The sequence below is a fragment of the Scyliorhinus canicula genome, chromosome 12, assembly GCF_902713615.1.
Source record: "Scyliorhinus canicula chromosome 12, sScyCan1.1, whole genome shotgun sequence".
Classification (NCBI taxonomy): Eukaryota; Metazoa; Chordata; class Chondrichthyes; order Carcharhiniformes; family Scyliorhinidae; genus Scyliorhinus; species Scyliorhinus canicula.
In genome coordinates this window covers 157060758-157274276 of record NC_052157.1, presented here as the reverse complement: position 1 = coordinate 157274276, position 213519 = coordinate 157060758, and the positions used below count along the sequence as shown (strand labels likewise).

Here is a 213519-nt window from a genome sequence, read left to right as displayed (position 1 = left end):
AAGACAAAGCAGCATATTTTACTGGCACTCAACCCATGCTTACTCTCTACCACTGGCAGAATGGCATCTTCAAGATACACACTGCAGCAACGCTTCTTCAATTTTGCAAATCTGTAGAACTACAGAAGAGGCAGCGGACACATGGGAACACCGTCACCTACAAGTTCCCCACCAAGCCATAGATGAAATTATATTCCTTCACTGTCATTAAGTCAGAAATCCCAGAACATGCTCCCTAACAGCACTGTGGGTGTACCTACACCAAATAGTCTGCAGCAGTTCAAGAAAACAACTCACCACCACCTTCACAAAAAATAAATGTTCACAACTCATGAACAATGTTTTGAAAAGCTTGTCAAATCTATTGTAGCTAATGATTTTACTGAGATACTGCTGGATACTAAATGGTATTAAATTTTGAGCCAAGACAGACTTCAAAAATGGTAACTGCAATTTTATTAAAATTAGAATGTCTGGGCTGCACAGTGGCTAGCACTGCTGCCTCGCAGCACCGAGGACCCGGGTTGAATCCTGGTGCCTGCCCGTATTGAGTTTGCACATTCGTCCAGTGTCTGCGTGGGTCTCATTCCCACAACCCAAAGATGTGCAAGGTAGGTGGATTGGCCATGCTAAATTGTCCCTTAATTGGAACAAAAAAATTGGGTTCTCTATAAAATTAAAAAATTAGAATTTATAACATATAAAATAGGCCATTTGCATGCGAGTCTCTTCACACCCTCTTCATCTAACCCTGTCAGCATAGCCTATACAGCCTTGGGTATCCATTTCAACACATTGATATTTGCCTCCACTACTGGAATTGTTAGTGTCCACCTTATATTTATTTTATTTTTAAAAAATAAATTTAGAGTACCCAATTGAGTTTTTCCAATTAAGGGGAAATTTAGCACACCCAATCCACCTACCCTGCACATCTTTGGGTTGTGGGGGCGAAACCCAAGCAAACACAGGGAGAATGTGCAAACGCCACGCGTGACCCAGAGCCGCGATCGAACCTGGGGACTTGGTGCCTTGAGGCAGCAATGCTAACCAGTGTCACCGTGCTGCCCCTCCATCTTATATTCATGACCCCTTATTTTGGTATCCACCCATACATGGAAACATTTTCAGATGTAAAGAACCCCAACCCGTTCAGCCTTTCCTGATGATTATAATCTCAGTTCTGAAATCATCCTCCTCAATATCTGCTTCCTCTTCAGTGCTTTTACATATATTTTGTAGGTCGGTGCATTGAACTAAGTTCAGTCTAACCTCGGCTCTGTACAAGTTTTACAAAATGTCTTAGCTTTTCAAGTATTTTTAAAAATAAATTTAGAGTACCCAATTATTTTTTCCAATTAAGGGGCAATTTAGCGTGGCCAATCCACCTACCCTGCGCATCTTTTGGGTTGTGGGGGCGAAACCCGCACAAACACGGGGAGAATGTGCAAACTCCACACGGACAGTGACCCAGGGCCGGGATTCGAACCCGGGTCCTCAGCGCCGTAGGCAGCAATGCTAACCACTGTGCTACCGTGCTGCCCCGGCTTTTCAATTATAATCTCCTAGAAATTAACCGCAGCAATTTGTTCGCTTTCTGTGGCTTTAGTTAATGCAATAATTAAACCTGAAAATTCTGTAAATCATAGAATTTACAGTGCAGAAGGAGGCCATTCAGCCCATCGAGTCTGCACCGGCCCTTGGAAAGAGCACCCCACCCAAGGTCAACAACTCCACCCTATCCCCATAACCCAGTAACCCCACCCAACACTCAGGGCAATTTTGGACACCAAGGGCAATTTATCACGGCCAATCCACCTAACCTGCACATCTTTGGACTGTGGGAGGAAACCGGAGCACCCGGAGGAAACCCACGCACACACTGGGAGGATGTGCAGACTCTGCACAGACAGTGACCCAAGCCGGAATCGAACCTGGGACCCTGGAGCTGTGAAGCGATTGTGCTATCCACAATGCTACCGTGCTGCCCTAATGCTTATAACAAAATCTAGATTCATCCTGAACAAAAAATATTTATCATAAATCAACAAATAGGCAATTTTATCAGTTGCAAGCCTTAAAACAGTAGCTGTACCTGATCGACTGAAAACAAACCTAGCAATGCATACCCACCTGATCACGAGGAAATGCAAATAGGGTGTAGGATTGGATTCCAGCTGAGAACTCAATAGTTAGGCAATGATAAACCATATTATTCAATCAGGACTGGGGGAGGACGCCAGCTAAGGCGACGCATGCTGCAGTTACTGGCAATGAAGATAACACAACACATCTGTCAGATATTAAACTGCTGAACCCCGTGTGGTTTGAGTCACGTTGTTCGAAGTTGAATAGTCGTCGGCTGACAAGTAAACTTCAGCCCCCTTGTTTATAGAATTACAGAACTAATAGTTTTGTGGCTTTATCAAAATGGCAACAGCTGCCATTAGCCTGATTACAGCCCTCACTAACAAGTTTCATTCGCAACATGACCTTGAAATGAACTTCATTAACACAAAGGCAAAGGGGAAAAAGAATACAAGCTATCTGTACCTGCCCACAAAGTTTTTAAAAAAATTACCCGTTTCCTTTGGTCACTGTTGCTTGAGATATGGATAATTTTATGCGATTGATGCATTGTCTCAATTTAGACCAATAAGTAAACAGTTTTATCCAGTTAATTTTCTGTTTAAATTCATTGTGCCACGGTAGCACAGTGGTTAGCACAGTTTCTCCACAGCGCCAGGGTCCCAGGTTCGATTCCCGGCTTGGGTCACTGTCTGTGCTGAGTCTGCACGTTCCCACCCTGCCTGCGTGGGTTTCCTCACACCAGTCCCAAAAGATGTGCTTGTTAGGTGAATTGGACATTCTGAAAACTAACTATTCTTACAAAGCAACTCGTCCGCTGTGGATCTGGGATTGTCTGGAAGGGTTGTGGAAGAATTCATTGTCTGAAAGGGTAATGGAGGCAGATTCAAAAGTACTTTCAAAATGGTATTAGAGATATCAATACGCTTGGAAAATGAACAAATTGCAGTTGTGGGAAAAGGAGAGAAATTGACTAATTTTCTAGCATTTCAAAGGACCTCAATGGCCTCAAGTTCTATGACTGGGTCTAAACCACTGTAGTAACATCTTGCCTCCTCTGCCCCTTAATTCTTTGTGGGCAGAAGCCAATTAGAAGTTATTAACAAGTCCTCTATTTCATTCCCAACAACTGAGAGGGATTAGATTTTGAAAGATTTCTTTTGTTTACATAATTAATCACTGAAGTCTCTGGCCCCACTGATTTGGAGTAATAACAAAAGAATATTTCATTTTTTATTAAAAAAGTGAAAGTAACTTAATGCAAAAAAAAAAGGGGGGGGGGGATTACAGGGGGAGCAAAATCAAAATAGTGGGAAAAAATTTTTTTAAAGGAGAGAAAAATCGAGAACGCTAACATTCAAATCAAGAGGCAGCCTTCAGCTTGAGCTTGCTTTACCACCAAGGTCATGGATGATCTGGATGTGGTCTCAACTTTCCTTCCTACCCCTTATGAACTTGGGTCTCCTTGTCAATAAAGAATCCATCTATTGCAACCTATTCAATAACCCTCCCTCCACCGCTCTCCAGGTAAGAGCGAGTTCACAGACTCACAACCCTATTCTCATTCCCATCGCAAATAACCAACCCCTTACTTCCAAGAAGTAGCAGTGCATTGTGGGTCCCCCCATCATTGCACCAACAGCACAATATGGCAAGGGTTTAAATCTTGTACATAAATGAAAATCACGGAATGGAAACTATTGCAGCAAGGAAAAATGTTGGAAGAGAATGGGTGGCTGTTGAGTTGCATCTGTGTTTCCAACCCAGTCAGGGAGGTGCCAGGTTGGGGGTGGTCAGAATGGGGCAAATATCCAAATTAGGAGGGCACACATCACCAGGGATATTGATTATAAGACCATAAAACATAGGAGTGGAAGTAAGGCCATTCGGCCTATCGAGTCCACTCCGCCATTCAATCATGGCTGATGGGCATTTCAACTCCACCTACCAGCATTCTCCCTGTAGCCCTTAATTCCTCGCGACATCAAGAATTTATCTATCTCTGCCTTGAAGCCATTTAGCATCCCGGCCTCCACGGCAATGAATTCCACAGGCCCACCACTCTCTGGCTGAAGAAATGTCTCCGCATTTCTGTTCTGAATTTACCCCCTCTAATTCTAAGGCTGTGCCCACGGGTCCTCGTCTCCTCGCCTAACGGAAACAGTTTCTTTGCGTCCACCCTTTCTAAGTCATGTATTATCTTGTAAGTTTCTATTAGATCTCCCCTTAACCTTCTAAACTCCAATGAATACAATCCCAGGATCCTCAGCCGTTCATCATATGTTAGACCCGCCATTCCAGGGATCATCCGTGTGAATCTCCGCTGGACACGCTCCAGTGCCAGTATGTCCTTCCTGAGATGTGGGGCCCAAAACTGGACACAGTACTCCAAATGGGGCCTAACCAGAGCCTTATAAAGGCTCAGTAGCACATCGCTGCTTTTATATTCCAACCCTCTTGAGATAAATGACAACATTGCATTCGCTTTCTTAATCACAGATTCAACCTGCATGTTTACCTTTAGGGAATCCTCGACTAGCACTCCCAGATCCCTTTGTACTTTGGCATTATGAATTTAAGACCATAAGACATAGGAGTGGAAGTAAGGCCATTCGGCCCATCGAGTCCACTCCGCCATTCAATCATGGCAGGTTGTTGGCTGAACCTGGGCCTGAACGAGCCAACCTCAGGCCACAAACTAATTTATGATATTACAATGACTGCTCTCCACATATGAACTCAGGGCAGGGGCAAGGTCTTGCCAAAATATATCACCAAGCTTTAGGGAACCTTGCAGAAAACAGAATCTGGTGTACGGGCTTCAGACACCAGAAGCAATTCTGCTCAAATTGGGACTCGGAACAAAACAGAGAGCATGGCAGCGTTAATGGTTCAGAAAACAATCGTCCAAGCTTCAGGGTAACAAAGACTGTCGAGTGCATCTGTCGAGAGGATAACAGAAGCCCAGAAGGTGGTCAATTATCAAACCCCCCGAGCCACACAATGGTGAGATTAGAAAAAAATTAATACAAAAGACAGTTTTTACCTCTCATTTGCCAAGATCCACAAAATTGGATCCTACAGATCATGGAACGCAGACAGGCAAAGGACAATAAATCTGCAGCAATTTTAGTTTAATTATCACTGTAGTATACTATAAACATTATTGGAAAAATAAATGATTTAACTCTTCCCATTTTCTCCCCCACCCCCTCTCAAACCAACCCCAGTTTTGTTTTTGTTGCTCTCTCTCTCTCTCTCTAAAGATGAGCATAAGAACGCAGATGGTTAAACAGATAAATATATAATCTGGTGAGAACTCTTGTTTTAAGAAGGTATTTAAAACTACCAGTGCCAACAAGTATTTACTGACAATGCCATTGAAAGAAAATTGACAAGTTGCCATCTTGGCACCCAAGCAAAAGAATATAATCTCCCAAGTTCTTTGACCATAGTATTTTCTAATTGCACTTACATTTATTTAGAATGGTTGAAAGCACTCTAAACTGCAGAATTAATTCTCCACACCCCAAATACAATCAGACCTTTATTGAAAAAAAACCTAACCACAGACTTCCGGCATTTGTGTCCTTTTAAGATTGCGCACTTCATTAAAATCAAAAGCAAAACACATCAAGAACAGTGAAAAAACAAACAATGAATTACAATATTCAGCTAAATGTGGTGAAAACCAGCATAACCCCCATGTAACCCCTAGAGCCATTCAAACTGTTCTGATAGTGTTCAGACACCAATTTGGCACTGCCCATTTAACATTTAAAAAAGAAACACAGCTCTGCTTCACAAACACCTCGTTGTCCCATTTAATTTTGCATTCACACTTGCGTTGGGTCACGTTCACTTTCCTTTTATCCAGTTAAAGAAACCCGCTTGTTAACAGAGGAATTCACACAAATAGTAAAAATAGGTGGGGAAGAGACACAACCTACAACCACCTGTTGAACTCAAGGGATTAAGGCCCCTACAACATATTTTAATTCAATACAGAATCTCTGTCCATCATTTACCCACATGCTCCAATAAATTAATGAATTCTTGCATAACCTTCTTGCTATTGACCCCAATTACTGGCTGTATACTTGGTTAGTAAAAAATACAACACATTTCTCTTCCAATTATAGACACCCCACCCATACACTTTCACAAACATTCAAACCATAACTTATTTAGAAAGTCTTAATTCTGCTTGTAAATCTCCATTGGCTTCTCACCCTGTAACAAACAGGCCTCAAGATTTGTCCTCTCTTTCAAATCCCTTTATTTCCTGCCTTAGCAACCTCCCATACTCATACAGCTCTGTACACACCCTGCACCACAGTACCCCACATGTACTGTTCTAGTTAGGGATTTTTCAGTCATTATGTAACCACAGCACCCTTTGCCTAACTAGCTTGCTCCCTGCTTTCTAAAATTTCTCCCAACACTTGTATCACATGCTCAGTACCTAGTCCAGAATAGGCAGTTCAGCAATCCTATACATGTTTATCATTAAGTTCACAAAGACAAGAACACAAAAAAAACCACACATATCACAAAGCTCAATCACCCCTCTCTAAAGGTTCTACCCATGATCTAACAGATTGGGTCCTTAGCTAGTAAATTTAAATCAGAGACACCTGTGGGAGCCCTTTTGGCTTATCCACTCCTCATGGTCCTAGTGCCCCATAGTTTGCAGCTAGGGGGAGGCAGGGATGTCATGGTATTGTCCCTGGGCTAGTAATCCAGGAACCCAGGGTCATGCTCTGGGGACCTGTGTTCAAATCCCACAATTGCAGATGGTGAAATTTAAATTCAACAAAAATGTGGAATTCAAAATGTTGAACATGAAACCATTGTCAATTGTTGTAAAAACCCATCTGGTTCACTAATGTCCTTTAGGGGAGGAAATCTGCCGTCCTTACCTGGTCTGGCCGACATGTGACTCCAGATCCACAGTAATGTGGTTGACTCTATATCCTCGCTCAAGGGCAATTAGGGATGGGCAAGAAATGCTGGACCAGCCAGCAAAGCCCACATCCCATGCAATATTTTTTTTTACAATTTCATAGAATTATAGAATCTACAGTGCAGAAGGAGGCCATTCGGCCCATCGAGTCTGCACCAGCCCTTGGAAACAGCACCCCATTTAAGACCACACCTCCACCCTATCTCCTTAACCCAGTAACCCCACCTAACCTTTTTGGACACTAAGGACAATTTAGCGTGGCCAATCCACCTAACCTGCACATCTTTGGACTGTGGGAGGAAACCGGAGCATCCAGAGGAAACCCATGCAGACATGGGGAGAACGTGCAGACTCCGCACAGACAGTGACACAGCGGGGAATTGAACCTGGACCCTGGAGCTGTGAAGCAACTGTGCTAACCACTGTGCTACCATGCCACTTTAACAGTCGACTCTGCAAAACCTCTTTTCAACTGGCTTTGGGGGTTATAATGGGGAAATTATGAAATTAGGCATTAAGTGGGTACTGTGCTAAAAGGATAAGTTTGTTCAAAATAGGAATAATACGGTAATTCAAAATAGGAGTAAAGCAAGTATTTTTGAAAGGCTGGTTCTGGGCTGCAACTTTGGGGCTTGTGGTAACTCAGAGGAGGCTGGCAGTACAAATGGGCAGCACGGTAGCACAAGTGGATAGCACTGTGGCTTCACAGTGCCAGGGTCCCAGGTTCGATTCCCCGCTGGGTCACTGTCTGTGAGGAGTTTGCACATTCTCCCCATGTCTGCGTGGGTTTCCACCGGGTGCTCCGGTTTCCTCCAAAATAAGTGGATTGGCCATGCTAAATTGCCTTTAGTGACCAAAAAGGTTAAGAGGGGTTATTGGGTTACGGGGATAGGGTGGACGTGAGGGCTTAAGTGGGTTGGTGCAGACTTGATGGGCCAAATGGCCTCCTTCTGCACTGTATGTTCTATGTTCTGCTCTTTGCAGCATGTCGCTCCCAGTACAGTCTTTGCTGGGAGGACTTAACGCCACCAGGCCCTGCTTTGGGCCTGATTTTATCATAGTTCATACGAGCCCCTGATGAATGACCTCTATCCCCTATCTGGGAAGCCTGTACTCCATGACCTCCCATCCACGGGAGATCAATGATGGTTTCCCCATGCTCCTCGTGGGGGTTCTGACACCTCTCACTCCCCCAAAATCAAAAGTCCCCCTTCAGCTGCCAAAGATGGGGGTTTCCTGCGTCGCTTCATCTGCAGTTGTTCTTCTACCTGTGACGGCTCTGGGTTAGGCCGACTGTATCGTTGTGCTGCTCACTGTTTCCTGGCAGACCATCGAAGAGTCACTGCTCGGACCTCGGTTCCAGACACGCCTTCGTCGCATGTAAAGATTCCTCTATGTCTATCTCGGATCCAGAGTCATCCTCCTCCTGTTGGACCGGGCGCTGTGACCCGGATGGCTGGGTCCCCAGGCTACACGGTTATGCCAGGTGTGGCAGAGGCATCATTACTACTGGTCAAGTGTCAGGAGTTACGGGTTCTCGATTTTGCAGGTGGTCCAAGTGCCTCTTGTGGACTTTTCCCAAAATCCGGACCTTATACAAAACTGCACTGTTTGTTCCAGTATTACTCCTGGGAGCCACAACGTTCCATCACCAAAATTCTAAAGGTAGATTTCATCCCCAGTGTGAAACATCCGCCCTGGCATCCTCAGTTCGTGGTGCCTCTTCTGTGTCACCTGCTGCACCACCACTTTCCTGTCGAGACTTGGAATAGTCAGACTCAGTGATTCCCGTTGTCACACGTGGCATCGTGCGAATGCTAAAAAGGAACCGTGCAAGCTGCATGACCATGGACCCAGTGGATTGCTTCTTTAACCCTCCTTTGAAGGTCTGGATTGCCCTTTCTGCGTAACCATTGGAGGAGGGATGATATGGAAACGTCCAAATATATCAAATACCGTTCCTCTTTATGAACACCGCAAATTCTTCCCTAGTAAACGGAGTCCTATTATCCATCACCAGGACTTCAGGGATCCCATGGGCGCTAAAAGAGCCAGAGAGTTTCTCTATTACGGCCCTGGACTCTGGATGTTGTGGAGGTCATCTTGCACATTTATGAGCCATTTCGAGTGGAGAACGTGGGCCCTCTGGAGGGTTCCACAAAATCCCCATGTACACAAACTCATGGGCATCCTACATTCCCATGGGTGGAGGAAGGTTGTCGGGGGGGGGGGGGGGGTTCTGATGTTCCTGGCACACCAGGGAGCTGCACACGACCCTCACGATGTTCCCATCGATGCCGGTGATGTACCATCAATTGGACTCGAGTCGTGAAGAAGTTCCATATATCAGGCTTTAATCAACTAGTTGTGTGCCCGGCAGTCGACTTACAGAGAAAGGCCGACTGCCAGCTCCTACGGGTTCTTATACCCCACCTCGTAGGCGGGACTACTTGCCTCTCGGCCAATGGGTGAGCAGTCACATGACTAGCCTCAACCAATCAGCAGAGAGGCACATGACCGACCTGAGCCAATGGGCAGCGAGTGCTCTGCACCAATTGCAGATAGGTACCGTAAACCTCCCAGTCATACCACCACATTCACCCCTTGTGAAGAAAGAAGCCGGGGGGGGGGCTGTTGGACTGGTGGTATGACTAGAGAGAACGAGGTGTACCGAGGTAAATGGTGGCTGCCCACTGGCTCGCGACGACTGTGCAGATACAATGAATGGCAATGAACAGTACACAAATAGGGAAAAAAAACGGAAAAAATGTGCAACTTGTACATTGGAACTCTGAATGACATGAAGAGTCCGATGAAAGTCCAGTGGAACATCAGATCGACGAGATCAGTCTGTCGGGCGCCCTCGATGTTCTGCTAGACCGTCGCAGCGGTGCCGGTGACGTCGGGCCTGTGGTCGTCCTTGACTCCGGGAGCGGCGGTCGTGATCCTGTGTCCGTACCCCTGGTCGGTGCTAGCGAAGCTCTGGCCGGAGGGGGTTCCTTTGCACTGGGTTGCGGCGGCGCCGGGGAGGGGGGGGGGGGGGGGGGACTGGGCGGAGGGTGTTGATGTGTGGGGTTGGGGCCGCACACCGGCGGGTGCCAGGTCTCGAAGGGAGACCGTGTCCTGCCGACCGTCAGGATACTCCACGTACACGTACTGCGGGTCGGACTTGTGCACCCGCACGTGCTTCCGGAGCAAGATGGGCCTGGGTGTGGCCAGCCAAGTCGGGAATGAAGATCCTGAGGACGACTTCCTAGGGAAAACAAGAAGACGTTCATGAGGCGTTTGGTTTGTAGCAGTGCAGAGGAGAGACCGAATTGAATGGAGGGCATCGGGGATGATCTCTTGCCAGTGGGAGATAGGGAGATCTCTGGACTGTAGCGCCAGTAGGACGGTCTTCCAGACTGTGCCATTCTCCCACTCAACCTGCCCGTTACCCCGAGGGTTATACAGTAACTGGTTATCCTGCTAGAGGCGATGCCCCTGCTGAGCAGGAATTGACGCAGTTCGTCGCTCATAAAGGAGGACCACCGGTCGCTGTGGATGTACGCGGGGTAACCGAACAGGGAGAAAATGGAGAGGAGGGCCTTGATGACGGTTGTCGTGGTCATGTCGGGGCAGGGGATGGCGAAAGGGATGCGGGAGTACTCGTCAATCACACTTAAGAAGTAGGTGTTGCGGTTGTTGGAGGGGAGGGGACCCTTGAAGTCCATACTAAGACGTTCAAAAGGGCGGGACGCCTTTACCAGATGCGCTTGCTCGGGGCGGTAGAAGTGCGGTTTGCACGCTGCGCAAATGTGGCAATCCCTGGTCACGGTCCTGACCTCCTCAATGGAGTAGGGCAGGTTGCGGGTCTTGATAAAGTGATAGAAGCGGGCTACCCCTGGATGGCAGAGGTCCGCGTGGAGGGTGCAGAGGCGGTCAATCTGCGCGCTGGCGCAGGTACCGTGGGACAGGGCATCAGGAGGCTCGTTGAGCTTCCCAGGACGATACAAGATATCGTAGTTGTACGTGGACAACTCGATCCGCCATCGCAAGATCTTGTCGTTCTTGATCTTGCCCCTCTCTGCATTGTCAAACATGAAGGCCACTGACCGCTGGTCTGTGAGGAGGGTGAACCTCCTGCCGGCCAGATAGTGCCTCCAGTATCACACAGCTTCAACTATGGCCTGTGCCTCCTTTTCCACCGAGGAATGGCGGAGTTCGGAAGCGTGGAGGGTCCGGGAGAAGAAGGCCACGGGTCTGCCCGCTTAGTTGAGGGTGGCCGCCAGAGCTACGTCAGACGCGTCGCTCTCGACCTGGAATGGGAGGGACTCGTCGATAGCACGCATCGTGGCCTTTGCGATATCCGCTTTGATGCTGCTAAAGTCCTGGCGGGCCTCCATCGACAGTGGAAAAGTGTTGGATTGGATGAGGGGGCGGGCTTTGCCGGCGTAGTTCGGGACCCACTGGGCGTAATAAGAGAAGAAGCCCAGACAGCGTTTAAGGGATTTGAGGGAGTTGGGAGAGGGAGTTCCATCAGGGGGCATTCGGGATCGGGGTCTATCACTCCGTTACGCACTACGTAGCCGAGGATGGCTAGGCGGTCGGTGCGAAACACGCACTTATCCTTATTATATGTGAGGTTAAGGAGTTTTACGGTACGGAGGAATTTTTGGAGGTTGATGTCATTGTCCTGCTGGTCGTGGCCGCAGATAGTGACATTATCAAGATACGAGAAGGTCGCCCGTAAACCGTATTGGTCAACCATTCGGTCCATCTCCCGTTGGAAGACCGAGACCCCATTTGTGACACCGGATGGAACTCTTAGAAAGTGATAGAGGCGCCCATCTGCCTCGAACGCGGTGTACTTGCGGTCACCCGCGCGGATGGCTAGCTGGTGATAGGCGGACTTAAGGTCCACTGTGGAGAAGACTTTGTACTTTGCGATCCTGTTAACCAGGTCGGAAATACGAGGGAGAGGATACGCGTCCAGCTGCGTAAACCTGTTGATGGTCTGACTGTAGTCAATGACCATTCGGTTTTTCTCCCAAGTCCGAACTACCAGCACTTGGGCTCGCCAGGGACTGTTGCTGGCCTCGATGACTCCTTCCTTTAGTAGCCTCTGGACCTCGGACCTGATGAAGGTCCGGTCCTGGGCACTGTATCATCTGCTCCTAGTGGCGACGAGTTTGCAATCCGGGGTGAGGTTCGCAAACAAGGAAGGGGGATCCACTTTGAGGGACGCGAGGCTGCAGACAGTAAGGGGTGGAATAGGGCTGCCGAATTTAAAGGTCAAGCTCTGCAGGTTGCACTGGAAATCCAGTCCTAAGAGTGCCGGTGCGCAGAGGCGGGGGAGGACGAGGAGTTTATAATTTTAAAAAACCTGGACCGTGAAGTCCGCTATGCAGCACCCGGTGATGTGGATGGAGTGCGAACCTGAGGCTAGAGCTATGTTATGCTTGACCGGGTGAACGGGGAGCGCGCAGTGTCTTACTGTATCGGGGTGGACAAAACTCTCTGTGCTCCCGGAGTCTAGTAGGCAGCTCGTTTCGTGTCCATTGAGAAGAATCTGTGTCGTCGCCGTGGAGAGCGTGCGTGGTCGCAACTGGTCGAGAGTCACTGCAGCGAGTCGTGGCAGGAGGTCTGGGTCATCTTCGCTTGCGGAGTAGTCGCTGGTGGGTCTATATTGGTCCAAAATGGCGGCGCCCGTTGGCCACACGTGGAGTCGGGGCCCCAAGATTGCGGCGCCCAGGACCCACACATGGAGTTGGGCCCCCAAGGTGGCAGCGCCGTGGCCCGCACGTGGGGTCGGGGCCCCAAGATGGCGGCGCCTGGGACCCACATGTGGTGTCCGGGACCCAAAATGGCGGCGCCCGTGGGTCACTCGTGGTGGCTAGAGGCAGGGGCAAAGAGGTCCGTGGGTCACTCGTGGTAGCCGGGAGCAGGGGCAGAGAGGCCTGTGTGCCGCGCGGGGCCCTGGAGGAGCGCGGGGGGGGGCGATCCACGGTCGCTGCGCGGAACAGCAGCGACCGACTTTGATTGGCAGGCCACTGAATAGTGACCTTTCTTACCGCAGCTCTTACATACTGCGGAGCGGGCGGGGGTGCTTGGCCAGGCCACAGAAGTAACAGCGGGGCCCTGTGAGTTATCGGGGCGTCCCGCAGCACAGGCCTGGGGGGGGGGTCAGAGTCGGCGGGGGACAGTGGGGTTGCGTGCCACTTTGCCCAAGGGGCTGCCGCGCGGCCGGGGGCAAATGCGCAGGCGTTTCAGTCGGCAACCTCCAGAGAGGATGCGAGGGTCCATGCGTCAGCAAGGCTTAAAGTGTCTTTTTCCAATAGTCGCTGGCGTATTGCAGAAGGTTGCATGCCTGCAACGAAGGCATCCCGAATTAACAGTTCCGTATGTTCTGCCACAGTAACTTGCAGGCAGGTGCAATTTCTCCCCAAGACAACGAGGGCCCGATAAAATTCATCAAGGGCCTCACCAAGGAACTGCTGCCTTGTAGCCAGGAGATGCTGTGCATAGACTTGGCGAACAGGCCTGAGGAAATGTCCTTTCAGAAGGTCCATGGCCGCGTCATAGTCTTGTTCATCCTCAATCATCGAGTGGACAGCGATGCCCACACACGAGTGGAGGATGTGGAGTTTCTGCTCCTTGGTGGGCTGACTGCCTGTAGTGGAGAGGTAGCTGTTGAAGCACGCCAGCCAATGTTTAAAAGTTGCTGACGCATTTGTAGCATGCGGGCTGATGCGGAGGCAGTCTGGTTTGATCCAAAGCTCCATTTCAAATTTCTAGTTGATTAAATTGATGTACCATCAATTGGACTCGAGTCGTGAAGAAGTTCCATATATCAGGCTTTAATCAACTAGTTGTGTGCCCGGCAGTCGACTTACAGAGAAAGGCCGACTGCCGGGTCCTACGGGTTGTTATACCCCGCCTCGTAGGCGGGACTACTTGCCTCCTGGCCAATGGGTCAGCAGTCACATGACTAGCCTCAACCAATCTGCAGAGAGGCACATGACTGACCTGAGCAATGGGCAGCGAGTGCTCTGCACCAATGGCAGATAGGTACCTAAACCTCCCAGTCATACCACCACAGCCGGGCCACCAGACATAACTGCAGGCCAACATTTTCATCTTAGGTGCCTCCAGATGGCCACTGTGCCGATCCTGTAGCAGGACGTCTTGACCCTGTAGGAAGATGACACGAGCTCCCCATAAGATGACGCCGTCTTCTAAACCGAGTTCAGAAAACCTCTGGGCTCACGGCCGGAGGGTTACCAGATGTGCTTCCTTTTTCCAGCCTCTTAGCAGCACAAGGCAAAGCTTTAAATTCTGGGTCGCACTGGGTCCACATGAGCAGCCATCACCAGTAAGGTGTCCATGAAATTGAGTGTTGCAATCACCTCATCTGCCATTGAAGGGGTGGGGGCGCTCACCTGCAATGGCAGTCAGCTGCGGGGGTCTACATGGGCAATTTGGATACCCAGTCGGTGCCGAAATTGATACACATACTCAGCGAGCCGGAGCGCCCAACACTAAATCCTGGCCGATGCAATAGGTGGGATTCCCTTATCCTCCCGGAAGAGACTGAGCAGTGTCTTGTGGTCCATGACAATGAACAAAATGTCGCCCATGAACGAACTGATGGAACTTCTTTATACCAAAAATCACAGTCAAGCCCTCCTTCTCTATCTGAGAGTAACGATCCTCTGTATCCGCCAGGGTCCTAGAAGCAAACACAATGGGGCGTTCCATGCCATCGCCACATGCATGGGCCAGCACTGCTCTGATGCCACAAGGGGAACCATCCCATGTCAAAATTAGAGGCCTCGCCAGACCAAAATGCATTAAAGCTGCATGGATCGCAGACGCTTCTTAACAGCAACAAACGCTTTGTCCTGTGAAGTGCCCCAGCACCATTCCTGGTCCTTCCTTAATAGCACATGGAGTGGAGCTAACAGAGTGCTGAGGTTGGCAATGAACTTCCCACAGGAGTTGTCCAATCCCCAAAATGACTGGAGTTCAGTGGCATTCTTCGGGGTTGGAGTCACTTTGATAGTGCAAACCTTATCCTCCACCGGATGCAGGCCATCTCTGCCCACCCTGTAACCGAGATAGGTCACTACTCCAGCGCAGAACACACACTTGCTCCTTTTCAGCCGGGCGCCTACACGGGAAAACCACCGGAGCACTTCCTGTGGGTTTGCCGTATGTTCCTACTCTGTGGATCCTGTGATGAGCACGTCGTCCAGATAGATGGCCACCTTTGGAAGTCCCTGCAAGATACTCTCCATCACCCCCTGAAACCCCGAATGGGAGGCGGGTGTACTTCACCAACCCCCAGTGAGTGTTGATGGTTGCAAACTTTCTAGATTCTGGGTGCTCCAGCTGCAAATAAGCATGGCTAATGTACAGTTTTGCGAAGCCTTATTTATGGTACTGAGTGGCTACTGTCACATGATAAAATCCAGCTGGATCCCACAACAGAAAATTAGATGGCTCACCATAAGCAATGTGCACCAAAGCTCCTGTTGCTCGCCCCAGTGCAAAATTTTGGACATCAAAAAGAACAGGCAAATATCATGTCCATCTGCACCTTGCTTAAGTGATACTTCTGGGACACAGACCCGGGACAACAAGCTCTCACTGCAAGGCAACCTGGCACCACATAACATTGCAGCTAAGGTCCCAGAAAACAGTTTGAAATCGCCGTAGAGGCAGACAGTTTTATTGGGCTCGAGCCCTGTAATGAACCAGAGACATAAATGTTCAGGGCGACCATCACCTTGACAGCCTCTGAGAGCGGGTGTCCTCCTCCATGTGTCCACCTGCTGTGCCAGGTGCACCGTTATCTGTCACAGGTGGCGCACAGTCTCCCTGGTGAGCCAGAGTTGGCAGCGGCAGACGCGGTCCAACAGCTCCTTGAAGGTACCAACAGTGTACACGTGGTCTGATGCGATGCTTCCATTGTACCTCCTACTGGAGGTTGGACAGTCGGCACTTGAGCCTCACCAGCTGGCCCCTGTAATGTGGGGAGCTTCTATCCTCACCGCCCATCCCTGCCAACAGGGCTGCCACAATCGGTATTAGCAATAGGCTCTATGGCCCCTATACCCTGTTTCACCCAATGTGAAAACTGTGGGTCTCCTCACTGGGTGGGCCTTGTGCAAGAGGGTGGCAACTGGTTGTGTGGTGGAGACGTTCATACTGTGCAGCCAATCATCTCCAAGCTAAGCTGGTGTGTGGGCAGGTCCTACAGTTGGGGGTGAGTGAGGGATGTGTGTGTTTGCTGGGACCTTAGCTGCAATGTTATGTGGTGCCAGGTTGCCTTGCAGTGAGAGCTTGTTGTCCCGGGTCTGTGTCCCAGAAGTATCACTTAAGCAAGATGCAGATGGACATGATAATTACCTGTTCTTTTTGATGTCCAAAATTTTGCACTGGGACGAGCAACAGGAGCTTTGGTGCACATTGCTTATGGTGAGCCATCTAATTTTCTGTTGTGGGATCCAGCTGGATTTTATCATGTGACAGTAGCCACTCAGTACCAGCAACGAGTTTAACATCAAGTGGAGCAAAAATATTAATTGTATACCAAATTTTTAAACAGAAGTAGTACCGGGAGTATCTGTGGAATATTTATAACACAGAAGAGGATCTCAGAGGCAAAATGATTGGCAACCCTGCTCGAGGGTATATAATCTTGCATTCTATATTGTACATCTGCCTTCCTTGGTATGATACCAAGACAAACTGCCTTCCTTGGTATGATACTTCCCACACTCTTGTCTCAATATAGCCATTAATTATACCTGTAAATATCTATATACCTTACAATTCAATTCCTTTTTATTGCTGCTATTTGACACAGAATAGTTTATTTCACACATTTTAAAAATGAGAAAATAATCCTTCCAATATAAATTTTGTCTTTCAATTTTTAAACATCTGTGGCAATAATGCACAATTTATTATCTGGGTTTGAGTTAGTAGTGATCTCTTTAATTCAGCCACAATGAGAAATGTAAGAAAAAACACCCATCGTCAGTATCATAGTCAGAAGGATAACCTGATATAAATGTTGTGACTGTTTGTTTGGTTATCACTTGATGGATTTGCTTAAAGCCCTGTTTTAAATATAAACACGCTGTGTGACTGGCAGCTCCTTTAGAATTATGCTGAGTTATTTCAACCCAACAAGCCCCAGCAATTGTTTGAGGGGCATTTAAGTAAATTGAGCAGTTCAAATCATTATGTTGGTTTGACATTTTCAAAGGAAAATATTCGGTCAACAGAAAATAAAACAGAATGGCTATGTATAAAAACAGATGATTTTCGAAAAATTTGTTCTAGGGTTGTGGGTGTCACAGGCGAGCCCAACGTTTGTTACCCATATACATTACCCATTCTTGGTTGTTCTTGAGAAGGAAATTATGACTGATTTAGTAGCTATGAAGGAAAGGTAATATATGTCCAAGTGCGGATGGTGTGTGACTCAGAGGGGAACTTGGAAGTGATGGTGTTTCCATGCATCCACTGTTCTTGCACTTCTTGGGTGGAGGTCACATCTTTAGTTGGTGCAATCAAAGGAGACTTGGTGAGTTTCTGTAGTTAATTTTTTGGATAGTGCACACTGCAGCCACAGTGTGCTGATAGCGGAGGCTGTGAATAATTAAGCAGTGCTGATGAAGTGGACTGTTTCCCTCTGATCTTCTTGAGTGCTGTCATTTAGGCAAGTAGAGAGGATTCCATCACACTCCTAACTTGTGTCTTGTAGATGATGGAAAGGCTTTGGGGAGTCAGGTGAGATACTTGCTGGAGAATTCCCCGTTTCTGACGTGCTCCTTTATAATATTATTGATTATCATAAATTGCATTTATCAATTGTTTTCTTGCAGTTAATTTGTGTAATATCTATTGTAAGTGTATATGCACACTACAATGCTATTTATTAACGCACTGTCAAACAAGATTACTTGTTAGTTAGCTGGCTTGGTGTTGTGTATATTTACTTTGCAAGGATGGATGAAGTTCCTGTGGAAGCATAGGCTAGATCAATTGCTAAAGTATTTATAGAAATATTTAGGGTTCAAAAGGTTATCTAGATATAAAAACCAATGAAGATGCTCTTCAGTAGGGAGCTATAAACATGACCTAAAATGTAGGAGCCAAAGTATTGAGTCGGGGGAAGGAAGCCCCAAAAAATGTAATACTTGTACCCATCCGTTTCTCTATTCATAGTTAAGCTAAACAATCTGAAGAAATAAATAAAGCACCTTTCAAAGCCTCAAGCACCGGTAAGGGTCCTTCCTGTTTATTCCCTAATTTCCCCTTGCTTTTATTTTGCCCTTATCATTTTGATCCATGGGTGATGAATGAACATGTGTCTTTAAATCAAGCAGCAGAAGAACGACCGATTCAGAAGTTACAGGAGAGAAAGCTGCTAGTTTGAACAGGAGCTTCAGACTTTTCGGCACCAGAGAGAGATGGGGTGGGACTCGGTCTGATTAATTGGCTGGCTGGTGGCCAATGAAATGGCCAAAAGGCTGTACTCTGCCCGGTAACAGGTGATGATTGGATCCTTTCCCAGTGGGAGGGTTCTCAGAGACCTCAGGGACCAGTTGAGTGTGAGACCCAGAAAGACAAGGACCTGCTTTTCTCTCCCTCTACAGAAAGGCTGTGAATGCTGTCTTCCTGAAGCTGCAGATAACCTGAATGAATTAATCTACAGGGAAACCATTACACACTGCAAACAAAGACCAAAACTCTCTCTCTCTAGAAAGGGCATAAGTGCTCTATTCCTGAAATTACAGAGCCCTGAATGGGTGTACAGAAAAAAACTCAAACTGAAAGCAAAGTCTGAAGAAACACCCATTTGAAACAAAGATTGTCTTTTTCTTTTGCTTATTTTTTTAAACCTCTTTCTTCCCCTCTGTGTCTGTCTGTCTTGTGTGTGTGCCTGTGTAGGGGGTAGAGGCAAGTTAAAGTAGGGAATTAGGAATTAATTATTTGCTGCATATTTCCTCATAGTTCTTGTTATAAATAAACTGTGATTGTGTTTAACCTAACAAACATGGTGACTGTAATTATTGGGCAGACAAGGGCCAAAGATGTTTTCGAAGAATTATTGGTTCATTTGCTTTTGTTGTAACTCCAGGTCAAATGAGGCTGGAATTGACCGAGCACTAACCCAGGGTGTCGTAACATAATTTGGGGGCTTCTCTGGGATCTTTGGAATGGTAGATGGTGAAGTTTGGGTTACAATGTACATTTTTTAAGAAGAGACAGCAGGTTTGTAGTGATATAACATGATGGTTCTGGAAGCTGCAAAGGGGTTTCTTCAGGTGGACTACTTGTCTCTGGTTTATTTAAAAGAGCTTTGAAAAGACAAACTAGTAGAATTAGCAGGTGAATTAGAAATAGAGGTGCCAGCTAGAGCTAGGAAGGTGGAGATAACTGAATTGATGCCTCAACATTTAAATTTGAAAGAGATGTAAGAAACACAGGAGAGCCCAAGAGAAGGTGTAGCATCAAGGACATTTTCACAGAATACTATCGGGCAGAAGAGCCTCTTCAGCCCATCGAGTCTGCCCCGATGCATGAAAGGCCCTGATCTGCCCATCTAATCCCACTTGCCAGCACTTGGCACATAGCCTTGAATGTTATGGTGTGCCAAGTACTTATCGAGGTACTTTATAAAGGAATTGAGGCATCCTGCCTGTACCACCCTCTCAGGTAGTGCATTCCAGACCGTCACCACTCTCTGAATAAAAATGTTTTTCCTCAAATTCCCCCCTAAACCTCCTGCCCCTCATTTTGAACTTGTGTCCCATCGTAACCGACCCTTCAACAAAGGGGAACAGCTGCTCCCTATCCACCCTGACAATGCCCCTCATAATCGTGTACATCTCAAATCAAATCACCCCTCAGTCATCTCTGCTCCAGAGAAAACAACCCAAGCCTATCCAACCTCTCTTTATAACTTCAATGTTCCATCCCAGGCAACATTCTGGTGAATCGTCTCTGCAGCCCCTCCAGTGCAATCATATCCTTTCTATAATGTGGCGACCAGAATTGCACACAGTGTTCCAGCTGTGGCCTCACAGCTCCATCATGACCTCCCTGCTTTTGTAATCTGTGCCCCGATTGATAAAAGCTAGTGTCCCATATACCTTTTTCACCACGCTATTAACCTGCCCATCTGCCTTCAGAGATCTATGGGCAAACACACCAAGGTCCCTTTGTTCTTCGGAACTTCCCAGTGTCAAACCTTTCACAGTATACTTCTTTGTTAAATTACTCCTTCTAAAGTGTATCACCTCACACATTTTAGGGTTAAATTCCATCTGGCACTTATCCGCCCATTTGACCATCCCGTTTATATCTTCCTGTAACCCAAGACACTCAACGTCACTGTTAACTACCCGGCCAATCTTTGCTTCATTTGCAAACTTACTGATCCTACCCACCCCAACATAGTCATCTATGTCTTTTATATAAATGCCAAACAATAGGAGACCCAGCACAGATCCCTGTGGTATGCCACTATCACTGGCTTCCAGACATTAAAGCAGCCGTTTATCATCACCCTCTGTCTCTTACCGGTAAGCCAATTATGAATCCACCTTATCAAATCACCCTGTATCTCATGTGAATTTGCCTTTTCACTAAGTCTCCCATGTGGGATCTTGTCAAAGGCTTTGCTGAAATCCATGTAAACTACATTACCCTCATCTATACTTGGCTACATGCTCAAAAAATTCAATCAAATTTGTTAGGCATGACCTCCCTCTGACTCACTGGTCTGTAGTTCCCTGGCTTGTCTCTCCAACCTTTCATTTAAAATTTTATTTTTTAACAAGACTACCCAATTATTTCTTTTCCAGTCAAGGGGCAATTTAACGTGGCCAATCCACCTAACCTGCACATCTTTGGATTGTGGGGGTGAACCCCATGCAGACGTGGGGAGAACATGCAAACTCCACACTGACAGTAACCCAGGGCCAGGATTCAAACCCGGGCCCTCAGTGCCACAGTCCCAGTGCTAACCACTGCGCCACATGCCACCCCCTCCAACCTTTCATAAATAGTGGGAACATATTAGCTGTTCTCCAGTCCTCTGGCACCTCCCCCATGGCCTGAGAGGAATTAAACTTTCGGGTCAATCATCGCCCTTACCTCATCCGGCTTGCTTTTAATACTCCTGGCATTAAAGCAGATGCCATCCAACCTTGTCTTACTCCCTTGAGACTTACTACCTCCGTATTCCCTCTGACCTGGGGCGAAATTCTCCGACCCCCAGCAGGGTCGGAGAATCGCCTGGGGGCGCCTAAAATCCCGCCCCTGCCATGGCAGAGATTCTCCGCCACCCGGGAAGTGGCGGGGGCAGGAATCTCGCCCCGCCGATCGGAGAGGCCCCTGCGGCGATTCTCCGGCCCGGAGGTGCCGAGGTCCCGCCGCTGGGAGGCCTCTCCCGCCGCCGAGGTTTAAACCACCTCTGGAACGGCGGGCTCAGCGGCGCGAGCAGGCCCCCGGAGTCCTGGGGGGGCGGGGGGCGATTGGACCCCGGGGGGTGCCCCCGCGGTGGCCTGGCCCGCGATCGGGGCCCCCCGATCAGGGGCCGGGCCAGTGCCCTGGGTGCACTATGTTCTTCCGTGCCCGCTGCCGCTGACGTCACTGCCGGCGCATGCGCCGACCGGCAAAAGCCTTTCTGCCAGCCCTGCTACCGACGGCCCCGGGTGTTTGCGCCAGTCTTCTGGTGGCAACGCTCCGGCGCGGGGCTGGCCCCCAAAGGTGGGGAGAATTGCTGACGCTGACGTCACTGCCGGCGCATGCGCCGACCGGCGAAAGCCTTTCTGCCAGCCCTGCTACCGACGGCGCCGGGTGTTTGCGCCAGTCTTCTGGTGGCAACCACTCCGGCACAGGGCTGGCCCCCAAAGGTGGGGAGAATTCCCCACCTTTGGGGAGGCGCGACCCCTGAGTGGTTGGCGCCACTCCCCTACTCCGGCATCCTCCGTCACGCCGGGTAGGGGAGAATGCCGCCCTGATTGCTTTTCTACGTTATATTGTGTCCCTATTCTGCTATCAGTCTGCATCCCCACCCCCTGTCAAACTAGTTTAAACTCTTCCCAACAGCACTAGCAAACCTTCCAGCAAGGATGTTAGTCCTGCTCTGGTTTCAATGTGGACCAACCCGCTTGCACAGGTCCCACCTTCCCCCAAAATGGTCCCAATGTTCCAGTAATCTAAAATCCTCAGTCCTACACCAACTCTTAAGCCACACATTCATCTGCGTTATTCTCCTATTCCTGTACTCACTAGCACATAGAACTGGGAGTAATCCAGAGATTACAACCCGAGAAGTCTTGCTCTTTAGTCTATTGCCGAACTCCCTGAATTCTTGATGCAATACCTCATCCCTCTTTCTACCTATGTCACTGGTACCAACATATACTATGACCTCTGCCTTATCACCCTTCCCTTTCAGGATGCCCTGCAGCCGTTTAGTAACATCCCGGACCCTGGCACCAGGGAGGCAACACACCATCCTGGAGTCTTTTTCATGACCACAGATATCTGAGCCCCTGATTATGGAGTCCCTTATGACTATTGCTCTCTCTGCTGAACAACATAGCCAGCTTTAGTGCAAATCCTCCGGCCACAGGGGGGAAATTGAGCTGGAGAGAATTCAGTTGCAGTTCAAGAATGAAAATTGTCTGGAAAACTTCAGACACTTTGATCAGTTCATTAAACAAACCCAGGTGCCCTTATTTGCAAGATAAATAAAGGACAAATGCAAGTTTACAATTCAACCAAATTTATTATCAAACACAGTAAAACAGTCTCCCTCCCTTAAATTATCCCAACTACAATAATCTCAAGACTCTTAATACTACCAGTGATTAACTCAATCAAGCTGCGGGTCCAATTCTCTGAGTTTCCATTGTCTCAGGGCCTCTGTACGCAAAGGTGGATGTTGATCACCTCTTCTGTCTGTCCTCTGGTCAAAATTTTCTCAGTTGCCTCAGCATCGCATCTTCGCTGGGAAGGATCCTGATAGTCGAGCCTTATTCCCCTCTTTGTGTCTTCACAGAAAATTCTCTGGCTCTCAGCCAATTAAGTCTCAAGGCGGGGGTTGCAACACCCAATGGAGTTGCTGTTTGCAACTCTGCAGGACACCAGGAACCCACCCCCAGGGGTCCAGGCATATTGTCCACATATAACCTTACTCCATATATGGTTTTGGCGGGAAATCTGGGTGCCAGAAAGTCTGGGTTCATCTGTGGAATCCATAACAATCAATCCATTTGAATGGGAGCGAATATCTCCTGTTGTCCTGTTTACAGGGCAGGCCTGGACTTGTCCCAACTGTCTGTCTCTCCTCAGTGTATTCGAACTTGGCTGTTCAAATTCCCATCAGGCCTGCCTGTAGGCTGACTTTGGTTTAATTTAAAATGTCCAATTAAGTGTCCATACATCGGGCCCAAAATTCAGGTCATTGTCCATTTTACCACAAAAGAATTTTTTTTTTAAATAGAAAAGGAAATGGAGATACAGTAAAAATAAATAGAGATGAAGCAAAACGAAAATGAAAAGGAGGTGAAGCAAAAAGGAACAGAAATGGAGAAAGAAATGAGAAGGTTGGAATTAGGGTTAAGGAAAAAGCAAAAGAGAGAGTCTTCCATCTTGAGGCACTGGAAATTAGAGGAGAGCTGCCAGGAATTAGACGGGAGCTTAATCTTAGAAAGGAATCCATTGGTGATATGTTTAAATTTATACAGGCCCTCCCAAAATACGAAGAAGTGGTAGAAACTTCTTTTTAGGGCTTTTGAGAAAATACAACCCAAATGGAGTGGCCAAGAGATAAGTGGAAATTACCCATGCAGAATAAATTGACGGGGCAGGCACAGAAAGGTTCTGCTTCCCTGTCAGAGGGGGTGTCTAAGAATTATTATAAAGTAAAAAGGGCTATTCTTGGTGCATATAACTTGGTTCCCAAAGCATATAGGCATATGTTTCAGAAGTTAAGGAGATAGCCTGGACAGACATATGCTGAATTCCAAAGGGTTAAGCAGAACGATTTTGATAGATAGGTATGAGAATTGGGAGTTGCAACTACCTATGAGGCTCTGAGAGAGATCCTTCTCTTAGAGGAATTTAAGAATTCCCTACCTTCTTCAATAAGAACCCATGTTGAAGACCAGAGGGTGAAGACTGCTACACAGGTTGCCGATTATGGGCTAATCCATACATTTAAACCTTTGTTCCATCACCCCCATAATTTTGAAAAGGATAGGAAGTGGGAGAATAAAAGGAAGGATTGTAGCTAAGGTAGCTGGAAATGCTCGGAGATTTCCTCCTCAGGCCTGTAACTGATTTTGAACAAATGGAAAGTAATTCTTCCAAAGATAGAAAAGAATACAGCAAATCTGAGAAGAAATTGCTTTTTCTAAAAGTGATTTGTTGCTGCCTCTTGCAGTAAACCCGTTGCCATTCACTTCAGGTGCAAATATTTCCCAGAGCATACCGGTTTTGAAGGAAAATATTCTTGATACCATGACATCAGTTGTACAGTACAAGGACAGCAAGGACTGTGAAGTGACACCAAGCAAACAGCCGAGTAACCCACATCCTTTTAAAGGTCCACACTGCCTCTTCAAGGTAAAGGAAGCAAATAGCAAAGGAGATGAAATAGTCAACAATCAATTCCTTTTGAAAATTAGGAGTAAGATGTATGGAGATGCATGTGGTGAGTCACTGTATCTGTTAACGAAAATCAGAACGTTCCTGGAACCAATAATGTGCCATCCTTTGATTCTGAAAGTAAAGAAGGACAGTTGAAATCTGGTTTCACTCTGTATTACTAAACGGCAATAAGGGCTGTGATGAAGACTCCAGTGAGGAGGTAAAAGCTGTAAAACAAAGAATGATGCAAATGCAGCCAACAAACTCTGCAAGGATTGAACCCTCAGCTGTACTTGTCACTGGAAGTAACCATGTGAAGGAAAAGACAGAATGTAAAGCTGGAGGAGTTGAAGAATGTTTATTGATTAAAAATGAACCAAATATTTTCCTCAGCATTTACAATATTGCTTATAGTTTGGGTACAAAAGATCCTCGAAATTTGGATAAACATTCATTGGGCAATCGGAAGAGACTGGCTGCATTACATGAGAGGCAGAAAGTGACAGAAATGCAGAAGAAACTCAATCAGGGGCACTGTTTAAAGATATTAGACAGAGTTCTAAAATCAAAGAAGCAAACCTATCAACAGAAGAACAGAGAGATGATATAATAAAGATACTGAAAGTGTATAGACAATTGTAAGGAAACACCAGGGGCCACTCCATTAACTAATCATGGTATAGAAATAAGAAACTCTGAACCAATAAAACTACATTTGTCTTGATTAAAACCACGGAGACTGGCTCAGTTAGAGACTGAAATACAATGCATGTTGGACATATTGCAGAAACAAGCAAAACTGTTGCGGTCCATAGAATGGCAAGTAGAGTTAGAGAAGTTGAAGGCGGTGTTAGTGAGCGAACCGGTACAAGCCGCCCCGGACCTTTCTGACCATTTAAAGAGGCCACAGATGCCAGTGACCTGGGGCTAGGGGTAGTGCTACTAGTCCTTCAGCATTTTTTGCGCATTAAATCTTGCTCTTAGTCTCCCAAATGGAGAATCTGCCCATCATCAAATGCCCTTAAGCATGTCCTGCTACATGATTAGCCTTATTAAGAGTTTCAAGTTAACTTGGAGCTTTCAGCAAATGTCAAATTCTTCCATGGTCTTGAACTATCATAACTGGAGAAGATTTTCCAGCCCTACAATTCTGCACCTTGTGTTTCTTTTTTAAATATTCATTCATGGGATGTGGGTATAAGTCGCTAGGCTACAATTTATTACCCTTGAGGAGAGATGGTGAGTTGTGCCTTCTTGAACAGCTGCGGTCCATACGTTGTAGGAACACCCACAATGTTATTAGGGAGTTCCAGGACTTTGACCTAGTGACAGAGAAGGAACGGCGAAATAGTTTCAAGTCACTATGGTATGTGACTTAGAAGGAAATCAACAAAGATACATCCCATGTATAAGCATTTGCATTATTTCTTGTGCAAATTGTGGGACATGTAATCTTGCAGTCTTTCCAATCTAACCTTTGTTTTATAGGATTTCGCACTTCCCATCCAGTTGTATCAGTTCAGTTGCATTCACCAGCAGCAGTTTTCCATCCGAAATGCCCGGTTTACCAGCGACCAGGCACATGACTACGAACCCTCTCTCACTTAGGTTATGCCAGTCCTTTAAAAAAAAAATTTAGAGTGCCTAATAATTTTTTTCCAATTAAGGGGCAATTTATCGTGGCCAATCCACCTACCGGCACAACTTTTTGAACTGTGGGGGTGGCACCCACGCAGACACGGGGAGTATATGCAAACTCCACATGGACAGTGACCCAGGGCCGGGGTTGAACCTGGATCCTCGGCGGCATGATGCAGCAGTGCTAACTACTGGGCCACCATGCCACCCTGGGTCATGCCAGTCTGATGGTCCAGAATCCCCAGAGACTCCCTTCTCCGACCCCTTTATCTGGTCTGATGGGCTCTGGCGCAAACCTCTAAAGCAGTAATGAGGATTGTCCAATCCACACTATCTCACTCTTATTGTCTTCATTGTTCTGTTCTTTCCAACTATATAACACAGATTAAAATAGTCACTAATCTATTCTCAGTGACCTGCTTCAACACCAGGATCTGCTTAACATCCGCCCAACAAAAAACTATTCCATTCAGACAGAGCCTTTCTTGTTTTCTCTTTACATGAATTCCTTGTATTCTGAACTACCAAAGAGAAAAAAAAACAGGCTAAAACCTAACAAAACTGCAATTAGCTTTCTGTTTATCCTTTTCATCTCAGCTGTTCATTTCCATTGCAACCCCAGAGCACATGGACATTTCTTGGAACCTAATGCTGTCATAATCAGAAAACAAATTAACCCTCTTTCAAAATACTCCCTTGTACTCCCTGTTCTTAATGGGACATCGTGCAAAACAAGATAGGCTTTTCCCAACACATAAGTCATCACAATTGAGAAAAAGTAATTTACAACCTCTATTCTCAAATTCTTTCTCAAAATCACTTTCCTTTTCTACTTTTCTCTCTGCTTCAAAAGCTCTCCAGCACACCTTTCAGTTTCCCCAACCTCCAAAGGACTTCTCTTACTGATTGTTAACCACGTCTTCTATTGCACAGCTCTTTGAAACATTTGTCTATGTGAGAATCACCATACAGTGCACATTTTTAGTTGTGCAGAGTCATTTTGCAGCTTTTGTTTCAGGGAACAGGTTGATGGGAAGATAATGTCAATAAAACTTAAAAGTCCTTCCAGAAGTGGCCTGAAAAGGGTGGTGTGCCTCATTTTCAGCAATCCAAAAGAAAAAAACAGCAGGGCAAGAAAAATGTAATTATTACTCTCTTGTTCAGACTCCTCAGCAATTGCCTCGAACTCATTTTCTGACATGACTACCGGCAACAGACATTCGGACCCTTCTGAAGATCCGTGCTGTCAGACCTAGCAATACGAAAGTCATTCGGTTCAGAGGATTTTTCTGAGCAGGAATCTATGCCTTTGAAAACAGTCATTTCAGTACACTACAAAGTCAGAGAACAGGCGACATCAGGGCTAGAAATTTAAAGGTCTGATTCCTATCACTTCTGTAGTACTCTAAACGGCAGGAGATCATTGACCCATTTGGAACCTCAGCCTTTTGAATGTTGAAAGGACAAGCTGAAGCTGCAGAGAATAGAAAATCAGTTGGGAAGGTATTGTAAAGTTGCTACCATGCACCTCCTGACAACTGACCAAAGGGGACCCACGGAGAACCTCTGGAAACGGATTACCTACCTGGCCCCCTAAGCAGCAGATTTACAGGACGGCAGGAATTAACTGAAGGTGCATGTTCCTCAGTAAAGAATAAATAGTTAATAAAATAATATTATATAAATAAAAACACTACCATAAAAATCACATCATACAAAACAGGAAGACCAAGGAAATTTTATTCATCAACATAAGCATTTTTTAAATTCACTCTTGTTTAATTGGATTTACAGTAACTATCCTTAGTATGTTTGAAAAGTTACATAGATAGAACAGTACAGCACAGAACAGGCCCTTCAGCCCTCGATGTTGTGCCGAGCAATGATCAGTTGTGAGAAGAATTTGCACAAACCTAATTCAGCAGCAAACCTGTTCTAGGAATGAGTTTTGTGAGGTAATGCTAATTTTGTACAATACATTGGTTAAACCATATGTGGAATACTTTGTACAATTCTGGGCGCAATGCTACAAAAAGGATGTAAGCCGCGGAGAAAGTTTAAAGATGAAGAAAAATTATTTTGAGTACATGGCGGGTGACATGAGGAAAAGTTGAAAAAGCTCAATCTCTACAGCTCAAGATTTAAGGGGGAAGTCCGCTGTGATAAATAAAATACTAAATGGTTTAGATATGATAAATCAGGAATATTACTTTAAGATGAGGCAGGATAGCAACCAGATGCTATAAGTATAAACTGACAAAAAATAAATTTGGCACAGATACCCAAAAGGCCTTCTTGCAAAGGGTGATAAATGTCTTGAATAATCTATCAAGCAGGATATTCAAGACAAGGTAATTTGAAACATGCCTGGATGCCAAGCTGAGATTTAAAATGCTAGAGGTTCCAATGGGTTGGAAGTACTTTTCTCAGTCATTGGGGCCCTTTACCCAGTCTATCTCTTTACATTCTACTACTGTAAAAAACACAAACGTCTGCCTCACACAAACAGCGTTTTGTGAAGTGTAATTGTGTTTCAGGTTTACCACTCTGGGGGAAATAGCAAATAAGGAAACTATAAAAATGTTGAAAATTAGAACCCACTTAGAACTACTTAGAACCCAAGTATGTTGTGTCTTTAAAAGAGGCATTAAGACCAATTTTGCAAGATCTGCCCAGCAGAAAGCCAAGGTTGGGAGATTGTGCAATCATCCAGCCAATCCATCTGCTGCATCCAAACCTCACCCAGTTACCACTATTATGGGGAGATTTTTCTGATGTCTGTGGACAAGTGCACTGAATTACGTGAGTGTTGGAAAAGTGGGTTGATTGGAGGGAAAACCTGTAAAGGAATCTATCTGGTTTTCTTCCAGTTGCTTAAACAGACAAAAATCTGGCCCAAATCATGCCCTGATATTTGAGACATCCAGGCCTACAGATGGAGAGCCAGGAAAATGTTGTCAACTTTGTTTTATCAAGTACAATAAAGACAAAGTCGAAACATTATAAAACCTTCTGGTTACAGTATAAAATTCAATTCTTCAGAAACTCTTTATTATGGATTAATTTTAATCTAACTCTTCACACAAGAATTCCACACCCGGCCATTATTTGCAATAAACAGTAAAAGCAGGTGTCATATAAAAGGTGTGTTACACCTGATCACCTCAGTTCCAAACAAACATATAGAATTACATTGGAAGTACACCCAGAAACAGGCCATTTGACCCTGTCACTCTATGATGGTGTTTATGCTTCACTTACAGGTTAGGATAAAATTTACCCTGTATAAAACACTGGAAGATCATCAATCGAGGCAGCAAGTCTTCTCTCATTCATCTTTTCAGTAAAACATCTGTTTATGGAAAAAAAAATTATCAAAAGAGTTTTAAAATCGGATATAAAGATCATGGCCTGTCAGAAGAAAAATTGTGCATGCAGGATTTTTAAGATGCAGGTTTAAAAAAATGTTTCCAGGGAGATTACAGATGCCTTGCAGTCATGAAATTTACATATGTGAGTGTACTGTCTCTTTCTTCACACTAAACAGCTTACGTCATCCGACTCTCATTCAGAGAGGTCCAAATCCTGCATTCATTACAGCGGATTCCTGTTTCAGAAAAAAAAAACAAAATTATAAATTTTGAGAACTTTTGAATTCTACAAACATTCTAATTCAAAACCCTATCATAGGTTGGAGGTTGCAAGAAGATAGAATAATAATAATCTTCATTAGTGTCACAAGTAGGCTTACATTAACACTGCAATAAAAGGAGCAGCACGGTGGTGCAGTGGTTAGCACTGCTGCCTCACTGCACCGCGGTCCCAGGTTCGATCCCGGCTCTGGGTCACTGTGCGTGTGGACTTTGCACATTCTCCCTGTGTTTGCGTGGGTTTCGTTCCCTCAACCCAAAAATATGCAGGGTAGGTGGATTGGGAAAAAAAAGGAATTGGGTACTCTAAAATTAATTTAAAACAAACACTGCAATGATGTTACTGTGAAAATCCCCTAGTCACCACACTATGGCGCCTTTTCGGGTACACAGAGGGAGAATTCAGAATGTCCAATTCACCTAACAAGCACGTCTTTCGGGACTTGTGGGAGGAAACTGGAGCACCCAGAGGAAACCCACGCAGACACCGGTAGAACGTGCAGACCCCGCGCAGACCGTTGCCCAAGACAGGAATCGATCCCGGTTCCCTGGAGCTGTGAAGCAACAATGCTAACCACTGTGCTATCGTGTCGATTTGTCAGATGGGCAGAATAGTGGCAGATGGTATTTAATCCTGATAAGTGTTGAGGTGATGCACCTTGGAAAAAGAAACAGGACAAGGGAATATGTAATGAACGTCAGGACACGAGGTACCTCAGAGGAACAGATTAAATTTGGGGTACTTGTTCACAGGTTCCTGAAGGCAGCAGAGCAGGTGAAAGGGCAGTTAAGAAGGCATATGGGGGCAGAACGGTGGCACAGTGGTTAGCAGTGCTGCCTACGGCGCTGAGGACCCGGGTTCGAATCCCGACCCTGGATCACTGTCCGTGTGGAGTTTGCACATTCTCCCCGTATCTGCATGGGTTTCACCCCCACAACCCAAAGATGTGCAGTGTAGGTGAATTGGCCACGCTAAAATTGCCCCTTAATTGGAAAAATAATTGGGTACTCTAAATTTTTTTTTAAAAAGGCATATGGGACACTTGCCTTTATCAGTCGTGGCATAGAATACAAGAGCAAGGAGGTATATTGGAGCTGTACAGAACATTGGTTAAGCTAGAGCTGGAGTAATGTGTCCAGTTCTGGTCACCTCACTATAGAAAGGAGGTCATAGCACTGGAGGGGGTATGGAGGAGGTTCACCAGGATATTGCCTGGGATAGAGCATCTGAGTTATAAGGAGAGACTGGATAGGCAGAGGAGAGAAAGCTGAGGGGGGATATGATTGAGGTGTATAAGATTATGAGGGGTTATTGGAAGCAGCTATTCCCTTTGGTTGAGGAGTCAATCACAAGGGAGCATAGTTTTACGGCAAGGGCCAAGAATTCTGAGAGGATTTGAGAAAAAGAAAATTCACTCAGAGGATGATGAGAATCTGGAATGTATGGCCTGGAGGCTGGAACCTCACAACTTTTAAAAAGCACTTGAAACACCATCACATTCAAGGGTCTGGGACAAGTGATAGCAAGTGGGATTAGCACGAGATTGGGGGTAGTTATTGCCGATGCAGACTCAATGACCCTTTTCTGCATTGTATGACTCTATGACACTATTCAAAAGAAAGACGTGCTTTTATTTTATTTTAAAATATTTTTATTTTCCTCCTTTTTCACATTTTCTCCCAAATTTACACCCAACAGTAAACAATAATCAGTAATGAAAGCAATATCAATCCCCATATCAATCCCATCCTCCCACCAAACTCCCAAACATTAGCCCGCATGTTAACATAAACAAATGGCAAAAACGAATCAGGAATCACCTACAGTCACCATTAACACAGACTCCCTCTCCCCTAACCCCCCTCCCTAATGTTCAATAAAATCCAATTCTCGAAAATGAATAATGAATAACGCCCATGAATTGTAGAACCCCTCCATCCTTCCCCTCAGTTCAAATTTGACCTTTTCAAGCGTCAAGAATTCCAGCAGGTCTCCCTTTAGGGATTACCCTAAAAACCTCCTTCCAGTAATCCTCCAGCTTTGGACAGGACTAAAACATATGAATGTGGTTTGCGGGGTTCCCCCCCCCCTGCAACATTCACACACATATTCTACCCCCTCAAAGAGCCGGCTCATCCTCGCCCTTGTGAGATGCGCTCTATACACCAGCTGTATCAACCCCAACCTTGATGGAGGCATTTACTCTCCGGAGAACCTCACACCAGACCCCCTCCTCCATACCCACTCCCAACTCTTCCTCCCATATTGCCTTGATCCCTTCCAGCGGTGCCTTCTCCTCTTCCAAAATAGCCCGTAAACCACCGACACTACCCACTTCTCCAGTCCCCATGTCGTCAGCACCTCCTCCAGCAATGTGGAAGCCGGCTCTACTGGGAAGCTCTGTATCTCCTTTCTGGCAAAGTCTCGAACCTGCATGTATGTAAATATTTTTCCCTGCTCCAGCCCATACTTCGCTCCCAGCTTCTTCAATCCTGCAAACTGACCCCCAAGAAACACGTCTTTTAGTGTCTTAATTCCCTTCTCCTCCCATCTCCAAAAATTTCCAGCCCACTTCCCTGGTTCAAATCTATGGTTCCCCTGAATCGGCATTTCCCTTGACCCTGCCTCCAACCAACGTGCTGGCGAAACTGCCTCTAAATTCTCAACTAAGCTATTACTACCGGACTCCCTGAGTATCTCCCCGTGGCCGTCAGGAGAGGCGCTGTTGCTAGCTCCTTCAATCCCTACACCAACTCTCCTCCATTCTGACCCATTGGGAATCAACATCTCTGACCCAGCTCCGTACCTTCTCCACATTCGCCGCCCAGTAATAATATATCAGGTTCGGAAGACCCAAACCCCCTGCCTGCCTTTCTCTCTGTAGTAGCACCTTTCTAATTCTGGCCACCTTCCCTCCCCATATGAACGAGGTAATCATCCCTTTAATCTCTCTAAAAAATGCCTTTGGCAGGAAAATTGGTAGGCATTGGAAAATAAACAGGAATCACAGCAACATGTTCATTTTAACCGCCTGTACCCGACCCGCCAGGGACGGAGGGAGACCATCTCAACTTACTAAATCAGCTTTCACCCTCCCCACCAAACTAGAAATGTTGTATCTACGGAGCTCCCCCCCAATCCCGAGCAACCTGCACCCCCAGGTATCTAAAGTGAGTCCCCGCCCTACGGAACGGCAGCGCCCCCCCACCCCTGGCCGAGACACCACAAAATATTAATTCTTGTCTAGATTTAATTTGTACCCTTAGAAAGACCCAAACACCCAAGCAGCTCCAGTATAAGACTTGCTTTTATAAGCATATTACAACTAATGAGGTACTTTTGAAGTGCAGTCACTGCTGTGATGAAATAATACAGCATGCAATAATAACTAGATAATCTGTTTTTAGTGTTGATTAAAGGATAACTATTAACCAGAATACTGGGTGAACTCCCTTTTTCTATTTTGAAATATTCTCATGGAATCTTTCACGAGAGCATGTCCAACTGATTGTGCAGATGGGCACTGGTTTAATGTCTCACCTGAAAGATGATACATTTGAAGCGATAGCTTAGAATTTGGTGCTCAAGTCCCTGGAGTGCGACAACTTTCTGACTCAGAGGTGAAGCTTTGACTGACATCTCTTAGATTAGGATAAATGGTCGGCACAACATCGTGGACTGAAGGGCCTGTACTGTGTTGTACCTAGTTCTATGTATCTAGCTCCAAGAGTCTACAAAAAACAAGGGTGTGCCCACTGAAAAGTGAATACATAAGGGCAGCAGAAACAGCCCACATTCTGCACTTAATAGCATGAACAAAGTTCCTATAAGGCTCAGGTGGTAAAAGCAGTATTTAATTAACAGAAGATTCCTGCTTTGGTCCCACTCATGGCGAAAGTCAATAAGGGGGCTAGAATTGCCCATAGTATCTTGGTTTAGAGAGTAGAAAAGCAGCCAGGCCACCTGCCTCATACTGTTACCCAGCAGCCCTGCTAGGAGGTAGACATACAGAATCAGGCACCCTTTTGTATCCCCTGGATTTTCTTGTCTAAAATTGTAACGGGATAAACCGGCAGCGCAGCTGGTGGGCTACCCTCCACTTTTCCTGCCGGAGATGACACTTTGCCTAAAAATGGAAAAACTCTGCATATGGTCCTGACTTTGGACACAGAAATATCTGTGTGTGCTTCATGCTTTGAATTTGAGGTAAAGATTAGGAGGTACGAAGTTTAGATTTAATTTTACTCTCCAGGATAATTTTGGAGGAAGGGGTTTTGGTTATTGAGAAGGAGCAACAGTACAACTTGAGGTGGCACAGGTAGGTCTTGTAGTGAACGGCCAATCTAGTCATTCACCATATGTCCAAGCTCACAGTGTGCAATTTGGAAGTTGCAAACGTGGCTGCTGTGTCAAGGCAAGGGCATTGAAAGTTATAGAACCAAGATGTTTTTATGTTGTTAAGACACAAATCTTTAAAGCTGTGGAGTACATTGACTGCGGCACAGGTATCAATGTAGGTGGCAGGACACAAGAGGAGTTTGGAATTAGTGACCAAAGTTAAGAAAGATTTGAGGGGTAGTTTTATTGTGGAAAATGCCATTACATATTTTCCTTGCTTTCCAGAATTGCCGGTAACTTTAGAATTCCGAATAAATACAGTTCACAGAATACGATTTCCAAATGTTGTCAGAAGCCACAGTGAAAGAGAAGGGGGATCGGACATACACTTTTGGTTCATATCTAGGCTCCAATGAGGCCGAGGTTCTTTTAAGATACTGTATGAAATTCAAACAGGAATAGGTCATGAGGCAGAAAGTTAATTTATGCACATTTCAACAGAATTGTTATGATGTAATTTCCTTAACCAGTGCACCTCCTGGTACCTCAATTCATTGGCCCAAGGTGAACTCAGGTTAAGACTTCTTCAATTGCTTAACTAGTTGTCTGTTGCACTGACGAACTGGCCCTAAACTGCACATTGGAATCACTCTGAAAATAAGTCAAATATTGTTCCATGTAATGGTTTGAACAAGTAACTTCTGAACAAAGAAAATCTTTGTAAAACATGGAATGGATACTTACGGTGGATGTGTATCCAGTTTTAAAGAATTCACTTTACTAATAGCCATTGGATAACTTATGCCACCTCTGGAGACCCATAACAGATTACACATTGATTACAGGAACATAAATTACCCAGCCACATATGGTCAGTGGAGTCGAATATCATTGAGCACAGAGGCTTGACATCTTTTAACTTCAAGCAAATAAAGACACTGTCGCACTTCAACACATTTTCAGGGGTCCAATTAATGTAAAACAAGTCATCTGCTCACAGCTTATCCAAACTTTAAATTTGGAAGATTTGTTTGAGTGAGGCAAGGGCTGGAATGTAATTTGAAGAGCCTTATTCAGCTGCCAATAAAAATATTAGGTGGTGCATAGTGTGTATAAATAGGAGGTAAAAGCTAAGCAGATATCCATTAACATGTCTGGTGGGGATCTTGTTACATTTCTTACTTTGATGCGGAGATCAAATCAGAATATGTACCATTACAGTAAAATATGTTGAATGCTTTCATTCACTTTCAATTGCGAGCTCAAAGGATTTCCATAATAGAAAACAGCTTTGAAAGTTGTCTTGGCAGAACCTTTCTCAGCGTTGAGGGATGCTCCACTGAAGCAGGATGATTGGGGGTGTGGAAGAAATGTACAGGGACAGGTGTTGAAAATGAGTGCCTCATCCTTTGCAGAGGCAGAAACACTTTGACGTCAATATAGTTGCACGTAACAAATTTTGTTTTAAAACCTGAAGTCTGATGGGGACTGTGCTGGAACTGGCACAAAATATATCACAAGTCCACAGGTTCAGTCATGCTGTCATGGGAAATTGACAGGCGTTCCCGCACAGGAAGTAAACATTTTTAAAAACCATCACACAGGGCAGCCAGTGCACCTTCTTAAACCCCTCAATAGGTAAGCACTGGTGGGAGATCCCAGAAGCAGGTTTCTAAGTAGCCCATTTTACAGGGTCATTGTTATATTCCAGGAGGGAAAATGGGGCGTATATATTAAAGTTAGAAGGAAATAAGAATGGGTTTTTTTGCTGCAAACTGTTATTTTAATAATTCGAATGTTTTGATATTTTTTTATGGACATTCAGGAACAAGCTCATTGTACAGCTGTAGTTCTTCACGTATAGCTCTTCAATATGGGTTTAATTATAATTAGGAACTAATTGGGGCACCAGAGGATATTCACAGTAAAGGAGCTTTCCCATTAACCATGCCAAGATTACATTAATTGAAGCAGAGACAGGTCAGTAGCAGAGAACCCCATACTGCTGTAAAACTCAGTGTTGCTCCACATCAGATTTTACACAAAGAAGATGATTATACTAACCACAAGTGTGAAGAATGCCTCTGCCATTGCTTCTTCATAGAACTGTTCCTCGCGTTTGTATTCAGGGTGGTTTCTTCCAGCTTTCTGGATTCTCCGATCCAGACTCTGCAAGACAAGCTGTGTCATGTCTTTGCCCTTCTTGTTAGATTGCACTTTCAGAAATTTGTTCATTTTATCTACTGGGAGAAGGTCATTAATAACCTGAAGTAGATGAAATGAGAAACAGACCAATCAGATAACAGCTAAACCATGACTCGGCATTTTCAGTTTTGAACATTAACATTAATCTTTGATGATTCAAAGATTCATTTTGTCTACACTTCATTTCTTCAACACTGGGTATGCTATGGATCTGCACCTTTCCTAAGCTCTAGCTGGTTCAACCTTCTGCAGTTCACATCCTGGGAACTATGACCAGCGAGCCTAATGTCAGTAGTAGGAAAGTTGCTAGTATCCATTGTCAAGGATTTCATAACACAGCATTTAGAAAATAGTGGTATAATCAGAAAAAGTCAGCATGGATTTACAAAAGGCAAATCATGCTTGACAAATCTACTAGCATTCTTTGAAGTTGTAACTAGTAGAGTTGGCCAAGGAGAACCGGTGGATGCGGTTTATTTATATTTTGTGGTCAATGTATTCACCATAATGCATGCATGATACTGTAACCTGTGACCTATGACCTGGAAGTGGTGATATGAGCTGCTTCCAGGTACTGTACTGTAACCCCGGTATGACTCCGCCTCTGGCTCCGCCCTCACCGGGGCCATATATAGACCCGCCACCTGTGGGCAGCATTCATCTGTACAACTGAATCTGGCTAGGCAAGCTCATGACTAATAAAGCCTACTGTTCACTCGCTCTCTCTGCCTCTCGGTGAATTGAAGGTATATCAGACTTTCAGAAGGCTATTGACAAGCTCTCATAGATTACTATGCAAAGTTAAAGTGCATGGGATTGCGGGTAATGTCTTGAGGTAGATAGAAAGTTGGTTAGCAGACAGGAAGCAAAAAGTCGGAATAAATGGGTCTTTTTCTGATAGGCAAGCAGTGACTATTGGGGTACCACAAGGAACTGTGCTAGGATCTCAAATGTTCACATTATATATTAATGATTTGGATGAGGGAACTAAATATATTATCTCCAAAATTGCAGAGGATAGTTTTAGAAGAGTGAGAGGGTCTGGACTTCCTGGCGGAAAGGTAGGGAAATAGGCCGATAGCAGCAGCAACCGGGGGGGGGGGTAAGGATTGGGGGGAGGGAGAACTGTGCACATGGGTTTGTGGAGGGTGCTATCGCTCTCTTTTTTGTTTTTTTCTTTTTCTTTGTTTTTGTTCTTTCCTTTTGTTTGAAGTTGCTCTTGAAGCTGGGGGGGGGGGGGGGGGGGTGTATTGTTCATGGGGTGTTACCGCAGTTGTATGTTAATAGAGTTAAGATGTTTATATTTTGTATTTTGTAAAAATTTCAATAAAAATTATTTTTTTTTAAAAAGGAGAGTGAGAGGGGATCTTATAAAATGTGTAAAATTCTAACAGGATTAGATGTTACAAAGTTGGGTGGGAGGGTGAGGTGTGAGGAGGATGCAGAAATGCTTTGGTGGGACTGGGACAGGCTGAGTGAGTTAACATATGCATGGCAGTTGCAGTATAATGTAGATAAATGTGAGATTATCCACTTCAGTAGCAAAAATAGGAAGGCAGGTTATTATTTGAATGGGTGTAAATTGAGAGCGGTGGATATTCAGCGAGACCTTGGTATCATAAAATCATAGAATATACAGTGCAGAAGGAGGCCATTTGGCCCATCGAGTCTGCACTGGCCCTTGGAAAGAGCACCCTAACTAAGCCCACACCCCCACTCTATCCCCGTAATGGAGTAACCCCACCCAACCCAACCTTTTGGACACTAAGGGTGATTTAGCATGGCCAATCCACCTAACCTGCACACCTTTGGACTGTGGGAGGAAACCGGAGCACCCGGAGGAAACCCACACACACACGGGGAGAAAGTGCAAACTCTGCACAGACAGTGACACAAGCCGGGAATCGAACCTGGGACCCTGGATCTGTGAAGCAACTGTGCTAATAATCCCTATGCTACCATGCTGCTTCAGTCACTGAAAGTAAGCACGTAGGTTTGGCAGGCGGTAGGCAAATGGTATGTTGGCCTTCATAGTGAGAGGATTTGAGTACAGAAATAGGGATGTTTTACTGAAGTGGTATAGGACATTGGTGAGGCTACACCTGGAGTACTGTATGCAGTTTTGGTGTCCTTATCTCAGGAAGATTTTCTTGCTATGGAGGGAGTGCAGCGAAGATTCACTGGGCTGATTTCTGGGATGGTGGGGCTGTCATATGAGGAGAAACTAAGTCGAAGTTTCCCCTCCAAGCCACTCAGCATCCTAACTTGGAAATAGAGTGTCATTCTTTCATTGTCTCTGGGTCAAAATCCTGGAACTCCCTCCCTAATAGCATTGTGGGTGGACCTACATCACATTGGCTGCAATGGTTCAAGGAAGCAGCTCACCACCACTTTCTCAAGGGCAATTAGGGATGGGAAATAAATGCTGGCCTTGTTAAAAATGCACACCCACGAATAAAAAAAAATCCCATCAATAGTAGAGATTTGAGCAAACATGTCCCTGCAGTTTCGAATTCTATACTGAAGTTATTCCACTTCCTAGTTTTTATAGCACTCCTCAGAATCTATTTCTTTGACTCCACCCATCAAATGTGGCCATGCTTTCAACAGTCTCTACCAATTGCAAATTGCAATAAAAATGCAAATAGTTTAATGGTCACTAAGGACAAATGGGGGAGGGATAACTTTTCCTGGTATTTAATCACAAAAAAGACCAGGAGCATTTGGTGGCATTTCAAAATTAAAAATTCGAAGCCCTGAGCAAAACATAGTCAAATTAACCCCGTTAAATAATCCATCAGGAACAGCCTACAAATGCTTGCCCAGCAACCTATCTGCTCAAAATGCACCTGCAATTCTTGTGATGTGTTGCGATGAAGTAGCATAACACCCAAAAGGGTATAACTGCAACAATTCTTAGAACAACAAAATTAAAATATATAACATTCAATATATTTTGGAAATAAAAAATTGCCATTTAAGTCGCATTTCACATTTCTCAAGATGTCCCTAAAGAGTTCACATTCAATAAATTACTTTTGAAGAACTGTGATTATTGCCATGTAAGCAAAGTGGCAGCATTTACAAAATTCCGCAAACAGCAATGAAGTGAACCTATTTTGGATGGTGTTGTTTGAAGAGAGAATATTGGATAGTGCAATATTTTGGGCATATTTTCAGTCCTTGCCAAGACAAGGAATGTCACTGTTAGAAAATGTAAATGTTTCCATTTTTGGCATAACTATCAACACCAGACATTCCTGGATCAGGTAAAATAAGGTTGAGTAAATAGTGTAAGGTTCCACCTACATCATCCCAACAATGCTTTGCTGAACTTCAGTAAAGTGCGCCTTAATTTATCCAAATTATTTTCTTTCCATTTCCCACAACAGATATTCTAATGTGACCTAACATTAACAAGAAACTGGGTTGAGAATTCTGTACTATATTTCTTATAAGAACCTGTAGCCAACTTGGTAAATAAACTTTCAACCCATTTGTTTGAATCGGATTTAAATTTAGGTCTGAGAGGTGAGAGCACTTTGGAACCTTCTCCTCTGCTGCTGGTATTTTACCAATAGTGGGGGGGTTAAGCATGCCACTTGGTTCCATGAGGACTTGCTTGTCCACCCTCTCTGGCCACCTCGCTGCATCTTCTCCCCCTGCCCGACTAGCCGTGGTGAAGCCACCCCACTTATTCCCATTGCTGTTCCCGATTAGGGTCTGGCTGCAGTTCCTGTGGTGCTGTTTCTGTAATTGGAGCGCTGTTGGCCATCTCATTGGCTAGCAGCTCTTGAAGGAGGACAACTTCCTACATGGGACCAATGCACTACATCAGGCAGTTAATTGCCTGATGACCATAAATTCTGTGTGCGGCCTGCCAGCCTAGCGGAGGGAGGCTTGTGCCCAACTGTTCATCCTCTGGGTGGGGCCACTGTTTCCACATAAAATTCTGGCTAATGTTTCTAAACTCACCGTTAAATCATAGTGTTCATCATCAAAGTAATGTCCATCCCATACTTCTATTGCAATGCTGCTGTATTCTTTTGTAAATCTCAACGCCTTTTTATTCAGACACTTTCCCATTACGTACTTCACAGGATGTGAAAGCGCATCATTCAGAAACTCCTAAGCAGTGAAAAAATATGAATATATACTTGTTTTTTTTGTCACAATTTTAGCCTGGATCTAACTGCTATGATTAGTAGTACCATTTTATTCAAAAGGTATGCTTACAAGAGGTGACATCTTAAGTACTGTGTTTTAGCAAAAGTGATAAAATGGAACTGACAAGGGCTTTAATCTGTTAACCGTATACTACCATATGGCCCAAGGTACCCTCTGTGGTCAGTTGATGGATATAAGTTTTCAAAATGAATGTCAACACCATTGTGCCAGTCAATGCGTTGAAAGCAGGCGGGTCTCAGCAAACAGAGTCTAAAACAGTGGTCTACAACAAATTATCTATAAATTTAGTAAACAAGGGTCTATTACAGCAAACAGAATTCAAGTTCAAAACTATAACAAAGTCTTCTTATAAAAGCTGATTATTTCTCTCGGAAAATGCAGTGAGTGTATTATAATTGCATAATACAGATTGATTATTTCTCCAGCAAAAAGCAGTGAATGGAGGATAGTTACAAATGATATGTATATGATCCCACACATAACTGTAACCCCCCCCCCCCCCACCACGTCCCCGTCCCAAGGGGCTTTGAATAGAGCCCATCCCTGGCAGTGCCAGGGCATGTCCCTTTCCCCTAAGGGGCTACTTACCTCAGCAACCCTGGATAGATCCACTTGCTTGTTTCTTGTTTGGTTAAGCCTGTTGTAAACCTTGCTGACGTGATATCACATCGGCGAGGTATGGATATTTAGTGACGGCGGATCATGTGGCGGGGGCTAGTTAATAATATTTCAATAAATGGAAATCTATTCAAATGAGGTTCATGTTATGTGGGTTGTGTGGGTGAACCTTGTGACGTTGCTGAGGGAAAGGGGGCCGGGGAAAATCAGGCAATGCGATCTCTCCAGAGAAAACTGTATTTCTCGAATCTCGCAGGATTCTCCGCCCGCATCGCCTACCCTGCGCACGGCTTGTATGGGCTCAAAATCGGCCCTTTAATGTGTCACTATATGCAGCCTCGAGTTCTTTCTAGTACACAAGGTGATGGCACAATTGGGGCAGCACTTCAGAAACTCACAGAGAAACTATCAATTCACCCTACAAGCAGGAGCCTGCAATTAAAAGGTTAACCAGTTAACCAAATGGGAAATATTGACATGGAAATTTGCAATATTTGCAAAGAAAAATGTGACCTAATATTGTGACAACAGGAAGCAATGTACAGATATTTATTTATCTGGACAAATGCTTAACTTTTATCCAGTTATTTTATTCAATAATGTAACATTTACATTAATTTCTTGCCATTTCACCACTGAAGTAGGGCCCATGCCACTGACAGCTTGTGGAGAAGCAGGTGTCACTCAAAAGTTATGGCAGCACGGTAGCATTGTGGATAGCACAATGGCTTCACAGCTCCAGGGTCCCAGGTTCGATTCCGGCTTGGATCACTGTCTGTGCGGAATCTGCACATCCTCCCCGTGTGTGCATGGGTTTCCTCCGGGTGGTCCGGTTTCCTCCCACAGTCCAAAGATGTGCAGGTTAGGTGGATTGGCCATGATAAATTGCCCTTAGTGTCCAAAATTGCCCTTAGTGTTGGGTGGGGTTGCTTGGTTATTGGGATAGGGGGAGGTGTTGACCTTGGGTAGGGTGCTCTTTCCAAGAGCCGGCGCAGACTCGATAGGCTAAATGGCCTCCTTCTGCACTGTAAATTCTATGAAAAGTCACCTGAGACGATCATACATTTATTGGACCAAAGGTTTTTCCGATGCTACAAAAAATAAGCTACCGTATATACTCGCGTAACATGCGACTTTTGAGCACCTAATTTGAAGCCTAAATTTCAGGGGTCGCATGATATGAGAGGTACAAAAATCGCGGGTGTGAAATGCTGGCCAAGATAAGTCACATAGCATCCAGCTGGCTTTACTAGCGTCGTTCAGCCACTTGCCGTTTCCATTCATAAAAACATGAATGGAAACGTCAAGTGGCTGAACATCTTCCCATCAGAATGCTGTGGTCAAAATCTGAAGAGTAGTATTCTGATGGGAAGATGGGAAGAGTGGATTCTGCTGTGAAAGCTGTTCGAACAGCTTTCCAGCTGGCTTTACTAGCGTCGTTCAGCCACTTGCCGTTTCCATTCATAAAAACATGAATGGAAACGTCAAGTGGCTGAACATCTTCCCATCAGAATACTACTCTTCAGATTTTGACCACAGCATTCTGATGGGAAGATGTTCAGCCAATTGACGTTTCCATTCATGTTTTTATGAATGGAAACGGCAAGTGGCTGAACGACGCTAGTAAAGCCAGCTGGAAAGCTGTTCGAATCGCGAACAGCTTTCACAGCAGAATCCACTCTGCAGAAACCACACACAATTATACCATTTGGAAGTTTTAGTTTCCAAAATTAATTTCCAAAAAAGTGACTCGCATGATACATGAGGTATACCATAAAATCATGTTTTGCGGACAAAAATTTAGGGGTCGCATGATACGCGAGATCGAAGGATACACGAGTATATACGGTATTTGCAAACCTCCAGTAATTAAATGAAACCTGTTTCATTGGTTTTGAACCAATTAGTAAATACATTACAGGTATAATATAGGTTAAAATGATTTAGGAGTATATGGGTGAAATTTTCACAGTGGGGCTGGCTGTAAAATGTGGCGAGCCATTCAAAGGTCCATTGACCATGGCAGGACTGGAATATCCTGCCAGCAAGGGGGGGCCATACAATTCTGTCCTGGGTTCTGATTGATTTAGGGGTGCAGGTACTGTTCTTTGTAAAAATTCTCCCCTTCTCTGAAGGTGCTTATTCTATAGAAGCTGAGCATTCACCAATGCCTCGCTAAAAGGTCACTATTAATTTGTAATGCTTGACAGTGATTGCTGATCATAATGTAGTCTAATCTTGTTCTCACCTGGTGTCAGCATATGTTTATCTCTAGCAGGAGTCACTGGAAGTTTGATCCATTTTCCCTTTGTAAACTCATCAGTAGAGTCATTGGGCTGGTTTTACCATGCAACGTGATGCATGTTTCGCTGGGGCAGGAAGCAACCTGCCACTGGCTGGTGGCAGAATCTTCTGGTCCCACCAGTAAAAAAGCTCATGAGGCCCGAGAAGGTAAGTGTTATAACCTGACCCAAGGTTATGGGGTCTGCACCCAGTCAGGTGTCACATAGCCTCACCTGAGTATGATCTCCCCAGATGAGGAGACCTTGGGACATAATTACCTCGACCTGAGTGCAGGCGCAGGGGACCCTTCGGGGAGTAGGAGTGTATTCGATTAGGTAAATAAATAGTGCTTTTCTAAACCGTCATCGCATCTGAGGGGTCGCTTGCCTGGGCCTTTACATTAAGTTAAACAAAGTTTAATTAATTAACAAAAAGCAAAGGCCGCAATGCAGCATACTGTCCGAAGGTCCCAACCGGGACCAGTAATCACCACAATCCCAGTCCAGGCCGGCTTTAATAAGGCAAATTTACGAGAACCAGCTGGGTGGCCCTCTGCCCACTCGTGGGAGAGATTGTATTCCACGAATTTCACAGGGAGATAAATTGAGGTGCCCCTGTGGGTCTTGTGAGGGTTATTACACCCCTCTCCAACAAAGTCTGAAGGTTCCCTGTAGCAGGTTGTAGAATGGATCTCCTATGCCATCTTGCCTGTGGCTGTGCTTCTAGCAGCTGTCGCGCCAGTTTGGGGGAGGTCTGTATAATGTCGGGGAGTGCCTTTTTCACATGAAGGTGGGATTAGGCTATTGAGTTGGATGATCAGCCATGATCATAATGAATAGCGGAGCAGGCTCGAAGGGCCGAATGGCCTCCTCCTGCTCCTATTTTCTACGTTTCTATGTTTAAGTGCTTCTTGATTAAAGACGGCAGATGGGGGGGGGGAACTGATTCGGCCGGCGTGGCTTCCACTGGGGCGGGGTCTCTATCCTCAAGGTGATCCAGGTGTTTTCGTATGATCCGCTCTCTAGTCTTGACGGTGTACGGGACAGACCACGTTCTGGCCACTATGGCCCCTGGGAGCCATCCCTGAAATTTCGACCGTAGACAGAGTCCCTGGTTTAAACCCTCTGTCTTGCATTTGGTGATTGTAATGCCTCTTCTGGAGGTCTTGCTTCTTTTCCACCTTCCCGGCAAAGATCGAGAACACTAAACTCAGGCGGGTCTGGAGGCGTCGGCCCATCAGCAATTCTGCTGGTGCATCCCCGATTTTGATATGTGCCATTGTTCAGTAATTAACTAGAAATCGTGCCTGCTTCGTTTCAACGAAACCTGTAGTCTGTTTCTTCATGCCCTGATTAAACATGTGGACTGCCCGTTCAGCCACACCGTTCAAGGATGGGTGATATGGGGCAGTTCAGATATGTTTCACTTCATTGGCACGAGATGATGGAAGACATTCAGTGCACATCCATCCACTTTGAGTGGGCATCTATAAGGAGCTGAAACATTAACTCCATAAAGGCCCGGTGAAGTCGGCATGCAAGCACCCCCAGGGGCATCCTGGCCACTCCCAAGGGTTGAGCGAGGCTGATGTAGGGAGCTTCTGGTGCTCCTGGCAAGCCACACATAGCTTGATCTCGTCATTGAGTGCCGGTCACCACACATAACTCCTTATGTGCATCTTCATCTTGGAAACACCTGGGTGTCCACTATGCGAGTCCTGCAATATTGTTTGCTGACCTGGCCATGAGAAGAGCTTGCAGGCTCCCCACAGGAGAATACTGTCCTCTACATTGAGCTCCTGCTGTTTTGCCAGATTATGGCGTGGTGTAGTTTTGCTAACGTAGGGTCTGTTTGGGTCCATGTGTGGAATTGTGCAGCCATCACGGGTAAGGTGTCCATAAAGCTCAATGTCAATACGACTTTACACCAATACGATATTCAATGGTGTAGTCATACGCCGTCAAGAGCAATGCCCATCGTTGTATTCTGATTGAAGCTATTGTCTCCCTTAAAAAGGCCAAGTAAGGTACATGATCACCGTAAAATCTCACCCATAGGCATACTGATGGAATTTAATTTTGCGGATACCACGGTCAGTCCTTCCTTCTCAATTTGCGTATAACGGTGCACTGTGCCAGCCAGAGTTCTGGATGCATAAGCTATCTGCCGTTCTGTCCCATCATCTCACCTGTGGGACAGCACTGTCCCAATGCCATACAAGGAGGCATCACGTGAGGATCAGTGGCTTCAATGGATCGTAGTGCATCAACAGTTTGGAAGATAACAACTGTAGCTTCACTTTGGCAAATGCTTCCACCTGCGGCGCTTCTTTAATAGCATGTGCAGGGGTGCAACAAGGTAGCCAGGTTCAGGATGAACTTTCCATAATAATTACTGCGCCCCAGGAACAACCTCAGCTCTGTTGTGTTCTCAGGTGTTGGGGTTCCCTTGATAGTCTGGACTTTTTCCTCCATTGGGTGCAACTCGTCCTTATCGACATGGTATCCAAGATTTGTGATCTCTTTTGCCTGGAAGACTGGCTTGCCCTATTTCAGGTAGACACCCACGCCAGAGAACTATTGGAGGACCTCTTCCTTAAGTGATCCTTCTGGGTTACTCCTGTAATAAGTACATCATCCAGGGTGTACTGCCAGCCTGGGAAGCCCTTGGAGGATGCTTTTCATTACCGGCTGGAAAATTGCACACACTGACGACATCCTAAATGGAAGCTGGGTGTACTCTACTTGTACGACCCCCTGTGGATGTTGATGGTGACAGATTTTTGAGATGCAGTGTCTAACTCCAACTGGGGGTAGGTGTGGCGCATGTCCAGTTTCATAAATGAGTGACCCTGGCCAATTTTGCGCAGAATGGGGTACTATTCTAAGCAGGGCGCCCTGTTTACTGTCATATTATAATAGCCACACAGGCAAACGGACTTGTCTGGCTTCAGTACGGGACCACTGGCACTGTCCACTCTGCCAACTGGACCAGGCAAATTATTCCGAAGTTCTCCATCTGGCTCACTTTGTCGTTCACTTTTGTAAGCAGGGTGTATGGGATTGTCCAGACACCGAAAAATTTGGGCTGGGCCTCTGGGTCAACATAGATTTCGGCTTTGTCCCCTTTATTTTCTCTTGGCCCTCCTGGAAAACTTTCAGATTCTTTCTGAGGACTTCGTACAAATCTTAAGTAACTATCCGGAAGATTTGTTGCCAGTCCAGGCGGAGTCTTTGTAACCAATCACTGTGTAGAAGGCTGGCCTCGGGTCCTTGTATCACGACCAGTGGTAGCCGAACCGACTATTGTCTGTGGGTAACTGGGGTCACAGTGATCCCGATGTTGGTCAATGGTTCCTCGGTGTATGTTGTAAGCCGGGCCTTGGTATCCCTCAAGCCCAGGTGCAGGATTCCCAAGCACAACCTACGAAGCGTTTGTTGTCCAATAATAGAGATAGCAGCCCCGTATCAATTTCCATGCGCAAGGGGTGACCGTTGACTTGGAGCTTTAGTCTGATTGAGACTACTTTGGGGATTGTGATACAGTTTAACTGCATTAGGTCTTCTTCCTCGGGGGGTGCAATGTGCAAAGCCCAGACGTGGGACGCCCTGTGTCCTCTGGCCAGGGCAGCGTGTTTACTGTTGATTCTGGTAGCCTCAATCTCCACAGTTCCTGTGACTGCAAGTGCAGCATTATTGTGGGTACTCCTCATCATCCTCTGGGGAGATGTTCCATCGGGATGTGGTGGCCCTTGACAATTGGGCTTGGCCATTGGGTCTGACCACGACATTGTTTTGGTGGTGACTGGCCCAGTGAGCCCTATCCTTGGGGGGGGCATCACTCTTTGGAATGGGGGCTGGCCAAAGCTGTGTACTTCAAAATCTTTGGAACCTTGGAGCACCTGGATCTTCTTTTCCGCATTCTCGTGGAAGAGTGACAGCTCTATGGTCCTTTTCAGGTCGAAGGACGGCACTGCTGTATTGAGTTGCTATATTGTTAGTGCCACACACAAAGTGATCTCTAAACACGTCACGGAGGGATGGGCCGAAGTCACAATGTTCAGCTCACTTGCGAAGGCGGGTCAGAAATTCTGAAACCAATTCCCCAGGCGTTTGTCTGGCAGTATTGAACACCACGGTGCCTCTGCATTATTACCAATGGCATGATCGTAATGGTTTGTGACAAGTTCTACAAGCTCGCTAAAGGTTCTTGTATCTGGGGCCACCAGGTAGGTGAGGCTCTTGATCATGCTGAATGTTGCAGGCAGTCAGGAGTGTTGCCCTCTGTTGGTCGACTCCAACAATATAATTTTCCTGCAAGAAGTATCGCATCTGTTCGGTTTACTGGGCCCAGTCTTCTACGCCTGCATAGAAGACCTCCAGCTTTCGAAAAAGCGGCATTTTCAAAGTCCCGCTGACCTCGCTCTCGTGATGGGGTATTAGTCAGGATGTCCAGAATCGCAGCCGCTGTTTGCCTCGACACCAGTATAAAAACTTAGGAGGCCCAAGAAGGTAAGTTAAATGAAATTTAATTAAATAACAAAATGCAAAGGCCGCTTTGCGGCACATAGTCCAAAGATCCCAACCGGGACTGCCGATCATATTGGCCCCAGTCTGGGCTGGCTTCTATAGGGTGAATTTACAAGTCCCAGCTGGGTGGGCGTCTACTAGCGGGGTAGCTCATATTCCATGAGTCCCACGGGGAGATCAATTGAGGTATCTCCATGGGTCTCATGAGGGTTATTACAGTGGGTGTCAATGGGGTTTCCAGTTGAAATAACCACTTGCTGCCGGGAGACCCATAGCAGGGGTGTATCGTCAGTGGGACCAGAAGATTCTGCCAACATGAATGGCCAGAAAGTTTCGGCTATTATTTGTAATAAAAATAGGTACATCTAGAATTAATAAATCATCAAAATATTCCATAGGAGTGCATGCAGTTTATGGTGGCTGCATGCAACATGAGTGATTTACTCATTTAGGTTACATTTTGTTTTTCAACTTTCTCAGAACATACCGAAAATTGGGAGGAAATTAGCTCAAGCTCTGTGAGGATTGCACAAATGAAATAGTAATCGGGGAAATAATTGATTCATGAAAAATTTAATTCATGTTGCAATTGTTTAAGGGTCACAGCAGTGACAGAAATGTAACTAAAACAACAGAGCGCAAACGGTTTCATGTAACTGTCGATATCCTGCTGTTGGTTAAATGTTAGTTTTCTCAATACTCACAGCATCTGGAGAGCCTTGAAAGAGTGGAGCATTATGGACCCCGGTTTTCACATATGGACTAGAAGTGAAAGAGAGATAAAAGACAGGACAGTTCAGCTGAAGTAACTGAATTAGTCTGGGGCACTCAGCAGCACTGGAGGCAGGGGCTACAGATGCACCACTGCAAACCGCAATCTACTTTCCTGTTTCCTGCAGAACAACGTGTATGCAGTTGGCTGAATGTTATAATGTACGAGGCTTTGCCGCAAAATGAAAACTTGTTTCTCATCTTCCTCAAGCTTGTCATTTTGTTTTCTGTCTTTTGAATGAAAAGTTAAACACATTCAGATGGATGTAAAAGATCCCATGGTGCTATGCTAAAGAACAGCAAACCAGATCTCCTGGTGTCCTTGTCAACATTTATCTCACAACCAATATCACTAGATTATCTGGTCATTGTCTAATTACTGTTTGTAGTACTTTGCTGTGCACAAATTGGCTGCTGCATTTCCTGCAATACAACAATGTTCAAACATATTGAATTGTGAATAAAGCACTCTGGGAGAACCAGTAATCATGAAAGGCACAATATAAATAAAGTGCTTTCTTTATTTTTGATCCATTGTAGAATAAAATTTTATATATTCATAACTGTGGAAGGTGACAGTAAGCCCTGGGAAGCAGAAGTAAAGGCCCCCGTGAAATAAGACAATCTTGCTGTGGCCTCCTGGATCCCTCACCTCAGTCAACCCCCAACACTTTGATCTTTGGGAACTCTGCCCCTTTAAGATTCCACATTTTCCATTGCTGCAGTGGCACTGCCAGCATTTCCCTGCTGTTAATGATGGGCTCCTTCCCTTTTGTAGAAATCACACAGGGATCTTCCCATGCATAAGGAACGGGCCCCAACCCAGAAGAACGGTTGGGCTGGGGCAGTTATAGGTAATGAGCAAAAGCCCACCACCTTAACTCTTCTGCAAAGAGGGAAATTTTCCCCTCAGCCTTTTGCGCCTCTCAAGCTAAGGATATGAGAGTGGCATATTTGTGAAAACATGTCTCTCTCTTTCACATCTGTTTTCTTCTCTCCCCTTCACAGGTTTCAGTCATCCAACGGCTTTGCTTCTCACTTTCTTTATCTCTTTCTCCTTAATCATTTTTGTTCTCTTTTCCTTTTTAGTCCTCACTTTTTAGTTTTCTTTGTTTTACTTATTTTTTTCCTCTTGGCTTTTCAACAAATTTTGGTTTAGTGTATGTCTGAAACATTGGTGCCATTACATGAAAAGCAGCAGAGATTAGGGAAGGTGGGTAAGTGTCTCAATCAGGCAAATGGTTGGCCTTAAGAAGAAACTCTTGGATTGAAAACATTTTTTAAAACCCTGGAAATCAGTACTTAACGCGGTGAATCAGGATGTGACAATTGGAAGATGTTAGGAAAATTGGATTATAAATGCAGTGGGCAATTTAAGGGTTAAAAGCCTGGGGTTAGAATGGGTTTGTTTTAAAAGGAATTCTGTTCTGCAGGGCCCTGGTGGTTTTAACAGCCAGCAGGTTAAATTGACAAAGGAATGTGTTTTTCAGTCCAGCCGAGAAAGTGGTTTTCTGCTCTTTTTGGGTGTGAAGTTAAAAAGGTTAATATTGTGTTATAATCAAGTTTGTCCTAATTACTACTGGCTGGGGACTAATGGCAATCCCACAATCCTTAGTGAGTATGAGCTTCCCCAAAGGCGGGGATGGAGAAATCATTAGCAGTCACCTGCATAAATAGAGCTGGCCGGTGTGGAACCAGATAGAGAGGAGAGAGCAGTGGTGGAGTAATGCTGCTGCTGTTGTATCTATGTAATTGTAAATAAAGTTATTTCTTTCGATTCTACAAACTTGGGCTGGATTCTTTATGGCTGTCACAAACGTTTTTAAAATATGCATGCCTTATTTCTTCATGCAATCACTCATGGAGCAAATTATTCTTTCCACACAGTCTTTCAAATGAACTAAATTATTGGGGTTTCAGCCCAGTATCCTTGTCACTGTTGGGGTCTGGTCTGGGATCATAATAAGGAGCAGAACTTCAAAACAATACTCCAGGGAATGGATCTTCAAAAAGTTCTCAGTTTGTCTTTCTCAAATTAACAAGATAACACCAGAGAACACAATTCTAAAAAAGCTTCAGGGAATGAAACCAGGTGCAGAAATCAACAAGCCAGCTCCTGCTAAGTATTGGTGGAGATTATCCTGACTGTCCTAGAGTGTAGCTATGCCAATAGCAAGTTTGGGTGCCAGCATTGGTATCATTACTGCAAGGGATGTGGTGAAAACATCCGTCAAAGGTCCTGACTGCAGTTCAATCAATCATATTGGGAAATGTATGTGTGTGGACAAGAAAAGAATCATACTGAATTGTGATACCTTCCATTTTCAAACAGCCTCTATTTCTCACTTGTGAACAAAAGCCACTTGAGTATGGCAAAGTTTTGGGGCTCTTGTAGAACTGTACCTCAGCAATATGTAGTATCTTTGAGGAATGATGGAAGAAAACTGGGAAGAAATATTAACAAAGCAAATGCTGGAATAATTTCTAGGATTTCCTGCAATATTTTAAAAGAGTAAACATATACTTGTATTTCCTAGAATGGCTGCTCTGCAATGCTACAGTGTGTGGAAGCAGATGGTCTGTACCTTGAAAGTTGTAAATCACCAAGACCACGGTCTCTTTCAGAGACTGGATAAATTAATTATATATTAATTAACGTGCAGTTACCCACAAAAAAGCGGAATTGCTGACCACCCCAACTGTAACAGTGCATCCAGTGCTGGCTCCTCTCCTGTGTGCGATGTGACTTTGCCTGGTTGCTGACCATTATGATCAGGTGTGTAGATAACATTGATACCGAATATTTGGACCAGTAGAACACTGTGTACATCCCAGTATGGATGCAATACCTGAGGAATAAAAGGTTTAAATCAAACACAATGGATGTTTTGTTGGGTTCTGTTTCTTGGTGGATGGGTGTGTAGATTGGACAGCAGGGCAATTCCAATTTGCAATGCTCCTCTTTTTGAGATTGTTCACTATGTTATGTGCAACATAATTGGACATGCTGATTCCATAACTGTGCTATAATTTCAGCAAAGATGGGAGGACTCTGCACCTTAGCCAAAATGACACTGGAGCACATTTAAAAATGCAGCTGATTTAAATCAGAAATAATTTTCGCCATCAAAAGTTTTTGAAACATGGGTCGTGGAATTTACAAATTTAAGGAATAGGTCTACACCTGCTGGAATTCTTTGGAGACGTCAGGTGCCATTTTTGGGGAGGTTCAGGTATCACTTTGGGACTCTTAAGAGTGGTAATGATGTGTGTAATAAAAGTGACTAAAGACTGTGGAACTTTTAAACTGTTAAGTTATTTAAATCCCCTGCTCTTTAAATTTCAGGAGGCAAAAAACACAACTGGCTTCAGTTGAAAAGAAAACAGTGCTTGCAATTTTGATATATGTTCATTGACAAAAGCCTGAGGGTTATCATAGAGAGTATAGTATTAATGCTGTTTGACTGCTTCACAGCTTGTCATTTTCACAGTTGGGGCCTCTAAATTCACAGTTTAATTGACACCTCAAGTGGTTATAAAGGAATTATCTGTCTTTGATGCTGGGGCTATGAATACAAATGTTTGTATTTATAATGGAATTAAGTACTTGAAGGGATTAAATGTATTGAATGAGCTTATATCAGTTAGAATTATTTTTGGTAATATGATGAATTCTGTAATAGATACTTAAAAATTAATTTTATTTAATCTCAGAATGGTTCCGGAGGTCTGTCGATAGTGGATACTGGGTGAGTTTGCATAGAGGGTGTAAGGACAAAGAGGTATATGGGTGGGAGGGGCATGGATTGGCATTAAATTGGAATGGGGCTGTAAAAGACCATCGGGCTGAGTGGGGGCTTATGGGTTGGCATAGAGGGCATGAGTGACTATGGAGGTTGAGTGGAAGGTCATAGTTGCCATGAATTATGTGAGGGATAATGGTGTAGCTAGAGAGGCATATGGTATCATGGACGGTGTTAGGAATCATGAAGGTGGATAGAGGGACATGGTTGGTATGGAGGATATGATGGGCAATGGGGGGTTGGTGGCATGAATGTGTGGGGAGTGGGAATGGTGAGGGTTAGAGGGCTGCATTTTGTTTCAATGTTTTTATTACATCTGGGGTGAGGAGCATTGAGGCGGAGCTTTTAACCAGGCCATCTTGGCACTCAGCAGTTTCTGTGGCTGTCACCACATTGTTTCCGGGGATGACAGACCAAATCCTCAGAATGAAAATCCGAACAGTCGGGAAAGTTTCTCTCAAGTCAGGAATTTTCCCAACTCTGCACACCCAACTTGAGAGTGAAACTTCGGTCCCTGTACTCTAATCCAGGTTCCTCTTGAGGAAGACTTGGTGACAGAAGTAAATATAGCATTGCAAAATTGAGTTTATTTATTTTTTAAATTTAGAGTACCCAATTCATTTTTTCCAATTAAGGGGCAGTTTAGCTTGGCCAATCCACCTACCCTGCACATCTTTGGGTTGTAGGGGTGAAACCCACACAAACACGGGAAGAATGTGCAAAATTGAGTTTATAATATACTAGTGACAAATCTTTACTGATTAACAACTGTATTAAACATCATAATCAGTACACAGTCTGCATCAGACCTGCATCATTTTCTCTTTTACACGACGAACAAACATTTAATATGGAACTGGAAGTGGCCACAAATTACTTTTGAAGTGTACTTCTGTTGGGAAAAAAAGTCAATTTTGCACAAGGTCTCAGAATCAGCAATGAGGTTAATGAACAGTTAACCTATGCTTTGTCATATTGTTGGCCAGAACACAAGAAAAAGCTCTTACTTTCTTTTGAATGGTGTTATGGGATTTTGTCATATCTCATCTGAAAGATAGTACCTCTGACAACGCAGCAATCCATCAGTACTGCAGCAAAGTCTCAACCAAGATGATGTGCTTAAATCTGCATTGTACTTGAATCTATAGGCTTCCGACTTGAAAATTCTACCACTGAGTTAAGTTGGCACTTACTGGTGAGCTATACAATGTGAGAAAAAAGTCTCAAATTCAGATTTTACTGTGCCTTTGGACAATTTTGAGTCTCATCAACAGACCAGTCACTGCAGTCCAAAAGTAATTTATTGCTTTCAAGCATTTTGAAACATTTTGATTTTCTTTCATTGCAACAGTGACTACATTTCAAAAGTACTTCATTGGCTGCAAAGTGCTTTGTGACAACCTGTGGTCACAAATGCAAGTCTAACTTGCTGACTTAATAAAGCATGATATAAGTGCAAATATATTTTTTTTAAGTATATTATTCTATCTATATTTCCTGCTCCCTACCCAGGTTGGATCTATCCAGCAAGGTGATCTCTGAAGGCTGGCAAAGTCATGAAGACGGGTTAAGAATTTCTCTTCTCTGCCCCTTGTTTCGGACAGTCGCAATGCACTGCCTCCTTTCAGAACTCTGGCAAAAGCATTCACATAAAGGCCATTTTCTGTACAAGAGAAAAATTAAGTTCAAAAAAATGAGTTAACTGAAAAATGTGATTGTCTAACAGTGCAGCTGTAATTCATTAGTTAATGTTAGCATGTAGGAGACCCTTTCATTTCACAAGCTATGACATTATTGTGACAAAGCATCTAAATATATTTTACATATTTGTTCTTGGAATATGGGCAATACTGACAAAGCAGCATTTACTACCCAATTCTAGTTGGCCTGAGGAAACAACTGCAGCGTCTGATGGACACCACAAAGGATATGGGCCCTGACAATATTCCAGCAATAGTACTGAAGACTTGTGCTCCAGAACTGCTGTGCCACTAGCCAAGCTGTTCTAGCACCACTGGCATCTACCCAGCAAAGTGGGAAATATTAACTGTCAAGACTATGATGCAGCTTGTCTTTTACCCTCAAAGTTTATTGTGCACCCAATTCGGCAGACACAAACTCCATAAAAAATCCCCCGCAACTGTTTCACCAGCATCCATCTATACTCTTTTGCAAGTTGAGCCAATAACCATCACCTGTCTCTAACAAGGCAATTAGTCCAACAATACACTGGGCCAAAGCATGCACTTGCTGACACATTGGCAGGTATGTCCTGTACACACAAAAACAGGACAAATCCAACCCGGCCAAATACCGCCCCATCAGTCTACTCTCAATCATCAGTAAAGTGATGGAAGGGGTCATCAACAGTGCTATCAAGTTGCACTTGCTGAGCAATAACCTTCTCACTGGTTACTCAGTTTGTGTTGCGTCAGAGCCACTCAACTCCTGCCCTCATTAAAGCCTTGGTTCAAATATCGGACGAAGAGCTGGACACCAGAGGTGAGGTGACAGTAGCTTGACATCAAGGCAGCATTTGACTGAGCGTAGATCAAGGAGCCCTAACAAAACTGGAGTCAATTGGAATCAGGGGAAAAGCTCTCCGCTAGTTGGAGTCATACACAAAGGAAGATGGTTGTGGTCGATGAGGGTCCATCATTTCAGTTTCATGTCCTCACTGCAGGAGTTTCTCAGGGTAGTATCCCAGGCCCGATCATCTGCTTCTTAAATGACCTTCCTTCCATCATAAAGATGTGCAGGTTAGATGGATTAGCCATGCTAAATGTCCCCTTAGTAGCCAAAGATGTGCAGGTTAGGTGGTGTTATGGAGTTACAGGGATAGGGTAGGGGAGTGGGTCTAGGTAGGGTGCTTTTTCAGAGGATTGGTGCTGGTTGGTTGGACCGAATGGCCTCCTTCTGCATTGGAGGAATTTTATAAGGTTATAATTGGGGATGTTCACTAATGATTGCACATGCACAATGTTCAGCACCATTTGCGACTCCTCAGATACTGAAGTAGACCATGTACAAATGAAGCAAGACCTGGCCAAGTAACATCTGTGCCACACAGAAAACTAGCATGCAGATACAGCAGATAATAAAGAAAACAAATGGAATGTTGCCATTTAAAGCTAAAGGAATAGAGTATAAAGGGAAGGAAGTGTTGTTGCAACTGTACAAGTCATTGATGAGACCACACCTGGAATATTGTGCACAGTTTTGGTCCCCTTATTTTAGGAAAGATGTAGTGGCATTGGAGGCAGAGGCTGTTCAGAGGATGTTCACTAGGTTGATTCCAGAGATGGGCAGCACGGTAGCACAGTGGATAGCACTGTGGCTTCACAGTGCCAGTGTCCCAGGTTTGATTCCACACTGGGTCACTGTCTGTGCGGAGTCTGCACGTTCTCCCCGTGTTTGCGTGAGTTTCCCCCGGGTATGCTGGTTTTCTCCCACAGTCCAAAGACATGCAGGTTAAGTGGATTGGCCATGATAAATTGCCTTGAGTGACCAAAAAGGATAGGAGGGGTTATAGGGTTACGGGGATAGGGTGGAAGTGAGGGCTTAAGTGGGTTGGTGCAGACACGATGGGCCGAATGGCCTCCTTCTGCACTGTACTATGAGGGGTTTGTCGTATGGAGAGAGATTGATCAGTTTAGGCTTATGCTCTCTAGAGTTTAGAAGAATGAGGGGAGATCAAATTGAAGTATACAAGGTGATAAAAGGTATGTTAAAAGTAGACATGGAGCAGATGTTTCTTCTTGTGGGACATTCTATTTAAAAAAAAATTAGAGTACCAAATTCAAATTTTCCAATTGAGGGTCAATTTAGCATAGTCAATCCACCTGTCCTGCACATCTTTTTGGCTTGTGGGGGTGAACAGTGACCCAGAGCCGGGATCGAACCTAGGACCTTGATGCCGTGAGGCAGCAGTGCTAACCACTGCTCACCATGCTGCCCTTGTGGGACATTCTAGAATGAGAGGTCAGTGTTAGGATAAGAGGGAGCAAATTTTAAACAGAGTTGAGGAGAAAGTACTTCTCCCAAAGGTTGTGAATCTGTGGAATTCACTACCTCAGAGTGAGGTGGATGCTGGGACAGTGAGTAAATTTCAGGAGTTAGACAGATTTTTAATTGGTAATGGGTTGAAAGGTCATGGAGAACGGGCAGGATGGTGGAGTTAAGGTCTGAATGAAATCAGCCATGATCGAATGGCAGAGCAGACTCGATGGACCAAATAGCCTAATTCTGCTCCTATATCTTACGAACGTATGAACAAGTGCCAGACAATTACCATTTCCAACAAGAGAAAATCCTACCTGTCTCTTGATTGGCACCCCTTCTACAAACATTAATTCCCTCTGTGACTCCTCAGTGTGCCATCTGCAAGGTGCACTGCAGGAACTCACTCAGCCTCCTCAGAAAGCACCATCCAAACTCATGACCACTACCATCTGGAAGGACAAAGGCATTAGACACATGGGAACATCACCACCTGAAGTTCCCCACCAAGCCCCTCGCCATCATGACTTGAAAATATATTGCCGTTCCTTCACTGTCACTGGGTCAAAATCCAAGAGCTCCCTCCCTAACAATGCTGTGGGTGTACCTCCACCTCCGGAGACTACAGCAGTTAAAGAAGGTCATCACCACTTTCTCAAGGGCAATTACGGATGGACAATAAATGCTGACCTCGCCAGTATTGCACTCAACCCGTGAATTAATTTTTTTAAAGTCACATGGATGTCAGACTGAGGAGACTGGGTATAGGTTTGGTTGGGGTGTAAGGGAGGATGTGGGGAAGGTTTCCTTCCCTGAAAGACATTATTGAACCAGTTGGGGTTTTAGCTTCAATCATCCAAAACTCAATTTGTCCAGGGTATCTGTTCTGTTTGCAGCAGAGCCTTCCAAGTGCAGATCAGCCTTAGCAATCACCACAGTACCTACCGGAACCCGTTCAAACGCTGCAGTTGGGGATAAACATGTTCATTTTCAACTCAAAGGACAAACAAGAAATGAAACAAAAGGCTATATTACACTGAGCAATTATGTGTCTATAGCCAGTCTTTGATAATGTTATTCGATGCTTGCCACATGGTGTGATATTCATCATTTACCCCAATCAGCATCGTACACCTGCGATTGTGAAACCATCCACAATCAGCCTATCTAAATCCTGAGCTCTTGCTTTTCCGTTGAGAAATATGATGAGTAAACTTTTAATTTTAACCCCTCCCATGCTGTTTTCAACGGAACTATGACATAAAAATTCAACTACAGACAAGAATCCATTTTGTTGTCAAATCATATTATATTTGTGATGTGGGAGTGAAGAACAGAATATTGCACAGACCTTTCAACCCATAGACTTGAGAAATTCGAAGACGGATTCCAGTTCGTTGGTGATATCGAACCATACGGACTACACTAAGATGTGTTGGTGGCTGCTGAGGTGAGAGGTGTTTTGTGTCAGCTAGTCTTTCTTTGTACCAGGCCATCCACTCTTCTGGAGGAACTATAAAGGCATGAAAAGTTTTATAGAACAGACACTGAATTCCACACATACTTATATAGATATTCAGGTTAAGTTTCCAAAGGATCTAGGTCACCATGGTAAGGATCCAGCAAAATATTTTGCTATTTTAATATACAACAGGTTGCAAGAACATAGTTAGCCACATGGATGCGAAGGAATCCCGAGTCAGATAGGGTTGGCAGCCGTGGAGGGAATTGCAAGCATACATGAGTAATCACAAGGCACTACAGACTTATTGGTAATAAGAAAGTAACATCTAAATCAGAAGAAGCAGCTAATGTTCGGGTGTGAGCAGATCCCAGAATTAAATTCAAATCCTGGTCATTTCTGATTATTACCTCTATGGACTCACTACACTCAATTTTCCTCCATCCCAGCCATGATCTTTAGTTCCTCTGGCTGGCTGTGAGCTCGTATGTGCCTGCATTCTCTGTCCCTCAATCACTTATCAAGCTCTCAGCCATCTCAGCTGTATACCCTAGAGGAAATTCCTTCATTTTTTTCTACGTCAATCTTGCGCACACACACACACCCCCCCCCCCCCCCCCCCCCCCATCATTCAGAAACTATATTTTACATGCATGCAAGTCCTAAATGTGTGTCTATGTAAAGAAGCACCTTGGAGTATTCATTATATCCAAAGGTATTAAATAAATGCAAGTTGTTATTTAACTGTAACACTAAAACAAAATTTGTGACCAACAAAATCAGTTGAATGATAAGGCTATGGCTACAAAGAACAAAGAACAGTACAGCACAGGAACAGGTCCTTCGGTCCTCCAAGCCTGCGCTGGTCATAATGTCTAAACTAAAATATCTGCACTTCCAAGGTCTGGCTCCCTCTATTCCCATCCTCTCCATGTATTCGTCAAGATCCCTCTAAATCGCCGCTATCATATCTGCTTCCACCATCTCCTGGGGCTACATCTAATACCTTGATACCTTCATCTTTGTAAGAAGTCTTACAACACCAGGTTAAAGTCCAACATATTTGTTTCAAACACTAGCTTTCAGTGCAGTGCATGTTTGAAACAAACCTGTTGGACTTTAACCTGGTGCTGTAAGACTTCTTAATGTGCTCACCCCAGTCCAACGCCGGTGTCTCCACATCATGACCTTCATCTTTGAAATATCTATACTGTTAAATACAAGTAGCTGAAAATCTTTAACATATAGCTCAGTGATTACTCTTTATTTTGCAAGGTTCTTTAAATTCTTTACATCTCTCTGATCAATGGTTGGTACCAGCAAAACTAGAAACACTGCAGCAGTTCAAGTCCCTTATTAAAACTTACCTCCCAGGATTCTGTTCTGTTAAAACTTAAAAGGTATACTTTTGAGGACTGAACTGACACATTATCCTTTCATCTCTGTCCTCCTTGTTCAAAGTAAACCTAAGCTGGGTAAAAGTCTCATCCACCTGCTGGTTATAACATATGAAATGTTTCAACATTCTCAATTCAAGTGTTACACAAGTCTTAGAGGGCATAAGCCCACAACAGAGAAACTGCCCTAACCACAGAGAATAAATTAGCATCCTCAAATAGGTCACAATGTAGGGCAGGGAAGTGGAACCAGATTCAACACAACTAACAAAAACAAATTGGATATATATATATACGTACACATGAAATGGAAACAAGTTGCATGGCTTTGGAGAAAGAGCAGGAGAGTGGAACTAATCAGTTAACTCTTTCAAACAATTAACACAGGAATGGTGGGCTGAATTGCCTCTTTGTGTGTTAATGCTATGAAAATGGCCAGGGTGAAATTATTATTTTAATCTCCAACATTAACAATGTTCACCTCAATTGCCACATAAAGATAAGGGAAGTTATTCAGCCCATCTAACTCATACTTCCAAAGAAACCTACGACCTTCCACCCCAAACAAAGCATTTAACTTCCTATTGGAGTTTTTGCCACTGGTATTATGTTAGATTATTGAAGGCATTGAATGCTTTTTGTGTGACAAAGTATTTCCTGGACTTGTCTCTTCCCAATTTGTATCTGACTAATTCCCCACACCCACCCCTTGCCAAATCCTGCAGAATCATGGGTTAACTGGAAATGTTGCTGAAAACGAGCAAATCTATTATATTGCGCACTTTATGTATGAAATCTTTGAGGTCTCATTTCATTTGATCTGTCAGAGCTGATGAGTCCAACCTCCTCATAGCTTAATCTGCAAAGAAGATTTACATGGACGATACCATGTGTGGCATATATATCTGGAAAGGATGATAAAGCTGGGTTTTTCTTCTCTTTATAACCACATTCTTGTCAATCAGAGATGAGTTAGAGCAGTAGCATAAGGAAAAGACTTGCATTTCTATAGCACCTTCCACGATCTTAAGACATCCAAAACACTTGATAATGAATGAAACATTTTGAAATGCTGTCACTGTTGTAGAGTAGAAAATGCAATGACCTATTTGCAAACAGCAGAATCCCACAAATAGCAATGTGATAACAATCAGATAATCAGTGATGTTGGAAGGATAACTATTGGCCAACACGCCAGTGAGAGCTCCCCTTCAGAAAAGTGCCATTAAATCTTTTACATCCGCCTGGGGAGTCAGATGGGATCTCTGTTTGATGTCATCCAAAAGACAGCTCCCAAGACAATGCAGTGGCTTCATACTGAACTGAAGTATTAGCCTACATTTTAGTGCTCAAGTCTCTGGAATGGGACTTGAGCCCACAACCATCCGACTGAGATGGCCAGTCATATGAAACTCAAGCATAGGTTCGAAGGACGGTATGTCTTTGAAAGCAAAAACTGGCAAGCCACCACGCACGTTTAGCACTGAAGCCTCTATTCACGATAACAAAACAAGACCAACGTTTCGAGCCAGTATTCATATTTACATTGCTTGAAGTTGAGAGATAATCATAGATATATCATAGAATTTACAGTGCAGAAGGAGGCCATTCGGCACATCGAGTCTGAACCGGCTCTTGGAAAGAGCACCCTACCCAAGGTCAACACCTCCACCCTATCCCCATAACCCAGTAACCCCACCCAACACTCAGGGCAATTTTGGACACTAAGGGCAATTTATCATGGCCAATCCACCTAACCTGCATATCTTTGGACTGTGGGAGGAAACCGGAGCACCCGGAGGAAACCCACGCACACACGGGGAGGATGTGCAGACTCCGCACAGACAGTGACCCAAGCCAGAATCGAACCTGGGACCCTGGAGCTGTGAAGCGATTGTGCTATCCACAATGCTACCATGCTGCCCATGATAATGAATATCAAGTGGTCAGGTAAAGATTGAAATTTAGACATTTAAAATTTTTTTTTCAAGAAACCTAAGTGGCAGGTACTTGAGATATTGTACTTGACACCACCAATGTTAAAAGAAGTAGGAGAGATGATAAGAGAGATAGTATTTAGGTGATGCCAACCATGGCCTTTAAAATCTTGTAAATGGCAGAATGGTTTGAATGAATGTCCCTCAAAATAAGAAGTGGTTGATGTGCCGGAGCATAGAATTTCTCCACAATGTTTATCTAACTAAACATCTCTCTCACCCTTTATTTAGACACTCTTCAAAATCTGTCTCTTTTAAGCAAGATTTTGGCCACCTGCCCGAAATCGCTGTGTGGCTTGGTTTCAAATTGTATTTAATAATTTGATAATGCTCCTGTAGAGTGCCTTGGGATGATTTGTTATGTTGAAGACACTACATAAATGGAAGTGGTTTGTCTTATATCATTGCCTATGACCGATCATTTTGTAAAGGTATACAGTCATTCAATTAATTCATCCAAGTGTCTGTAGGAAATAGGTGTGCGTCACCTGTTTTCCCATTCTGATCAATCATGGCAGTTTAAAATACAACAGAAATAATGCATCAGATTAGAGAGGCTCTGAGAAAAATGTGATAGAAGAATTATTTGCCTTGCTGGCTTGCCCTCTTCTAACCTGCTGTCTGCACAGTATGTGGGTTAGGAATAATATAGTACAGTTAATTAAGCCAGTCCCCTAGAGGTCAGTGGACAGCATCGATTGCTCGAATGCAATGAAAGAAGCTCCGATATTCGGACCAATTTTATGCTGCAGCTTCAAAATGGCATTTCTAGTTAAACAAAATGGTTTTATGTAAATGGGGGAAGAGTTATTTAGTGCAGTAGTACATACTTTGTAGTATAAAATCCCACTTCTTAACTCTAGAATTGGATTGAAGTCATGAATTGGCTGATGAAAACTTCCTGCCCTTTTCCAACAAGTAAAGAAAATAGTATATTAATTGAGAAGGTAATTCAATATCATATTGGGAACTGTGTACAATGCTTGGCAAATTACACCTAGTTCAAATCAACCTGAAATTGATCTTAAAAGGGGCTGGTCTATTTGTTCTAATTTTTCTCCTTTTCCTTTCCTGAATAGGTATATTGCAACCCTCTGATAAGCAACCAAAGTAGTTATTCATCATTCGTGAGCCCAGACGTTGAGAGTCAGTCGGCTAATATAGGCCATCACAGATTATCCAAACCTATTCCAAGTGATGTCTGCTTCCAGCAACAGTCAGGTGTACTCTGAGTTACTGAGATCCATTGTAGCATCACAGTTACTAGCCTAATTGAAACCAGCACAGACTTAGCATCGACTGAAACTCAAACCTGAGACCTTCTGACTCCCACTATACACCCACCAATGCATATGACGATGGTCTTATATTCTGGCGATCCACTTGATATAACTCAGTTGGAGAAACTATCTAGAATCTTTCCTCAGGAGATTAGATTGGTAAAATTGGGTCAGGTAGATTCCATTATAGAGTAGATTATTTATGAATTTGTGGCTGGAACAGGATTGGCAGGTGCAAGGGGAATTTTAGTTCACACCTTTGTCGTTATAACATTGATACATAACAGTATTATGTAATTGTAACAATTATACTACACAATTATGCTACACAAGTAATGTACTTGTACAAATTAATTTCTTTGTGCATTTACAAGTAAACAAGATAAAGTTTTCCAAGCATAATTTTCAAGGTGACAATCCTTCAACGCATAATAGGTAGGACAGCCTTACAACGCTAAGGACCCAAGTTCGATCCCGGCACGGGTCACTGCCCGTGTGGAGTTTGCACATTTTCCTCGTGTTTGTGTGTGTCTCACCCCCACAACCCCATAAAATGTGCAGAGTAGGTCAATTAGCCACGCGAAATTGCCCTATAATCGGAATAAAAAAAGAATTGGGTACTCTAAATTTATTTTTAAAAACATATAAGAATAGGTTTCAAAGGAGAGGATAACAAAGGGATATGGAAACAGAGCATACATATGAGATTAGCACAATTGCTTGCCTGGAGGATAAACATCAACAAGTATGGGAAAGATGAAAAATTGAGATGAAACCTTCTGGAATATGTCCAACCATAGTTGACAACATTACTCTGTACTGAATTAGCAAATATCAACTAGTGTGGTTGCCATGTTTGGCCTGTGTTGCTAGGTTAGGTTGAGGAAAATTAGCCAAAGCTACTCCTGATCTAGAAGTGCGTGTATTTAGAAGTCAGGATTTGATACAGCTTTGATGATGCTCGCCATGAGAATGTTGATACTCACCATATAGGTTCACACTTGAACAAGTGTCACTTGATTGAGGCAACAGATAGCAGTGCCTTTGAACTGCGTTCCAGTAAGAAGTAAATGCTTTCAGGAGAAGAGGGAACAAGAACAGGGGAGCGAGAGGCAGTGAAAGAGAAAAAAATGTGTCAATTGAAACTATTATTATGTTGTTGTCTGGAAGGTGTGCATCAATGCAGTGCTTCATTTGAAAATGTATTCCTTTTTTTTGAGCTTTCTCCCTTGTCCCCTGAACACACTGACATGTTGTTTGAGTATGGTTCCATCACAGTTGAGCAGGATCAGCTAATTCAGCATCAAATGGGAATGCATGCAAAGTCCTTACCCTGCGCCTGCTCCTTGGTCATTAACCTTGCTGCTGCATTACCCACAGAATTTGGGAAATCCTTGTCCTGCTGGAAGGATGAAATTATCTCCCGTTCAGATTGATTTGGTTTTGTATCATCAGTGAAATAAAATCCACTCAGACAGTCTGGAGGAGGCACAGGGTCCTAGCCAAAGCAAAACAAAATCGACATTTTGGAGCAGGATTTCATTATATTTATTTTTTATGCTGATTCGGAGGCATTGGGTGAAATGGCTAACTGAGGTATCAATTGCAAAATGAAACTTAACTACACCAAGCAATTGACAGTTTTTATTTTGCCTTCAATATTCTCATCCATGCACAGAAACCTCAGCTGGTAGAATAGAACTGCTATATCCCAAGATCAATTCACAGCAAATTATTTGCATCAAACTCAGGACTTTCTACACGTTTAGTAGCATCACTAGGTCCTGTACTATTAAATCCCCAAACATTTTGAAGAACAAGGATTTGCCAGTTTATGCGAGGTCAGTGCACTCAAACACGATTAGCGATATTTTTAAAAATTCATTGACAGGACATGGGTGTTGCTGGTTAGGCCAGCATTTATTGCCCATCCCTAGTGCCCTTTGGAAGGCGGTGATGAGCTACCTTCTTGTACCGCTGCAGTCCCCGAGATGTAGATATACTCACAGTGCCGCTAGGTGTGGCATTCCAGGATTTTGACCCAAATATATTTAAATATAAGCTATATTTGAATTAGGTGGCATTACCTTTTCCATCATTATCATAATAGCAACACAGGATGGGACACAGCAGGCATCCAGCAATGCTCAGAAAGGCAGAATGCATCTCAAAATTTAAATGTCCATATTGAATCGTGCAGATGCATCAATAAGCACACAGGAGTATTTGAAATTTCAATCTCTCGGCTATAAAGATCACCTTCTTGTTAGCAGCAGCCTTTCACCTTCAATTTGTTTTTAAGCTGGATAGCACAAGGGTCACAGATATATTGGTATTCTTTCTCTTTTCTCAGCTATGTGAATTATTTTTCTTGACTAGTTTGCCTGTTTGCTAGCTTGATGTTCTCTCTGTTTATTAGGGCTCTGAAAATCTGCAAGGAGTGTTTTTCCAGCATAATCAGCCTACCCAGCACCTCTGCCATTAACCTCAGCGGACCTTCTGAGGAAGATACTCTGTTTTCCACAGGTTTGGTAAGTGCCTGTGATACTAAGGGTATATTTAGGGTGTCTGTCATGTTTTGAGGGGCTGACGTAAAGATGCCTCCCACCAATCCCTTGTCAATAATATGCATATGAAATTCATATTTTTCTTCAGGGATCCAGCAATGACCCTGGTTGGAAACTTCTACTTTTGTCCTTTGACCAGTCATTAAACCAGGTCTCACCTCCATAGCGGAAACTCTCTACAAAAGATCATACGAAATAGGAGCCACGGGGGCACAGTGGTTAGCACTGCTGCCTCACAACACCAGGGACCCAGGTTCAATTCCAGTCTTGGGTAACTGCCTGTGTGGAGTTTGTACGTTCTCCCCATGCGTGCGTGGGTTTCCTCTGTTAGGACTGGGTTAATTTGATGTCAATTATCCAATATAAGTAATTGATATATAAAGGTGTTACAGTTATTTGTTGGTGGAAATTTACGTGTGAAGTTGGATCAAAGAAACAAAGGTGTTTTATGGAGAAGCAGAACTCTTGTCTCCTTTACTCTACAGCAACCCAGAAGCTCGAACATCCTCCCATAGTCCAAAGATGTGCAGATTAGGTGGATTCGCCATGATCAATTGTCCCTTAGAGTCCAAAGATTAGGCAGGGTTACAGGGATAGGGCGGAGGAGTGGGCTCAGGTAGGGTGCTCTTTATGAGGGTCAGTGCAGACACAATTAACAGAATGGCCTCCTTCTACACTGTAGGAATTCTATGATTCCAGGAGGAAGTATAGGGCATTCAGTCCATCTAGTCTGCTCTGCCATTCAATAAGATTGTGACTGATCTGATCTGCCTGCCCCACATAACTAAGCCTCCCTTGTAGATCAAAAACATATTCAAGGCTGAGCTAGGTATATTTTTGAAGAAGACCTTGCAGCTCGATACTCCCCCCCCCCCCCCCCCCCCCCAACCCCCACAGACCCCCCAGCTACCACTCCCATTGGTCACCCTGGAACATGTAGTGAAATGCTAAGACCCAGCACATTCTTATCCTGGTATAGAGCTCTGGCCATTTCAGCACATTCTCAATGAAGTTACAGTGGGTATACACTAGAAAAGGCCAAAGACTCTCAGCACTAAAGTTTACTGACTGATATTCTCTCTTTAATTGACACAATCTAACACAGATGAACTTGTTATGCTTTGTTTGCGAGATCTTGTCATATGCAAAAAGGACATTGTGAAACAGTCCACAAAACATCATAGGCGCTCTCCATTAGAAAGAGAGAGATAGACATTGGTTATTTGTGGCTTGAAGGGCACCATGCCACAAGCATTGGGCACGGTTAGGAGACGAGCCTCATGTACTACCACAGCCTATATGGGGATTGAACCATTGGTGTCATTATGCATCACAAATGAGGTATTTAAACTGAGTTAATTAACTCCCACACTGTGAGTCTCATTCAAGCACAGTTGCTGCACTTCAAATTAACTCAATTGTGAAGTCCTTTGTCACATTTCTGATAGATATCATAAGGTAAATTCATGTTGCTTCATACAAAAATGAGCTGTAAATCATCACTACACAAATACAGAATGCACCTCCTAACATAATTGAGCTGGTATACCTGTGTGTGTGGTAAAAGTCGAATTAATAGACTGCAGCAGGGCACTGTAGGTTGGTAATTGAGAGATGATGCAGTAGGAGGACTCTGTTCTTTTGATGGCATTCCTTGTCTCAATTTGAGCTGGAATCCTCCAACATTTAATGCCCCACTTTCATTGAACAAGGAAACCATGGTGCTGCCTGAAAATCAAATCAAACAGTAAACAAGTAAATACACAAATAGGGGGCAGATCAATGTTGGCAATAACTCTTCATTACCCAGTTATCAAAGACTTGCAGGTGGTATATTTTCCTGACAGTTACAACATGGTGCTTGATTTGAATGTTCTAATCTATTGTAAAATAAACTCCCTCTAGTGGCTGTTGTATTCGGAGTGGGGTTACTTTACTCCATGGTGACATTTTATAGTGATTATGGTGTAGCTCCTATAAAGGATACCTGCCATTAAACAAATAGGATACATTACAGGGTTTCCATAAACAGTGAGATACTCAATGTGCTTGATAGAAATTGTATTTATTGTTATGATTTTGCAAGATTGAAATATTCTTGTAATTTCACTTGGAAACAATTCACCCGGTCTCTATTGTAGCGATATAAATGCAGTTATGAAGATTCACACCAGTCAGTAATTATAGCAAAATGCACACGGTTAACAAAATGAACATGTTGCACTAGATTAAAGGGACTCTCCATGAATGCATTTACAATGTGACTAGTATTCCAATCAAAAATAAATTCATCTCTTTATGCATACACATGGGGCTGGATTCTCCGATTTTGAGGCTATGTCCCCGCGCTGGCGTGGGAGCGGTGGCAGTTTACAACAGAAAAAATGGTGTAAAATGGCCACCGATCCTCCGTTTGGCTGGGGGTTAGCAGCAAGGCAGCGTAGAGCACCCAGCTCTAGCTGTCGATATGGCCTGCAGAATTGCCGGGTCCGTGGCCGCACATGCAGACGGCGGCAGCCTGCAGCGGCCGGTGCCGGCCACTCGTGAACTCGGCCTGTGCCCCCTCTTTGGCCAGCTTGCGCACCCCAGACCACGCCCCAACAGTGCCCCCAGCCCCTGACAAAGTCCCCACTGCCCGCGGATCAGCCCACCGCCAACTGTGGCGGCGCTGGACTGAGTCCGCAGCCACGCCGAGTTCCCAACGGATGAGACCACCCGCGATCGACGCCGTCAGGAACGCGGCCGGTTGGGGGCACAGCTTTGGGGGGGTGGGCCTCAGGCAATGTCCTGTGGAGGGGGCTTGGCATCGCAAAAGCGGCGGTGCCCCGATTTGGTTGTAAACAACGATTCTCCGGCTGATTGCCGACCGCAATTTCGGCGTCGGTGACCGGAGAATCCCGCCCATGATTTTATTTAAATGCAATTTTTGTTTAAACCTTGGTTTATTCTTTAGGTTTCTCTGCAACATACACTGCCCTAGTCAGGAGGACAACGAGTGGGCTCTCCCACCCATCATTTCCACTGTTTCCTCTTCTTCTCCTCCTTGATGTTGGTTTATGCAAAGCACTGCCCTCAAAACGTTATAATTCCAGGCTAGCACAATTGAGTTTGGGAACTAGTCATTGGATGAATCCATGACTTGAACCTGAGTTATTCCACTTGTGGTACGGAACTTTGTAGCTGAAACACATTGCCTGTCCATAATGTAATTGAGTTGGATTTTTAGACGTGGGGATTTTGGGGGGTGGGGTTGGGGGCTGTGTGCTGACTCCCAGGCTCCATCCTGTGCCTGGGTCTATTGTCAGAGGCCAATGGGACTTTTCCAAACAGCATTCAAGGGCCCAGAGGCATTGGGAAACAGTGTAGGTAACTGGAGGTGACTCCTGGTAACAGATTGGGCCAGTGCTCCAGGCAGACTTGGAGGTCCCCACTGCTTAACTGGTTTCAGCAGCAGCCGCAGGCCATTCTGTGGAGGGGCTCTCCTGACAATGTTGGTCTAGCTGCTGAGGCAATTTTTAAATTTGAAGTCAAAAAAGTTGCAGAGAGGGTGCTTCCATCTTGAGCGTGCTCTTCATGTCACTTACACGGAAAGGCAGCTGGCTGCTTCTCCATTGCTGGAAGGCGTCCTATTGCCCTCTAGCTTTGACAGCCTGCCTGGTGTTCTTAATTGAACAACAGGGCACTCACTGGCCACTAACTTGCCATTTTGGGGAAATTCACAGCTGATTATTCCACAGTGCTAGCTTCTGACCTACACTGGAGTTTGATGGCGGGGCCCTGAAGCCTGCAGAGGACATAGAAGTGGTCCATTTAAATCAATGTTTGGAAAAGTGAAATAAATTAGGAACTTGCAATCCTTTCCACCCAAATTTGCAATATGCTCGTCCCAAGGTGATTCTTTATATCCCAGCAAAAGAAAAGAAAAACCTATTCTACGGTTGAGGAATGTTTTTAAACTTTGATGACTGTGGTTTGGCATAGGACTGTCTTGGCATTGGATTTTCGAGTTGCATATTAATCAATGGCATGGAAATTGAGTAGAAATTATTGTCGCTGATGCTACAATAAAAACATGTCAAATACTCAGACCAACTTCCAGATGGTAACCTGTTCAAGATAAATGGATTAATGCCTTTTTTAAAATATCTTGGGATCAAGCATAACATGGTAAATAGGAATTTCTAATAGGAATTTGCTCTTCTAACTAAAAAATTGCTCTATTTTGTTTTGATTCTTAACAAAGTAAAAGATTCACCTAATTTACAAATTCTTTATCACTCACCTATAACAACCAGGTCACCTGTATCACAATCGATTGTGTACACTCTAAGCAAAACCAATACATTGTGATCCAGAGTTTCTTTGCCTTTCACATTTACAGCCATGCGATAATGGAACTCTGGGGACCTTGCTGGGCTGTTGAGTGCTGGGAAAGCCAAGATATCAGGGAGGTCATCCCGGCCCGAGCGCAGTATTCGTCCAGTCACCTTAAGAGTGTCAGGAAAAAGTAGAACATTTTAAAACTCTATAGGATCACGCCAACTGAGACAAACTTCTTTCCAATGGTCGCCTCTTTCATCTCTCCTAAAGGCACAAACTCCTTCCTGTGCTAAGGTTCTGGAGGGACTGTTTTCTCTCCAGTTACTCAGCTCCACGTCAAACTTCATATTATGGTCAAAGGTGGGAGTATATTACAGCTGAGTCCATCTTGTTTTCACCAAATATCTTCACACTTGCATTTCCAGCATTGGACACATTTGTCCTCATGAAAAATTTCTGGTAGATACACTGTTCCTTAATTCAGAGATATGGAGGTCAACTGTAGAATCTCAGCTGGGATAAGCTAAATCACCACAGACTGAGGAGCAAGCTTCTCTAAATACAGGATCATTACTCAATGCAAATCTGAGTTCTACGACATCGATAGGATATCAGTCATTTTTGTGCAGGTGAATTGAGTGCTTGTTTCAAGCCTGTAACTGTGGATGTTACTCCACATTTCCTGTTCCCCTCCCAAAACAGCAAGATGCTCATCAGCAAAACAAACATGCTGGCACATCACTGCTTGAATGAAAACAAGGGTCAACCATCAGAATGGATTGGGCCTTTCATGATGATATTGCTGCAATCTCTCCCCCCAGCTGCTCACCAATGGTGAAAATCAACCCTGAACTTTTGAAAGTATATCCCTTCCTTCATTACATCAAAACTCAATGTGTTTTCTCCATGTCTTACCTTTGTGATGGTTGCGTTATCTGGGATATAACGTATCGCATCAATGTACAGATCAAAAGGTTCATTTAACATTGTCGGATGGGGTAATGCAACAGCTGGATTATGAGCAACCCATGACGCAGTACGAAAGTGTCCATCAGATGATCGATGTCTGGAAAAACAAACAGGATCAGAAAAAAAATGTATAAGAAAATAGTGTTTAAATTGTTTTTTTTCAAAGATTTTGCAACAAGGAAAGAGCAAGACCCTGCATACTGAATTTCCTACCTTGATGGGCAGTAAAGGATGCCCTGAGGTCATGAGAGATGCCACATAAATGCAAATTCTTTCTTTCCATAATTTAGGCATGTTTTAGTGTCGTGGTCAGGGTGATATAGATTGCAGATATCCTTATACCAGTTATTTCACGATCAGGCACCGACATGTGCAATTAAGCTAATATGATGCAGATGATTTGTCATTCGTCCTCCTCTCCCTCTGCCCCTTAGGACAGCATGACTTCCTTCCACGACCCAGACTCAGGTTCTCACCTGGATTTCGTACAGCACAGGTACTGCTGAATGTTAACAAGACTGGGAAGGCTGAATCAGTTTTTACTACCTAATTCAGGGGCAGCAAGTCCCTGTAGTACCTCCATCATTGATATTAGATAACTCAACACAGACTGGGGATCAAACTTGATGCCTTTGCAGCCTGTACGGTGTAACTACTCACAGCCAGCCGAGGTGAGTCATAGAGGCAGACATGAATAAAGAAAGATCAGTCTCTCTCCAGCTTCCGTATTCTGGTAAGAAGCCCAGGCTTTTTTATTTCTAGTGGTGGTGATTAAGCTATGTTGTTTAATCTAAAGGCCACATGTTACAATCTCTTCCTAGCAGAGCACACAGCACTTAGCCAAGGGGCGGGGCTTGAGTGAGACCATGAAAGGGGGGGGTGAAGGGAGTATGAAGGGTGAGATTTGAAGGGTGGGCCTAAAGGGGGGTCCTCAACGGCCCATAGTGAGGCCTGTTCACTGGGGGATGGGAGCCAAGCCCCAATGATGGGGGGGCCAAGCACCAATGCCGGCGAGGATGGATGGGTGTGTGGCTGGGTTGCCCTCATGCCTGGGTACCATTGGGGCTGGGTGGGTAGGGGGGCAGGAGGAGCAGAGACAAAGGGACCTTTAGTGATAGGAGAAGGTTGCCCTTCCAGGGTCAAAGTTTGGGGTGTTGCCCATGTCTACTGGGGGTTATGATGTCTGTGGGTGGGGTGGTGTGGGGGACCTTCAATCTAACTTTGAGATCTGGGACCCTTCAAAAATGGCGCCCCGATCTCAGAGGAGCTGGTCTTGCTGGAATCCCCTGCAGAAAAAATTTAAGGGCACGAGTGTCTTGCCGCATTGCGCTCAAGCGAGAGCACAATACGGCCGGTGAATGCTGAGAGAGCCCTCCAGCAGGCCTCCCGGCAGCCTCCACGCCTCACGGGATCAATCAAGTCCTGTGAGATGTCGGAGTAGAACTGCGCCCAAAAGCCAAGCTGGCTGGAGCACTAAATAGGTGCCAGTGCAAAGGTGCGACTGCCAAGGGTCTGGGCCTGAGGGGAGCCATGCCCATGAAAGGAGGGTGGGGGCGGGTTTGGGGTGGGGGTGTGCAGGGCTGCTAAGTAGGGGTCTCCGGGAGGTTGGGGTGTGCGGGTGGGGGTGCTGTAAGGTGGCTTGGGGGGGCCTGAAGAGCGGGGCCCTCATGGACCCCGTAGCGGGGTGTCCTCACTTGTGGGGTGTAGGATAGTGTTCATGTTTGTGGTTGGCCTTCTCCCCATAACTTAGAAAATGTTTGGGAGAATCGCACCCTAAGGGATTTTTCAGAGAGAATCTCCCCAAACTCAAAAAAATGACTGAGTGTGGATGAATATAGATCTGGATCGTGCCCAAACACCTGGCAGGAATCACCCTGCGAAACCTACCCTAAATGATAAATAATGTTTTGGGTGAATCATGCCCAAGGAGACCAAAACTGCACACAATATTCCAGGTGTGGTCTCACCAAGGCGCTGGATAATTGTAGCAAGACATCCCTGCGCCTGTATTCAAATCCTCTCACTTTGAAGGCCAACATACCATTTGCCTTCTTTACCGCCTGCTGCACGCTTACCTTCAGCAACTGGTGTACAAGCATACCCAGGATTCGTTGCACATTCGCCTCTCAATCTATAGCTTTTCAGATAGTAATCTGCCTTCCTGTTTTTGCTACCAAAGTGGATAACCGCACATTTATCCACATTATACTGCCATGCATTTGTCCATCACTCAACTTGTCCAAATCACACTGAAGTATCTCAGCATCCTCCTCACAGCTCACCCTCCCACCCAGCTTTCTGGCATCTGCAAATTTGGAGATATTAGATTTAGTTCTCTCTATAAATCATTAATATATATTGTGAACAACTGGGGTCCTAATACTGATCTCTATGGTACCCCACATGTCACCGCATGCCATTTGCAAAAAGAACTTTCGTAAATCCATGTCAACTCTGTAGAATCCTGCCACTGTTTTCCAAGTGCTCTGCTATTAAATTTTTATAATAAATTGTAGCATTTTCCCACTACCAGTTTTCTGGCTACCTCCCTTTTTAAATAGTGGGCTACAATAATGATGGCCTAGCAAGCCACTCAGTTGTATCAAACTGCTGGGAAGTCTATAAGGAATGCAACCGGGTGGACTGCCCAGCATTGACTTCGGCACTGACAACTCAGTTGTGTCAACCCTGCACAAATTCTTCTTATTAACATCTGGGTGCTTGTACCAAAATTGGGAGAGCTGTCTCACAGACTAGTCAAGCAACAGTCTGACGTAGACATACTCACGGAATCATAAGTTACAAATAATGTACCAGACATCAACATGACCATCTCTGGGTTTGTCCTGTCCTACCATCAGGACGGACCCAGCAACAGTGGCAGCACAGTTGTACACACTGGGGAGGGAGTTGCCCTGGGAATCCTCAACATTGACTCTGGACAACATGATGTCTTCCAGCTTCAAGTCAAACATGGGCAAGGAAAACTTCTGCTGATTACCACATTTCGACCCTCCTTAGCTGATGAATCAATACTCCTCTATTCTTGTGAGCACAGCACAGATTGGAGAACAGACTGCCACTGAGCCCCACACTGATGACGGGCTTCTAGTCACAGCCAAAACCAGTCTTCTGGAAATACAGCAGAATTTAGCGAAACATGTGGCAGAGATCTCAGGGATTGTGCGCGACTTTGCGCAGACTATGGGGAGTCCATGCATGCCTTGAGTTTTGCCATGTTTTAGGCATTAGTCAGGGCCTGAGATAGTGGGGTGCACATGCTGCTAATCACTTTGTTCAGCCCAAGCTCAGGCAGCATTCCCCCTCTCTCAAGTGGTCGGCTCACAACCTAATTTTCTCACAAATAACTGTGCAGTGGATGCTACAATCTGAGGCAAGGTTCCAGCGCTCAAGTTCTGAATGTCCTGGAGTGAGAGTGATGGAACCATCAATTTACCAGACACGTGTTTCCGATGTGAATCTAGGCTTTAATCGACTTACTTCAGAGCCAGCCTGTTACCTGTCGATGAACTCGTAGTGACCCAGGCTGACTCTGGACACGGATACTTATACAGCTGTACTAGGGGGAGGAGTCGTGGGTGGAACCAAGGGTGGAGCCCAGTACAAGTTCCTAAGTGCTCCCAGCGCTACTCCTCCTAGTGGTAGGATGGCGCTACTGCGCTTACAATAACAGTGTGAATTAGTATATATACATTCATATATTACATTCACCACATTCACCCCTGCAAAAAAAATCAAGTCCGGCGGGGGTGGTGGTCTAGTCTATAATGTCAGTCTGTCCGGCGGTTGGATTGTCCACTGAGATCTGCGGAGCACCGGGGTTGCAGCCTCTTGCAGTGGCTGGACGGGTGTAGTGTGTTGGGGTACAATGGTGGACTCCAGGGAGGGTTGTATTCGAGCTTCATACTCTCCTGGTTCGACCGGGGACTGGGGGCGCTGGGGGCTGGCCGGTGCGGGTGCGCGGGACTGGTGGAGCGAGCTCGTGGGCTCGGGAGCGCAAGGGGGCGGCAGCATGGGGTGTATGGTGAGAGATCCTTCTGTGGGGGCAGAGGGGGTGATGGATCCGGCGGGTGCCAGATCCCGGAGGGATACAGTGTCCTGACGGCTGTCAGGGAACTCGACGAATGCGTACTGGTTTTTGCAGTGGAGCAGGCGCACCTTCTCAACAAGGGGGTCGGTTTTGTGCCCCCTGACATGTTTCCTCAGGAGTACAGGGCCCGGGCCCCCTGACATGTTTCCTCAGGAGTACGGGGCCCGGCGTCCTCAGCCATGCCGGAAGTGAGACCTCCATGGTAGTGCTCCTGGAAAAAATGAAGAGCCTCTCGTGAGGGGTCTGGTTGGTCACCGTGCACAAGAGGGACCTAATAGCGTGGAGCGCGTCTGGGAGGACTTCCTGCCACTGGGAGACTTGGAGCTTTCTAGACCGGAGGGTCAGTAGGATGGTCTTCCAGACCGTCGCGTTCTCCCTTTCCACCTGCCCGTTCCCCCTGGGGTTGTAGCTGGTAGTCCTGCTCGAGGCAATGCCCTTTTCGAGCATGTACTGACGCAGCTCGTCGCTCATGAAGGACGAACCCCGGTCGCTGTGTACGTAGCTGGGGAAACCAAACAGGGTGAAGGTGCTATGCAGGGCCCTAATGACTGTGTGGGAGGTCATGTCGGGGCACGGGATAGCGAATGGAAAGCGGGAGAACTCGTCTACGACATTTAAGAAATAGATGTTCTTGTTAGTTGAGGGGAGTGGCCCTTTGAAATCAATCGCGAGGCGTTCAAAGGGCCTAGAAGCCTTGACCAGGTGGGCCCTGTCTGGTCTATAGAAGTGCGGTTTGCACTCCGCACAGATCGGGCAGTCCCTGGTGACCGCTTTTACCTCCTCGTTGGAGAAAGGCAGGTTTCGGGCCCTGATGTAGTGGGCGAGCCGGGTGACCCCCGGGTGGCAGAGGTCATTGTGGATACTTTTTAAATCGGTCGATCTGCGCGCTGGTGCATGTCCCGCGGGATGGGCATCCGGAGGCTCGTTGAGCTTCCCGGGTCGATATTTGATATCGTAATTGTAGGTGGAGAGTTCGATCCTCCACCTCAGAATTTTATTGTTTTTTATTTTGCCCCTTTGCGAGTTGTCGAACATGAAGGCAACCGATCTTTGATCGGTGATGAGGGTGAACCTTGAACCTCCTACCTGCGAGGTAGTGCCTCCAGTGACGGATAGCCTCCACAATGGCTTGTGCTTCTTTCTCAACTGAGGAGTGTCGGAGTTCTGAAGCGGAGAGGGTACGGGAGAAAAATGCAACTGGTCTCCCTGCCTGGTTTAACGTGGCTGCAAGAGCTACCTCTGAGGCGTCGCTCTCTACCTGGAATGGGGTGGATTCATCCACCGCCCGCATGTCCGCTTTGGCGATGTCCTCCTTGATGCCGTCGAAGGCCTGGCGTGCCTCGGCTGACAGGGGAAATCTTTGTCCGCATATTGAGGGATTACCACTGGGCGTAGTAAGAAAAAAATCCCAAGCACCGTTTGAGGGCCTTGGGACAATGAGGGGGAGGGAGTTCTAAGAGGGGGCGCATACGGTCCGGGTCGGGGCCCAGGACTCTGTTTTCCACGACATAGCCGAGGATGGCTAGTCTGGATGTGCGGAAAACGCATTTCTCCTTGTTGTACGTTAGGTTGAGTTTCTGTGCCGTCTGGAGAAAACGGTGGAGGTTGGCGTCGTGGTCTTGCTGGTCATAGCCGCAGATGGTGACATTGTCCAAGTACGGAAACGTGGCCCGCAGCCCGTACTGGTCCACCATTCGGTCCATTGCTCGTTGGAACACCGAGACCCCATTAGTGACGCCGAAGGGGACCCGGAGGAAATGGAAGAGGCGGCCTTCGGCCTCGAATGCCGTGTAGTGGCGGTCCTCCGGGCGGATTGGGAGCTGGTGGTATGCAGACTTCAGATCCACCGTGGAGAAGAGCCGATACTGGGCGATCTGATTTACCATGTCTGCAATCCTGGGGAGGGGATACGCGTCGAGGAGCATAAATCTATTTATAGTCTGACTGTAGTTGACCACCATACGGAATTTTTCCCCGGTCTTAACGACCACCACCTGAGCTCTCCAGGGACTATTGCTGGCCTCTATAACCCCTTCACTGAGTAGCCTTCGGACCTCTGCTCTGATAAATACCCTATCCTGCAGGCTATACCGCCTGCTACGAGTGGCTACGGGTTTACAGTCCTTAGTGAGATTTGCAAAGAGAGGAGGGGGAGGGATTCGCAGCGTAGCGAGGCTGCAGATTGTGAGTGGGGCAGGGGCCCTCCGAAGCTGAGGGTGAGGCTCTTGAGGTTACACTGGAAGTCTAGGCCTAATAAGCGTAGCGCGCAGAGTTCGGGCAAAACGTAGAGTTTAAACTTCGAGTAATTAGTGCCTCGGATTGTGAGTGTCGCGGCGGTGCGCCCCTGGATCTGGACCGAGTGGGAGCCTGAAGCGAGCGCGATAGTTTGCTGCGCGGGGAAAACAGGGAGCGAACAGCGTCTTACCAGGTCTGGGTGTATGAAGCTCTCTGTGCTCCCGGAGTCGAAGAGGCATGGCGTTTTGTACCCGTTGATATGGACCTCTGCCATAGCGTTTCGTAGGTTCTTCGGTCGGGATTGGTCTAGGATGACCGCGCTGAGTAGCGGGTAATCGGCGGCTCAATCAGCTGTGCTGGAGTGGCCCCTTGATGACTGCCCTCTGAGTTCGTAGTCTTGTTCGAATTCCTCTGCTGAGTTGTCCGAGCGCGGAGAAGCCGATCGGGCCCGTGGATCGCACGTGGCGGGCGGCGAGGAAGATGGTGTCCAAGATGGCGGCCCCCATGAGTTGCACGTGGCGGGCTGCGAGGAAGATGGCGTCCAAGATGGCGGTCCCCATGAGTCGCACGTGGCCGGCCGCGTGGTGGAGGTTTTCCAAGATGGCGGCCCCCATGAATCGCACGTGGCTGGAGGGGGCGGAGTCGGGGCATAGGCCGCAGCGTTTCAGGCCCCGCGGGGCTGAGAGTGCGGGGAGCGGTTACTGCAAGTCGCTGGGGAGTTGGAAGCTGGGGCCCTTTTTGCGAGGCACACTCTAGCGTAATGCCCTTTTCGCCCGCAGCTGCTGCAGGCCGCGTTGCGGGCCGGGTAGTGCTGCTACGGGTGCTGGTTCTGGCTGCAGAAATGGCAGACTGGAGCAGCATAGTGGCTTGCTGGGGCAGCATAGTGGCTGGCTGGGGCAGCATGGTGGCTGGGCAGCCGCGTAGCACAGGCCTGGGGGAGTCGCTGGTCGGGGGCCCATGATGGGGTCGCGGGGTCCGCGGGGAACGAGTTAAGGCTGCGGAAGGAGACCTCCATCGTGATCGCAGCTTCCACAGTCGTTTCTAAGTCCTGGGCCCCCTTTTCCAGCAGCCGTTGGCGCACATAGTTAGACCTGAGGCCCGCTACAAAAACATTGTGTACCGCCAATTCCCTGTGTTCAGCCGCAGTAACCGCTTGGTAATTACAGTCATTGGACAAATTGTTAAGTTCTCTTAGGAATTCGGCGAGTGATTCCGTAGGCCGCTGACGGCGAGTTGTAAACACATGGCGAGCGTAAACCTCATTAATTGGCCGTACATACATTTTTTCGAGAACTGCTAGCGCCGCAGTATATGAACTGGCCGAGTTTAGTTGCGTTGAGATTCTATGGCTCACCCTCACGTGCAGTAGACTCAGCTTCTGATCCTCTGTAGTTTTGGCTGTGCTTGCTTCGGCCAGGTAGGCCTTGAAGCACCGGATCCAATGGGAGAAGATTTCTTTAGCCTCTGCATCCTGCGGGTTGAGTTCCAGGCGTCCAGGCTTGAGGGCCGATTCCATAATCGATCTTTACTGTTCTTAAGTCGATTAAATTGATGGAACCACCAATTCACCAGACGCGTGTTTCCGATGTGAATCTAGGCTTTAATCGACTTACTTCAGAGCCAGCCTGTTACCTGTCGATGAACTCGTAGTGACCCAGGCTGACACTGGACACGGTTACTTATACAGCTGTACTAGGGGGAGGAGTCATGGGCGGAACCAAGGGTGGAGCCCAGTACAAGTTCCTAAGTGCTCCCAGCGCTACTCCCCCTAGTGGTAGGTTGGCGCTACTGCGCTTACTATAACAGTGTGAATTAGTATATATACATTCATATATTACATTCACCACAGAGAGCCAGGATGCTTTCTGAATGATGTAGTCTGTCCTCGGCTGCGCTCTTGCTCTCCCACAGAGGCGCCAGCTCACTAAAGGACTACAGGAGTCAATATGGGAGCCAGGAGGAGCGATGGCTGCAGCAATAGTGAGGCCCAGGGAGTGTTAGACAGGGCCTGGAGGAAGTGTATTTTGCCACCTTCACAGCCATCCTGAACTCTTTCTGAACGATATTAATCTCTGAACTTCCTCGGCCAGGGGGTGAGTGCCAGTTGTGTAAGACCACAGCAGGACATAGACTAAAAGGATATAGAAAGGGTCAGAGAATTGGAAGAAGGTGTCAAAGTCATAAAATGTGAGTGATTGATTTTGGAAGGAAGAATACAGAAAGGAAATACAGACTTTAAAAATGTAAGACTTTAAATGGAGTAGGGTAATCTTATTGTGCAGATATACAGGTTCTTAAAAAGATGGAGCACAGGTTTACAGAGCCATAAAAATAGATAATCAAATTCTTGCTGTGCCTAGAAGTATAGAACACCAAAATAGTAGGTAATATTGGAATTTTATAGGACTATAGTTAGACTGCACTTGGGATTCCTGTGTGGTCTTGAGCACCCTCAAATAGAAAGGATATAAAAGTAACAGAAAAGCATTATAGATTAAGCACTGAAAGATGAGGAGGCAGAATTAAAAACAGAAACTTGAGAAGTTTGGGCTTTTTTGCTAAAGCTGCTAAGATTGAGCGAGTGGGTGTGAGAGTGAGTAAGTGTGTGTGTAAGAGAGAGAGTGGGTGTGAGAGTGTGAGTGAATGCATGAGAGAATGTGCGTGTGTGTCAGAGTGAGTGTGTGAGTGCGTGTGAGAAAGTGAGTGGGTAGGTGTGAGAGCGATTGTGTGTATGAGAGCAGGAGAGTAAGTGTATGAGTGTGAAAGTGAGTGTGAGTGAATGTGTGAGAGATAGTGAGAGTAGGTGTGAGTGTGTAAATGTGCAAGAGTATGAATGGGTGTGAGAGAGTGAGTGGGTGTGAGAGTGTGAGTGGGTGTGAGAGTGAGTGAGTGGGTGTGAGAGTGAGTGAGTGGGTGTGAGAATGAGTGAGTAGGTGTGAGAATGAGTGAGTAGGTGTGAGATAGAATGGAGTGAGTCAGTGTGACCGTGAAAGAATGAGTGAGCGAGTGTGAATGAGAGAATGAATGAGTGAATGTGAGCATATGTGTGAGAGTGATTGAGTGAGTGAATATGTGATTGTACATGTACAAGAGTGAAGAAGTGTGAGTTTGAGAATGAGTGAGTGTGTGAGAGTGAGTGACTGTGTGTGTGTGTGTGAGAGGGAGCGAGAGAACCCTGAGTCCGAGAGTGAACACTCGCCCGAGCCCGCACTAAACACACACAACACCACACACACACACACATACAAGGCCTGGTCCCATTAGCCTTCCCTGGTGACCAGGGCTTGGAGCCTAGTCTATCTCTCTCTAGCTCTGCTTCTGAAGTGAAAAGGCAAAAAAGGTTTTATCAGTTAGCTCTGCTGCTTAGCACGTTTTAATGGTCATTTTTATTCATTACTGATGTTTTAAAAATCAGTTTATTGCTTTGAGATTGTTTTTGGGCTTGGTGAGTTGTTTATGTTTTCTTCATATTTTGAATTTCATGTGTAATGTTGTGCCAAATCTCTGGCAGGTTCTGCTAGGTTTCTTGTTGAAGGGAAATGAGTGGCTCACAAGACGTCTGATAGCCTTTTTTGGAGGGCTGGGAAAAGAGGGTTTTTTTGTGCACCAATAGAAATGGGAACTAGAAACTAACCACACTTACAAATGACCAGCATGGAGCATATAATAGGAGAGCAAAGTGCTGCAGATTTGAAAAATAAATAGAAAAGGTTGGAAATACTCAGCATGTCTGGCAGCGTCAGTGCAAAGAGAAACAGAGGTTAGTGACCCTTTGTCAGAAGTAATGTGGATCGTGGACCTGAAGCGTCGACTCTGTTTCTCTCTCCACAGGTGCTGCCTGGCCTGCTGAGTATTTCCAACCTTTTCTATTTATTTTTCAAATCTGCAGCACTTTGCTCTCCTATTATCTGCTCCATGCTGGTCATTTGTAAGTGTGGTTAGTTTCTAGTTCAATGATTCATTTTTACTCTAAATGTTATCAAAAATAAACATCTTAAACAATATTACATAGTTCTGCAGATTGCTCAGTTGTTAAAACACTGTCCAGTATGGACTTCCGGTAGCATTATGTCGGGGGAAGACGTGCACGAGGTGGCTCCCGCTAGGGTACTCGCGGTTTGTGTCGGGGGACCTTCGCAAATCGATGGATATGTCCCTCCTCCCTTCGGTGGAAGGGGTGGGTTATTCGGTGAATGTGATTTCAGACCATGCCCCACATTTTGTTGATTTGGCACGAGAATCAGATTCCTCCCAGTGTCTGCCATGGAGATTGGATACGGCATTATGAGCAGACAAGAGAATTTGTGACCGTATGTCCACCGCCATTGGAGAATAAATTAAATTTAATAAAAATGAGTCTATCTCACCTTCCACGTTTTGGAAGTCCTTAAGGTGGTTATTGGGGGGAGATAATTTCTGAAGAAGTGCACATTGGAAACGTCAGCGGGGTTGCAGCGGCAAAGGCTGGTGGACTCTATCCTTGAGGTGGACCACTAATACTCACTTGGCCAAATCCAGAGTTGCTGGCAAGCAGGAAACACCTGCAGACACAATTTGAATTATGATCTTTTTGGGGCAATTTAGTATGGCCAATCTACCTACCCTGCACATCTCTGAGTTGTGGGGGTGAGACCTACGCAAACACGGGTAGAATGTGCAAACTCCACACAGACAGTGACCCAGGGTCTGGATCAAACCCGGGTCCTTGGCGCCGTGATGCAGCACAATTTGAATTATAATCAATGGATAAGGTGATGGGCCAGCTGCGACGTTCGAGGACTGTATTTTAAGAACAAGGGAGAAGGCCAGTTGTCTTTTAGCTCACCAGCTCAGACAGCAGGCTGCTTCCTGAGAGATTGTATAAAGACGGGACTAGAGTGCAGCCTGGTTTCCGCCCCGCCTCAGGTCAATGCAGCTTTTGAAACATTTCATAGGGATCTCTATAGATCGGAGCTCCCAGCGGAGAATTCAGCCTTGATGGCTTTTTTGGATGGGTTATCCATCCTAGTGATGAAAAGGGAGTGGCAAGAAGAGTTGGAATCCCCGCTGGACCAAGAGGAAATTAGAAAATGCATTGGGTTGACGCAGACGGGTAAAGCCCCTGGCCCTGATGGCTTCCCCATTTGAGTTTTGTAAAACATTTACAGAACAATTGGTCCCTTTAATTTTAGATATAACGACTTCTTGTCTTGGGGTTCGTTGCCCGTTACATTTGTGCTGGCCTCTATTTCCATGATCCTTAAGAAAGACAAGGACCCTACAGAATGTGGGTCGTACTGACCTATTTCACTTTTAAAGGCGGACTCTAAGTTACTTGCAAAAGTGCTGACACTGCGGTTGGAGCCCTGCCTCCCAGAGGTGATCTCAGAAAACCAGACAGGCTAGGTCAAGGGTCGGCAATTGTCGGCCAATATACCTTGTCTTAAATGTTGTCCTCCCCCCTCATTGGTGATTGTTTCCATAGAGCCGGAGGTGATTGTTTCCCGAGACATATTGGGAAAAGGAATTTGATAGAGAAGAGTGGGGATATCTCTGAGATTCTTGGGAGGCTTCGACAAAAGTTTATAGGGCCCCACTGCTAGTGTTTGCACAATGCTCTGAATTTGGACTTCTTTCAGCTGAATAGGGGCACAAGGCAGGGATGTCCATTGTCTCCACTCCTGTTTACTCTGGCAATAGAACTGCTTGCCATAGCGCTTAGATGTTGCAGTAAGTGGAAGGGGATAAATCAGGGAGGGGTGGAAGGTAGGCTGTCCTTATATGTGGATGACCTGCTTCTTTATATTATGGACCCAGTATTCACTATGGATGAGATAATGAAGCTGCTTGGCTACTTCTCTGGATATAAATTGAATCTTGGATAAGAGTGAATACTTCCTGGTTAATCCCCTAAGGAGGGGAGTCCAGCTGGAGATGTTGCCTTTTCGTCTTGCCAGATCTAGCTTTCGTTATCTGGGAATCTGGGTAGTCCATGATTGGGCTTCGCTTCATAAATTAAAATATACTACTCTGGTTAATGAGGTCAAATCTGATTTACAGAAGTGGGATAACCTCCCGCTGTCCTTGGTGGGCAACGTCCAGACTATTAAGATGAATGTGTTGCCGAGATTTCTTCTTTCAATGTCTCCTCACTTTTCTCCCCAAGTATTTCTTTGTCAAAATTAATAAGTCAGTGTCCTCATTTATTTGGTTGGGTAAGACCCCAAGGATTCATAGTGTGTTCCTCCAGAGAGATATGCAATCAGGAGGTTTGGCTTTACCCGATTTATTATTTTACTATTGGGCAGCTAATATTAACAAGGTACTGGGGTGGATCAGTGATCCAGGTTCCATATGGGGCGAGTTCCTGTAACGGTTATAAGCCTTGGTGCATTAGTAACTGCATCGCTGCCGTTCTCTCTGGCAAGATTTTCCTCAAATCCGATAGTGATATCCACCTTCAGGCAGCATTTTAAACTTAGTTCCATATCTCTGTTGGCCCATATCTGCAATAATCAACTCTTTTTACCAGCAGGTCTTGACTCAATGTTCAGGTCATGGAAGGAGAAGGGTTTGAATAGTTTGGTGACTTGTTCATGGAGGAAAGGTTTGCCAGCTTTAAGGAGTTGTTGGAAAAATTTCAACTCTCTGGTTCCAATCTGTTTAGATACTTTCAGATTTGCAATTTTTTGAGCAAGGCTTTTCCCTCTTTCCCCTTGGCATCACCTCCCTCTCTATTGAATTTTGTCTTTGGCCGGGTTTGGTGTGCATATGTGGCCAGATCCTATCAGTGGAGCCGGCTGCATTGAATGAGATAAAGGTGAAATGGGAGTGTGAATTGGGTCCTATTGAGGTATGGAGCGGGGCTCTTCACAGGGTCAACTCCACGTTCTCTTGTGCTCGGCTTAGTCTGACCCAGTTAAAGGTGGTGCACAGGGCTCATCTGACCAGGGCAAGGATGAGCAGAGTTTTATCTGGGGGACAGGTGTGAATGCTGTTCTGGGGACCGGCTAACCACATTCATATGTTCTGGTCCTGTCCCAAGTTAGTAAGCTTGTTGGTTTCTTCCTTCAACACCATGTCAGAGATACTTAAAGTCGATCTAGAGCCATGTCTGCTGGTGGCCATTTTCGCTGTACCAGGCGCGCCGGTGCTGCAGACGGGAGTGAAGGTGGATGTCTTTGCCTTGGCCTCATTAACAACCCAGAGACGAGTTCTGCTTGGGTGGAGGTCCCCTACTCCGCCCAGCACCTCGACTTCGTTGGGTGACCTCTTGTCATTCGTATTTTGGAGAAGGTGAAGTACACAATTAGGGGGTCGGTAGAAGGGCTCTACCTGAGATGGCAGCCATTCATTTCCTTTTTAAAAGACCTAGTCACCGTCAGTTGTTCAGAGGTTTAGTTTAATGTTGTGGGGTTTTGGAGAGTTTGTAGAGTCAAACTGAAAGTAACTTTATTTACAACAATATGCACAAAGGGGCAGTAGTTCATTACTGGTTCCCTCTCTAGCCGGTAGCACACTGGCCAGCTCTATTTATACAGCTACACTGCTAATTATTTGCACCCCCCCTCCCATTGGGGGAGCTTATATTCCCCAAGGAACATGGGACAACCAATTGTCCCCAGCCAATAGGATTCGGGCAGGTTATAACAGGGGGTTAAGTTAATTTGTGCTTTTGATTGTTTGTCATGTTCTTTATCATTGTAACTTGAATTAATTGTGTTATATTATTTTATTTATAATGAAAAACTTTCAATCAACATATAAAAAAAATACTGCCCTGTATGTAACAGAGCCAGAAAGGCCAAATAAAATTAATGCTCTGTGCCAAGTCAGTTGATCACAGGCAAATGGGAGAGCTGCAAATTGTCTTCAGCAACCACAGAATAAGGAAGGGAAGCAATTCAGGCACAACCCCCACTCGTGATTACTATCTGGTGACTCTGCTATTTGTGTATCTATATTTTACAGCTGGTGGAGACAGGATTAGGCTTGGTTATGTTGCACACATGCCAGCACAACACTGCCTAGGCGTATGCATCAAGAATGGTCACTTAGAACATAGAACAGTACAGCACAGAACAGGCCCTTCAGCCCTCGATGTTGTGCCGAGCATTGTCCGAAACCAAGATCAAGCTATCCCACTCCCCGTCATTCTGATGTGCTCCATGTGCCTATCCAATAACCGCTTGAAAGTTCCTAAAGTGTCCGACTCCACTATCACAGCAGGCAGTCTTGGACAAAGTGTTAGGGACTGCCTCTGTCTGTATCCCACAATGAGTCAGGACCTTCAAGAAAGGTGGATGAAATACAGGGTTGGTTGGGAGTGGGCAGGGTTGGGAACAATGAACAATACTGAAGTTGAATGTCTACACTGAATTCCCAGATCCCAACCTCCCAGCAGGGAACCATGTTCAAAGAGAGTGTGCATTGGAGCTACAGGCACAGTATTATACCACTGATTCTCCTTTTGCTCTCTTGCCGAATATGCCTCCCTGTTGCAAGCACAGAACCATGAACTTACCCTTGGGTCCCAGTGCAGGGACCGTCTTCCTATTTCAGTTCCTTCCCTTTACTGAATGGGGAACTGAAGCAGAGAGTGCAGCTATTAATTGAACTATGAAAACATAGTTCTATTTTTGTAATATTTATAAAGGCAACATTACATAAACTAAAGTAGCCATATTACTAGGATAGATTTTTAAGGGTACTGCAGGAAAAATAGCATTCACAACTGTAAATAGCATTTACAACTGTAAATAGGATGCAAGTAACGTATCTCTCACACCAAAGGCATACACAGACACTCAAAAACATGCATTCAAGCATGAGCGTAAAACACTAATTAATTTGGAAAGTATCTTTTAGATTTCACACAAGAAACAATTAGTAGGTTTGTATGTTAGAATCAGTTATAAAAATATCTTGATAGAAACATTTCCAATCTAGACTCAACCCTGTCTATTCAACACATATCTCCCCAGATAAGGAAGTATTTCAGTATTATTGTGCCTGCAGTGCTAATGAACCACAGGTCTCTGATGTCTAATTGACAGCTATGCTTTACACTGGCAATGTGAAGCATGATTCCAAGTGAAAGCTTTAATTGACACAATCTTTTAAGTTAGGCAGTCAGCCAAGTTGATAAACAGATATGAATTATGAACTGCAGTCATATCTTGCACATTTAACCGCTGAGCATTTGCTGTCATACCATCTAGCGAGGGAACAATAAAATGTCAGGAACAGCAGAAGTGATGACAGATGCTGTCTCCAGGTGGGAAACCATCTTCCTAATTAAAGTCTAGATTTTATCATTACTGTTCAATTAGCATATATATATATATATATATATATATATAAGAATATATTTTTAAATGCCCATGATTCTGGCAATGGAAGTAAGGTCTTTCAATATTTTTATGGTAGAGTTAGATACATTCTTGATTAACATGGAGGCAAATAGGTATTGGGGGTAGGCAGGAATGTGGAGTGGAGGTTACAGCCAGATCAGCCATGATCTTAATGAATGGCAGAGCAGGCTCGAAGTGCTGAGTGGCCTACCCCTGCTCCTAATTTGTGTGTTTGTATATATCGGGGAAGTGATTTGTTTTGGGGAACATTCAGAAATAAATCCCATGATGCTCACCAAACCATGCAATTTCCCCAGTCGGCCTCACTTCTCATTGGCATCTTACTTTTAATCTGCAATACATTTTAAAGTGCCAGTGTTCTGTATCGCTTTGCCTGCCAAACACTGCTGGATAGAGCAGAAACCAGGAAGATCTTAGTTCTGCACATCAGTACGGTTTAAAATCAGAGCCTGTGTTTAAGTATTGGGGAGCAAGACAGATCTGAGTGCTTCCCATTCATAAAGGCTGCTGTTTATATAACAGTAGATTTAAAAAACACTTCAATTTGTTCACCGGCTGTTTAATTTGGATCTATGAGGATGAGAAAGTATCGCCTCCAGCACATTTTGCCATTTTCCCCACAGCTGCCTCATGATTTGCAACATTTTTTCCCCCAGTTTAATCATTTTCACATTTCAGATCTCAGGTATGCTGTCAAGGACAGCGATGAGTATGGCGGCTTGACACCTCCCCACTCGAACAAAGGCAAAGAATTATAGGCAAAAGCACTGTATGTTGTACATGTACATCAACGAGTGGCAAGTTGGATGAAAGCATCATCACAGCTCAAGGCTACTTTCCAACTGAAGTAATCAGGATGATTAAAAGAAATATAAAAGGAATGCTTTCAAAATATAAGTTATGTTACTGGTCCACATCTAATGTTAATGATAATTATCCTGATGTTGGTCTAAGATGTAGCTAATATGGCTGAAATTTAAGTTAAATAATGGGTAACGTTGGCAATTTACCTCTCCCCCTTTGTTTCCTGGTCTCTCTGGCTCTGCTTTTCCAGGGATGGATCATAAACAGCCAGTGTGATCTCGGAGCCCTGCTGGACAAGTTCTGCAGAAATATCACATACATAAAATTAGATTCAGTCAAATTCTTCATTTTATTGCTGGAGGGCAATGGATACAACAAGTATTTTCTATGAATTTGGAATGGAGCCTCAGATTTTCATCATGTATATTAATTATTTAGATAAAAGCATAGAAAATAGACTTTGAGGGTGCTCTGAGGGTCCTCGTTTATGACATGCAGATACAGCAGATAATAAAGAAAGCAAATGGAATGTTGACATTTATAGCTAAAGAAATAGAGTATAAAAGGTAAGGAAGTGTTGTTGCAACTGTACAAGGCATTGGTGAGACCACACCTGGAGTATTGTGCACAGTTTTGGTCCCCTTATTTGAGGCAGTTCAGAGGAGGTTCACTAGACTGATTCCAGAGATGAGGGGTTTGTCGGATAAAGAGAGATTAGGCCTACGCTCTCTAGAGTTTAGAAGAATGAGGGGAGATCAAATGGAGGTATACAAGATGATGAGGGATGGAGTAGACGTTGAGCTTAGTCTTGTGGGACATTCTAGAACAAAAGGGTCATAGTCTGAGGATAAGAGGTAGCAGATTTAAAACAGAGCTGAGGAGAAACTACTTCTCCCAAAGGGTTGTGAATCTGTGGATGTCGCAACCCCAGAGTGCGGTGGATGCAGGGACAGTGAATAAATTTAAGATGGCGTTAGACAGGTTTTTAAATTGGTAATGGGTTTAAGGGTTATAGAGAACGGGCAGGATGGTGAAGTCAAGGCCACGATGAGATCAGCCATGATTGAATGGCGAAGCAGACTTGATAGGCCAAATGGCCTAATTCTCCTCCTATATCTTATGAGAGGAGGCAATGGTGCAAGACTGAGCCTCCATGTTTCCCCAACTCGAGCCAGGGTCACTAATCCATTGCAGGATCTTCTGTATGTTAGCAGCCCAATAATAAAACAGAAGATTTGGGAGGGCCAAACCTCCCAGTCCTCTGTCTCTTTGAAGCAGAGGGCTGCGGATTCTGGGGCACTTGCCCACCCAGATAAAAGCCAAAATCAACCTTGTTAACCATAATAAAAAAATATTTGGGCAAAAAAAATGGGGATACATTGAAATAAAACTAATACTCTTGGAAGCACTTTCATCTTTATAGTTTAGATCCTACCTGCAAGAGATAAAGGAAGATTGCTCCACCTCTGCAAGTCTGTTTTAACATTACTGACGAGGCTTGAATAGTTCAGTTTATGAAGTAATGCCCAGTTATGGGCTACGCAGACATACAGGTAGAGGGCAAAAGACGGCAATTAACTAAGTTTAGCCTCTCTGGCAGGTCAATTAACCGGAAAACACACTTTTACTCACATTTAATTTGTAATCGGAGAAGGTATCAAAATGTTGAGAGTATCCTCATTAAGTTGTCTACTGAGGGGCCCGGGTCTGTAATATACAGAAGTAGATCATCTGCTCCACTCCGTCCCGGCAGATACCCTTCCACCCATCGGATGATCGCAACGCTATTGAGAAGGGCTGAATAGCTAGCGCAAAGAGCAGCAGGGAAAGAGAGCAGCCCTGTCAAGTGCCCCTGCCGAATGAAAACTATTCTGAAGATACAATGGGCGGAATTCTCCGACTGCCCACCGGGCCAGCGAATTGCTGGAGGCGGCGTGAATCCCGCCCCCACGCCGGCTGCCGGATTCTCCGGCACCGGTTTTTCGGCAGGGGCAGGAATCGCACCGCGCACCGGTCGGGGGCCATTGGCAGCGCCCACCCCGGCAATTCTACGCCCCGCGATGGGCCAAATGGCAGCCTGTTTTCGGCTGGCGTAAATTAGACCAGGTCCTTACCGGCGGGACCTGTTTAGCCTTTGCCTTGCGCACCTGTAATATTTCGCTAAATGTCTCTTCTTGTTGCATTGGTGGCAAACAACAGCCCTAAATTTGCAATGATTCTTGTTGTGTGGTCCACCACACCCAAAGCATCCCACTGCTTTCACCTTTTTGCTTGCAACCTCTTTCTTCATTTGATGCAGCACCCCAGTTTAGGCACCAACATTAACCTTCTGAATCTCTTTAGCATTGCTGGAAGCCATTTCCACGCCCTGCAAAATTTCCACAGCCTTCTTACAAGCAAGTGTGGCTCACCCAACAACCGACACTGAATGTTGTCCTCGTTAATGCTGCTGTCCAGTCTATCTATGAGCATGTCTTCTAAAATTGCTCTGAAATCGCAGTTTTCTGAAAGCTGGCATGATGTTGCCATAAAATTAGCTACCGATTGACCTGTTTTTTTTTAAAAAGGCTATGAAATTTGAATCTTTGAACAATCACTGAGGGCTTCAGTTCATGGTGATTCTGGACTAGAGCAACTAAATCTGCAAATAAAATCTCCCCTGGCTTCTGTGGTGTGGCCAGATTCCTCGTCTTTGTCCCACATGAGAATCTAGCATTGTTTTGCCTCATCTTCTATTCAATTTGCTAAAAGGAAATGCAGCAACCTCTCCATTTGTTCAGCCCAGTTTTCGCTTCTCTCATCAAACTCACTGACCGTCCTGAACATAGCCATGGTGCTGATAACTTGAAATGCTGTTGAATAAATCCATAATGAAAAGTAGCGACTCACTGAATGTAACCTAGTGTTGCCATGCTGAACATTAAAAACTCCACTTTATTTTCTCGTCGCGACAAAATGTGGCAACTTGAGACCACGAAAGAGGTAGTCAAATGCGTTGTTTTTTTATAAATGCATTTTTATTGGTTTTCAAATTTTTACAAATATTGCATCACAACAAAAAAAAGCCATAGGTATCAATGCAAAACAGATACAGTACATAACAGAAGTCATTACAAGCATCGGAACAAATAAGACTGGATGAGTCGGGGAGAATATCCCCAATGTGTTCCCTCCCCGGATACAAGATCTGTCTGCACCGAAGCAGGATACAGTCAACAGCACAGAGTTACATCATACCCATAGCTTCAATGAAAAATAACAGAGGAATAAAAACCCGAGAACCCCAGAACTGAGAGGGAATTACACTGATACCCACAATGCAATCCAACTCCCTTCCAGAGCAGACAACCATCCGATAACCTGCAGTCTGCCTGGGCCTAAAAAGAAAAAAGCACGCATGCCCCGAATCTAAACTAAAAGAAAAAGTATGAAAATAAAACCCCAAACTGGTGAGCTCTAACTGGGGGGCCTTCCCCCATTCCAGCGAGGCCAAATTAACCCTGCCAACTGCAAATCTCCATCCCTCATCCTGCTCCAGCACCGCACATCTTCCTTCTAAGCAAGACAGCGGGTAGGCAACAAAATGCACTCCCTTCCAGCCACGACAAGGATTGTCAGGGAAGATCAGGCCCAAATACATTTAGGATAAAGACTGTGCACAAATCCCGTATTCAACATTCGGATTAACATTATAGAAATTTGTTAAATCAGGATAATCAATGGTACAGGGAAGAATTGACATCATGAAGCAGACAACAACATGATCAACAGGGAGCAAAGTCCAGGATAGTAACCGAGAGGCAGAAATGAAAGTCAGCCCTCAGGGTAATGACTTCTTTACTGGTGCATGAAGAAAGTCAAAATCAAAGCTGGGATAGCATCAGGATCAGTGAACACTTTTCAGGATATCTCAAGGGTTCCAACGATCAAGGCACAAGACACCGTTACTTCCACCATGTCGTCTCACCAGAATCCAGGCGGTCAACAACCTAGGCTCAGGGGATGACTCAACCAGTTTGGCCATCCCCATGCACTGACAACCAACATCTGGAACAGAACAACACAGTACCAGTGGTCAGAAGGCCACACCAACCCCAGGCCTTGAAGACAGGATTAGATGTGTTCCATCAAATTTGATTTTCCCAGCCTCTCAATTGAAATTCCCAAAACATGGCACCCAATTCTCAAACTCAGTTGGAAACTTTTCCACCACCTCACCTCGAGGATTGCGCTCAGCAGCACCCCTCTCCTGCTCTCCGCCTCTCCCTCTCCCGACTCCATCAGAATGGACAACAGGCCATGCTACAGGGATTCGACCGTATGGAGGCGAGCTCCCAACAGCGACAGTGTACTCTCCATTGCAGGAACCTCCTTGTGCGACTCCATAAAAACATTCCACAACTCTTGGAATTGGGTCTCGATAGCCTGTGCCACAGAGCCGAGATCTTCAGCTAGAAAAGCATCTTTGTTGGCAGCCATCATCTGTCAATGCACACCACACCATCAGGGTGGGGGCCCGCACAAAAGCAACTGTGTCACTAAAGGCAGGTCACCACCCTAACTCCATCCAGCTGTCAGGGACAGGCGGGGATTTAAACATTCTAACTTGATTCTGTCCTGCAATAACACCAACCAACAATTCGCGGGACATAATGGGAGCGATTCAGCGACCCTGTTAGGCACAGCATAGATCTGGCGCAACGGGCGAATCACTCATGAGCCCCAAATCAGGCTCTATTTCGGACGCCTGACTCACTCCACCCGGTGCGATCAGGATCTCTCCCTCGCTTTATCATTTAAAGACCTATACACAGGATTCACCCTGCGCCTGGGACTCACCAGCCATGCCTGGAAAGCCTCGCCAGGGCGCCATTTAGTACTGGTCCACACCAACATTGACCTGGCGAATGGTATCTGGAGGGGCTCTCCCAGATAATTAGAGACTCCCTGGTGTTCAGGGACAGCGCAGGGTGACACTATGGCACTCCCCCTGGTACCCAGGCAGTGTCACCCTGACACGGCCAGGCTGCCAGTGCCGGGTGTCTCGGTGCCAGATTGGCACTGCCAGGGCTGGGTCCAGCAAGGCCTTGCGAAGTAGAGGGAGTGTGAGGGAGGGTTCCCGAGGCAACCCCAAGGTTGGGGGATAAGGAGAGGGTCAAAAATGTGACATGAGACTGATTGGGGGCCGTGGGGGGGATGATTGGGATTGCCGGACAAAATGGCGCCCCGATATGCAAGGAGCCTTTCCTGCTGGCGAGCTTCAGAGTTCTCCGCCGAGAAACACCTCACTAAACACACCTTTCAGTGGACTTTACTCAGTCCGCTGAATCGTGCCCAATATAAACTATGTAAACCAAGAAAAGACAAACAGGAAATGTGCACAAGAATGAATTAAAAGATGAGCGAGTCGGAGCGCAAAAATACAACCATTCCTGTACTCACATTAGGTGTCATGTGAGAGTACCTTTAAGAAATGGGTGTTCATAAATGGGTGTGTAGTGATATCTGTAAATAAATATCTGTAGTGAGAGTACCTTTAAGAAATGGGTGTTATTACTGCAGTGATGTCAGAGAGTGGGTGGAGCTGGGCTGTCTGTCAGCTTTTAACTTCGTTTTAGGCTGTTTGCTGCAGGGTGTGTTTTAGTTTCGTTTTCAGAGCTGGATAGCTGCAGTCACAGCGAGAAGGGGTATGAGTCTCTCTCTCTGTAATCTAAAAACTAAATCGATCCTTTGGTGATTTAAAACTAATAATTGTTCTCAGTAGTGACTTTAACCTGATGTGCTTCTTTTAAAAGTTCTTTTTTAAGTCTTATGGATGTTAAAAGGACAGCTTAAGGATTTCTTAGTGTTGTAGTCTTTGGGGGTTGTATTTGAATTAATGGTTGCTAAGATGTTCACCGTATTTTTAAAAAGGTTACACTTGAGTTGATAGGATAAACATTGTTTTGCTTTAAAAAATACTTTTCCATTTCTGCTGTACCACACCTGTAGAGTGGGCCGTGTGCTCCCCATACCACAATCTATTAAAAGTCATGGGTCAGGTGAACTCCATGTTACACTTTGGGGTTCTCTAAACCCTGGCCCATAACATAGATGACTCCTCAAATCTGTTGTTCAAAAGAAAGAACTTCTTTATATGAATAAATAACCAAGTTTAACAATAAAGGTAATTCAGCAGAATTAGTAACAGTAATAACTTTGAAAAGAGGAGCACAATTAAAACAGGTCTTGCCTACATCAGAGTAACAGTTAGAGGAGAAAAGCTTATAAGAACATTCTGTACTCAAAATGACACTCTGTAACCGAGCCTAATTGATACAATTTAATATTTGGCATCCCTAGCTCCCCCTGGAGGCAAGGAACTGCAGTTTAGCCAACTTCAAGCTAGATTTTTTTTGTTCCATATAAATGCACTAGGCATCCCATTGATTTCCCTGAGGGTCATAACAGATGACAAGATTGGTAGCATCTGTAAAAGATGCAATAACCTGGCAACACATTCATCTTAACCAGCATCATCCTGCGCAACCACAATATTGGTAAGGAGGACCAATGATGCAGATCCCACCTAATACACATGAGTCATGAGGGAGGTTTGGGTATCATGATTAGCCTCTCCTTTAGACTTTAGAAGGGGACTACTGAAATGGGAAATTAGTGTGTTGGGGGGGGGGGGGGGGGGGGGGCTCCCTCTAAGCCCTCTTAATGGCATAGCCTCAGACTTCGTAAAATTGATTTTATAACCTGGGAAGAGACTAAATCTATGCACCACATCAATAAGAGTGGGAACAGAAATATCTGGTTCAGATACAAAGAGCAACATGTCATCCACATATAGCATAATCTTAGGTTGCATCTCTCCACTACGCAGCTCAAAAATGGAAGTGTCCTGTGTAATTGCCTCCGGCAGGTGCTCAATGGCTATTGCAAACAGTAACGGGATGACAGGCAGCCCTGCCCAGTTCCTCACTGATGACACAAATTCTCAAGACCTATAACCGCTCATAAGAACTGCCGCCAGAGGACTTTAATAAAGCACCTGTATCCACTTATACTCCTTTCCAAACCCAAACTTCTGCAATGTATAAATTGAACAATTACATTTCAACTGGTCAAAAGCTTTCTCTACATCAAAGGAGATCACCTGATGTCCACTCCTGAAACACCTGAATGACATTTAATAATCTCCTGACATTGTTACATGAATCTCAGCCCTTTATGAACTCAGTCTGATCACCCTGGGTGATCAAAGAGAGAATTCCCTCTAGGCGCCCCACTAACACTTTGGACAACAATTTCAAATCCACATTCAGGAGCAAAATTGACCTCTCGGATGCACATTCTTCAGGATTCTTACCTACCTTCAGAAGTAAGGACACATTTGCTTCTTGGAGCAGCTGACCTGCTTCAAATGGGTGACTGTACCTGCCAATCAACAGTTCCATTAGCAAGTCTTTAAATTCCTTATAAAATTCACATCCAAAACCATTGGGACCTTGCATCCCCTGACTGGTCTGTTTCATATAAATCAGCATAAAAACCATTAAATGCCTTGTTGATATCCTCTGTTTTAATCATTCTAATCTCCTTGGAGTCTAGCACAATGGGAGCAGCCCTAGACTCAACCTTCTTCCCAGTAAGAAAAGCCAGGTATCTATTTGGTTTGTTTCCAAACTCATGTAACTTTTGTTTGGCAAACTGTAAACTCGTTTCAGCATGTTGAGTCAACAAGGAATCCAGCGCTGTTCTAATTGCATTAACGTCTTTCAGCAACAAATGGTTAGGACTCCTTCCATCCCCCCTCTCGTTTCAGCCAAATTTACTTCCATATAAGTGTTTCGGCCATTTTGAAAGATACATTTTTGTTGACTAACACGGCGATACCCCGACTACTGATTAAGAATGATGCAAAAAACACCTGTCCCACCCAGTCCCTCTCAACTTTAAGTGCTCCTTGCCATCTAAAGGGGTTTCCTACGACAATGTTACATCAACTTTCACTTTTTTAAGGAAGGAAGATCTTTTTTCTCTTAATAGGCTGATGTACTCCCCGCACATTCCAGAAGCAAATTTTCAAAATAGCTACTGCCATTACTCACTCAGCCAAAGCATGCATCAAAACATCCCCCCCACCCCCACCAACCAGTTAATCCAGAGGCACCATAGAAACTAGGCCATTCAGCCCACCGAGTCTGCCTAGGAGCACACACCCTACCTAGGAGCACACACCCTACCTAGGAGCACACACCCTACCCTGGAGCACACACCCTACCTAGGAGCACACACCCTACCTAGGAGCACACACCCTAACTAGGAGCACACACCCTACCTTGGAGCACACACCCTACCTTGGAGCACACACCCTACCTAGGAGCACACACCCTACCCTGGAGCACACACCCTACCCTGGAGCACACACCCTACCTAGGAGCACACACCCTAACTAGGAGCACACACCCTACCTTGGAGCACACACCCTACCTAGGAGCACACACCCTACCTAGGAGCACACACCCTACCCTGGAGCACACACCCTACCTAGGAGCACACACCCTACCCTGGAGCACACACCCTACCCAGGAGCACACACCCTACCCAGGAGCACACACCCTACCCAGGAGCACACACCCTACCCAGGAGCACACACCCTACCCAGGAGCACACACCCTACCCAGGAGCACACACCCTACCTAGGAGCACACACCCTACCTAGGAGCACACACCCTACCTAGGAGCACACACCCTACCTAGGAGCACACACCCTACCTAGGAGCACGCTGAAGGGTGCTTTCCATTCAAGATAAATGGAAGTCCCTGAGATTTTTAAGCATAAACATTCATTGTAGTGCTCCATTACCAACACGCTAACATGATAAATAGCAACATAAGATTAGGTAGGAAATATAGTAACAAGGGATAGAGTCCGGATTTCACAGTGAACTGCAGACTTCATTATCTTCCACTAAGTTCACAAAAGCCAAGGCAATAGCCGGATCATCGAATATCTTTACATTGAGTTGTCGATACCACCCTCAGTGTAGTAGGATTAAAAAAGGACATAATTCACTCCACCAGCCATGAGTCACTTTCTTTGTTTAAAATCCGTTCATGGGATCTAGGCATTGCTGGCTGAGCCAATAATTATTGCCCATCTCTAATTGTGCCCTTGAACTGAGTGGCATGTTCGGCCATTTCAGAGGGCATTTTAAGAGTCAACTACATTGATGTGGGTCTGGAATCACATGCAGGCCAGACCAGGTAAGGACAGCAAATTTCCATTGCTAAAGGACATTAGTGAACAGATGCGTTTTTACGACAATGGTCATCTTCAAAGCCTTTACAGTTCTGTTACATTGCCGCCGGGTAATCTTGGAAGAAAGAGCGACCTTTGTCCCCTCATAGAGCAAGGTCCCACCACCCCTCGCCACTTCCAATACTCTTTGACGATCTCCGAAGTTATGAAAACAAATAGTTACGGGCCAGGAATGCAGATTGCCCCTCAGCCTGGAAGAAAGGTACAATGTGCCTTTTCCAACTTAATATGCCCAGCTTTCATATCCAGCTTAAAAAATCATAGCAGCCAACTCTCAAATAACTTAATAAGGAGCTTACTCTCCACTCCTTCCAGCAAACCGACGACCTGGGCATTTTTCTACCAACCTCGGTTCTTTAGGTCATCCAGGACAGGTTTTCCAAGGACTGCAAGCCGGCTCCAACTGAGCAAGTTACATTTTCAACAGTCAGCATTCCTGTCTTATTGAGCCTCTTAGTAATATTCTGCCGTTCAACCTCATGAGCACTGATGTTCTGTGCCAGCCAGCCGGTTTTATCGTCATTTACTTTAATAATATCAGCAGGCATCACCTGTAATGCCTTCGAGAGAGCCGGGTTGAGAGCCCGTTCAAGGGTCAAGTCGCCATGTTGAGGAGGCAGCTCCACCCCAGTTGCTTCTGACTGCTCTCTTTTGTCAATGATTTTCTTAGGATTCCTCAGCATTTTGTCATCAACGCTTACCCAGAATTCTTCCAGGGATATACCGTGGAGTATTCACTCCCGGATTAGGTAATCAGGATAAATGAGAAAATTAAAGGATGAGTAGCGCCAGAGCCCACGGAAATGCTGCAATTCGTGCACTTGCATCACGTGACCTTCAGAATGTTTCCTTAACATTTACAGATGAGGGGTGCAGAGGAGCAAAGATATTTAATGTCATCATAGGCAAGTCACTAAAACATAGTTTTATTCTCCGAGCCCTGCGCCGGAGTATCGCCGCAACCGCGCCACGCGCCGAGGCACGATTCTCCGAGGTGCGGAGAATCAGCGCCATTTACGCTGGATCTTTTGCCACGCCGCTGGAATCGGTCGTATCAGGGCCCAGTTCGTGCCATCGTGAAACGCGACAGCGTTCACACGGCGCAAACACTTGGGCTCCATTTCGGAGAATCGCCCCCATAATGCCCAAGTACAAAATATAATCAAAAAGGAGTATTGGCTTTAATTCAAAAGGGTTGAAATTTAAAACTGAGGCAATGATGTTTGAGTTGTAGTGTCTTGATCAGAGTTCATCTGACTATTGCCTTCAATTTGGGCGCACCCAGGAAAGATATAAAGGCACTATAAGTACAGATTCACCAGGATGGTATCAAAGCTTAAAAGGTTAAATTGAGGGCAAGTTGCATTTACTGGATTGGTATTCCCTCGAGTTTAGTAGCTTCAGTGTCTAATTGAGGCAATTAAAGCAATGAAGGGATTCAGTATGGTAAAATGAGTCCCTCTGGTGGACGAGTCTTAAGGTTTGAGCTAAGCCATTTAGGTGTGAAATCAGGAAGCAGTTTTCACGCAAAGGATAGTGGAAATTTTAAGATCTCTTCCCTCAACACTATAAATGCTGGATTTTCAAATGACCGGGGAGTCAAAGGTTATGTGGGGAAGGCAAGAAAGTAGCATTAAGACCACAATCAGATCAGACGTGATCATGTTGAATGATGAAGGAGCAACCTTAATGAGCCAAATGGCCTCCTGCTCCTATGACCTTATGTTTCGAAGAGCAAGAGGCACCTTTATTGAAACCATTAGGATCCTGAGAGGTATTGACAGGGTGGATGTGGAGAGGATGTTTCCTCTTTTGGGAGAATCTAGAACTAGGGGTGTTTGTTTAAAATTAAGGGGTCGCTCATTAAAGAAAGATGAGGAGAATGCTTTTCCCTCAGAGGGTAGTGAGTCTTTGGAACTCTTACTCAAAAGGTGGTGGAAGCAGAGTCTTTGAATATTTTAAGACAGAGTGAGGTAGATTATCGATTAACAAGGGGTCAAAAGGTTATCGGGGTAGGCAGGAATGTAGGATTGAGGTTACAAGCAGGTCATCCATGATCTTATTGAATGGTGGAGCAGGCTTGAAGGGCTGAGTGGCCTACTCCTGCTTCTAATTCATATGTTGCTTGTACATATACTCGTATGAAATACAGAACATTCATGATCCATAAATGGCAGTACAGGCTCGATGAGCTTAACAACTTCCTCTGTTTCAAACATTGCCATTACTCGCAATATGAATACATATGGAATTCCCCGATCTACTATTTCAATGGTATTCAAATTAAATGGCCTTATGTCTCAGTTAAAATGGTGGACAGAATTCTGCCACAGAACTCTGCCAAAGTTCACAGGGTGAGGGAGATAAACCTCCTCAGAAGCAAGGTGTGTGACATTGGAGATTCTGGCAGATGCTGGCCAGCTCGTGGAATAGCCAGGAAAGTTCCTCGATTGCCCACCATCCCCTTAGTAAATGCAGTCTGCAGCCCCAGCAATTGCTTTATGCTTTCAATTAACATTTAAATTCTCTTTTCCTACGTCTAGGTCCGACTCCAACCTGCATCTCTCAGTGAAGCTCACTTCCACCCTTCTGAAGGGCAGTATGCCTCACCGCAATCAATGTATCAGCCTCCAAACACGTGCCAGGTCCCTTTGACACCAAAGGAAGTGGGAGCTCCAGCACAGGGTTTTGCCTTCCTTGGCCCGGTCTCCTCCTCACCAGTCACCTTGTTTTTGGACAGGTGGATGCACCGCCCCAAGTAAGGTTGGAGGAAACTCCAGTGTGGCTGGGACCTGTTTTTTCCCTCGTCTCAGAGGATTTTGTGGGTCTTTTGCCAGACTCCCACTGGAGTGCAGCAGCAATGTGTATGAGTGATTGAACAATTTCAACACCATTATGTATTCCAGTGCGATCTCACAGGAACTGAGACAGGTGGAATTTGAGTTTTTTCTCAAGTTCCAGACATTAATACCAGAAAATCCAATTAAAAAGAGTCTAGTTTCTCTGGTTCATTAAACACTTTCCCTGCTTACGGTACTTTTTGTTTGTTACTGTTTTGAATTACCTGTTTTGCTGTTTGCTGGAGCTTCATCAATAGTATTGTCAGGGGCCTTCCCAGGATACAATGCAACGACTAGGGACTGTGGGTGGGATGCCCACTCCAACCTGGCTGCCTTGGTTTCCTGGTGAAACGGGTCTATCTTAATCCAGCCCAGGGGCACTGCTCCTAAGTCTAGAGGACACAATTTTATTGTGAGTATCTTCACATTTGAAAAATATGGGGGCACAAGAAATATCGACATGAAATACAGATCAGACTTTACATTTCATCTACATGCAGCACAATTCAATGTGATATTCTTCATGGAATTCAGGAAAAAAAAGTCTAACAATTTCATAGCACTGACTGAGGCACAGGCACATGATCTATTTTTTAAATAAAGGCAAAATGCTGCAGATGCTGGAAATCTGAAATAAAAGCAGAAAATGTTGGAAAAACTCAGCAGCTCTGGCACCATCTGTGGAGAGAGAAATAGAGTTAACATTTCGAGTCCGTACAACTGTTCTTTGGAATGAGAGAGAGGTAGAAATGTGGTGGGTTTTATGCTGTCGAATAAAGGGGGTATGTGGAGCAGAATAGAAGATCAGGGTTAGGAAGGGATGAAATGACAAAGAAGTCATGCAAAATAAGACACCGGGAGTGGTAATGATAGAATCCCTAGAAGCATAGAATCTCTACAATGCAGAAGGAGGCCATTCAGTCCATCAAGTCTGCACCGACACTCTGAAAGAGTACTTCACGGAAGCTCAGTCCCCCACCCTATCCCATTAGCCGCTTAATCGAACCTACACATCATTTTGGACACTTCGGGGCCATTTAGTACGGCCAATCCACCTAATCTGCATATCTTTGGACTGTGGGAGGAAACCGGAGCTTCCATGGAAACCCACCATGGGGAGAACGTACAAACTCCACAGAGCCAGTGACCTAAGGCCAGAATTGAACCCAGGTCCCTGGCGCTGTGAGGCAGCAGTGCTAACCACTGTGTCACCATGCCAATAGTATTAAAGACTAAAGCTTTGATTCAAAAGAGGTTTTGTTTTTTTTTTAAATTTAGATTACCCAATTCATCTTTTCCAATTAAGAGGCAATTTAGCGTGGCCAATCCACCTACTTTGCACATCTTTGGGTTGTCGGGGCGAATCCCATGCAAACACGGGGAGAATTTGTAAACGCCACCTGGACAGTGAACCAGGGCCAGGGTCGAACCCGGGTTCCTGGTGCTGTGAGGCAGCAGTGCTGACCACTGCACCACTGTGCTGCCCTCAAAAGAGGTGTTAGTGCAGTATAAAGTTCAGCACAGTCTGAAAGCAAAACATAAGAACAAGATACAGAGCGCAATCAAACCACATGGGAACTATAGCAGCACTGAGAAACACAATGGTATCTAATGTGGCTCCAGTTAGATCCAGCTGAGGCTGCACTTAGTCCCATTTCCTGAACTGGGGATCCCCGCTCGTCGAAACTCCTCAGTGCAGAAATTACATCCCGATCTCTCGAGCCCCTAATGCAACCCTGGAACCCCCTCCCAAAACCCAACTCACCGAAAGGAGGTCCACAGGCCCCTTCAACACCCCCACACCTACATAGGGCACCCCTGGCCTGATCATCGCCATGCAAAAAAATCCAGACTGACACCCTGGCAGTGCCCCTATGTACCAAGGTACCCAGGTGTCACCAGCAGTGCCAGGGTGCCATCTGCTAAGGGGAATGCACCTGGGGGCCACCAATCCCCTGGGAAAACCCCATGAGTGCCGTTCCCTCTGGTCCCCGTTTGTGGACACCAGTACTGAACGGCACTCGCCCGAGGTCGCCAAAGCAAAGGAGATAGATCCCAATGCCTTGTTTCCCTCACGGAACTGCATATTAGAGTGAGACTAGCTGTCTTGCTATAACAATAATAATAATCTTTATTAGTTTCACAAGTAGGTTTACATTAACACTGCAATTAAGTTACTGTGAAAATCCCATAGTCACCATACTCTGGCACCTGTTCGGGTACACGGAAGGAGAATTCAGAATGTCCAATTCACCTAAAATATGCAGATTTGCCAAAAAGTGATCCTGATCACAATGGGTGGGCTTCTCATCACAACGTCTTGCAAGATTGCAGGGTTCCCTGGCATTTACAGACCACACTGTGGCACGGCGCAATGCTTTTCGGGGACAGCGAGATTGCACCCACAGACACTAGATGGAACAAATTCAAAAAGAACAGAGTTCATGGTCTGAGGTTGTTGAACTCAAATGTTGAGTCAACAAGGATGTAAAGTGCCTCATCAACAGATGAGATGCAGTTCCTTAAGCTTGCTTTGGGCTTTACTGGAATATTGTAACAGGCCAAGCACAGAAATGCGGACATAAGCAAAAGATGGTGAATTGAAATGACAAGCAACAGGAAGGTCCAGGCTGTGATTGTAGACTAAGCAAAGGCATTTCACAAAGCAGTAATAGACTTTTACAACACAAAAAGAGGCCCTTTGGCCCATCGTGTCAGCACCAGCCATCAAGCACCTAACTATGCTAATCCCCATTTACCAGAACTTGGTCCATTACCTATAATGCATTTCCAGTCCTCATCTAAATGCTTCTTAAATGGTGCGAGGGTTCCCGCCTCTACCACCCTTTCAGGTAGTCAGTTCCAGATCCTCACCACCCTCTGCGCTTTGTCTCCTCAATATTGTGAGCAGTGAATACAGTAGACTACTCTTTTTTATTCTTCATTAATCAGGCTGAGTTAATGAACATGCACCGGTCTCAAATTCCACAAATGCAAAATCAAATTCTTAGCAAGCAAAATACATTTTAAGCAATGTACAACAAGGAGATTCTACTTGCTGTATTCGCTTTGTGATTGTATTTTATTCACACCTTTAATGATCTGACAGGAATTGAACAGGTACAAATCATAACACTTGAGGTTTAATTGTCCAAAACATATAGATTTAATCAGTTATCTGCTATGTCACCTTAGGTAATAAGAGTCAATTAAAAGGCAAATAGAACACATATTTAAGAGGGAAAACAGAGGAATTTGCATTTATATAGCACATTTTAGGACATCCCAGTGCTTTAAAGCCAATGGTGTACATTTGAAGTGTAATCACTGTTGTAATGGAGGCACATTGAAAAACAATCACGTCAGGCTTCAGAGGCTGTGCTAAAGCTTTAGGCTTCACTGGCCAAACCATACCCGGAATTAATAATAATTTTTATTATTGTCACAAGTAGACTGACATTAACACTGCAATGAAGTTACTGTGAAAAGACCCTAGTCGCCACACTCCGGCGCCTGTTCAGGTACACAGGGAGAATTCAGAATGTCCAATTCACCTAACAACACATCTTTTGGGACTTGTGGGCAAAAACCAGCACCCAGAGGAAACCCATGCAGACACAGGGAGAATGTTAATGTGCTCAGTCTGTTTTCCATGCTGCAAAAAGGATATGCACTCATTGGAGAGACTGTGCGGAGTAGCAAACAATCCTAAGTATAAAGGTATTAAATTCCAAGATAAGTTTAGAGAAGTTCACGGAATTAAAGGCAGGACCTCGTTGAAGTCTATTAAGATAGTGGGTCATGAACAACGTACCCTCTAATGTCCCTTGTAGTGCGCAACTGATTCATTCAAATGCATCATCCCTTTACATTTTTTTGTGCGGCTTAAGGGGATCAACTTGTGCGCTGCCTGTGCAGGAACATTTGGGTTGCTATGCAGCCACGCAGCTAAAAGGGAACATTGGTACCAACGTGATTCATTAACTCTATTCTTCTCTCCAAAGCCTATCAATTCCAGCACTTTCTGTTTATGTTTCTGATGTCCAGCATCCTCCTTTTCTCTTGCATATAAATATATATACTATTTGAAACTCAGTTACATTTTATAATTCTTTGGAAAACATTGAGATAATGGACCAACAGGCAAATGGCTATATCAATATACTAACAGATCATCAATATTGTAGGTCAGATGACAGAAGCTTTATACCATGTAGCATGCAACTTATTATTCTACTACAAGGATTGAGCTGTGCTTTAGTTAGCCTGCCTCACTAAAGATCAATGCTGTAAATAAACAGAATGAGGTCAGTCTGAGTTGAATTGCTATTTGGTGAGGCAAAGGGAGTTTGCAAATTGGAAGATGCTTGTAAGTTTTTAACCCCAGGACAAAAAAAAATGAAATGCCTGCTCTTCTTTTTTTGTCTATAATTTCTTACACACGTCAAATGTGACATCTAAAAAGTGAGATGCATTTACTCTAAACTTCTGTTTCAGAAGTATCAGTGCATCGTATTTATTTTCTTAATAATATCTTCTCAATGCAGATACAGGAGAAGGAGCTGAAGGGGTTGGATTATGAGGAGGGGTTGAGTAGACTGGAATTCAGAAGGATGAGGGGAGATCTTATAGATCTTATAAAATTATGAAGGGAATGGATAGGATAGATGCGGGCAGGTTATTTCTACTGGCGGGTGAAAGCAGAACTAGGGGGCATAGCCTCAAAATAAGGGGAAGTAGATTTAGGACTGAGTTTAGGAGGAACTTCTTCACCCAAAGGGTTGTGAATCTATGGAATTCTTTGCCCAGTGTAGCAGTTGAGGCTCCTTCATTAAATGTTTTTAAGGTAAAGATAGATAGTTTTTTGAAGAATAAAGGGATTAAGAGTTATGGTGTTTGGGCCGGAAAGTGGAGCTGAGTCCACAAAAGATCAGCCATGATCTCATTGAATGGCAGAGCAGGCTTGAGGGGCCAGATGCTTCTAATTCTTATGTCCTTATGTTTATAATTCTTATGTACCTTTCACAGTGGGAGAATACAGCAGTCTGATAATGAAATATGGTCGGTCCTCAGTTGGATTCACGACATTGAATTTGGATGTATCAAGTGACTCAAACTCAAATTTTTCTGACACAGAAAACACAACAAAAAAGTAATTATTTCTTATTTTATTTAGTTGTGAAAAGAAATAGTTATGACATTAAAATTCAACATTTGAAAAATTCTTTGAATGTTTAAAGAATGAACTTGCATTTATATAGCAGTTTTACCATGTCTATTCTAGAAAGGTAAAGGAGTTGATATGGTATATAGAAAGAATTTACTTCCTCTAGTGGCGAAAACAAGAGGGTGCATAACCTCAAAATTAGAGTTAGGCTAGTCAGAGATTATGTCAGGAAATACCTCTTCACACAAAGGATACTGAAAATCTAAGACTCTTAAGGCAAGGGTATCAAAGGATATGGAGCCAAGGTGGTGGTTGGAATTAAGCCACTGATCAGCCATAATCCAACTGAACAGCAAAACTAGCTTGAGTGGCTGAATCTTCTCCTGTTCCTTTACCTCCACTGTTCCTCTCGGAAATGTCCCAAAGCATTTCATACACATGAGTCAGTAATGTGTTTACTGCACTGCACCCAATGCCAGTGCCGTTCAGACACTCCACGTTGCTTGCACATGAACAAGCATGCATTCTTTTATTTCATGGTGTGTTATAATATACAAGTTAGATGTAGGATTTTGAAGCATTTTTCAATCTGCTGAATTCCGAAAGAAATGCACCAATATAGAAAGGAATCAGTCGAGGCCAGGTGAACATTAAAAAAAAAAGATTTAATGGGAAGTGGATGACGCTGGTACGGCCAGCATTTGTTGCCCAACCCTAATTGCCCTCGGCAAAGTTGTAGTCAGACGTCATTCCATTAATGTTGCTGGCTCTAAATCCTGGAACCCCTATCTAACAGCATTGTGGAAGCGTTTTCACTACATGGACAGCACAGTTTATCTTCTCAAGGGTAACTAAAGATGGGCAATAAATGCTGGCCTTGTCATTGATGCCAACATCCAAAATAATGATTCAAAAAAAAAAAAGAGGTCCCAGGTCCCCAACAGATAACAGTTGTTTTTGTCACCAAACAGGCATTTATATCTAACTCTTACCATCAAACATAAGAGTAACTTCAGTTACGGCTGCCTCCATGGATGTTCTTTCCTTACTTACATGCAAAAGAGTTGGCTTAGAAAGAGAGGACTTTGAGCATAACATCAAATTGCCATAGAGTATAGAAACAGTTAACTTGATATCAAGTGGATTCAACCACTCCTAAGGAGAAACACAAAGACTGCATCAGTAAGAAACTACTGCATCTATACGCTAAGAAAAGTATAAGCATCAAAAAATATTATTATTGCAGTTTAAAAGAGCCGAAAAACCCATGGCGAGAATGCAAGTTAAATAATTAGGGGGAGGAAATTCCTGAGCAGAGACTTTTTTTTTTTGATTTTCAATAATTTTAATTTTCACAAAATATCAATAACAAAAAATACTAAGAAAAGGAAGAACAACCCCCCCCCCCCCCGTGTATACAAAAAGGAATTAACGCCTGGCATTAGCAAAGAACAAATATACACGTCCCTTCAGCCCAAAACAAAGAGACGACCCCCCCGGGTTGCTGCTGCTGCTGGCCTTTTTCTACCGTTCTGCCAGGAGATCTAGGAATGGTTGCCACCTCCTGAAGAACCCCTGCACTGATCCCCTTAGGGCAAATTTCACCCTCTCCAATTTAATAAACCCCGCCATATCGTTGATCCAGGCCTCCACACTTGGGGGGCCTCGCACCCTTCCACTGAAGAAGAATCCTCCGCCGGGCTACTAGGGACGCAAAGGCCAGAATGCCGGCCTCTTTCACCTCCTGCACTCCCGGCTCCTCTGCAACCCCAAATATTGCGAGCCCCCAGCCCGGTTTGACCCTGGGTCCTACCACCCTCGACACCGTCCTTGCTACCGCCCTTCCAAAATTCCCCCAGTGCTGGGCATGCCCAGAACATATGGGCATGGTTTGCTGGGCTCCCTGAGCACCTAATACACCTGTCCTCGCTCCCAAAGAACCGGCTCATCCTTGTCCCGGTCATGTGAGCCCTATGCAGCACCTTAAACTGTATGAGGTTAAGCCTTGCACAAGAAGAGGAGGAGTTCACCCTTCCTAGGGAGTCCGCCCATGTCCCCTCCTCAATCTCCTCACCCAGCTCCTCCTCCCATTTACTCTTCAGCTCTCCACTGAGGCCTCGTCTACCTCCTGCATCACCTGGTACGTTGCCGAGATCCTCCCCTCTCCAACCCACACCCCCGAGAGCACCCTGTCCTGAGCAGAGACTTGCTAGACAGCTGTGCTGATTAGAAAACCCAGACATGTAAACAATTAAAATGAACAGATGGAAGCTTTGGCTGGCATGCCCGTCACTTCCCAACATTCATGGCCAGTGAGTGAGACGTACACTGGTCGAACAAACTCAAGAAATTAGCACTAACTTTAGGATGATATATGTATTTAGTTGTTTGAAGAATCATGAGGACATTAGGGAGTTACAATTTTATGAGTGGAATTTAGCGGCTGTTCATGCCGGTCGGATATTCCGGTTCCACCAACAGCGCATGGGTTTCCCTGCGGCGAGGAGTGCAGTCAATGGGAAATCCCTTTGACAACGGTTGGACCAGAAAATCCCGCCCATCTCTGCTGTAGAAAAACACGCTGCAGGTTCGTCGTTAAATCCTGTAATATATCACATTCACTGCTGTATTGCATTATAGTTTCCACAATAACTCCAATTTAGTACGAGTATAAATAAAGTACAGAAACAAATTTCATTTTCAAGTTAGAAAAGTGGAACATATTACTATGGGGGTTGCAAATGAACAACTGGCCAAATTAATCCTTCTATGGATCTATCTCTAATCATTGCCCAGTTTCTCCTGGTCAAAGGCAGTATACTCAATCTATCAGCTAGAATGACAACAATACAAAGTTGTAATGAACCTATTAGTCCTCTTTCCTCCTTTATTCCACCACTAGGACATAAAATAATCTTATATATCCAAATGAACAAAATTACCTACCTCTGATGTGGATTTTAGCAAAATTAGTTTCACTGCAATTTTCTTGACTCCAATTGGTAGGATCTCACCAAGTGTGTTGATAGAATTTGTGTCATTGCGGATACCTAAATACAAGCAAAATTAACTGGAACTGAGGAAGTAAATCCTTTTGAAGTAAGGTCAGCTTTAATAAAAGCAGCGGTTAAGACCACTAAAATGTAAACCACCTGTAATAAGTGAAGAGGAGAGCACTATGACACACACGGGAAATAATTTGTTTGCATAGCACTGTTTCAAAGTGGCTCAACACAGGATATGCCGATTCCTCAGGGGTAGGCAGCCCCGTAGCATTCTTCATTGACATAATTGAGAAACACCTTGTGGTCACGCAGGTAGCTGCCTGCACACTTGTGGTCTATAGGGAATTGCCATTGTCTGTGTACCAGTGCTTTGAGGACAACATTTTTCCAACAAATTTAGAGTATAGATAGAACATGTTCAAGAACTAAGGCATGTCCTCTCAGAATGAAGAAGCATGAACTTATGCCCCTGATTTTGTCAATGATTTATTTAGTCAGCCAATTTTGAATAACGATGTTTAACAGACAAGGGAGGATTTTAAAAATTCTTTCAGGGGATGTGGGTATTGTAGCAAGGCTAGAATCCATTGTCCATCCCTAATTGCCTTTGAAAGCCACTTTCTTGAATGGCTGGAGTCTGTTCTTTTTCAACTTTTCTGTAGCAGTTTGGCACAACTGAATGACATACTAAGTCACATTCCCATGCATCTGGAGTTACACGTAGGCAAGACTAGATAAAGAAGGCCGATTCCTTTCCCTAAACTCCTTTACCCTAAAGAAACAAAGAGGATTGGAAAAAGATGGCCAAAAAAAAAAAACAGATAAATGCTGAGGGTAAAATAGCAAGTAATAATAAACAGGCACTGAGAGCTTCTTCAAATATATAAAAAGGAAGAGAAAGGCCTGGCGTGATTCCCGATTTTGGATTCTCCCACGATCTAACCAGCTCGCTCGGATTTGTACCAGCTGACGCGGGTGTTGGATCACGCCCAGAAAGTTGGGATAAGAGGGGCATTTTCAGGATGGCAACCTGTAACTAGTAGAGTGCCACAGGGATCAGTGCTTGGGCCACAATTATTAGAATATATATTAGTGACTTGGATGAGAGAAGTGAATGTACTATTGCCAAGTTTGTGGATGACACAAAGATAGGTGGGAAGGCAAGTGGTGAGAATGACACAAATAATCTACAGAGTGATGTAGACAGATTAAGTGGGAAAAAACTTGGCAGATGGCATATAATGTAGGTAAATGTAAAGTTATGCACTTTGGTAGGAATAATAAAGGAGCTGGATAATATTTAAATGGAGAAAGACTGCGGAAAATTGCAGCACAGAGGGGTCCTTGTACATAAATCACAAAAAGTGACAGTGACCCGAGGCTGAGGGGCAAACCCGGGACCTTGGCGTTGTGAGGCAGCAGTGCTAACCACAAGCTCTTAGACCGTGCCACCTGAAAGAAGTGACCTTATTGAGGCATATAGAATTCTCAGGGGCCTTGACAGTGTAGATCCTGAGAAGTTGTTTCTCTTGTGGGAGAGTCTAGGACCAGAGGGAATAATCTCAGAGTAAGGGCTCACCCATTTAAGACAGAGATGAGGAGGAATTTCTTCTCTCAGAGGGTAGTGAATCTGTGGAATTGTTTGCTACAGAGGGCTGTAGAGGATGGGATGTTAAGTAAGTTAAAGGCTGAGATGGACAGATTTCTTTTGTTAATTATAAATTTAGAGTACCCAATTCATTTTTTCCAATTAAGGGGCAATTTAGCATGGCCAGTCCACCTAGCCTGTGCATTATTGGGTTGTGGGGGTGAAACCCACGCAGAGATGGGCTGATTTTTAATCAGTAAGGGAATCAATGGTTATGGGGATAAGATGGGGAAGTGGAGTTGAGGATTATCAGATCAGATCAGTCATGATCTCATCGAATGGCAGAGCATCGAATGGATGAGCCGAATTAGCCCAGCCAGCGCCTTCGCCGCTCCCCCCCCCCCACCCCACGATGGGACCAGCGAGCGCGGCCGTGATCTGTCCAACCTTGGCTCCTGCACCAAGTTCCAGTCCCCCCCCCACAATTAGTTTGTGTGTGTCCAAGTCGGGGATGGCCCCAAACACCTTCTTCGCGAATCCCACATCGTCCCAATTGGGACCGTATACACTTACAGCGCCACTAATCTCCCCTCCAGCGCCTCTGTCACAAACACATATCTACCCCCCTGATTTGCCACCACCTTCTCCATCTGGAAGCGTACGCTTTTGTTGACCAGCACAGCTACCCCTCCAGCCCTTCTGTCAAATCCAGAGTGAAACACTTGACTAACAGCCCTTCTCAAGTCTCACCTGGTCCTTCACCCTCAAGTGAGTCTCCTGCAGCATTGCCACATCGGCTTTCAAACTTTTAAGATGCGCAAGCATCCTTGACCTCTTGACCAGACCTCCTGCCCTCTCATGTTCCACGTGACTATCCTAACTGGGGGTCTCTCGCCTCCCCACCCTTCTTAACCACCATCATCATACCACCGGGCCCTGCCCCATAAGCCTGACCCGTTCCTGTCCATTGTTAACATCGAACCCCTTCCCCCCCCCCTCAAGAACCTCCCCTACATTTCCCCTTGAAAACACATCTCCCAGCGTCAACCCCTTCCCCCCCCTCTCGCTCGCCTTGTAGGCCCATTAAAGCCTGCTATACAGGCTCCAACGTCCGCAACCCTCCTCTCACCTCGCCTCCATTCACTAGCTGACTTTAGTTACCTAGCGTGGGTGGCTCCCCCCGCTAAGATATATCATCCCCTTCCACCCAGTCCCAGAGAAAGAAAAAACAAAACCAACAATCCAACCCATGCAATTCACGAACATAAGATTTAACCGTCGCAACACAGAACGCAAATCCACCCAACTATTAACCTGAACTCTGTTACAATGCAAACAGAAGTAAATTACAATACACATCAGTAAAAAGAAAGTTGTAGCATTTATACATTTTCCAGCTGCCCAAACAGTCCACAGTCTCTCTTCCAGTTCCACTCCTCACGTCTGTCCCAAGCCTTCTGCACTCACGAACGCCTCAGTTGCCTCCGCTGTCTAAAAATAAAAGTCTTTGGCGTTATATGTTACCCTCAGCTTTGCCGGGTACACCATACCAAATCGCACCCACTTCTTGTACAGTGCCGCCTTCACCCGCCCTAATGCCGCTCGTCTTTTTGCCAATTCAACCGTCAAGTCCTGATAGATCCGAACTCCAGCACCGTCACACTGCACCTCGCGCTTCTGCTTCGCCCAGCTTAACACGTTCTCCTTCATGCAGTATTTATGGAAGCAAATAATTACTGCTCTTGGCGGCTCATTCACCTTGGGCTTCGGCCTTAATGATCGATGAACTCGGTCCAGATCGTACTGGGAGGAGTTTTCACCCACCCCCATCAGCTCCGCCAACTTCTCAGCGAAGTACTCTGTTAGCCATGGGCCCTCTGTCCCTTCGGGCAAGCCCACAATTCTCAGATTATGCCACCTCGAGCGGTTCTCCAAGTCCTCAAGCTTTGCTCGGAGTCCTCTGTTGACCTCCACCACTCTCCGCAGCTCGTTCCCCATCAAGGTGAGCTGGTCGCTGTGCTGCGACACGGCTTCCTCCACTTCCTTCACCTTCTCGCCCTGCTCTCATACCTCGGCCGATGTCTTTGCCACAGCTACCCTCACCGGGCGATTGCCTCCTCCACCAACGATTTCAATGCGACCGCCGTCTCCTTCCTCAAAGCCTCCATATGCCTCGCAAACTGCTTTTCCAGCTCCACCGCCATCATCTCCAACATCTTCTCCACCGTAAGTAGTGTGGCCCCACCATGCGGTCTGACATCCGCCATCTTGTCCGCGCTTTTGCTGGCCTTCTCATTAAACGGCGAACCCGGGTTTTCTTCCTTCTTCCTAACTGCTTTTTGCATCCTCTAACAACTTCTTATTTCTTCTTTCTTTCTTCAATCCGAAAATAATTAAGTAATTATTTTCACAAATTTTTTCCCCAAAAATTCCAAAGTCAGGAAATCTCTTCCTCCGGGGACCGGACTTCAAACTCCTCAAAGGTCCATTTTCAGTGGGAGCCACCCAGTGTGCTCGAGTCCCCCTCTACATAGCGTTCTGGACTCAGGCCTGCCACCTCGATTGCCTCGCTTTGTGTCAAGCTCCGCCTTCACATCCGACCTCTGGGTCGATGCCTCCCTCTCCAGCCGCTAGACACTCCCGTGGGGCTCCTCACCGGCTCCAAACCGGACCGACCCAACACCTGTCCCTCAGGCCCCAAAGGCCGAAGAAACCCTTCCCCTTTTGTGGGAAGAAAGAACCACGGGGAAACCCCCGAAAAAGTACGACAAATCGCGGACCGGCGAGAGCCTCTACCCAACGCAGCCACTCCGCTCGCGAGCGCCACCTGAAGCCTCAGAAAGCATGTGTCTTTATAGGCAACACGTGTTTGTGTGGGTGTGTGTGTGTGCGTGTGTGCGTGTGTGTGTGTGTCATGATACTTCTCACATTATGGGATGGAACATGCTTGATGGAGCTTCCTCTGCCCATCAATTTCACATGTTCGTAGAAGCCAAACAAACTAGGCACTTCTCAACTGCAGGAGGGAGATGGAGAACCTACTGACATGGTGTAACAACAACAATCTCTCCCTCAATGTCAAAAAAACTAAGGAGCTGGTCATTGACTTCAGGAAGCAAAGTATCGTACACACCCCTGTCTGCATCATTGATGCCGAGGTGGAGATGGTTGACAGCTTCAAATTCCTAAGTATGCACATCACCAACAATCTGTCCTGGTCCTGGTCCCACCCATGTCGAAGCTACGACCAAGAAAGCACAACAGCGCCTATATTTCCTCAGGCATCTAAGGAAATTCAGCATGTCCACATTAACTCTATCACTAATTTTTACAGATGCACCATAGAAAGCATCCTATCTGGCTGCATCATAGCCTGGTTTGGCAACTGCTCGGCCCAAGACAGTAAGAAACAGTCTGTGTCTATGTATCTATTAAGCCATTGTGTACCTATCGTATGTCCTATGTTTTTTCATGTATGGAATGATCTGTCTGGACTGTACACAGAACAACACTTCTCACTGTACCTCAGTAAACGTGACAATAAACCCAAATCCAAATGGGAGTGGGGTCAACAGCAAGTGACTCGTAGCCAGCTTGTGCTAATAATCTCTGATTCACTGGCACAGGCAGAGTAATCTATCTTGCCTGTAAATGGTGTCCAGTACGCTGGAGATGTCAACAATTAAGAAAATAACTTAAAGAGAAATATAAATGACTATTAAAAATTATTTCTGAATCACTCTCATCTTAGGATGTACATTGCCTCATAGTATTATTGTGAAAACTAGTGACAGTACCTTTCAATGTCCTTTTGTTCTTAGGGAATGGTCCATACAGATTCCTGTAGGTCAAATGTTTCAATAAGTACAATTAAAATTTAGCACCAAACTGAATATTTCACTTTAACTAAAAGGACATAATAATTCCACAGTTGAGTGAGCACTTATCCCTGTTGGTGCTCAGAAATCCTAGTGCGCTTAAGGACAAATAAGCATGAGGAAATTATTAATCTAGGTCAAATATACTATGTAAACCTATAACTTAATTAAAGATCCTGAAAGGAGATTTGGAAAGTATTGTTAAAATTTTTCAAATGGACATTGCCTCCTATTGTGTGAAGTCAGTCAGTTTCATACGATTAGCTTCATACAGCTTCTACCGACCTCATGGGGAAAATTAGTGCGTTTTTAAACATTACGGTTGTTTTGATGACAGTTCCCACAGCAACTCAGCATGGAACTGAACCATACAGACCAGGAAGTTCAGGTGGTGTCAGTGCCTCTGGGTTCTCCAGGAAAAAGAAAACTAAATATCAGTCTAGGTTAATGGTGCTGACCATTATCCGGTGACCATGGTGCAAACACAATTGACAGAATAGTCGCAAAAGACAGAAATGTCCAATTTCGGGCGGGTAAAGTGGCGTTTGACCCGCCAACGGCAATGGCAGATTTTGATGCCATGTTTTGCGGCACTTTGTATAAAAAATGCAGAGGCACAAGTTCTATGACAGATCGCTGGCAGACAGGCAGTCTCTGATTCGCCCACCCAGCCATCGCCTCAGCGCTGCAATAATCTGGGCAACATATTTAACGGCACAAAATGAGCACACTTCAAGTCAGGGGAAGCATCTGAAAGTCAGAGCTGCCAAATCTAGGAAACATTCTGCCCTGGGGTTCCCTTCACTTTAACCCTTTATTGAAGCCTGTACTTTGTACTGTTAGACGTTTAGCTGCTATTGTATAAAGAGTCAAAAGTTCTGCTCCTTTTCACCAATAACTTTATTTCACTTTAACAGACTCTGCACAAAACTCTAACATCACATCACCTGACACAAAGGCCACCTGAAGCCCCTTTACATATCAGTGTAAATTATTGGATACTTAACATAAATGAGTCAACTAATTGGAATGCGTCTTAATCTATTACTTTTTTTAAAAAATAAACAATTTTAATGAGGTATTTTGGCATTATAAACAGCAACAGTATAAAAACAATGTACAAAGAATAATAAACATAGTGCAATCATCAACCCCCAACTCGCCAAGACCAGCCGAATTGACCCCCTATTCTACGCTACCCTAACCCCCACACACCCCCCTGCTGACGATTAATTCTCCGCGAAGAAGTCGATGAATGGTTGCCACCCTCGAGCGAACCCTAGCAGAGATCTTAATCTCCTCTAGTCCGAAAAAGCTCGCCATGTCAGTTAGCCAGGTCACCGACTTCGGGGGCTTTGAGTCCCTCCAATCTAGCAGTATCCATCTCCAGGATACCAGGGAAGCAAAGACCAGAATATCTGCCTCTTTCTCCCCCTGGACCCCCGGGTCTTCCGACACCCCAAAAATCGCCACCCCTGGACTCATTGCCACTCTTGTTTTCAATACTCTGGACATGACATCTTCAAACCCCTGTCAATATCCCCTAAGTTTTGGGCACGCCCAGAACATGTGGACATGGTTCGCTGGTCCTCCCACACATTTTACACACCTGTCCTCCACCCCAAAGAATTTACTCATCCGGGCCACTGTCATGTGGGCCCGGTGGACCACCTTGAATTGGATCAAGCTGAGCCTGGCGCATCTCGCGGTCGCATTGATTCTGCTCAAGGCGTCCGCCCATAGGCCATCCTCCATCTCACCACCAAGCTCCTCCTCCCACCTACGCTTCAGCTCCTCGGTCTGCGTCTCCTCCGCCCCCATGAGTTCTTTGTAGATGTCCGAGATGCTCCCCTATCCCGCCCATCCCCCAGACATTACCCTATCCTGGATTAATCCATTACTTAACAGTCTCCCCTTCCATGAAGAAAAACAAAATTAGGTGAAATTCAAAAACACACACGCAATTTCCCCCCTTCTTTTTTTTTTCATTTTTGGAAGAAAAAAAAGTCACAGAAACAGGCGCCCTTCATTAACAATATCCAAACGTTTCTGTGAGCTAGCCCCTCTTTTTGTAAAACAGTCTGACAATTCATAGCTACTGTCCACCCATTTAATTTTTGCTATTTTCCTTCTGTCTAACATCTGCTTCAATCTTGCGATGTCTATCCTTAACCTTTTTTCATTGATACTTTTTGTAGAGTGCACATTTTCCCACAGGGATTTATTGTCGATGTGACATTCAATAGGTATATTACCCAAATCCTCTAATCCCAAAATTTCTGTCACTATCTGAGATATATAAAAGGCCATATCCACCGCCTCTACAAGGCATAACATCTCAGCAGCCAAAGTGCTTTTGACCACTCTCCTTATTTTCTTTGTTTCCGACACAAGAGGGCAACATTTACCATTGTTTTCCCCAAAAGAAAAATTATAAAACCTCCTGCGCTTGAAACCCCATCACATAAATTTGCATAGGACGCATCACTATGAGTTTCAAGTGCCTAAGGTCACCTGAAACCGGGAATCTCAAAACACACTCCTGCATTTTTAGTTTGACCAACGCTTTATTTGCTCTTATTATGTCTTCCACTTTGGGATCATTCATTTTTGTACTCGACTCTAAGACATCAAAACTCACATCCGTTCTAGTCTGTCTACCTAACCAATTCAGTTGCCCAATCAAACTTCGCAGTGGCTCTTTTTCCATCTTTGAAACCATTGTATCTTTTTATGAAACCCAGCCATGGCTAGTTGCTATTGGGCTGATGCTTTCCAAATAAGATTGCTGACATAAAGTTGCCCCTAACTTAGTTTATCTGATTTCCAGTCCAATATATTTAAATGCACCGGAAGCCTGACTTCCAACCCAGAATTCTTTTCTCAAACCAGAGATTACAATAGCTTCAAAATCACTAGTCCCACCCCACAAAAAATCATCAACATGTATCATAAGATGCCAGAAAGATTTCCTTTATGTGCCAGTAAAACATTGCCGGATCTGCTTTCAACTGGCAACAGCCTAACTTTAACAAAACTGACCGTACCGAAAAATACCAGACTCTAGACGCATCATTTAATCCATATACACATTTGTTCAACCTCCAGAGTACCCCTTTTCTGTTAGCTGCCTCTTTAGGAGGACGGAGAAAAATGTCTCTCTGGAGCTGATGCCCCTGCAAGAAGGCAGCTTTTATATCTATAGATTTGCATTTCCATTCCTTTGTGGCTAAAAGAGCCAAGATCTTAAAAATAACCTTTCCTGCAGTAGGTGAATCTACCCTTAAATCCTGATCTTCTAAGTTTTCTTCAAATCCCCTTGCCACAAGCCTGGCCTTTGCCTTATATGTTCCACCTGGAAGAACCTTTTCCCTGAAAATTCATCTGTGGAATAGAGCTCTTTGTCCCCTATCTGGTACTTCCGTGTACACCCCAAATTCACTCCAACTATGCAGTTCTTGCTGTTTGGCATCTTTGATAACTTTTTCATCTAATTTATTGGAAGCCACCAAAATCTCACGTGAATGAGGGCTTCTACTCCTATTAGTATTCGTAGTCTTACTCATGTTCCGAGACCTTGAAAAACGATGTCCCCTGTCCCATCTAGTAACTTGTTCTGTACTGCTACTGCTTGATCTTTCCCTTCTGCGGTGGGATGTCCTTTCAATAGTTCTCAACCTTTTCCTGCAGACCTGTTCATTGTCCAATGTACTATCTGAACTGGCACTGCGTTTCTGTACCCTGCATTTTTGAACTTTGTGTTCCCAATCCATTGTCTTGACTCCTTCCCCTGAATGCTGTACATTCAACCAATGTTTATACTTTCCAGTATAAACAGGGCTTTCCCTGCTCTACTAATAGCAGTTGTATCATTCAATTGACTAGAGTAGACCCTTCAGGCAAGTATGTCACTTTTGTACCAACTTTTGGCATTTGTCCTTTTGGAAAAATGGCCTGTTCTAATTCATCAGAAGTGTTATGTTCCTCAACAGAAACCCTGTCTATATCAGTTAACTGGTCCTCATAGTTCTGTAACACTTGTGTACCAGATGACCCTGGTTCCTCGTCATGTCTGTCTGCTCTGTCTAAATTTGAAAATTTGTCTGTACCCATTATCCTTGATGAATGTACCCTAACAGTTTGATTGCCATGTTCCAAAATAATTATTTTGCTATTTATGCCTATGATCTTCCCTGGGCCTTTCCATTCATTAAAATTGCCTCTCTTACAGTATATTATGCCTCCTTGCTGAAAAACGGTATTTGATGGCCGTACATTACGCCTTAAAGCTCTGCGAATTCTTTCAGAAACTTGTGCTTCCAAAAAGGCTTTTCTACTGCTATGTAATGCATTTAAATGCTCACCAAAAGGCAGATCTAATGGTAGTCCCTTCCCAAGCTGGAGGCTGGTCATCCAAAATGGACGGAATTTTAGGATTTCTACCAAACACTAATTGATAGGGACTATAGCCTCCAACCATCTGCAATGAATTATTTGCACGTACCGCCCATGCTAAAGCTTGTCCTTATCCGCAAACTGAACTACTGTCAAAACCAGGAGCCTATCCATGTTGCTCACCCTACCACAGCCAAGTAATTTAAAGGCCAACATAGACTGAGGAAATTCCAAATTGTGTTTCTGCAGCCTTTTATATAGTCTGCCAAATTCCATTATAGTCTTCAATGGAGAAATCGTCTATTTTCAGGAACCTATCAAAATCTGAACATGCTTCATACACACGTAACAAGTTGTCCTTCTTATAAATCATATCCATATAACGTAATAGAGTCTGCAGACCTTCTTCTGAGTCTAATTCTTCCAATTCCAGCTCAGAAAACACTTTGCTCTGGATTTTACTATCATAAGGTAGAGAAAGAGCCAATGCAATACCTTGTTTTCTCTTTCCCAAGGCAGTTACCTTAGTCCACATAACTACTGCACTTCTCCATTGGTCGTACGATCCCCTTTCAGAAAACAAGGGAGGATAGTCATATCCGGCCATCTTTATCCTAGGTTCAGCCATATATCTTTGTTTTTTTCCCTTCTCACATACTCCTTGGTTTGGTCTGGAAAAGTTGTATCTTTCAACCCTTCACATTTGCACAGCAACCATCCTCTGCAACCATTTGTTAGACCATTTGTATAAAGAGTCAAAAGTTCTACTCCTTTTCACCAACACCTTTATTTAATTTTAACAGACTCTGCACAAAACTCTAACATCACATCACCTGACACAAAGGCCACCTGAAGCCCCTTTACATATCAGTGTCAATTATTGGATACTTAACATAAATGAGACAACTAATTGGAATGTCTATTAACCCATTACTGGTTAATAGACATGTACTGAAATGCAGCCACGAAGAAGCTGCTGTGCAGACTTGCCTCTGACACGACCCGCCGCTCCCCCCCCCACTCTTCTCGAAGACATGGAGCTGCTTTGAGAGTGCCGTGCCAGCTTTAATGCACTCATCTCCGAGTTCCCCTTGGAGTTCTACTCTTTTGAGTCCAGACGTACATCCCACCATTCTGACATCATTCCGCCGTGGAGTTAAATTTGATATGGGGTACAATTCTGGCGTATGGAATGACATGCAAATAGATAATTGCGTTCTCTATATTGCATGATGGGAAATGTGGCCTGCCACTTACAGAAGGAGGGAAAGATCACGCCCTGCATTTACATTGCTGGAAATATATTCAGAGCCACCTCACAATATTTGCGAGTCCCGCCGCCAAACAGGCCCGCCACAAACAGGAGCAGGAAATCAAAGCCAACGTTTGTGATGTTTTAATTTTAAACCAGAGTGGGTTTTCATTCGGAAAGGGAATGAGGCAAATACCAAACACCACCTCCAACCTGTGACCTCTGCAGTGAGGTTGACATTAACTGATGAGCCTCATCTGCATGTTTCCAGCCAGCTATGGTTGGTGTGGTGAATGTAATATATATATATATGATAATTCACACTGTCTTTGTAAGCACAGTAGCACTATCCTACCACTAGGGGGAGTAGCTCTAGGAGTACTCAGGAACTTGTACTGGGCTCCACCCTTGGCTCCGCCCACGACTCCTCCCCGTAGTGCTGCTGTATAAATACCCTTGTCCAGAGTCAGCCTGAGTTGACTAAGAGTTCATCAACGGGCAACAGGCTGGCTCTGAAGTAAGTCGATTAAAGCCTAGATTCATATCGGAAACACGTGTCTGGTGAATTGATGGTTCCATCAGTTGGATGGTGGGCCAGGGCAGCATTTCGAGCAGTTGAATGGCTAACGAGGTGAGTACTAGAATCAGTTGCTCGGCCACCTGACAGAGGAACTGAATTCTGTCATTTTTGATGAGTCTGTTAGTCTCTCGTGCTCGTCAATTTTGTATGTCAATCTTTACAGGAGATGGGCAGTGGATAAATATGAGTGAACAGCATGTATCTACCCCCGAGTTATAAAAGCTCTGCGGTGTCACGATTACCATGTACAGGATAGTGTTTTTAGAGTTTCTTTTAGAGGTATAATGAACATTTATGCCTGAGGAACACAGAGGACAAATGGCATCACGATTCTTCAGAGTGACACATTTTATCAATGTTAATAGTCCCAGAGGGGAAGACTTGTGTTTGCATGGCAGTTTATCAGTTCTCAGAAACATTTCCAAATACTCCACAGACAATGAATTACTCTGAAGTACATTAGGGGAGGGATAGTCCCCTCCCATTTCTGGAGGGGGTGGGATCAGTGGCGGGAGCAGGAAATCTGGTGGGAGACCACAATGTAGTTTCTGCCAGCGGGATTTCCCATTCCGATTGTCCATGCCCCCCCACCAATGATGTAATAGGAATCCCGATATTGAACGTCATGATCCCCATTTGAATGCATTTACATATAATTATAATAATTATACTTGATAGACACCCACATTGGATTATCCACTCATGTTGACATGAGCGCACGCTGACGGGAATCACGACATGTCCCCCACAACGTGCACTGCTGGGGGCAGTGCCAGTGGGAGTTCAGTTTGGGGGTGGGGCGGGGGCAGGGGCAGTGCTCAATAAATCGGGGCACCCTGATCTTTTACAGACTAAGTTACTAGCAGGGCAAACAGAGCCTGCCCCACCTCGAAGGTGTGTTGTTGTGGGACCCGCCCTTTAACCTTATTTTTCAATTACCCTAAAAATACTGCAGAGGAAGCAGCCTCTGGTCCTGGCAGCTTCCACACCATTTGCCCATCTGCTATGCCATTTTTCAAAAATAAACTGGAAATTCCACATAGTGTCTTTTACTATAAAGGTAAATACATAAATAATAGCTGATAATTAAAGTGCTGATAACGGTAACGATTAAGATTCAGTCACCACCTGAAAGACCAGATGTAAGTAAGATACATCAAATGGAAGGCCAGATGCAAGCACTAGACCAGCTTGGGTGTTTCCATTCCTGCAGTTTCACTTTCTAGGCGGAGTTCTTACAAGTCTTTCTTCTTTAGATTATTAAAATCATTGGCATGCAGCAGCATCTTGTCTCCTTTTGACCAGCTGAACATAGCCTGCCTTAGGCAAAAGTAAGTCAGGTAGGTTATCAGCTAGGTTTGCATTCCTGACAATTTCAACATATGGTTTCCCACCTCCAATTATCCAGTCCACACATTCCCACTCTCACTCCAAATGTCCCTTCATGCAATGCATCCCCCTTCCATGTCATATGGAAAAGAGAAAGAAAATGTTTTTCACAGAATTGTTACAGTGCATAAGGAGGCCATTTGGCCCATTGTGTCTCCGCAAGCTCTCAGAATAAATATTTCACCGACTGATATTCACTTACTTTCTCCCCATAACCTTGCACATTGTTTCTTTTCAAATAATCATCCAATTCCCTCTTGAAAGCCTTGGGCGAACCACACCCACAGGCAGTGCACTTGCTGTGTGAAAACGTTTTTCTCGAATCACTTTTGCTTCTTTTACCAATTACCTTAAATTTGTGCCCTCTAATTCTTGACCCTTCCGCCAATGGGAACAGTTTCCCCTACCTACTTTGCCAAGGCCCCTCATGAATTTTAATACTCCCATCAAATCTCCTCTCTTCTCTCCAAGAGCCCCAACTTCTCCAATTTATCTTCAAAACTGAAGTTGCTCATCCATGGAAGCATTCACTCCATAGAATCCCTAGATGCCCTACGGTGCAGAAGGAGGCCATTTGACCCATTGAGTCTGCACCAATCCTCCGAAAGAACACTCTACCTGGCCCCACTCCCCTGTCCTATCCCTGTTATCCCATGCATTGATTATTATCAAACAAGCTTTGGATACTATTTAGCATGGCCAATCCACCTAACCTGCATACCTTTGTGACTGTGGGAGGAAACCGGTGCAAACTCCCACAAAGAGTCACCCAAGGCCAGACGCGAACTCGGGTCCCTGGAGCTGTGAGACAACAGTGCTAATCATCGTGCCACCATGCTGCCCATAAGAACAGCTTATTCCTGTAATTCTCTTTTGTATTCCCTCCAATACCTTTGCAATCTTCCGAGAATGCAGCACCCTAAACTGTACATGGTACTCCAGCTGAGGTTTAACGAATACGTCAACATAACTTCCTTGCTGCTGTACTGTAAGCCCCTTTTAATATATCCTTGGATATGGTTTGCTTGATTAATTTTTGTACCAGCAATGAAATTACAGCAATAATCCCACTTATGTCCTTGTTCGAATGAAAACAATCACTAGTCAAGTACTTCATTATTTTGGTCTGAGATTAGACACAGACTGAAATTTGTTACAAGGCAGTAATTTCAGAAAGATTGGTTCTTATGTTGTTAAGGCCATCAGGTGAATCCAGTGAGGAGATTACAGGTTGAAATCATTCTCACATACCTAGGACTGCCAACCTTCCAGGATTGTTCTGGACTAGAGACTCCAGGAATGAAAGATTCCTGGACACTACTATGAGAAATTTGGGGGGAAAAAGTATAGGGGCACGAAAAGAATACTCCCTGCCCCCCCCCCCCCCCCCCCCGAATACTCCCTGCCCCCCCCCCCCCCCCCCCCCCCCCGCCCCCCGTTTACCTTGATTTTGTTTAGTTTATTAGCTATAAAAACTATTGGCTGTGGGGGTAAAAAGACCAGGTGTTTGGGGATGGGTGGGGTGGGGGGTGGTTGGAGACAGGGATCATGTGAGAAAATTTCCAGGAATATGTTTAGGGTTGGCAACCTTGGTGTTTTGCTATTTGGCTATAATGGCTGTGATGATGAACCTTCTTTCTGTTTCATGTTGAAGAGAAATTCCACGCGTTTTCTTTATAAGCCTTCATTTTGTCATAAATCTTTGCCACAATTTAACTGGGGAGGCAGTGCTGTAGTATTGTCACTGGACTAGTAATCCAGGGACCCAGCTCTGGGGACCCAGCTCTGGGGACCCAGCTCTGGGGACCCAGCTCTGGGGACCCAGCTCTGGGGACCCAGCTCTGGGGACCCAGCTCTGGGGACCCAGCTCTGGGGACCCAGCATTGACTCTTAAATGGGCAATAAATGCGGGCCCAGCCAGCAATACCCACATACGATAAACTAATTTGAAAAAAGCTATCTTCACTGGGGTAAGAATGGATCTGGGCCGAATGTATTTTTCTTTTCCTCCACACCACTTCCCCACGCATACTGGGATATCATTCCATGTGTGTTTTCCTTGGTGCTTTTTCCATGTGAACACTGGCAGACCAGTCAAGTGTAGGGAACATCACAGTGGAGCTGAATCTGCCCTCACATAATGTTCACACGTGCACAGCTTATTTACAAGGAGCAAGATCTGGCCAATTTATTTCCTGTTGAGGCTTAATTGAATTGATTTGCCCTCACTGCCACATTGGCTGAGATTAATTACCCAGCACACAACAGTGAATGAACCTGGTACACATGTGTCAGTGGAACAATCTAATGTTCAACAGTACTTACAGATAGAATGAGTCTGAAAATGTTATACAGAGACAAGGGCCCACTAGGGCAATAGGGTATTATATGAATATAGAAACAGGAGAAGATCATTTAGCCCCTCCAGCCTGTCTCTCCATTCAATTATGGCTGATCTGCAATTTAGCTCCACATACCTGCTTTTGCTCCCTATCCCTTAATATCTTTGGTTAACAAAAATCTATTCATTTCAGTTTCAAAATTAACAGTTGCTCTTGCATCAATTGCTTTTTTCAGAAGTGGGTTCCAAACTTCTATCATTCATTGTATGAAGAAGTGTTTCATAATTTAGAATATCCAATTCATTTTTTCCAATTAAGGGGGAATTTAGCATGGCCAATCCACCTAGCCTGCACATCTTTGGGTTGTGGGGGTGAAACTCACTAAGGCACGGGGAGAATGTGCAAACTCCACACAGACAGTGACCCAGAGCCGGGATCAAACCTGGGACATCGGCGCCATGAGGCAGCAGTGCTAACCACTGCGCCACTGTCCTGCCCTCGGAATGCTATCCTTTAGTACGAGGGGAATTGAATATAAAAATATGGATGTTATGCTTCCATTATACAGGGCATTGGTGAAAATACATCCAAAATACTGCGCACGGTTTTGGTCTCTTTACTTTTTGAAAAATAAATTTAGAGTATCCAATAAATTTTTTCCAATTAAGGGGGAATTTAGCGTGGCCAATCCACCTAACCTGCACATCTTTGGGTTGAAGGGGCGAAACCCATGCAAACACGGGGAGAATGTGCAAATTCCACACGGACAGTGACCCAGAGCCGGGATCGAACCTGGGACCTCGGCGCTGTGAGGCAGCAGGGCTAACCCACTGCGCCACCGTGCTGCCTCCTGGTCTCCTTATTTAAGGAAAGATGAGAATGGATTGGAAGTAGTTCAGAGGAGGTTTACTAGATTGATACCTAGAATGAGCAGGTTGTCTTCTGAGGAAAGGTTGGACAGACAGGGCTTGTTTCCACTGGAATGAGGTGTGACTTGATTGAAGTATATAAGATCCTGAATGGTCTCGAAAAGTGAACGTGGATAGGATGATCCCTCTTGTGGGTATGTCCAGAACTAGGGGGCACTGTTTTAAAATTAGGGGTTACCCTTTTAGGACAGAGATAAGGAGAAAAAATATTCTCTCAGAAGCTTGTGCAACTTTGGAACTCTCTGTCTCAGAAGGCAGTGGAGGTGGGGTCATTGAATATTTTAAAAGCGGAGGTAGATAGATTCTTGTTATGCAGGGAATCAGAGGTTATTGAGAGAAGATCGGAACGTGGAATTCAAAACACAAACAGATCAGCCATAAAGTAAAGAATGGTGGAGTAGGCGCGAGGTACCGAATAACCTGTTTCTGCTCCTAATTCGTATTTTCATATGTTCTCCTTTTCTTTGAATGGTAGTATTCTTTTATGCAATAATATATAGAAAGTTTTGATAACTATCAGTATTATACATTGTATTTCATCATGTGGATACTAACATTTTGCACCACAGCTCCTCTGCTATGACAAAGATTATGTGGCAGCAGCTTTAATGCACGGTAGTGAATTTGGAACTTAGCCTTGGTGATCTTGATCCCGAGCCCAGTAATTCCTCAAATAAAATACCGCTGCCTGGGTGTTATCCAAAGCCTGAAAGTTCTTACCTCAACTTGAGTTGGTTCAATCCAGGAATATCAGCTGGGAGACCACCTTGTTGTAAATGGATCCAAGACCTTTGAATATCTAATGTGTATAGGTGGCTGGCATGAACGAGAAATACCTCAGGAACAAAACATTGTTAATAACAACCAAATTGGTATTTGACCAGTTCTGGCACAAAGGCCTCTTCCCTACTGTGCATTTGTGGTAACTTATCTTTACTGACCATTGGTTGAGAGAGAATATGAACTGCAGGATATTTACTTTTTGCAAAATCTAAAACCAAAAACAAAGTCAAAACTGCCAACTCATGGGTTGCACGGTGGCGGAGTTGTAGCACTGCAGCTTCACGGCGCTGAGGTCCCAGGTTCGATCCCAGCTCTGGGTCACTGTCCGTGTGAAGCTTGCACATTCTTCCCGTGTTTGCGTGGGTTTTGCCCCCACAACCCAAAAGATGTGCAGCTTAGGTGGATTGGCCACACTAAATTGCCCCTGAATTGGAAAAATGAATTGGGTATTCAAAATTTATTTTTTAAAAAGAGAAAAAACTTCCAACTCATTACTTTAAGGCCGATTTATACTACACTTACTACTGAATTGTGGTTGTCAGAATGTTCTGGATTAACATTCCATGGGCAGAATTCAATGTCCGCCCGTGCAACATAATCAGGGAAAAGGATGGTGGGTGGGAACCTCATCACCTTGCTGTTCCACCCTGATTCAGTCCATGGTGGAATGACCCATGGTCTGCCTCTTTTTATGTACCCTAATTCTGGTCTGAGCACATGCATTAGAAAAGCAGGGGGTTCTCCTGATCCTTGGCTTAAAATTGCAACCATTATTTATGGGCTGTTGCTTATGCAGAATGGTTACCAAGTTCATCTCTGTAGCAACTGTCATTAATGTCAAAAGTACTCATTACGTAAATCACTTTGAGATCCTTTCATAAGGTGCTATATAAATTCAACCTATCTTTCTTTCAATCACAACCATCACCTTGTAGCAAATATATGCATTACACAACATTTAATTTACTGATTAAGTTGTACGACTACATCTGGAAATCTGAAACAGCTTCCTAATACCTACTAAATATAGTTACACCTGAGAATGCTGCTCATTGAAACACTTGTAATCATTAGGGATGATTTTTTTGTGCCTAATTGTAAAGCAGCATCTTAAACACATGAAGAAATATCACTCTTGGTCAGTATTTCTCAAGAAATAATGAACATCTTCATAAACAACAACAAAATAATTTTCACCAGTCTCCAAACAACCAGATTATCTCAATGCACTGAAGGGTCTTTTGGAAAAATACAAATAGGAAGAGGTAATTTAGTTCACCAAGCCCAGTTCCTTCACAGACTACAGAATAGGAACACAAGAAATAGGAGTGAGTTTGTGGCTCCTTGAACCTTCTCTGCCATTCAATGGACGCTACCAAATAATTTAATGTCCTGACAAAAAGGTTCTGCTGAATTTGTCCCAAAGATTTACTAACATTAGGACATAGACAAAGAGTCCCAATGCTGTGGACTGAAAAAGCTAGTGCTGTGGGTGCAAGAACCTTCATTGAGCGAGAATAAAAGTGAACAGCTCCTTTATTTTCAATTTGTAACCAGAAAATTAACCTGACAGACTACTGGCGTCTCAGTTGGCAGAATTCTCAGGTGCAACCTTATCTAGAAAAGGAGTTGAGGGTTCTGAGGGACAGATAGGAAATTGGCCACAATCAGATCAGCCATTATCTTATTGAATGGCACATTCAATGCCTGAAGGGCCAACTACTGCTCCTATTTTTTATGATTTTATGATCAAACGAGTATCAGGAACTGTTTAAGTCTCCCAGATGCAGCAACCTGAATAATGAGTCAATTAAACAGCTGTTTCAGTTTCACAACTTTTCATTACGTTTTCATAGTAAGTAAACTTCGAGTCGCAGAGATACTTTCCGGGAATTATTGCAAGATCGAAGAGGGTTTAAAGGTTTTTTTGGAAGACAAAAATGAATTTCTTTATTTACCTGTTTCAAACTGTGATGATCATCAGCTGCCATCAAGCACTCTTTCAGCAGAAGGAGGATGGCCAGGCAGAAATCCTCCATCACCTGAAGCTTCCAGTCTTGCATAAAGAGCTGGTCCCAGATCAACAACACCGCTGACAGGTCCAGGATGCTTACAAAACCCTGTGACACATATAGTTTAGTGACACCCAAAATAAATGACAGTGTCTTTCTCACCAATGCTATAGTGGGTAGCCTAACTACCCAATGTAAGGTGTGTAAAGAGATTCAAATCTGGAGTTGGCACATTTGTTTGCATGGGTAAAAGTAACAGGAGGAGGGCATTTAGTCCCTAAATTACACTTTTTGATATGATCATGGCTAATCGGCAACTAACTGCATATTCCCTCCTCAGCCCTATATCTCTTAACACCCTTGGATAACAAAAATATATTAGTCTCAATTTTTAAAGTCATTTGTGGAAGAACTTTCTAAATTTCAACCACCCTTTGATGACCAAGTATTTCCTAATTTCACTCCTGAGAGGTCTAAATTTTAGACTAAGCTCCCAAGTTCTTAATTACCCAAGCAAAATAAATAATTTATCTCTATTTACCCCATCTGTTCGCCATAATATCCTTAAAACTTTGATCAAGCCATCACATAGCCATCTAAATTCCAGGGAATACAATCAATCCTAGGGCAGAATTTTCCATTATTTGCACAGAGTGCTGGTTGAGGTGAGAAATCCGGAGTGCAGCTCACAGACTGTACAGCTGGCTTTTCTAGCATATTTTGCAGCACTCTATGCAGGCAAAATCTCCTGATGTAGACCATGCTGTTGGGGCCTAATAGAGCTGGTAATGCAGCTCCACAGAGATCAGGGCGCCCTTTGATCTGCAAAAAATATATATATGCCCCACCCCCCCCATGGACAAGGGCAACAACCCAACACGCATACAGGGCGACCCTCCCCCCATGAATAAGGGAAACCCCCCCCTAACATGAACAGCGGCAACCCACCTCCCCAGAGGGGCCCCCTGCCTGCTAGGGGGCAGCGTTGGGGGCAATACTTACTTACCTGTGCTTCCCCGGCAGATTCCTGGTTTCCGTTTTTGAAAAGCAGTTGTAAACCTCACTGATGCAACATCACATCGGCAAGGGGGGAATTCTAATGGGGGGGGGGTGGCTAGATATGGCAGGGAAGCCCACTAATTATATTAAAATGCATTGAAATTAGATTCCCACACTTTCTGATGGGAACATTGTTTCATCACCCGTGAGGGGCGGGAATACTCAGAAAATAAGATCTCGTCAGAGAGATTCTTGTTTTCTGAGTCTCATGAGATTTTGTGCCCATGTCACTGCTTGCTCTCGCGGTGAACATGGGCGCACATTCGTGGCACTAGTTTGTGTAATATCTCCTCGTAGTTTATACGCTTTGAATCCAGGTATCATTCTTCTAACCCTATGCCGCACTTCCTCCAAGACTAATAATACCCACCCCAAGGTTTGGTGCCTAGAACTGCTCACAATATTCTAAGTGTGCTCTAACTAGGGCTTTGTATAGCTGAAGCATGACTTCTACCCTCTCCCTGCACATCCCTTGTATTCTAGCCCGCTGAATATAAAGCCCAGAATTCCATGAGCCTTTTTGATTATTTTCTGTACCATTCACACATTCTAATCATCCATGTCCTTGGACCTACAAACCTACAAGTCTATTTGGACCAACACTCTAGCCAGCTTTTCACTTTTTAGAATGTTCTATCCCTTTTAGGTCCAAAGTGAATGTTCGGCGCCAGGTTCAGGGAGAAGGGCAAAACATTTTTTTAAATGCAAGACTTGCATTTAGATTGTGACTCAGGACATCCCAAATATTGTGCAATTCCCTTGACTGCACTTACCTCTCCCAGCCACTTCTTGAGAACTATTATTGGATTTTTCAGCAATTCTTTGCTGATGCGACGTAATTCTTCAGAGCCAAGCCTAACATTGTGCAATTCCTGAGCTGGTGTCTTCTCCTGAGCAACCTGCTCCAGCAGGAATTCCTGAATACAGAAAGATAATAAGATACATCAACGCAAGCTTAGACAGCATGGGATAGGAGGGCTCAGACACGAACACTGTTACCCAAAAGACCAGAACATGTGTGAGTGATTCGCAGGCCCTCCTGAGTAATAAGGGGCTGGTTTAGCTCACTCAGCTAAATCGCTGGCTTTTCAAGCAGGCCAGCAGCACGGTTCGTTTCCCGTACCAGCCTCCCCGGACAGGCACCGGAATGTGGCGACTAGGGGCTTTTCACAGTAACTTCATTGAAGCCTACTCGTGACAATAAGCGATTTTCATTTTTCATAACACTCACACCTGTCCTCCGCCTCAGGGAAGAACCCACTCATACCCGTCTTAGTTAAGTGCATTCGATGTACCACTCTAAATTGTATCAGGCTCAACCTAGCGTAGGAGGAGGTAAAGTTCACCCTGTGCAGGATCTCACACCACACCCTTCCCTCTAGCCCTAGGCCCAGTTCTAATTTCCACTTCCCCCTCACCCCTTCCAGTGATAGTTTCCCCATCTCCAGCAAACACTAATATATCGGAGATCTTCCCTTCCCCCATGCTCTTTCTTACATGCAATCTATACCGTGAAAAGGATCAAAATTTTTTCAACAGTTCCATAATTTCTCCCATACCTGTGAGAGAATCAGAAATGTACAACAAATCATCCGTGTAAAGGGACACTATGTTCCTCACCACCCTTTCAAAACCTTTCCTTTCCCCTGACAATCTAAGCGCAATGGCCAATGGTTCAATTGCTAGCATGAACAATAGAGGAGACAACGGGCATCCCCGTCTCGTGCCCTTGTGTAGTCGGAAATATCCTGAGCTCACAGTATTGGTCTGAACACTAGACATGGGGGCATTATATAGCAGTTTCACCCAGGAAATAAAAGTAGGACCAAACCCAAATTGGCCCAAGACCTTGAAGATGCAGCTCCATTTCACACGGTAAAAAGCCTTCTCTGCATCCATGGAGATGATCATCTCCAGTACCAGTTCCCCACAAAGGGCGACATGACCACATTTAAAAGTCTCCTGATGTTGGACGACAACTGTAAGCCCCTGACAAACCCTGTCTGGTCCTCAGAGATCACTTCTGGTAGGCACACCTCCAAACGCCAGAACCTTAGCTAGTATTTTCGCGTCAGTGATTAATAGCGAAATAGGCCTATAAGACCCACACTCAAGGGATCTTTGTCCTTTTTCAGGATTAGAGAAATCAAGGCCTGCATCAGCTTGGCCGGCAGCACCCCTATCAGCACAGAGTTGTTGAACATTCCCAGTAAGTGCGGCACCAACAAGGCCACGAACGGTTTGTAAAATTCGACCTCAAAACCTTCCAGCCCCGGTGCTTTCCCCGATTGCATGGAACCAAAACAGTCTATAACTTCCTCCAACCCCAATGGTGCCTCCAGCCCTCCCTCTTCACCCTTTCTACCACTGGGAAGTCCAATTTGCCCAGAAATCGCTCCATCTCCCAGCCATCCTCCGGTGGTTCAGACCTGTATAACCTCAGATAAAAAACCTCAAAAGCTCCATTAACCTTATCCAGAGCAGTAACCAGCTCTCCCCCTCATCTTTAATCGGAGCTATTTAGCATGTGGCTGCCTGCCGTCTCAATTGATGAGCCAACAATCAACTGACTTTATCCTCGTCATCATAAAATGTCTCTCGCAAACAGTGAGGCTGGCGCACCACATTCCCCATCGATTCAAGCTCAAACATCATTTGTGGCCTCTTTCTCTCTGCCAACAACTCTGCCGTAGGGGCCGTGAAGTACTGCCCAACCAACTCCAAGATTAAGTCTACCAACCTCTGCCTTTCAGCCCTGCCAGCCTTAACCATGTGCGCCTTGTACAATATTATTTCTCCTCTGGTCACTGCCTTCAACGCTTCCCAGAATGTGGAAGGTGAGACCTCCCCATTCTGGTTGGAATCTATGTAATTCCCAATGGCCGAATCCACCCTTTCACAAAACCCTCATCTGCTGTTAGACATTTTAGTTGCTGTGGTATGAAGAGTTAAAAGTTCTGTTCCTTTTTCACCAACACACCTTTATTTAATTCCAACAGATTCTGCAAAAAACTCTAACTACACATCACCTGACACAGAGGCCATCTGAAGCCCCTTTACATATCAATTATTGGATAGTTAACATAAATTAGACAACTAATTGCAATGACTCTTAACCCATTACTTAACATCTGCCAGGAGTGATGTGTCCAACCTCCATGGTGGGTGCTGTGCTCGGCCGTCTCTAATCGCATATCCACAAAGCGTGGAGCATAGTCCAATATTACTATCACCAAGTACCCAGCTCCAACCACCTCCGGGAATAACGCCTTTCCCATAGAAACAAAACTATTCTGCAGTAGACCCAGTGCAGGTGAGAAAAGTAGGAAAACTCACTCTTCCTTGGGTGACTAATCTCCATGGACCTATCCCCCCCCCCCCCCCCCCCCCCCCCCCCCAATCTGTTCCATGAACACAGCCAACTCTCTTGCCATCCCAGAAGTAACCAGAGACCTGGGACTTGACCTGTCTATCCTCTGGTCTAATACACAAGTGAAATCTCCCCCCATAATCAGCTGGTGTGAGTCCAGATGGCTGCCAAAACCCTTTTGATAAAATCTGCGTCATTCCCAATTTGGTGTTTAAATGTTCACATAAATACACTGGTGCACCTGGCAGCATCCAGCTCACCATAATATATGCCCCCCACCTCCAACCACCATTAAACCTGCCGCCGGTCTGGCAGCATCTGTGGAAAGATGTGAGAACTGTGAGAACTGGGACTGTTAGAAATGAAATTGCTTGTGAAGAAGTAAATGGGGAGGGGGAGAAAGAGTGAGAAGGAGAAGAACAACAAGATCTCTGACTGCTTATGAGTGCAGGAGAAATTAAATTCCAAAAGGTTTCATGGTGCAAGGCCAAAGGGAGTGGTAATGGGACAGGTTAACAAACAAAAGTGTGTCCAGACGAGGTGAGAATGGCAGGATTCTCAATAGCTGCTGTCCGGATAGGAAATAAAAGGGAAACAAGAGAGGGGAAAAACAGCAACAAAAAATTAAACAAAATGTGCAGAGAGGTTATTTTGTAAAAATGTTTTTAACAGTACCCAACTCTTCTTTCCCAACTAAGGGCCAATTTAGCATGGCCAATCCACCTACCGTATACATCTTTGGGTTGTGGGGATGAGACCCACACAGAGACAGAGAGAATGTGCAAACTCCACACGTACAGTGATCCGGGACCGGGATCGAACTTGGGTCCTCGGTGCTATGAAGCAGCAGTGCTAGCCACTGTGCCATTGTGCCGCCCGTGCAGTGGTTTAGCACAGTGGGCTAAACAACTGGTTTGTAATGCAGAACAAAATGTCAGAAGCGCGAGATCAATTCCCGTACCAGCCTCCCCGAACGGGCACCAGAATGTGGCGACTAGGGGCTTTTCACAGTAACTTCATTGAAGCCTACTTGTGACAGTAAGCGATTATTATTATTAAGTTATGATAGGACTTTAAATTATTGAACTCAATGTTGAGTCCAGAAATGTTTTCCCAGTTTTGATGAAAGATCACTCTGTTTGTTTTCTCTCTCCACAGATGCAATTAGACCCGAGTATTTTCAGCACTCTCTTTTTATTTTTAGATCTGATGTAAGTCACGAAGTGACATAAAGACAAAAGAGGGAATTTATGCGTGGAGTCAGAGGAAATGAGTGAGCTTCTTAATGAGTACTTTGCATTGGTATTCACCAAGGAGAGGGACATGATGGATGTTGAGGCTAGGGATGGATGTTTAAATACTCTAGGTCATGTCGGCATAAGGAAGGGGGAGGTTTTGGGTATTCTAAAAGGCATTAAGGTGGACAAGTCCCCAGGACCGGATGGGATCTATCCCAGGTTACTGAGGGAAGGGAGGGATGAAATAGCTGGAGCCTTAACAGATATCTTTGCAGCATCCTTGAGCACCGGTGAGGTCCCGGAGGACTTGAGAATTGCTAATGTTGTCCCTTTGTTTAAGAAGGGTAGCAGGGATAATCCAGGGAATTATAGACCTGTGAGCTTGACGTCAGTGGTAGGCAAACTGTTGGAGAAGATACTGAGGGATAGGATCTATTCACATTTGGAAGAAAATAGACTTATCAGTGATAGGCAGCATGGTTTTGTGCAGGGAAGGTCATGTCTTACAAACCTAACAGAATTATTTGAGGAAGTGACAAAGTTAATTGATGAGGGAAGGGCTGTAGATGTCATATACATGGCATTTGATAAAGTTTCCCATGGCAGGTTGATGGAAAAAGTGAAGTTGTATGGGGTTCAGGGTGTACTAGCTAGATGGCTAAAGAACTGGCTGGGCAACAGGAGACAGAGAGTAGTGGTGGAAGGGAGTGTCTCAAAATGGAGAAAGGTGACTAGTGGTGTTCCACAGGGATCCGTGCTCGGACCACTGTTGTTTGTGATATACATAAATGATCTGGACGAAGGTATAAGTGGTCTGATGAGCAAGTTTGCAGATGATACTAAGATTGGTGGAGTTGCAGATAGCGAGGCGGACTGTCAGAGAAAAAGCAAAATATAGATAGATTGGAGAGTTGGGCAGAGAAATGGCAGATAGAGTTCAATCCAGGCAAATGCGAGGTGATGCATTTTCGAAGATCTAACTCAAGAGCAGACTATATGGTCAATGGAAGAGTCCTGGGGAAAATTGATGTACAGAGAGATCTGGGAGTTCAGGTCCATTGTACTCTGAAGGTGGCAACGCAGGTCGATAGGGTAGTCAAGAAGGCATACAGATTGCTTGCCTTCATCGGACGGGGTATTGAGTACAGGAGTCGGCAGGTTGTGGATACTTTAGAGAGGGTGCAGAGGAGGTTCACCAGGATGTTGCCTGGTATGAAGGGTGCTAGCTATGAAGAAAGGGTGAGTAGATTAGGATTGTTTTCATTGGAAAGACGGAGGTTGAGGGGAGACCTGATTGAGGTCTACAAAATTATGAGAGGTATGGACAGGGTGGATAGCAACAAGCTTTTTCCAAGAGTGGGGGTGTCAATTACAAGGGTCACGATTTTAAGGTGAGAGGGGAAAAGTTTAAGGGAGATGTGCGTGGAAAGTTTTTTACGCAGAGGGTGATGGGTGCCTGGAATGTTTTCCAGCGGAGGTGGTAGAGGCGGGCACGATAGCATCATTTAAGATGCATCTGGACAGATATATGAACGGGTGGGGAACAGAGAGAAGTAGGCCTTGGAAAATAGGCAACAGGGTTAGATAAAGGATCTGGATCGGCACAGGCTGGGAGGGCCGAAGGGCCTGTTCCTGTGCTGTAATTTTCTTTGTTTTTATAACTACTCTGAATGCTCAGCTGGAAGACACAAATTCTGCTGGAGCGAGACTTCAATTCACACTAAATTGAAGGAGAGAATTCTATCAACTATAAATGCAAATGATTGTTTTTGTTGAACCAATTATTACAGGTTTTAATGTCTAAAGCCATTTCTTCACAGTAGTTCAGTCAGTAAAAATCAAGCCACAGTCCTCAGACATGATTTACTTCCCACCACATGCAAACAACTAAATAAAAAATGACCCCACTAGTCAGGCATTTGAGACTTTAACAATAAACGGCAAACTCAAGACAAACAACTTGTAATCAATAAAAGTCATGCAGTGGCCAAATCTCTGGCTGTGTAATCAGTGTATGGGTTGGATGCCACTGGATGGCATGTATTGATTGCAAGCTGTTTGTATTGAATTTGCCATTCAGTTGTGAAGACTGCTAAATACCTGAGTAGTGAGGTGATTTTTCATTTTGTTGCTTCCATGTTGCTAGAGCACCGCTTGCCCTTTTGCATTAATTTCCGGAAAACACTTAATCAAAAAATAGAAAATATTGTTGTAATAGTTTGCTATGACCTGAACATTTAACCAATGTATTAACAAATGAACTGCTATCCATGTCCCTTGAAAGTTCAGTTGGTAAAGCCAGTGTGAAACCAAAAGAGGATGATATGTGGCTAATTTATGGTTTGTACTGAATTAGCTGATCTCAATTAGAATGTCGGTAGCTTGGTGCTTTGGACGAGGGAGGAAATAAATCAGCCAAGGCTCTTTATCCTGATGGATGTCTAGTAATCATTACAGGAAAGGGTATGTGTGGACACTGGGTGAGAACAGGACTGGCCTCAGCTGTGATGTTCTTATTGGAACAAAGGAATATTGGTTGATGGAAACTGGAACAGTCGATTCCAGCCTGTTCTGCCATTCACTTAGATCATGGCTGATCTGTAACTTCATCCACCCTTACCTAGCAATCTCAGTTTTGAAATTTTCAATTGACTTTCAGTTTCAGAGAGATCTGTAGATTTCCACTACACTTTGTTCTAAGAAATGCTTCCTGACATCACCACTGAACAGTCTGGCTTCAATTTTAAGGTTAGGCTCCTTCTTCCGGAAGTCATCACACCCGATTTATGACACTTCAGATTTTCTGACAATTAATTAGAAATGTGATTGACAGACATACAGATATTGGTGTTTGATTCCTTCCAGAGAGGTCCATACTTGGAACCTTATATTGTATGGTAGAAAGTTAATAGTTTTCAAACCTATTTTCTGACAGAGACGCATTTGTTTCCAAAGTTTTAGGCTTCAATGACCTCTCACCTTGGGGTCAATTGAAGTGTTGTTTGCGAAATAGGAATGAAGGTGGGTGAAGAACTCTGGGTCTTCTTTTTGCAGACGTTTCATGACTTGCTTTGCCATTCCAAAAATTTCTGGCCAAGTTGGGAACAGATTGTGAATGAGCAGATGCAGGTACATTGCCAGTTCATATGGATGTTCAGCTTTTCCAAAGGAAACAAGAATAAATAATATAAAAAAAGAGACTGTATCACACAATAGATTTTAAAGGATTCAATCTCTTGTTGATAGCAATTTTTTGTTTGAGTCTGTGGAAAGAGGAACATAGTTAACGTTGAGTCCATATGACTGAAGAAGAATGATACGGACTCAAAATGTTAGTTCTTTCTCTCTCTCTACAGATGCTACCAGTTCTGAGATTTTCCTACATTTTCTATACTTATTTCAGATTTCCAGCATCTGCAGTAATTTACTTTTATTTTGCTCATCTCTATTTTGATTCTACTGGTTCATTGCTGCTCTGAAACTTCTTCCCTTCATTCTTCCTCTGCTATATGATCTTTCCTCTTCCTGTAGGCAGTGTGCTGAAAATCAGTCTTCTGCTCCAACTCAATCTATATCGGGACTTCAAAGTTAGAGCATGAAATAGTTTACCTCCCTCTACATTCTGTAAGCTTTTAATACCAATTCCTTGGTATCAACTAATCGTTTCTTCTTTTTCACTTTTTGCAACCTCAGTCCTTTTCTGCCCCCTGATTGATTATAAGGAATCTATTTGCTTTGTAATAAAATGTATTGGCATTGGAATAATGTCTTTAAAGTGGAATTTGCAAACCAATGATGTGCATTGTTTCACGCAGTCTGTGTTGAACAAATCTGCAGAATGCTCCGGATGCAGAGGAACAGGAATAGACCATTCAGCCCATTGAACCTGTGCTGCCATTTAATACAATCATAGAATATAGAACATAGAACAGTACAGCACAGAACAGGCCCTTCGGCCCTCGATGTTGTGCCGAGCAATAATCACCCTACTCAAACCCACGTATCCACCCTATACCCGTAACCCAACAACCCCCCCTTAACCTTACTTTTTAGGACACTACGGGCAATTTAGCATGGCCAATCCACCTAACCCGCACATCTTTGGACGGTGGGAGGAAACCGGAGCACCCGGAGGAAACCCACGCACACACGGGGAGGACGTGCAGACTCCACACAGACAGTGACCCAGCCGGGAATCGAACCTGGGACCCTGCAGCTGTGAAGCATTTATGCTAACCACCATGCTACTGTGCTGCCCGTGATTATTTCTTTGCATGTATTAATCAAGTTTAAAGTAGTCAGCCAATCCTTGTAAGTAAATTAGAAAAATATATGGAATTACATATGGCAGAACTCCTATCCATTACACTCTGCTCATGAACACTTTGGTGCATTGTCGATCATATTCTCAGTTGTCTTTAAAACCTGCAGCAGTTCTGGTACTGTGCTCATCTAAACAATCATATGGCCTTGCACCAATATGTTCATGGCTATCCATTTTCTTTTCAGATTACTTTATCTGTGCTGTAGTCGACATTTTATCATCTGACTTTTTTCCATTGTAGTAATTCAGGAATTCAATGTAGTCTATCCTCTCCTTATTTCTGTATCAACTTGCTATCAATGAGCTCCCAGGAATCATCATTCAAACCTATCTATTCTTTTGCTAATGATTTCACTCCACATCTATTAAATTCCTTCAACTGCACACTTACTTTGCTGTAAACCACCCACCTCTATCAATGCAAAGGGTGAGTCACAATGTCCTGATCTCCTTTGTGCCTATCAATGGGACAACAAAAGTGTTGTTTCTTTCAATTCTAGAAGACAAATTCTTCATATGACCCATGTCTAACCAGTTATTTACATCCACTTACCTGTGATAGCTCCACTCTTAGTCTTTCTACTAGAATATAGGAACAGGATTCAGTCATTTAGTCCTCATATTCTTCTGCCAATCAATTAGATCATGGATGATCAATATCTCAACTCAATTTACTTGTATTTTCTTCATATCCCTTGAAGCTTATACCTATCAAATGAAGCAACACACTATTTTCTGCCCTCTCCTCACTATTCGCTCTGAACTGAATTAAATTTTCAATGTTCCTCCATTATTAAAGCTGACTAAAAGTAGTTTCCTCTTTCAAGCAAACATTTCTTTCAACGTAAACAATTTTTAATTTTCTACAAACCCAAGTCCTGAATATTGTTCCAATAACTGAAGAGGCTTTGAAACACATTTCCCACACTCTAGGCTGAATTTAGTATCTGTGGCAGTGACCCTGTCCACTTATCCTCGTCCAGCTGGCTATCATGTGTCTTAATAACAGAATTCCACCTCCAAAGGCTGGCAGCTCTTCAGTTCTAGCAGCGCCACCGGAGGCGCTGGGCAATACTGAGACTACAAGCCCCAGAAGACAAGTGAGTTGGCCTTCCCAACTGATCAGAGAGGGGGTGGACATTGTGGAGGGCTCTTCCAGCAGAAGTTGCCTTTGCCATTGAGCGGGCCTTCCTAGGGCCACAGGGTGCCCTCCTGACCCCACAGGGAGGCCACCACTTAAGTACCTCCCTTGTCCTCTCAGTGGGAAGGCTGCCCTTGACTTTCCCCATCCTTGACTTAATAGTGAGGGTCAGCCTTTCTATCCCATGCCTTCCCACCATATTATACAGTGCTCCTGCCTTCCAGCCTGTTCCCAGATAGGAGGGTATATTTTGCCCCAAATCTGCTGCCAATTAATCCATCTTGCCTTTAACTTCTTACCTCCCTGTCGTTCTCTTTCTCCATCTTATTTATATAACATAGAACATACAGTGCAGGAGGCCATTCGCACAGATAGTGACCCAGCGGCGAATCGAACCCGAGACCCTGGCGCTTGAAGTCACAGTGCTATCCACTTGTGCTACCGTGCTGCCCAAGGTAAATGGTCAATGGTTTTCTGAACTTTCCTCTTTCCTTCTAAGCTGCAAAAAACTTTTTTCCTATATGTCTTTCTCCTCCTGTGTTGAAATCAAAGCTCTATAATCTTTGGACAAGCAACATAGTTTTAAAATACTCTTTTTAACCTCCTCTTGTAACATTTGGATCCTTCCATGGTCATCTTTTGCTATCTAATACCTCACCTAAATTACCATCCTTCATGGATTTGCCTAGACAGTGAATCATTAATGGGAGACATTGCAACAAACCATCACTCAAAATCTATACATTTCATCAAGAGTCACTATATATCATTGAGTAGCTCTAACGTTAGCTGACATTTCTCTCTCTAATCCTATTGCAAAGTGCTTACTGCCACACAAGCTGAGGGCAAACCTGGGGTCACAAGTGTATGTTGCTCTTAAGTTTTTTTTAATGTTCTGTTCCAAATGTTAAAGGAATTTGAATGATTTGAAAAGTTAGTATACAATGTCTATTAATTCAACATCCCTTCTGTTTGACTAAGTTACACATTGTATTCATCAATTGAAACATTGTGGATCTTTGATAATCTAACTTTAAATGTCTTCCCACTGTCGTACAACTTTTCTGTTACTCACCCTTAGCTGATGAATGTTTGAAAGCAATCTGGAGAGGAAAGAGCCAGTAGATTAGGTATGGTTCATATGTTCCATCATAAACGTATAAAACATTGAGTGTTTTACTAGCCTCCAGAATCATCTGCTCGTTTGTGGCATATGGTTGCATACAGGGTGTCTTCTCAAATGTCTGTGTGGATGAAAAGATGCCCATATGATCAACTGAGGATAAGCTTGTAGTCTAAGATTGATTTTCAGAGACTTGTGTATAAGATAGTTTCTATTCATTCTAATGTATGATCAACTCCTAATTGGAAGGAATATTTGCATTTAAAGGTTCATGATTCAACAGTGAGCATTTTTGTGGCATGGAGCATTGCCCACTGGAAGCTGGACTGAGATTGATCCAACATTCAAGACCCTGACATAGAGATATGATTTTCATCCCAGTCTGCTAAAGGATATTAAAATAACTAAGATTCAAAAATAAAATGTACATATCTCACCTCAACTACAGCATTTTCCACCAGTCCAGAAATAGGTGACCGTGTTGCACTTCTCAGTTTCAGTTCGGCCACTCTGTGTGCAACTATCTGCCCAAATCGCTCCCTGATAGTTTTCTCAACACTTTGGAGAAAAGAAAAATCATTAATGAGTACAGTCATCAATCAGCAAAATTGACACAAACATGAGAAACCAGTTATTTAGCTCACTGATCATCTGTCCCTTGTTCTTTTTTTCAATCCTCCTCGGTTATGAATGGTCACATGATAATTGCAGGTGAACACATTTATAATTGCATATCCTAATTTTCCTTACTTCGGATGAAAATGTTCAAATTTCTCCGGTCTCTGCTGATCACCTAGATGCCTTACATGGGGTGTCAGCCTCATGTCCCTTCTCTGCACTGTAACCAGCACTTAAGTGTCTCTCTTGCTTCTTGGTAACCAGGACTGGACAAAATATTCAAGATGAATTCTGGCCAGAGTACTATAAAGTTTGTTTGCTGTCTCCTCTGTTATATTTAACTCGTTTAGTCATTTTGTTAAACGCTGTTTTGGCTTTGTTGATTGCTGCTATGCATTCTTGGACATGTTAAGTATTGACTGCTCAATTTATTTCAGTTTCATCCTGAGCTATTTCAACACCAATCATTTTTCCTTTCCTAAGTGTGACATGATATCCACCATTGTTCTACCCAGTTCATATTTAGTCAAACTCATTCTATAACTTCAGAGCCAAGTGTCCAAATATCCAATCTACTCCCGAGTCCCTGCTCTTAATAAAAATGTTTTACACATCTACTAATGGATGTGATAGTGAATGTCTTCCAATTCTCTAACCTTGTTGGACTTGTTAAGGTAGGAAACTGAAGGGAATTGGAAAAAAAAGAGTAGATCTGATGAAATGTCATTGGCCTAAAATGTAACTCTGTTTCTCTACAGATGGTTGCAGACCCGCTGAGTATTTCCATAACATTATATTTTCATTTTCCTGTTTTCCAGCATCCAGAGTATTTCGTTTTTGCTTTATCATTGCTTGATTTATGTGTGTTCTCTAATCCTGGATCCTGTTCAAATTAAATAATCTGACTGGATTTTCTTTCCTCTTCAAGTAAGAGCTCCAAGGATTTTGCAAATATCTAATGATAAGAAGCTAATACTTCGCGAAACATTTTCTAACCAGTGGGCAAAACTATTAAAACACTGAAATGAGAGAAATATACGCAGAAATTGCTGTTTGTGGTATTAGTATCTGAATGGTTAATGCATTGGTATTGCATCCTTGACTGTCAGTTTAATAGAGCATTAATCTACTTAAAATGAAAGTACAGATACTTCTCAAACTGACAAATTAATGTGTTATGAACATTAAGCTAAAGTTAATACATACTGAATCGTCAAAATAAAATGTTACAACAGAATAACAATTGAATACTTCTTACTCTACTGAGACCGTGGTGTGATTTTGTTTCTCCATTTTCAGCAGCTTATCCAACCAGGTGAAGCTTCTCAGTGTATTTGGAAGCAACTTCCCCCTCAACCGTTCGCAAATAACAGGAATCTGTTCATGATCTGATCTGAGAATTGCACAGATTGAGCCTCCAAGTACCTCACTCTGCATGCTGCTCAGTGGCGGGGGATTCAGCTTGGACTCCAGGTTGTCTCCATCTATAAAACTATTTAAATCAGTATATCCAAGAACAACAATTCCTCACAAGAGTATAATAATCGTCACAATGTAAAACTAAATGTTTCACTTTGGGTATATATTTTAAAAAGCGGGAAGAAAAAAATCAGTTCAGAAACTATATTGTAGTTTAAATATCAATAATCATACACTTGACGTCCAATTTTTTTTCTTCATTCAAGAGATGTGGGCATCACAGGTCATTTCAGGGCTGCATTTATTGCCCATCCTTAATTGCCCTCGAAGGTGGTGTCGAGCTGCCTTCTTGAACCGCTGCAGTCCATATGGAGTAGGTACGCCCTCAGAGCTGTTAGGCTGGGAGTTCCAGGATTTTGACCCAATGTCATTGGAAAGAAGTGATATATTACCAAGTCGGGATTGTCAATGGCCTGGAGGGCAACTTCTTCAGCCTATCTTGGGCAACTTCCAGGTGGTGGTCTTCCCACTATTGCGGAATAAGTTACCAGTGGAGAAGGAATGGATTAAAGGATATGATGAGAAGGTAGGTAAAAGTGACAGCCATGTTGGACCAGATTATTTCTCTGATTCCTAAAAAATCATTTCATAATGGATGACTTTTGTGCACTGTAACATTTGAAAGATATGAATCATTCTGTGGGGTTCACAATTTCTATCATTTTCATTACTCCTACTCTTTATATCCTATCATTCAAATTCAAACATATGAAATAGCAGCAGAAGTAGGCCATTGGGTCCTTTGAATTTGCTCCATCATTCAATAAGATTGTGTTTCAAATTCCACATTCCCATCTACCTTCGATAGCCTTTTATTCTCTTACCTAGCAAGAATCTATCTATTTCTGCCTTAAAAATATTAACTGACCCCACCTCCACTGTCTTCTGAGGCAGAGAGGTCCAAAGTTGCACAATCCTCAGAGAAAGAATTACACCTTATCTCGGCCTTAAAAGGACAACCCTAATTTTAAAACTGTGCCCCCTAGTTCTTGACTCACCCACAAGAGCAAGCATCCTTTCTACATCCACCTTGTCAAGACTGTTTCAATCAAGTCACCGCTCACTATTCTAAGCTCCAGTGGAAACAAGTCCAGTCTGTCCAACCTATCCTAATAGGACAAACTGATCATTCCAGGTAACAATTGAGTAATCACGTACATCATCACCCAAGATAGGCTGAAGAATATTTGTTCCCATATATTTGTCAATGATATGCAAACCAGATGCAATGTTAATAAATGAACTGTTTGTGTAGAAACATTATCCCAAGGTACAATGAATTGAAGCTCAAGGACATAATTCCGTTTTGGTACCAATTCCATAAAAATAAAAAAATCTCAGCAGGAAAGATTCATCCATGGCTTACTAAAAATGTTAAGAATCGGGGCAGCATGGTGGCACAGTGATTAGCACTGCTGCCTCACGGCGCCGAGGTCCCAGGTTCGATCCCAGCTCTGGGTCAAAGCCTGTGTGGAGTTTGCACATTCTTCCAGTGTTTGTGTGGGTTTTGCCCCCACAACCCAAAGATGTGCAGGGTAGGTGGATTGGCCATGCCCTCCCACACATACTCACTGATCCTCCAATCACAGTTTCTCCCTTTCCCAATACCTTGGGGGTATTGACAGTCAGACAGATCTAGGTGCATAGGTCCACAGGTCACTGAAAGTAGCAACACAGGTGGAGAAGGTAGTCAAGAAGGCATACGGCATGCTTGCCTTCTTGGCTGGGGCATTGAGTATAAAAATTGGCAAGTCATGTTGCAGCTGTATAGAACCTTAGTTAGGCCACACTTGGAATATAGTGTTCAATTCTGGTCGCCACACTACCAGAAGGATGTGGAGGCTTTGGAGAGGGTGCAGAAGAGATTTACCAGGATGTTGCCTGGTATGGAGGGCATTAGCTATGAGGAGCTCGGTTTGTTCTCACTGGAACGTCAGAGGTTGAGGGGCGACTTGATAGAGGTCTACAAAATTATGAGGGGCATAGACAGAATGGATAGTCATAGGCTTTTTTCCAGGGCAGTGGGGTCAATTACTAGGGGGCATAGGTTTAAGGTGCGAGGGGCAAGGTTTGGAGGAGATGTACAAGGCAAGTTTTTATACACAGAGGGTAGTGGGAGCCTGGAACTTGCTGCCGGAGGGGATGGTGGAAGCAGGGATGATAGTGACGTTTAAGGCGTCTTGGCAAATACATGAATAGGATGGGAATAGAGGGATATGGACCCTGGAAGAGTAGAAGATTTTAGTTTAGACGGGCAGCATGGTCGGCGCAGGCTTGGAGGGCCGAAGGACCTGTTCCTGTGCTGTACTTTTCTTTGTTCTTTTATTCTTGCCACTGCTTCTGCCGGTTACCTGAGAGTTTCAACCAGTCAAAACCTTCTGGGTGGTCTCATGGTCATGCAAGTGTTGAGATTTTGTGAGAGGTGCAGAAGTGAATCTAGTGAGCAGCGCTGAGGGAACATATATTGTAGATCAATGGAAGGCTGAGACCAGAGCAAGGGCAAGCCGCGGAGAACAACTACCCATGGGTTTGACAATTTTTAGCGTTTGTGTGAGAATGGGACTGCTGGGAAAGAAGTGTTAGTGCTATTTTACTGTATTCATTTTCAAAACTTAATTATGGAAGTTTAGGTGCGTAAAGCTGAAGGCTGTTTTCTCTGGCGGGAGGACTTAGGACATGGGTACACAGTTTCAAGTTAAGGAACGAATCATTTAGGACTAAGATTCGGAGAAATTTCTTTACTCAAAGAGTTTTAATCTTTTGAATTCTCTACTCCAAAGGGCTGCGGATGCTCTCCGATTGAATATATTTAAGACTGAGATAGACAGATGTTTGGTCTCTAATAAAATCAAGGGCTATGGGGAGTGGCTGGGGAAATGGAGTTAAAGCTAATGATCACCCATGATCAAACTGAATGGTGGAACAAATAAGGGGTCACGTATTGTACTCCTGTTCCTATTTCCTTTGTTCTTATATTCTTATGGGCTGGATTGCATTTATTGATGGTCAACGGTCCGGAAATAAATAGGAGATCAATGAGCTAGTTCGATTTATACAACAATCTGGCACTTCTCATAATTACTTTCTAGCGCTAGCCCAAAAATGAAAAGATTTGTTTAATTCATTTTCACAACATGCATTGGTGGAAGCTGAACTCTTGACCTTGGGATTGCTAGTACGAGAACACAGCCACGGGGTTACTGTATCTTATTAGGACAGGGCCAAGAACAGGAAAACAAGGTATCGTGTACAAGTGGACTGTGTGATGTGAACTTGTACCCAGATTCAGTAGGAATGGAAACAATTTGAATCAGGAGTTCTTAGTCATATGGTTAAGGCTAAAACAATACTGGAGAGTTTTAATGTGTTCCACTCTCTTGCATCTCCTGTAAGTCCAATTCTATTGCAGCAAAAATGACCATCAAGTTACTAATATTAGTTGGGGGAGTAATATTTTTTGGCACTTGCCACTTACGATTAAACCAAGAGCTATGGCTATAGGCTAATGCTACAATTTCTTTCATACCGTTGGTTTTTGACTGGAAGGCTGATCCTCGCCGCATCGTCAGGTGCAAGTCTTCACTCTGTACTGATTTAGGGCGTCTCCTGGCCAAGTCTGTCCGTGAGGACTTCCACGTGACTGAGCTTTGTGCCAAATCAGAGTTAGGATCCTGTAAGAATTAATCATAGCAGTTTAAACTTTGTAAAAATGAGACAACTGTAAACTGTAGCTCCAACAAACTAAAAGTGATAAAGTCAGGGTAGCATGGTGGCGCAGTGGTTAGCACTGCTGCCTCACGATGCCGAGGTCTCAGGTTCGATCCTGGCTCTGGGTCACTGTCTGTGTTGCGTTTGCATATTTGCCTGTGATTGCACGGGTTTCGCCCCCGCAACCCAAAGACGTGCAGGGTAGGTGGATTGACCACGCTAAATTGCCTCGGTGCTGTGAGGCAGCAGTGCTAACCACTGCACCACCGTGCCGCCAATGTGTGACTAGTCGCTACTAATTATCCCTCTCCACTTGACACCCATGTTTGATTGAGAACACATTGTGGTAAAATATTTGCTCTAGATGCTATAACAAAAAACATCAAAAGGGCACCACGGTGGTGGAGTGGTTAGCACTAAGACTGCAGCGCTGAGGACCTGGGTTCGAATCCCGGCCCTGGGTCACTGCCCATGTGGAGTTTGCACATTCTCCCCATGTCTGCGTGGGTTTCACCCCCACAACCCAAAGATGTGCAGGTTAGGTGGATTGGCCATGCTAAATTGCCCCTTCATTGGAAAAAATGAATATATATATAAAAAACACATCATAAATGCATTCAAGAAGGTGGTTTACAATTTCATTGCTGGTGTTAAGAGTCACAGACTCCCACACCTCCACACAATGTATCAGTATACCAATGCACCATGTGAGGTGCAAATTTGCACCTCACATGTGTCTATATTTTGAAAGTGTTGCTAAATCATGAAGTGAAATTCACGTTACGTTTTGCTTTATCTCATGTCCAGCCAGCAACTGTTCCATCTTCATGAAAACCAGATTGTTGGTGTCATCGATGAAGCTGATCATCTCAGATGACAGGCCAGAATAATCACCAGCTGTGGGTTATGGACAAAACAATGAACTGAGTGATTTACAAATCTTTCTATAGACTAAAAAAACCTAGAAGTAAATGGAAGAGTGACTGTGAATCTTGGACTGTAACTCTCAACATCAGGGCTACTGAACAAATGTCACAGAATTGCAAAACTTCAAAGAAACTGTGAAAATCACTTGAATTAGCACCTGTGGTAATTTGGTCAGTAAAAGTTATGATTTATAACTAGATTTTAAGTTTGCACGTTATACACATGTTCCTATTTATAGCATTGAAAATTATAAGCCGCTAAACAATACTGAAGAAATTTTAGGAGCAGCAAAAAACCCATCAGGTGAATCAAACCGAGGCATTTTTTTTTGTTAGATCTAAACCCACCTGCCCATCTCAATCCCTTCTCCCTCCAAATGTACATTCAAGTATTCTTGAACCTATTTACACTTGTCAGTTTTGTTGGTCTTACCTGGTCATTTATTCCAAAATTCTATTACCACAGATGTAGGGGATAAAAACTGTATTTGACTTTCTTGTCCTTTTTAACTTCTCTCCTGCTATGATTTGAAACAATATGAATTTGTCCCTTAACTGAAACAAAATCTTCTTTCTATTTGCAACAATGTGTTAACTTTCTTTTATGAGTGAAGAGAGGGTTAAAAAGGTTTAAAGAAAAGCAGGTTGCTAAAACAAAAGGCACAGAAAATCCAAATGCACTTTACAATTACACCTTTCATGTAAAATTTTGGATCTAAATTTATGTAGGTGGATGCTTATTACAAATCATATAATTAAACATATCTGATTTTCTTACCTTTATTTAAAATGTATATTGTGAAGAATTCAGATGTAGATAGGTTGAGTGAAAGGGCAGAAATTTGGCAGATGGAGTATAATGTGGGAAAATGCACAGTGTTTCACTTTGGCAGGAAGAATAAAAAAGCAGAGTATTATTTAAATGGAGAACGGTCACAGAATTCTGAGGTGCAGAGGGATCTGGGAGTTCTTGAGCATTAGACACAAAATGTTAGTATGCAGATTCAGCATGTAATCATGAAGGCTAATGGAATGCTATCCTTTATTACAAGAGGAAGTGAACATATAAGTAAGGTTGTTATACAGGGCATTGGTGTGACCATGTGCTAGATTCCCCGATCCTCCAGCCATGGGTTTCTCGGCAGCGCACCAATCGCTGGCGGCAGGATTCTCAGTTTCCACCACTGCCAATGGGATTTCCCAATGATGACACCCCATGCAGGTGGGTAGGCCGCGGGCCGGTGGGCAAAGAGAATCCCAACGGCCAGAGAATTCCAGCCCACATCTCAAATACCGTGTGCAGTTTTGGTCTCCTTATTTAAAGAAGAATGTAAATGCTTTGGAGGCCATTCCGAGGAGGTTTACTGGGTTGATACCTGGAATGAGTGAGTTGTCTTATGAAGATAGGTTGGACAGGCTCGGCTCGTTTCTACTGGAGTTTAGAAGAATGAGGGGTGACTTGATTTAAGCATATAAGATCCTGGATGGTCTTGACAAGGGAGATGTGGGAAGGATGTATCCTCTTGTGGGTGAGTACAGAACTAGGGGGCACTGTTTAAAATTAGGGGTTTCCCTTATAGGACAGAGATGAGGAGATTTTTTTTCTCGCTGAGGATTGTGTGAATTTGGAACTGCCTGAGAAGGTGGTGGAAGCGAGGTCACGGAATATTGTTAAGGCAGAGATAGATAGATTCTAGTTAGGCAAGGTAATCAAAGGTAATTGGAGGTAGATGGAAATGTAGGCCGGAATTTTCCGGCCATTCGCTGACAGCGGGATGCTCTGATCTCACCGGCAGCACATCCCCACCGTAGATTTCCCACTGGCATGGGGTGGTTTTAGCGGCAACTTCCATTGACAGCAGCAGGAGCAGAGATTCCTGCCGCCAGAGAACGGCGAGCCATCTCCCTGCTGCCGAGAAACACACAGCTGGGAGACCAGAGAATTCCACCCATAGAATTCAAAACACAAACAGATCAGCCATAATATTGTTGAATGGCGGAGCAGACCGGAGGAGCCAAATGGTCCACTTCTGCTCCTATTTCACTTGTGCGTTATGTTCAAATCACTGTAGCAGTACATGGAAGTGACGGTCTTTCTTTGAAGTCAAAGTAATCTGAATAATAGTGACACTGGATACAGCAAGGTTAGCAGAAATTCTGGTAATCCTAATAACACAAATAGCTGGAAGAATACTAGTTAAGTTACTATTGTAGGAATCCACAATCTCACCAGGCCTTCTCTGGCAGCCACACTGTTCAGCTGCCTTCATCACCAGACCTTGTAACCAGATGCGTGTGTCCTGCAGCAGAAGCTCACGATGGCTAGCCGTCATGTTGGATGGGTGCTGTTTGACAGGAAGGCGCAAGAGACAGAGTTAAAAAATTATTTTTTTGCATTCCAGAACAATGGAAAGTTACATTAACACCTTTGTTTTGCGATTTAGTTAAAATTGTGAATGCTACCAATTCTAGAAGATGGGAACCAACTTCAAGAAGTACTTGAAACTAAAATGAGGTTCTTTGAATTAATAGCTTTTAAACATGCAATGCATTTGCATGAAATTCCTTTCCTATTATTTCAGAGAGCATTTGTTTATTAATATTCAAAAACATAATTTTAAGGCTGGGTCAGGGGGTGTGTGGCATGTCGGGATAGTCGATTTTGCGTCAATCCTCTAGGGTCACCATCAGTTACTGTCCCTGGAGAGACTATTGTCTGCAAACACAGATGCTGGAGTCTCCATGTCGGATCCTGAATCCTCCACCTTACGCACCTCAGTGTCAGGACCCCTAGGGGGCGATGTCCCCAGGCCCCCTTGTGCCAGGCAGGCAGCACTGGAAAATGGTTCCTCCAGTGGGGTTGGTCCTGACACTGGCTCTCCGCTCTGGAGGTAGTCCAGATGCTTCAGCACCATTTGTTTTCGTGTCTTTATCGTGTACAATTCCAGTCTAGTCCATTTCACCACGGCCCCTGGAATCCACCGGGCACCATCTCAGAAGTTTCAGACAATTACCATATCCCCTGGTCGGAAACCCCTGTCCTGCATCCATCTGCTTCGGTACTGCCTCTGAAAGTCTTGTCTTTGTTCTACTTTCCCGCTAATATCAGGGAACATTAGGCTAAGGTGGGCCCTGAGCTTCCGGCCCATCAGCAGTTCCTCCAGTGTCACTCCGGTCATAACGTGTGGCAAGGTACAGTAGCTAAACAAAATATGCTCAGCTTCATCTCCATGGATCCCGTAGTCTGTTTCCTCACGCCCTTCTTGAAAGTTTGCACTGCCCGTTCAGCCAGATCATTTGAGAAAAGGTGGTAGGGGGCTGTCTTGATGCGCTTTACCCCGTTTGTCTTCATGACGTGAGCAAACTCCTTGTGAACGGGGTGCCGTTGTCCATCACTAATACCTGTGGGATGCTATGGCTACTGAATGAGAGCCGTAGCTTCTCGATGGTGGCCTTTGAAGTGGTGGCAAGCAATAGGTGGACGTCTAACATAGAACAGAAAGTGCAGAAGGAGGTCATTCGGCCCATCGGGTCTGCACCAACCCACTTAAGCCCTCACTTTCACCCTATCCCCGTAACCCAATAACCCCTCCTATTCTTTTTGGTCACTCAGGGCAATTTATCATGGCCAATCCACCTAACCATTTGGAATGGTCGTCCACTATCAGCAAGAACATTGAACCTTGAAAAGGTCCAGCAAAATCTGCATGCAGGCACACCCCAGGCCTGCCCAGCCATTTCTATGAGCGGAGGGGTGTACCAGGCAGGAGCTTCTGATGTTCTTGTCATGTGGTACATTGCTGCACTCAATCACTCGATGTCACCATCCAGGCCGGGCCACATACGTCGCTCCTGGCTAAAATTTACACCTTTTACGCCCCTGGGTATCCATTGTGTAGATCTTGAAGAGTGGCCTGTCTGCCCGGACATGGAATCACAATACGAGCTCCCAACAGGAGGATGCTGTTCTCCATTCTGAGCTCTTGTTGCTTGGTCTCAAAAACCCACAGCTCCTTCGGCTTCCCTTGCTGACCCCGTGTAAGACGACATGGCGTAAATTCACCAAGATTGGGTCTTTTGGTATTCAATTGTGAACTTCTGTGGCAGTGACCGGCAAGGTATCCATAAAACTTAGGATGGATACGACCTGGTCAGTTCTTGGTGGAGATGGGGGTGGGGTGTCGGCAATGGTGGAGATGGGGGTGTGTCAGCAATGTGAGCCAAAAAGAAAAGTGTCACGTTTGCGATCTGCATGCCGGGTGTGGTAAACCACAGTTGGTGTATTATATATATTGTGGCAAACTGTTACTGTATTACATGTATTGTGGTAAACCACTGTCTGATGGCTCCGCCTCCCCTAGGGCTCAGTATAAAGGTGGCTGACCTCCGGCCGTGTGGTAAACCACTGCCTGATGGCTCCACCTCCCCTTGGGCTCGGTATAAAGGTGGCTGACCTCCGGCCCTGCCTCAGTTCGGGATCAATGGCCAGGAGGCTTTCTGTTTAGCTTATTAAATTGATGTGCCATCAATTAACACAAGACGAGTAGTGAACAAAACTGAGGTTTTAATAAGCTAAACAGGAGGCCTCCTGGCCACTGATCCCGAACTGAGGCAGGGCCGGAGGTCAGCCACCTTTATACCGAGCCCAAGGGGAGGTGGAGCCATCAGGCAGTGGTTTACCACAATACATGTAATACAGTAACAGTTTACCACAATACATATAATATACTAACAGTGGTTTACCACACCGGGCAATACCTAAACATTTACTCGTACGTTGTTAACAATAGGACCCAATGGGGCAGCACGGTGGCACAGTGGTTAGCATTGCTGCCTACGGCGCTGAGGACCCGGGTTCGAATCCCAGCCCTGGGTCACTGTCCGTGTGGAGTTTGCACATTCTCCCCGTGTCTGCGTGGGTTTCACCCCCACAACCCAAAAGATGTGCAGGCTAGGTGGATTGGCCACGGTAAATTGCCCCTTAATTGGAAAAAAATAATTGGCTACTCTAAATTTTAAAAAATAAATAAATTTTTTAAAAAACAATAGGGCCCAATGCTGTATCCGGGCAGATGCTATTGGTGGAATCGCCTTGTCCTCTTTAAACAATCTGAGCAATGGCTTCATAGAATCATAGCATTTACAGTGAAGAAGGAGGCCATTTGGCCCATCGGGTTTGCGCAGGACCTTGGAAAGAGCACCCTATATAAGACCACGCCTCCATCCTATCCCTGTAACCCAGTAACCCCACCTAACCTTTTGGACACCAAGGGGCAATTTATCATGACCAAACCACTTAATCGGCACATCTTTGGACTGTGGGAGGAAACTGGAGCACCCGGAGGAAACCCACGCAGACACGGGGAGGAAGTGCAAACTCTACATAGACAGTCACCTGAGGCTGGAATTGAACCCTGGTCCCTGGAGCTGTGAGGCAGCAGCACTAACCACTGTGCCACCGTGCCGCTTTTGGTCCGTTATTATGGTGAAATGACGCTCATACACATACTGGCGAAATTTCTTTACCATAAAAATGATGAACTTTCTCATTCTGAGCATAGTTGCGCTCCACAGCAGCCAAAGTCCGCAATATGTGGGCTATCAATCTCTCTATTCCGTTGTCCATGTGGTGGGATGACACTGCCCCGATTCTATATGGGGAGGCATCGCAAGTTACCAAAAGGGGCTTTGAAAGGTTGTAGTGGGTAAAAAAACCCTGATGACAACAGTCGCTGCTTCACCTTGGCAAAGGCTTCTACTTGCGGTGCTCTCCATGCCCACTGCTGGTGTTTTTTCCAATAGCAATGCAGTGGTATGAGGATGGTCGCCAAGTTCAGGATAAATTTGCCATAATAATTCACGAGGCCCAAGAACATCCGCAATTCGGTTGCATTCTCAGGTGTGGGAGATTGCTTGATTGCTCGCACTCTCTTCTCCTGCAGTGTTTTTCAAACACTTTTCCTGGGATCCACTTTTACCAAGTGGCCGACCTTCACGGCCTATGCCAGCTTATCTTCATGACACACCATTATTGTTTACCATTAATGAGACAGATGAGTCTGCTTGTTCCTCACGGTCTCACTTGCTTTGTCATTCAATGTTACATTTCTGCTGAGGACTTCTGCTGATGATTCAAGTTCTCACTGCATCCTTTAAAAAAAAATCAAGAGGTTTGTCCTCAAATTCACCATGCTTAGTCTTCAAACGCTTTTGAGTTTTTGAGGGTTTTGCCAATATTTCCCTGCATATAAGACACATGGGGCGCGATTCTCCGCACTCACGCCGGTTCGGAGAATAGCGGGCCGCGCATATTTTCACGGCGACGCCAGTCCGACGCCCTCCCGCTATTCTCCGAACCCCGCATAAACTACACGTTGGCATTCCCGGCAAAGGCCTCGAAAGACCCCCCCGACACGACCAGAAGCCCGACTTATTGGCCCCCCGCTATTCTCCGGCCCGGATGGGCCGCAGACCCGACATCCTCACACCATGTTTTCACGCCGGCCAACACACCTGCTTTTGAAGTTTGTCAACCAGTCGTGCTGGCTGACGAGAGCTTCGAGTAGGTGAGCGCACCGCTCAGCGCACCGCTCAGCGCACTGCTGGAGTCTGGCCACAACGGGGAAGGCATCCCCGAGAACGGGAGGGGGGAGTGGGGGAGACGGAGGGGGGTGTGGGGAGACAGAGGGGGGAGTGGGGGAGACGGAGGGGGGAGTGGGGGAGACGGAGGGGGGAGACGGAGGGGGGAGTGGGGGAGACGGAGGGGGGAGTGGGGGAGACGGAGGGGGGGAGTGGGGGAGACTGAGGGGGGAGAAGGAGGGGGGGGAGTGGGAGTGGGGGAGTAGGGAGAGAGTGAGCGAGTGACTCGTCGAACCCCAGTTACAAAATGTCTGCCACCATGCCATGGCTTGCCGGTCACGAGGACACGGCCGCTGGTTGCCCTGTGGCTTACGGCCACAGGCTACTGACGCACCGGTGAAGAGGACGTAGTTAACTGCCCGTTGGATGCAGAAAGTGACCGGGGTTAGGCTGCCCGCGTGTCAGCAGCGCGACCAGGCCACCGGGACAGACAGGTATCCCGTGGCAGGCGGCTGCCGAGGTGTCGACTAACCTCCGTCTAACATGTCCCGTTTCTCTGCCCCCCATCACCCGTTTGCAAGTTAGCACAATGTCTGCGAACAGAACGGCTATGTTCTGCGCAGTGGTTGGCGCCGCTGCACTGCATTTGGAGATGGAGCAGCATCCACAGCCACAACCCGCAGTGGATGCAGGGCCAGCTGCAGCAGCAGAGGGAAGGGCCGAGGAGTTGCCAGTCGTTGAGCAGCATGGGGAGGAGGAGGATGAGGGGGAGGAGGAGAGAGTGAGGGTGCATCCACGGCACCAGAGGCGACGACCAAGGCCGAGGGTGTACCGTGTCCGGATCTCTTTCCTAACAATGACGGACATCACCTGCAGGAGACTCCGGCTGAGTAGGCGGACGGTGATACATATCTGTCACCTCGTGGCGCAGCTCGCCCCACGTGGAACGGGGGGAGGACACGCGATCCCGGTTGCCATCAAGGTGATGGTCGCTCTTAACTTCTATGCGACCGGCTCCTTCCAGTCTCCGAGCGGGGACCTCTCCGGGATCTTCCAATCATCGGTCCACAGGTGCATCTGGGATGTGACCGACGCCCTCTATGCCATCGCGGACCGCTACATCACCTTTCCCAAGGACCGAGCAACTCAAGACTCACGAGCTCGTGGATTTGCCAGCGTGGCCGGGATACCGAGGGTGCAGGGGGCAATCGATTGTGTTCACGTCCCCATGCGCCCACCTGCAGGGGACAGGGAGGTGTTCACAAACAGGAGGAGGACATACTCCATGAATATCCAGGTGGTATGCGACCCCCACATGACGTTCATGAACGTCTGTGCAAGGTTCCCAGGGAGTGTGCATGACTCCTACATACTGGCGCAGTCGTACATCCCTGCGATGTTTGAGGGACGTCCCCCCCCGGCTGAGGGGCTGGTTGCTAGGCGACAGGGGTTATCCGCTGATGACGCCTATACGGAGGCCTCAGACCAATGCGGAAACACGATACAACGAGGTCCATGCAGCAACCAGGGGTGTGGTGGAGCGCTGCCTTGGCCTCCTGAAGATGAGATTCAGGTGCCTGGACCGCTCCGGAGGGGCCCTGCAGTACCAGCCCGACTGGGTCGCTCGCATTGTTGTGGTCTGCTGTGCGCTGCACAACATCGCGATGCAGAGGGGAGATGACCTGCTGCAGGAGGCAGAGGGAGAAGCCAGTGGCAGTGGTGCCAGCACAGAGGAGGAGGAGGAGGAGGAGAGGGAGGAGGAGGAGGCTGGCGGAGTGGCGGGCACAGCACGCAGACACGACCCAGGTGCTGGTGATGTCCAGGAGGCGGCACGACGGACCCGGCGAGCACGCGACGCCTTGGTGGCAGCACGGTTCACGCGTCGCATGCGACGTCCCCGCTGAACACCAAACCACCACCTGCATCGCTAATCGTGCAGAGGGTCAACATACAACTGCCACCACCACAAACCCCCCCCCAACCCCTCTCAGTGTACACTGCTCCACTTCGACATCACCCTTACCACTGGGTCAAGACGGTATGGCACAACATTGATGGCTGTGTCAGCGGGTGTGATCAGTGCCATGTGGAATGATGACAGCCCGCTCTGCGATGAGCTGTGAGCTCAGAATCGTTAGAGAGAGTCTGACCCATGGCAATAGCTGAACCATCCACCTTGGTGGCCGCTGAGTTCGTCACGGACACTCCATCACGTGCCCGCGTGGGCTAGCTGTGGGAGGGGGTGGGGGGAGGGGCAGGGACTGCACACCCGGCACCGAAGTTTCACCGCTCGTCAACCCCAGTGACACTCGGTCACCATCACGATTCCTGTGGCTGTGGAACAATCACACGGTATTACAAGTAAGGTGGAACAGTGCGTTTAATGTTAACAATAACTTACAGGTGCCCTAGCCCCTACAACTAAACTGTGCCCTTCACCCGTGCCAACTTACTCAGTGTCTCTCTTTGTTGCCTTATGGGCCCTACCACTACAGCTAAGTGATTCCCCAGATGATACAGCAGGAGTGGAGGAGGACTGCTGCGAATCGCCCCCTTCAACTCGTTTCTCCTTCGGCAAGCGTTTCCTGGGGCGACCCGGCCTTGATGGGCAAGGCTGCTCTGCGGGCGTCTCAGGTGACGTTATGCCACCCTGCTCTGCCTGCTGCCCACCCGATGCACCAGGGATGGGACGGGGGGAGGCCGAGAATTCCGGGACGTCCCGTGATGGAGTTAATGGGACGGGCCCCGAAACCTCCTCCTCCCTCGGGGAGCCCGGTGGCCCCCGGGTCTCACTTTGGGACAGAGGTGCGAGCGGGGAGGTGCCCCATCGCGCCACCGACACCTGGCGCTGCCAGTCCTGGAGGCCTGCAACGGTATCCACCAGGATCCGAAGGTTTGCAGAGACAGAGTCCAGGGAGTTAGACATTCCCGCCAGGGACTGTGCGATCTCAACCTGTGTGAGTGCATGACGCCATCCAGCACATGTATCAGGCGGTTGATGCTCTCCGCGACTGACTGCTGGGACAGTGCCATCGACTGCTGTGACTGTGCCATGGCGTGCTGCGACTGGGCCATGACCTGCTGAGACTCGGCCAAGGCCCGCAACGCGCCGGCAATGTCGTGTTGGCTCTGGCGCATTGCTGCCTGTGAGAGGGCAACCCTGTCCAGGGCCGAGGATGACACGTGCACATTAAGCCCAACACCTTGCATAACCTGACCCATTGCCTCCACCGCGGATGCCACCCGTGCAGTGTCGGCCTGGGTTGCTGCCATGAGCGGCACCACTCCCTGCTCGTGGACGCGGTTCGACTCCTCTAACAGCGTCCGCAGAGTCTGGAAGACAGCCCTCATCCCGTCATTGTGCCCCAGGGTTTCTTGATGCATCGGGTGTGCGGGTGGGTTGAGAAAGTCCAGGAACTCGGAAAACGTCTGGGAGCCAGCTGCATGCTGGGCCTGGCCTGGCCTCCACCAGTCCGGGCCCTCGGCTGCTCCGACCTCCACCTGCTGTACCTGCTCAGCTGTGATGTGCGACCCAGACTGTGACCCAGGAGCCTCATCACTAAATAGGCCAACTGGGGTGAGTGTCTCTGGGATGCTGGACGGTGTGGGAGATAGCTGTGCCGCAAGCTCGAGGTCGTCTTGGGTGGACGCCTCCTCTATGTCATCGGCCCGCTGAGAGGCCGCAGGGCGTTCACAGGCTATTTCTCTCTCTTGCTCTCTCGCCGCCCTCTGGGTGTCCTGCTCCACAGATTTGGTTGGGGAGGATGGGACTCCCCGCTGATCGGGCACCCTCTGTCGTGCGCCCCTGGGTGAGGTGGGGGCAGATGCCTGTGTCCGCCTGGAGGCAGACGGCCCTGGTCGTTCGGCATCACATCCTAGGGAAGAGAATGAAACGGGTTATTTAGAGACGCTCGGCCGGGCGCTGGACGGTCTCAGTGGGCAGGGTGTGAAGGGACAGAGGATGGGGGAGGTGTTCCAGTGGGCAGGGTGTGTGAAGGGACAGAGGATGGGGGAGGTGTTCCAGTGGGCAGGGTGTGTGAAGGGACAGAGGATGGGGGAGGTGTTCCAGTGGGCAGGGTGTGTGAAGGGACAGAGGATGGGGGAGGTGTCCAAGTGGGCAGGGTGTGTGAAGGGACAGAGGATGGGGGAGGTGTTCCAGTGGGCAGGGTGTGTGAAGGGACAGAGGATGGGGGAGGTGTTCCAGTGGGCAGGGTGTGTGAAGGGACAGAGGATGGGGGAGGTGTTCCAGTGGGCAGGGTGTGTGAAGGGACAGTGGCTGGGGGAGGTGTTCCAGTGGGCAGGGTGTGTGAAGGGACAGAGGATGGGGGAGGTGTTCCAGTGGGCAGGGTGTGTGAAGGGACAGAGGATGGGGGAGGTGTCCAAGTGGGCAGGGTGTGTGAAGGGACAGAGGATGGGGGAGGTGTTCCAGTGGGCAGGGTGTGTGAAGGGACAGAGGATGGGGGAGGTGTTCCAGTGGGCAGGGTGTGTGAAGGGACAGTGGCTGGGGGAGGTGTTCCAGTGGGCAGGGTGTGTGAAGGGACAGAGGATGGGGGAGGTGTTCCAGTGGGCAGGGTGTGTGAAGGGACAGTGGCTCCAGTGGGCAGGGTGTGTGAAGGGACAGAGGATGGGGGAGGTGTTCCAGTGGGCAGGGTGTGTGAAGGGACAGAGGATGGGGGAGGTGTTCCAGTGGGCAGGGTGTGTGAAGGGACAGTGGCTGGGGGAGGTGTTCCAGTGGGCAGGGTGTGTGAAGGGACAGAGGATGGGGGAGTGGGGGTGTTTGTCATGCAGGGTTGTCTCACTTGTTGCAGCTCTGCCAACCTCGCATTGCGCGATCTCCCGGGTGGCAGATCCCCCAACAAGGTCCAGTGCCCTCTGCTCAAACGTGGTGAGGGGGTTTTTAACGGCCTTTTTACAGCGTCGGGCGGCGTCACGTGGGCGTGTTCGTGTCGTCGTCGCGTTCCGGCGTCATCGCACACGTGATTGACGCGGCCCCATTCCTAGCCCATTTCCCAGACGTGAATACGTCGGGAACTGGGCCGAGTCGGGCCCTCGCAAAAGTCGGCCCGCGGGTGCGGAGAATCGCGCCCATGGACTTTGCATCCTGATTCACATTGGCACAATTAAAGCCATACCTCAATAAATAATCTTTATACAGCTTTGTTCATGATTTCAGTTCACCAGGCAATGGAGCTCTGTATACAGGTTGTGAGATTCTGGCCTGTTTATGTCTGCTGTCATTATTACAAAATAATCCATCTTCAGTTCTTCACAATGTCCTGTTGTTTGCTTGCTGGCAGCTACAAAATGGAGGAATCTCTCCTCCGTGATTTCACGCCCAAAGCACGGACATACAGAGTGCGTGACATCTGTGTACGTGCCGGGAACGTGACCTTCTCTCTGTATCCATTTCTGCTGGAAAGACTCCATAGTTTGTATTTAAAGGTTGGTCGCATTTGGCATTCTCAACTTAAAAGCCCGTCACAGCCAGCATTCTCTCTTTTTTTTGACTTGAAACTTTGGGCGAAATTCTCCCAAAACGGGAGAAATCGTCAAACTGCCGTAAAACCCGGGCGGGTTTTACGGCATCGCGCCCCTTCCCGACGGGGGACCGATTCTGGTCCCCCGTCGGGGCTAGCAGCCCGACGTCGGAGGCTCCGACAAGTCGGGCTTAACGAAAATCGTTAAGCCCGCTTGTCGGACTTAGCGCCGGCTGACGCGTCATATGACGTCAGCCGCGCATGCGCAGGTGGGAAGACTCCACCCGCGCATGCGCGGATGACGTCATCGTGTTTTTGCGTGAAACCCGCGCATGCGCGGCCCGGGTTGCCCCTCAGCCGCCCCGCGTATTGATACTGCGGGGCGGCGGAAGGACAAATAGTGCGCGGGCATCGGGCCCGCTGCCCGCGATCGGTGGGCACCGATCGCGGGCCCATGGCACCCTTGGCACGGCCGTGGTACTGCCGTGCCAATCGGTGCCATGGTTATTTTTTTCCAGGTGGTCACGACGTTTTTACGAACGGCAGGACCAGGTGTGTTTGCCGTTCGTAAAAAGGTCGTAAAGGGCTGGGACTTCGGCCCTTCTAACAGCTGTGAATCGCTGCCCGCCGTAAAAAACGGCGGCAGCGATTCGTGTCGGGATTTCGGCGGGGGGGGGGGGGGGAGAATAGCGGGAGGGCGTCAAAAAAGTCGGGAAGGCCATCCCGCTATTCTCCCACCCGTCGTGGGGGGGGGAGAATTTCGCCCTTTATTTCCAATACCTGATTTTTTTTTTCAACTAAAAATTAAAGCAATTTCATTTGAACATGCGTACCCTGAAATTTACACATAAACTTTGTTTTAAATATATTCCCATTTCTTTTGAGGTTTATACAAGTATAGAAAGAAGTACAATCTTGTTTTTACTTTACAACTATGACTTTAGACGAGATGAAGTAACTTGCCAAACACACACGATGTCACAATATTTATTACTGACCTCCTGACTTCCCTGCACAATCTTATTAAAATAAAGCTATTGCTCATCATGTTTCAATGACTCAGCACTGTTTGATAAAGGCTCCACGTGATATCAAGAAACGGCTGTAGGCACTGACAATATCCCGCAAATAGTACTGAAGACTTGTGCTCTACAACTTGCCGCACCCATAGCCAAGCTGTTCCAGTACAGCTACAACATTGGCATCTACCCAGCAATGTGGAAAATTGCCCAGGTGTGAAGCAGAACAAATCCAACCCAGCCAATTACTGCCCAATCAGTCTATTCTCCATCATCAGCAAAGTCCATGCAAAGCGATGGAAGGAGTCATCAAGCGGCACTTACTCAGCAATAACCTGCTCACGGATGCTCAGTTTGGGTTCCGCCAGGGTCACTTGGCTCCTGACCTCATTACAGCCTTGGTTCAAACATGGACCAAAGAGCTAAATGCCAAAATTGAGGCGAGAGTGATTGCCCTTGCCATCAAGGCAGCATTTGACCGAGTATGGCATCAAGGAGCCCTAGCTAAAATAGTGTCAATGTGAATCAGGGGGGAAACTCTCCACTGGTTACTGACCAGGAGGACTGGCCTCCAGTGTTGCAAGGTCAACAACCTACACCAGGAAGCACGGGTGACTTGACACTAATGCTGCGCACCTCCCCCATCTCCCCAAAACCTTTCCGCCCCTATGTGAGCATCCACCCCCCAACCCTCCATGCGGCCCCCAACACCCTCCTTCAACCTCCCCAATCTTTCCTTCACACCCACCTCCCACCACTGTAAACCATGCGTGCGGCGAACAATGCCCCCTCTGTGTCTCCGCAGGAGAAGTTCTCCCACAATCACCTGGAGAGGACCCAACCATCAGAGGGGTGCCGACATATGAATCCTCACCACCTTCGAGGAACGGGCCCTGGAGACGACTGGGGTGGCCGAGGACAGAGTGGAATGTGGAAGTTGGCAATGCCGCAGAGGTGAGGATATCCAGATAACCTGTGAACAATTTACTGGAGCTACTAGAAATATAACACGGAAACTTTCCTTAGATGACTAACACTCCAATACTCACCAATACACTGTGCTGATCCAGATTGTTATTGAAGTGCTTCTGTACAAAAGGAATTCCCAGTAGTTGGAAAATGATCTCTCTTTGTTCAGGATTCTTCAACTGACCTTCAACCTCATGAGCAAGAGCGTACCCTAACTTCTCATATACCTGAGTTAAAAAAACATAAAGCACAACAATATGCAACTTTACACATTAGCATTAAAATTAATTACAACTTTTTGCCCTCCATTTCTCTTGATGTTAATGAGAAATCCAACTAGTTTGTTGTTTGAGAGAACAGAATATTTGCTATTATATAAACACGCATTTCTTAATTACCCTCAAGATGGCATGCACCAGATATCACATTTTATTTGAGATGCAAAACGATCTTTAAAAATGAGAGAGAAAGCCCATCACTTGTTACTGCTTGCTTTTGGACACATAGCCTTGCCTGAAATTGGCATGCACTTTGCAATCTGTACAATTCGCTCACAAATTCTGATTAACCTGAAGCTTTGGTAACTTGGAACAAAAAAGAACACCTTTGCAGCAGCGTAATACATTTCTTATTGTCATAAGATTCCTATCTTTATCAGTTCCACACCTTCTAAATTAACATGAGCTATGCCATGGGAGATCCACTGTAAAAATTGTGCCATTGTTTAATTGAGTACCAGGCATGACAGTGGTGAAGTCAGGGTAGCAAGGACTAAGTCAGTGTTTGAAACTTCTAAACCAGTCTGCATTATAGGAACACTTCAAAGGTCAGGACAGAATGATTCTGATGGCAAGAATGATTAAGACACACAGTCCAACAGCTTAGTAGGTAAATGCACTACCTGATGCAGCACTGACCCTTTGTTGGGGTATGGTTGTAAATATATGTTTACTATCCACCAAACTGGGGCAATGGTAAGGGTGTTATAATTGGCTTTAGTGCACCTGCGTGAGGAAGAATTAAAAAAGTCATGATTCCTGCTGCTCATTAAGAGTCCTTTTCTGGATTTGTACGTGTGTGGCTATCAATTCAGTGTAAGGTGAGCTCGGGTATAATTTTCAGCCTCTCTCTTCCTTCTGCTCCTTTCTGCCCACCCCCAACCCTAGCCAAAAATCACAATATCTAAATTATACATCATGAATGGCCTTTCTGTTCTAGTGTTGGCATGCGCTCATCACCATGGAAGGAAACCCAAGAAGAAATCAATTATGCAAGGGGAGTGGAAGGGAGGAGAGATAGAAAATTACCTATCAAAAATTAAAGTTCCTTTTCCTCTTTTATTCAGAAATTCAGTTTTTGTCTCCTCAAAATAGTTCCAGATGCTCTGATTTGTTTTTATCCCGAGAAGGTTAATTACATTTAGAGGAATCTTAACCAAAACGTAATAAAACACTCACTTCAAATGAAAAACTTCTATGTTAAGACAGATCTGCAGATTCTGGATTTAACGGTAATCTAATCTCTGCTCAGGTGAGTTATAAATTGATTTGCAAGTATCCATCTGTTCTATAATTATCTTGACATTCAACGTAACACAGGAGCCATAAAGTTGTAAACAAACTGTTGGAAGACTGAGTTATAACTAAACACTGGAGAAAGGTTCTGCTTTTAAACCTGAAACTTATAGAGCACCTTTCACATAATACTCTCCCGAACATTCATCAGTCCGATCTTGCTTCATCTTTTCCAATCTTCAAAAGCCTCCTATAGATCTAACTCTTCAAAGGCATCTTTGGTAAACGCTCCTATGTCTTGTTTTTTTCTCCTGGTGTTTTCAAGTCCAAGTTATTAAAAGGAAAATTTTCATTTGCATTGTACCTTTCAAATCCACAGGATGCCCCAGTGCCTCACAATGTTTTAAAAATGTAGTCACCATTGCTACAGCGACAATGACAGCAGCCAATTTTCGCACAGCAAGATTCCACTAATAGCAATGGGATTAATCATTGGCTAATCTGCTTTGGTGGTGTTGGTTGCAGAAAGAATATTGGCTCGGAGAATACTCTGCACGTTTATTAAACTATACCATGGAATCGTCCACAGCCACTTTCTTGACAGCAGATCGAGAGGCGTGAGCAAACCTAGTGAAATACCTATTTGGGTCTTACACCAGGAAGACCTTTTAATTTAAAAATTATCTTCGGATAGGATATTGAAATGAAAATTCTAGAATCAATCGGATTTAATTGTGCAATGTAAATGAGAAAACAAAGTGCTTTTTTCCCCTCTCAGTTAGGGTGCCTAAGTAAAGTATTTACTTTGCAAATTACAGTTAGTCACTGACGGCATTCATCACATTGCATTGAAGAAACAATAGTACCCCTAGTGGTGGAAAAAGGTAGTTCACAAGCTGGACGGATAAGGTGGTGCAGAATTATATAGCCCAGGAGGCCACTTAGCACATCTTGCCTGTGCGGCTCTTTGAAAGAGCTATCCAATAAGTTCAACTCCCCTGCTCATTCCCCATAGCCCTGCAATGATTCCAATTGAAGTATATATTGAATCTGCTTTTGAAAGTTACTATTGAATCCACCACTGCCAGCAGTGCATTCCACGTCATTACAACTCATTGCATATAAAAATTTCTCATGTCCCCTCTGATTTATTTGCCAATTACAGTATCTAAAACCTGTGTCTTCTGCAAGTGTAACTGTTTCACATTATTTATTTTATAAAACCTCTTGTATTTCGACACCTTGATTAGATCCATGGGCATCTCCTGGGGTAACATCAGCAGAAAACAAGAAGAAATGGTATAAACTGTTTTTCTAATGCTTCTAGTAACTTGTCACTAAAGTTCCAACAGGAAATTGGGAGAACTGCCACCAAATTTCCTGTTGGATATTTACACAAACTTAAAAGTAAATGCTGTTTTAGAATAAAGCTTTAAATTTTAAAATGTATTATTTTTATTGGGATGTGGGCATTGTGGGTGGAGGTAGATTGATTTTCTTGCCTAACAAAGATCTAAGCTTATCTGGGGGGTGGGGGGTGTTCGAGAGGGTCAGTGTATGTGAGAGAGAGAGGGGAAGAGAGAGAGAGAGGGGGGAAGTGTGAGAGAGGGGGACTGAGAGACAGGAGGGGAATGTGAGAGAGGGGGTGTAAGTGAGAGAGAGGGCGAGTGTAAGTGAGAGAGAGGGTGAGTGAGTGTGGGAGAGGGGGAGTGTGAGTGTGAGAGGGGAGGAGAGTGAGTGTGAGAGAGGGGGAGAGTGAGTGTGAGAGAGGGGGAGAGTGAGTGTGAGAGAGGGGGAGAGTGAGTATGAGGGGGGATGTGAGAGGGCGGATGTGTGAGGGGAGGAGGGAATGTGTGAGAGAGGGCGGGGATGTGTGAGAGAAGGGGGAGTGTATGAGAGAGGGGGAGTGTGTGAAAGGGGGGGGGGGGGAGTTTAAGACAGAGATGGGAAGAATGCCTTTCTCGGAGTCTTTGGAACTCCCTGCCTCAAAAGACAGTGGAAGCAGAGTCTCTGAATGAATTCAAGGCATAGGTAGATAGATTCATGATGAACAAGAGGGTGAAACATTACTGGGGATAGGCAGGATCAGCAATTAGGGAGAAGAGAAGAGAGAGATTTGACTCTCTCACACTCAGATGGTGAGAGAGAGAGAGAGAGAGAAATTGGACCCCCTCACACTCAAATGGTCATCTTTAGAAATTACTTTTTAAAAATGGTCAATGTTTTTGAAGGAGCCTTGGTGCATTGTATCTTGTAGACAGTACACACGGCTGACATTGTGCATTGGTGGAAGGAGTGAATGTTAAAGTTGTTGGATGGGGTGCCAATCAAGTAATCTGCTTTGTTCTGGATGATGTTGAGCTTCTTGAGTGTTGTTGGAGCTGCACTCATTCAAACAGGAGTGTTCCAGCATGCTCCTGACTTGTACCTTGTATTTGGTGGACAAATTTTGAAGAGACAGGAGTTGAGTTACTCATCACAGAATTCCCAGCTTTTGATGTGTTCTTGTCCAGTTCAGTTTCTGGTCAATACTAATCCCCCAAGATGTTGTCAGTGGGAGATCCAGTGAAGGTTAAGCCATTGATTGACATGTAGAGATGGTTGGATTCTTTCGTATTAAAATATATCATACTCTGGTGCCAAAGTTATTATAGAAACGGAATGCACTGACAGATCTCCTGCAACTTTGTTCATGGGAAGTTGAATAACATGCTGGTTTATAAAAGCACCACAGCCTGTAGTGCACAATCTATTACTACTCTGCACCTGAAGTGGAGCTGCGTTTATCCTTGGCCTGTCTCTTTAAGGTGCCATCCAAAGGCTGTCTATTGAGCAAGAGTTTCAGATTAGAAGGTGTTTTAAACATCTGGTTGCATTTCAGAAAGAAACTGCTCTCCGATCTTTTTCTTAATTATACTGAAGGTATTGATGGATGCGTTCAACCTTTGTATAGACAGATGATCAATATATGGGGGGAGATATTCCTGGACAAACCACCAAATACACCAGATTGCCCGGGTGTGGCAAATTACCAGGAAATCATCATAGAGCACTCTATAAAGGAGCCCACCTGATTTCCCTACATTTAATTTGATTCCTTTACGTGCAGATACTCCAAATGGCAGGGGTTTCCAGCTTTCACCATGCACCCAGATGTGAACCCAGCATATTCATCCCTATGACTGTTCCTTTCATGCTTTAGAGGTTTCTGAAAGATGAAATCTGTGCTCACCTGGTGCCATGGTTTCCCAGGCAATAACGTCTCCTGGAGACTGGAGTCCAGCCAATCCACCTTGAAGGGACAGTAATTCATCGTAGACCCCAGATGATATTCAGGACTTCTTGAAATATATATCTGCCATCAATTATTTTTGAAGTCCTGTCAGCTGCAATATAAACAATAACCTACTGACAAGTTAGTTTAGTTTTAATAAATGTTATTCCGTAAATCCTGAAAATAAATGTCACCTCGGAAACAAAGATTGTCTTTAGAAATAATACAGAAATTATGAAAAGTCAATTAAAACAATTTTATTTCTCAAAATCAATGTATTTTAGATTCATAGAATCTCTACAGTGCAGAAGGGGACCAGTCAGCCCGTCGAGTCTGCACCGCCCGTTCAAATGAGCACTCAACCCCCCCCCCCCCATCCCTATCCTGCACATCCCTGGACACTAAAGAGCAAGAACCTAGGTCCCTGGCGCTGTTAGGCAGCAGAGTTAACCACTGTGCTTTGGCTCAGGTTCATAGTTGTATAGTACCTCAAATAAATGGTAATTTAATAATTTGGTAGTACAGAACTTAAGTATTAATGAAAACAGACATTTTGTTTAAGTTTTTCACCTTACAGTCGTGAGGAAAATTGCAACAAACCCAAAGTTGGGGAAACAACAACTTTACACTGTATCAGGAAAGAGCGTTGATTGGTTGGCAAATGGACTCTGATTGATCGAAGCATTGCCATGGAGACTGCTCCAGTAGATAGTGACTGACAATTAACTGCCAAGCTTTGTTTGAATATTAAACCAGACAGCTTGACTTTGACTAGCCAAGGTATTGCCCTGAGGAATGAACCAGTAAATGATTATCTCGTATTTTATTTAGCTGAAATAGGCGAAATGTGTGGACAAATTCTTTCTGTCAGAAAAGAACAGGGCCCTGCATATTAGTATATGAAGTTTACAGTTCACACAAATGCGCCACAAGGCGAGTCCGACTGACAATCTTAAATTGGTAGTGAGCGTAATTTTTAACACACCATTTTGCAAATATTGTCCAATCGCAAAAGCTGGTTGGGTAAAGTCTGTACCTTGCCCATTGCCTCAACGGCCTCAAGCGGGACCTTGGATTCATGTCTCACTACATTAACCCCCCGCCATCTGGCTTTAGACAATTCACACCTCTTCAACCTGCGATAATCCCTCTCTCCAGTCGCACCATCTTGACTTGTAAAGACTTAATTACCTGCAAAGACTCACATTCAAAGTATCATCTTGCATCATTGACTTTGTCTATATATATTTGTGGAACCTACCTTTTCACTCACCTGATGAAGGAGCTACGCTCCGAAAGCTAGTGGTTCCAAATAAGCCTGTTGGACTTTAACCTGGTGTTGTAAGACTTCTTATTTTGCCCATTACGAACAGCGGTAAGAACTTGCTGTTTGATACAATCCACCAGTCTTTGGGACGTACGGCCCACATGCCTAGCATCATGTTGGCACTGAAATTAATGTACTACATTACTCACTTGCGTGATCAGCAGACGTCCTTTTTGCTTGATGGAGGCATCCTGTTAGTGAGATACCTTGCCCTTCCAGGGTAATCTAATGTACATTCTGCACGTTTTAAGACTGAAAGACTGGCAGATTGTATCAAGCAGCGCTTCCCTTCCTGTTCAGTGTTCAGTCTGGTTCAGAGTTCAGTCTGCAGACTTGTAGGTTAGTGCGCGCGTGTCCCTAGATTAGGTTTAGAATATATGGGTTAGGTACTTTTTGGCGCAGCCATTTGGGCGCGGCCGTTTTGGCGCCAACCCGTTTTGGCGCCGGCTGTTTTGGCGCCGGACGTTTTGGCGCCAAAATAACATTTCTTTATTATTAGCCTCAGGTGAGTTGGCTGGTGCGGGTGCGTTGAGTTGGGTGCTGGTGCGTTCTATCACCATCTGTTTATATATTGGCGTTATATATTGGCATTATTGACGTTTTGGCACCAAAATAACATTTCTTTATTTGTGAATTAGCCTCAGTTGAGTTGGCTGCTGGTGCGGGTGCGTTGAGTTGGGTGCTGGTGCGTTCTATCACCATCTTTTTATATATTTTGTAACTAAACCAATTCGCATACCCATATGATGGCTGAGGCAGTATCAACGAAACGTGGTAAAGAAAAATTTGTTCATAACGGATTCCTTTACGTCTTTGACAAAACAAGCAAAGGTGACAGCGAAGTGAAATTTTGGCGTTGTGAGCAAAAAAACTGGTGCAAAGCACGTCTCCATACTAAAGCTGCAAACGTGGTGAGGCAGCTGAACAGCCATTCGCATGATGCTTCTGCTGCACAAGTAGAGGTTGCACTCGTGAAAACTAAAATAAAAAAGAGAGCACAGGAAACCCTTGAGGCACCGACTGTAGTTGTTAATGAATGTTTGACAGACATATCCCAAGCTAGTCTACCAGCCATTCCTAATATATCTGCTTTGAGGAGAATGATAAGCAGAAAGCGTAATTATGTATTGAACGCCCCCACCAATCCAAGTGATTTACAACAATTGATTGTGCCAGAATGCTACAGGATATATGTCCCTCAACCAGGAGTGGAAGAAAAATTTTTACTTTGTGATAGCGGACCAGGTCACGACCGGATATTAATCTTCGGAAGACAGAGCTGGCTACAGCACTTATTGACATCTGATATGTGGTTTGCAGATGGCACATTCAGTATTGCTCCCAGCCTCTTTTCTCAGATATATGTAATTATGGTAAAAAAACACGGAGGAGTTACTCCTACGGTTTATGCTCTTTTGCCCAACAAGCAATGCACCACATATACGAGAATGTTCGCATTATTGAAAGAAATCGAACCCAACTTGAAACCCAGTTCAATCGTCTGTGATTATGAACAAGCTGCGCACAGTGCTATGAAAGACATATTCCCTGATGTTCAAATAAAAGGATGTTTTTTTCATTTAGCTCAAAATATGCAAAAACATCTAGCTAGTATGGGGTTCCGTAGTTTGTATAACACTGATCCAGATTTCGCGTTAAAAGCTAAAATGATTATTGCCATTGCCTTCGTCCCTTTGAACAAAATCGATGAATATCTGGATGCTTTAGCGACCCAACTGCCGCAAGAACTTCAAGATTTACTGAACTGGTTTGAAGATACATATGTTGGTCGTCTGAACAGACGAGGAAATGGTAGGCGAACACCTTTATTTCGCCCTGAGATTTGGAACCTTTATCAGAGAACATTAAACGGGGAAGACCGCACAAACAATAATGCGGAGGCAGCCCACCGTCGATTGAAATATGAACTTGGCATGCATCATCCCACCATATGGAAACTAATTGATGGCCTGCGTAAAGTACAGAAAGGTAGAGATGCATATTATGAAAGGTTACTAGCCGGCCATGAACCGCCACAAAAACTAAAAAAGTATAGAGATGCAGATAAAAGAATACATGAAACTGTTCTTAAATTTGAAAACATGGATGCTATCGAGTACTTGAGGAGCCTTGCTCATAATTACCAAATGAACTAAACTAAAGGTTTTTTAACTTTAGTTTTTAACTAAATGAACTAATTTAAGGTTTTTAACTAAATGAACTAATTTAAGGTTTTTAACTAAATGAACTAATTTAAGGTTTTTAATTTACAATAAAGATAAAAGAATACATGAAAGTGTTCTTATATTTGAAAATTTGAGTACTTGAGGAGCCTTGCTCATAATCACCAAATGAACTAAACTAAATGAACTAATTTAAGGTTTTCTGTCGTCTGCGCCCAAACGGCCGCGCCAAATTGGCTGCGCCCAATTGTCCCATGGCGCCCAAACGGCTGCGTCCAAACGGCCGCGCCCAATTGTCCCATCCCCAGAATATATAGCCCTAATATATGGTTGACATTCAGTGTGCAGGTCTATGCACAAAAACTGATGTTTGAGCAGCATGCCATGGAATCAAAGTCCAGCAAGCAGTCTATGCCTCTGGAAATAGGGAAAATATAAATTTGAAAATACATTTTAAGAAAGCGTGCAAGAAGTTTGGTAGGAAAAATTGCTTCGCTTCCCAAAAAAGTGACGTACACAACTCAGAAACAGAAAATCATAGAATCCCTACAGTGCAGAAGTAGGCCATTTGGCCCATCAAGTCTGCACCGACCCTGTGAAAGACCATCCTACCCAAGCCCAAACCCCCGCAGCCCCACCTAACCTTTTGGACACTTAGGGAGAATTTTGACTGGCCAGTATACCTAACCTGCACATCTTTGGACTGTGGGAGCAAACCAGAGAACCCAGAGAAAACCCACGCAGACACGGGGAGAATGTGCAAACTCCACACAATCACCCAGGTCTCTGGCGCTGTGAGGCAGCTGTGCTAACCACTGTGCCTACATGCCGCCCTGGAAATGCAACAATATGTTCCGTATCACCTGTGAAACTCCTTGGTAAGACTACAGTGGGAAACCTTGCCAAGTAACAAACAACAATTTAGGAACCTAGGAACAGGGGAAGGCAATTGGGCCCATGAAGCCTGCTCCACCACTCAGTTAGATCATCATGTACCTCAACGCCACTTTGCTGAGCAATCCCCATTCCTCCCGATGCCATTAGTGTCCAGAAATCTATGGACCCTGATCTCAATGATTGATCTTCCACAGCCCTTTGGGGTAGAGAATTCCAAAGATTCGCCACCCTCTCGGAGTGAAGAACTCCCACCCTCAACTCGTTCTTCACTGGCCTGAACTGGGCGGGGGGGGGGGGGGCAGTGGTTAGCACTGCTGCCTCATAGCACCAGGGACCCAGGTTCAATTCGGGCCTCGGGCCACTGCATGTGTGGAGGTTGCACTTTCTCCCCACGCCTGCGTGGTTTCCTCCGGGTGTTCCGGTTTCCTCCCATAGTCCAAAGATGGGCAGGTTAGGTGGATTGGATATGCTAAATTGCCCCTGAGAATCAGAGCATTGATTCACTGGATAGACATATGGATGAAAATGGAATAGTGTCGGTCTGATAGGCTTCAGATGGTTTCACAGGTTGGCGCAACATCGAGGGCCGAAGGGCCCGTACTGCGCTGTAGTGTTCTATGTTCTAAGTGCAGAAAGGCTATCGAGACTACACCGTCCCTTGGAAAGAGCACCCTACTTAAGCTCACACCTCCACCCTTTCCCCGTAACCCCACCTAATCTTTTTGAATACAAAGGGCAATTTAGCATGACCAATGCACCTAACATGCACATCTTTGTACTATGGGAGGAAACCGGAGCACCCGGAGGAAACCCACGCAGAACAGGGGGAGAACGTGCAGACACCGCACAGGCAAATGACCCAAGCTGGAAATCGCACTTGAGAGCCTGGAGCTGTGAAGCAACAGTGATAACCACTGTGCCACCATGATGTGACAGGGTGGGAGATAGGACCTAGGAAGGGTGGTCTTTCAAAGGGACGGGGCAGACTCGATGGGCCAAATGACCTCCTTTGAGATTCTTCATACTGTGAAACTGTGTCCCTTTGGCTCTAGACTCACTTGCCCATTGCGTAAAGGGAGTTTTAAAAAAAGATGTCAAAGCTGTACGCAGAAAAGATGATAAGATGATGAGACTGGACCGTGCGGTGGACGTACCTGGCAACACATTGGCGCTGAATTGGGCACCATGGGGGCAAGTGGACATTTTAATTCCCCCATTTAAACCCCCTCCTCCCCCTGCTGAGGAAGGCGAGTCTGAAAGGAACGCAGGCGCTTGGACAGGACACAACAGACAGAAAACACTTTGGAAAATCCAGGAAATTCAGAGGACGGATCAACGGTAAAACCCCGGAGCCCAAAGGCGGCGGGTTCAAATATTTACCGGCTTTGACAAAGAGTCATCGGACTCGAAACGTTAGCTCTTTGCTCTCCCTACAGATGCTGCCAGACTTGCTGAGATTTTCCAGCATTTTCCCTTTCGTTTCAAATATTTACCTGTTGGCCGCAGCGCGCCAGGCCTTGTTGGGGCCCGTTGCCGTGGCGACCAAGCGACGTTGTACGTCTCCGCCGACGTCAAACGTCACCGGGCCGCCGAACGTCACCACGCCGCCGGACGGTTGGCCGTTTTGTTTTTCAAATTAACAAACCCGAGAGAGGGGGGGGAAAGCAAAAAATGTTTTCCCCGCGCCTCCGGGTGAAGTCGGTCCGCGTTCCTTTTTAAAATATACGCGTGTGGAGGAAAGCAGATGTGACCTCTCACCCGAGCTCGTTTGTGACGCTCGCCGGGGAAGATGGCCGTCGGGGGCTGAGGGAGGCGGAGAGCGGGCGGGGCGAGCCGGCCGGGCGGCGCTGGACCCTTTCCAGCATGAAACACCGGCCTCAGAATGACAGGTACAAACCCCGGAACTCAAGTATTAAACAAAATAACCGGGGTAATTCGGGAAGGTGCGGGATTTTCATTCGCTTCCCCCTGCCCCGTTGTTGGGACCGAGTTCCTTCACTTTCGGTTGCAGTCAACTAACTCGGGGGGCCTTCGAGGACATGCAACTGCAGACTTCACCCCCACACTTATATTGCACGCAAAGAAAGAAAGTCGCGCGTCTGCAGTCAAGTCCTCGACGCCCCAACGCCTGCATACAGGCAGTTAACTACTTTTGCAAGAGTGACTGTTGCTACGCAGTGAAATCTGGCAGCAAGTTTGCGTTCAGCGAGTCCCCCCCCCCCCCCCCCAGCAACTGAAAAGTTTTCAATAATAATCTTTATTGTCAGAGCAGCAGGGTGACGCAGTAGGTTAGCCCTGCTGCCTCACGACGCCGAGGTCCCAGGTTCGATCCTGGCTCTGGGTCACTCATTGTGGAGTTGGCACATTCTCCCCGTGTTTGTGTGGGTTTTGGCCCCACAACCCAAAGATGTGGACAATTTATCGGGACCAGTCCACCTACCTCTTTTTGAAATAATGCCACCGTATCTCCTCTCTGACCAATTTATCTCAGTGGGCTGGATAGCTGATTCGTGCTGCAGCAGTATGGGTTCATTGCCTGCACTGGCTAAGATTATTCATGAAGACCTGTCTTCTCAACATTGCCCCACACCTGAGGTGTGGTGACCCTCCGGGTAAGCCACCACCAGTCAGCTCTCCCCCTCAAAGGGGAAGCAATCATTTAGGACTATGACAACTTTACCTTCCCTAACTTAAACCCTCTCGGACAGATCTAAAAGATCCAATGGCATTATTTCAAAAAGAGGTAAGTGGATTGGCCCTGATAAATTGCCCCTTAATTGGAAAAAATGGATTTGGTACTCGAAATTTTTTTTTAAATCTTCATTGTCACAAGTAGGCTTACACTAATGCTGCAATGAAGTTACTGTGAAAATCCCGCAGTCGCCACACCCCGGCGCCTGTTCGGGTACACTGAGGGAGAATTCAGAATGTCCAATTGACCCAACAAGCACGTCTTTCGGGACTGGTTTAGCACAGGGCTAAATCACTGGCTTTTAAAGCAGGCCAGCAGCACGGTTCGATTCCTGCACCAGCCTCCCCGAACAGGCGCTGGAATGTGACGACTAGGGCCTTTTCACAGTAACTTCATTTGAAGCCTACTTTTGACAAGCGATTTTCATTTCATTCATTTCACTTGTGGGAGGAAACCCATGCAGACACAGGGGGACGTGCAAACTCCGCACGGACAGTTGTCCAAGCCGGAATCGAACCTGGGACCCTGGAGCTGTGAAGCAACTTCATCAGTACTGCACTAAAGTGTCAGTCTAGGCTATCTGATCTGGAGTTGGCTTTCAATCATTCTAAAATTTGAGCATAAAAATCTACAATTAAAAATTTACAGCTGCAGTGCTGAGGGAACACTGAACAGTCAGAGTCTTTCGAATGAGATGTTAAGCGGGCTGGATAGCTTATTCGTGCTGCAGCGGCGTGCGTTCATTTCCTGCACCGGCTGAGGTTATTCACGAAGGCCCCGGCTTCTCAACATTGCTCCGTACCTGAGGTGTGGTGATCCTCTGGTTAAACCACCACCAGTCAGCTCTCCCCCCTCAAAGGGGAAAGCAATCATTTGGGACTATGGCGACTTTACCTTCCCCACCTTAAACCCTCTCGGACAGATGTAAGAGATCCCATGACGTTATTTCAAAAAGAGACAAATGTTATATCCGGTGCCCTGGCCAATATCTATCCCTTAATCAACATTGCAGAAATGGATTATTTGGCTATTTCTCACATTTCCGTATATGGGAGCTTGCTGTCTGCATAACTGATTGCTGCATTTCCAACATTACAATGACGACTGTGCTTCCAAAATGCTTAATTGGCTTAAAGAGCTTTAGATGACCTGAGAGCAACCTGTTCTGAATCAGCTGAGAGTGCTACCTTCCTGAGCCAAAATTGCCAATGCCAGATGATGTGTTTGAAAATAATGTGTTTACAGTACTAAAAAGAGGAATCCTTGAATGGAAGTATGGTCTTTCACGAATTGGCAGCACGGTAGCATAGTGGTTAGCACAGTCGCTTCACAGCTCGAGGGTCCCAGGTTCGATCCCAGCTTGGGTCACTGTCTGTGCGGAGTCTGCACGTTCTCCCCATGTCTGCATGGGTTTCCTCCAGGTGCTCTGGTTTCCTCCCACAATCCAAAGATGTGCGGGTTAGGTGGATTGGCCATGCTAAATTGCTCTGTGTGTCCAAAAAAGGTTAAGTGGGGGTTTCTGGGTTACGGGTTTAGGGTAGATACGTGGGCTTGAGTGGGGTGCTCTTTGTGAGGACCGGTGGAGACCTGGATGGGCTGAATGGCCTCCGGCACTGTAAATTCTATGAAATCTACCAAGTAGAGCCCAGATTATTTTGTGGGAACTGGTTGCTCATCACTGGAGCAAGGATCCCCAGCATAAAAAGATAGTCACGTTTGTATCGATTTTACATAGATAATGTGCAACATTTAGCAGTTCTAAATAGCATGGATGGATGCAACATGGTGTCCTATTCTTCTCTGTGACTGTAATCGGGACAAGCTATGCCAGAGTTGTCTTCCTAGAAGCCAGCTGGCAGCCTAAGTGGGAAGATGCCTGTTCTCTAAGCAGCAGAAACTAAGGAGATGAAGGGGAGAATTTTATCCATAAGTACCTCTTCTGTGATGAATTGCAGAATGATTTCCAATGTTGGATCTAATGTGCTGTTTTGATTTTTTTTCATGGTATAGGAGACGTTTGGGACAGAGCTCTGGAACACTGTGCAGATCAGGGATCTTAAACAGCCAAGAGGGAAGAGGATCTGAAATGCAGAAGGAATTTGTCATTGTACACACAGACATCAACAGCCATGACCACACGCAGCCTTTAAATGGAACTGTAGGGGAAAGCATGGATTCGCGTCCTGTTTTATTTGTTAGGACTCCAGAGAACATGCCACATCCTTCCACCAAAGAAGGGGAAGTTCAAATCCAGGTGGATGCACCTGAAGACCAGAGCAGCAGACTTGGGGCAGGTGCTCAGCACTCAACTTCTTCTCATTCACACTCTCATTCGCACTCGCATTCTCATGCCAGGGCAGAGGGTCCTGCTGGAGAAAGGTCTGAACTAGATGACAGAGAACCCACCAGTTCAATTTCAGAGCTTCGGTACATCTTTCTATGGCTTCAGAAGAGTCTCCCGTACATTCTTATCATTTGTGCCAAACTGGTTTTCCAGCATGCATTAGGTATGAGCAACATTTTTTATGAATTGCTTATTAATATTGAAATTATTTATTAAACTGAGATTCCAAAGTTATTCCTTGGAGTGGGACACCAGGGCCGGGATTCTCGAAAGTCCTGGTGATTCTCCATTTTCCAGGGGGCTAGTAGGGCCCTGGTATGCATCCCGCAGCTCTGGCTGCCGGCGGCATCCCGCTGTCCAGGCCGCGCATGCGCACGGCGGCTCACTTCGGCGTGGGCACCGCCGAGACCCCCAATCTTGACTTGGCCACCACTGAGGCCCCCCGGAGTCAGATGGCTGGACCCTTTGAGGGTTATCGGGGCGTGTAACTTTTCTGAAACTTAAAAAATATTCTGAAGGCAGTTTGTAACACACATCCTGAAACTGTCCTCAGGTGATATTTTTGGTTAGTAGAGAGTTTCACAGTGTGAAATGGAGCTGCACAGACAGCTGTTTCAATTGCCACGTAACACTAAATTAGCTTATCTCACCTGGGGAACCAGTAGGACTGCTACAATTTATTTTCATCTCCTGGGCTTGGGAAGCAATGAAACAACCATGATTCCCATCCTAATACTTGCCCATATCAACAAACACATTTTTGAATCCGTGTGGTTGTTCGACAGTGATGCTCCATGTTTATATAGTTTCCCAACATTCACTGTTTAGCCTCCTACCTGAAGAATGCCCACTTAGTAGACGTGAGAGTTCAGAAAGCACCAATGGAGCTGAGTCTCAAGAAGAGCTGATGCCTTCAGGAGAAGAGGAGAGCAAACTGAGGCGGGGGGGAAATCAGTATATGCTCTGGAGATGTGTCGTCAGCCAGTGCCCCTCTTTTGGTAAAGGCTACTTTTAAAATTCCTGCTCATTTTCCCCCAGAATTGAATTGAAATTATGCTACTTTTACCTCTAAATTGTTACCTGTTAACACCCTGCTCTGCTTTAAGCAAGCCGATAGCTACTTAAACTCTCAGATCGCAGTAATAAGTGGAAGGCTACTAAATCACAAAGTATAAGCATTGTCTGTATTTTGAATAACAACAATTGTCACTGAAACCACTGAGGTTTAACATTAGAAGAGACATATTTTGAATGATTCTGATATTTGCTCCTTTTTACACATTTTATCCTCTGCTAGGGTACTGGGCATCTTCTGGTGCCTTTGCAAGTGGCTGTTCTTTATATACAAGTCAGCATTCACAGTCAGTCACTTTTGAGCAAGGAATAAATAATAAGACCCCTGGCTCTTTCCAGCAACGGTCATTAAATTGAGATAAAGGAGCAAGACAAACAAACAACAAAGAACAAAGAAAAGTACAGCACAGGAGCAGGTCCTTCGGCCCTCCAAGCACGCGCTGACCATGCTGCCTGTCTAAATTAAAATCTTCTACACTTCCAGGATCCGTATCCCTCTATTCCCATCCTATTCATGTATTTGTCAAGATGCCCCTTAAATGTCACTATCGTCCCTGCTTCCACCACCTCCTCCAGCAATGAGTTCCAGGCACCCACTACCCTCTGTTTAGAAAACAAAACTTGCCTCGTGCATCTCCTCTAAACCTCGCCACTCACACCTTAAACCTATGCCCCCTAGTAATTGACCCCTCTACCCTGAGAAAAAGCCTCTGACTATCCACTCTGTCTATGCCCCTCATAATTTTGTAGACCTCTATGAGGTCGCCCCCAATCTCCGTTGTTCCAGTGAGAACAAACCAAGTTTATTCACCGCTCCTCATAGCTAATGCCCTCCATACCAGGCAACATCCTGGTAAATCTCTTCTGCACCCTCTCTAAAGCCTTCACATCCTTCTGGTAGTGTGGTGACCAGAATTGAACACTATATTCCAAGTGTGGCCTAACTAAGGTTCTATGCAGCTGCAACATGACTTGCCAATTCTTATACTCAATGCCCCGGCCAATGAAGGCAAGCATGCCCTATGCCTTCTTGACTACCTTCTCCACCTGCATTGCTCCTTTCAGTGACCTGTGGACCTGTACACCTAGATCTCTCTGACTGTCGATACTCTTGAGGGTTCTACCATTCACTGTATATTCCCTGCCTGCATTAGACCTTCCAAAATGCATTCTCACATTTGTCCGGATTAAACTCCATCTGCCATCTCACCGCCCAAGTCTCCAAACAATCTAAATTCTGCTGTATCCTCTGACAGCCCTCGTCGCTATCCGCAATTCCATCAACCTTTGTGTCGTCTGCAAGACCCTCCAGCAGAGACTTTCTGATCTACATGGGTATTGTACGTTTCTATATTCTGCACCATCAAACATTTTCAATGCATCTGATTTTGGTTGTTGGTAATGATGGTGAATTCAGCTGGTTGCTTAAGTAGTGGTTCAATAACACAAATGAACCGGTTTGTTGGAACTTCAGCAAAATATTTTCTATAGACTTACAATTGATGGCGCAGCATTCCCGAATGTACAGCACCACAAATTCCTCTTTACAATTACATAAATCAACAGGCTGTTATTCACAGACTCAAATTTAAATCAGCTTTCCTACTGGAGAGTCAAGAAAAAGCTTGCAGAATTCCAGAATTTTGCTGCTTCAGTTGTATGTTCAAAGGTAGCAAGCAGTCTTGAGTGGGTTTTTAAGTTTTATTTGTTCAAGTAATGTGGGCATCACTGGCTAGGTCAGCATTTGTTGCCCTTCCCAAATTGCCCGTAAGAAAGTGGTGATAGGTGGCACGGTGGTGCAGTGGTTAGCACTGCTGACTCATGACACCGAGGACCCAGGTTCGATCCCAGCCCCGGGTCACTGTCCGTGTGGAGTTTGCACATTCTCCCCACGTCTGCATGGTCTCACCCCCACAGCCCAAAGATGTGCAGGGTAGGTGGATTGGCCACGCTAAATTGTCCCTTAATTGGAAAAAAATAATTGGGTACTCTAAATTTTCAAAACAAAGTGCTGGTGAGCCACTTGAACTGCTGCAGTCCATGTGGTGTAGTTACACCCAAGGTGCTGTTGGGAGTTCCAGAATTTTGACCCAGTGACAATGAAGGAATGGTGATACAGTTCCAAGTGTGTGTCCTGGAAGGAAACTTGGATGTGGCGGTCTTCTCCTGCATCTGCTGCCCTGTCTTTCTAGGTGGTAGAGGTCATGATTTTGAAGGTGATATCAAATGGGACCTTGGGGAGTTGCTGCTCTACATCTTGTAGATGGTACACACCGTTATGTACTTAGATTGAGTCTTCGCTGCAGTAAATATTGTATATTAATGTGTTATCACCGGAAGTGGGAAACTGCCAGAGTAAAGAAGCAGCTTGTAGCGAACACCCCTTCCAAATAAAGTTCCATTAGTTTTTGACCCACTGTGCTCTCTAGCGTCAGTTCTCCATAATACACATCACAGAAATTGGCCTTGATGACTTTGAGATCCTACAACCACACTACCATCAAAGCCTTTGGTGATGGCAGAGTGCTTCAGATTCCACAGTAGACAGCAAGAAGCAGGGAAATCAATTGTGCAATTCATGTCTGTATTAAAACGACTTGCAGAGTACTGTGAGTTAGGTGATGTGCTGAATGATGCAATTCAGGACAGATTGGTCTGCAAAATGAGGCAATATAGAAACGGTTGCTAACTGAGAGTAACCTTACTGTGAAAAAAGGCCATGGAAATTGCTGTTTCAATGGAGTTGCCTGCGAAAGGAGCTCAGCAGCTGAGTTTGAATACTCGATTACAAAAATTGTCAGCTGAATCAACACCAGAGTTTTAAAACTCCTACATGTCATTGATGTACGAAGCCAGGACATCCCGTTGCGGAATGCTGGTACAAGGATATAATATGCAGAACCTGAGGGAAACGGCGATCATATAGAGTGTACCTGCGAGAAGAAAAAGCACGCCACGAGCAAAAATAGTAAGTAGCAAGAGTGAACCAAAACCGCATGTAAACAGAACAAAATAAGTGCTCCAGCTGAGCTGAAGGGTTGAGCGAAAGTAGGGGACTCTCAGTCTGAAGACGAATTGTTACTGAATGTGCTAGCCATTGCTGATGCTACAAATAGATACTGGGTCACACCACTACTGGATGGATAGCCAGTAAGGATGGAAGTCGACACCGGGGAAGCAGGTCACTGGTACCCAAGACTAAGGAAAAGCTCAGAGACATTTCCTTGAAACCTTCAAGAATAGCATTGAAGTCACACACTGGTGAAGTGGTTCCATCGACGGGCTGCATTGACATAGCTGTGCAAACAGCAGATTTGTCTTTGCATGTAGTAAAGGGCAATTATCCAACATTGGGTCAAACATGGTTGGGAAAGATTTGACTGAACTGGGTTGAAGTCAGTCTGATGACTAATGAAGATTCTGACCTTTCAATTCCAAAAGAGCACACTGTTGTTTTTGATGGCGAACTGGGGCGTATGAAAGACATCACAATTAAATTGAAGGTTAAAGGAGGAAGCCAAGCAAAATGCTTGAAAGTAGTACCTTATGCTATCAGGCTGAAAGTGGAGGCTGACTTGGAACGACTGGTGTAGATGGGAGTCTTGAAACCATCAAAAAGGGTGGATCCGTATGGATTTGCTGAGACCTCAAAGTCACCTTTAATCCAGTGTGTGTGGAACAATACTCACAACCCCACATTGACCTGTTTGTAGAATTAGTGGGAGGCTGACATATTAGCAAAATTGACCTGAGCCAGGCATGCATACAGATGAATGTAGACCAGAAGTCATTGGAACTTCTGGCAATTGTGACACATTAAGGTTTGTTTCAGTACTGCGATTACCGTTTGGCATCATATCAGCTCTGGCATTGTTTCAAAGGGCAGTGGATGAGATCCTGAGTGGACTAAGCAGAGTCATGTGCTATCTGGATGACATCCAAGACACTGGAAAAGACAAAGGGGAACATCTTCAGAATTTGAATGCCACTCTTCTGGGATTGGGTGACTATGGGCTGAGAGTCTGCAAGGACGTGTGAACTCTGCGTCTTCCGAATGCCACGGTTATCACCTTGGTGCCTGCACCTCAGAGCGTTAACCAGTTGTGATCCCTCCTAGGATTGTTGAACTATTATGGAAGATTTATTCTAAATTTGGCAACGCACAGTAAGAAGTCTTACAACACCAGGTTAAAGTCCAACAGGTTTGTTTCGAATCATTAGCTTCAGAGTGCAGCTCCTTCATCAGGTGAGTGAAGAGGTGGGTTCCACAACCACATATATAGACAAAGTCAATGATGCAAGCCGATACTTTGAATGTGCAAATACTCACTTTGTGCAAACCAACGAAGCTTTGCTCAAATCTGAAGTCCTTGTGCATTTCAATCCTACAGTTGTGTGGCGCTTCTCCTTCTGGTGTTGGAGCAGTGGTATCCCACATCATGCTATTGGGTGAAGAAAGACCCATTGCCGTTGCATCTCAAACATTGAGAAAAGCTGACAGTAACTACGCACAAATCGAAAGGGAAACCTTGATGGTTATCTTTGGATAAAGAGATTCCACCAATTCCTGTATGGAAGGAAGTTGACACGGTTGACGGACCATCAACCATAAATGACAATTTTTGGAGCTCACAGGAATTCCTTCACTTGCAGCATGTGGCATGCAGAGATGGGCATTGCTTTTGTTTGCACAAACCTATACCATCAGGTATCGACAATCCAGTCTCCATTGTATTGCAGATGGACTTTCATGATTACCAGTACCAAGTAGTTTGTCAAATTACTCGAGCGGAAGTGTCAAATTACTCGAGCTGAAGTATCTTCTAGTTTAACAACAGGCAGACAGTACACCAGTGAAGAAGTACACTGAGTGATCCGAAACTCTCTGATCTCCGAAGTAATGGATATGGTGCTACAAGGCAAGACCTCCGAACTAAAACCTGACTTCAAACCATACTCCACGAAAAGATTGGAGCTATCTGTACAGTCAGAATGTTGTCTTTGGGGGCTCAGAGTAATCATTCCGCCACCAATGAAAAGATGAGGCGTGTTAAAACTGCACAAAGCCATTGCAGAATTGTGCGCATGAAAGTAATAGTGAGGAGTTATTTCTGGTGGCCTCGAATGGATATTGAGATTGAAGAGAACGCTGGAACGTGTTCTTCATGTGTGAAGATACAAAACCTGCCACCGCCAGCACTGCTGCATCATTGGGAATGGCTGGAGGAGGCTTGGTAACGGGTGCACGTCTACTTTGCATGACCTTTTAGATAGAAGGACATATGTTCTTGGTAATGGACGATGCTCATTCAAAGCAGCTGTAAGTCTCCATAATGAAGTCAACTTCATCAGAAAAGATGATTTGAGAGGCTCGGAGAAGTCTTTAGTATGTTTGAACTTCCTGACCAATTGGTAAACGGATCTCGATTTGTCTTCCAAGAGTTTGTAAGTCTTGAAAGAGAAGGAGGATTCAACATATTTGGTCTGCACCATGCAAATAGACTAGTAGAACATTTCGTTCAAACCATGAAGCATCCAAGGAACAAGGTTCACTGATCAAACACCTTAATCAATTCCTACTAGTGTATACGAATACTGCTCATTCAACAACTAGAACCGCTCCTGCATTACTAATGATGAAGAGACAGCTACGTTCGACATTAGACTTGTTGAAACCTCTGAAAACAAAATAAGTCAGTCAACAGAAACAACAAGGACAGATAGAATGGCGGGGAGGTAAAGCAAAACATTGGGTCTCCCACTAGCGACGAGGAGTATTAGCCAGGAATTACTCCACAGGAGGAAAATGGGTTCCAGCCACATCCTTGCCCATACTGGACCTGTCTCGTATACCGTCCAGACTGGAGGAGGCATGTGGACCAGCTGTTGGCGAGGAGAACCGATCCGGCTGCAATGGAACCTACTGACATCCTGACTTGACCCTTCCTACAACCCTGACACTGACGGTCACTGTTCGCAAAGACAATACTTCACCTTCAAACCAAGCACATGAGTCAACATCAACACTGATCAAGATGACCACTGATGACGTGCGCAAAGACAAAAATGCCAGAGGTTACAACTAGTGCAGCAAAGCAGATGCCAGAGATTCACCGTCAACTGTACCGAAAATGACGACCTCCAAACCGCTTGACTTATTGTTCATGTTTCACTTGTTTGAAATTGTTGGGGACGTTTGAAATTAAAGTGGGGGAGGAAATGTTATGAGTACGGAAGTGACGCCGTGAGTGGCTAGCGCAGGAAACTTCCAAAGTGAAGAAGTAGCCTGTAGTGAACAAACCTTGTGATATGATGAATGTAGGAATTTCAAATAGCTTGTATTATATGTATTTAGTGCAGTAAGGGTTAAAAGCCGAGGTTAGTATGTAGCACTGCAGTAACGTTTCTTTTTTAAATCCTGGTTTACGAGACAAACTTTGGCTACAAGGGATTTGGGGTGGTATAGTGGCTCAGAGGTTAGCATTGCCACCTCACAGCACTAGGGAACGCGGTTCAATTCCGACGTTGGGTGACTGTGTGGAGTTTGCACATTCTCCCCATGTCTGTGTGGGTTTCCTCTGGGTGCTCCTGTTTCCTCTCTCAGTCCAAAGATGTGCTGATTTGGCGTATTGTATTGGCCATGCTAAATTGGCCCTTCGTGTCCAGGGATGTGCAGATTAGGTGGTGATACAGGAATGGGCCTAGGAGGGTACTCCTTCGATACAGACTCGATGGGCTGAATAGTCTCCTTCTGTGGTTCTATAGATATTTAAAACATTGTAAAAGTTGGGCTAATGGAATTTTATGTATATGAAGAACGTTCCCTGGGGAGTAGATAATTAGAGACATTGTGTTTAATGATGTAGTTAATGGGAGGTGCCAGGGGCTGAAACAGTCAGTTGTTGAGTTTCAAGTGTTGAGTTCTGTTAAAGATTGTGATGTGAGCAGACCAGCAGTTTCTCTCAAAGTTTTAGTTCAAAAAATAATTTGCTTGAGAACAGAATAGCAGTTCCTGAACAGGCTGGCAGGTTAAACCATAGATGGCACAGGTAAGAATCTACATGCTGGTTCTTGAAGGATTTCTCTTTCTCAAAGCAGTTTATCCAATACATCTCTTTACAGCAAGTAAGTATTCCTGGGTTGGCTAACGGTATTTACAAGTGGATTTTGACCTGAGAGCTAAAAATTAGCAGTTAGGAGTTGATGTTTCATTGACATTGTTGAGCATATAAGCTATTTTCTTGTTTGATCTTGTGTTAGTAATAATGTTTGTTTTAGTATACCATATCCCTATCTGTGTGTGGAATCATTCCTAGAGTGAAGTATTCTTTCCCCAGAGTCTTACAAATTAAATAAGACATTGGGGTTTTTATCTGGTATCTTAGCACCTGTTGGGGTCTGGGATCGTAATAGTAAATAAAGCTCTTGTTAGTTTTTGATCCTCTGTGCCCCTAGTGTCAGTTCTGCACAATACACTACACACACTACTGCTACAGCATGGAAGGAATGAATATTTAAGTTGGTGGATGGGGTGCAGATCCAGCAGCTACTTTATTCTGGATGGTGTTGAGCTTAGAGTGTTGGAACTGCACTTATTCGGCAAGTGGAGAGTATACCATCACACTTCTGACTTGTGCCTTTTAGGTGGTGAACAGGCTTTGGAGATTCAGGAGATGAGTTCCCAACCGTTGATCTGTTTTTGCAGCCACAGTATTTATATGGCTGATCGAGTTGAGTTACTTACTGGTCAATGGTAATCCCCAGGATGTTGATAGTAGAGGATTTGGCAATGATAATGCCATTGAATGTTAAGGGAAAATGGTTAGATTCTCATTTGTTAGAGATGGCCGTTGCCTAGTACTTGTGTGGTGCGAATGTAACTTGCCACTTATCAGTCCAAGTTTAAACATAGTCCAGGGCTTGCTAGATGTAGACACTGACTGTATGGGAGGTCACGAATGGTGCTAAACGTTGTGCAATCATCAGCAAATATCCCCACTTCTAAACTTACGATGGAGAAAAGATCATTGAAATGGCTGAAGATGGTTGGACCTAGGACACCATGTGAGGAGCTCCTGCAGTGATGTCCTGGGACTGAGCTGATTGACCTCCAATCACCACAACCATGTCCTTTTGTGGTAGGTATGACTAACCAATGGAGAGTCCCCCCCCCCCGTCCCCCCCCCCCCCCCCCCCCCCCCCCCCGATTCCCATTGCCTTCAGTTTTGTTAGGACCCCTTGATGCCACACTCAATCAAATGTTGCCCTGATGTCAAGGGCAGTTACTTTTGCCCCCCTGCTTGAGTTCAGCTCTTTTGCCGATGTTTGAATCAAGTTGTAATAAGGTTGGAGTCATTTGGCGTCCTATAACTGAGAAGGTTATTGATAAGTAGGTTTTTAAAAAAAAATTGGATGGAGTGTCTCTGGCTGGGCCGTGTTTATGTCCCATTTCAAACTGCCCTTGAACAGAGTGGCTAGATAGACCATTTCAGAGGGCATTTAAGAATCGTCCACATTGCTGTGGGTCTGGAGTCACATGTAGACCAGACCAGCTAAGGACAGCAGAGTTCCTTCCCTAAAAAGCATTTGTGAACCAGATGGGTTTCTTTCAGAGATATTGGTTGAGGGATTAATATTGGCCAGGACACCAGTGCGAATTCCCCTTCAAAATAAAGCCGTTTGCATCCATCTGAGAGGATCTTGGTTTAATATCTTGCCTATTATACCATTTAAACACCGTAACTCAAAACAGCTGAGGTGGCCAAATATCCAGGTGTGCCCCTTCTGGTGTTTGGATTTACGTCACAGTTCAGATAAATATTTGCCCTTCTCCACTTTAGCGAAATTTGTTTTTTTTTGTTAACAAAATTCCACTCCAGTCAATCACAAATATGTTTTGTTCTGTTAGGTATTGCAGTCGGTGTTGGACTGTGCATAACTTTCCTTTATGCAAACAAGATTATTTTAAATCAGGTCTTCCTCCAGGTAGGTTTCTTTTATTTCAAAACATTTTGCCAGTTTTCCTCCCTCTTCTCCTGAAGACATTGGCTCCTAACTGGATGAGTCTCCAACATATCCCTTGCATAAGTGGTCAATATTCACGTAGAAGTTTATTCCAAGGCTGTTGCAGTGACTCAATTAGTAAATGCACTGAGCCAGGTAAAATCGGACAAGTCAGTAGCTCCAACAGAAATGCCTCACATTATGATTGTGCAATAATGTTCATCAGATTCTGTGCCAGTAGCAAGTGGATGTACCACCTGGGTACACACTTGCTACTGGCACAGAATCTGATGAACATTATTGCACAATCATCCTATAGTTTGCAATATTTACTGTGATGACAACGATATGTGATGATTTTCTTTAATTGTGCAAATTCAGACTCAAAGTGACTTCTGCTTATTTTACTTTTTAGGAGCGCCGCTCTATATTACAGTGTGGTTGGTTGCTTACGTTTCTAACAGCCTCCACTCTTCTCCTCTATGACACATTTCGATCCCAGTCACTCTTCTACAGGTACTTTTTGTCTTCTGCAAAATAATAATGAGCTTCAGATGAAGTCTTTCTTGCATTTCTACAGGTAACTGATTCCTAGGATAAAGCCCTTATTATTGTGTTGGTGAATTCCTTTTTAAGAATGCACTCCTGGAAACAAAGACAAATCACGCAGGTTAGATAGACATGTTGGGAATTTAATCACAAAATCTTAGAATGGATACAACACTCATGAGCGATTGCCACTGACATTTTAATTTTCTCCGAGAAAGTCGACGAACGGCTGCCACCTCCGAGAGAACCCTAGCGTAGACCCTCTTAAGGCAAACTTTAATTTCTCAAGGCTGAGAAACCCAGCCATGTCAGTAACCCAAGTCTCTACACTCGAGGGCTTCGAGTCCCTCCACATTAATAAAATCCGTCTCCGGGCTACTAGGGAGGCAACGGCCAAGACGTCGGCCTCTTTCGCCCCCTGAACTCCCGAGTCTTCTGACAGTCCAAACATCGCTATCTCTGGACTCGGCAACACCCGTGTGTTCAGCACCTGGGACGTTGCCCTCGCGAACCCTTGCCAGAACACTAAGCTCCAGGCATGCCCAAAACATGTGGACATGGTTTGCAGGGCTGCACCTCATACAACTGTCTTCTACCCCAAAAAACCTGCTCATTCTCGCTGCCGTCATGTGTGCCCGGTGGACCACCTTAAATTGAATTAGACTGAGCCTGGCACATGATGAGGAGGAATTAACCCTGCCCAGGACCTCTGCCCACAGACCCGCTTCCAACTCCTCACCTAACTCCTCCTCCCACTTGCCCTTGAGCTCCTCCACCAGGGTTTCCTTCGCCTCCTGTAGTTCCTGGTAGATATCTGACACCCTCCCCTCCCCCACCCAGGTGCTTGAGAACAATATTGACAGTGGCCTGGACTTCAAGTCTTAACTGCTCCCTTAGCTTGGGACATTGAGGTTTAGTTAAGAGAGCTGAAAAGGGATCATGCTTCAATTGGATTTGTGCCACTTAAGTCAAAGCTCCTACTGGTTAACTATGAGACATGTTGAAATGTGGATCAGTCATGGCACGGATTGCTTTGCTCCTACAAGGCAGGTGATTAGTACAGTGTTATTGGGAGAAGGAAATTGCAAATAGGGGGATGGTTTGGGGGAAAGGTGGGGGGATGGAATCCAGGTTTAGAATGGGCAGGCAAAATGTGAGACCAAGCTCAATTTCAATAGACTAATTTGGGTGTTGATCTAATACTTGCTAACATTGAAACATCTTTCACTTTTATGTAGGTAAATGCGGTAACCAGTCTGTACCAGCAATGTAAAGAATGACTAATCGGCTATTTTTACATCACTTCTCTCCCAGAACGAAGGGGTGCTACGATGGACTGGTTAATAATAAGACACTTTGTGATGGTGTACAGAAGTCGGTTCTGGGCGACAAAATGTGTCCCGAATCCAAAAGCTGACAAGAGTCTGAATAGAGATATGTGCCCCATGTTTTTAAAGACTATTAGTACCCATCACGTGTTTCTCTTAACCGTAACAACGTAATTGACATATTAACAAACTGAGCTATGATTTTTTAAAAAATAATTTATAAATAATAATTTGATAAGTTTTACATTTACTGCTTTCCTTCCTTTGCAGCTTAATCTTTCTGCATCCCAATGTCGATCCAATTGAATTCTGGGATGTGCTTTGGATCGTGGGAACTGCAGACTTCATATTGAAGTTTCTCTGTATGGGGTTTAAGTGCCTTATCCTCTTGGTGCCTTCGTCACTGATGTCATTCAAGTCAAGGGTAAGCTTAATGAAGATCTGAGCTGGTAATCATTTACGTCCTGAGTCAGCAAACAATTCTGGGACACGGCATGGTGGCAAACTGGTTAGTACTGCTGCCTCACAGCACCAGGGACCTGGGTTCAATTCTGGCTGTGGCTGTCTGTGTGGAGTTTGCACGTTCTCTCCATGTCTGCGTGGGTTTCCTCCCGCAGTCCAAAGATGTGCAGGTTCAGTGGATTGGCCATGATCAATGTGCGGTGTTACTGGGATAGGCCAGGGGAGTGAGCATAGGTAGAGTGCTCTTTTAGAGGTTCAGTGCAGACTCAATGGGTCATATAACCTCCTTCTGCACTGTAGACTCTATAAATCTATCCAATAAATCTAAAATATCCACATTTTAAAGTCACCGACTTCTCTATTGAAATACTGACCTCCTATTGCGAATGCACTTTGGATACTATTATGACACCATGGGCTAGTGCGTGGTCGTTTCCAGCCCCACTCAACCCGGAGTTGCAACACAATTGAATTAATCAATAATTCTTGGATAAATACCTGAAGTCTTTGGCTCTTGGCTGCCCAATAATTACAGTCACCAGGTTTGTAAATGTAAACACAAAAACGTTTTATAAATAACAAGTACTGTAATGAAACACGCAGCAAATACAACTGGTTAACTATTATCTAATTCCCCACTTTAACTCTTTTTCTCCCCCCCCCCCCCAACCCCCAAACACACACACACACACACTAGATAGACAAACACAGGAGATGAAAGGGGTAAAAAAAAAACCATACGTAAAAGGAAAAAAAGAGTCTTTGTTTCAGATGGTGTTTTTTTAAGCACCTTGCTCCTCTTCAAACTTTGCTTTCGATTTGAGGTTTTACAGTAGATTCATGCAGGTTCTCTGTAGTTTCAAAAATGCAGCACCCAGCCTTTCTGGAGAGAAATGAGAATGTTCTTGTCTTTGTTTGCAGTGTAATGGTTTCCCTGTAGATTAATTCAGGTTCTCTGCAACTTCAGGAATACAGCACTCACAGCCTTTCTGGAGGGGGAGAGAAAGCAGGTCCTTGTCCTTCTGTGTCTAGGACTCAACTACTTACTCAGAACTTGGCGAACCATCCCACTGGGATAGGATCCAATCACCACCTGTTACTAGGCAGAGTACATCCTTTTGACCAATTCATTGGCTACCTGTCAATAAATCAAATCGAGTCACTTCCCATCGCTCTCTAGTGCTAAAAAGTCTGAAGCTCCAGTTCAGACTAGCAGAGTGTTCTCTCCTGTAATGTCTGCTGTTTGACTTAAAAACACATGTCCAGTAATTACCCATGGATCAAAAATAGTAATGGCAAAATAAAAGAATTGGGAAATAAGGGAATAAGCAGGAAAGGACCCAACAATACTTTCTTTTTTTTTCCTTTTAAAAAAAAATTAGAGTGCCCAATTCATTTTTTCCAATTCAGGGGCAATTTAGCGTGGCCAATCAACCTACCCTGCCCATCTTTGGATTGTGGGGGTGAAACCCACACAAACACGGGGAGAATATGCAAACTCCACACGGACAGTGACGCAGGGCCGGGATCGAACCCGGGTCCTTGGTGCAGTGAGGCAGCAGTGCTAACCACTGCGCCACCGTGCTGCCCTCTTACAATACTTACAAATGACGTTTACTGAGAGAAGGAAAATCTTAGTTGATTATAACTGTTACAACTTTTCTGAACTACGGGCGGCAGGATGGTGCAGTGGTTAGCACTGCTGCATGACACCGCTGAGGACCAGGGTTCAATCCTGGCCCCAGGTGAGTACCCAATTATTTTTTTTTCCAATTAAGGGGCAATTTAGCGTGGCCAATCCACCTACCCTGCACATCTTTGGGTTGTGGGTGTGAAATCCAAGCAGACACGGGGAGAATGTGCAAACTCCACCCGGCAGTGATCCAGGGCTTGGTTTCGAACCCGGGTCCTCGGCGCCATAGGCAGCAATGCTAACCACTGTACCCTATTCAAGTAGGCTTACACTAACACTGTAATGAAGTTACTGTGAAAAGCCCCTAGTCGCCACATTCTGGCGCCTGTCCCGGTACACAGAGGGAGAATTCAGAATTCTCAGCTGGTACAGGAATTGAACCCGCACTGCTGGTCTTGTTCTACATCACAAACCAGCTATCTAGCCCACTGAGCTAAACCAGCCCGTATAACATTCACCCCGTGTCTGCTTGGATCTCGCCCCCACAACCCAAAGTTGCGCTGGGTAGATGGATTGGCCATGCTAAATTGCCCCTTAGTTGGAAAAAAGTAACTGGTGTTCTAAATTTTTTTTTACTTTTTCTGAACTACGTTCCATCAATGCCTTATTTTGTCACTTTGTTTTACCTGGCAGCATCTAGAGGTTTTTCTATAAGCTGTTTCTATTCAAAATGTAGGTTCTCCATTACAGGGAGAATATAAACTTGATTCCTCATTGCTTTCTGGATGTGATTGATGCTCTTGATGTGTCTTCAGGAACAGTTTAATTTTTTGGGGAAATGGGAAGTTGATGGGGCTTTAAAGTGTAGCAAACATCTTTTCCCTTTCTCACAACACAACACTGTTCAGATCACACTCACTTCTAGCACGGCTTTTTGTGAACGGAAGTGGGAACATTTTTAATGCATGAGTAGCAAAGCCAGTCATAACATTCTGACTTTGTCTCAGCCGAGGCCATCTAATTTTGCAGAGGCGGGGAGTTGAATCTGGGAACATCCCAGTCTGTAGTTCAGCTGCAGTAAGCAGAGGTTAGCACACAGATCTTCAGCTTCACTGCTTTGCCTGAATACGTTTGCTTGAAAATAAAATCTTACTGTAGGATTCTTTAAAACCCGCTCATCCTACTGAGGAGTGTGTGTTTGACTCTTGTCATCTTTGCCCACTCTCCTTTCCAAAAGGCAGAATTGCTTTCCAGTATAAATGTAATTTTGCATTTCCACCTTCAACCCAGCAATCAAAGTATGTACGTTTCTAATACGTGTCTGGGGACCGCAAAAGTAAAGTTGCCACAGTCCCAGAGGACTGTGGGCTGCTTTCCCCTTCGGGGTGGGAGAGCTGACTGGTGGTGGTTTAGGCTGAGGATCACCACACCTCAGGCGAGGGGCAAGATTGAGAAAGCGGGTCATGAATAACCGCAGCCGGTACAGGAATTGAATCCATGCTGTTGACCTTGCTGTGCATCACAAACCAGCTGTCCCGCCAACTGAGCTAAAACTAATCTTGTAAGTAGCTAAACTAGACCAGCATTTATTGCCCATCCCTAGTTGCCCTTCAGAAGGTGGTGGTGAGTTGCCTTCTTGAACTGCTGCAGTCCTTGAGGTGTAGGTACACCCACTGTGCTATTAGGGAGGGAGTTCCAGGATGTTGCCCCAGCGGCAGTGAAGGCACAGCGATATATTTCCAAGTCGGGGTGGTGAGTGAGGTGAACCTCCAGATGCTGAGGTTCCCAAGTATCCGCTGCTCTTGTCCTTCTAGATGGTAGTGGTCATTGTTTTTGGAAGATGTTGTTGAAGGAACCTTGGTGAGTTACTGCCAACTTGTGCATCTTATAGATGGTACACACGGCTGCCACTGTTCGTCAGTGGTGGAGGGTTTGAATGTTTTTTGTGGAAGGTAGATATCAAGCGGGCTGTTTTGTCCTGGATGGTGTTGAGCTTCTTGAAGTGTTGTTGGTGCTGCACCCATCCAGGCAAGTGGAGAGTATTCCATTACAATCCTGACTTGTGCCTTGTAGATGGTGGACAGGCTTTGGGGGTGTCAGGAGGCGAGTTACTCGCTGTAGGATTCCTAGCCTTTGACCTGCCCTGCTAGTATTAATGTGGCTAGTCCAGTTCAGTTTCTGATCAATGGTAATCCCCAGGATGTTGATTGTGGGGGATTCAATGATGGTAATGCCATTGAATGTCATGGGGCTGGTGGTTAGATCCTCTCTTGTAGGAGATGGTCATTGCCTGGCACTTGTGTGGCGCAAATATAACTTGCCACTTGTCAGCCCAAGCCTGGAAATTGTCAGGTCTACATTTGGACATGGACTGCTTCATTACCTGAGGAGTCATGAATGGTACTGAATTGTGCAGTCATCTGCAAATCTGTTTCTTGTGCACAGGACGCACCTGGGCAATTTTCCACATTGCCGAGTAGATGCTAGTGTTGTAGCTGTAATGGAACAGCTTGGCTAGGGGTGCGGCAAGTTCAGGGCCTATAACCATTGCAGTATCCATTTCCTTCAGCCATCTCTTGATATCACGTGGGGTGAATCGTATTAACTGACTTTTATGATGCTGGGGACATCCAGAGGAGACCGAGATGGATCATCCACTTGACACATCTGGCTGAAGATTGTTGCGAATGCCTCAGCCTTGTATTTTGCACATATGTGCTGGGCCCCTCCATCATTGAGGATGGGGATATTTGTGGAGCCTCGTCCTCCTGTGAGTTGTTTAATTGTCCATCACATGTGACAGGAGCTTAGATCTGATGCATTTGTTGTGGAATCGCTTAGCTCCGTCTATTACTTGCTGCTCATGCTGTTTGTCACACGGGTAGTCAGTCCTGTGTTATAGCTTCACCAGGTCGACACCTAATTTTTCGGTATGCTTGATGTTGCTCCTGGCATGCTCTCCTGTACTCTTCGTTGAACCCGGGTTGACCCCCTGGCTTGATGGTAATGGTAGAGTGGGGGATATGGTTGAATACAATTCTGCTGCCGCTGATGACCCACAGCGCCTCATGGATGCTAGATCTGATGCATGGTGGTAATGCCACACATCAATGTGAAGACGGGACTTTATCTCCACAAGGACTGTGCGATGGTCACTTCTACCGATACGGTCATGGACAGATGCATCTGCGGCAGGCAGATGGATGAGGTCAAGTCTGTTTTTCCCCCTTGTTGGTTCTCCAGCTGCAGTCCCAGTCGAGCAACTATGTCCTTTAGGACCCGGCCAACTCGGTCTGTGGTGGTACTACCGAGTCATTGAAGCCCCCATCCAGAGCATATTCTGCGTCCTTGCCATCCTCGGTGCTTCCTCCAACAAGTGGTGTTGAACATGATTCCTGGTGGTGGCCGGTACGTGATAATCAGCAGGAGGTATTGCCCATGTTTAACCTGAAGCCATGAGACTTCATGGGGTCCAGAATCGATGTTGAGGACTCCCAGGGCAACTCCCTCCCGACTGTATTCCGCTACCTCTGTCCAGGAATGGTGATTTTCTGTAAGGTATGACTTCTGTGATTTCCTTCCTTAAAGGACATTTACAACAATCAACAATGGTCGTAATTAAACTTTTAATTCCAGATATTTTGTTGAGTTTAAATTCCATCACCTGCCGTGGTGGGATTTGAACCCAGGTCCCCAGATCATTATCCTGGGTCTCTGGATTACTAGTCCAGTGACAATACCACTATGCTACTGCCTGCCCTGTTTAAAAACTTCTCTGGTTCACTAATATCCCTTAGGGAAGGAAACAATGTCCTTGCCTGGTCTGGCCTATGTGCAACTCCAGACCCAAAGCATTGTGGTTGACTTTTAACTGCCCTTTGAAATGGCCAAACAATTCACTCCGTTGTATTCAAGAAGGCAGTTGGGGATGGCAATAAATGTTGGCCTTGCTAGCAACACCCACATCCTGTGACTGAGCAAATGTTACAAACCACACAAAACCCAATTGATTAGAGACTGGTTAAAAGGAGACATCAGGTGACATCAGAGTTATATAGGATTATACAGCACAGAAACAGGCCGTTCGGCTCAAACAGCCTGCGCTTGCGATTATACTCGAGCCTCAGCTGTTCTCTCCTAATCTAAATCTAACATCGTAACAAGCTATTTCCTTCTCCCAAATGCATGTCTAGCTTGCTCTTAAATGCACTTATGCCATTCTGTATTGTAATAGCTTCCTTATGTTGCATGCCAGATACCCTGTCAGCACACACTGGACTTATGCGTGAAGAATGAGTCCAGTTCACCTCTCGAGAATGGGTGGGATTTATCTGGCTCTACATGGAGGGAGTGTGGATATAATTGTATATGTTAAGTTTCCACCTATGGGTCTTTGATGTTGTTATAAAGAACCCTGTGATTTCACAATACAAGCCATCAAACCCAGATCTATTTGGGATTATGAGGTCATGGCTGAGCATGTAGAACAGAAGTGCTTATTGAGCCTGAAATGTGCATACCAGTGGTGCAGCAATGCTTCCCAAAGACTTTGTCAGTTTATTTCTGACACTGTTTATGCTGCAACTGAGCCTGATATTAATGTTCCACTGTATAGCTGTAACCTTCAAGAGTGAGAAATTCACTTGGCAGCCTTCGACTTGTGGTAATTTACAGAGTAATTGGCTGTTAAATGTTTCCAACTATATACAGGTAATTTGACTTTCAAACGAAAGGTCTATTGAAAAATAAATCATGTTTACTATAGTTTCTAAAGATCCTCAGATATTTCCCTCTTGTACCTTTCATTGTCAAACCTGCGAAGCATGCATTAGTAAGAAACCCTCAAGGATTACCTACATTCGTGGTTGCCTTGATCTAGATTCTCCCAGTTTAGTCCCTAGCTCATAATGTTGCGTGACTCTGCGTTAGGGATGTGTCAGCAGGAGTGATGTATTTCTGGGCTAGGTAGTGGGGGCAAAAACCAGTCCCTGTGATGCCACAAAATGTGCCTGAGTGGATGTTGACACCAGCTATTCAGCGTTTAGGTAGACGTGTGGAAATTTGAGATTTTTAGAAGGATAACCATTTGTTGGAGGGACGGAAGGTAATTAAGTTAATGTAACTTTATCAGAAGTGGCCAATAAATTTATACATTTTAAATAATGCCTTTACTTCTCTGATTATTCCTGTTGGTTGCATTATTAGAATGAAAACAATGCACTTGGAGACTGTTGTCAGGGATACGCTCCACATTCTGAAACTGGTATTTTTCAGAATGGTCTTGGCCCCTAATGCAGGGTTACAGATCCTGGATAAATGGAGGTAGAGCTGCAAGTTACTATACATGTTAAATATTTTGTGGAGGATATGTAGGAAGCTTTATTTTGCTTGTACATGTTTAGCTTAGAATAGTTGGTAGAATTTCTGCTGCAATTATTTAAAATACACATCATTTGCAAAGTTGCTTGTGCTGCCCTGTTTCATGCGGTGTTTTTTCAGCAGTTTGTGCAAATTATGCTCCTTACTTTAAAAAAAAATAAATTTAGAGTGTCCAATTCATTTTTTCCAATTAAGGGGCAATTTAGTGTGGCCAATCCACCTGCACTGCACATCTTTGGGTTGTGGGGGCGAAACCCATGCAAACACGGGGAGAATGTGCAAACTCCACACGGACAGTGACCCAGAGCCGGGATCGAACCTGGGGCCTCTGCGCCGTGAGGCAGCAGGGCTAACCCACTGTGCTGCCGTGCTCCTTACTTTTAATAGAAAGCTACTTTCCAAACATCTTGTTGCGGTCATTTGACTAACTGCAAAAGCCTCTTGTACCGCTGAGCCACACAGAGAAGGAAAATAAAGGCTCAAATTGTCCTCTGCTGGAGTTAACTGAGCTTCTCTACATTTCATTTCTGCGTCCTGAGAAATCAACCAGCATCCCTTTTTTTTATCATTGTCCACCAATCCCGGGTAACTCCATGGTAAAGTAACTTGGCAGCGCACATTGTCTAAGGTCTCATGTGAGTTTGGAGGGTTGCCAGCGTCTAGGAAATTACAGGGGTACTTTTTCAAGGGGGGGGGAGAGAAAAGAGTATAAAGCGGTCTGATTTTTAAAATCCGTGTCTCTGTATTACTCAACAACAGCTTATTTTAAACATTTAGAAGTAGCTCCCGTGTCTGAAATTTAACGAATCAAAACAATACGCTCACATGTATTCCACAGACCCATTCACAGTTCCAGGTCATGCACTTGGTGACTGGCTGTGTAAAATGCTGGTTTGGTGGAGTGTTGGTAGTGAGAAAATTATACTGGAATGTTCTAGGTATCTTAACTATCCAACAACTCCAGTTTCTGCTGTAGTACAAATTCTGCTGATTTTCCCACAAATGTGGTAGCCCAAGAACGCATCAGAACTCGTATTAACCCATTTAACATTTGTGGTACAATATTGTAGAATTTGATTTATAAAAATGATAGGTGGATTTGAAAGATAGGCAAGTTCTCCTGGTAAAACGTTTACTGTATACTGCCACCAATACCACAAAATAGTTTAATTGGTCACTTTCTAGGATCATAGAACTGATCACAGCACAGGAGGCCATGTGAAAGATTCTTTCACATGTGCAAAGGACTTTTCTACCAAGGGCAATGCTGTACCCATTTGCTCATTCAACATTGCTAACCTATTTGTCAGTGTACTGCTCAAGGAAGCCATAGATATTTGGTCTGTCGTATAATATCATGGCGAATTAAGTGAGTCAGTATTAATTGAACTTATGAAGTCAGTTTTCAGTTTTAACAACACCATATATGCCTACGTAGGTGGTGCTGCCAGGGGATCCTTTCTATGCCCAGCTCTTGTAAATATCTTTGTTGGATTCCACAAGAAATGCACCTTTGATGGAATGACACTTGACCTCCTATCCCTAGCGTATTTTAGATAAGTAAATGATACGATGCTTTTTTGAATCTGCAGCTGCATGTACATGCCATACTCCATCCTGCCCTAAAATGCACTTTTGAAATTGAGCATTAAAATGGGCTCCCTTTCCTTGATTTGCCGGTTGAGAAATTGTGCTCTTTTCTGCTAAACAAAGTAGATGACAGCCATTTATCTGGTTCAGTGTCTGGGTAATACCGTGACCAATCATGAGTCAACCTGCCTAGTTTGAATTTAAATAAAGTTTTTAAATGATGATTGACAGTTAACTGCCAACTGGTGCATTCTCCATGGAAACACCTCTACCAATCAGAGTCCACTTGCCAACTAATCATCACTATCTTCTCATGCGGTACAAGTTGTTGTTCCCTTTACATTTTGTATTCTTACAAATTGTCCTGATGAATGTAAGAACAAAAGCTTTGAGGATGTCGTTTTTCAGCAATACTCTCACTCTGTTTATTTAACCCATTGCTGTTTGTAGGATCTCTTATAACTTGCATTGATGTAGCACATCCCCAAATGTCTCAACAAAAAGATTGCTGAGCCAAAGGAGGTGATAATTAGCAGAGGTGACCAAAAGCCTAGTGGAAAAATAATGGGTTTGAAGTAGGAGAGGAGGAAAAATGGCGATGGGATTTAATGGGGATGGTTTAGCATAGTGGGCTAAACAGCTGGCTTTTAATGCAGAACAAAGCCAGCAGCACGGGTTCAATTCCCGTACCGGCCTCCCTGAACAGGTGCCGGAATGTGGCGACTAGGGGCTTTTCACAGTAACTTAATTGAAGCCTACTTGTGACAATTATTATTATTAAAGGGTATTCTTGAGCATGAAGCTTGGAGACAGCTCAAAATGCAGCTGCCAACGATGTAGTGAAGCAGGAGGATAAAGCCAGAAGGACAGAGTTTGTGAAGGGTCTTGGGGTTTAAATAGGTGGGAAAGGGCAAAGCTATGAGGCAAAAAATGTTGAGACTTTGGATGGCTACAAGCCAGGGTAAGGATAGAGGAGATGGTTTCTGCTCTCTTTCCACTAGCTGTAGTGTCTCAGTATCACATTACCCCGCTCCTCAGTCTGAACTGCAGAAAAATTCCTCCGCTCCAAACAACTTTGTTTCCCATATGCTTTAGATTTTTCCTATTTAACTATGAATAATATAAAATCAAGATATGCAAAAACACGGCATTTAATCTTTTGTCTGCAATGTCACAGTAGATTGTGTAGTAAGAATGGTGCTTCAATACATGCAGATGCTACATTTTGTTTTCGAGGTGGCCCAACTGCCACCTTCTCCAGGGCAATTAACCGTGAACGATAAATGCTGGCCCAGCCAGTGACGTTCATGCCTGTGAAAGAATGAATAAAAATAATTGAGCTTAGGAGAGATAAAGCCATAACTTAGTTCTTTATCTGAAAGTGAAACTGACCAGCAATGCAATTGTTAAAATTACCAGACCCAACCTTGTTTTAGTTAAAACAATTAAAATATAATTCATTAAAAGAATACCATTTCACCTTGGTGGCAGAAGAATAATACATTATGTATTAAATGGTGTGAAACTCTTGCCCTTATAAAAGAGTACATCATGTTTTTTTCTGTGGGTGACACCGTAGGATCCTTGAGAAATCTTATTAAAAAGTAGTGTATGTAGTCATCACGCTTTTGTTACAGTTGTAAAATAATCTTGAAACGCTGGATATTTCTGAGCTACAGCCTGGAACTGACCGGCATCTCCCAAGTTGCAACGTTTTCTGACTAAACAAAAGTCAGACCTGAGTGTCTTCAGGTCATTTACATCTAGCAATTATAATTTCTACCTTTTTTGAAGGAATAATCCAGCTTAAATGCAGACCTATTGTAACTACCACTGTGAACATTACGTCATACAGTGCTGCTCCATTTAAAAGGCAGCCTTTCATCCAGTGAGTAAAATATTGGATGATTTGCTAGTGTGTATATAGATGCAGTCTTGTCAGACCTACTTTAGGAAGCTGGTTTATAGACCCGTTGTCTTACTGATTTCAATATGCAGTTTTTGCAGTTGATTTAATAACTATTTTAAACCCTCAAGGTAGTTCAGAAATGTAAACAAACAGGAGAGATGAATACACAAGTGTTATCATAGAATTTACAGTGCAGAAGGAGGCCATTCGGCCCATCGAGTCTGCACCGGCTCTTGGAAAGAGCACCCTACCCAAGGTCAATACCTCCACCCTATCCTCATAACCCAGTAACCCCACCCAACACTAAGGGCAATTTTGGACACTAAGGGCAATTTATCATGGCCAATCCACCTCACCTGCACATCTTTGTGACTGTGGGAGGAAACCGGAGCACCCGGAGGAAACCCACGCACACACTGGGAGGACGTGCAGACTCCGCACAGACAGTGACCCAAGCCGGAATCGAACCTGGGACCCTGGAGCTGTGAAGCGATTGTGCTATCCACAATGCTACCATGCTGCCCAAATGTTATGTTTGGAAAATAAGGGCAGCAGGGTGGCGCAGTGCGTTAGCACTGCTGCCTCACGGCCAGGTTCGATCCCGGCTCTGGGTCACTGTCCGTGTGGAGTTTGCACATTCTCCCCGTGTTTGTGTTGTAGGTTTCGCCCCCACAACCCAAAGATGTGCAGTCTAGGTGGATTAGCCATGCTAAATTGCCCTTTAATTGGAAAACATTAATTGGGTACTCTACATTTTTATTAAATGATTGGAGAATATGCTGATTATGGCAAGGCTTGACAGACTTATAATTTGATTATTAACTTTTAATTATATTTTTCTTCATAGGGTCAATGGTATATGGTTATCGAAGAAGTGAGTCAGTTTCACCGTTCACTCGTGCCCTTGCCAGTTTGGTCTTGGTACCTGATTGGTAATAAAGAATCAGATGGTTCTGCGATCTGGACTCTTGGTATTCTGCTAGGTTTGTTCTACCTCATACTCAAGGTAAGAAGAAATATCAGCACCCTATCCTGCACCCCCCTAGGCGGCAACAGCGGGAACTCTCTCTTTCCCCCCCCCCCCCCCCCGGTTGCTGCTGAGACTGACTACCCTCTACCCCTCTGCCAGGAAATCGAGAAAAGGCTGCCATCGAGAAAATCCGAACCTTCCAGCCCCTCCGGGAGGCCCAAAATCCGCAGATTCTTCCGTCGGGAGCGGTTCTCCAACTCCTCCATCCTTGCCAGCCATTTCTTGTGAAGCGCCTCGCGCGACTCCACCTTCACTGCTAGGCCCAGGAGCTCGTCCTCGTTCTCCGAGGTCTTTAGCTGTAGCTGCCGGATCTCTGCAGCTTGAGCCGTCTCAGTCGCCATGATCCTGTTCAGCGAGGTCTTAAACGGTTCCAGGATCTCAGCCTTCAGCTCCCTGAAGGAGCGCTGAAGCAGCTCCTGCTGCTCCCGCGCCCACTGCTGCCATGCTGCCGGTTCCCCACTCGCCCCCATCTTGCTTTCCTTGCCTCGCACCTTTCTCTGCTTCAAAGTCGACTTTCTGACCGCTCCGCTCCTGGTCCAGCCCATCCACCGGCAGCTGAGCACAGTGGCCGCGTTCCCGCCCGGGGAAAAGTTGAACCAGCGCCGCTGCGGGCCCTTAAAAGAGCCCGAAAGTCCAAAAATAGCGGGAGCTACCAAACGTGCGGCTTAGCTCCGCATCACAGCAATCAGAAGTCCCATAATTTGTATTTTTATTACAACAAGGTATATGTACTGAAGTCAGAAGTGAAGATACCAATACCACTTTTGGAGATTTAAATAATTAAATTGAAAAATTTACTCACATGACCACAGCAAGCAGAGCTCATGGCCAAAACCACAGCAGTATCGCCTGATAAAGGCAGGGTGACCTCCAGCAAAATGAATTGAGTGGAGAATAGTTACAAAACACAAATGTACACAAAATTCTGATCATTAATGGATCACGGTCTGTAGGTGTGATTGATTGGGTAATTCTCCTTTCTGCCGAAGAATACTATCCAATAGCAGATTGTATTTATATAGTCCCTTTAACGTAATGAAATATCCTACTGCTGTCACTGGTCTGCAGACTTATTTGTGTCAAAACAGTTTTCTAATTTAAAAAAATCTTCCAATAAACCTCCCAAGCTTTTCCGGATTAGTGAAAGATGTCCCAATATCTTTAGTTTTACCACCAGTATAGTTTTCCACTCTCACTATTATCCTGGTGCGGCCACGTTTGCTAATGTGGCAAAAATATGGAATCCACTTTCTCTGCGCTGCTTTAAGGAGGCGGGGGTTGCACAAGTGGGAAGAAGGAACAAAAGGAAATGATAGAATGTCAGCATGGTAACGTTTCCGTCAATGCTGACAGAAGAGCTAATGGTGCTTTGCTCTTGTGAAACTTATGTGTCAACTCTAACTTGGCAGTGTAGCAATTAAGCTGATGCACTGACAGTTCTGCTGACAGACAGGTAGCGTTTGATTAGTTCTCAATGCCAATACTTCAGTAGCAAAGGAATCATAATGAGAGGAGGGGAAAAACCTGACCAGGTTTATCTCACGGCAGAGCTGCGCCACATGACTAGTTTTTAAACATCAAGCTGTGCTGTCGTCAGAGGGTAGTGACTTGCCCCTAGCCATCAATGCCCTATTACACAGCAACCTCCTGAAATACACTGCAAATGGGGATGGGAAATGCAGAGAGTTAGCCCATTCCCGCAGTTGCCCTTGTACAGGTGGTAGTGAGCCATCTGCAATTGTGTGGCTTTGGCACTTAAGAGCCAACCCCATTGCTGTGGATATAGAGTTGCATTTAACTCAAACTGAGAAAGGATGAAGGACATAAGTGGAACCCGATGGGATTTTTAACACCAATTTGGTAGTTTCATTATTTATTTATCAATTAATTGAATTTAAATTTGACCAGCTGCCATGTCTTTGGAGCAAGGGTGCGGCCTCTGGATTACTAGTCCAGTAACTAGTACACTGGGGAGCTGGTTAGCTCAATTGGCTAGACAGCTAGCACGAGGGGCAGAATATGCCCAGGAGCACAGGCTGAGGTAGACTTGCCTCCTCGCTCACCCTGTAGTAAAACAAATTGTGGCCCTTTTCTGTCATTCAGCATAGAGTTACCAAGGATCTGTCTCCGGGTAGAAAACACACAGAATGTTATCACTACACTGCCACGCACTAGTAACTGTGATTCCAGTAATTGTTCCTGATGCCTTGTTTTTGATTCTCAGCTCCTTGGAATTTATGGCCGATGGGGCAATTTCAGGAGGTCTCTGAAGAGTTTGATCCACAAGCAGGTGAATAAGTACAATCTTGTTATGTTCTAGTGGTTCCTAACCTCTTTCCTGCTATTTTCTCCAACTGAACCACCCTCTAGCAAAAGCCTTTTACCTAAAAAGCCTCTTAAAAACATGTCAAGCCGCCGTTTAATGTCATTTTCATTAATTTTAAGAAACTTACAATGAAAGCCTCATCACCTTGCATGTCAAATACAATATATTTTTGAAAATAGACACAATTTAAAAATGTTTCCCACTAAAGATTTCAATTGTTTTCAGTTTTTAAAAAAAATCTGCATTTCTCCGATGTGAAAGTTCATAAATAAAGGAAATACTGTGAGCAACATCTCATCGGTAACCTTAATGTGACAGCTGGGTCTGCCTCTGCGCGCAGAGTCACTTGATCTGGGGAGGGACTGGGGCAGCAAGGTAGCATTGTGGATAGCACAAATGCTTCACAGCTCCAGGGTCCCAGGTTCGATTCCCGGCTTGGGTCACTGTCTGCGGAGTTCGCACATCCTCCCCGTGTGTGCGTGGGTTTCCTCCCGGGTCCTCCGGTTTCCTCCCACAGTCCAAAGATGTGCAGGTGAGGTGGATTGGCCATGATAAATTGCCCTTAGTGTCCAAAATTGCCCTTAGTGTTGTATGGTGTTACTGGGTTATGGGTATAGGGAGGAGGTGTTGACCTCTGGTAGGGTGCTCATTCCAAGAGCCGGTGCAGTCTCGATGGGCCGAATGGCCTCCTCCTGCACTGTAAATTCTATGATAATCTATGACTGCTGACAGGGAATCTCGCAGGTCTCGCTGCACTGACAGGCGTTCCCTCCTTTTGTTTTACACAAGTCAGTTTTGGGACACCAACTCGCACAGGTCAGTTGTGAGAAATAGTAAGATTATTGCTACAACGGAGTCTGAAATGGAGGGATATTGTGTCCTGAAAGCTACCAAAATGTGTCCAGAGGCATCCTTGCAAACTTCAGTTTCAGTCTATGATCCATCCTGAGCTCTATAAATTCCTCTTTTTGTATATATAAGGACAATTTCTTTGATGATTCAAAGGAAGTGAACTAAATGGACCATGTACCCAAAGTCTTCCAAATTCGTGAAGGGGAAGTAGCATTCAAACCTCTCTTGTAGTGTTTTAAGATGTGTGGAGATGAGGTCGAGTATAGTTTTGCCAGCAGGATTTGCTGATGTCGGGGCGGCACGGTGGCGCAGTGGTTAGCACTGCTGCCTCATGGCGCCGAGGACCCGGGTTCAATCCCGGCCCCGGGTCACTGTCCGTGTGGAGTTTGCACATTCTCCCTGTGTTTGCGTGGGTTTAGCCCCCACAACCCAAAGATATGCAGGTTAGGTGGATTGTCCACACTAAAATTGGAAAAAAATAATTGGGTACTCAAAATTTTTTTTAAAAATAATGTTTTGAAAATAATTTGCTGATGCCAGCTTGAGCATGTCAGTCAACCCACTCGCCACTTTTTCCTTCCAAAGGGCCAGTTTTGATCTGAAACCTTGAAGTTTATCTCGTTTTCTCCCTTTAACCTTCAACTCATTCAGATAGCTGAGTGTATCTGAAAGATATGCAAGCTTGGCACAGCAAGAATCATCACAAATCTTTCTGTGGCACTTGATGCAGAGCCAGAAGGTCTTTCAGTGCGCTTCTGGAGCTCAACCACGAGAGAGGACCCTTCCCTTAGACAGCCATAGCAAGTCTGTATGCATAAGTAAACTCTGGTACTTGGCTCCCATCTCTTCACGCAAAACAGTAAACCAGTGCGATTTCAAAGGACGTGACTCCACATAATTCACGATTTTCACTGTTTAGTCTAATGCCGCAGTTAACTCGGGTGGCATTGCTTTGACAACGAGGACGTCAATGTGCACGATACGCAGGCTGACCTGGATGTCAGGATTCCATTCTTTCACCTAACCCACAAAGCCTTTGACCTTCCCCATCATGGAAGCTGCTCCGTCAGTGCAGATGCTATTGCACTTGGTCCAGTTAAGATTGTTTTCCCCAGATAAACTGTGACACACAAGATTTCCCCTCTGGTTGCATGACCAGGCATTTCTTTGCAAAAGGAGAAATTCTCTTTGATGGAATCACTACCAACATACATGACATTGGCTAAGAGCTGGCAGTGTTTGCTAATATCTGTGGAGTTAGCAATCTGCAGGGAAAATTTTCCACTCCGTTCCAATTTCTTCTGAAACCCCTGTTCAATATCAACTGACATGTCGTCGGTGGACCTTTTGATTATTATCAGAAAAAGGAACCTTTGTCAATTTTTTTGGCATTGCTCTCACAATACCTTTGCACGCTGGGATTTGGCAGTGGTGTGCAGCTTTGATTTCGCTATTAGTTCAGCCACCAGGTAACTTGCCTCCTGTACATTGTCAGAAACCAGCACACACTCCATCATATGTTGATTTTTCTTTTATATTTTTTCTCTCGGGCACTTGTATCTCCTTGCTGGAGGGCGAATGGTATTTTTTATTCAAATAACATTTCATCTCACTTGTACCTTTGCAGCGTTTGAGAGCTTCTCCCTGCAAATTAGGCATTCAGGGACATGGCAAGAGGCTTTGCCAGACATTGAAAATCCAACGGCCAAGTAGCTGTTGCTGTACCGTGTGTACACTGATCTCTTTCTTCCCCTGAGGTTTCATTCTTACAGCTACATCGGAATCAGAGTGGGATTCCAGAATTTACCCAGAGCAAACTCTGGTCAAATACACTATGATGCACAAGAAATGCCCTTGAGCATCAATGTACAAGCATAATTTCAGCTCTTTGGTTGTGCCAAATTGCAAACTAGTTCTCCAAAGGTGTAACCTTGACCCAGTGCCCTGCAGCATGGAGTTACCGACTTTCAAATACTTTCTCTGATCTTCAAGGCTTCATTTGGGCTCTCTCCAGCTACTAGGGCTTCTTTCAAGCCCACCTCACTTAAGGTCTGCTCCTCACAGCCCTTTCTCTAATTGGAGCCTGTTTCTCCTTTTGTCCGTTTTATTGGTTTCCGTTTCTTACCTCCGTCGTCTTCCCTTACTGGAGACATTGTTTTTTTTTACTTCTTCCTGCCCTCCCATTTATGTTTATTACACCTCTCTGTCTCCCTCACCTCTCCCAGGGTTTTCACCCCCTTTCAGTGTTTTTGCTTTTTGCCGGCATCTCCAAGTCCCAAAGAACCTTGCGTATCCGGACATGCGTCGGCTGGGAAAGGGCCACATGTGCAGTTTGGATAGTTTTATGTTGGTAATCCAAACCAAGCCTGTGTGGGAGGCCCACGATTCATCGGAACTTGGAAATGCCGCCAACTGAGTTGAAAATGAAGGTCAGATTTATTTACGTTAATTTTAATCACTTTCAATCTTATTTACGGGCATACTTCATTTCATGGAACCTCTGGTCTAGTAAACTAATTGCTTCCTTTTTGCATTCCCTCCAAGTGGTAATTTTTCAGATAGCGACGACAGATGAAAATAAAATAGTGACCTGCTGCCATCTCTTGGTCTCTTGTCACCGTGTGACACTGCAGCTAGTGTTTGGTAGTCTTGTAATTTGGAAATGCACATATTTAAGCAAAATTTTAAAACTCCCCTCATTTAAAGATATTTGTCTCCTCTAATCAGTCTTCCAGTCTCCCCTGAATTATCTGTAAAACCTCAAAGCACAGTTTGCAACAGAATTTATTTTTATAAAAGAATATTTAAATTTCTCCCTGGTCTCCTATGGTAACCTGAGTTCTCACTAGTATATTGACTTTACCCCATCTGATTTATGCTCTCCATTTTTCAAAGTTCATGGTATTCTGGAAAGCATTCACAAGATTTGACCAGATGAGAAGGCCCACCTATGCTCATTTAATTGGGGAGCAGGGGGAAATACTACCTCCATTGTGCTGTCCCACTGTTTCGTGAACCATTCCATTACTCTGCCTGAAAGGCCATGTCTCACATTGATCACTCTGTTTGAACAGGAACGTGTGTTAAATTTGCCTTTTGCTAGTTTGAACCTGTGCCCATTTGCTTAAGTGGCCCTTTTTCTTACAAAGAGAACAATGCAACAGAGTGCATGTCCCAGGGCAATTGAGCATGTCCTTGAAGAGCACCGATTTGCAGGGTAATGGGGAAAAGGCTGGGGAGTGGGATTAATTAGATGGTTCTTTCAAAGAGCTGGCACGATCCTCCTACTGTGCTGCTGGATTTTACGATTTTCTCTGATGCAGGACATGTGTTTTAAAGAGAATTTTTTTAAAAAGGCAAGTCACTTTGCAGTATCAGTTTTATTTCTGAGCTGTCAGCACTTTTACATTATTCCAACCTGACAGACTAGGTTTGGAGAAGTAAATAATGAAGACTGAGCAAAATGGGGAAAAATAATGGTTGCATTCCATGGTTTGGATGCTTTGTATAGATTAACTGAAAATGGACATAATTGGGTTTTTAATTAGACCTTCAGAATAGAACATAGAACAGTACAGCACAGAACAGGCCCTTCGGCCCTCGATGTTGTGCCGAGCAATGATCACCCTACTCAAACCCACGTATCCACCCTATACCCGTAACCCAACAACCCCCCACACCCTTAACCTTACTTTTAAGGTCACTATGGGCAATTTAGCATGGCCAATCCTCCTAACCCGCACATCTTTGGACTGTGGGAGGAAACCGGAGCACCCGGGGGAAACCCACGCACACACGGGGAGGTCGTGCAGACTCCACACAGACAGTGACCAAGCCGGGAACCGAACCTGGAACCTGGGACCCTGGAGCTGTGAAGCATTTATGCTAACCACCATGCTACCGTGCAGTTTGACTTATTTTAATATTATGTTTATGAGAACAGTTAGGGTGCTTTTGAATCACCTAACTTGGAAACGTGAACCATTTAGGTTGGTATCTGTTAATCTGTAGCATTATGTTTCCTGATCTTTGTTCAAGCCAACTTTGGTGTAGCTCTATACTGTTCCTTAATTTTTCCGTTTCCCTGGGTGACCTAGTTACTCGGCCCTGTATGGTTTATTTTTTAAAAACTTTATAGCGCCAGGATACCAGGTTCAATTCCCGGTTTGGGTCACTGTGTGTGGAGTCTGCACGTTCTCCCCGTATCTGCGTGGGTTTCCTCCGGGTGCTCCGGTTTCCTCCCACAAATCCCGAAAGGTGTGCTATTTGGTAATTTGGACACTGAATTCTCCCTCTGTGTACCCGAACAGGTGTCGGAATGTAGCGACCAGGCGCTTTTCATAGTAACTTCATTGCAGTGTTAATGTAAGCCTACTTGTGATGATAAAGATTGTTATGATAGAAAATTGCCTGAACATATTTTTTTAATGTGCATTACTAGACCACCTACTGGCCAGCCCTTGCAACTACATCTTGCAGACAGCTGTTTACATGCAGGATTTTTATTTTAAATGTGGACGATTTCAATGTTAACATTTTTTATACAATTGACAACAGAGTTGGTCTCCATGCAGACTATTTTTTAAAAATCTGTCCATAGATATATATACTCGTCTAACAAAACCATTAACCAATATCATGTTGCTCTGTTGAAGCACTATGGAATTGCAGCCAGCAAGCTTCAGTGCAGTGATGCAGGAGACATTTGCCCCATCTGCCAGACTGAATTCAGAGAGCCTATTCTCCTCATCTGTCAGGTAAATGTCTTAATGAGAGGTAGAAAAATCAAATAGAGAGATCTGTTATCATTAGCTCCCTTTAACTCTTTTCACTTTTTCTCCTGAAGCACATATTCTGTGAAGAGTGCATCTCACTCTGGTTCAATCGAGAAAAAACTTGCCCCTTGTGTCGGACTGTCATCTTGGACTACATTCAGACCTGGCGGGACGGTGCAACATCTACCCATCTACAAATTTATTAACCAGCTGATCCAGTCCCTTTGGCCAACGACATTGAAATAGGACTGTACGTGCAACTAAGATTTTCTAACAATTAAATACAAAGGAGAGCTTTTTTTTAAAGAAAGAAACTTTTAGTAATAAAACTCTTAAAGATAAATGCTTTATTTTGTTAGAGGACATCCTTTGACTTAAATCACAATATTTTGATTTACAATTGCTGAAATTTGTATATTATATGTATTCATTTATTGCAGTTCTTATTAAGCCTCTCCGTGCTCCTTTTGAAACTCATTATTTGGATTCTGGCAAGGTGTTATCTTTAGATGTCAAACAATCAGGCTTTGGGTTTAGACTTTTATTGTCTGACTCTAATTTGGGGGGGGGGGGGGGGGGGGGGAAGAGGTTTCCAGATAATTACTGTTTCCATGTCCTTAATAGAAACATCAATGCTCTGAATAGCTTTGTTTGTTCTCTTGAAGAATTCCTAAGTAAGTCTTGATGGAAATTTCAGGGAACAAGACTGGCAAGGCTTGGCAATTTGTGCACCATCGCAGAGAGCCTATCCACACCCAAGTCACAGGACATGGAGGTGCTTATTTTCTTAGTTTTCCAGGTCTACTGGACGTGAATATAATGAACTTGTAGAAATGGCAACAAACCTCCCTGAGCCACTCTTTGTGCAGTGAGATGATGCAATTTCATAAGAAATTGTGTTGCATGGGTCACGAAATGTAACAAACCTCTATCCGATGATTAAAAAAGGGCCGCAGTGGAAGAGGGTAAAGCGCATTACGTGAAAACAGACAATTACTACGAGTCCAAACTCTTGCATGTAAGCCAGAGTAATGTAATTCACAATGTTGAAAGGCAGATGTGCCAGTTGTCTGGAAAGATTATTCTTTGGCGGGTTAGACGAGCGTGTGATTAGCTTTCATAAAGTCATGAAAATGGCAGTATATGCAGAGGTATTCAGCCCATCACAGCCATGCCACGCTTGTGTTACTCGGCTTAGTTATAATGCTCAACATCAATAACTGGGTAAGCCTAAGACCAACCCACCCCCCGCCCTCATTTTTACACCAAAAAAAACACTTCTACCTCTCGGTATTGTCAATCAAATCAGTAGGAGGGGAATGAGTTGAGGGAATAGAGGAAAAATGACAAGAGTCTAAATGAGCACGTTTTGTAAGTTACTATCGAAACCTCAAGACTTGCCTTCAGATATATTTGCAGAATCATTTTACAACAGTTGAATCATGATGTGCATCATTGAAAGCAGTTTTACTTTGTGTTAATCGAGAAACTGACATTTATCATTTTAGAATGTGTTAATTTGTTTTGAACAGTCCTGAGCTTATTTCTCTAATAGTGAAGAGCAGGAATGGGAAGAGAGGAAATGGCTAAGACTTCCCCAAATTAATCACTATCTTGTCATCTCCCAAGTGCACCTGTGGATTTGGGTGAAAATATCCTCTCTCGCTCTCACTCGCTCTATCCTCACTCTCACTCTCTCTCTCTCTCTCTCTCTCCAATAATGCTTGGTCTTTACTATGGAAGGACCGATTCCTACCAAAAAAAAAAGCTCTTTACCAGATTCTTCCAACCAAGTAAAGCTATGCCACTGCAGAGATTTTGGCTTCATAGCAACTTGACAAAACAAATGGCATATCTCTATATTGAGGTCCCTTTCTGCCTCCCATTACCAAGCAACCTCAGACCACCACTACCTTCAGAAGGGCATCTCACACCACATGCAGTGCAACCTTAATGGGGCTGTCAGGTTGAGTCTGAAGTGCTTGGATGGTCAACAAGCAGTATTGCTACCTGTCTAAATCTCTTGGTGGGAGCTGGACTTGCTGGATTATTTATTTTTGTTCTGTCCCAGTTTAAAATCCTGTGCTTCAGGGAATGACATTTCCTCAGAGTTGGGGAGAGGGTGGGAACAAAATTTAGCCAGTGTTACTAAGTTTTAAAACCCCATACTGCCTTACAAGAGGTTTTACACTGAGTCGGGAATTCACATAGTCACATGTAGTTTCACATTCATTCTTGATTCTTAAATTTTCAATCAACTTTACAAGGGCTTTGTGCCTCGTGTGCAATTTCTCAATTGTGTTTCTGAAAGAAAATATAAAACCCCAATATCGCTACCTACCTAGTTTTTTAAAATAAAGGTACTGGAAAAAGAAAATGTGGAATCATGCGTAAACTCTTATGCCAAAAATGTCACTGTATTGAGGTGAAATACCCTCCGTCCCTTCTCCCTCAGGGAAGCTAACTACTGCTGGTGGATCTACTTTTAAAATATTGAGTAGATTTCTTTTAAAAATAAGTGTTTTAAGAAAGTATTCACTCCAGGGGCAGCACGGTGGCGCAGTGGTTAGCACTGCTGTCTCACGGCACCGAGGACCCAGGTTCGATCCCGGCCCCCGGGTCACTCTCCGTGTGGAGTTTGCACATTCTCCCCATGTCTGTGTGGGTCCCACCCCCACAACCCAAAGATGTGCAGGGTAGGTGGATTGGCCACGTTAAATTGCCCCTTAATTGAAAAAGAATGAACTGGGTACTCTAAATTTATATTGAAAAAAGTATTCACTCCACCCCCTGTGTACCCCAAACACACAATGTCCTATTTGCTGTGGATCCTTAGAGTACGGGCAAGCAAACAGGTAGAGGGATCGCTCTTTGTCACAGGGTGTACATTCCAACCAGACGGGGTGAATCAGATGCTGCTGGCTGTGAACTGGTTCTGTAGCTCCCAAGTCTCAGCATTTGTATCCCTAACGGGTTGTGGGTCAAACACCGGAATCTAATCTGTATTTCTACTATATCCGCTCATGGGGTGTGATTCAATTTCAATGAAATCAAATTAAATCACCAGCTTATAAATTGTTACAATTACTTTAGATGAGTGCTTTCTTTCTGATTGGTTTTGGATTTAAGTAACTTCCTTTTAATGTTTGTGGTTTTTAAATTTGGTTTATTTTACTTGGTAGAATACATGTTGTGAGAGAAGTATGAAATGAATATTCTCTCCCAGTCTCATCTAGATTTGAAGAATTATAAATAAAATGATTTATCTGGCAATGACTTGGTGTTTACTTGTCTTGAGAAAGCATCCTTTATTTGCTCTGACTGTAAAGAATACCTAAATGTACCAAAACAAAGGGTGGCACAGCGGTGCAGTGGTTAGCACTGCTGCCTCACGGTGGCGAGGACCCGGTTCGATCCCAGCTCCGGGTCACTGTCTGTGTGGAGTTTGCACATTAGCCCCGTGTCTGCGTGGGTCTCACCCCCACAACCCAAACATGTGCAGGGTAGGTGGATTGGCCATGTTAAAATTGCCCCTTAATTAGAAAAATCAAAAAAGTATCAAAACAACATATTCAATACGGGGGTCAATAGCTTCATCAACAAGTGGAAACTTGTTTAGAAGAATCCAGGGGAGGGTACGTGTCACAGAAAAGTACCGGGCCAGTGAGCGGAAGTCAAATACATTGCAAGGGAACTTCCCTCCAGCTGACACCGTCCAATCTTAATTTGATGATTAATTTTATAAACCGATCAGGAACTAATGCACATCTTCAAGTTGTAATTATTTTAGTCTATTAAAGCAATCTCAGCACATCTGTCAGTAACAACTCAAATAGGCAACAAGGAATCACCTTGTAAAGGTGTAAGAAGCGGTCTTTTATATCCATCTTAATCGTTCTCCGGTTCACATTTGCTTTCTTGAGAAATCCCCATTTGGCTGATTTCAAGCTCATCTTTGTACACCACAAAAATGTTTCTTTACAATATTCTTGTTGAATTAGTAAATTTCAAATTCAAATTGACCTTTTTTTAAGCTTTGAACATGCATCTGAAGGTTTTGAACATGCTTCTGAAGTTCTGTAAAAGCTTGATACTTGCATTAAACAGTCCAGTACGAAAGCACCAGAATTTAGCTAAATCCCAAGTTATACAGCCTGTGAAACAATCTGTATTTCTGGCTTTTTTCTTTTATGTTGGGATGTAGTACCATCACAGACCGAGCTGGCTGGACCCTAAAGGACATAGATTGTGTCTTCAGCATGAAGTTAAAACTCACCACTATTCTTAGAATTCCCCCTATACCAAAAAAGGGTCGATATTCTAAATGGTGAACAGGGATTCTCACTCCCTGACTCCGCTTCGGTGGGTGCTATTCAGGTCAAACTATATTTTCAAGTTATCCCCTGGTATAACCCATACCTTCACCGAAGAATTTTACCTACTTACCCCTTAGTAGCATCGATGTCCTGGGTCCTGCGTTATTAAGTAAGTAAAGGAGGCTAATAACCACTGTTTCAGGTTAAAACTTTTAAGTTATTTTATTCTAATTTTTTTTTTTTAAAGCTGTAAACACTTTCTTAACAGAAAGGTAAAAAGATCTTGCTTCTGGATCCTTCCTGTTGGTTGAAGGGACCTTCAGGCCCACCTTGACAATCAATCTTCTTTAAAGTCTGGTCTTCTTGAGATGTATTCGCTGGTGAACTCTGTTGCTGTGTCCTATCCTTCCCATGTACCAAGCTGTGAGTGCTGGCTCTGCTGGCTGTCCCCTTCTGGTTTATATTCTCTTTCGAAGAGTTATTCAGTTTTAACGACTTTATTGTAAATAAGCTTGTTTCACTTTGATAGTTAAAAAGTATCTTTGATGTAAACATTTTAATACCATTAATTATTCATTTTGGGCATAACATCTCCTCTCAGATCTGATTTTAAAAATGCTTTGGTTTCAATAGTTAACTTTTATTTCTGTGATTTTGAATCGTTTAATTTTCCAATTGTCCCCAGCTCATAACTTTGCCTTTGATTTTGACTTTAAATTATGTCTCTCGTAGACAGGTCGTCTCCAATTTTCTTTTAATTGACTTGATGTTCGTAGAATTTTACACTTTAGAATTGACACCAAATTCGACTGAACATCATCGATCCTTTCCAGCTGTTTACTAAGAGAGTTTATTTCAATTAAGGTGTGAAACTTTGCTTTTAGCTGTATGCTAAAATTTAACTGGTTTAGCTCACAGGGCTAATCGCTGGCTTTTAAAGCAGACCAAGCAGGCCAGCAGCACGGTTCGATTCCCGTACCAGCCTCCCCGGACAGGCGGCGGAATGTGGTGACTAGGGGCTTTTCACAGTAACTTCATTGAAGCCTACTTGTGACAATAAACAATTTTCATTTCATTTCATTTCACTTGAAAGACCTGCCTGCTTTAAACATTCGTCACTTAATTCAATTGAAACTCTCATCCATGCTTTTCCAGATGCTTCCTGAGATAGTTACTTTCCATGAAGGTGTGAGCCATTGTTTTAGCTTATTACATGAAACCTGTGTATTTGATAAGCCTGCTTGTGAGCAAGAATCTGCATTTTATAATCCTGCTCTTTGCAGCTGCTATTAACCTTTTGTGGGATCTTTCCCTGTATCCTCTCAGACCAGATATTGCCAGACTTCCATGTTTCAAATGACACATTTTTTCTGTATTTTCAATTACAAGCAGGTGTTGAGGGAGCCAGCTGTATGGGTAGCACAGTGGTTAGCACTGTGGCTTCACAGTGCCAGGCTCCTGGTTTGATTCCCACTGGGGCAGTGTCTGTGGGGAGGCTGCACATTTTCCCTGTATCTGCATGGGTTTCCACCAGGTGCTCCGGTTTCGTCCCACAAGTCATGTCGTTGGGTAATTTGGACATTCTGAATTCTCCCTATGCGTACACGATCAGGTGTCGAAATGTGGCGACATGGGGCTTTTCACAGTAACTTCATTGTAATGTAAGCCTACTTGTGACGATAAAGATTATTATTGTAACAAGAGGGAAACATCTATTTGACCTCATCTTCACCAACCTACCTGTTGCAGATGCATCTCTCCATGGCAGTACTGGTAGGGGCAAACACTGCATGGGCCTTGGGGTGACAAAGTCGAATCTTCACAATGAGGAGGATATTCTCCATCATGTTATGTGCTCCACCACCAAAACTGGACATCCATGTGCTGTGGACCATCACAGAATTGTACACAACCACAATCTAATCCTATTGCCCAGCATACCCCCCATTTCACATTTACTTTGAGATCAACTTTGGTTCAATGAAGAGGCATGCGGTCCTGTCACATCCAAACATAAATGATAGTGGACACTTAAACAACAGGAGGAGACTGCACAACTATCCCCTTACACTGAGATAGTTCATATAGTCCCATAGCAATTTATTCTCCTGGAAAAGGTCGCAAGCCTGTTGCCAAAGGCTTATAGCTTGCAAGGTGCTACTCCACACAAGCATGATTGACCAGTTGTCTCTTCCGCTCTTATCACCTGCCATTTGCAGGTTGATGCACTACCTCTTTGGCCATGTTATGCATGTACCTTCCTTGACCATCTGGTCCTAGGGTGGGACTCGATACCCAGATGTTCTGGCTCTGGGCAAGGACACCACCCACTGCACCACAAGACACCCTGCCCAGGTATGCCCTGTCCACAAAAAGCAGGAAATGTCCAACATGGCCTCATCAGTCTACTCTCAATCATCAAGGAAGTGCATGAAAGTGTCATCAATTTTAAGCAGAACTTCTTCGGCAATAACTTTCTCAGTGATGCTCAGTTTGAGTTCCGCCAGGGTCACTCAGCTTCTGACCTCATTACAGCCTTAGTCCAAACATGGACAAGGAGCTGAACTCAAGAGGTGAGAGTGAGAGTGACTGCCCTTGAAATAAAGACAACATTTGATCAACTGTGGCAACTAGCAAAACTGCAGTTAGTTGGAATCAGGATCAATTGGAGTCATCGGCCTAACACAAAGGAAGCTGGATGTTGTTGGAAGTCAATCATCTCAGTTCCAGTACAACATGACAGGAGTTCCTCAGGTGAGAGACCATGTCCATGGTTGCTTTCACAACTTTCTGCACAATTCACAACTCCTCAGACACTGAACCGGTTCATATCCATATGCAGTACAACCTGGACAATATTTGGGCCAATAAAAAGAAAGTAACATTTGCGCCACAATACAAAGTAATAACCATCTCCAACAAGAGAGAATCTAACCATTCCCCTCCAACATTCAATGGATTACCATCGCTGAATATCCCACTACCAACATCCTGGGGATTACCATTGAGCAGAGAATGAACTGGACTAGCCTCATAAATACTGTGGCTACAATAGCAGGTCAGGGGCTGTGAATTCTGCAGCGAGTAACTCACTGTCTGACTTCTCAAAGCCTGTCCACCATCTGCAAGGCACAAGTTAAGCACATGCTAGAATATCCACCACTTGCCTGGATAACTGCCGCTCCAACAACACAAGAAGCTCAACACCTTCAAGGACAAAGCACCACAACCACCACCTTCAACATTAACGCCCTCCCACCACTAAAGCATAGTGCCAGCAGTGTGTAGCCTCTATAAGATGAACTGTGTTAGGAAAACAA

General features: G+C 44.9%; 2 protein-coding genes and 1 long non-coding RNA gene across 13 annotated transcripts in view; 1 reads left to right on the top strand and 2 right to left on the bottom strand.

Moving 5' to 3' along the window:
- The window catches only part of LOC119975079, a 6804-nt gene extending 4531 nt beyond the window's left edge, over positions 1-2273 (bottom strand). Inside the window, exon 1 of the long non-coding RNA XR_005462649.1 lies at positions 2134-2273. This is a non-coding gene — a long non-coding RNA (uncharacterized LOC119975079). The remainder of the gene's footprint in view (positions 1-2133) is intronic.
- Positions 2274-28081: 25808 nt separating this feature from the next.
- LOC119975116 lies at positions 28082-170467 on the bottom strand. 11 transcript variants are annotated; one of them, XM_038814663.1, is made up of 30 exons: positions 170431-170467; positions 164489-164661; positions 159823-159969; positions 147929-148043; positions 145557-145669; positions 144591-144735; positions 140844-141069; positions 139405-139525; positions 138920-139088; positions 135359-135537; positions 128545-128688; positions 126659-126820; positions 124638-124753; positions 112950-112993; positions 107506-107609; positions 105552-105714; positions 104412-104519; positions 99617-99784; positions 87446-87539; positions 70683-70833; positions 69730-69934; positions 66997-67175; positions 64213-64378; positions 58096-58257; positions 54254-54408; positions 51610-51791; positions 48876-48933; positions 40529-40681; positions 36413-36613; positions 28082-29966 (listed from the first exon to the last, which is right to left on the bottom strand). In XM_038814663.1, the coding sequence occupies exons 2-30, from the start codon at positions 164567-164569 to the stop codon at positions 29928-29930; spliced, it is 4050 nt and encodes a 1349-aa protein (XP_038670591.1). In that variant the 5' UTR covers positions 164570-164661; positions 170431-170467; the 3' UTR covers positions 28082-29927. The 11 variants fall into 11 exon arrangements, 9 of the variants coding, with proteins under 9 accessions (XP_038670591.1, XP_038670593.1, XP_038670592.1 ...); XM_038814665.1 differs by having other exon boundaries at positions 164489-164642; positions 170431-170446; XM_038814664.1 differs by lacking the exon at positions 170431-170467 and adding an exon at positions 170318-170354 and having other exon boundaries at positions 164489-164642.
- Positions 170468-170677: 210 nt separating this feature from the next.
- On the top strand, positions 170678-209156 carry rnft1 (ring finger protein, transmembrane 1). Its single transcript, XM_038814672.1, has 9 exons — positions 170678-170826; positions 173640-174136; positions 183956-184032; positions 184466-184566; positions 186198-186351; positions 197748-197906; positions 200155-200220; positions 205764-205865; positions 205955-209156. Exons 1-9 carry the CDS (start codon positions 170801-170803, stop codon positions 206087-206089), a joined length of 1317 nt encoding a protein of 438 aa, XP_038670600.1. The 5' UTR covers positions 170678-170800; the 3' UTR covers positions 206090-209156.
- Positions 209157-213519: the final 4363 nt, after the last annotated feature.

Excerpts from the sequence above, each read along its gene's own strand:
- rnft1 (XM_038814672.1), top strand. The coding sequence starts at position 170,801 with ATGAAACACCGGCCTCAGAATGACAG. Across the intron at positions 184,567-186,197 it reads TCCCAGTCACTCTTCTACAG|CTTAATCTTTCTGCATCCCA; the intron begins GTACTTTTTGTC and ends CTTCCTTTGCAG. Across the intron at positions 186,352-197,747 it reads TGATGTCATTCAAGTCAAGG|GGTCAATGGTATATGGTTAT; the intron begins GTAAGCTTAATG and ends TTTTCTTCATAG.
- LOC119975116 (XM_038814663.1), bottom strand. The coding sequence starts at position 164,569 with ATGAATTACTGTCCCTTCAAGGTGGATTGGCTGGACTCCAGTCTCCAG. Across the intron at positions 141,070-144,590 it reads CTTCCAGTCAAAAACCAACG|ATGGAGACAACCTGGAGTCC; the intron begins GTATGAAAGAAA and ends ATAGTTTTATAG. Across the intron at positions 126,821-128,544 it reads TCAAGAAGTGGCTGGGAGAG|GGTTTTGTAAGCATCCTGGA; the intron begins GTAAGTGCAGTC and ends TATGTGTCACAG.